The sequence below is a fragment of the Anolis carolinensis genome, chromosome 1 (genome assembly GCF_035594765.1).
Source record: "Anolis carolinensis isolate JA03-04 chromosome 1, rAnoCar3.1.pri, whole genome shotgun sequence".
In the NCBI taxonomy this organism is placed as follows: Eukaryota; Metazoa; Chordata; class Lepidosauria; order Squamata; family Dactyloidae; genus Anolis; species Anolis carolinensis.
This window is the reverse complement of record NC_085841.1, coordinates 243,909,235-244,197,592: the sequence shown is the minus strand read 5'-3', so window position 1 is coordinate 244,197,592 and position 288,358 is coordinate 243,909,235. Positions and strand designations below refer to the sequence as shown.

The 288,358-nt window shown below is 40.9% G+C and overlaps 4 protein-coding genes and 1 long non-coding RNA gene across 9 annotated transcripts in view; 3 read left to right on the top strand and 2 right to left on the bottom strand.

Annotated features, from left to right (window-relative positions):
• The window catches only part of pecr (peroxisomal trans-2-enoyl-CoA reductase), a 22,919-nt gene extending 5,260 nt beyond the window's left edge, over positions 1-17,659 (bottom strand). The window contains exons 1-5 of the mRNA XM_003226087.4: positions 17,469-17,659; positions 9,953-10,086; positions 2,812-2,977; positions 2,527-2,608; positions 1,876-1,972 (exon numbers count right to left, since the gene is read on the bottom strand). Of these exons, the coding sequence (XP_003226135.1) occupies positions 1,876-1,972; positions 2,527-2,608; positions 2,812-2,977; positions 9,953-10,086; positions 17,469-17,586 (597 nt within the window). The 5' untranslated portion in view covers positions 17,587-17,659. The remainder of the gene's footprint in view (positions 1-1,875; positions 1,973-2,526; positions 2,609-2,811; positions 2,978-9,952; positions 10,087-17,468) is intronic.
• LOC134295303 (uncharacterized) lies at positions 2,975-15,521 on the top strand. The gene is made up of 2 exons (XR_010001834.1): positions 2,975-9,485; positions 15,020-15,521. It is a non-coding gene; the product is annotated as an uncharacterized LOC134295303 (long non-coding RNA).
• Positions 17,660-17,716: 57 nt separating the features above from the next.
• On the top strand, positions 17,717-37,436 carry tmem169 (transmembrane protein 169). Of its 2 annotated transcripts, XM_003226088.3 has the most exons (4): positions 17,718-17,939; positions 32,195-32,401; positions 34,533-34,963; positions 35,657-37,436. In XM_003226088.3, exons 3-4 carry the CDS (start codon positions 34,660-34,662, stop codon positions 36,277-36,279), a joined length of 927 nt encoding a protein of 308 aa, XP_003226136.1. In that variant the 5' UTR covers positions 17,718-17,939; positions 32,195-32,401; positions 34,533-34,659; the 3' UTR covers positions 36,280-37,436. The 2 variants fall into 2 exon arrangements, with proteins under 2 accessions (XP_062823408.1, XP_003226136.1); XM_062967338.1 differs by lacking the exon at positions 32,195-32,401 and having other exon boundaries at positions 17,717-17,939.
• A 5,962-nt stretch (positions 37,437-43,398) lies between these two features.
• Positions 43,399-120,683, top strand: xrcc5 (X-ray repair cross complementing 5). 3 transcript variants are annotated; one of them, XM_008118790.3, is made up of 21 exons: positions 43,399-43,528; positions 47,568-47,681; positions 49,484-49,667; positions 53,539-53,587; positions 57,162-57,284; positions 59,364-59,552; positions 61,711-61,825; positions 62,291-62,429; positions 67,292-67,404; positions 68,150-68,212; positions 69,961-70,098; positions 72,091-72,181; positions 74,132-74,265; positions 79,049-79,245; positions 87,601-87,694; positions 89,026-89,095; positions 107,719-107,828; positions 108,847-108,943; positions 111,360-111,427; positions 117,811-117,882; positions 120,037-120,683. In XM_008118790.3, exons 1-21 carry the CDS (start codon positions 43,514-43,516, stop codon positions 120,049-120,051), a joined length of 2,190 nt encoding a protein of 729 aa, XP_008116997.2. In that variant the 5' UTR covers positions 43,399-43,513; the 3' UTR covers positions 120,052-120,683. The 3 variants fall into 3 exon arrangements, with proteins under 3 accessions (XP_008116997.2, XP_008116998.2, XP_062823407.1); XM_008118791.2 differs by lacking the exon at positions 111,360-111,427; XM_062967337.1 differs by lacking the exons at positions 111,360-111,427; positions 117,811-117,882; positions 120,037-120,683 and adding an exon at positions 108,242-108,339.
• An 11,869-nt stretch (positions 120,684-132,552) lies between these two features.
• Positions 132,553-284,203, bottom strand: marchf4 (membrane associated ring-CH-type finger 4). Of its 2 annotated transcripts, none has more exons than XM_062967335.1 (4): positions 282,925-284,203; positions 171,505-171,666; positions 162,302-162,494; positions 132,553-144,062 (listed from the first exon to the last, which is right to left on the bottom strand). In XM_062967335.1, the coding sequence occupies exons 1-4, from the start codon at positions 283,429-283,431 to the stop codon at positions 143,701-143,703; spliced, it is 1,224 nt and encodes a 407-aa protein (XP_062823405.1). In that variant the 5' UTR covers positions 283,432-284,203; the 3' UTR covers positions 132,553-143,700. The 2 variants fall into 2 exon arrangements, with proteins under 2 accessions (XP_062823405.1, XP_003226142.3); XM_003226094.4 differs by having other exon boundaries at positions 171,511-171,666.
• Between the last annotated feature and the right edge of the window lie 4,155 nt (positions 284,204-288,358).

Here is a 288,358-nt window from a genome sequence, read left to right as displayed (position 1 = left end):
CTGAGAAAGCGTAGCTTGCCCAAGGCCACCCCCCATGGGTCTCCATGGCTGGGCAAAGATTCAAACACTAGTCACCAGAACTGTAGTTCAATGTCAAGCCACTGCACCAGAATTTTTGCATGCGGAGTAACATTCATTTTTTTTCATGAATGTGTTTTGGTGCTTTTAGGGAACTGGAATATTGTTGGCAATTTAGTGATGTGAATTCATAGGTAAGGTAAAGGTTTTCCCCAACATTAAGTCTAGTCATGTCCGACTGAGAGTTGGTGCTCATCTCCATTTCTAAGCCGAAGAGCCGCCGTTGTCCGTAGATGCCTCCAAGGTCATGTGGCCGGCATGACTGCATGGAGAGCCGTTACCTTCCCGCCAGAGCAGTACCTATTGGTCTACTCACATTTGCATGTTTTCGAACTTCTAGGTTGGCAGAAACTGGGTTGACAGCAGGAGCTTACCCCGCTCCCTGGATTCAAACTGCTGACTTTTCGATCAGCAAGATCAGCAGCTCAGCAGTTTAACCAACTGCACGACCAATTCATAGAATCATAAAAATTACAGAGCTGTAGGGGCCTTGTGAGCCATCATAGCCAACCTCCTGCTGAGTGCAGGATCAACAGCTAAATTAATCCCAGCAAATAGCTGTTGAGCCTTTTTTTAAGACATCAAGAGAAGGATTCAGTGTGATTTATTGTCAAACTAGCATATATACCTGGTGTTGTCAGGTTTATTTTGTGTCTCTTTCTTTTCTTTTTTCTTTCCTTTTCCTCATATATCTTCTTCCTCTCTCTTATCTTCCTTTCATTCCTTCTCCCCTTGCTTTTCCTCATATACCTTTCTTCATTTGTTTCCTTTCCCTTCTCTTCCGTTTTTTCCCTTCCCTTTTTGTCCCATTCCTTTATCTTCCGTTTTTTCTCTTTCTTCCCTTCCCTTTCACTTTTCTTCTGTCGTCTAGTGTTTTCTTCAAAGTCACAGTCTCTCTGCCTCAGAGCAAGGCACAGGCACATATGCACACCCACACACCTTTCATAATATACATCTTCGCCAAACTGCTTATTTGCTTATGGGGTGGATGTCCCAACTGTGGTCTTCGGGGCTGTGTTGTAGACCTCGTGGTGCAGTCTTTTTGTCTTCCAGTAGCTCATTCATTCTATTGATATACTAGCCTCCTGTTGTTGCATCTGAGCACCGGATACATCAATATCTAGGGACCAGTAGCTACTCTTTTTTATCTATATACTGCCATTGTTTTACTTTTGAGGACCCTCACCTCAAAATAGGTTGGATTTTGTGGTTGAAACTCCACAATTACTTTAAGTTGGGTAATGAAGGGTATATGTGCCAGGTTTGGTCCAGATCTATCAAGCTGTGTAGGAACACATACTTTTATATTTAGAAATAAATATGTGTTCATAGTTTAGGTTACTTGTTTTTAATTTAATGATACTTCTGAGTGTTATCTCCAAAATGCTTCACAAGCTCCAGTTACACTGTACTTCCAGAGTGATTTGGATAGCATAGGGAAGATTTAACACCCCTGTGGTGTTTGTTTTGTTGTCTGTGCCCGTTCAGAAGATTTCACCTCACTTTCTGTTCCTGTGATATTTGGATTTCGAAAATGTGGCTTGTTGTGGAAACAATGATGGGAGAAAAAGCTTCAGTTGAGACATCTTTTCCTCCTGATAGCTATTTCTGGAGTGAATTTCCCATCTGAGGGGTAGTTTTCTCTCATTTCCTGTTGTCTCACTTCCGTTCTTAATTATGAGTTGTTTGTAAGTCAGACATTTGCCTGTATTGTCACATAAAAGTTTGACAGTTACCCTGTGTATTTGGCCCTACTCTCTTAGGCACCAAAGTTTATCATATATTTCCATCACCTACCGGAGAAACTGCATTAATTCTCACTCCAGCATGGGCCCATTCAATGGCTAAACTTTTAGTCAGGTTATCAACTGCAGCTCTTGCTGCACCAGTATGCCTGTAAAAAAAGGAAATAAAAAGATGGTATCAGCTTCTGTCAGCAGAGTAGCCTTGGATTACAATGGGAACTATGGTAGATTCATAAAGACTGGATGTTGTATCTACATCCAGTCAAAATGCAATGCCAGTCAAAAGAATTATCCCAAAACCCTGGGTCAACATATCCAGAGGTCAATGTAAGGACCATACCTTAACTCTTACCAAAAAAGACACTATCTCTGAATAGAGTAACAAAGTGCAAGAGTTTCATCCATCCTAGAAGAACCTAAAAGATGCACTGACTCCCTCTACTTTCTCTAACACAGTGCCTTTTTGAATACCATATTTCTATGGCTAAGTATCAGATCAAGGCAGTCAAGTTTTGGGTATTTACTATCCCAAAAGGAATACTTTTTATCCCAGCGGATCATCTGCAAACGCACTTATTCAGAGCTCCAGTTCATTTCAGTGCCCTTAATATATACACAACTATTTGTAAAGACAGCAACTAAAATAAAAGAAAAAATAGGAAAAGAGGAAAAGAAATTTAGGTATCACCAACAACAGCCTTACGACATGCCAGGAAACCCTTTCCACATATCGGCCACAATGTTAACAATTGCACCTCCATGGTCTTGCATCCAAGCATTGTACACTGTATAGAAACAGAAAAGAAAAATAAGTAGTCATGAATATTTTTACATTCAGAAATAGATATTTTTCAGTAGACAGAACAATCAGGTGCACTGATTGAAATCTTGGTGTATTAGTGGCTTTAAGAAATTAGACAAAATCAATTGTGAAGGCCATGGAAATAAAATAAGTCTAATAAATCTGGACATTTACATTACTGATTACCTGCTTTACAGCAGTAGAAGGTCCCAGTCAAGTTGGTGTCAATCACAGCATGCCAGCCTTTTGAACTGATTGCTTCTGCTGGACTAGGAAATTGGCCTCCCCCATTATTGACCAAGAAATCTATCCTGCCGTGAAGATCCAACGTTGATTTCACCAGTGCTTCTACCTACAAGAATGAAGTTGGGTTGACAAGACTGCATGTAGTAACCTTTAGTATCAGCTATTCTTACATTTTTCCAGCATCAAAGTATTTACAGTAAATTCTCAGTACAACAATGCTCCTTAAACTATTTGATGGCAAAGCCTCTAACTGTCCGAATTTGTATGGGACAGTCCTGATCAATCATTTCACTTTTTCAGTTGCTTTTAAAGTTCCAGTTTCTCTCTCTTCCTCCCACTTTCTCTTTGTTCTCAGCATGCTTCAGTTGCTGCAAAACGAGTACACAGTTTGCACACAATCAATTGGGGTTGGAGAGGAGAAAAGGGGCAGAATTTAACCTTCCCAATAGACACAGGGAAGACTGCAGCCTTTCTTAGCTTGTGTGTTCTTTCTTATTAACAGCTTTTGCCATCATGACCTTGTGTGTTTCACCTCATATTGGAGAATATGGGACTTGCAGCAGTTTATCCTATTGTTCTGGGGACTGACACCATATTTCTGACAACTATTTCTTTCTTTCCTGGAAACTTGCCACAGATGGGCAGCCAATAGCTCCCAGACTGGCACTGGTCCCTAGACCATCACTTTAAGAAGTATTGATATATACAGCACATCAGACAGTGTTTAACACAAGAGCCTTTGTTGTTCTGGGACCGTATATGAGCACAGTCACTGTTCTGGATCTCTGTCTCAGAATTCAGTGTATTTGCAGAGGGATTTGTACCAGATGATTGTAAGTTTGCTCTCAAATGTTATTTACCCAAAATAAAGCTTTGTAATGCAGGGCAGAAAGGGTCTGCAGAGAGCTGATAGAGTACTGAATAATTCACTTTGATCAAGGCAGAAACAGTACAAAGCTGTATCTAAATCCCCAAGGGTTAATATTTGAAAGGAAAGAGATGTAGATAATGAATTGCCAACCAAGCCATTTATTTTAACAACTTTTAAACTATTAGTTTATTTAAAAACCATTAGCATTTCACGCATTAAGCCATGCAATTTAACACCCTATTCCCTTGGCCTTTTAAAAAGAAATCCTGTGCATGATTACCTCACGGTAAGCAAAAAAGAAGGGGGGGGGGGGAATCCATTTGTCAAACAAGAATGAACTTGCAGTCCCATGAGCCTGTTTTCCATGTTTTCCCCCTAAATAATTCACTGTCAACAGGACTGCAGCTTCTGTTTTTGTTCCTGGGTTTAATAGCAAACCTGCTGCAAGTACAGTAATAGAAAGGATTTTCTCAGCAGGGACTACTGTAGATCAAGGGTGTATAGAAGTGGGAAAGGCCTAGCTATTCAAATATACAAAGTCCATACCAGTTTCCTTTTTATCAGACATTGCATGTCACCCTATGTTTCAACCCTGCTATAAGGACTATGGACCTTAGAATCATAGAATCATAGAATAGTAGAGTTGGAAGAGACCTCATGAGCCATCCAGTTCAACCCCCTGCCAAGAAGCAGGAAATCGCATTCAAAGCACCCCCGACAGATGGCCATCCAGCCTCTGCTTAAAAGCCTCCAAAGATGGGAGCCTCCACCACAGTCCGGGGGAGAAAGTTCCACTGCCAAACAGCTCTCACAGTGAGGAAATTCTTCCTGATGTTCAGGTGGAATCTCCTTTCCTGTAGTTTGAAGCCATTGTTCCGCATCCTAGTCTCCAGGGCAGCAGAAAACAAGCTTGCTCCCTCCTCCCTATGACTTCCCTTCACGTATTTGTACATGGCTATCATGTCTCCTCTCAGCCTTCTCTTCTGCAGGCTAAACATGCCTAGTTCTTTAAGCTGCTCCTCATAGGGCTTGTTCTCCAGACACTTGATCATTTTAGTTGCCTTCCTCTGGACGCTTTCCAGCTTGTCAACATCTCCCTTCAATTGCGGTGCCCAGAACTGGTCACAGTATTCCAGGTGTGGTCTGACCAAGACAGAATAGAGGGGTAGCATGACTTCCCTGGATCTAGATGCTATACCCCTATTTATGCAGGCCAGAATCCCGTTGGCTTTTTTAGCAGCCGCATCACATTGTAGTCTCATATTTAACTTGTTGTCCATGAGGACTCCAAGATCTTTTTCACATGTACTGCTGTCGAGCCAGGAGTCCCCCATTCTGTATCTTTGCATTCCATTTTTTCTGCCGAAGTGAAGTATCTTGCACTTGTCCCTGTTGAACTTCATTTTGTTAGTTTCGGCCCATCTCTCTAGTCTATCAAGATCGTTTTGAATTCTGCTCCTGTCTTCTGGAGTGTTAGCTATCCCTCCCAGTTTAGTGTCATCTGCAAACTTGATAAATCACAACTTAGATCCCACACTATAAAACATAGATGGAACTTGTGGAGTTCTCTGGGTGCTGCAAGCAGCCACAGACTTTCCTGGGCAGGGATAAGATAAGCACCATCACCCAGGCAATGGTAAATTTCCAATTAGTTTGCTGCAATGCATTTGAGGCTGTCCTTGTATTTTAATAACTCCCATATTTTATTTTATTTTAATGTTTATATACTTTAGATTTTAATTCATACAATTTTAATTTGTTAGCCATTTTGAGTCTCCTCGAGAAAGAGAAAGCACAATGCAAATACAATATTTGTATAAATATAGCTGCCTGAGAACTGTAGTTTGTTGGAGAGGCCCTCCTCTGTGCCCCATCCGTCAGAACAATGCACTGTGAGAAGATATGGAAGAAGCCTTTCTCTGCTATGACATACCCAGAAACACAATTTGTATTAATGTCATTCCAGTACCAAATCAAAACAAGGCTTTTCATTAACACCTTTGGGGACTCACTGATAACTGCTTCCATATGCTTTAAGTCTTTCAATATTATTGTTGTTTAAACCTTTTTTAATTGATTTTTTTTGTACAGCTGCCCTCAGGTCCTTGGATATAAGGTGGAGTATACAGGTATTTTTAATGCAATGGATGTATTTCTGGGCATTATTTTTTTAACAGAAAATGTGGTACCAGAGGAAGACACATGGAAACAACAGGGATAGATTTCTATACCACAAAAAACAAGAGAAGTTCAACAAGTTTATAAAATAGTTATTCAAAACTATTTGCAAGGAGACATCTTTAAGCTGTGTATGAAAGCTCTGCAGCCCATTTAAACAGTGTAGCTCTGCTCCTAAAGCATCCCAAGAAAGGCAATTCTCTTTCTGTCGTCAGAAAAATTGTGGTCCAGGGAGTCTAGACAGGCAAAGGGCTACAAACACAACTCTAAGGGCCACACTCTGTCCCATGCCCTAATCTATACAATAAATGAGTGGATACACTAAGAGTAAAGGCAGAGGCAAGGTACCACTGAACACCAGATATTTTAGACAGTTGGAATTACATTCATAGCTTCCTTTCAAGCTTTTCAGAAATGCCTTCCATTAATAATAAAAATTCTTTATATCCCATCATTTCAGGTTTTAGTAACCACCATTAGTATCATCAACAGTACAGATTGAGAATCCCTTATCTAAAGTTCTGAAATCCAAAATACTACAACATTCAGAATTGTCCACATGGGTGGCTGACATAGTGACACCTTCGCTTTCTGATGGTTCAATGTACACATTGTTTCCTGCATAAAATTATTACCTATGGTATAAAGTTGCCTTCAGGATATGTGTGTATGAATACATGGCCTTTAAAGGAGGTCAGAATCATTACAGGACAGATGAGAACAGCAGACCCTTTGGATGGTGGAGCTACACAGAACTGGAAGCAGAATCTATGTGTCTGCTTCTGCCTTGGTTTTAGGAACCATCACAGAGCCACCTGATGGTAGATCATCTTGTAAATTCCTGGATAATTCAAATGGATAGCATTTGGAAGTGGCCTTCCAGTGCCTCCCTTTCCTCCTTGGAAGTTATAATCCAAATGTCAATGCTTTATTCAGTCACTTTCTTTGGAGTCAGTATTTATGGGGCTCTCTCTTCTTCCTACCTGCCAATTTTCACATAAGCTAAGGAGTTAACAAGTTCTCATTTTCATGCTTTTTTTACACCCAGAAAATCATCAGGTTAGAGATGACTGCTTTCTAAAAACCGCTGTTTATTCATTAGTATTTGCTAACATGGTACACATTTTGTTGATCTGGCCTATAATTCCTATCACTCCTTTAAAACCAGAAAGTGTGGTAGGGAAGGCTCACCAGTATTCAATAAGCATGGGGTGCTCATCCTCTTACTACAGTTGCATACATCAGATAAAACCTATGGGGTGGGGGAAGGATGAAATAAAATTGAGGTCATCTTCATGCATGACAGCCTCCAATAGCCCCATGTTTTCCTTTCTTGGGAAAGATGGGGAACTGGCTGGCTAAATGCGCATGCTACAGAGAGCAGTAGATACTATAATGCAGCATCAGTGTCTTTTAAACAGAGGAAACCGGCAGGCTATGCATAGTCTAGAAGCCCTGTGCCAAACAAGTAGAATTATTTATGGCACAATAGTGGAAAAGAACACTTTGTTAGCAGGCAAGGAGGCCCTTGGGTATACAGATGAACACTCTGCAACTTGCATTCAATAAGTGATTCTCTAGATGCATTATGCGAGTCTCCTTTGGCATATCACTTGAGGAAACTGAAGAACTCTAGAAATCCATTCATTGTGTGCATATACACACATATAAAACAAATGTGCATTTGAAGAACATAACATTATAGCAGAGCATGAAAAGTTACTGACCATGCTGTGTGGGAGTTGCTGAAGCGAATTTTCAAAGAAGTAACTTTTTACTGGAATTGATTAAAAGAAGGAGCATTATTTATCTTTATAGAAGGAGACTATTTCGAGACCTACCTTAATGAAGACAGGTTAAAAAGTGGTATGACAACTCTGTCCCTGATTAAATGTGGAATATTACTGCCTTATCCCAAATCAGACCACACTGGTTCATTCTGGCAGCATACAAGGCACCTGACTATTGGTTGTTCTCTCTTTCAGTAAAAAATATTCATCAGGAAATGACAGAGATTGAAATGGGGATCCTATGCACAATTGGGAATTGTCTGCAACTAGCAAAACCTGCTTGATCATAAGTTAACAGAATAACAGAAGAAACCAGTATGTATTCCATGAACAAGCATAGCTATCTTACAGCAGGTCAGTTCCCACCTAAAGTTAAAGCATAATTTAATGCTATATAGACATGCCTGGAAAAACAAAACAAACAACACAAGAAGTCTGTATAGTTCTCTTTCTTATTGCACAGCTTACTTTTCTATGAATCAAATATCATGATTTAAAACCAAAACGAATACAGTGTTCTCTTGCTACTTCACAGTTCACTTTTTGCGCCCTCAGTGTTTTGCGGGTTTTTAATAAACACTAAAATAATAGTATAAATCATAAAATAATATAAATCCCTTATAAATCCTTCCTTCTACTTCCTTCCTAAGGAGAAGCCTAAGGAAGGGAGAGAAAAGGAGGCTGAAGCAACTTTGTTTTTGCCTCACAAGGCAGCAGCGGCAGCGGCGGCAGCAGGAGTGCACATGCGCCTGCTTGAGAGGTGAAGAGGGGACATAGATGCTACTTGCAAACACCACAAATATAGCGTCCCTACTTTTCGCAGGTGGTCCTGGAACGTAACCCCCGCGATAAGTGAGGGATCATTGTATATCAGTCTGACATTCCTCATACAGTAACAGGAACTTGGTTTATTATGGCCAAACCGAAGCCTCTGACCATATGCCAGTGGAGGTGAAAAGTCTGGTGCTTCACTCAGCCATATAGCACTGAATTGTGGCTGAACATTATGCAAGTCAGTCCACTGTATTCATCTAATAAAGAACAAACACATCTTACTTCAGTTTTGTTGCACTCTAGCCCAGGAAAGACCGTCTTTCCACCCAGCACCACACAGAGTCCAGTATGAGCTAATTACAGCAATTTATTTACAAAAAGCATATACAAAAGGAAAAATTGGCATTTCTCAAAAAGCAGTGGAAAAGGTGCTATGAAATAAAAAACACAAGATCAATAGTCCAAGATAGCAAGGTACATGAAATGAGGAGCATAGGCAAACATCCATAAGCATCATGAGTCCCCTTCGGGGTGAGAAGGGCGGAATATAAATGCTGTAAATAAATAAATAATAAATAAAACAGGAACTTTTCCAAGGCAAAACAATTCCAGGAACAAAGGCAAACTTGAGAGCTAAACATGAACTTGATATTAATGCAACATTGACTGCTCTGAAGAGACCAAAAAAAACCCCACTCAATTTAAGCTCAAACCTGACCAGGAAGCCATGAGGTCATCCCTTCGGCACCTGGGTTTCAATGAAGTTTCTCACAAAGTCTTTCTGACTTTCTAATTAATCTTTCCTTTGCTCTCTATGAACTCTGAAGGACGAGAAAGCTGAGAAGGCCAATTCTCAAGAGAAACTGAATCCCAAACATCCTCTATCTCTTCTCCCTCTTCTGCAGCTGTCGACCCTGCAATTCTGCCTTATCACATGCAGACTCAGTGAAAAATCCATCACTCCCCTCATACTCTGAGGCAGAATCCCCAGCATCTTACTGGTGAGCCCCAACAAGTTTCATAAAACAGTAAAAGTTTCTTATTGTCACACAATATTTGAAACATAATCAAACATAAGTCAAAGTCACTTATTGCAGCTGCACTTTTAAATGGCTTTTTAATTTAAGAAAAGAGGTATCAGCTAATACATGTATGTGTGTATGCCTTCAAGTTGATTTATGGTGACACCATGACGTTCATTGTCTTTTCTTAGATAAGAAATACTCAGAGGTAGTTTTGCAAGTTCATTTCTCTGAAGTACATGCCCTGATATGTGTTATTTAATAGAAACAAATCTGTAACTTTTCCATTATACACCAGACAACAGGTTTTTAATTGGTTGTAACTATTTTTAATACAGTTAACATTTAATTCTATTTTAAAGTTTGTACATTTTTAGGTTTCAAAATATATTCTACTGGTTTTGCTGCAAGCCACTTTGAGTATCGAAAGTAAATGTGTTATTTACCTCCTCTTCTTTGCGAATGTTGCACTGTAAAGGGGTCACCTGGGCAGGGTTTGAGGATGGGATTTTGGCAGCCAGCTCTTTTGCTGCGGCTTTTAATCTGTCAAGTTTGCGAGAGGCTATGACTACATTACAACCTGTCGAGACAAAATCAGATGAATATTGGACATAAACAGCAGTTGCGTGATGCTTTAGGGTAGGATTACAGATTGCATATAGATTGAGATAAGCTTCATCATCGTTTTCCAAACCATCAAACACTCTCAGCAACTTTGGAAATTCACAAACATGGCTGGATCACAGGGTTGCTGTATGTATTCCGGGCTATATGGCCATGTTCTAGAAGTATTCTCTCCTGACGTTTCTCCCACATCTATGGCAGGCATCCTCAGAGGTTGTGAGGCATGGAGAAACTAGGCAAGGAAGGTTAATATATATCTGTGGAGAGTCCAGGGTGAGAGAAGAGTTCTTTGTCATTTGGAAGTCAGCGTGAATGTTGCAGTTAATCACCTTAATTAGCATTGGAAAGGTTTGTCTCTTGCCTGGAGGGCATCCTTTGTTCAGAGTCATTAGCCATCCCTAATGAACAAAGGATGCCCTCCAGGCAGGAGAGAATACTTCTAGAACATGGCCATACAGCCCGGAATACATACAACAACCCTGTGATCCCGGCCATGAAAGCCTTCGACAACACATGGCTGGATCAGATCAAAAGGCTTCTGTAACCAGATACTAGGAGCCTCCAGTGGCCTAGGGGATAAGAGCCTCGTGACTTGAAGGTTGGGTTGCTGACCTGAAGGCTGCCAGGTTCGAATCCCACCCGGGGAGAGTGTGGATGAGCTCCCTCTATCAGCTCCAGCTCCATGCGAGGACATAAGCCTCCCACAAGGATGGTAAAAACATCAAAACATCCGGGCGTCCCCTGGGCAACGTCCTTGCAGACGGCCAATTCTATCACTCCAGAAGCAATGCCGGTTGCTCCTGACATGAAACCCACCCCCCAAAAAAAACAAAACAAAACAAAACCAGATACTTTGTTTGGAAACTGCATGTTCTCAACTCATTGACTTTTTTTTCCGTGTCAGGAGCGACTTGAGAAACTGCAAGTCGCTTCTGGTGTGAGAGAATTGGCCGTCTGCGAGGACGTTGCCCAGGGGACGCCCAGATGTTTTGATGTTTTTTACCATGCTTGTGGGAGGCTTCTCTCATGTCCACGCATGGAGCTGGAGCTGATAGAGGGAGCTCATCTGCGCTCTCCCCGGGTGGGATTTGAACCTGGCAGCTTCAGGTCAGCAACCCAACCTTCAAGTTACAAGGCTTTAATCCACTACGGCACCGGGGGCTCAACTCATTGACTGAAAAAATACCTGATAACTATTTCCAGAGCCCATGGGAGAATTTGATTGATAGGGCATGAAACTAGCTTAGGTGCCAACAAAGAAAGTGATTGGATCCTTTTGCCACATTGACTGAGCAGGGCATTTTGTCTCTGAGGTCTAGCCCATTTGATGAAATACAAAAATCGATCCCATACCATCTTATTTTCAAGGAATTGCACAAAAGTAGCCCTTTCAAAGGAATGCTTAAATGTTTTGATACACCAAAAACTGCATCAGTTGTGCTTTGCCATCCTAAATTGGTGTACAGGTTAAAGTGGGCTTATCTTGTGCCACATAGCATTCAGTGGCAAAGAAGCTCTCATCTTTAGTTAAGGATTTCACATGGCTTTCATTCTGCAAAGTACAAATCAAGTCTTTAATTTTTTACCATCTGCCCAAATTAACACAAAAGCAAAATGGACTCCCATTCCCTGATGTGATCAATTCATGCTGGTAGACTTTGAGAATCATTATATTGTTCAAACACACAACATAAGTGTGTTCATGCTGCCAAAATGCCAGTTATCCATCAGCCCTGAGTTCAGCTTTAAACACAGAGTTCACAATCTGTCTTGTCAGAACAAAAGGCATAAGGGAATTTAATGAAGCTCCTCTTTAAAAAAACATGTTATGCCTTTCCAGCTCTTCTGGTTTTTTTGGCCTCAAAATGCCTCTAGATGGGCAGTAAGGCAGCAAAATACAGCAAGAATATCCCTTAGCAAGCACTTGAGGACAAAACAAGTTTTTTTAAAACTTTTTTTGCATGACCAGATGTAGCCTTTCCAGATCTCCTGGGGGATTAACACAGTCCTTTGAGCCTTCTGCAAATGTCCACTCTTGAACTAGCTAGAAGTTTCTTTTAACAGCATTGATATTGGTAGGATATTAGGATTCTATTCTAGATGACTCCAATGTAGTAGTGGGTATATCTACACTGCAGTATGAGTGTAGTTTGAGGCACTTTAACTACCATAGTTCAAAGCTATGGAATTCTTGGAGTTGCAGTTTGATGAGGCACCAGCACTCATTGGGAGAGAACGCTAAGGACTATAATACTACACCTCCCAGGATCCCATGGCAATTAAAGTTAAAACTGCATTCATTCAACAGTGTAGATGCACCTACAACAGGCAAAGTAGCTGCCTTCCAAATCACTTACTGAGAATAAACAGATAACAAAATAAAAAGAAAGGGAAGCAAGCAGATAATCCTGCCTCACTAGCTATTCCCAACATTTTTTTAAAATAGTATATATCTGGCAAACGAAATAAAAACCGTAAGGCAAGGTGGGCTGACAAAAGACTCCTTGGTGTATGTTGGGAAAAGCTTTTCAGCAAACTATAAAAGTTCTAAATGTTTTTGATACTTGTGCAAAATTTACCCTTCCAGTTATTTTTTATTTTGTGTTTGTATCATTTTCAGTTTTGAATAAAAAGGTTACCGAAATAAGTCAAATTGCACACTTCTGCAGTCTAGGACTCAATCCCTATTCTTTTCATGCTGTTTCTGACTCTGGTATCAAAGTTTCTGTTAAATAAGTAATGGCTGGGGACACCTGAACATTGTCAACTAAAGTATAATATTAGAACAGAGATTAATACAAAACATTAATTCTGTAAATGAATTACAGGCAGTCCCCAAGTTACAAACAAGATAGGTTCTGTAGGTTTGTTTTTAAGTTGAATTTTATGTAAGTTGGAACAGGTATATTTTTAAAGTGTAAATCCAGCCTAAATAAATACATAAATAAGCTTTGAATAGCATAGGGAAGGGTTAACACCCCCGTGGTGTTTGTTTTGCTGTTTGTGCCCCTGTTCAGAAGATTTTTCCTCACTTTCTGTCCCTGTGATCATTGGATTTCAAAAAATTAGCTTGTTATGGGAACAAGAATTGGTGAGAAAGTTGAGGCACCTTTTCCCCATTATAACTCTTCCTGTTGTCTTACCCTTGTTCTTAATTATGCGTCTTTTTTGGATGTGTGTAACTTGGGGGCTGCCTGTACAAGATATTGGCAGAACAACAGCCTATCAAAATACAGTAAAGCATGAGCAACAATGGCTTTCTAGACATTTTATGCATAACAATTTCTATTAGTGAGTTGCTGTGAGTTTTCCGGGCTGTATGGTCATGCTCCAAAAGAAAGAATGCTTCTGGAACATGGCCATACAGCCCGGAAAACTTATAACAACCCAGTAATTCCAGCCATGAAAGCCTTCAACAACACAATTCCTATTAGATCTAGCTATCATAGCCAACTGTTACCTCTTAAATAAAAAAAAGCTTTTGTTGTATAAAAGTAGTACAGTGAAATCATACAAATAACTTAATCATTTTGTTTCTTCTGAAAACAGAGATGCCATAACATTCTAAATTTTCCTCTTTACTGAGTTCAACCCCCATGCCTCCTTTACAAACAACTGCAAAAACCATCTATTGGTTCTAACAGTATCACATATTAAACAGCAAAAACAAGCACACACACACACTTTAGATCCAAGGAAGATCTAAGGTTTCTCCATGTTCATTACAGCAACAATTTGTAGAACCAGCTTAATGAGATACTTCAGAGAAACATGTGATAGATCCACGTATTTTGCAATTTGAGCAATTGAGTTGTCTCATCACTCATAAAAGTTGCACCTGCCTACAGATTCAGCAATGTTATAGGTGGCCCACATTGTAAAGGCAAATCTCAACTGAGTCACTGTGCAAATGAGTAATAACCAGCCAACACAATAGAATTCAAATGTTATTTCAATATCCCACTATGTAGGAAATAATCTATCATATACCCCAGGTTATTGGTATCTGTTGGAATTTGGTTCCAGGACACCACACAAATATACGAAAATCCATGGATGCTCAGGTCCCATTATAGATGCATAAGGATAAAATGGTGTCCTTATATAAAACATCAAAAATCAAGGCTGGGTTTTGGGATTTTTTCTTAATATTTTCAAGCTCTGGATGGTTGAATCCATGGATACTGAATCTATGGATACAAAGGGCCTGTACACTTGTTAAGGAAGGTTAAAATGCAGCTTTCAAATAAGGACACCATTTGTCATTTGATATGCAAACATTTCCAGAATGCTCATCTTTTGAAATTGCCATATTCTCCATTCCCCGTCCCCATGCCATACTAGTATTTTGTGTCAATACATCTGGAGCGTGGAAGGTGTTCACCAAATCCATCTGATTTTGGAAGCTAAGCAGGGTTAGTCCTAGTTAGTACTTGGTTGGTTTACCACAGTAAATATTTCATATTACAGTAGAGTCTCACTTATCCAACATTCTCTTATCCAATGTTCTGGATTATCCAACACAGTTGGCCTTTTAGTAGTCAGTGTTTTTGTTAGTCAATGTTTTCAATACATTGTGATGTTTTGGTGCTAAATTCGTAAATACAGTAATTACTACATAGCATTACCGTGCACTGAACTACTTTTTCTGTCAAATTTGTTGTATAACATGATGTTTTGGTGCTGAATTTGTAAAATCACAACCTAATTTGATGTTTAATAGGCGTTTCCTTAATGCCTCCTTATTATCCAACATATTCGCTTATCCAACGTTTTGCCGGCCCGTTTATGTTGGATAAGTGAGACTCTACTGTATATTGTTTAGCTTTGGATAAGGGAAGGGTTAACAAACTTGTGATATTTGTTTTGCTGTTTGTGCCCCTGTTCAGATTTCACCAGTTTCTGTTCCTGCGATAATTGGATTTTGAAAAAAATGGCTTGTTGTGGATACAAGGATTGGTGACAAAGCTTCAGTGGAGACACCTTTTCCCATGAAAATATTTTCTGGAGTGAATTTCCTTTCTTAGGACATAAATTCAAATCATTGTATTCAATGGCAATGGAGACTTTTTCATGCACAACTTCTTGTCCCCATCCCCATGGTGTTTTTGAGAGTCTGTAGAATCTGTTGTCTCACCCTTGTTCTTAACTATGAGTCATTTGTAAGTAGGATGTTTGTAACTCAGGGATTGCCTGAACAGCTGAAACGTTTCTATGCTGTAAACACTGCATGTTGTTGCTAACGATTCGTGTAAATATCTAGGCGATGTTCAGAAACCTAAAACTATTTCTAAAATTTTCATGACCCCAACATTGAGCTAATGGGACCCCATTTGGGGCCAGGACCCACAGTGTAGCAGTGTTGTAGAATATATTTCACAGAAAGAAACCGGAAAACCACTTCCGAGTCTTCCTTATCTAAGAAAATAATATGAAATCCATGGGATTGACATAAATTGACAGGTGACCTGAAAACACACACACGTGTGGTAGATGTTAATGGACAAAGTTCAAGATTCAAACCCTGTTGAAAGTTCACTAGATTTTACATCGGGAAGAGTGAGAATGAGGACCCTGACAAGTTGCAGAACAAAACTGCATTACGTGGCAGTGTAGATGGGGACGCAGAAAACGTTTTTCTCTTAGTTACTTTGAAGGCTATCATTACACATACCCACACTTTTTATGCAAATTGGTCTTCTCTGAAATCCCAGGTTTGCACCCACATGCCTTCAGCCTCTCATATGACAGTATTGCCAAAACAACATATTTTTCCTTCACTAAAATCATCCCACAACTTTAGTCTATAAGGAACGTTTTCTCCATAGATTTCTTTTGATGCCCCATCTCAGTATGTGCAAATCCTCCATAAAATGGGAAGACTCGTGTCATTAAATACAGTAGGAGTGACACCTGTCTGATTTCTTTCCCAAATCAGGTCTCCCGTTTTGTGCCTTCAAGTTGTTTTTGAAGTCCCTTCCACACAGCTGAATAAAATCCCACATTATCTGCTTTGAACTGGGATATATGGCAGTGTGGACTCAAACCTAGTTCAAAGCAGATATTGTGGGGTTTACTGCCTTTATATTCTGTCTTATATGGCTGTGTGGAAGAACCCCCAGAATATCAAGGCAGACAATCCACAATATCTGCTTTGAACTGAATTACCCAAAGCCCCTTACACACAGCTGAATAAAATCTGAATTAATATCTGCTTTGAACTGGGAGATATGGCAGTGTGGACTCAGAAAACCCAGTTCAAAACAAATATTGTGGGTTATTCTGCCTTGATATTGTGGGTTGTACGGCTGTGTGGAAGGGCCCTAAGTCAGGGCGACCCAAAGGCAAACTTGCCACAAGGTTTTCTGTGCCCCCCCCTTTGTGTCAGGATCAACTTGAGAAACTGCAAGTAGCTTATGGTGTGAGAGAATTGGCCGTCTGCAAGGACGTTGCCCAGGGAACGCCCAGATATTTGATATTTTATCATCTTGTGGGAGGCTTCTCTCATGTCCCCGCATGGGGAGCTAAAGCTGACAGATGGGAACTCACACCGCTCCCTGGATTTGAACTGCCCACCTGTTGGTCAGCAGTCCTGCAGACACAAAGGTTTAACCCATTGTGCCACCGGGGCTCTGCAGCTCAGGGCCCTTCCACACAGCCCTATATCCCAGGATAGCAAGGCAGAAAATTCCACATTATCTGAGCGTGGACTCAGATAACCTAGTTCAAAGCAGATATTGTGAGATTTTCTGCCTTGATATTTTGTGGAAGGGCCCTGAGACAGTGTGACTCATCCCAGAGTCGATCAGGACTCGAACCCTGCACACTTGAATCAAACCCAAAGGAGACATTCAGACCCCACAAAAAATGGGAAACCGCACCTGTTAAATTTTTGTCAGATTGGGTGCATCTACTGCAGTTTGACACCAATTTAGCTGCCATGGCTCAATACTATGAAATCATGGGGTTTGTAGTTTGGTGAGGCAACAGAAAAGGCTAAAAAGCCGTTGCAGAGCAATGGCACTGAACCATGGCAGTTAAAGTGGTGTCAAACTGAATCCATTCCACCATGTAGATAAGGCTTGGGTAAACTTGGGCCCAGGTGTTTCGGACTCCAACTCCCACCATTCCTCACAGCCTCAGGCCCCTTCCTTTTCCCCCTCAGCCGCTTAAGCGGCTGAGGGGGAAAAGGAAAGGGCCTGAGGCTGTGAGGAATGGTGGGAGTTGGAGTCCGAAACACCTGGAAGGAGGGCCCAAGTTAGGCCAGGCCTGGAGTAGATGCACCCGAAGTCCCTACTTGGTTTTTTCCCTTCTCTCCGCCTGCTGTTTGTCCCCCACCGAGTTGTAAGAGGCCGGCGGTGATAGCCCTTCCGATGCCGGTGCCTCCTCCGGTCACGATGGCCACATGGTTGCGGAATAAGCCGGCCGTCAAGACGCTGCCTCCACCACAAGCCATTCCGGATCCAGCAGTAAACAAAACTCCAAGGCGCCTGAAGCAGCAGGGTCACGTGACGGCCCGCCCGCCTCTTTCTCCCCCCTCCCCTTGGGATTCCAGCCACCCCCAAAGGGGGCGTGGCCGTACGGAAGCCACGCCCACCCAATGCCTTACAATGGGGGTCGCCTTGCAGCTGGTACCCAATGGGAGTCAAGTCAGTCAGGGGCGGAGGAGGAGGAAAGGGGGGGGGGCTGCTCTTTCTCAGGCAGACAGAGAGAGAAGGAGCCCCTTCCCGGACTGCATTGTTCCTGCAAAGAAGAGGAGGAAGGAGCATCTCCCCATCCCACCTGGACCCCCACTTCCCACCTCAGCAGGTAAGCCCCCGTTCTCTTCCACGGGAGTTTCCATTTCCACGCTCTCTTCTAGCCCTTTCTCTTTGTATGGCAAAGCAAGGCGGGAGGGGGAAAGGGGCACACACACCAGATGTGTCTCTCTCTTCCTTTGTAAATGGGATGTGCACTGCATGTGCAGAGGAGAAAAGGTCTCCCTTGGAGAGTCTTCCAACTTGAGGTTGAACATTTGTTGGCAAATGAATTAATTCTTCAAACACCACCACCCCTCTACTGTAAATGGGATTTATAGTACATGGATGCGCAGAATGAAGGGGGTCCCCCACGGAGGGGTCTATGGATCATGCTTGTCCCCATGTAAGCCGCCCCGAGTCCCTTAGGGGAGATGAAGGCGGGATATAAAAATAAAGTTGTAATTTTTTATTATTGTTGTTGTTGTTATTATTATTTTATTATGACACAGCAAACAAGATAGATATGCTGGATTTCGTTTCTCAAAATCACAAGTCGAACACTTCCCAAGTGTCTAGGACTGTGTTATGTATTTTCGGATGATGCGTGCAGATCCCAGTAGGGTGGCCTTTTGCAGTTGGCAGATCGTAATTTTGTCATTGTCTATTGTTTCCAAATGCTGGCTGAGATCTTTTGGGACAGCACCCAGTGTACCCCTCACCACCAGGACCACCTGCACTGGTTTCTGCCAGAGTCTTTGAAGTTCAATCTTGAGGTCCTGATAGCGGCTAAGTTTTTCCTGTTGTTTTTCGTCAATGCGACTGTCACCTGGGATGGCATCATTATTATTATTATTTTCGTGTCAGGAGTGACTTGAGAAACTGCAAGTTGCTTCTGGTGTGAGAAAATTGGCTGTCTGCAAGGACGTTGCCCAGGGGACGCCCGGATGTTTTGATGTTTTTATCATCCTTGTGGGAGGCTTCTCTCATGTCCCCGCATGGAGCTGGAGCTGATAGAGGGAGCTCATCCGCACTCTCCCTGGGTGGGATTTGAACCTGGCAGCTTTCAGATCAGCAACCCAACCTTCAAGTCACAAGGCTTTAATCCACTACACCACAGAGGGCTCGTATTATTATTATATTATGGAACACTCTGCCCCGGAGTGTGGTGGAGACTCCCTTCTTTGGAGGCTTTTAAGCAGAGGCTGGATGGCCATCTGTCCGGGGTGCTTTGAATGCGATTTCCTGCTTCTTGGCAGGGGGTTGGACTGGATGGCTCATGAGGTCTCTTCCAACTCTATGATTCTATACCAGTGGCTCCCAGCCTTTTTTTGACCAGGGACCGCTCTCCAACATTAGTATCAAAAAGGTTACGAATCAGTTTTTGGTCAACTTTAGATTTGGTTTGGTTATTTGGGGTGCTGATTCAGAAAATTGCATTGGATAGACCACATCCGCTCTAGTTTCTGATCTAGAACATATGCCATCCAGTAGTCGCCATCTGCTCGCCCAAGGAAAACCATATTTAATCATCTAGGGCTGATGTGGTCTATCCAATTTATTTTTCTGAATCAGCACCCCAAATAACCCCAGAAACAGGCCTAAAAACAAAGACACCAAGGCGCCCCCTGCTTCCAGGTGCCACATGGAACAGCTCCGCTCAGGGAGAGAGAGAAGGAGGAGAAGCAGCAGTCAGGAGGCTTGTTGTTACGCCTTTCCTGAATAGTCAGCCTCTCCTCTCCTGACATCCCTTTGCCTCAGCACTATAAAAGGGTTTCACAAGACCAGTCGCTCTCACTGCAATGGTATAGTAATGGTGAGGCCAGGGACCATATTTTAGTTCTTGGGAACCAGTGGTGGTCCACGGACCTAGAGATTTCTAGAGATAACAGCTCTCTAGCAGTCTTTAGATCCTCCAATGTGATTCTATGCTCAGGCATGCTGGAAGACCTAGAAATTCCTAGATAGATGTTCTCTTAGGTCTATACCCATTTCAAGTTGAAATCCTTTGGGCAAATTCATTAATTCTTCTCAATCTCTCCTCACTAAACATCCTCAAGAATTAATGTTTCAACACTCCCCTTTGAAAATGGGATTTATAGTCTATCTCAGGCATGGGCAAACTTCGGTCCACCAGGTGTTTTGGACTTTAACTGCCACAATTCCTAACAACCTGTGTGGATATGCAGAATAAAAAGAAGTCTCCCTTGCATGGGTCTCTTATCTCCTTCGGATGGGTTAATTCTTCACTCCCTCCTTCTAAACATTCTACACTATTAACTCTTCACACCCCCCCCATTCTAAATATCCTAAAGAAGAATTAATCCCCCCTCCTCTTTACTAATTACCTTAAAGAAAACTTGATTGTGAACCTTACCTTTATAAACACCCTAAAGAAGAATTAATTCTTTACCTTCCTTTTCTAAACATCCTAAAGAATTAATTCTCCAACACACACACCCTTTGTAAGTGGGATTTACAGTATATTTGCCTATGTGGATGAGCAGAGAGGATCTTCCTTGGAGGGGTCTCTATCTCCTTCCTTCAGGGTCAAATCTTTTGGCCAAATGAATTAATTCTTTAACCCCCTTTCTAAATATCTTAAAGAAGAACTAATTCTTATCACACACACCCCCTTTGTAAACATGTTCTTTAAACGGAGGTTGGCTGAAGCCCCTTCCACACAGCTGTATAAAATCCACATTGAACTGAATTATATAGCTGTGTGGGCTCAGATATTCTAGTTCAAAGTAGATACTGTGGATTTATCTGCCTTGATATTCTTGGTTATATAGTTGTGTGGAATGTCCCTGAGCATCTCTCAGGAGTGCTTTAGTTGTATGTTTCTAAGTGACAGGATGCTGGGCTCTATGGCCCTTGCGGTCCCTTCCCACCCATATGCTTCCATGAATTGCCTTTGGGGAGTACCTTGCCCGTTCATATGGCCCCACCTTTTCCCCCTTGCATGATGTGGGGTTGTAATGAGGAGTGTGGTGGGCTGGATGTGGCTGCAGGTGAAGTTTGAGTCACGGATGCCCTCCTGTGCCTGAGCTGTGAAGCTCCTCCTAAAGTCGATTGCCGTCAATTAAGTAAATTGAATTTACTGAAATTAGGTTGGATCATTTTGTAAGAGGGAACTGACAACAGATGCCCTTCTGGGCTTGGAACCGCCCTGTGTGTTGCACCCTGTTTTTTTTTTTTTTTTAGAAAGTCAGTATCAAGAATATAGAATATGTTATTTGGGGGGGGGGGGTGTGAAAACTGACTCAAGGCGTGTTGCCACACCATATCAGGTGCAAAAGCAGACCAGGAGTGAATCTACACTGTCTAATTAATGCAGTTTGACACCATTTTTAATTGTCATGGCTCAATGCTATAGGGCAGGCATGGGCAAACTTCAGTCCTCCAAGTGTTTTGGACTTCAACTCTCACAATTCCTAACAGCCAGAAGGAAGGTTGCCCATGTCTGCTATAAGATCATGGGAGTTTTAGCCTTACAAGGCCTTTAGCCTTCTCTGCCAAAGAGTGCTGTTGCCTCACCAAACGCCGAATCCCAGGATCTATTTATTCGATTTACAGTAATCTGTGTTCCTTAAAATGCCTGCCTCATCTTAGGACCAGCCTAGGAGGTCATAGTCTTATACATGTCTAGCTGAAGATAAATCCCTCCATTGAATTCTGCAGGACTCATATCATATCTCAGTAGTAATTCCTGACACTGCACTGTTATCCACCTATCTAGGAGTAAGCTTTGTTGAATATAATATGACTATTTGTGAATTGATGGAGATTATTTTAATTCTCTAAGTATTTTACTTTTTATGTGTTGTGCTGATGTTTTAATCAATGGTTTAACATCACAATGAACTTAATTTATATTGCATTTCTTGTGTTTTTTATTGTAATTTGTAAAATCATGTTATAAGCTATGTTGCCTTCTGAACTTGATGGAAAATGGGATGTAACTGGAATGCATAATTTTAGGAGCATGCTATTAAAATATCAAAAAGGAAATAATGTAAGCTGTAGTAGAAAAATAGTTGGTTGTGTGTGTGTTCTCCAAGATATGCAGCCATTGAATTTGGATACATCTAACATGAGTCAGCCCCTAACACCCCAATGGTCCACTGGCCCAGACCCACTGATCTGTGCCATGCCAACTCTGCTAGTAATGGAGCCTCACAATATGTTCATGAGTAAGTTATTTTAGCCTGACCTCTCAATTGAAAAGAAACATAACTAACGGGGTATTTCAAAGCCCTGTCCAGTGTTGTTCAGCATCCTTATAACTGATTTGGAGTGCATATTCAGTATTGAATTAATGTAGTTTGACACCACTTTAACTGCCATGGCTCAGTGCTATTGAATCATGGGAGTTGTAGTTTTACAACCTCTTTAGCCTTCTCTGCCAAAAAATCCTGGGGCCTTGCCAAACTATAAATCCCAGGATTCCATAACACTGAGCCATGATGTCAAACTGCATTAATTATCCCTTGTAGTTGCACCCTCGGGTGATTAAACAAATATGTATTATAAATTTGCAGATGGCGCAAAAAAAAAACAAGGGTTGTTCACATCCCAAAGGACAGAATCAGGATTCCAACACAACAGATTGGAAATGGATAAACATAAGGTGCTACATTTAGGCAGGGAAGGTGAAATGTACAATTATAGGATGAGTAATTCGAAATAGTAAATGCTCCCAGTAGGCTGCAGGCGAAACATGAGTCAGAAGTGTGATGCAGCAGCCAAAAAAAGGCAGTGCAATTCTAGCCTGTATCAATGGAACGAGAGAAAGAGTGGTGCTATTCTGTTCTGCTTTGTCAGACTTCAGCTGCAATGCTGTGTAAAATTCTGGGTCCGGTTCAAGGATATTGCCAAAGTAGAAACTAGTAGCTGTTCAAGGAAATTTGTTTCCTATGTGATGCGGAAAGAAATAATATCACACTGTTCCCAAATCATTACTGCTTTAACAGACATGGATTTTTAAATTATGTATTTCATCATAAGCATCATCACCTCTTTGGGTTGATAGTGTATACAAACCAGTCTCAATCTACAAGCTCAAACTGCAGTTCTGGAGCAGTGCGACAAATCTTTGTGGTCATATTCTTGCTCTTTATGCAGTGTTTCCTTTGTATAGCCACAATTTGTCTTTAGAAGACAAAGCAACTTGAAAAATAAACTGATATATTTCCTATTTGTGTGTTTACTATATATTCCTTCTATAGACTGCACATGATTTTAACAAGTCCTCACAAATGTTTTAAAGATAAGAGTAGAGCACTCCCTGTTCCAAGGGCAGTATGACTAGCCCTTAACATCTCATTATTGATGAGTACATTAAAGTTGTTTCCAAGTTATGATGACTCTGTCATGGGTTTTATTGGCAAGATTTGTTCAAAGGCGGTTTCCTTTGCCTTAGTCTTAGGATGAGAAAGTGCTACTTGCCCAGGGTCACCCAGTGGATTTCCATGCCCAAGTGGGTAATTCAGGCCTTGTTCTCCAACAGTCATAGTCTTAGTACAGTTTTAAGTGTACTGTACTAGAATAGAAATACTGTAAGTCTTGGAAGTATCTTTTGAATAAAATGCTTCATAAAGTGCTGTTAGTCTCACTTGAATCAATGAAATTGAGGCAACTTAGATTGGCAGTCCACAAGTTACAGTACAAGCAAGATATTTTCTGTGGGTTTGTTCTTAAGGTGAATTTGTATATAAGTCAGAACAGGTACACTTTTAAAGTGTATATATTTAGCTTTGGATAGCATAGGGAAGGGTTAACACCTTGTGTTGTTTGTTTTGCTGTCTGTGCCCCTGTTCAGAAGATTTCACCTCACTTTCTGTCCCTGTGATCATTGGATTTTGAAAAATTTGGCTTGTTGTGGGAAGAACAATTGGTGATAAAGCTTCAATTGAGACACCTTTCCCCATGATAACTCTTTCAGGAGTGGATTTCTCTCCCTTCCTGTTGTTTCACGCCCGTTCTTAACAAGTAAGGTAAGTAAAGGTTTTCCCCTGACTTAATGTCCAGTCGTGTCCAACTCTGGGGGGTGGTACTCAACTCCATTTCTAGGTCCGTAGACACCTCCACGGTCATGTGGCCGGCATGACTGCATGGAGCACTGTTACCTTCCCGCTGGAGCAGTACCTATTGATCTACTCACATTTGCATGTTTTTAACTGCTAGGTTGGCAGAAGCTGGGGCTAACAGCGGACGCTCACTCTGCTCTCCAGATTAGAACCTGCGATCTTTTAGTCTGCAAGTTCAGCGGCTCTGCGCTTTAACATGCTGCGCCACTGAAGTTAGAAAAAAATGGACAAGAAATTAAATGACATAATGGAGGACTGGAGCCTGAACTCCAGGAGATGTCCCCTAGTTGGAAGAAACGAGCTATGCCCCAACAGTACCAAATCAATCTCGGTGTTTAGTCATACTCCGTCATACCCAAAATTTCAGGTAATAGATGAGCTCCTGGAGTGCCATTCAGGCACTCCCCCCTCCTCGGTGCAACTAAAGGACACACAACAAGAATAATACTACACTTGATACCGCATCTAAAAATTCCAGTAGCCCTGCTGTAAAAGAGGCTTTAGACACACGAAAATAATGCCCTACTCTGTTGGCACTCCAAAAGAGACTCAGACAAATGGCAGAGGGTAGTGGAGAAGTAGATCACAAGCTCCCCAAATGGCTGGGGGGAACCCCCCCCCCCCCCAGCTACAGTCAACATAGAAAGAGACTCTGCTGGAGGGCAAGTGATTATACGTAACTGGTCAGCGAAGAAACCAAGTGGGGCAATGATATCGGCAAAGGAACATTTAGCAGAACTACAATCTGCCATAGGGCACACATGGGATTTAAATAATGGTGTATTGTGTAAATGCCTGAAACAGAGTGGTCAAAGAGGCAGCACAGAACTAACATTCCAGGATCCAGAGGTGAGATGGAAATTCTGGTCCTCATAGCATACTCTCAGTGAAGTTTTACTACTTGAACTAAAACATTCACAAAATGAAATCAGGCCTTAGCATCCCAAGCATCCAGCATCTTCTTTACAGAACAAGTGGGAAAGGCCACCCAGAAATGGAAACTGGAGTGGTAGGAGATGGAGGAATGATTGTCACAGCACTCAGCCCTTCATTACATACCCAAATAACATCCAGCTACAATAAGAACATATGATCGGATAAACGGGATATTAAAGGCACATGGGTGGCTGGAGCATATCTGGGCAGTCTTAAACAAAGATGTGTCCCCGGCTTTCCCCCCAGAAGCTTAGGAGATCGCTACTGTGGGTCCTATGTCAAAGAGCACAGGAGAAATTGGGAACTAAGAGTCATTTCTAAGTCAGATGTCTGTAACACAGGGACTTAACCCAAGGACGGTGACTAAAATGATCAAGGGTCTGGAGAACAAGACCTATGAGGAGCGGCTTAAAGAACTGGGCATGTTTAGCCTGCAGAACAGTGGTTCACAACCTTTTTTTGACCAGGGACCACTCTCCAACATTAGTACCAAAAGGGTTGTGAATCCGTTTTTGGTCAACTTTAGATTTGGTTCAGTTATTTGGGGTGCTGATTCAGAAAACTGCACTAGATAGACCACATCAGCTCTACTTTCTTTTACAGAACATATGCCATCCAGTAGTTGCCATCTGCTCACCCACAGAAAACCATATTTAATCATCTAGAGCTGATGTGGTCTGTCCAATGCAATGGTCAGCTCTGTGGAAAGGAGCGGAAAGAAAATAAAAAAATAAAGAGAAGGGAGATCCACAAACCCAATTTTCATTCTCATGGCCCACTGGTTGAGATCCACTGCTTCAGAAGAGAAGGCTGAGAGGAGACATGATGAGGGCCATGTATAAATATGTGAGGGGAAGTCATAGGAAGGAAGGAGCAAGCTTGTTTTCTGCTGCCCTGGAGACTAGGATGTAGAACAACAGCTTCAAACTACAGGAAAGGAGATTCCACCTGAACATTAGGAAAAACCTCCTCACTGTGAGAGCTGTTCAGCAGTGGAACTCTCTGCCCCGGATTGTGGTGGAAGCTCCTTTGGAGCTTTTAAGCAGAGGCTGGATGGCCATCTGTTGGGGGTGCTTTGAATGTGATTTTCCTGCTTCTTGGCAGGGGGTTGGACTGGATGGCCCCTGAGGTCTCTTCCAACTCTATGATTCTATGACTGTATAGTTTGCTATCCAAGCTGATTAGTAGCCTCTTACTTTCAGTCTCATTCCCATAAGCATCACCCTACTGGAATCTAGTTCAGTTGACAACCAGTCTGAATTGTCCACAAATCATCTAATATAAAATGCTTTCTGACAGCAAAGTTCTATACTTGTCTATTCAAAATCAGTAGTGTTTACTCCCAAGGAAGACAGCTGAAGAACTGTAGCAGAAAACAATGCTTTTGTTTAGTTTATGCTTCCTTTTTTTGTATGGTATCAGCCTTTGCCTTCAAAAGCAATACTCAATCTCTCTTTCAGTACGGATTATCATTCTTTATGACCTTTCTGATCTGGCTGTGTTTGTAATAACGTGAAACTAGAAGAGGGACAGAATTAATATTGGCGAAGTTGATTATGTTCGTTCTTCTTCTGGAACAGAAAATGATGTTTTCAATTGATGGAATTTACAACTTCCAGTTACTCACTGAGTGAGAAAGGCCACAATAGCTTTAGTTTATTTAAACTGAAGCAGATTAAAAGGCTAGCTGTGCTTTGGGTGTGGCTTATGCCTGTGCAGAAACTAGTGCTGTATGGGGCAAAGAATATTAGATCTGTCGCTGCACAAATAAATACATAGGAAGGAGCAGAGACGGTGTTTAATTCACCAGGTTTGTTTCCTGGGTTGATTGCTCTCACATTTCTTGTGTTCAACAACCATCATTCTGTCCCCTCTGCTTGCTTTTTTAAACGCCATATTCCATTAGGCTTTGTTGATTCCTCGCCTGTCATGTTGCTATGACACAGCCATATAAAGCACCATTTGTTTTCCTAGGATGCCCTACATATCTGAAATGGACTATATAAATTCAGTTCTTTAATCCCAAGGAAAGCACTAATCTGAGCTATGAAAACTAGGTCTTCATCATTCTGAGTGCTAATTCTATGGGTGAACCAGTTCTGTAAAGATGCTTTTCTATGTTTGAAGCATTCTGGCAAGAGTATTTGTGATATTGCCTTCCTTTTAGGAAAATAATGGTTAATTTATTTTGAAAAATGATTGTTTACTGTTCTCTGTTTACTGTTACTGTACTGTTGCACGATAATCCTATTGAAGGGCTGCTTTAAAATTAACATATCCATCTTTGGCACTGTTTATTCACAGAATCACAGTGTTGAAAGGGGCCAAAAGGACCATTTAGTCCAATTCCATGCCATCCAGTGGTACAGAACTAAACAATAAAAGTAATTTTATTTCTTGCCCGCCTCTCTTTGTGGTTTGTGTCCATAAAAAAGATGTCATCAAGCCCGTTTTAAAGCCCCCAAAGGGGTAGAGTCCATCATACTCCAGGGCAGTCTTGTCCATTACTGAACAGGTATCACAGACAGTCGAGGCCCCGGTGGCGCAGAGGATTAAACTTCTGAACTTGCTGACCGAAATGTATAAATATTAAAATAAATATAGTGTCCCTACTTCGCGGATTTTCACTTACTGTGGGTGGTCCTGGAACCTAACTCCAGCGATAAGTGAGGGAACACTGATCAGTAGGTACCACTTATGTAGGAATGCAACAGTGCTTCATGCAATCAGGCTGGCCACATGACCTTGGAGTTGTCTACAGACAACGCTGGCTCTTCAGCTTAGAAATGGAGATGAGCACTAACCCCCAGAGTTGACTAGACTTAATGTCAGGGGAAAACTTTTACCTTTACTATCACAAAAAACAAGTTGTTCCTAATGATTATGTCAAATCGCTTTTTTGTATTTTCATTTATGCAGTCATAGAGTTGGAGGAGACCTCAAGGGCCATCCAATCCATCCCCATTCTGCCATGCAAACACTCCTAACAGATGACTATATAGTCTCTGTTTAAAGACCTCCGTAGAAGGAGACTTCGCCACCCTCTGATGTGGTTGGTTTAATGACTCATTCCATTTTTCTATATTACTTCCATTCAAATATTTCAAAATAGTTATCATGCCACTTCTCAGTCTTCTCTTTTCCATACTAAATATGCACAACTCCCTTACCTGTTCCTCGTAGGGCTTGGTTTCCAGACTTTTTACCATCTTGGTCATCGTTCTGTGGGTGAATTCAAGCTTGACAAAATCCTTTTTTAGCTGTGGTCCCCTTGAAGGCCATTTCACATATATGTACATAATTTATTTATTCAACAATAGTAGACTCTGTGCGGAGTGTGAAAACTAGCTGTGTGGTGCACTTTAGATGTGTTTTAGAATAGAATAGAATAGAATAAAAAGGTAAGTTTAGTCATGTCCGACTCTGGGGATTGGTGTTCATCTCCATTTCTAAGCCGAAGAGCTGGCATTGTCCTTAGACGCCTCCTAGGTCATGTGGCCGGCATGACTGCATGAAGCGCCATTACCATCCTGCCGGAGCGGTACCTATTGATTTACTCACATTTGCATGTTTTCGAACTGCTAGTTGGCAAAAACTGGGGCTAACAGCAGGAGCTCACCCTACTCCCCGGATTCGAACCATCCACCTTTCGTTCAGCAAGTTCAGCAGCTCAGTGGTTAAACTTGCTGTGCCACCAGGGCCTTCTCTTAGTACAAAGGTTTAAATAAGAAATAGCACTGTTTGTTATTATTGTAATTCCTTTGTAGCCAGTGTAGGAAAGTAGGCATCTACTAAAATGAAACTAAATTTCAATGTTTTCTTGTTCCTGGTCAGAGGAAAGGACATGCTGCAAGACTATGCCTTTGTAGTCCTTTCTGTTTCTGTTTATACATATGTCATTTAACCAGGAGTGAGAGGAATGATTGCCCAATGGGCTACAGGTAGTCTTACTGTTTTACAAATGTTTACTAATATATTTTGCTGGGAAGGACCCTCTAAAGAGATGTTGGGGGAAATCATCACATTGGGAAAGGGGAGTTGTGGATGGTCTTTCTCCAAAGCCCAAAGTGATGTCACTGTACGCTATGGAAAGCATGCAGGCAAGCTAAAAATAGCTCTAGATTAGAAACTAAATGATAAAAGGGAAGCAATTATTTTTGGAAGCAATCAATTTTACTGAGCAATTATAGGCGAGGGAGCTGCAGAGGTTTTGCTTTTCCTTAATAGCAAAGACCTCACTTAGAAAACATGACAGGAAAAAAGTTTACTACTCTTTCTTAGACATCAGCAACCTATTCTGGTCAGCCACCTCCATGTCTGGATTTTGGAGTCTACCAGCAGGCATAGAGTGTCATATGTCTCTGAACAATACTTCTTTTAATGCTTTGAGTTTCAAAAAGATCGTAGCACTTAAGGAACACAGTACAGTCAGTCCTCCACATTTGTGGATTTGATTAGAAGTTGACCATAGAAGCATGCTGGAGGACCTAGAAATTCTTAGAAATAACACCTCTCTAGGAATCTGTAGTGCTCTTGTCTGTGATCAGTTTCTGGTGGATGTTGATTGGAGTTGTGCTGGAAGATCTAGACAATCCTAGAGAGCTGTTATCTCCAGTAAACAGTGAAATTTTTCTATTAAAGTTTTTTCCACTCTTGTAGTGGTCGTGCATCCCTAAACCCAGCTAATGTGGAAGGCTGACTGTATACAGTAGTTAAAGATGTATCCTTTGATGGTTAGTGTTACCGGTAGGAACTGTCCATCTGGAAACACCAAACCAATCTATATTCTATAATTCAAACTCCTGCCTCCCTTGAATATTTCAGAATCCCACGTTTCTTTAGCATTTTTGCTTAATAGATTAAAAGGTTTTCTGGCCTGCTGAAGATTACGTTCAATGAAGACTCTGCTATTCAGGAAGATATATTTATTTTATTTATTTACAGTATTTATATTCCGCCCTTCTCACCCCGAAGGGGACTCAGGGCGGATCACATTATAACACACATAGGGCAAACATTCAATGCCCATAATGTCAGGACCCAGGCTGCAGAGCACCAATAACCATACACAGAGGCCAGAATCTATCTAATATCTTTATTGAGGAAATATATAAAGTTAATAAAAGCAAGTGTAGGAAATAGTTCAAAAGTAGACCTTTCAGGAAAGGTCAAAATTAGTCCAAGGAAACAATGTCCAATATGAAATATTAAGGTCCAAAGTTGTAATCCAATAACCGAAACACTCACTTTGCCAAGCAAAGTGAGGGGAGATGACAAGGTCCTTTAGTCCATGGAGCTTAATCCAATGCTAGGAAGCAAACTAGATTCTTGGTAAACAAGGCTTGATTCAAGGCAACAAGAGGCGAGGAGCAAGAACAGGGTCCGTGGCGAAATCCGTGGCGAGGTCCGGGGAACAAGGCAGGGCTGGAAACGAGAGCAAGGTCCTGGAAACTGGAGTAGCGTAGTCCACACACAATTTACTCCCGAAGCTGACAAATTGACTCCGCAAGGAATCCTTGTGGCCAAGCATCTATATAGGATCTTGTTTTCCCGCCAGAGCAGACTTTCTCTGGGGAACAAGAACCGAAACCTAAACTGTCCAGATGCAGGACTCCTTAAACTTTCCCAAGGGAACCAGACTTAATCATCTAATTGTCTGGCAGCTATTCGGGCGCTTCGGCGAGTCGCCTCCCGCGCGTGTCTATCTTGATTATAATAAAGGCGGCGAGAAAATGGGGGAGATTTCTCCTCAAGGCTTGTTTGTGTGACTTCTTGTGGGCAAACATCCTGCAGCTGCAAGGGCTCCAATTCTGGCAGGAACGGTGGGAAACCCAAGTTTTCCTCTTCATCTGACACAACAGTACTAGGAACGGGACTACATGGCCCATAAGTCATCACACATAAACACATCAAACAGAGACTGAGAGACACACGCAGAGGCAAGTTAAAGTTCTTCTGAGGGGATGTTCGATTCTGGCCACAGGGGGGAGCAGCTGCTTCATCATCCACACTGACGGCACTTCCTCATTCCAGGTCGTAAATTAGTTAATCTTGCCTCCCCACTTTATAAGTGGTACCTTATCTCCTACTTGATAGATGCAACTATCTTTCGGGTTGCTAGGTCAGCAACGAGCAGGGGCTATTTTTTTTTATTTTTAATTGACGGGTGCTCACCCCGCCACGGGCTGGCCTCGAACTCATGACCTCATGGTCAGAGTGATTTAAGGCAGCTGCTCAACAGCTGCGCCACAGCCCGGCCCCCTCAATCTTCTAAGCAGTGAAGCTCATAAACAAATATTACTGTGGGAAATCCATCACAAAATTCATTTTTCAGTTTAGACCACTGCTTGAAAGGGTTATTTTTGGACTATTTCTCCCAGAAATATCCAGGCATCATGACGGCTATATTAGTGCACTCCATATCCACAGGGAATATGCTCCCCGACTTTGCATGAATTGGATACACAAAACCATGAATAATAGTAAACTATATTGAAACAAAGACCGTCTGGACCAAAAATACCATAAAGATGTGCTGGTAGACGTAAAAAAATGCTTGGAGAGAACATATTTTGTTGATTATGGATAAATGAAACTAGAGATACCAGTCCTGCAGATATGGTACGGTAAAGGTTTCCTCTTGACATTATGCTGTGTCTGACTCAAGGGTGTGAGCTCATCTCCTTTCCTAAGCCGAAGAGCCGGCATTGTCCATAGACCTCCAAAGTCATGTGGTGGCATGACTGCATAGTGCGCCATTACCTTCCTGCTGGAGCGGTACTTATTGATCTACTCACATTTGCATGTTTTCGAACAGCAGAAGCTGGGGCTAATATTGGGAGCTCACCCTGCTCTGCGGATTCAAACCACCACAAGTTCAGCGGCTCAGCAGTTTAACCCTCTGTGCCATCAGGGGCTTGCAGATATGGGGGGGGGGTTGCTTTGTAGTAATTTAACAGCCTTTCTTTGGATGATTGATTTAACCTATTGGTGGTCTGATTTCAAAAAAATGCATTAGATGTGATATGTACTTCTGATTTTTCTCAGTTGGCAAAATGACTCCCTCCAGTAAATAATAAAACAAAACAAAATTTAAAACACACATAAATCTGAATGGGCATAAATTGCGAGATTTTGGAGGGCAGCATATCCCTTGTATTTATTATTCTCTCATAACTGTGATTTGTCAATATATTTGTTTGTAATCTATGCCAATTAGGGGCTGTTCTGCTGCTCTTGCATATTGAGCCTCCAGTGTTGAATAAAACAGTCCACATTTTCCTTTTTCTCTGTTCAATAGGGATTCCTTTTAAAAAAATTGTGAGGACTTCAATAAACTCTGCAACTTCAGCAGGCAGCCCTAAAGATCTTTGGAAAACACAGCGGCAGCATTCTGCATAGTAACAGTTAATTCCTTCGTGCTAAAAATTCCCCTGAACCGCTCCCTGGGCCTTTTGCTGCAGACAGGCTACTGTTAGCCACCTGCTCCGTTTCCAGACTTCTCAAGGTATTTTCTGCATTCTGATTTCCTTTCCTTTCTAGGCATTGCTGATAATGGTTTCATTCCCCTTAGTTTCTAAGGCAGATAAATGCTTGCATGAATAGATGCAAAATAATGTAGGTGTGGCTGTGTGAGGTTATGCCTATTGCTAGAATAGTCAGAAAGCCTGTTATATGAATGAGCATTCCCCATACTCTTATATCAGTCAAGACGCCTAAACAGATAATAACTGGGATGCATGCACCATAATGCCTCCCATCCACGCATATGGAAATTATTTGTTTTATGTATATTTTTTGTTTTATGTTTATATATTGGAATGTATTTTACTTATGTGTTGTCGAAGGCTTTCATGGCCGGGATCACAGGGTTGTTGTATGTCTTTCGGGCTGTGTGGCCATGTTCCAGAAGTATTCTCTCCTGACGTTTCGCCCACATCTATGGCAGGCATCCTCAGAGGTTGTGAGGTATGGATAAACTAAGTAAGGAAAGGAAAGAATATATATCTGTGTAAGCATGTGGACAACTTCAACAGAAAGGAAGAAACCATGAAAATAAACAAAATCTGGCTACCAGTATTACAAAACTCCAAAATCAAAACAGTAGATGGGAACCAACACAATGAGGACTTGACTGAACAAAGGATGCCCCCAGGCAAGGGACAAAACATTTCCAATGCCAATTAGGGTGATTAACTGAAACATTAATGCTGGCTCCCAGTGACAAAGAACTCTTGCCACACCTTGGACTACACACAGATATATATACAATAACCCTATTTTACTTATGTCTTTGTGTCGGTTTTAATTTTAATAATTCCATTTTATGCCTGTGCTTTATGTCCAAGACACTGCACAAGTGCTGTTTGTAAGCCACCTTGAGTCCCCCTCACGATAATAATAATAATAGTAATAATAATAATAATTATTTTTTTTATCCCGCCTCCATCTCCCCGAAGGGACTCAGGGCAGCTAACATGGGGCCAAGCCCAAAGAACAAAACATGAACAAAATTAAAATCATATATAAACAACATTAACAAACAGATAAAATAAAACAGATTTTAAAAAACAATAGTACAGTATAAAACAATAATAATAAAATAGAATGGTAAAAAGATATAAGGCAAAAACCATCACTAATGGGTAAAATGAGAGGGGCAGTCAAGACAGAAGTACAAAGGTATGTAGTTATAAGAGAAAGGCAGGATATAAATATGGTAAATAAATAATGTTTTAACTTTATTTTTCTTCCAATATAGGCATGATATAGGGGGCGGAAAGATCTCAGTATATCTATATACATAAAAGTCAAAGAATGTATGTGTGTTTATTTATACTACCACAAAGGCTGTTGTGAGGTTAAGTGGTCCTCTGTGATATCTCTGGATTGTCGGTTGCTAGATTAAGGACTGGCTGTTGCTAGGTGAAGTGGCCATCTGTGATGTCATTGGGAAAGACAGGTGATGTGTGTATGAGGAGAAGGAAGGAAAAAAGAAATAAGAAGGAAAGGGAAGGGGAAACAGTATGAGGAGAAAGAGAAAGAAAGGATGAAATCAGGGGCCAGCTTCTGGAAGAGAAACCAGCATGGAATACCAAATGCTGTAGGCTATATATAGAGCAGTGGTTCCCAACCTGTGGTCTATGGACCACCAGTGATCCCCATTTGTGCCCCCTATCTAAATGTTTTAGATGTGTAACTTCATTCAGCTCTTGCCAGCATACCCAACTATGAAAGATAACACAAGTTGCAATCGAAAACATCTGGTGGACAGAAATGCCCTAAGACAGTGGTTCTCAACCTGTGGGTCCCTAGGTGTTCTGGCCCACAACTCCCAGAAATCCCAGCAAGTTTACTAGATGTTAGTATTTCTGGGAGTTGAAGGCCAAAACATCTGGTGACCCACAGGTTGAGAACCACTGCCCTAATAGAAAGTTAACTTTGAACTTGGTAAATTTCACCCTTAAAGAAGACCTTTCAAAATCCTACTCAAGTCAAATGTGGTAGAGCATTGCCTCCTTACCTAGTTATTTATTTGTTTTAACTTATAAATCACCTTGAGTCTCATTTTAGAAGGAAATATGGAAATCAAGTACGTTTTTCTTACTTGTCTTTCTCTCCCTCCCTGTCTCTTTCAGGGTTAAAAGCAGAATGTCTTCGTACAATACTATGAAATGGTCACTCCTATTAAATGGAGTGCAGCTACTGGCACATTAATGGCTCATAAATGTGGATGAATCTAATCTAGAACAAAAGTGCACCAAGATGCCTAGCGAGAGGCTCCAGAGCAACAGTGGGTTAGAGGAGCCTGCATTCAGGGAAAGCAAGTCCGGGGCCCAAAGCCCCAATTGCAACTCCTTACGCAGGGCCGTGGCCACTGCTGTGACCTTTGATGGAGAAGTCACCACTGAGAGACGGAAGAAGAGAAAGAAAGAGTCCCGCCCCGAATCCATCATCGTTTATCGGTCGGGGAATGAGAACAAGGTGGAAGAAGAACAGGCGGATGACGAAGGGGGCGAGAGAAGTTCTGAGGAAGGCTCCAAATTCCTGGGACATGCCGCAGGAGACGGTAACCACCTTGCAATAAAAGTTGTTTGCTGTTCATAATTTGCTTCACTTCCTCCTAAAAGGAGGGTTATGTTCCTTCTTTATTTCATCCTGGAACATCATTCTCTAAGGTTTCTGTTTTATTTAACGTCTGTCCTATGTGCCTGAATATTTTCCTGCCTTTGTTTTCTGACAAGTGGAACTTTTAGTAGTTGCAATTACACAGATGGAATAGAAATGCCTTGTGGTGCTTGAGTTTTTATTTTCAGTTCCTTTCCCAGTAGTTTGTAACTTTGTTTTCTTTTCCAATGCCATATTGATTTTCAGAAAACTGTACACAACAGCCCCATCTATTTTTTGTTGCTAGACACAACCAGTTCAGACATTCTATTTGACTTACCCTGCCCAGTAACTTTGCTTTTCTCTTAACTTAAATAAAGAGCAGTCATCATTTTATATGACCCATTTCAGAGGATCCATCAAAAGTTCTTCTCTATTTGTTCTCAGTTTCATCATCCTGAAAAAGTTGGTGTCATTTGAAAATCGGTTTATTTTGTGCAGTGCCATGGCAGATCCTGCATCTTGGTTGGATCCATTAGGAGTAATATCAGTTCATTCCTATCCACTGCTGTCTGTTATTTAACCAAAAGGTTCTGTCCATCTGCTTTTAAATTGCACATGAACACATAGCAACCACAATCTTTTTTATTCCTAGGTTCCTGGGCTATGCCTCTAGACAGCAGGTATGTCACTTTAACTGGGACCATCACAAGAGGGAAGAAGAAAGGCCAGATGGTGGACATCCATGTTACTCTTACTGACAAAGAGCTACAGGAGCTGGCTAGGTCAAAGGAGCCTCCAAAACCAGAAGCACCCGAAGGGAAAAAAGCTTGTCAGGTTGGCGTGGATAAAGGCCCTCATGTCCTCCTCTGGAGCTTTGCCTGTCTCCCAGTCATCTTTGTCATGTCCTTTGTGGTTTCCTTTTACTATGGGACCATCACTTGGTACAATGTCTTCCTGGTGTACAATGAAGAGAGGACCTTTTGGCACAAGATAACCTTCTGTCCCTTTCTCATTATCTTCTACCCAATCATCATCATGGTGGTTTCCTTCTCCTTGGGCCTCTACACAGCACTGACTCAGATCTCTTGGGCCTTTGGGGAATGGTGGCACGCGGTCCGGGATATGGAGAAAGGCTTCTGTGGCTGGCTCTGCAGCAAGATGGGCCTGGAGGATTGTTCTCCCTACAGCATTGTGGAGTTACTGGATTCGGACAACGTCTCTGGTACCATGTCAGCTAAAGGTTCCACTCAGGGCGAAGAGATTTCAGCAGTCTGAGTGACACTGGACTGTTCATGTTCACAAGGGGAGGGACTTGAGGAAGGGCATACAGATGTTTGGTTTTGGGTAATAAAATCCTCCAAGCCAGCTAGAACGTTCAGGAAGACCACAAAATTTGATGGGACCATTTTCAAAATACGGAGGGGACCCTGCACTCTTTCCATTGTGAAAAAAGACCTTTTTAACGAAAGCTAGAGTGTCCAGGGAGAGCTAGTGTGGTTTAGTGGTTGATCAGAACCCACTGAGTGATCTTAGGATAGTTGTATTCTTGGCCTAAGAGGAAAGCAGTGTAATCACTTCTAAATAATTCTTGCCAAGAAAAAAAAAACTGATGATAGAGCTGACATAAGTCAGTTTACTTGAAGGCACATAACAATAACAGCAAGCATTTCCAGAAGTTGAGCTCTAGCTGATTGCATTTTCAAGTACTTGCTGGTGTTCAGCATGAACAAGTGCAAGGCTTGGCTTCCTGTCATTTTAGGAGGCAGGTGAAGGGGAGTATGTTTACAGGAACCAAATATCTTCCCACATATATAAAAAATACTTATAACTAAGACTAGAGGTCTAAATGCCCCAAAGTAATCAGATCCCGTCTGATTTTGGAAGCTGAGCAGGTAAGCCCTAGTTAGTACAGTAGAGTCTCACTTATCCAAGACTTGCTTATCCAAGGTTCTGGATTATCCAAGGCATTGTTTTCAATATATCATGATATTTTGGTGCTAAATTCGTAAATATGGTAATTACAATATAACATTACTGCGTATTGAACTATTTCTGTCAAATTTGTTGTATAACATGATGTTTTGGTGCTTAATTTGTAAAATCATAACCTAATTTGATGTTTAATAGGCTTTTCCTTAATCCCTCCTTATTATCCAAGATATTCGCTTATCCAAGGTTCTGCCGGCCCGTTTAGCTTGGATAAGTGTGACTCTACTGTACTTGGATGTGAGATAAGCAATGAATAACAGAATATTCTGTTAAGAAAATCCAATGATATCCATGTGGTCACCATAAATCTACAGGTGAAGACACATAAACACACAAAAATGTAGGCAGAAGTTTCCTTTTTTGCCATACCTGTTTTCTGTGTGCAGATTTTTATTTTTGGTGTCTTTTTTCTTTAAAAAATTAAAGAACATTCAAAAATTCAACTCCTGCTTTTCACCCTATAGTCTGATAAGATTTAGTCCAGGAACAATTTTGCATGCCCAGTCTCCCATACCTTGTAACATAACCGTGCTGCCAGACTCGCTCATAATGATTCTAACCTGATTGGTGACATTAGTTTGAGTTTATTAAAGCACATTGTTGAGTGACAGAGGTTCTGTTTGATTGGAGTTGCTTGGTAGGGAGAAGGGAATGCAAAACGAACAGCTTTGCAAAATGGATCTTCCATTGTAAATCTGCAGGTGCACTCTTCTGACTGAAAATCAGGAACTGACAACTACAATCTGGAATGTGCTTATCAGGTTAGTCTGCTCCAGCAGCCCTTCCAATGTGATTACAGGTAGTGATAGACATAAGAGCATCAACTATGTTTACATGGGGAGACTGAATGAATCACATTAGGCTCCCCATTCCATCCCACTACTTGTACATTCTTTGTGTTCCCTGCATGGTTGCCACACATTTGATATATGTACATATATTTGTTAAAAGATGCTCCATCTAGCATCTGGTTTAATATGTGGGCACAAAGCCAAGATGAATCAGAAACCGGGAAGGGGGGTGTCAGTGGAGAGAACTACAAAAACAAAATAAACGCACTAGTGGAAATTAACTTGTATTTATGTAGATTGTTAGCACAAGCCTTATTGTTTTCACAGAATATATGGTGGGGTGGGAGTTAATGCCATAAATTGTACAACAGAATGCCCTATGTGACTGTCTGGAAGCAAATATTTTAGGGTGGATAGTAACATCTCTTCTACTGAAATCACTCATTTTCTTCTGAGATATGCATTTTTGAGCCTTCATATTTCATAGTCTTTTGGCTTCTGTGAGGGAAACAAGACTCAGCCCAACTATTGGTGCTAATTGTATTTGCCTTCCTTTGGTGCTGTTGTATTTGCCTTTCTTCCTAAATACTGTAGACTCTCCTTTCTCCTATGATGCAGCTTTAGTGGCCTAATACTGTAAAGCATTTGTAAAGCCTAATGACTTCGTTAAAAGCCATGCTATAATTGAAAAGCACAATGTCCCTTTCATCTTTGGTTCGCAAATAATTGCTGGTGGTGTGCCACCTGGCACCTATTATTTTCAAACACGAGTCTTCTTTATAAGTATACTTACTTTTATTTCCTAGTGAACTTCATGGAGGAAGATAGAAACAAGTTTGCAGCAAAAATCACCACACTACTAACTTGTACAGTTAAAAGAATATAATATATGTGTATACAGTGATCTAACCTAATTTTTCTTAGAAAGATTTCTCTCCTGCCTGAAGAATGGTGAATGGAGTGGGCTGTGCAAGGTGGATAACTCTGTGAGTATTTCTATACTACATCGTTAAAACACTTCAATCCCACTTCAGTGGTCTTGGTTTCGTCCTATAGAATCCTCTTTAGCAAAGTACTGAAATGCCAATGTATTCCCTAGCATTACCTCTCTGATGAAAAATGTGATACTAGAGACAAAAAATATGGAAAGAAAGACCGTTTAACATGTTTAAGGAAACTTTTAATTTAAAACTAGGAGAATGAAACAACCTGAAATTAAATAATCTTGTCAGGTAAACCTCCAGAAGCAACTCCAGTTGCTCCTGGCACACACACACACAAAGGTAAACCTTGTCTTATCAAACAAAAACTTTCTGAAGATTATTTCCAAACTGTATCAAGGGTTTCCCCCCTCCTCCTCCTTTGATACCAAAAAGATTAGTACACAGCAAACAAAACCACTATGCTGGCTGTTGTATTGGAACACACATCGGACACTTCCCAAGTGTCTAGGACTATGTGAGTATCAGCAAATAATGCATGCAGATCCGAGTAGGGTGGCTTTTTGCAGCTGACAGATGGTAATTTTGTCAGTGCCAATTGTTTTCAAGTGCTGGCCCAAGGTCTTTAGGCACTGCAGTCAGTGTGCTGATCACTATTGGGACCACCTTTACTGGGTTGTGCCAGAGTCTTTGCAGTTCGATCTTTAAATCTTCATATCATGTCAGCTTTTCCAGTTGCTTCTTGTCGATTCTGTTGTCACCTGGGACTGCAATACTGATGATCCATACTTCGTTTTTTAACATCATCATCATCATTATTATTATTATTATTATTATTCTTTATACCTCGCTTTTTCTTTCCACAATAATAATAAGACTTATGGACTCAAAGTGGCCAATGACTTTTTTTTCCTAACGAGATTATGCTTTTTTAACGTGTTGGGAGTAGCTGGTGAGACAGGCTTATCATCTGCCCCCTGTGCTTTCTTTTGCTGCTCATGCATGCTCAGTAGGTATACTGAAGGAAGGTGGTATTTACTTTTGTAGGCAGCTACGTAGCTACAGGAGAATCATGGAGCGCAGAATTCTGCATGTTTCCCACTCAAGCTTCATTGCATTCTTCACTGCAAACACTGCTTCAGCCTGACACAAAACATCAGTGTTTCTCCTGCACGGTCCCTCCCTAGTGCTGATGTTGCTGGTGGGAGGAACCATGTAGATTAGAAAAAGAGGTGGAAAAGGAAGGGATGAGCAAATATAATAAGACTTTGTAAAAAAGAACTTTTTTGTCAAGGGCTTTATTTACTCAGGCATATTGATATGCCAAGTACCTCACCAAAGTACAAATTGCAGGATCCCATAGGATGGAACCATGACAGTTAAAGTGGGATCTCACTGCTATACCTGTATAGTGCAGACACAGTCTGTGTTTGATTCACTGGTTTATTGATCCCAGTGGCTGGCTCTACAACTGGACAGACTGAGGCAATCACTTCAGGTAGCTCATTGCGGTGACACAAAAAAACAGCAAATTTAGTATATTAGCAGTTATTTCTAATTCATGTTGTGGTTGAGGAGGAGATGCAGTTTAGGTGTTTTCCTGCTTCACATGTCAAAATAACCTGACCAGCCATGTGCACTGGGCATCTTGACCAGTTGGGGTGAGATTGTCCCCCTTCACTCATGCAGCAAATGATCTTGGGACAGTCCAAGTGGGAGGAATTTGGAGAAAACTCCACCATGCCTCCAGTATTGATGTTACATCTGTATGCACCCTTTGTCATTTTAAAATTCCCCAAAGAGATTTACTAGCTGAATGTGTATAGTTTCTGTTCCTGTTTGTACTGGGAGGTGTAAAGATGTGTTTCTTAATATTTATTTGATTTCCATTTTTCTCTCCTTGATCTCCAGCCTCAAAGTGAACCATAGTTTTCCCTGCTCGATTTATATTAAAGTGCTGTGAATAGTACCTTGCATCATTGCTTTCTTATTTCACATGTTTTTCTTCTGCCTTATTCTTACCGTCCTCTTATTCTTTCTCCTTTATATACTTTAAGTGCAGTATTTCAGTACTGAGATCCAGGCCACCTGAGATTTGGGCCATCTTTATTTCTTGACTTTACATTCCGATTCAATTGTCATTGCACATTCTAGTGAAGTCAGCAGAATCTATAAGACCAAACAATAGCAGAAAACATGAGAAACAAACACACAGAATATTTAGGAACTATCGCTCTGTCTGTGGTTATTTCAGTATCAGAAGCATCTGTCAGTATAATTTCAATTAGAATGAAAGAGTTCTTGTTTCGTGATAAATATATTTTGTTAAGCCTGAGATTTAGAATACAACAACTAATTGTGGAAATGCCTAAACCTCTTAGACATTTATGTTAGGAGGTAAAGAATATAAGTTCTGTAAATGAATAAATCTGCATTGGGAAACCTCATTTTTCTTGACTTGTTAAATACTACCAATTACAGACTTTGTGGGATTTGTACAAGATCTTCAGTCTTCCCTGCGAAAGAGTGCCATTGCCTCACCAAACTACAACTTCCAGGATCCCATAGCGTAGAATAAAGGCAATTAAAATGGCGTCAAACTGCATTAATTCTACAGTCTTGGAGTCAAGGCACACTTTTTTTTCGTGTCAGGAGCAACCTGAATTGCTTCTGGAGTGAGAGAATTGGCCGTCTGCAAGGACATTGCCCAGGGGATGCCCAGATGTTTTGATGTTTTACCATCCTTATGGGAGGCTTCTCTCATGTCCCCGCATGGAGCTGGAGTTGATAGAGGGAGCTCATCCGCGCTCTCCCTGAGTGGGATGCGAACCTGGCAGTCTTCAGGTCAGCAACCCAACCTTCAAGTCACAAGGCTTTTATCCCCTAGGCCACCGGAAGCGCCGAGGCACACTGATTTATTCTATTGTCTGGATTAAGGGATCTGATAGAAATTGGCATAATCATCCTCTGATGAACTCTATAACTGAAAATATCTTCACTGGGGCTCTTTTTGCTTCCCAGTTCCTATTCGCAGTGTGGTTTTCTGAAAGAGATGTCACCAGTCTCAGTTTAATTCTTCCATGGTCTTGTATTTGTTCATTTCAGTAAAATTTCCAGACTGGGTTCCCTCTTGCACAGAATTGTTAAAGTCTGCATTGCTTCCCTCCCATTAGAGTGAAATGTGTTCAGTCTGCATAAGAATCCCAGATGTAAAATATAAAACAAGGAAAATTGATCGATTTCACTGTACACAGGACCCATTCATGCTTCTGTGGACCGCAGAGTCCTGCAGCATCACAGCTGTGGATCTTGAGATAATGCATCCTTTCTTAGAACAAAACTGGAGGCCACTTACTTTTATTCCTCTGCAAAATGGCCAGATTAAGGGTGGACAGTCTTTCTTGTGTCGTTGCTTCAGCCCCAGGGCTGTTCTTGTTCCAGGAAGGCTTTGTTTTAGGCTAACAAGGGCAACTTTCTTTCTCAGTTATGGCAAATGATTACGGTTCCTCCTCAGATAACCAGAGCAGCATTGTGGGATCCATCTCATCACGTTAAAACAGAGAATGTGGCCCTTAATGAGACCTGTCGCATTATCACAGGATGTCTATGTCCCACACCACTGGAGAAATTATACTGCTTAGACAATATTGCACCATCTGACATACGCCGGGAAGTAACAGTCAGCAATGAAAGGACCAAGGCATTGACATCTCCAGCCCATCCCCTGTTTGGGTATCAGCCAGCATGGCGACACCTTAAATCAAGAAATAGTTTTCTATGATATACAGAGATTCTTGCAGTAACACCTCAGCAAGCGAGAGTCCAAAAGTGGCAGGCTAGAGTGCTTCTGGTGTTGCTATAAGAAGGTCCTTCATTGTGCATGTGGCAGGGCTCACGCTGCATTGTAGTAAGTGGTCTGTGGTTTGCTCATCTCCATACTCGCATGTCATGGTCTCTGCTTTGTGGCTGCATTTTTTAAGGTTGGCTCTGCATCTCGTGGTGCCAGAGCAGTCTGTTCAGCGTCTTCCAGGTCACCCAGTCTTCTGTGTGCCCAGGAGAGTGTCTCTCATCTGGCATCAGCCACTGATTGAGGTTCCGGGTTTTTGTTGTTGTTTATTCGATCAGTCGTGACCTCATGGGCCAGTCCACGCCAGAGCTCCCTGTCAGTGGTTGCCACCCCCAGTTCCTTCAAGGTCAAGCCAGTCAACTTCAAGGATACCCTCCACCCATCTTGCTCTTGGTCGGCACCTCTTCCTTTTTCCTTCCATTTCCCCCAGCATCATGATCTTCTCCAAACTTTCCTGTGCTCTCATGATGTGGCCAAAGGACTTCATCTTTGCCTCTAATATCTTTCCCTCCAGTGAGCAGCCGGGTTTTAGCCTGCCACTTTTGGGCTCTTGCTTGCTTTGGTATGCCTGTGAGTATCTCTGTAGAATGAATGCTGTTTAATCCCACTTTAAATGCCATGGGTCTCAATGCTGTAGAGTTCTGGTATTTGTCGTTTGACGAGGCCCTAGCACGAAATAACTTGTTCAACCACAACCTCCGGGCCTCCGTAGCACTAAACCGTGAAAGCGGGGTCGAAATGCATCCATTCTGCAGTGTAGGCGAATCTAAGGAGACGCTCCCTCCACCTCCTTTTCTCTGGTTCTCTCCGCGCCTGTTCTCCCAGCGGCCACTAGGTGTCGCTGCCGGCTTCGTTCTGGGAGTTCCTCGGAGGCGGGCCGGGATTCACCTTCCCGGAAGGGAACAGGCGCCAAACAGAACAGGAGAGGAAACCGCGGGAGAATGTGGCGCGCAAAGGTAAACCCGGAACTGAGCATCCCCCAGTACTTGCACCTGTTCTGCTGGCATCAAAATGGGTGGGGTGTGAAAGCCCCTTCCTTCTCCTCTGGTGAATGGTTGCCCATTGAGCCAGGAGCCAGGCCCCCCTTCCTGCCGGCTTTGGCGTGGGCAAACTTGGGCCCTCCCTCCTGGTGTTTTGGACTTCAACTCCCACAATTCCTAACAGCCCCAGGCTCCTTTCTTTTTCCCCTCAGCCGCTTAAGCGCACAGTGTTCTGTAATCATGGGAGTTGTAGTATTACAAGGTCTTTAGCCTTCCTTGACAAACTATAAATCCCAGAATTCCATAGCATTGAGCCAGGCCAGTTAAAGTGACATTAAACTGCATTAATTCTACAGCAGTGGTTCCCAACCTTTGGGCCTCCAGCTGCCTCAGCACACCAGAGCATGAATCCACTTTAAATCCGGTTTCTGCCTCCTGCACAATTCTGGGGTTTGTAGTTTAGTGAGGTCCAGGACCTGCCTAGCTCCGCTGTTTAAAGCCCTCTCCCTAAAGTGGATTTAAAGTGGATCCAAGCTCTAGTGTGATGAGGTCCCAGGTGTTTTGAACTTCAACTCCAAGAAATCCCAGCCAGCTTACCAGCTGTTAGGAACTGTGGGAGCTAAAGTCCAAAACACCTGGAGGACCAAAGGTTAGGAACCACTTCTACAGTGTAGATCAGGCATGGACAAACTTTGGCCCTCCGGGTGTTTTGGACTTCAACGGAATTGTGGGAGTTGAAGTCCAAAACACCTGGAGGGCCAAAGTTTACCCATACCTGATATAGATGCACCCAAGGATACTAGACTACCCTTCCAAACAGTTCCTATATCCCAGGATCTGATCCCAGGTTTTCTGTTTATCCCAGGTTATCTAGCAGTGCGGACTCATATAATCCACTTTAAAACAGAAAGCCTGGGATCAGATTCTGCGGTATAGGCCCTGTTAGGAAGGGCCCTTAGTTTCTCAAACTGTGTTCCTCCAGATGTTTTGGACTTCAGCTCCCACAATTCCTAATACGGTAGCTAGTAAGATGGCTGGGATTTCTGGGAGTTGAAGTCCAAAACACCCGGAGAAACACTGTTTTAAAGTGTGCAGGTGTGTTTCCACCTTAATAGTAAAATGAAATGAATGACTATTCTGTCAGACTATAGCAAATAATAATAATAATAATAATAATAATAATAATAGATCTTTAGTTATATCCCTCTTTTCTTTACTCAGTCTGTTTTTACAACCTCTCTGTCTTTAATTCATGTTTTATTAAGTTTGCTACTTATCTTTATAGGTTAATGTTTAAATTTTATAATGGTGTATGCCTTTTGTCCATTGATACGTTTTACATTGTTATTGTTTTCATCTGGGCCTGGCCCCATGTAAGTTGCCCCGAGTCCCCTCTGGGGAGATGGAGGTGGGGTATAAAAATAAAGTTATTATTATTATTATTATTATTATTATTATTTTCTCCCTAAATGGGACCCAAAACGGCTTACAACGTTATATGAGACAGTATAAAACAATTTACATATGTAAAATCTATATATATAAAAGAGTGATGGCATCAGGGCAGCGGACAAAACAACAAAACTACAGGCCCCCCAACCTCAAAATTTGACAACACAGCCCATCATTCACGGCTCTAGGTTGATACAACAAAAAGAAAAGAAAAAAAATAAAGTCCTAATTACAGGGAGAGGAATAATAGGTTTTATCCAATTGCTGCCAGTTAGAAGGCTAAGCTCCGCCCACTTGGTCTCCTAGCAACCTACTCAGCCCAGGGGACAGGCAGAGTTAGGCCTCACTTAGGTCTCTTCCACAGATTATCACATTTTAACTGGATTATATGGCAGTGTAGACTCAAGGCCCTTCCACACAGCTATATAACCCATTTGGAATCTTATATTATCTGCTTTGAACTGGATTATCTTGACCCCACACTGCCATATAATCCACTTCAGTGTGCATACTAAACATAAAGACAACCATACGACAGACATTCAATACCACCACTACCTCAACAATTTTTCACCAACACCACCAGACAACGCCACAGCAACGCGTGGCCAGGCACAGCTAGTAACCTATAAAACAAATTTAAAATGAGAAATAAATAAACATATTTAAAAACATTTATCTAATACAGTTATTGCAGACAACTCAACAAGATGTATGGTAAACATTAACATGTCATTACAGCTAAATGTCTTCATGAAAAGCTTGCACGAACAGCAAGGTCTTTAGCTGCTTTTTAAAAGATATCAGGGAAGGGGCTGTTTTAATCTCCTTGGGGAGGGAGTTCCAAAGAATTGGAACAGCCACCGAGAAGGACCTCTCTCTTGTCGCCACCAATTGCAATTGTGATAGTGGCGGCAACAAGAGGAGGGCCTCGCTAGAAAAAGGCTGGCATGAGGAGATGCGGTCAGATAGGTAAGTAGGACCTGAATAATTTGGGGCTTTATAAGTCAAAACCAGCACTTTGAATCGGGCCTGGGAAGGAATTGGCAGTCCAGTGCAGGTGCTTTAGCAGAGGGGTGGTAAGCTCCCTGGGTCCGGCACCTGTTAATAACCTGGCTGCAGATCTCTGAACTAATTGAAGTTTCTGGTCACACTTCAAGGGCAGCTCCACGTAGAGCCCGTTACAGTAGTCTAAATGGGATGTAATCAAGGCAGGGATACACCATGGCCAAGTACAAATTAAAGTAATCAATATAATATTGTTCTGCTTTGAAATATATAGTAGGTTTCATAGTCAAGAAATTATAAAATTTATCAGCAAAACCAGAATGCATAAGATGTGTTATTCAAAATTAGGTGGCCTTAAGAGGAATGTTGGTATTTATTAGAGTGGTAAACTGTTTTGAAACTGTTTTGGACAAAAAATTTCACAATGCCTTGTTGTTAGCCATAATTCCTGAAGTTCCCTGGTATAAAAAGGACAGAGAAAAAACCCTAACCGTTTGTATATAGACAGTTCCAATCTGCTTAACTTTGTTCTGCCTTTCTTTTCTTTTTCCAAGGAAAGTTCTTGGCTGCATTTAAGAGCTGCATGCCAAGTAGAAATTTCAGAAGGTGAAATTAACTTTTGCTCTCATTGCTCATTTGTGTTAGGAAAAGCTTTGCTTGCTGATTTGGTATACAGCTTTTGGAAGCCTTAGGATACCTGCCAGGAGAAAGAAATATAGACCTGGCATTGCTTTCTATCATTTCTGAAGTGCCATTAAGCACAATGCTTTGCACATTTGGACTTGGAAACAGTTTTATTGAACACAGTGGGACGTATTTCTGAGAAAATGGTTATTTAAAGCATACCTAGTCTTTAAAAATAATGATTTTAAGGTAGGAAACTAACATATAAGTCAAAGATGGGAAACAGGATATGGATCATCTAGGAAATTATTTCTGAAACTTTGATCTTCCAGATGTTTTGGGCTTCAACTCCCCAAATTCCTGACAGTTGGCCAAGTCAGCTAGGGCTTCTAGGAGTTGAAAGGATCAATGTTTGGGAACAACTGACCTACAGTGCATCCACACTGTAGAATCAATGAAGTTTGACACCACTTTAACTGCCATGGCTCAATGCTATGGAATCCAGGGACTTGCAATTTGGCGGGGCACCAGTGCTCTTTGGCAAAGAAGGCTAAATGCCCTGTAAAACTATGACTTCCATTATTCCCTAGCATTGAGCCATGGTGATTAAACTGATGTTGAACTGCATTAATTCAGTTGTGTAGATGCCAAAGATTGTGCAAATGTTCTTCCAAAGTAAGCAGACACTTAGAAGCTATAAAATGAAAATATATTTCAATGAGTAGTAACTTCTATTAGTTTAGTAGGGCTTATATCCAGGTAAATTGATGCCTTCTAGCTATGACTTCCTTTCTTTACAGTGGTAAAGAAATTTTTGGTTCTAATTTTCATATTCAACAATATTCTGTTTAGGGCCATAAATGTGTTCTTACGTTATTTTGTTATTAGGTGTGTTCTAATTCAATTTTTCTTTTTCTTTTCCTTTCGGCAGTCAGCAGTGGTGCTATGTATGGATGTTGGCTTTTCGATGAGCCATTCTGGTCTTGGAGAGGAGTCTCCTTTCGAACAAGCCAAGAAAGTGATTACAGTGTTTGTGCAAAGACAGGTAATTGAAAAGAAATAACTTGTGGCTTGATCGTAGTTCGGGCAGTCCCCAAGTTACAAATGAAATAGAGTCTGTAGGTTTGTTCTTAAGCTGAATTTGTTTGTAAGTCTAAACAGATATATTTTTAAGTGTAACTCCAGCTGCATATATATGTGTGTGTGTGTGTGTGTGTATATATATATATATATATATATATAGAGAGAGAGAGAGAGAGAGAGCGTTTTGGATAGCATAGGGAAGGCTTTGCTGTCTGTGCTCTTGTTCTGAAGATTTCACCTCACTTTCTGTCCCTGTGATTATTGGATGTTGAGACATTTGGCTTGTTGAAACAAGGAGAAAGCTTCAGTGGAGAAACCTTTTCCACATGATAACTCTTTCAGGAGTGAATTTCCTTTCATGGAGGTAGATTTCTCTCACTTCCTGTTATCTCACCTTCAGTTCTTAACTGTGAGTCGTTTGTAAGTCAGATGCTTGCAACTCAGGGACTGCCTGTAGATGTTACATGAGTTAGAAACAGACTGCAGCATGACATTGATTCTGTAATGTAAAATGAAACTGGTGCATCTTCTGGTATCATCATGTGCATTAACTCCACTCCTGGAAAGAGCAACTGCCTTGGGTAAAGTGCAAAAGAACATCCTGTGGTTATCAGGATTTTGACAAACATCTAGAGCATTGGTTCTCAACCTGTGGGTTTCCAGATGTTTTGGCCTTCAGCTCCCAGAAATCCTAACAGCTGGTAAACTGGCTGGGGTTTCTGGGAGCTGTAGGCCAAAACACCTGGAGACCCACAGGTTGAGAACCACTGATCTAGAGCCTGCTGTGCAAGATTGGGATTTGTTTGTGACAGTGTAGTCATAGCAGCAGCTCCATGTTGGGGGGCGGGTACAGAGATCAGAGGATTTCTCTGAACCAATAATATACTTTGAATTTGATTTCTTAGTATAAAGCATACTTAGGTTTGACATGTAGTAGTCTTCAGTCAAGCCTTGCCCTCATGAGAGGTGCCACCTGGTTGCCAGGTTATAGGTGAAAAGGTCTGGGAAATTGGCATCCGTAGCCTTAATGTACTGGCAGGCTACTTGAAAGGGGATTGAAATCCTAGCTCATTTTCTGTTGCGCTGAGAAGTATCTAATTTGTCAGCAACTGATACCAGTAAAAAATGACTTTTTTCTCACTCTTTAGCAGACATGATCAGCCATAGTGGCATGAAGGCCAGCTTTTGCCTTGGAGATAGGATAACCCTTTCCCTTTTGAGGTGAGGGGTGTTAACCATAATTCTAAACCAGAAGTCAATTTCGGGAGTACAACTCTGGAGAACAGATTCAAATCCTTACTCAGCCATGGGGACCCACTAGGCGACCTTGGGCAAGTCACACTCAGCTTCTCAGGAAAATGAAGTTAACCCTTCTCAGAAAAGTTTTTGCCAAGAAAGACCCATGATACCTTTGTCTTAGGAGTGCATTAGTTGGGGATGACTGTTAGGCACGCAGCAACTAACAACAAAGGTTAACTATGACCTTGGGTGATTTCCAGAATTTATGATATACCTGCCATATTTCCATTCTGTTAGTTATATTAAAACATTCATTATACATTAAAACTATGCTTCTTACATTGTTGTGGGCAAAAGTCTTTGTAGCACGATTTTCTGGCCTCAGGATGTGTTTCCAAATGTTGACCTGTAGTATTATGCAGTTTGATAGCTAAATCTGAAAACTTGATGTAATGCTAGTAAATCATTGAGGCTTACCTGTAAAGTTTATGCTGCTCACTCTGTTATCTTGTTTACAATTTCCAGGTGTTTGCAGAAAGTAAAGATGAAATTTCCTTGGTTTTGTTTGGCACAGAAAACACAGCAAATAGCCTTGCCAGTGAGGATCAGTATCAGCATATCGCTGTGCACAGACACCTGATGCTGCCAGATTTTGATTTGTTGGAAGACATACAAAATGTGATTCAACCTACTTCCGAACAAGGCGACAGTATCTTTTATGCATGTGTTTTTGCTAGATTATAGTTGTATGGAGGGGTGAAAGTTTGTTGTTATCTCAAACCATCTTCTTAATAAATTCCCATAGTCTTTATGATGAAACTAACTGCAAGAACCCTCAGTTCACCATGTATAAAATTCTTTATTGGGTGGTTGCTCTGCTTTTGGTTTCAGTGTTCAGATATTAGATGGTGCATGTAAATATGTCTAATGAACTGATATACATTAGTATTGTGTTTAGAAAATGAATTTATTTATTTATTTACAGCATTTATATTCTGCCGTTCTCACCCCAAAGGGGACTCAGGGCAGATCACAGAACACATACATATATGGCAAACATTCAGTGCCATTATACAGAAGGACAGACAATAGTTGGAGGTATATCTATGTATAGGCATTTTCCCATCTTTGGCGTCTTGGAGTTGTGCTTAGGGGGGTGCTGTTGCTCCACGTCCATGTCGAAGAGCCCAGATTGTAGACTTCTTCCTTTCTTTTGATCGCTAGCACTTTCTGGTATTTCCTTTTTGTGTTGCCATAAAATACCTCCCCGTTTAAGTGGTACCTAATTTATCTACTCACAGCTGTTTTTGAACTGCTTAAGTGGGCAGTGAGCAGGGCCGAAGGTTGGGCACTCATCCCGACCCATGCTTTGAACTGCCAGCCTTTCGATTGGTAAGATTTATTACAGTTGGTGATTAAACAGCTGTACTAAAGCTGTGTTGTGTGGATTATTCCAGTTGTACCTTGATATGAAAGTCATTGAAATTCTGGTGGAACTTCTCAAGTGGTTTCTTTTCATGAAATTAAAGGGTATGGGTGCTGTCATTGTGGAGGAAAGGTTTCTGTATGAAGGAGATAAGGAAACATTGTTCCTGGTTAACTATAAATATGTTTGTATTTTCTGCTAGCATGTGCCTGCCCATAGCAGTGCCATTTATTTGAAAGTACAATTATTTCTGTGGTTATGAGAGAATGTAGAAACAGTTTAGTGGATAAGTGTGCTGTAGCCCTCGTCAGAAAAATATGTAGAACAGCACCTCAGTTAACAAACTGTAAACTGAAAATATACCAGAGGCAGATATAACACAGAAAGAATAGGGGTAGATAGGCATGTGCGATCCAGGAAAAATGGTTCTAAACTCTCTTTGAAAGTAGGGGGTGCTGGCGCTTCATTTCTAAAGTTATTTCCGAATTTTGAAGGCAAAAAGTTCAAAACTTTCTGAACTTCCGAATCTTCGTATGTACCTCATTAATGGCAGATGAACATGCACATGAAGGAAAACATTATTGTCAATGGGGAAACTTGAGGGGCTTTTCTCTCCCTCATTTTTGAGCTATCCTAATGCAACTTGCTACAGTGGTAGAACACATTTACCACTGTTAGCTTATCAAATCTAAGAACGTTTGACTTATCCTCAGATTTTTGGCAAATTTTCAAAGTTTTTATAAAAAAGCATTTTAAATAATAACAAAAATCTGTTCCTGGTTTGAAAGTGTTTCATTAGGTTGTCTTTACTTTAAAAGTCGTTGTACTACTTCAGAAACTTTGTTTTTGTGGCTGAAACTTTGTTAAATTGGTGGAGAGAGACTCAACAAACTATAATGTGCTGTTTTTATAGGACTATGTCCCTTGCGCAAAGACAAGGTTTTGGCAGTGTAATAAAGTTTTGCCATGTTTTTATGACAGAACCAATTAGGAAATGAAATTTATCAACCAGGAACAGAAATCATAGCACACCATCAAATTACTCCTGACAGATGGCCATCAGCCTCTGAATAAGGAAATCTGTTCCTGGTTTGAAAGTGTTATTTCTTGTTTCATTTGGTTTTCTGGGGCTGAGAGTTTGTGAGTTGCCCAAGATCACCCAGTGGGTTTCCATGGCTGAGTGGGGAATCAAGCCATAATCGTATTCCAACTCTCAAAGTACACTACTACACCATGCTGTCTCAAAATGGCCCAGTGCTAGCCAGGAGGGAAAACTCTTCCAGCACTGGGGTTTCTATGGGACTGTTATTAAGCCCGATGTTAGCCAGGAGAGAAAATGCTCAGGGCTTGGTTTCTTTATATGAGGCTGTTATTAAGCCCGATGTTAGCCAGAAGAGAAAACGCTCTGGGCTTGCGTTTCTTTCTATGGGGCTGTTATTAAACCCAATGCTAGCCAGGAGAGAAAACACTCAGGGCTTGGGTTTCTTTCTATGGGGCTGTTATTAAGCCTGATGCTAGCCAGGAGAGAAAAAGCTCTTCCCTTTTTGCCAAGACTACTGTATTATAATAATCAGCACAGATTGGGCAAGGAGGCAAGCCCAGGCTAGGCTGCTCCTCCCTGCAAACAAAGTTTGGTTGAATTAAAAACATTTTCTCATATATTTGAAGGTATTCCAAGGCCATTAAATAAATAGGCTCCAGCGCTTCGAATTGTAAAGTTAATTCTGAAGCGTCAAACCACCTCGGAACCCTGTTCTGAACCCAAAATAGATACACATTTATTCCGATTTACGAGTATTCCAAGGAATTCGCCCATGCCTATCCTACAGCACACAAAAAAATGAGCAGTTCCACATGTTTCAGCAAAATTTTAGAATTAATTTAGAATTAACAAAATGTTGTGAAATGAAGCAGCCAGGTCAGATAAACTTTGCATAAATGAACAAAAATATCTTGAACCTTCTAGAGAACACTGAAAGACCTCCAGAATGGTCCCCCCTCCCTTTTACCAGCTTCCACTTGTATGACTTCAATTCTGGTGGCAAAAGCTATAGACCTATGCTTTTTAGAAATGTGCGGGCAGTAATTCTTGAGGTAGACTTATCTGCTCGTACCTTTTCTCTTTGGTTTGCTGTTCACACATGCTCAGTAAGGGATTCAGGAAGAAACTGCTGTTTACCTTGCTCACAAGTACAATAGGATTGGCTAAAAGAGAATACCATTCTTTTCCAGGTCAAGCTTTCTTGCCTCGTTTACAGCAGATGCTCTGCTGCATCCTAACACTGAAGTATACCTTAGTTCAGCCCTCTGTCACCAGCTTCATAGTACCTAATGCTTTTTAAAAACAAATGCTTTCAGCTAGAAAGGACAAGGAGCAAGTAAAAAGGCCTCCAAAAAGACTTTGTAAAGAGGAATTTCATTGTCAGAAGCTTTGTTAACTGGAGTATGCCTGTATACTTGATGGCATGTGCGGGATGTTGGTACATAGTGGTGTCATATCCAAAGTGGCTTGGATAGTGTTCTCTGAGAGCTTGAGTGTTGATTGTATTTTTCACAGGAGATCATTGTGTCCCTCACATAACTTTGAGCCTTGATTACTTATGGTCTGAAATCTGAGCCTGTATATCAAGACTCCTGATAATAGGGATTTCAGTGCTAGCCCCCTTCCTTTTTCTTCAAAAAAGCAGATTACATCTTATAAATATTTTTAGGGGGTGGTGGGGGTCGTTGTTGAGAAATTTTGTTCAGTGTTTACTTGAGTAGCGAGATAGTTTTGTATGCGAGTTTTCAGAATTGAGATTTCATTCTTGTTTGCTATATGGAATTCTGATGAAATGGTTTAGCAGTTTCCTGGAGAGAATTTTGCAGTGTCTTGTTATAATTGTTCATGTAATGTATTGTCCTGTAGAATTTTTTTCATCCCCTAAGAATGACATTTTGTTATTTGCATTTATTCAGGAATCTGATGTTTGTATTTCAGCAAGTATCTTGTAGGTTTGGTCTGTCTTTCCTTGCCACAGCATGTTTAGACAATTGCTAATTATTACTACTCTGCCTATAGGACTGCTGCACTAATAACATAGTGATGTAATGATGCCAAAAATATATCAGATCATGATCTTCTTATTTCATTGTCTTTCCTTAATGTGCTTAGTTCTCGATGCTCTCATTGTGAGTATGGACTTGCTTCAAAGAGAGACAGTGTAAGTATTTCAGCACATGGCTGCCTTTTCTGTATTTTGAAAATAGGACTGACTTGCTTTTCAGTGCAGAAACATAGTATGACAAGACACTTTTTAAATTATTATTCTGCTGTGACACTATGTAATAGGAACACCTTAAAAAAGACAGATAATAAAGATGTGTTGAAGGATGCTGGCCACAAGTGGTAACATGCTTATAATGAAAATCAAAATTCCCCATGTCTTACATAGGTTAATAAATAGGCGAGGGAAGGTTTGTTAGTTAAAAGGAGGCCATGGCAGTACTTTTAACTACCAAGATTCAGAAAATAATCAGATCAACAATACACTTTCCTGTCCTTGAAGGGTAACAAGGATAATATAGAGCCCGTGGTGACACAGTGGGTTAAACCGCTGAGCTGCTGGTCAGTGGTTCGAATCCAGGGAATGGGGTGAGCTCTTGCTGTTAGCCTCAGCTTCTGCCAACCTAGCATTCCAAAAGCATGCTAATGTGAGTAGATCTTCTCCAGCGAGAAGGTAATGGCACTCCATGCAATCATGCTGGCCACATGACCTTGTAGGTGTTTATGGACATTGCTGGCTCTTCAGTTTAGAAATGGAGATGAACACCAACCCTCAGAGTTGGACACGACTAGACTTAGTGTCAGGGGAAAACCTTTAACTTTATCCAGCAAGGATAATACACAATTTCTGATCTTTCCTTTTCATTGTGTTCTGTTTTTGTTTGTTTGTTTGTTGTTTGACACTAGCTACTTAACTGTTTTTATGAAGATTTCTTGAGTGACAGAAATTCAAACATTAAATATGTAAGCTAGCTTTGTGTTTCAAGCTTAGCCACTTGGTTTAAATGTAGTTTAAGAATATTCCCTGAACGCTTTCCTCATCACTTTACTTATGTTCCCTCTCTCTTCTATTAGATGTTCACAAATTTCCCAACTGAACAGTATATGCCACCTGTGCTGACTCTATGTCAGTCTTGGCCCTGGACCCATTCACACTACAGAATTCTAGCACTATGTTTCCACTTTAATTTCCCCTGGCAATCCTAGATTTTCAGTTTATGGGGAAGCATTTCATCCAAATAAAGGACACAATTTTACTACACCATCTATATATATAAAAGCGTGATGGAATCCTGGTGACCAACAAAACAACAAAACTACAGGCCCCCCAACCTCGAAATTTGACAACACAACCCATCATCCATGCCTCTAGGTTGATACAACAAAAAGAAAAGAAAAATAAAGTCCTAATTAGAGGGAAAGGAATAATTGTTTTTATCCAATTGCTGCCATTTAGAAGGCTAAGCTCTGCCCACTTGGTCTCCTAGCAACCTACTCAGCCCAGGGGACAGGCAGAGTTAGGCCTCTTCCACACTGCCTATAAAATACAGATTATCAAATTTTATTATATGGCAGTGTAAACTCAAGGCCCTTCCACACAGCTATATAACCCATTTATAATATTATATTATCTGCTTTTCACTGGATTATCTTGAGTCCACACTACCATATAATCCACTTCAGTGTGCATTTTATACAGCTGTGAAGAAGGGGCCTCATATAATCCAGTTCTAAGCAGATAATATAAGATTATAAATATACAGTACAGTCTCACTTATCCAACATAAACAGGCCGGCAGAACGTTGGATAAGTGAAAATGTTGGATAATAAGAAGGGATTCAGAAAAAGCCAATTGAACATCAAATTAGGTAATCATTATACAAATTAAGCATCAAAACATCATGTTATACAACAAATTTGACAGAAAAAGTAGTTCCATGTGCAGTAATGTGATGTTGTAATTACTGTATTTACAAATTTACCACCAAAATATCACAATGAATTTAAAACACTGACTACAAAAACATTGACTACTAAAAGGCAGACTGCGTTGGATAATCCAGAACATTGTATAAGCGAATGTTGGATAAGTGAGATTCTACTTTAATATGAAATAATTACTGGGGTAGAATAATGCAGAACAATATAATCTCTAAAACCAGGACAGTAAATAAAGACCAACAGTCTGAAAGCAAGAAAATTGGAAATTCCACAAACAATCAGGGCCAGCTAACACCTCCCAAGAAAGGATTCTTCCAGAAAGGAAGCTGAGAAAGGAGTGAAGCACTGTGTATTACCAAAGTCTACTATTACTATCATTATTATTATTATTATTATTATTATTATTATTATTATTGTGTTGTGGTCAACCGTGAAAAAGAATACAGTCTGGTTCCAAGTATTCAAAAACACTAAAATCAGAATATATAAAAATTAATGTGGTATAATAAAACAGAACAATACAATCTCTAAAATCAGAACACTAAATAAAGAACAACACTCTGAAAACAGGGGAATTCCACACAGGAAACAATCAGGGCCAGCTAACACCTCCCAACAAAATATTCCCATCATCAAAGTTTGGCAAATTCTCTGTTTTCTCAGGGCCACAGACAGTAGAAGCACATAAAATATCGCAGAGAACACCACTCTGAAAACAAGGGAATTCCAGACAGGAAACAATCAGGGCCAGCTAACACCTCCCAACAAAAAATTTACTCGGGGAGGAAACAGCCAGGCTTTAAAGCTGCAAGACCATTACATCCTAATCATTTTTCCTAATTGCAACATTCATACTTGCCTCCAACAGACAAAAAAAAACCAATCAGAAATATTGTATATTCACAACCTTTAGGAAATAATATCCCCTGATGGCGCAGCGTGTTAAAGCGCTGAGCTGCTGAACTTCTGGACCGAAAGGCCGCAAGTTTGAATTGGGGGAGCGGAGAGAGCCCCCACTGTTAGCCCCAGCTTCTGCCAACCCAGAAGTTCGAAAACATGCAAATGTGAGTGCATCAATAGGTACTGCTCCGGCGGGAAGGTAACACCACTCCATGCAGTCATCCCACATGACCTTGGAGGAGTCTACGGACAAAGCCGGCTCTTCGGCTTAGAAATGGAGATGAGCACCAACCCCCAGAGTCGGACACGACTGGACTTAACGTCAGGGGAAAACCTTTACCCTTTACCTTACCACCAATTCCTCAATACAGTAGAGTCTCACTTATCCAAGCCTCGCTTATCCAAGCCTCTGGATAATCCAAGCCATTTTTATTGTCAATGTTTTCAATATATTGTGATATTTTGGAGCTAAATTCGTAAATACAGTAATTACAACATAACAATATTGCATATTGAACTACTTTTTCTGTCAAATTTGTTGTCTAACATGATGTTTTGGTGCTTAATTTGTAAAATCATAACCTAATTTGATGTTTAATAGGCTTTTCCTTAATCCCTCCTTATTATCCAAGTTATTCGCTTATCCAAGCTTCTGCCGGCCCGTTTAGCTTGGATAAGTGAGTCTACTGTACTTTATTTCCCATACCACCAGACTTCGCCACAGCAACGCGTGGCCGGGCACAGCTAGTGTATCATATTTCAGTTAGGCAATACATATTATACATTGACTGTGGACTTTTGTTAAATATGTATGATTAAATATCTAAGCCTATATTTTTAAAGAGCTGTTTTTTTCTCATGAGCTGAATGTTGTTTTTCTTCCTTTAAGAGGGAAAAAATACGAGAAGCTACACATTGAGGTTTTTACTGACCTTGGCAGTCCCTTCAGTGAGGATCAACTGGATGTTATCATTGCTAACTTGAAGAAAACTGGGATCTCGCTTCAATTTTTGTGAGTATGCAGTCTGATTTCTACTTCAGGTTGTTCTCAAAACTGAAAATTCTTCTGCTCTGTAGTGTGTAGTGTAGTGTGGATGGTATTTTTTAAATGTTTTTGATATTTTTCTCCGTGTCAGGAGTAACTTGAGAAACTGCAAGTCGCTTCCGGTGTGAGAGAACTCGGCACATGCAAGGGCATTGCCCAGGGGATGCATGGATGTTTGATGTTTTGCCATTCTGTTGGAGGCTTCTTTCATGCCCCGCATGGGAAGCTAGAGCTGATCGACGGGAGCTCACCCCGCTCCCTGGATTTGAACCACTGACCTTTTGGTCAGCTGTTCTGCCAGTGCAAGGGTTTAACACATTGCACTACCGGGGGCTCCAAATGTTTTTGATTAGGCACTGCTGCTTGCAGTCTGCATAGGTGAAAAAGCAGTAATAACTACAGTACATCCAATTTTCCAACTGATGTAAATTATGCAGAGAAATAAAACATCTGGCTTTGCTTGCTATCAGCAATCTACCATTAGGAAAAATGATAATGGATGCATCGAAGTTGACAGAGTCTATGAAAAATAGTAGTTAGGGGAGCACCTAAGTTGTCCAAGAAGGATTACTGTGGTACTTCTAAGACTGAGATAGGTCTCTGATATCTCATGTTATATCAAATGTGCTGGTCATTAAGATGCCACTGCACGGTGCTTGTGTCTTCAGAATGGGGTGAGTCAGTATATTCACTGCACCTCGCTATCCCATTTCACACACTGTGATAGTTTAGATGGGTTAAAAATCTACCACTGCATGGTGTACTCAGAAGCAAGTACCATCATTTTCAGTGGACCTTATCTCATAGAATCATAGAGTAGAAAGAGACCCCAAGGGCCATCCAATCTAAATCCCTGCCATGCAGAAACACAATCAAAGCACCCTCAACAGATGGCCATTCAGCCTCTGCTTTAAAAACTTCCAGAGAAGGTGTCTCCACCACACTCTAAGGCGGCACATTCTGTTGCAAAACAACTCTTACCATCAGGAAGCTCCTCCCAATGTTTAGGATGAATCTCTTTTCCTGCAATTTGCATCCATTGCTCCATGTCCTAGTTTCCAGAGTAGCAGAAAACAAGTTTGCCTCCTCTATGTGACATCCTTTTGAATATTTGAACAAGGCTATCATGTCCTCTCTCAGCCTTCTTTTCTCCAAGCTAAACATACACAGCTCTCTCAGCCATTCCTCATAGGTCTTGGTTTCCAAACTTTTGATCACATTGCTTGCCAATATGATCAAAAGTTTGGAATGATCCAAGCTTCAGGTAACTGCATAAAATGTATGGCCAAGGAGAAGCTTATGTTGGCTTCCTCACTTATGGGATAAATTGCTTCTGAGCATAGAGAATAGATTTGCACTGGGAATACAATCCTAAGAGAAAGGGAATGAGCATTTAGCCCTTTTTTATTTCCTGAATACTCCAGAGCAGTGGTTCTCAACCTATGGGTCCCCGGGTGTTTTGGCCTACAACTCCCAGAAATCCCAGCCAGTTTACCAGCTGTTGGGATTTCTGGGAGTTGAAGGGCAAAGCATCTGGGGACCCACAGGTTGAGAACCACTGCTCCAGAGCATTCATCAGGTTTGTGTACATCTCTCTGTTGACTGCTGTTTCTTTTAAGACATGCATTTCTTGTTAAATATAGCTTGGGCCCTGCTTGTTGATCCATGAGTTACAACAAAGGAGGAGGTGATTCTGATGCGCTGTGCTAAACTTTTAATTTAGACTGATTTTACAGGGGACAGTACGTCAGCTTTACAAATTCTCCAAAAAAAGTTGCATCCTTTTAAGATCTTGTCTAGAACTAGTCATCTCATCAGTGACTAATGGTGCAGCAGTAAATAAGCATCATCTATGTGGGTTTGCTTACTAAGACTTGAGAATGACATTTGAAAGTGTATCAGAACAAAAGGAGAACTTCAGGCATCAGTGTACATGCTTTCCTATTAAAAAAAGAAATAAATAGAAGCCATAATTTGAATTGATTTGTTGTTCTGCCTTGTGAATGAAGAACATACATTGAAACTGTTTTTTAATTGCTTGTTTAGTTTGCCGTTTCCAATGAATGACGAAGGTGGAAGCGGGGATAAGACAGATCGTGCTCATTCTCATAAGCCCCAAAACTCTTTTCCAAGAAAAGGGCTATCAGAGCAGCAGAAAGAAGGCCTCAAAATGGTGAGGAAACTGATGGTTTCACTAGACAAAGAAGATGGACTGGAGGAGATTTACACTTTTAGGTAACCTTGATGTCATTTTGTTTCTTGTATTAGAAGCTTTGCTGTTTACTTCACTTGCAAGACGAGATAAAATCCAAACATCCTCTCTGGCTTAAAGGACATCCCCTTAATTTATGGTGGAAATTTATTTCAGTGTAAGGATGTGAAAGTTCACAAGGCAGGTGTTCAGCATCCATCTTGCCATGTATTTTAAAACCATGAGAGATAATATAATTTGAATCAGAGAAGCAGTAGACAGGAAAGGAAGCACACTTTGAATCTGACTAATATAGTTTACCCTAGTAGCACACAAGGCTATTTCAGTGCTGTGGAATCCAGGGAGTTGGAGTTTGGTGAGGCATCTGTACACTGGCAGAGAAGGCTAAAGAATGTGTTGTTGAAGACTTTCATGGCAGGAATCACTGGGTTGCTGTGAGCTTTCCGGGCTGTACGGCCATGTTCCAGAAGCTTTCTTCTCCTAACGTTTCACTGACATCTATGGCATGCATCCTCAGAGGCGTAAGGTCTTTTGGAAACTAGTCAAGTGGGGTTTATATATCTGTGGAATGTTCAGGGTGGGAGAAAGAACTCTTGTCTGTTTGGAGACCGTGTGACTGTTGCAATTGGCCATCTTGATTAGCATTGAATAGCCTTTCAGTCTGCTTCCTGCCTGAAGGAATCCTTTGTTGTGATTCAAGAGTTCTTTCTCCCAACCTGGACTTTCCACGTCTGAGGATGCATGCCATAGATGTGGGCAAAATGCCAAGAGAGAATGCTTCTGGAACATGGCCATACAGCCTGAAAAACTCACAGCAACCCAAGGCTAAAAAACTTGTAATACTACAACTCCCATGATTCCATAGCATTGAGCTGTGGCAATTAAGGTGAGTTCCGATTATATTAATTCTACACCCCCAATTGCTCTTACTAAGATGAGATCCCCAAGTGAATGTATGCTATTGACTGAACGAGAGTAACCATGAATATCCAGATGCAGTTTTTGTTGTTGCTGATACAGCATTGTTGAATTAGCGTTCCCTCACTACTTCGCGGTTCACTTTTCACGGATTCGCTGTTTTGCGGTTTTTCAATAAACCCTAAAAGACTATTATAAATCATTAAAAATTACAATTTACAGCCTAAGGAAGGGAAGAAGGAGAAGCCGAAGGGACAGAAAAGGAGCCCAAGCTGCAACAGGAGGAGAAGGAGGCGATTTATTAACACATGACTGGTTGATAAAGACTTAAAATAGTGTATAACTACTAAAATAATGTATAAATATTAAAATAAATATAGTGTCCCTACTTCGCGGATTTTCACTTATTGCGGGTGGCCCTGGAACCTAACCCCCGCGATAAGTGAGGGAACACTGTACTCACATTAATCACTTCCTATAATAATGATAATGTTCTAGGGTTCTGTCAGTACTTTCCATCCTAAATACCAGTTTGGTACAACAGCTCACAAATCACCAATGTGGAAATTCAACAGAATTTTTAAATCCTCAGAAAACAAAAACTGCGTTGTTGTTAGCCCAAATGTCACAGAGATGATTCACACACCAATGCACCTCACCTGGTGACTGGTAGCTGGATGTGTTAATAGAGTGCATTGGCAGTGTTGAATTAATGCAGTTTGACTCCACTTTTAACTGCCATGTCTCATTGCTATGGAATCCTGAAAGTTATAATTTTACCTGAGCTTTGGCTTTTTCTACCAAAGGTCCTGGTGCCTAACCAAACTGCAGCTCCCAGAATTCTATAGCATTGAGCCATGACAGTTAATGTGGAATCAGACTGCATTAATTTGATAGTGTATATGCACCTGTAGTCCTTGCTTTGTAGTCCTTGGTTCTCAACCTGTGGTTCCCCAGATGTTTTGGCCTTCAACTCCCAGAAATCCTAACAGCTAGTAAACTGGCTGCGATTTCTGGGAATTGTAGGCAAAAACACCTGGAGACCCATAGGTTGAGAACCACTGCTTTAAACCCTCGTGTTCTGAGGTTTTGTCTATTGATCCTGTGATCAATTTGAAATGAATAAAAATAAAGATTTTTTTCCAATTTAAGTTGTTTAAAATGAGTTTTGAGTTTGTATTTGTACTTCAGTGATTTGTGGAGCCATTTACTGTGTCTTACCATGTAGTTTCCCCCCATATATATGTTTTTTTCCTTACTTAGAGAGAGTCTGGAGCAGCTTTCAATGTTTAAGAAGGTTGAACGGAGACCTATGCCTTGGCCCTGCCAGCTTACAATTGGTTCTAAGCTTTCCATAAAAATTGTGGCTTATAAATCAGTAAGTTATTACAGTTGTATTGTCACCCTTCTATCCCAGCAGATAGCATGAGTGAACACGTATCAGCATGTATGCCTGTAAAAACAGAAACACTGACTCATTGTAAATGCAAGTTTATATATTTATTCCTTCATTATTTAATTATTTAAAATATATCATGCCACGTTGGGCAGCTTACAGCATTGATTAACACAGCACAACTAAAACATTAATTGGTTTTTAATTTATTCTATAATTTATTTATTCTAGATGTGTTCTGAATGTTTCTGTTAAATCAGTATTGAGATTGACAGTGGTAGTAAGAAAAGGATATTTCTGGTCATCGCGTAAGTTTTGTCAGCACAATGACAATTATTTTCCACTCCCATTTGGAAAAGGAAAGTGGGTACACAGGGAAGTTGCAGTTAAAATACATATTAAAATTAAAGGGATTAAAGAAATTCTTTCTTAAATTTTGATACCAAGTTCACTGAGGAGAAAACGAAAAAATCCTGGATAGTTGTAGATGCCAAGACGTCAAAAAAAGATGATCTGCAAAAAGAAACAGTGTATTGCTTAAATGATGATGACGAAACAGAGGTTCAGAAGGAGGATGTTATTCAAGGTATGATTTTTGTGCTTTATGCATTGAATTTTCCCAAAGCTTCGGGTGAGTTTGTTCAAGAATTAGTATGTTTTCATTTGAAATGATTCCCCCCCCCCCCCTGTCTTTGAGGTCTTTTCTTTGACTTGATTCAAACACAATGAGAGGCCATTGTTGACTGCCGTGAAAATGTCTCTGAACCTTCCTTCCTTGTGTCCTTTACACACAGAAATGGAAAAAGACGAAATTAAAAAAAAAATTTTAACCTAACACCTCTCCAGGAATCTAGGTCAGTGGTCTCAACCTGTGGATCCCCAGGTGTTTTGGTCTACAATCCCCAGAAATCCTAGCCAGTTTATCAGCTGTTAGGATTTCTGCAAGTTGAAGACCAAAACATCTGGGGACCCACAGGTTGAGAACCACTGCTCTAGATTTTTCAGAGGGTGCATCTGCAATGCAGGATTAGTAAAAATTAGGCACTACTTGCAGTCCCACGGCTCAGTGCTATGGAATCATGGGAGTTGTGGTTTTACAAGGTCGTTGGCCTTCTCTGCTCTTTCCTCACCAAACTATAAATTCCAGTATTTCATAGCATTGAGCCATGGCAATTAAAGGAGTTTCGAGCTGCACTAATTCTACAGTGTAGATAGGTAAAGATAAAGGTTTCCCCTGACGTTAAGTCCAGTCGTGACCGACTCTGGGGGTTGGTGCTCATCTCCATTTCTAAGCCGAAGAGCCGGCATTGTCTGTAGACGCCTCCTAGGTCATGCAGCCAGCATGACTGCATGGAGTGCCGTTATCTTCCTGCTGGAGTGGTACCTATTTATCTACTCACATTTGCACGTTTTCAAATTGCTAGGTTAGCAGAAGCTGGGGCTATCAACGGAAGCTCACCCTGTCCCGCAGATTTGAACCGCCGACCTTTCGGTCAGCAAGTTCAGCAACTCAGCATTTTAACCTGCTATGCCACCACGGCCTCTTAGTGCATGCGAAGGCGAAAATCAAAAGGTCGTGTTCTGTCTCACTCCCCAACAGCAACCCAGGGTTTATCACTGGATCAGAGTAAGGTCTTTGTATATAGATAATGCCACCCATATTTCTTTTCAGTTGAACCCCAGTTTTTGCCAGTAGAAAAATATTCCATTATCTTAATATTGTTTGATCATATGCATTTGTTTATGTACTCTTTTAATTTTTTGATCCACTTTTGTTCTGCCAGGTGTAGTTTTGCTGCGCAGCATTCCACCCTTTGTTTCACTCAGCCTTAATTCAGTCCATTTTTCCCCTTGATTGTCTTCACTCGCAGAAGAATCTGAGCATTGACATGGATTATCCTACAGTCAGTATAAAGCAACCCATGTGAGCTCTGCTGTGCCCCTCTGTACCCGTTGCCTGGCGCCTAGAGTAGTTACTTCTTTGGCTGCAGCTCTTAGAATCCCTCTAGCAACATCACCAATGGCTTGCTGGCTGGAGTCTTACAGACATTATAAGTAATCCATAAAAATACTTTTTCCAAGCCCTAACATTTACAGTTTAATTGGTGCTGGAGGCCAATGGGTGCTGCTGTTTCTGATCTTTATTTTCTCCAGACTTGTCTCCTTAGGCAACTCAGAGTCAGTTTCCTTTTCTTTTGGGTAGCTTTCATGTTGTACTATAAAGGCTTCTTTAATTTGACTTAAAAAACTTTTGTGGTAGCAACCAACTTCTTCATCCACTCCTGTTTCTTGGGATGCAGATAGCACAAGTTTATAGGTGGCAATATACAGTCAAAGCACTGTAGTCAGGAATGTTGTAGCATGCTTTGGAAAATAAGACCAGGAAGGGTGTGCATCTATGCTGAAGAACAAATACAGTTTGACACCACTTTAATTTCCAAGGCTGTGGAATTGTAGTTTTACAGGGTCTCTACTAAAAAGTTCTGATGCTTCACCAAACTACAACTCCAGAATTCCACAGCATTGAGCCATGCACTTAAAGTGTGTTTATTTGTTTTTGTCGTGTTAGGAGTAACTTGAGAAACTGCAAGTTGCTTCTGGTGTGAGCGAATTGACCGTCTGCAAGGATGTTGCCTAGGGGACGGCCAGATGTTTTACCATCCTGTGGGATGTTTCTCTCATGTCCCCACATGAGGAGCTGGAACTGACAGATGGGAGCTCACCCCACTCCCAGGATTCGAACCACTGACCTTTTGGTCAGCAGTCCTGGCAGCAAAAGGGTTTAACCCATTGTACCACAGGGGGCTCCATTTAAAGTGATGTTAAACTGTATTCATTCTCCAGTGTAGATGTACCTGAAAATGTGTTATTTCAGTGAGTGAATAAATCAAGACTTGTTATGCACCTAAATGCTTAAAAACTATAATAATTGCTGCTGAAATATTGTTTCATATAATCTTCCCTGCTGCATTGATTCTAGCTTTCTGTGATATAATGTGATGCTTTTTACATTGATAGTGCTTTTAAAAAATACAAGGTTTTTTTTCCAAAGTTTACTTATAAGCTAACCTGAACATTTTTGTGAAATGATTGAGCAGAATTATTCCAAATAGAAGTTAAATCTTCACAATTTAAATAAATAAAATAAAAAGATGGCAAAATACAGAAAACATGTGTCTGCTCAGCAGGACAGTTTCTTTGTAAAAGCATTGTTGCCGTTTCGTGGGAAATTGGTGTACTTTTATCAAGACATTTTGTTCTGTGAACTCCTCAGAGAGTGCTTCTTTGAATGTCCTGCTGATTTGTTACATCACTGATTTTCTGTTTGAAAAAAAATATCAGAAAGGAAAAACACAGGTTGAGAAAGGGAGGAAGGAGAGTCTGGCAACTTTAGTAAGACTGCTTTTGCATTTGATTTATTGGGACAAGCATTAAAATGAAATATAACAAAACACAAGATATGGAATGAAGAAGTAGCGTTACTTGAACATACAATCAGAGCAGTGGAACAATGAAAATGGGCCCTGCATGCTTTCAGGCCCTGTATGCTTTCTGAAATGGACAAAAAGTTTATCAGAACAACAATAAAAAGACTGAAAACTGCATGATTAATTTATTAGATTCCAGAAGTAGGGAACTCCATTTGAGAGAGTATTTATTTCTTTATCCCAAAAGTTGCCACACATAGGGAAAATTGTTTTTTTTCTCATTATTTTTTTTATTTTGTAAAGAAACATAATACATCGAAAGAGGTGGAACAATATATTGATAGGAAAGTGAAGGAGGTGAAGGGTTCTGAAAGTAGGTGAAGACATATAGGGAAAATTGGAAAATGTAGCTAAATGTACCTTTATTTACAAAATACTCATCACACTGTAAAACTCTTCCAATGTAAAAATATATAAACAAAGATATATAAAATAAGATATAAGTTTGTTAATTTTTCCTATGTATGGCTACTTGGGACATCCTGTGGTACCTCACACTTCACAAAGATCTCTAGTGTGATATACAATACATCTGCTGGAGTTCGTTTCTTTATCACTCAGGTCTTTTCATTCCTCTAGGCTAGCTGCATTCACCTTGTGAATTAAAGTGTCTTTGGCTGGTTGCTTGCAAGACAGTCAAGTGTCCTTTGGATCACAGCTCAAACAAGGATTTTTGTGTGACTCCAGGATACTTCAGGAAGTTGTAGTTTGGAGCCAAAATTCAATTGCTAGTTCCAATTCAAGTAGACCGAGTAGAAGGGGTCAATACTTCTTTTAGGTTCCCTCAAAACAGAGTAAGCTTTTGCCCTTTGCAACTCCATTTAGAGAAAGGATTGTTTCCTTTGTTGAATCAATGGTCAATTGATTTACTATAAGTGGCTCCTATTGGTGTACTCTTAATTGGAACTAAAAATAGTTCTCTACATTCCAAATTCTCTTCTGTTGATCCTGTTGAAAGGATCCTTGATGGGACAGAACTAAGGAAGGAGAAGGAGGCACGAAAGAGCCAATGTGGCTTTAATTGCAAATTTGATTCCTGCCGAAAGCATAGCTCCCAGTCATAGTTGTCCAAGGATTTTGTGGTGCTGGAGATCGGTAGTTTCGGGTATAGTCACCTTTTGGCTCTGCTAGTCTAGGACATAGAAGGATCTGTTTAGTCCCTTCTTACCACCAACAACCCCCTAAAGTTTCTACATTAGGGCCCCAGACATTGCCGTATATGCTCACGGATAAGTCAACCTCTTGTGTAAGTCAACACAAGTTTTGAAGCCAACATTGTGAATTCTGATATGACTGCTCAGCATTGGAACTCTCTGCCTCAAAGTGTTGTGGAAACCCATTCCTCAGAGGCTTTTAAACAGAGGCTGGATGACCATCTGTGTGGGATATTTTGAATTTGCTTTTCCTGCATGGCAGCGGGTTGGACTAGATGGCTCATGTGGTCTCTTCCAACTTTATGTTTCTGTGACTGATGAAAAATTCAAGGTTCATTCCATAGAGAAGGAAAAACCCAGATGCCGACTTGGGGGGGGGGGGTAGGCAGCTGATACCATTTTCTGTCCTGACATCCAAGAAGGACAGAAGGCTACACCATGGTGGAAATAGTACAGTGGTTCTCAACCTGATGTCCCCAGATGTTTTTAGTGTACTACTTCCAGAAATCCCAGCCAGTTTATCAACTGCTAGGATTTCTGGGAGTTGAAGGCCAAAAACATCTGGGGACTCCAGCTAGAAGGGGTCAGTGCTTTTTTTAGGTTCCCTCAAGATGGACTAAGTTCTTGCCTTTCACAAGTCTAGTCAGAGAGAGGGTTGGTTCCTTTGTTGATGAGGTTTACCTACACACATTTACCCATGGATAAGTCAATCCAAAGTTTTTGGGTTTGCCTTTTGACTAACATTTCTAGACTTGTGCATGAGTATATAGGATACTTTGAAAATATGTTATTTTCTCATTCTGCAGGGTTTCGCTATGGGAGTGAGATCATTCCTTTCTCTAAAGTGGATGAGGAGCAGATGAAATACAAAACAGATGGGAAATGTTTTGCTGTCCTGGGGTTCAGCAAAGCATCTCAGGTATGGCCTATAACTCGGAAATGCGAGCTGAGTTGAATTTTAGATGAAGTGAAATTAATAGTTTGGTTTGCCTGTTGTGCATGGTTGCTTGGTAAGATTGTCATTTGTCAGAGCCTTACTTTTGAGTATTGTCCTTGCTCTTCTAGGTAGCAAGCCAAAAACAGAATTATAGATCACATAGAACGATGCACATGCATTTGCACCCATTTAGTGCCATGTTCCCTCAGGGGTAATCTGATGGTAGTGGGGCCAGAGCTGTAAGTAGATGGGGCATTCTCCTCTCTCTCTTTGCAATTCCACTTTCTCTTTACTTCTCACTCACTCCTCTTTTATTCCATTTCTTCATGGTATAAAATAGTAACTACATTTTAACAGTAGCTTGAAAGGTTTTCAAAAGCCATACACAATGAACTGTTGTGAGTTTTTTCTTCTTCAACTCGTGGGAGAAGGCTTGATGAGAGCGATAATGAGAAACACAGTGAATGCTACTAAATGAAAGAGAATGTATGAGATAGGTAACTGAGTGATGAGAGGAATGGATAATTTTACATCTGAGTACTGTAAAAATTAACCTAAACAATTGAGTAGAAACATGAGCAGTTATAGGAAAAGAGACAGGAATAAATGCAGTGCTATATTTGATCTTTCCAGTGTGGAATTTAATTTGCATGTTAGATGGCAGTGATTTTAAAGAGTTCAAAATGGCATTGGCGTAAGACCAAGTTGTGGCAATGTTTATTTGTAGGTCCTGAGGCATCGCTACATGGGGCATCAGGTTCTGAAAGTCTTCGCAGCAAAGGATGATGAGGTGAGGCCAACTGACTGTGAATTGAATCTAATACTGAATTTTTTATAAAAGCTGGCTTAAGGAGAAGATACTTGAACAAGCTGAAACTTCCCATTCTTAAAAGAGTATAAAGAAAGCAAGTAAAAAGAATGATAACCTGCAAGAGGAACTGTGTGTTTCATGGAAGCGGAGGGGGGTTGGTCTGGCTGAGTAAAATGCCAGAATAAATAGATTTTTTTAAATTTTGTTATTTATATTGCACCCTTTATATGGAGATTTCAGGCAGCGTGCAGTAAAACCAATTTAACAAATTTGAAACAGAATAATTAAAATATTTTTTTATTTTTTAAAAAAATTATTGCAGTATGATTCCTTCCCATGCTTCAAAAATCCCCCCCCCCTTTCTGGCCTAGGTATAGTCAATATATAGTGTTTGCAATTATCCATGGTTTCAGGAATCAGCTGGAGTTGTGGAACTCAGTGGTCATTCAGTGGTAAGGAAAAGCACCAATGCCATGTCAGGGCCTGCTGCCCTTGGCCTCAGCCCCCCTTTTCCCACCCAGGCATTCAAAAAGCTCAGAAGTGACGCAACAGTGGAGATAGTAGATAGTAGAGCATCCTCCATTGTCTTGTTATGCAACAGACACTAGCATTTTACGTAAACAAGACTGTGGCAGGTCCCAGAGATTTTTCTGGTGTTACTTCTCCAAAAAGAAAGGATTCCCAGCTACATCAACTGGGGAATGTTCTTCTGGAGAATGTTTGCAGAGCAACTCCTTGGTCACAGCCTTTGACGTTCATCTTAGTAATGACGGGAAAAAATTGTATTGATGAAATTTAAATACAATTAAAGTAAAATATCAATGGAAGAAATTGTCTTTTAAATAAAAAAAATAACATTTTGATATAGATAGCTATATTTTGTGTAGATAGTATTTTATTTTTGAAATGTCCATTAAGTTCATGAGCCTGTTTATATTATTTTACTGGCTCAAATTGTTTTATATATGGTGAAGTGATTTTGTTATACATCATCCTGAGATCCCATGATATAGGTGGTACAGCGGGTTAAACTTCTAGGCTGCGGAACCTGCTGACCGAAAGGTCAGCAGTTTGAATCTGCAGAATGAGATGCACTTCCGTTGTTAGCTGCAGCTTCTGCCAGCTTAGCAGTTTGAAAACATGCAAATGTGAGTAGATTAATAAGTATTGTTCCGGTAGGAAGGTAATGATGCTTCATGCACTCATGCCGGCTACATGACCTTGGAGGTGTCTACGGATAATGCCGGCTCTTCGGCTTAGAAATGGAGATGAGCACCAGCCCCCAGAGTCAGATTCGACTAGACTTAATGTCAAGGGGAAAGCTTTACCCTTTAGCTTTACCATTAAGCTCCTTCACTTTCCTCAAAGCCATATTTCTAGGATGTGCAGCCCCGGTGTGCTTGCCCAAACCTGAAAACTACTCCCTGAGTCTATGGAACTTATACCTTTTTAACATGGCAAGAAAAAGAATACTGCACATTTTAGTTGTTCTTTAGTTTTATATCTATAGCCTTTTAATTTTGAAATGGTGATGCGCTATATGGCCTAAAGGTAGTGATCTGCTTGGACACATCTCTTGATGTTGTGACCTGGTTGTACCATTGTCAGCATTTCGTTTTTGCTTTTGAAAAGGTAAAAAGAGACTCCAAAGGCTTTTTGATCCTGTGAATGCTGTTATTGATAGACATTAGTGCTATTTGTGTATACTTTTTCATCTCCTTTCACAGGCTGCAGCAGTTGCTCTTTCTTCCCTCATCCATGCTTTGGATGAGTTGGATATGGTAGCCATTGTGCGTTATGTCTATGACAGAAGATCTCAGCCACAGGTTGGAGCAGCCTTTCCATTGATCAAGAATGAATATGAGGTAATACTTCCCATGTTAATAGGCTTCCTTCACTGCTTTTAAAACTGTGGCTCCTGACACCAAATTGGATCTCCTTAGCTCAATAATTTTGGCAACAATAAAAGGTTTCTGAACACCATCCATTTACACAAATCTGTTAGCAACAACGTGTGGTGTTTTCAGTGGACTCCTCTGAAATGTTTCAGCCATACTTCACAAAAAGCAGAATCATCCCGTTTACGAAGTCATGCAAATGCTGGTTTCTTTTCAGTAAATGTTTGGATTTTAGATCTTTTTATTTATTTATCTGGGGTCATGTAAACATTTCTTGGGCAGAAAGGAGTTGCAAGTGGAAAAAGTTCAAGAAGCCCTAATCCAATTCACTCAGCTCTGTTCAGTTGTCTTTTCCCAACTAGGTAATGTTGGTGTCATTCCAACATGAATGTCATTCTGGTATAGAATAAAACATTTTTAATATATGTGTTGTCGAAGGCTTTCATAGCCAGAATCACTGGGTTGCTGTGAGTTTTCCAGGCTGTATAGCCATGTTCCAGAAGCATTCTCTCCTGACAGTTTGCCCACATCTATAGCAGACATCCTCAGACGTTGTGAAATCTTAATGTAATATAAATTAGAGACCTTAGGGTATAATTGATTCTATTTAGATATGATTTAACATATTTAACTAGTCTAAAACTGTCCATTATGCTATTGTTTTGTTGGTGTGTGCCTTCACCAGTCATTTCTGATTTATGGCAACCCTAAGAAAAAGCTATTGTAGGATTTTCTTGGCAAGATTTGTTCAGGGGGTGTTTCTTTTTGCCTAGCTCTGAGGCTGTGACAGTGTGTTTTCTTCAAGGTCACTCAGTAAGTTTCTATAACCCAGAGTGGATTTGAAACTTGTTCTTGAGAGTTGTAGTCCAGTGCTCAAACCACTACATTATGCTGGCAATATTTGCCTGTTTGTATTATTTTTACTGGCTCAAATTGTTTGATATGTATTGAAGTGATTTTGTTATACATCACCCTAAGATTCCTTGACACAGGGTGAGACACAAGTTGAAATAAATAAACAAGCTATTGTACATATCATCAGTAGGGTTCATGTTTTTAGACAGCATATTTTGTGTTAACATTGTTCAGTTTTGGCACCAAAAATCCAGCATAATTTTTTTAATGTCTGTCTATCTTTTCTGTTTTTCATAGAACAAAATTCTGCATTTCACACACTAAAACAATGATGGTACACAGAGAAAGTCTGCAGATGGCTGTGCCATTTCTGCAGTACACATTTTTAGTAACAACATATGGGAAGCAGTGTTCAATAAACATTGTTTTGGTTAAGCAGAATCTCAAGCTTTGTTGTTTTGGGGGTTGACATAAGCTTTCAAGGTTTCTTTTGATAGACGTAAACTGTCCCAGAGAAAAATAAATTGCTTAAGATGAGTTGCAGGAGACATGTGAATAGAGATAAGTAAAAGGGCTATAAATGCCAAGAACAGATGATTGCCGATGGCCACAGCTTGACAGAAAGCTTTGGAAGCCCTGTAAGATGAAAATTGCTGTTAAAACGGGAAGCATATTTTGTTTTGCAGAGAGGAAATCAAGAAAATGGCATGCTAGTGGGTCATTCACCAATAAATTCAGCATCCCTCAGTGTGTACTGCTTCAGTGCTGAATATTTATTTTAATACTTCTGTAAACATTTCTGCTGAACATGTATTCCAGACTGTGTTTGGCTATTTAATATGGTGGATGCTTCCAGGCAGAGAACTGCTTTCTGCATAAAATTTGCAGAGGTTGTGCTGCTTTTTTTCTGATAAAGTTACAGAATAAGGTCCCGTTTACTCCTGGCTCAAGGGGAGAGGAAAACAGTTGGAAAACGTTGAAGGGTTGCATATTAAAGATGGCTTACTGTGGACACTACTATAAATGCTTCACCTGGAATCAGCCCATTATGATTTAGCTTTCTTGACACTTCTCGGCTCATCTGTTGTTTTTTTTACTTTTTAGTGCTTGGCGTATGTACAGCTACCTTATATGGAAGATTTGAGGCAATACATGTTTTCCTCCTTGAAGAATAATAAAAAATGTACACCAACAGGTAAGATTTCACTTTGATTCAGGTCCTTAACAAGAGTGACCCTATGCATGTCTCCTCATTTGTGACTTCTACAGAGTTTGATGCTGCTTTTCCATAGACTTATACAGGCTTGCCAGTTAGATACTGTGCACAGTACATGTAACTTTTGCAATGTCAGAAATTATTACTTGTAACATTGTTACAGGTACAGCCAGATGTGGGTTTTAGGAGAGTGACTTCATTTTAATGAATCCATCAGTCCCTGGAATGAACCTTCTCTTTCAGCTTTCACTTCACTTTCTAGCTTTGACACAGGTCTTGATTGTGATTAAAGCTAAACAGGATAGTTCAGTATTTTCTAACATTGGTGATGACATGTCTCATAACTGCAATTAAGACATGAATGGGAACTCACTTTTTTGAGTGAGAGGAGAAAAGCTCTTTCAGTGTGATTGCAGGGGACAATTATTTATTTTTTAATTGACACCGAATTCGTGTGATTTTGTGACACAATGCAGTCTACAGAACAAACTGGAAAACATTTGGCCTTCCAGGTAATTTGGTCCACAATCCCCATCAACCCCACTTTTTGTGTCTAGTGGTAAGGACTGGTGGGAGCTGTAGTTCAAAACATCTTGAGGACAAATACATCTCTTCCATAGATGTATTTGCCCCGTGGCAATTGTTTTTCCCCCATGTCTAGTTTGCCCCATGTCTAGTTACGTCAGCTTTCCCAATCTGGTGCCCCATGTGATGCCAGTCTGGAGCATTTGAACACATTATTTTAAGTGTTCCTGTGCTATGTTATAAATACACAGCCGTCTGTGAATGGAGGCAATTTTGTAGGGAAAATACCTGAAAAAGGATGGTGCTCCTTGCTCTAAATTTATTTGATTAACTTATCAAATGTTTGAAAGACTTCTATCATTTTTTTAAAAAAAGACAGTCTTTGTGCTGAAGTTTGCAATAAAAAAGCACATACAAAAATGAGAAAAGTGACTAGGAGGGGAAAGGAGAAGAAGAAAATCCAGTCACAAATGTGTGTGTTTCCTTAACATGATAGAATGGTTGTTAGATGGCAAGAGGATAGAGGCAAGACAGTGTTGAATGAAGTGCTTAATGGAGTTATTGCAATAAACAAGCCCTGAGGTTTTAAAAAGACAAGCAGGCAGTTGTCCTTAGCAACTGAATCATGATGATTCTGAAGAGTGGATTCTGGCTGCAGTTAAACCCTTTTGTGCTTAAAAATAGTACATGACTATTCTAATTGAGACAACATAGTATTTGAAAATAGCATGTCAGACAAATGGCATTGCAGATGTCTTGTTATGAGCATCTAGTACGTGGCTGGGAATCATATGAGCCTTGGTATGTTCTTGAATTGCACTTTCCATCAGCCTGAGCCTGCACAGCCAGGTATGAGGGCTCTTCGATTTCCACCAGATTCTGGCGTTTGCACATTGATGCCTATACTCACCATATATATATTCTCACTTTTCTTTGAAGCATCCAGTACTACCTGTTGCTTGCGGCTACAAGAGAAGTTTTATCAGTTTTAGAAGTTCACCGTTTGAATTGCTTAGAATGACTGCTTCATTCAGATATTCCATCATATATAAAGCATCATGTCTGTTTTCTCCCATAGAAATCATTATGAGAAAAGTAAAATTGCTACCCTCTAAGAATATAGACACTTAGAAGTTTGACTTGCCAGTACACTGAACAGGCAAAAGAAGCTCTTCTCTCTTTTCTCTGACTTCATCTGCTTTACATTTCCCCTCTTACTTCTGAATAGCTTTGAATGATTTCTCTGGCAAATAGTTAATTACCGTACTCCTTGTGGCATGTATTTGGCTATTTGTGAGAATAATGACATAATTGTTTTGTGGGCTTGATATCTGCTTATGAAAAGATAAAATTGCTATACTTCTTTCCTCATTATGTATTAATGTTTTGTATCTGCTGATCCAGAGGATCAGTTGCTTGCAGTTGACTCTCTTATTGATTCCATGAGTTTGGTTTATGAAGATGAGAGTGAAGGAACGGTTGAAGATACCTTTAAAACCAGCAAATTTCCAAATCCTCAGTTTCAAAGATTGTATCAGGTAAGAACAGTTGTCTTCTCATGATTGTCGTTAAACATTGTCAGACTTTTTTCAAAGCATCTTCATATTTCTGGTAGAAGGAACATTGTGGCAAACACAACCTGATAAACCTCAAAGCCTGGAAATGTTGTGATTTCCCCCCATTATAAACCCCTGATCACCAAGTTGACTGAGTGATCAGGGGTTTATAATGGGGGAAAATCACAACATTTCCAGGCCCCCACATTAGCATCACTTTTCACCTGCATTGACAAATACGGCCAAATTCCCAAGGACTGGGGGAGGGCAATCATCGTCCCCATATACAAAAAAAGGGGGAAAAGAGATGATCCAGCAAACTACAGACCTATCAGCCTCCTTAACATTATCAGTAAAATTTATGCTAGACACCTAAAAGGGAAACTGCAAGATTGGATGGAGCAAGAAGGCATTTTAGCCGATGAACAAGCTGGATTTAGGGAAGGACGGTCTACAGTGGACCACTGCCTAGTGCTCCAGCATTGGATAGAAAAATATACTACCAATAGCTCTGCATCCCTGTATGTGGCTTTTATAGACTTCAAGGCTGCCTTTGATTCTATTTCTAGGGCCAAATTATGGGGAAAATTAGAAAGCACCTCAATCGACAGACGGCTTCTCCATCTTATTCGCGAGCTCCATGAAGGGACCTCACTCAAAATAAGATGTAACCCTCAAGGCCACCTCACTAATGCAGTCAGAACAGAGAAAGGGGTTAAACAAGGCTGCATATTAGCCCCATTATTATTCAACCTCTATATCAATTCTATGGTCGACCAATTGCATAACATGGACTTTCACCCTCCAAACTCGCAGGGAGACATATTTCCACCCTACTGTATGCAGACGATGCAGCACTGATTTCAAGAACTCCAATAGGCCTCAAAAGAGCTTTGAAAGCATTAGCACAATATTGTAGGGATGAACAGTTACAACTCAACTATCAGAAAACAAAAGTCGTGGTGTTTGCTAAAAGACCTAAGCTCCACCACTGGACTATAGATGGAAACAAAATTGAGCAGGTCCCTTGTTTCAAATATTTGGGAGTAGTCCTCCACTCTTCCGGCAGCAGAAAAGCACATGGAGGCTATGTGGCAGAGAATGCACAAAGGAGTTCGTCTGCCATACTAAAATATCTGAGATCAAAAGGGGGGCACTTTATACCAGCGGCACTCAAACTTTTTGAAGCCAAGTCAATGGCCCAACTCCTTTATGGGGCCCAAATAGGACCATTTTCTGACTTTGCCCCACTGGAGACTGTCCAGTCCAAATTCTTAAGATCTGCCCTACAGGTGCCAAGGTGTGTCTCCAACGCCATCCTTCGCCTGGAGACTGCCTTCCTGAGAGTTGAGGACAGGGTGTGGATGGTAATATTGAATTACTGGCTCAGACTATCCCTCTCGCCCCTGGGCCTTGCACCACTCTCTATGAAGGACAACTTTCAATCTAGTTGGCAAAAGGAGATACTACACAAACTTGCATCTCTAGGTCTATCCCCACAAATACTAACCAGCATGGGATATGACCAGGCCAAAGCCCAGATCAAACAACGCATAACAGACATTGAACGCCAAATAGATCTGTCTAATGCCCCATCCTTTATCACCAGTGGAGACAGTAGGGGCTCTACCTCCCCTATGGAATATTTCACTATGTTGGAGGTAGCCAACCATCGAAGAGCCTTCACCTTAGCTCGATGCCATGTGCTTCCATCTGCAGTACTGGAAGGTCGTTACCAGAAGACCCCATACTCTGAGAGGCTGTGTCCCTGTGACTCAGGTCACATAGAAACAACAGAACATGTGCTTCTGCAGTGCCTGTTTTATAGAGACATTCGTTTGCGTCTCATTACGCCATGGACAACTAAATACCCAGGACGCTCTGGACAATTTTATGTAACCTTACTGCTCTCAGATACCATCTCGGCTGTGACATACAACGTTGCCAAGTTCGGCACGGCTGCAATTAAAATTCGGCAGAAGATGATTGAGAGCCAAAAGACTTAAGCATCTCCTACAGAGTATAGATGGGGAATCAGAAATAGACTGATAATTATAGTTCTAGACTGTTATTTACAGTTATGGTTACTTCCCCCCTCCCCCCGGTGTCATCCCCACTCCCTCCCTTGAGACTGCCCCAGAGGATCCTATGGGCTTAGTTGAGCTTCAATAGTAACTTGTATGTGGTCTTTAACCTAGATTTTAGATTGGTAAATAATTCAATTTTATAATAGTTTTTTTAAAATTTTTATTATAATTTTATTATTATTAATGAAGTCTAACATGGATGTACAGAACTGGGTACCCCCGTTACGAGCTGGTCATTGACCGTAATAAAAGTTTACTTACTTACTTACTTACAAGTTGACTGAGGGATTTGGGGAGCTGTTGTGAGGAGTGTAGCTGGGTTTGTGGCAAAATGAGAATATTGTCTCCCAATAAGAATTCTGCCCACCCTATGAAATTTGCATTTGATCTCCAATTTCTTTAGTATTGTAGTTAATGGAAACTTCAGTTGAGGATTTAGAAATAAAATTGGAATCTTGGTTAAACTTTCATTCAATGTAAATTTGTAGGCACTTAAATAAATAGTAGAGGTCATAAGAAATCCAGTTTTTCAGTTGTGAAGATGCATAAGTGGGCATTAGCAAGTGTGCCCTATGTGCCTTGGGAGTGCTTTGGTGCTTTGAATGTGATCTTCCTGCTTCTTTGCAGGGGGTTGGACTGGATGGCCCACGAGGTCTCTTCCAACTCTACTATTCTATGATTCCATGTTTGATGTCCATGATGGACCTGATGCTCTTTGTGGACCATAGCACATCAATCCCACTGTGCATTGGTTCCTTTCCTGGCTTTCCTACACAGTTTCATAATACCCTCCTTCTCCTGGATATGGATGTTTCACATCTTTGGAGTTCTGTTTTCAACAGATGCAAGTCCACTTATAAGCAACACCTCAATGGGATTCTGGCCAGACCTGAGGAATCTAGAGAAAAGAGGCAGGCAGAGTTACCAAGAGACTACAAACATAGTGTAAATGATTTTCAATGTCTCACTTCCCGTGTTATGAGAAATTTAAGGGCCAAAGGAAAATTTCATGGAGGGGGACATAGCATTCTTATTTGGGGAGGCAATAGCTTCATTTTTCTACCCCCCAAAGCCACGTAAGCTACATCACTGGTTGCAATCCAGATCTTCCCAAGTTCAGATGAAATTAAGTCCATATATGTCAGAACAGGTATCTTACCACTTGACTTTGATTAAAGTGAGAATATTTGTGCTGTGCCTGCTTGCCTCACAGAAGGGTGTTTTCAGATAGTTCCGCCAGAGCTCCTGGAAATTAGTTATGTGCACTGGATCCAGTGTTTTGTATTCATGTGTGCTCTGTGGTGTCTTTATGTTACCAGATGTAACAATTCATTTAAATTATGAAGCATGTCTCTTACAAATGCTTCATCCACCCAGTTCAGAGCAGAATAACCTATACATGGCCCCTCGTCATTTTTTTTTGTTCGATCTCACTGGAAAATGTGAGTTTTGATCTCACTGGAAAATATGAATAGCATAAAATAATTCAGTATCCTAATAGTTGGAGCATTGGACTGCATACTAGAAACTGTTGTAAAAAATCTGGATGCTTTGGCAGACTCATACAGGTCCACGTTCAAACAATGGACGTGGCTCTTAATGAGACATGCCGCATTATCACAGGATGTCTATACCCCACTGGATAAACTATACTGTTTAGCCAGTATTGCACCACCTACCATCTGCCAGGAAGTAGTAGTAGTAGCTAATAAGGAAAGGCCAAGGCAGTGACATCTCCGGCCCACTCCCTGTTCAGATATCAGCTAGCACGCGAACACCTTAAATCAAGAAATAGTTTTCTAAGATCTACAGAGATACTCGCAGGAACACCTCAGCACGTGAGAGTCCAAAGATGGCAGGCTAAAACCCGGAACTTCAAGCCATGGCTGTTACCGAATGAGAGACTCCCTCCTGGGCACACAGAAGACTGGGTGACTTAGAAGGCACTGAACAGACTGCGCTCTGGCACCACGGGATGCAGAACCAATCTTAAGAAATGGGGCTACAAAGTTGAGTCCACTACATGCAAGTGTGGTGAAGAGCAAACCACAGACCACCTACTACAATGCAGCCTGAGCCCTGCCACATGCACAATGAAGGACCTTCTTTTATAGCAACACCAGAGACACTCCCAAGTGGCCAGCTACTGGTCAAATGACATTTAGTATAATAAGTTTTTTTAACTTTGTGTTTTTAAATACATTACAACTGTACCCTCGGTTCGGTTCTGATACGATAAATAAATATCATACAGGTTCTGGGTTTTAGAGGACTATCATATGGTTTTATACACTGAAATAGAATTGGGTTATTTGTTGCAATTAAGTTTGGATTTGATTATCAAAATATTCTTGAATTTTAACATTCTGTCTACCACAGTGGCCCCTGAACAATTTTGGTGTAACCAGCCTCACTGTTATGCTGAAATCACTGAGCACTACAAATGCATGCAGTATATGATCTTTTGCACTGTAAACATTCCCTGTAAATTCATATAATATCAGAATATTGCCTCTCATACCAAGAAGTATTTAAATTTCTGTTCTGATGCAGATTCCACAAAGGCCACACTCTTGAAATTCATGTTAGGAACAAATATTTTCTGAAGTGTACACTCATGTGCATCTTACATCCTCTAAATTACTAACTTGAAATACGTTTTTCTTTTTTCTCACCAGTGCCTACAGCACAAGGCTTTCCATCCGGATTCCCCTTTGCCCCCTATTGAAAAACACCTCTTAGACATGTTGGAGGCACCTCAAGTAGTGAGAGAGAAATGCCAGGCTCCTCTTGAAAAAGTGAAATCACTTTTTCCACTGAAGGATGCAGGCAAGATGAAAGAGCAGAAGACAGCTCAGCATATCTTCAAAGACAAGTGAGTTACGTAGTTCCTGCTTCTACTGCTTCTGGGGCCTATCTTAGTGCTAAAGCCCTAGGAAGGGTTTTAAAAGTTCAAAAAATTAAAAGCAGATATTTAAGATTGGGAAGGAAAAATAAAGACGGGATGTCAGTGGGGTTGAAACTGAAGTGGTAGGAGAAAAACTCAGCTATTAATTTCTCTCCCACTGCCATCCCTCCACCACTACCCCCTTTAATTCTTACAAAAACAAGTGCATTAAAATGGGAAATGGCAAGAACAGGTGAAAAGCAACTTGAGAAGGTGAGGGACAAATGGACAAGTTATCAGTCCAGAAGAACACAAGATCTGTGTATATAAATGGTGTAGAGTTTTTTTGATAGCTGTCATAAATCAGAAAAGTATCAAAAAAGATTAATAGCAAGCAATATTTATGCTACAGTGGTTATCACAATAAGCCTCAGTCTTCATTCATAATTAACTCCTCATCCTGCGATAAGTGAGAGGTGCGGAGAAGATTTAGACAATCGCCTTGCAACTACATCTTGTTAAAAACTAGACATTTGTCTTTTGAAAATAGTTTCTGATGTAGTTTAAGGCCATCTAATGAGCTGTCTTGCATTTAATTGAGGTTTGTTTAGTGAGTACTGACAGCTGCATGTTGAAGTTTATCAAGCTCTTATGTCTGTTGACCAAGGAGATGCGTTAATAAATATGCAGGTCTTCTTTGTTCACACATACTTAAAAGCTGTCAGTTTTAGGATAGAAGCCAGCAAATTACATTAGAAGGGCAAATAGATTTCTTTCTTAAACATTAAATTTCCATTATCTCTGATGCCAATGGAAAAGAAACCTGATGCGAATATATAATACTAGCTATGCCCGACCACGTGTTGCTGTGGCCCAGTCTGGTTCAATGGGAAAGAAAGGATAGAGAAAGATTAGGTTTCAGATATATGTGATTTCACAATGCTTGTGGGTAGGCAATATTTGTGGTGGTTCCATTGTCTGTGCAGATATGGAGATTGTCTGGTTTGGCGACTCTGGAACACAGAACATATTACTGTCCATGTGATAAGCAACCCGTGTCCTGATGTAAACCGTAGAATTTTAAAGATTACCTCTTAGTGTAAACATAGATGGATGGATGGATGGATGGATGGATATACTGTAGATCTCTTTCTTTCTCTGCCCCCCCTTGGGGAGAATGACAGGGAGCATGGCTTCCTCGTTGCCATGCCCCCATGTTATTTTCCTACTGGGAGAGGCCATAGGCCACTCCCATGGAGTGACCCCAGTGCCTCCTCCTCCCTATTATTGAAAATCTGGCTATGAGTATTAAAAAACTCTAAAATCAGTAAATAAAGAACACTACTCAGAAAACAGAGGAATTCCAGACATGAAACAATCAGGGCCAGCTAACACCTCCCAACAAAGGATTCCCCCAGGCAGGAAGAAGCCAGGCTTTGAAGGAGCAAGGCTATTCCATGCTAATCAAGCTGGCCAGTTACAACATTCACACTTGGCTCAAGCAAAAAAAGAGTTCTTTCTCCCACCCTAGATCTTCCACAGATATATAAAGAAAAGCCTCCCACAGGATGGTAATGGCGAGGTCAGGGTTTGTGTGTGGGGGGGGTTTCTTTGAACACCATCGATCAACAGCTCCGGATCAGCACCCTGATGAAGTGGTGAACTTTTGCCCTTCACCAATTCCTCTCCAATGTCAGACTGCTGCTCTCATTCTGAGTAGCAGTACAGACTCACAGACATCCGCAGTCTGAAGTTCAAACACTTATTTAATATTTACAAAGATATTTACAAACAGCAAAAGCCATTGCTGGAAGCAGGCATTTTTCCTTTGCCTCCCGGCTCGGCACACAGCGTCCAACAGATAAAAAGACACATTCCTCAGTTCATGAGTTCAATCAGAAACTGCCCCATAGGTCCTGTGGGCAATCACTCAAGCAGTCTAGTGATTAACTCCTGCACTGCTGAAAATGCTTTGCCAGAAACACAGTTGCAAAACACCAAACAGTTTAACTTGATATAACATTTCAACCTCAAAACATAAACATACACTAACAAGTAAAACATCCGAGCGCCCCTGGGCAACATCTTTGCAGACAGCCAATTTTCTCACACCAGAAGCACCTTGCAGTTTCTTAAGTCACTCCTGACACGGAAAAAAATAAAATAAAATAAAATAATAATATAATAATATAATGTGCTGCAGGATGTCCCGCAAAAACAAAATGTTTCGCAGCTTAATAAACCTTTTTTCATGTTTTTATAATAGGACCCTAAAAAATTATGACATTGTTAAACCTAGGAGCAAAACTTATAGTGTTATATAGTGTAACTAGCTGTGCCCGGCCACGCGTTGCTGTGGCGTTGTCTGGTGGTGTTGGTGAGAACTTGTTGAGGTAGTGGTGGTATTGAATGTCTGTTGTATGGTTGTCTTTATGTTTAGTATGCATTTGGTTATTTGTGTACTGTGAAAGTGGTGAGGATAGAGGGGGTCTATGTCCCTGTGTAGTATTGTATAAGGAGCCCCGGTGGCGAAGTGCGTTAAAGCACTGAGCCGGAGACCAAAGGTCCCTGGTTCAAACCCCGGGAGCGGCGGGAGCGGCTGCTGTTAGCTCCAGCTCCTGCCAACCTAACAGTTCAAAAACATGCAAATGTGAGTAGATTAATAGGTACCGCTCCGGCGGGAAAGTAAGGGCGCTCCATGCAGTCATGCCGGCCACATGACCTTAGAGGTGTCTACGGACAACGCCGGCTCTTCGGCTTAGAAATGGAGATGAGCACCAGGCCCCAGAGTCAGACATGACTGGACTTAACGTCAGGGGGAAACCTTTACCTTTACCTTTAGTATTGTATAGTATTTATACGTTGTCCATGTGTTGTGAAAGCTTGGGTTGTGTCCAGGTGCATAGTAGAAAGGGTTGGGCTGGATGGCCCCTAGGAGTCTCTCCAAACTCTTGGATTCTATGCTTCTATTATTATTATTATTATTATTATCATCATCATCATCTTCTTCATCATCATTATTATGTAGAGGCTGGATGGCCATCTGTCAGGAGCGCTTAGATTGTGTCCTCCTGCATGGTAGAAGGAAGTTGATCTGGATGACCCTTAGGGGTAACTCCAAACCTTAGGATTGTATGATGTTGTTATTATTAGTAGTAGTAGTAGTATTAGTATTGAGAGGCTGGGTGGCCATCTGTTGGGAGTGCTTGGATTGTGTCCTCCATGGCAGAGTTGAGTTGGAGTGGATGGCCTTTAGGTGTGTCTCCTAACTGTCTGATGCTATGATTCGATGTGTGTTATTATTGTGCAGATATTGGATGGCCATCTGTCAGGAGTGGTTGGATTGTGTCCTCCTGCATGATATAAGGAAGTTGAACTGGATGATCCTTAGGGGTATCTGCTAACCTTAGGATTGTACAATATTCTTATTCTTATTATTATTGAGAGGCTGGGTGGCCATCTGTTGGGCCTGCTTGGATTGTGTCCTCCATGGCAGAATTGGGTTGTTCTGGATTACCACAGTAATTATTTCATATTACAGTAGAATCTCACTTATCCAACATTCGCTTATCCAAAGTTCTGGATTATCCAACGCAGTCTGCCTTTTAGTAGTCAATGTTTTGTAGTCAGTGTTTTAAATTCATTGTGATATTTTGGTGCTAAATTTGTAAATACAGTAATTACAACATAGCATTACTGAGTATTGAACTACATTTTCTGTCAGATTTGTTGTATAACATGATATTTGGTGCTTAATTTGTATAATCATTACCTAATTTGATGTTTAATAGGCTTTTTCTGAATCTCTTCTTATTATCCAACATATTCACTTATCCAACGTTCTGCCGGCCTGTTTATGTTGGATAAGTGAGACTCTACTGTATATTTATAATCTTATATCTGCTTAGAACTGGATTATATGAGGCCCCTTCTACACAGCTGTATAAAATGCACACTGAAGTGAATTATCTGGCAGTGTGGACTCAAGATAATCCAGTTCAAAGCAGATAATATAAGATTATAAATGGGTAATATAGCTGTGTGGAAGGGCCTTGAGTCTACACTGCCATTTAATCCAGTTAAAATCAGATAATCTATGGAAAATGCCTAAGTGAGGCCTAACTGTGCCTGTCCCGTGAGCTGAGTAGGTTGCTAGGAAACCAAGTGGGCGGAGCTTAGCACTCTAACTGGCAGCAATTGGATAAAAACAATTATTACTCTCTCTCTAATTAGGACTTTATTTTTCTTTTCTTTTTGTTGTATCAACCTAGTGCTGTGGATGATGGGTTGTGTTGAAAAATTTTGAGGTTGGGGGGCCTGTACTTTTGTTGTTTTGTCCACTGCCCTGATGCCATTACTCTTTTATATATATAGATCTATATATATAAAAGAGTGATGGCATCACGGCGATGGACAAAACAACAAATCTACAGCTCCCCCAAACTCTAAAATTGGCAACGCAATCCATCATCCCCGCCTCCAGTAAGATACAACATAATCAAACAAAAAACACAATCACAACACCAAAAAAACACAACAGGCAATCTGCGCACGCGCAGAAACACAGTCCTCCCAACTCTTTCCGCGCGCGCGCACACACACAGAACCGTTCCCCTCCCTCCCTCTCTTGCACCTCCTCCACCGCCGAAGCCAGGGACTCTGCAGGAGAAGGCACATCTCCGCCTCACGAGGCTGAGCTCCCCATCCTCGAATCGGGAGTTCTACTCCAAAACACCCGGAGGGCCTAAGCCGACCCTTCCCTGCCCTCACCTCTCGCCTGGAAAACAAAAAGGTCCCTCCCTCGGGACCTTCCTGGTTTTTGGCGCCAACACTGTCATTGCCGCGCCAGGCACTTCTGGGAAAGCGAGTCCTGCCTCTCTCCCTCTGTGTGGAGGGGCAGCCTTTCCCACCCCTTTCTCTTCCTCTCGGGCCTGCAGCGGCGGACGAGCACCACGTTGCCCGCCTTCCTGGCCCGGTTCCCCTCCTCCTCCTCGCCGCTGCTCAGGCCTCCTCCTGTCCTCCGCGGGAAGAACATGGAGGCCGGCATCGGGAAGCGCGGAGGCGGGGAGGAAGCCGCGACGCCCCAGGCCTGCGCCTCCACTGGAGCCCGCTCTTGCCTGGCCTACAACCCACCACCACACCGGCGCCACCTCCGGTAGGAGGGGAAGGGCCGGGATTGAGGGGCAAAGGGGAAGGGCAGACCTCACCCCGCCACGCCTCCCGCCTGGCCCCTGAGCACGTACAGAGCGCCTTCTCCTCTTCTCTTATTTACCCTTTTCCAGGGCCCGGGGGATGGCGCAAACGCCTTCCTTGCAAAATTATAAATATACAGTAGAATCTCACTTATCCAACATAAACATCCCAGCACAACATTGCATAACTGAATATGTTGGATAATAAGAACGGATTCAGGAAATCCCAATTAAACATCAAACCCCTGATGGTGCAGCATTATACAAATTAACCACCAAAACATCATGTTATACAACAAATTTGACAGAAAAAGTATCACAATTTAAAACACTGAATACACAAAAATTGACTACTAAAACGCAGACTACATTGGATAATCCAGAACATTGCATTACCAAATGTTGGATAACTGAGATTCTACTGTAAGATGAAATAATTACTGTGGTGCAGTAATACACAACAATATAATCTCTACAATCACAACACTAAATAAACAACACCACTCTGAAAACGGGAATTCCAGACAGGAAACAATCAGGGCCAGCTAACACCTCCCAACAAAGTATTCCCATCGCCAAAGTCTGGGAAATCCTCTGTTTTCTGAGGGTCACAGACAGTAGAAGCACATAAAATATCACACACAACACCACTCTGAAAACAAGGAAATTCCAGAGAGGAAACAATCACGGCCAGCTAACACCTCCCAACAAAAAATTCACTCAGGGAGGAAACAGCCAGGCTTTAAAGCTACAAGGTCATTACATGCTAATCATTTTTCCTAATTGCAGCATTCATACTTCCCTCCAACAGACAAAAACAATCAAAAATATTGTATATTCACAACCTTACGAAAATAATACCCCTGATGGTGCAGCGTGTTAAAGCGCTGAGCTGCTAAACTTCTGGACCGAAAGGTTGCAGGTTTGAATTCGAGGAACAGACAGAGCCCCCACTGTTAGCCCCAACTTCTCCCAACCCTAAAGTTCAAAAACATTCAAATGAGAGTAGATGAATAGGTACCACTCCAGCGGAAAGGTTACGGTACTCCATGCAGTCATACCACATGACCTTGGAGGAGTCTACGGACAACGCCAGCTCTTCAAGCTTACAAATAGAGATAACCACTAACCCCCAAAGTCGGACACGACTGGACTTAATGTCAGGGGAAAACGTTTACTCTTTACCTTAACTACCACCAATTCCTCAATACTTTATTTCCCATACCACCAGACTTCGCCACAGCAACGCGTGGCCGGGCACAGCTAGTATATTATAATATTATAATAATATATAATAATAATGTAATACAATTAGAATAGATAATTTTACTATAATACAGTTATAATATGATATGTATATATATAAAAGAGTGATGGCATCACGGCGACCCACAAAACAACAAAACTACAGGCCCCCATCCTCAAAATTTGACAACACAACCCATCATCCACGCCTCTAGGTTGATAGAACAAAAAGCAAAGAAAAATAAAGTCCTAATTAGAGGGAGAGAAATAATTGTTTTTATCCAATTGCTGCCACTTAGAATGCTCTAAGCTCTGCCCACTTGGTCTCCTAGCACCCACTCAGCCCAGTGTTAATAAAAGAATAAAAAAAATACAAATAATACAATAAAATAATAAAATATAATAAATAAAAAAGATAAGTTTCAATAAAATTAATTAAAAAAAATACAAATAACGTCAAATAAAAATTCCACAACAACTTTTAACCTATACCACCACCATTTTGCCACAGCAACGCGTGGCCGGGCACAGCTAGTTATAATATAATAATATATAACTATAATAACTATAATAATAAAATATAATGATAATGTAATACAATTATAATAATATAATAAGTAGTGGTATCTCTCACTCACCTTGCAGGGACCCTCAAAAAGGATTTTCACTGTCAGCATCCCTACTTTCCGTGGCTAGGCCATAGAGCCTCGGTTTCGCGTAACTCGCCAAGCCGAACCGAGTGGCGATGAGGCGGGCCTAGCCATCCCTTATGGCCCCGCCCATGCCGGTTGCTAAAGGGAAGAGACTGCTTGGCTATTGCTAGCACCGTTACTAAGGGGAGGAGCCTTATGCTTTGACAGTTGCTAAGGGAGGAGGAGACTGATTGGCTGTTGCTAAGGGGTATGGTTTTATCTGTCTGAGGTGTGACAGGTTTGTGATAGTAGGTATGTGAATATCTTAAAACACTCATCAGTTCAAATGCTATGTTGTGTCCAAATTTTGTAGCAATTGGTGTAGCAATTTGGGAGATAAGAGGTCCCCACAAACGGACATTACATTTTTATTATGGATGCATTCTTGTACATCTGCACATATCCCAATTGTCTCATTAGGAAACTACAGAGATGGTGGTAGTTGATTTTCTGGTTTTGGGTAGGATGGAAATATCAGCCCTACGATATTCTCACAGGTGGGACATGAAGCTAAGATTAGCCCTGATACTGATCAAGAAGGCAAACACAACAAACAAACAAAAATGGCCAAAGAATCTGTCAAGCCTCAGCACTGCTTTCAATCAAAGCTACTCGCAGCACTGGCTGAGATATTTATTTCAAGCATCAACATTTTACAGAATTTCAGAATTACACAGATGTATGTAGACAACTACAAACTTCACAAGAACAACAGAATGTACCAGAGATTGATTGTCATTTAAGAAGTTGTTCTCAGGGACTGGGACTGTATGGGACTATAATTTCTGGTTGTTGCCCTCGGCACATAATACTGCAGTTACAGCATTTCTAGCATGACAAAAATGTTACAACCCACCAAACATTACAGACAATGGGGAGTTGATCAGGCTCACTTAAGCATATAGCTGAAGTTTTCATTCTTATTTTCTGCCAGCACTGGTACCCCCCTCCCCAACTCCCCTCCCCAACAACCTCCTGTTTTTACCACAAGCCTAATGAACATCTCATCATTATGGCATTGAACTGGATTTTTTTTATTACTGTTGCCTTTTCCTCCTAACTTGAGACGGTGTCCAGCTTCTCCAGAGCGTAAAAGACTGCTCCTTGAGAAAATTGCAACTCCTGAAACTTTCCTGGCAGTATATGTTTACCCCTATTTATGTTGTTTAAAATAATTTCTTCAGATTGTGACTTTTTCACTTATCTACTTCCAGTACTGTAGATGGACCCAGTAGTCAAAAAGCCAAAGTAGAAGATGATGACGTTGGTTTCAGGATTGCAGACCTTGCTGAAGGCAATGTCACTGCAGTAAGTACTTCTTGCAAAGGCTGCTGTTACAGAATTGGTGAGATGGCTTCATGATGAAATGAGAGAAAATCAAGGATTAAGAATCCAATCAGCACATCTCTTTGGCACAATAATATCATCAGATAATCCAGATGAAGGGGAATGGGGATTTGTTAATGCTCATTTGACTAAGCCACTGTCCATGTTCTACTCATAGAATAATGTATTTTGTAAACTAAAAAGTTTCAGTTTTAGCAATAGTGACAGTTTTGGTGTTCGCCATAACTGCAAAATAGATGGTGTTTTATTATCCTGAGTTAAATCACGAATCCATTTAGGCAGTATTGTAAACTCTGATTGGTACTATCCCCTGTGATTTTTAGCATGATTATTTCCTAATTCAGCCTGGAACTTGAAATGATAATGGAATGATAGATACTCACAAAACTGTGTCTTTGCAAATTTGTGTACCTGCTTCCTCTCTGCAGCAATAGTACCTATTATGTGTACTTGCTGTGAGGATGGGGGTTTGCTTGTGTGGCAGAAATATATCTTCCTCTCCTTTTTCTTAATATCTCTACCCTATAATCTGATCCAGAAGGCACAGCAGCATTTGGGGGGGGGAGTTACTTTAGGAGCAAGAGAAAATTGTTCCACCTACACATTCTGTTGTTGTTTTATTGACAGGAAATCTTAACTGAATATCATTCTAAGCAAATAATTTTATGGGAGGGAGGAGCGGGGCAAACAGAGCACTTAATTTCTTTGTGACTGAAACAATTGCCTTGGCCTTTCCTTTAGTTTTTTGTTAAAAACTTTGTGTAGCCTGGTCTCTCTTCTTGCCATTTCCATCCTAGCTCACATTTTGGAATCCCTGAGTAAGCTAAGAAGGCCTGAAACGTCAGCGGAATATGTGCTTTTTCTCACAAATGCTGCACTGCACTGGAGGGCCAGGCCAGCTCAGCTCTTCTTTGCGCATTTGACTAAGAGATTTGAATTCCAATTAAGCATCTGTCAGAATCCAAATGCAGTCTGTGCTGTTGAAGAGCTTTTTACACAACACTAGAAAAAAGCAGCACCAGCTTTGGATTCCCTTGTCCATGTCTTTGGAGGAAATGATTACATCACGCAGTATCTCTCAAGTTTATCTTGTTGAGCTGTTCCTCCCAGGTCCAATTTTGATTAGTGTTTTACAGTTTAATGTACATCCCAAACAATTCCTTTTATGGAATCAAAATGAGTGAGAACCAAAAAACCCAAATGTTCACCTTTGTTTTAAAAATGTGGAAGAAAGAAAATGCAATAAGGTGTGGAGGGGCTGAGGGTGTAACTCTTGGTTTGTTATTTTATAGGTTGGAAGTGTTAATCCAGTAGAAAATTTCAGAGTGTTGGTACGGCAGAAGACTGTTGACTTCAAGGAAGGTAAATGGAGAATGGTTTACTTTTTCTCAGTTCATTGGATTAACTGGTCTTGAATTTAGGTGACCTGGGCTGAGAAATCACTGTTTTCTTACTACTCAGCCCAATCACTTATGCTGGTAAACATCCCCTCAAAAATAAAGTATGGCCCCATCTGCACTGCCATATAATGCAGTTAACTTCATTGAACTGCATTATATGAGTCTACATTTCATATAATGCAATTTAATGCAGTTAAACTACATTATAAAACTCCATTATATGGTAGTATAGATGCAGCCTCACTTAAAGGAACAGTCCTTCATGCATATGGAAAATTAACCATAATGCTTTAGGACTAGATAGAGACGGATTGGTTCATTGCTGTTACTCTTGTTCTGTCTTGAAAATGAAGTCTTCGTTGTCTCTTTGTAGAGTTGTAAGAACTGCATTTAGAGAGGGGCTGAAAATTTGAAAAGAATGTGTAACTTTTAAATTCAGCAAACTATATTTTATCTGTAGCACAATCCAAAAGGTGTTTACTCAGCCCCACTTTCAGTAAAATTTATTTGCTAGTAGGTTTGGTTAGGATAATAGTTGTACACTCATCTTAATGTATACTGGACAAAGTTTAATTTACATTTTTTTTGGTATTCCCTTTATTTTTTGTTTGCTTTTATATTGTTATGTCCAGGCATGGCCCCATGTAAGCCGCCCCGAGTCCCTTCGGGGAGATGGGGCGGGGTATAAGAATAAAGTTGTTGTTATTATTATTATTATTATTATTATTATTATTATTATTATATTATTATTTTCTGTGCTGCCGCATACAAAGATATAGTTCAAGAGTGCCCCCCTTACAGCAGTAATTTTGGTATTTCATCCCATTATTTCTTTTTATATCATTGCGATTAAATGGGTTATGATTGCTCAGATTTTTATGTACATTGTGTCAGTTCCCTTTCCATCACTGCTTATAATTGTGTTTATCTGATCATTAAGAATGCATAAATGGGCCATTTTAAAACCTGCTGTTTCAGTTGAATCAAACCTCAGAACTTCTGTTCATTCAAAAATAATAGCAGATCCAATTTTGCAAATGTCAGTATAAGTATAGGTATTAGTCAAACATGCTTACATATATCTTTACTAATAAAATAAATAGCACATAATTAGCCTTCGAAGACAATAGTACTGTGGCTTTGGTATGCATTTGTTTAAATAGATTCAGAAGATGGGAAAATGCTTGCTCCAGAACAGTTTCTCAAATTTTGGATGGCTTGAATAGCTTGGACACTTAACACCAATTTTTCTTTTGTCTGCAGAAAAATGTATAATTACAGGGTAGATTCAATAGTCTACAACATACTCATTATGGAAAAGATACTGGTAACACTCCGAAGTGTTCCTATTCAACATATAAGGCTGTTACTATAAAAATGGAAAGCTTTCAGCAATAGCTACAGATAAAACTAATTAAAAAGATTATTTTAATTTCCTAAGAGTTTTCTCCCAATATTTTTTTTTCCATTTGGAACAAAACTGTTCATTGTACTTTCCTCTTCTGGTTACTGTGGGAGAGAGTTTAGATAATATAAACAAAAAACGAAGGAGCACTTGAGAAAAAAAAACACTCAGTAGTCCTCTGTATTGTGGCTTTAAGGTAATGTAATAAAAGGGAGAACAGCGTAAATAAATTGATATATCATTACTCAGGTGTCAGCAGTGGCAGAGAGGGCATTTGCACAGTTAAAACTTGTGCGCCAGCTGCGATCATACCTCAAAAAGCCTGACCTGGCCACGGTGGTCCACACCTTAGTTACATCCAGAATGGACTACTGTAATGCACTCTACATGGACTGTCTTTGAAGATGGTTTAGACACTGCAGCTAGTGCAAACGTCGGCTTCCAGATTACTAACTGGAGCTAGCTACAGGGTACATATACCATGCCCTTATTGAAGCAGCTCCACTGGCTTCCAACAATTTTTCAAAGGTGCAGGTTATTACCTATGAAGTCCTATACGATTTGGATCCAACCTATCTTTGTGACTGCATCTCTTTCTATGTATTGGCACGGGATCTGAGATCGACAGGGAAGGCCCTTCTCTCGGTCCCACCACCATCTCATGTGGTTGGTGGGGATGAGAGCGAGGGCGTTCTCTGTGGTGGCTCCCCAGCTCTGGAATGCCCACCCATCAGTTCTTCCGTTCCAGCCTGAAAACATGGATGTTCAGACAGGCTTTTGTCCTCGAGTAGGCTGAATGGGCCCATATGAAGTTGACACTTGGAACTTTCTGAATTGATGGCAGCTAGTTCTATCTACTAATGTTTTTTAAAATTGTAATATTGATTTTATGTTATATGTGTTGTATAATTTTATGTAACTTGTTTATACATATGTACCATTTTTTCTTGCTGTATGTTATATATGCACCTTGGAGTGCCTTTGTAAGCCGCCCTGAGTCCCTTCGGGGAAATGGTAGCAGGATATAAAGATTATTATTATTATTTATTAATTCATATATAGCGCCATCTTGTACATCATCAATGTACATGATTTGGGAATATTTTATGGTTTATTGTGTAAGCGTTTTTTTGTGTGAATTTGTGCAAACCTGGAGTCCTTCCCAAAATCATGATCTTCAAATACAAGACCCTTTCTGTCCATAGAAGCTCAATCAGCTCTGAAAGTCAAATATCACAGGCCTTGCAACTGCTTTGTCTGCAGTATTAAAGTCGTGTCCTCATCTGACACACTGCTTCTTAAACTGTGGGCCTGATCCCAAATGGGGTCCTCTTAACTCAGTGTCCCAAAAATTGGCAAGAGTAAAAGTTTTCTGAATGCCACCCATTTACACAAATCTGTTAGCAATAACGTACAATGTTTACAGTGAACTCTGCAGAAAGTGCTTCAGGTGTACTCCACAAAAAGAAAAATCAGACGTTTAGCAAGCCTTGCAAATGCTGATTTTTTTTCCCAGTAAATGTTTGGTTTTTATACTTATTTTATCTACCTATATACCTGGGGTCATCTCAACATTTCTTGGGCAGAAAGGCATCACAAGTGGAAGAAGTTTGAGAAGCCCTGATCTAACATACCTCTAAAGATGGTGGGACTGAGACCTTCCTCAGACATCTTAATACTTGAGCTGATTTATATAGGAAAATATAGGGGGTTTTGTGCATAATGAATCACCATTCACACTGTTAAAATGGAAATTGTTCCCCGTCCCCCCCCCCCCCCCAAAAAAAAATAACTGGCTTCCATTATATCCTTATTTCAAGGCTATCTTGCATCACTAATACCTCTTAGCCTTAATACATGTCCATTGTGATAGAAAGAACCTTCACACTTCTTGTATTTCACATACATTTTGGCCCTATTGCACATCTTGGAATGTTTCGTTGGAGTATCCGACAGTACATCTTTCAACTAGAAATAAGAGCGTAGCCAGGAAGATGTAGAATACCTGGCTCTCAGTTTACCTCAAATTTGCCAGGATTTAACTGGAATGTGTCAGGATTTAGATGAGGGGGGCTGGTATTTTAAGGGCAGAAAGCTAACAGAACAGTCTTGCTGACTATACTTTGTGTGAGTATACTTATGATACAAAAGAAAGGGGACAAGCCTCAACTTAAGCAACAACTGAATCCTTAACTTGAAGTAGGAAATTAATCAGCAGTCGAAAAAAGGCTAGGAAAACATCAAAACCATCATCTTGACAAACACAAGACTGAAACAAGAGCTGTGGAAAAGGGAGTTCTGTACTACACATCAGGCATTTTGACAACAGTCTCAGCTCAATCCTTCCCCTTTGATGTGACACTTCTCATTTGCTTTATATATTGCGGCGTATAAAGCATCCACTTAATTATTGCTTATGTGCATAACATTAGTTTTGATAGCTGACGAGAGATCAGTAAGAACTGTGGGTGAAATTCCTGACTAGTTTTGGGTAGATCTTGATTTTTTTTCCAGAAAGAAAGTTAAATAAAGAACTTCACGTTCCAGCTGCTGTAACAGGCAGGCATCCTGCGTGTCAAGTGAAAATTAATATGCCACCTATTTATTTATTTATTTATTTACAGCATTTATATTCCACCCTTCTCACCCCGAAGGGGACTCAGGGCGGATCACATTGCACACATAAGGCAAACATTCAATGCCATAACATAGAACAGAGAGAGAGACAAGACGCAGGCACGGGCTGGCCTCGAACTCATGACCTCTTGGTCAGAGTGATTTGTTGCAGTTGGCTTACTTTCCAGCCTGCGCCACAGCCCGGCCTATTTGTTGAAGGGCTTCCCTCTGTTTGAGAAAGCCAAGAGTATGAAAAATGTTGATTTTAAAGCTGTTCAGATGAGGCAAGAGGATCAAAATGCGGGTATCGACAAGGAAATGGGGGAGGTGGCAGTAAAGAACAACTAGAAAGAGACAGAAGCTATTTCGAAAAAAGGCCATGTTTTGGGATGTCTACCATGGAATAAGATTAGAAGCAGTGAATGAGTTGCATTATTTGGCAGCCTTAGGGGAAATGTATGTACATTTAATTGAGTAAATAAGAGGGAATGCCTTATGAATATTTAGTAACAGTGATGGATGAATGCTTGTAGATTCCATTCAAAACCAGTGTTTATGGGCTTTCTTGGGTAGGTTGTTTTTTGTTTGTTTGTTTGTTTGAATGATTTTTTGAGGTGGAAGAAATTGAGTGGGCATTTTAAAGCTGTCTCCCAGCTTTCCAACACTTGTGTCTTATTACCACAAGCACATACATTTAATTCAGTTTCTCATACTCTGCACCTGTACCCCAGCTGTGTCAGAAAGCTGTTCAGGAATTCAACTGTGTCTCCCTTTGCCCAAATGCACCAGGAAATGTGTAGGTATTAAATCTAGATGGAGAGCCTCAACCATTTAGGATCTTCAATAATTTAGAGAATTGATTGACCCAAGTAGAGGAAATTCACATCAAGTGAAACCCTGCTTGATCAGAGGGTCTGCTCATGTGGGCCAGCGCAGTGTGGTGTTTTGAATTTATATCGACATTTAAGAAGAATCTTCTCCTTGCATGTCAAAAAATAGTCTAACAGCCAGAAAGAGATGGTATAATACCCCGTTCTGCTAATTTACTTATTCAAAAAATAAACAAACCAAATAAATGTATTGCTGTTTGAATCAGGTTTTTGTGGGGGAGGGTGCATCAGAATTATGTAATAGTTTTAGATTTCATATGACTATAAGGTAAAGGTAAAGGTTTCCCCCTGACATTAAGTCTAGTTGCGACCGACTCTGGGGGTTGGTGCTCATCTCCATTTCTAAGCTGCAGAGCTTAGAAACTACTTGAAGAAGTAGTTATAGGTCTGTGAGTGTCACGACCCAGGCTACAGAGCACCAATAACCATACGCAGAGGCCAGATTCTATCTAATATCTTTATTAAGGAAATATATAAAGTTAGTAAAAGCAAATGTAAAAGATAGTCCAGAAGCAGACCTTTCAGGAAAGGTCAAAATTAGTCCAAAGAAATAATGTCCAGTATGAAATATTAAGGTCCAGAGTTGTAATCCAATAACCGAAACACTCACTTTGACAAGCAAAGTGAGGGGAGATGACAAGGTCCTTTAGTCCATGAAACTTGAGCGAGTCTGGAAAATAACTTGATACTTGGAACAAGGCTTGAACGTGGAACAAAGGTAACTAAGAACAAGAACAAGGTCCGTGGAATAACTTGATAAATCCGTGGAACAAGGCAAGGATTGATCCTGGGAAACTAGGCAAAGTCCGTAGATAAACAAGGCTGGGAAGCAAGGCGAAGGCTGGATAGCAAGGCAAGGCTTGAGCAGGAGCGAGGCTTGAACCGGAGCGCGCTGTCCAGACACAACTCGCTCCGTAGGCTGACGAATTGACTCCGCGAAGTTACTTCGCGGGTAAATCACCTATATAGAGTCTAACTTTTCCCGCCGAAGCAGTTCTCTGGGAATCAGAAACGAAAGCTAATCTTTGAGACCAGATGTTTGACTCCTTAAGGATTCTCACGAAAAAGGAGACTTAATTGGCAGAATTCTTGGCTGCTATCCTCGCACTCCTGCGCGAAGCAGCTTCCAAACCTCTCTGTTGTTTACAAAACTCCCGGCGCAAGAACACGGGAGAAGTAGGCTCTGGGCTTGTTTGACATACTTCTGGGAGACAACTTTCTTGCAGGTGCAAGGTTCCCAGATCTGCCTGGGAAAGATCTGGCTGAGAGGAATCCAGTTCAGACTGGGAAGGTAAAAACCCCAAGTTTTCATCTTCATCAGGAATTACCATGTCCTGAGCAGGACTACAAGGCCCATGGGTCATCACACTATCCCCCTCCTCAAGGCCCCTCCCAAACTGGGGCCCTCTCCCCGAGGCGCGAGGTCGCGGTTTGGTGGGATAGGTCTGATGAAAGCGACGGGTTAGCTCAGGAGCATGGACTGTGGAGGCGTCTTCCCAAGAGCGTTCCTCAGGGCCAAAACCCACCCAGTCAATGAGATATTGTAGGCGGCGGCGGTGAAAGCGAGAATCCAAAATGTCCTCAACCTCGAACTCCTCCTCCCCATTCATCAAAACAGGAGGGGGGGCCGGTTGGTCTGTATCAGGACGCACACCATCCGCCGGAAGGAGCAGGGAACGGTGAAACACTGGGTGAATGCGCATTGAACGCGGAAGTTGGAGTTTGAAAGTCACAGGGTTTAATTGCGCCACCACTGGATAGGGGCCAATGAAACGGGCATCTAACTTCCGGCAAGGGCGGTGGGAGGGCAGAAAGCGAGTGGACAGAAAAACCCGATCTCCTACCTTGATTTCGGGGCCCGGCTGGCGATGTTTGTCAGCGTGGCGTTTATAGTCCTCCTTGGCTTGGTCCAGTTGCTGGAGCAAAAGTTGTTGTACCGCTGTGAGTTCCTGCAGCCAATCCTCTGCTGCGGGAACTTCTGAAGTTTCAATGACAGGGGGAAAGAAACGTGGATGGAAGCCGTAGTTTGCAAAGAACGGCGTTTCTTTAGTAGAAGCTTGAACTCCATTGTTGTAGGCAAACTCAGACAGTGATAACAGAGAAGCTCAATTGTCCTGTTGGTAGTTTACATAACAGCGAAGATACTGCTCCAAAGTGGCATTGGTGCGCTCCGTTTGCCCATCTGTTTGGGGATGATGAGCTGAAGACAAGCGAGAGTCTATGCCCAATAGTTTTTGTAGCGCCTTCCAAAAACGAGAGGTGAATTGAGATCCACGGTCTGTGACTAAACTCTTGGGCAATCCATGTAGTCTGAAAACATGTTGAAGGAATAGATCCGCAGTCTCTTTGGCCGTGGGGAGGCCTTCGCAGGGAATGAAATGGGCTAACTTGGTGAAAAGGTCCACCACCACTAAGATCGTGGTGAATCCACAGGAAGGTGGTAGGTCAGTGATGAAATCCGCAGAAATTATTTCCCATGGGCGAGATGGGGTAGGAAGGGGGTGTAAAAGCCCTGAGGGCTTCTCCCTTCGTATCTTGGAGCGCTGGCATACTGGGCAGGTGTTGACATATTTTTCCACATCCTTGCGGATCTTGGGCCACCAAAAATCCCTTAGGATCAGATGCATGGTTTTAAATAGTCCGAAGTGTCCTGCTGGTTTGCAATCATGACACAGACGAAGCGCTTTTTCCCTGCCCGGTCCGGGTGGAATATAAACATGATTTCTATAGCAAAGCAGCCCATCCTTAAGCGAAAAGGGAAAATGCAGACCTTGGCGAAGTTGGTCCTGCGCCCAGGCATCTGCTTGCTGACTAGCCCTGATTTCTTGAGCACAGAGGGGTCCTGGAGTAGGGGAAGTAGAACCAATGGGAATGGATTTGGTGTTCCCCACTGTGAGCGTGGCAAAGTTCTCGGGTTGTAGTAGTTGGGATTCAAAGGTCTCCTTGCGTCCTGCAGCGTATTCTGGTTTACGTGACAGGGCGTCTGCTTGCTTGGTCTGGGCTGGGGTCACATAATGAATCTGGAAGTCAAAACGTTCGAAGAATAAAGCCCAACGTTGCTGCCTCTGATTTAGTTTGCGGGCAGTTCTTAGATGCTCTAGATTGCGATGATCAGTGTGGACTTCAATGGGAAATTTGGCCCCTTCTAGCCAATGTCTCCAAGTTTCAAAGGCTGCCTTTATGGCCAGTAGTTCTTTTTCCCAAATGGTGTAATTCCTTTCTGGTGTGGTTAGTTGACGAGAGTAAAAGGCACAGGGATGGAGGTGATCTCCCACCGGTTGTAAGAGTACAGCCCCAATTGCCACATCTGAGGCGTCCGCTTGCACAACAAAAGGGGTTCCAGGATTTGGGTGCTGTAGAATTGGCTGGGAGGTGAATAGTTTCTTTAATTGCTGGAACCCTTTCTCTGCTTGGTCAGTCCAGCGGAAAGGCTGCTTTCCACGGATGCAGCTAGTGATGGGGTCGGACCAGCGGGCAAAATCTGGAATGAACTTGCGGTAATAGTTCGCGAACCCCAAGAACCGCTGCACCTCTTTCTTGTTAGTTGGCGCCTGCCATTCCAATACTGCTGAAACCTTGGCTGGATCCATGGAAAGCCCTAGAGGCGAGATGCGGTAACCAAGGAAATCTACCTCTTGTAGATCAAAGGCGCATTTTTCCAGCTTGGCATAAAGTCCATGGTCCCGCAATCGTTGTAACACCATTTTGACGTGGTTCTCATGTTCTGATTGTGATCTAGAAAACACCAAAAAATCGTCCAGGTAGATTATCAAGAACCTGTCTAGATAGTCCTGAAAAATGTCATTGACAAAATGCTGGAACGTTGCGGGAGCTCCGCATAAACCGAAATTCATAACTCGGGACTCGAATAATCCGAATTTGGTCTGGAAGGCGGTCTTCCACTCGTCCCCTTCCCTGATGCGAACTAAGTTGTAAGCCCCCCGAAGGTCCAGCTTGGTGTAAACCTTGGCTCCTCGAAGCCGATCCAGTAGATCCGAGATTAAGGGCAGGGGATAGCTGTTCCGCTTGGTGATATTGTTCAATGCTCTGTAGTCCACCACCAAGCGTAGTTCTCCTGACTTCTTCTTCACAAACATCACTGGGGAGGCGGCTGGGGATTGAGAGGGTCTGATGAATCCCTTGCGAAGGTTTGTCTCTAGGAATTCCCTGAGAGCTTCTTGCTCTGGTTCAGTCAGGGAGTAGAGATGCCCTCGCGGGATCTGGGCCCCCTCCACCAAGTCAATGGCACAGTCATAAGGTCTATGTGGGGGTAATTTTTCGGCTTCTTTCTCATTGAATACATCCCAATACTCGGAGTACTTCTTTGGCAAGGTGATGATGGGCTCGGTGTCCGTGGCATGGCAGACCTTGGCTACGAGGCAATGGTTTTGGCAGTACGGTGAAGCAAACTGCAGTTCTCTGTTGGACCAGGAGATGTTAGGGTCGTGGAGAGTCAGCCATGGGATTCCCAAAATCACAGGGAAATGGGGAACCTCGGTAACAAAGAAGGAAATCTCTTCCATATGTTCCCTTATCCACATCCTGGTGGGTTCCGACCACTGACTTACGGGGCCCGTCTTGAGGGGGCGGCCGTCTATGGCTTGCACCACACGGGCATTCTTGAAATCATGATATTGTAATCCCAGAGAGTCGGCATACTCTCTATCAATGAAATTGTTGGTAGCTCCAGAGTCTATCATGGCGTGGATCATGACGGGTCCCCTTTTTGCTGACCATAATGTGACCACGAGAAGGAACAGGACCCCGGTTGGCGGCTCTTGAATGGATTTTTTGACCGGGTTGGCGAGCCTCTCTACACCCGGTCGTTGGCTTCCCCCGCCGGCTGTGTGCCAGTCGGCTCAGACGCCTTCGTCTCCGTGGAGGACGCCGCCGCAAGACGGGCGGCAGGCTTCCCTTTGGCTGGGCACTCTCTGGCGAAGTGGCCCCCGTTCCCGCAGTACCAACAGAGGTTTAAGCGTTGACGACGGGCCTTCTCGGCGGCATCTAGTCTGGGACGCACATTGCCCAACTGCATCGGCACTTCCTCGCCTCCTCTGGGGTATGGGGTTGGCGGTGGGGGTCTCCACACTGGACGTGGCTGAACGCTGGCGGGAGCGGGGGGTTTTGCCCCGGCTCTACTGCCCTGGCCTCGAACCCACTGTTTCCTGTTGGCAATCATGACTTCAGCCCGTAAACATTGATCAATGAGTGCCTCGAGGGTCTGGGGAGGATCCACCTTGGAGATTTCTTCCAGCATTTCAATGTTGAGACCCTCCCGGAATTGTCCTCTGAGGGCTACATCGTTCCAGCCGGTGTTGTGGGCCAGCACTCGGAACTCGGCTATATACTGAGACATAGGTCTGTCTCCTTGGAAAAGGCGACGGAGTTTGTGACCGGCTGCCTCCAAATTGTCCTCGATTCCCCAAGTCTCCTTGAGGTGGTCCAAGAAGTGTTGCGCTGATCTTAGGTGTGGAGAGGCTTGGTCGAACAGTGCCGTCGCCCAATTGGCCGCTGGCCCGTCTAGAAGACTGTAAACCCACGCCACTTTGATGTCTTCTTGGGGAAACTCGGCATCACGGGCCTCTAGATATGCTTGACATTGGCGACGGAAAACATGAACCTTAGAAGCTTCTCCAGTAAACTTGGTAGGCAACGCCATGGCCGGGAGGCGGATTCCGCGCTCCCGCAAGCCCTTTATTTCTCCATCCTGGGCGTTGAGTCTGTCGCGGATGCGATCCACTTCGTCCTTGCTGATGGTGTAGCTCAGTGGCTGCCCACCGGGCACGGTTCCGGTAGACATTCTGGCCGAGGTTAATTGGTGCTTAGGGTGGCGGAGTCAAACTGTCACGACCCAGGCTACAGAGCACCAATAACCATACGCAGAGGCCAGATTCTATCTAATATCTTTATTAAGGAAATATATAAAGTTAGTAAAAGCAAATGTAAAAGATAGTCCAGAAGCAGACCTTTCAGGAAAGGTCAAAATTAGTCCAAAGAAATAATGTCCAGTATGAAATATTAAGGTCCAGAGTTGTAATCCAATAACCGAAACACTCACTTTGACAAGCAAAGTGAGGGGAGATGACAAGGTCCTTTAGTCCATGAAACTTGAGCGAGTCTGGAAAATAACTTGATACTTGGAACAAGGCTTGAACGTGGAACAAAGGTAACTAAGAACAAGAACAAGGTCCGTGGAATAACTTGATAAATCCGTGGAACAAGGCAAGGATTGATCCTGGGAAACTAGGCAAAGTCCGTAGATAAACAAGGCTGGGAAGCAAGGCGAAGGCTGGATAGCAAGGCAAGGCTTGAGCAGGAGCGAGGCTTGAACCGGAGCGCGCTGTCCAGACACAACTCGCTCCGTAGGCTGACGAATTGACTCCGCGAAGTTACTTCGCGGGTAAATCACCTATATAGAGTCTAACTTTTCCCGCCGAAGCAGTTCTCTGGGAATCAGAAACGAAAGCTAATCTTTGAGACCAGATGTTTGACTCCTTAAGGATTCTCACGAAAAAGGAGACTTAATTGGCAGAATTCTTGGCTGCTATCCTCGCACTCCTGCGCGAAGCAGCTTCCAAACCTCTCTGTTGTTTACAAAACTCCCGGCGCAAGAACACGGGAGAAGTAGGCTCTGGGCTTGTTTGACATACTTCTGGGAGACAACTTTCTTGCAGGTGCAAGGTTCCCAGATCTGCCTGGGAAAGATCTGGCTGAGAGGAATCCAGTTCAGACTGGGAAGGTAAAAACCCCAAGTTTTCATCTTCATCAGGAATTACCATGTCCTGAGCAGGACTACAAGGCCCATGGGTCATCACAGTGAGACCCAGAAATCTTGCTTGTTTGTAGGTGATCAAATACTTATTTTCCACCATAATTTGCAAATAAATTCGTGAAAAGTCAGACAATATGATTTTCTGGATGTGTTTTCTCATGTTGTCTCTCATAGTTGAGGTCTACCTATGATGTCAATTACAGGCCTCTCTCGTCTTTTTAAGTGGGAGAACTTGTGCAATTGGTATCTGACTAAATACTTCCCCCCCCCCCCCCACACACACACACACACACTGTATCAGTCTTGTAGAGCAACATTTTCTCTTGAAGATGATATTATTCACAAGCATATTCAGATAGACTCTTTTTAAATAATTGGCTTTGAACTTTGGTAGATTTTACCATTTGGCCAAAAGTGCCAAATTTGAAGAGATCGTGCAGAGCGGTTATAGATGCTATGTAGTTGCAAATTTGGTAGTATTATGTCCAGCACAAGCATAATGCTTGGTCAAAATTTCAAGTCTATATCTTTGCATGGGAATTGTTGCAGTTGGAATATTTGTCAAAATTTGTCACGACACATTTTGACTTGTTTGACTGGATTTTGCATCCATAATGTTAAAATTAATTTCATCAGAATCAGCTGTACAGCATTTCAATTTACTAGCCATTCTTATACATTTGGGTTCAATTTTATTAGACCCCCCCCCCCCCAAAATGGCATTTTTTTAAATGTTGTGCGCACACTGAGTGACTACCCTTCAGATAAGGAGGTCTAGATCAGCAACTATTGCAGTTAGAGACCTCACATTTTGGGAAACATAGTTTAACACCTGACTGGCGCTACAGCTAAAATTTGAACAAGATTGGAGAACATGATGATGGGAAGGTTTAGACCGTTTGGCATGGAATGACCCTGTAGGAAAAATTGGCTGCTAGACTTGCCTTGTTTAGAGCCCCATATGTCTTCCAAAAACAATGTAGTTCTCGCTGTGCAGTGAATGATGGACAAGACAGTAGGCAAGGATGAGGGCTGTTCAGATTAACCTGTAGCCTCTGTGAGTGGACCAAGCTGAGTCAAATATTTAAAGTAGTGTTAGGAAAAGCTCGATAGCTGCTTTCACTCTCTTGCAATCTGGAAGTATGTGGGGGAGGTGTTTTTTTAGAACTGTGCTGACATATCTCACAGTGGATTCAGATGTGTTCGCTGTTCAGTCTTAAACCTGTTGTTTTCCCGCAGGCTTGAATTATACTGTCTTAGAATGATTTGAGCAGATTTTAGTCCCGAGGGGGTAATTAACAAAAAGTACCATCATTGCAGCGGAAGTCTCTTCAGATAGAAAGCAGGTTGTCATTTTGTTGGGGGGAGGGAGGAGGAATAAAGGTCAATGTGTTAAAATGAGTCGGTGATGCTTTGAAGCTGAAGAGTGCCTCTTCCCCAGTAAAGACTTCCGCTACACTTTCTTGGTGCCTGGGGTTTTAATTTAACACATCAGTGGAGAGGGGATGCTCTAAATGGGGCAGGGGAGAGGAGGAAAGCCCAGCTTTTTATTGCTGCAATTTCTAAGAAATTAGAATATTTTATGAGAAAATCATTAGCCCTTAGGTTGAGATGGGTGGGTAGATGCGAAGAGTGTATTAACCTGTGAAGCTGAAATTGTAAAACTTTTTGGTTCGTTATCTTCATATAAAATATATAGTTCTTTGATGGTTCTTTGTGGGAGCCAGCCATTTGTGTCTTTGTCCCTCCACACAAACCTTTCCTAAGAGTTGATACACTGTAGTACAAATGGTATGCTAATCTTCAGAATGGAGAGAAGCAGTCATGACTTCAATGTCATGCTCTATGTATCTCCTTTTATATCTGCATATCTTCACAGCAACATCTTCCTACTGATGGATCAGCTTTTCTGTTTCAAGGAGGAATTGCATTCATCTGTACAGTCCATAGTAGTGACCTATACTAGTCCACATCAAATTAACACAATACACATTCAATTAGTTATGCTGACAATTGTCAGTCATTGTGTCTTGGAAGCATTTTGTAGGAATTAAGATTCCACCCTGCGGCAAGGCATTGGGCAATGTTGTGGTGACCCTATCAGTGATCATAGTCATTAGCAGTTAATGGAAGTTGTTATTAAAACAGAGGTGTGTTTTGAAGTGTATTGGCAAATAACAACAACAACAACAACAACAACTTTATCTCTATATCCTGCCACCATTTCCCCAAAGAGACTCGGGGCTGCTTACATGGGGACCAAGCCCAGCGTAAACAAAGATTACAAGCTAAAACACAATTAAAACATAATAACACATAATCTAAAATAATTTAAAACAGCAGAGTAAAATACATCAGCCAACATCAACAACCAGTAAACCAGGACATGGTGGGCATGATCAAATTCGAGAGGGCAGGGCAAGGACTTGTGCAAAACGATATTATAGGGCCGGGCGTGGGGGTAAAGTGCTGAGAAAACCTAATCAATAAATTAGGACTGGGCAGACCTGATCAGGAACTAAAATCAGTGTGTTGAGTCTTGGATGATCCTCTATTCCTTTTATGTTTATAGCACAGCCACCAGAGTGTTTGTAAAATTTGGGGCAGAGGTGATTTTGGGTGCATCTACTCTGTAGAATGAATACAGTTTGATGCCACTTTAACTCCTATGGCTCAATGCTATGGAATCATGGGAGTTGTACTTTTACAAGACTTTAGCCTTCTCTGCCAGTTAGTGCTGGTGTTCACCAAGCTACAGTGTTTCTCAGACTGTGCTCCTACAGGTGTTTTAGACTTCAGCTCCCACAATTCCTAACAACTGGTAAGTTGGCTGGGATTTCTGGGAGCTGAAGTCAAAAACACTTGGAGAAGCAGTTTGAGAAACACTGCATTAAGCAATGGCCATTAAAGTGATGTAAGATGTATTAATTCTACAGTGTGGATGCAGCCTTTGAGAGGCAGTCTTCCATCCAGTGAATCCCACTTTTTGTGCTATGCTTAGTTTGTAAAGTTACATTTTTATTGTAATTTGTTTTGTCCACGTGCAGTAGGCATTCTTTATTCCATTCTTTTTTTTAAGAAAACCGTGTTTTAACAGGTCTTTTGACCTTTCCACTCTCTGCAATGGTCAAAGCCCATACCACCAGCCTGACTGTTCTGCTGCTACAACTCACTGCAACAGCCATTTAGTAACCCAGTAGTGGCCAACTGTGGAAGGCTACAGGGCCTCATTAGCCTCGTGAGAGACATTGGAGCACCTGTTCCCACAAATAAAATAAAATAAATTGTTTTGCCTTTTAACACCTCTAGAAGATATGCAAACATTTTCAACATGATTTGGGTTGCAAAAACAGTCTCTTCTGGGAATAAATTGGTGCATACAATTTATTGGGTTGACATATTTCAGGTGAAATATTTGAGGTAGCAGGCTAAGGGGAAAACAGTGTCAGCACAGATTGGGCATCCTTATCTGGAATTCCAAAATCCAAAATTAGCCACCTAAGATAGCAACACCTCTGCTTTCTTGTGGTTTATACACAAGCTTTATTTCAGGCTCAAAAGGATAAAACAATATTTTGTACACCATTAACGTCAGGCTGTATGTATAAGGTGTATGGGAAACTTAATGAATTTCATATTTGCGCTTGGGTCTCATTAATAAGATCTTATCATATATAAATGCAAGTATTCCAAAATGGGAGGTGGCCCCAAACACAGAGCACTTTGTGTTCCAGACATTTTGTATAAAAATATATCCAACTTAAAACAATCAGGGCCAGCTAACACCTCCCAACAAAGGATTTCCCCAGACAGGAAGCAACCAAGCTTTGAAGCTGAAAGGCCATTCAATTATAATCAAGGTGGCCAATTGCGACATTCACACCTGCCTCAAGCAGACAAAGTTCTTTCTCCCACCCTGGACATTCCAGAGATATATAAACCTCCCTTGCCTAGTTTCCAACAGACCTCACAACACTGAGGATACCTGCCATAGATGTGGGAGAAACATCAGGAGGCAATGCTTCTGGAACATGGCCATACAGCCCGGAAAACTCACAGCAAGCTAGGCTTCGACAACACAACTTGTAGAATATTTGGGGCTAAAATACTTTGAGCCTTGAATGGCGTTGGGAGACCAAAATAACCCATTGGTCTTTGCCTTACTCATCGGTCTCCTATTTCATTTTGCACTTATGTAATAAGAGTTATAGGAGTGCAGCCTGTCACAGAATGGATAATCAATCCTTGATCTAAAGTGACATTTATTTGATCATGAGTTTAGTACTGGTAAATACAACTGAGATATTATGACAGTAAGGTGCAAGAGAGAGCTCACTTTAACTGTTCGTCAAAACTGAAGGAGAAATATCGCTGCTTAAGCTGAATTTGTGCTGTTTGTCAGGAAAGGAAATATTTCGTGTTGGAGGTGGCATTTTCATTGGTTGAATAGCCCATACGTTTCACATTCCCTTCATTTTGAGGATGTTATATTACCTTGCTTAGTCCCCCCACCACCACCTCATCACCATTTTCTATGCAATATAAAACTGGGTCAATGTTTTTTTAATGAGTTACTAATCTAATCAAAGGAAACAAAATCAAAAATTGGGAGCAGTGACTTGAATCCTGATTTTCGGTTCATGAATGAAGAGATCATGTTTATAAATTAAGGCTTTTCCATGTCCCTCATCATTCTGCTGTTCCCTGCTTCCCACCCATCTCACTCACATATTTCTAATCTGCTTTTCAAGATTATGGCACATGTTTTTCTGCTCTTGCAGATAGTATGGTTGCTGACATAGTAATTTTCATATTGTAACCAATTTTAAAATTAATTTTAAAACCACAGTTAATTGTGGTATGCATGTATGTTAATATGTTAATTAGGAAACAATACATGTATTTCCTTATAAGGATGCAGCCATTTCTGTCCGGAGTGAAGAAAAATGTCTTGCAACCCAATATGTAACTAAGACAGAATGAGAATGTTGACTGGATTGTGAGAAATGCAAGGGAAGTGAGGCTGGATATGGACTTCCTCATCCCTAACTAGTAGTAGTAACTGTGATGGCGCAGTGGGTTAAACCGCTGAGCTGCTGAACTTGCTGACTGAAAGATAGGCAGTTCAAATCCAGGGAGCAGAATGAGTGCTCGCTGTTAGCCCCAGCTTCTGCCAACCTAGCAGTTTGAAAACATGCAAATGTGAGTAGATCAATAGGAACCGCTCTGGCGGGAAGGTAACAGTGCTCCATGCAGTCGTGCCGGCCACATGACCTTGGTGGTGTCTATGGACAGTGCAGGCTCTTCAGCTTAGAAATGGAGATGAGCACCAACCCCCAGAGTCAGACACGACTGGACTTAACGTCAGGGGAAACCTTTACCTTTAACTAGTAGATCTTTAATGGACTCCAATTTGCAAGGGTTTCTGACCCTGTATTGTTTAATGGCAGCACCAACAAAATCACTAATATGTTAGTGTTGAGATGAATATAACTTGGGGTAATCAGGAATAGATTTTTGTGTGTGGAGGAACTGTGGACCCCATTCAATTCTGACTGTTAAAATACATTCCTAAACTGAGAATTCAATAGTTTTAAGTATGTATTATTTCTGCAGGCCCCTGTTAGTAAATCTTAAAATTCTAGAGAGAACAACCAAAGCAGACTTGGACAAACCTGAAGTCTGCCTACCAGTAACATAAACTGAGAAAACTGGAGGTTTAGTATGGAAGGAAGGTGAGCAAGAGCATTGACTGCACCCTGACACTTCTTTGACATAATGACTGTGTTGGAAATAGCAACTTCCCAAGCCTCTCATTATTTATTTGTTAATGTATATATTTGTTAACCTGTATGCTGTGTGTATGTTGATTTGCCAGTTTGTACCCTTTTGGTGTGGGAGCTATAGACATGTTTGTACGGAGCATGTTCAAACACAGGACTCCATTTTGTATTCAGTCTTGCATCAGACCTCACTGGAGGTGGATACACATATGTGTTTGGACTTCAGTGAAAGCAGATTGCTGTTTGAACTTAAATAGACGCTTTAGAGACTTCAATGGATACAGTATGTTTATTGACTTCAGTGAGTACAACTATACTAAAGACTATGGACTATTGATAGAATGATACTCTTCGTACTCAACACAGAGAGAAGCTACATCCTGTCTGTAACTGAACTTCAATAAGAAATGTGCCTGTATGGTGAATTAATACAAGTTGTTTATGAGTAAACAAGATATATTATTTTTTAAAGAAGACATTGTTTTTTTAAATCTCTGGGTACATATTTTAAACTAAGAGGTTTCAAATGAGTGTATATATTTTGGGCAATTTCAACTGCAAAGTAACAACCATCCTGTGCTAACCAAATATATTTTTGTAGTGGCATGTCTTTAGCCTTGTCAGTTTAAAGATATGGTTCTTCAGTGTAACAGCTGAGTTACCTGTCTGCCATTACATTAATGCTTGTGAATATCATTTGTTCAAAGAGTTGACTTCTAACAAGGTCATGCTTTTCTCGACTAGTGGTTTTCACAAGGTTGTCTCCACATATTCATAGAGATTCACATTTTCCAGAAGGATATGTGCCCATAGACAGGGTGCAGTTATTTTCCAATAGCTTATGTAATAGATTATGACATTTGCAATAAATTGACAGTACAAAATCCATGTCATTCCATAATATGGTGGTGGAGGAAAAGTATTGTTTTGTTGGCTTCGCTCCATCAGTGTTGAATCCCTTGTTGAATTCCTGTATCTCTTCCACTGAGTTCCATTGCTTTGCATCCTCCACCTCCCCGGTTCAGTTTGATGTGAGAGTTTTAACTAGCATTGTAAGACATATGTATTTGATTATACTGTGTGAATAATTCCTCTAATTTTCTAATTCTTGTCTTCTAGTCAGTCAGCAGCTAATAAAACACATTCACCAGTTTTTGGAAAACAGGGGCCATTTATACTATTCGAAGAGCATTGACTGCATAAAAATTTTCAGAGAAGAAGCAATTAAGGTAATATGGGTTTGAAACTGTTCTCAGTATTCGGAATGTGTGTGTGCATTTCCCTGTGTCTTCCCCTTTAATTTTTTAGTGCAGAGCTTTCCAAACTTTGTGTCGCTACAGTGTGTAAGTCTATGTGAAATAAGCAATAAATCATACATTTAAAAATATAAATAAGAGGTTTTAGAAGATATATGTATCCCCATACATTTCATTATTACAATTTATGTATGTGTCCTTTTCTCTTGTTAAGGAGTTGGCTTAACCTCCGGCTTGCTCGTAAAATTGAATTACGGTGTCACAAAAAATGATGCATGTCAAAAAAGTGTGTCACTAACATGAAATGTTTGGAAAGCTCTGGTTTAGGGTTTCTCAAGTAAGAAATGCTCAGAGGGTGTTTGTTTCTGCCTTCCTCTGATACTTAGCCTACAGCTCCTGGCATTCCTTGGTGGTTCCCATCCAGAACTGACCAGGCTGAACACTGCATAGTTCCCAAGACCAGATAGGATCTGGTACTTTCGGGGTATGCCGTTTTGTGGTGGTGGAATATGGCTACCTACCTACCTTCCTTGTATTAAAAATACAAGAGTTGCTTCAAAAAAGGGTGTGAGGAATGCAATTGCTATGATGATGTGCTAGAAGCAGGCAGTGCACCATCTTGCTATGTATTTTTTCTTTTGCCCCTTTCACACTTCCACTGGGGGTTTTCAAATGTACAGAGAGAATGCATGAAACCTTTTAGATGAAAAGGAAACCATGCTTTCCCAGAAAGCAAATCTCAAAAAGAGACAGACTTGCTTTACGTCCTGTCATATTTTTTGGTGCCTCACTACACATTACATGTTTGTTTCTGAGCATGGCCAGGTGAATTGAATGTGCAGTGGATTGAAAAGCTTCGCTTCATTTCTCCCCTACCTCCACCCATTTTAGACAGAGTGTTATGATGAATTAAGAGTATGGTGTCATTTTGATGTCAAGCTAACTCTTATTTTTCTCTGTTATTCCTTTGTTGTTGTCATTGTTGTTTCAGCTATCAGAAGTGCAGTGCTTTAATGATTTTCTAGAGACTCTGAAAAAAAGGGTGGAAGATAAAAACCTTACTGATTTCTGGGAGATTATAGTACAAGGTATGTCAAATGTTATTTAAAATGTGAAGTGAAGGGGAAAAGGAGAGGACTGGAGTTTAGAGACAAATTGGAAATTTTATGAGGAAAATCACAGTCCTGTCGAGAAGAATTAATGGAATGAATGCAGACTTGTACTACTCTCTAACGAATCTGTATACAAACAATTTTCAATATGAAAGATAGGGACAGTTTTGGAATGCATTGGATTTTCTTTGCACACCATATAAAGAAAGGATGCCCAAGAATAGTAATGTTGAGGAATGTGCTGTGGAGAAAAGGAAGGAGTAGGAGGGAGAAGAATCAATGACAACAATAACAACCAGGAATTTTATTCTATTAACAGGCGTATTCTTGGGTTGAGGTCTAGTCACAATGCTTCTGCTGGTGGAAAGGGGAAAAGGGGCAGTATTTTGCAGTGGTTCTCAACTTGTGGGTCCCTAGGTGTTTTGGCTTACAACTCTCAGAAATCCCAGCCAGTTTACCAGCTGTTAGGACTTCTGAGAGTTGAAGGCCAAAATATCTGGAGACCCACAGGTTGAGAACCATTGCTCTACAGCTTCTAGTACAATTTCCAACAATGTTGAAGAGGGTCCCATGACCTTCGCAGATTTTCAGAGGGTGAATTCTTAGCTTCCCAAATTGTATAACTACGCATCAGTGGGCCTGGAGGAACTAAGTTGGATGGACAAATAACAACTGTTTCCACGATTCAGCTAGCAGAAATGCTCCATTTCATCAGAAGTGGGTGGAAGGAGCCCTTCTTGATTTTTACTGGATCCAATCCATTAATAATTACAAAATATTTTCACTAAATAATTGCATGTGAACACTGCTCCAAAACAATATTAACTCTGGGCAAGGGAGTTGATAATCACATAATTTCTGAGGTGTTTGAGATATCCAGAAATATTTGTTAGATGTGTGTTCATATTTTTGTATACATAGCAACTGGTTATTCCGAAACTGCTGTGTTGGGCACATCAGGTTCTTCAACTCGCTTTTGTACATAAAATATTAATTACTCTCACATTCTTCTCTGCTGGCCCCATCCTTTTTCATGTGTAAGATTTTTACCCTCTCACTCTCTAGAATGTTCTATAGGAATAGATCCACTTAAACATTAGGAAAAACTTACCAATTGTTAGAACTCTTTAATGATAGAATGCACTGCCTTGCAGGGTGTTGGAGCTTCCTTCTCTGAAGGTTTTTAAGCAGAGACTGGATGGCCATCTGTCAAGGTGCTTTGATTATGTGTTCCTGGACTGGATGACCACTGAGGTGTTTTCGAACTCTATGATTCTTTCTCTGAACAATTCTTACATCTTCCTCTTCACAGGCCTTTGTGAAGTCTTTATTTCAACTAAACCCGTTCTTCCCTAGGATCACGTCAACATTAATTGCATTGGAGCTTTATAAGGTTAACCTACCAACCTGAAAAGTTAGACTGTCCATAAATACTGAGTTACTGTAGCTCAGCTAATGGCTTGGATGCAGCTTGCAAGTATACATAGCAACATAGTGACTTTTTAGGAAGGAAATATCAGCGGTTTACTAATGATTTATGAAAATTTACCAATTAGCTCTGTAGTGCTGTGCAACCTTAAACACTTTTGCTGGTATACAAAGCTTCCTAACTCTCCAGGAAAGAAGAATGGCACTCAATTTAGTGGTGCAGATAATGGTATGTTTCTTACTACAGAAGTATATTTCCATCAAGTCCACAGAGAATCCAAACTAATAAAACCTATGCATTGTCAGAAACCTAGATATATAACAGTGCATCGTAGCAGGTTAATGTACCAAAATACTGGGATTTAATCAAGCCAAGCTTATGATATTATTGTATATGACTTTCTGATAAAAATGTTTTATCTGTCATAAAGAGATTCTGCAACTGTAGAAATGCTACTGGAAAGAAGCAGGAATGAAGCAGGAATAGATATCTAATTTGTGGTGGTGTTACTTTATTCATTTATGTTATGTGGTTACTGTATTCTCAAATGTATGTTTATTGAGTTTTCTCATAAAAGTCACTATAATGTGTAATCCTTCAATACAACCACATCATTATATTATTCAACACATCAACTATCTATCTTTGCTTATCCAGGCTTGGATAAGGTGACCATCATCTTAGCTATATAACACCTATTTTGTTCTTCTTTTTACTTTTTATTACACTGGATGGCTTCTTATACTGGATGGCTTCTTTCTAGTACTTTGGTCCATTTTTACTTTTACTGTGATATGAATATTCATTAGTTAAGTTAGTTGAGTTATGATACTTGACTTGTTGGTACGAGCTGTGTCATCCTATAATAAAATGTTGTGACCACAAAATGTTGATCTGTGGTGCTCTACTTGTAAAATTAACTGGAGAGACTTCATAATCTGGTAACTGTTTGTTTATCCTTAGATAAAATTTCCTTGATTACCAAAGAAGAATCTGAAGGAAGCTTAATGACAGCTGAAGATTCTAAAAAGGTATCTGTATATGAAGTATGCCAGGTACAAGAGCAGGTTTTGCAGCAGGCTTGGGAAAGATATGAAAATCCTGTCTGCAGTTGCAAGTGTGATATGGGCTAGATGATGTTGATTTTTTTTCCGTGTCAGGAGCAACTTGAGAAACTGCAAGTCACTTCTGTTGTGAGAGAATTGGCCGTCTGCAAGGACGTTGCCCAGAGGACGCCTGGATGTTTTGATGTTTTTACCATCCTTGTGGGAGGCTTCTCTAATGCTCCACATGGAGCTGGAGCTGATAGAGAGAGCTCATCTACATTCTCCCCAGGTTGGATTCGAACTGGCAACCTTCAGGTCAGCAACCCAACCTTCAAGTCATAAGTCCTGCTGGCAGGGATTTAACCCACTGCGCCAGCAGGGGCTCCATGTTGATTTAATTGTGCCAAAAGTGCATAGTATTATTATTTCTCTGCATCCAAGTACAGATGTGCATTCCTATGAAATCTGTATGCAAGGGGATATTGTAATACCGTAGAGACTGAAAGACCAAAGTTGGTAGCATAATTTTTTGTAGAGTAAAGTGCATCTACACTGTTGAATTAATGTAGTTTAATACCACCTTAATTCTAATAGCTCAGTGCCATGGAATCATAGGAGTTACAGTTTTGCAAGGATTTTAGCCTTCTCTGCTAGAGTGCTGCTGTCTCACCAGACTACAGCTCCCAGGACTCTATAGCATTGAGCCATGGTAGTTAAAGGGATGTCAAACAGCATTCATTCTATAGTGCAGATGTAGGCCTACTTCCTAGATCTACTTCCTGGGATGCAAGACCTAGTTGCAAATTCCTATCTGGAACTGTTGCTTAAATCTACTGTCTCTTGTGTCATTCCCAACTACAGTAGAGTCTCACTTATCCAAGCCTCGCTTATCCAAGCCTCTGGATAATCCAAGCCATTTTTTTGGTCAATGTTTTCAATATATTGTGATATTTTGGTGCTGAAGTCGTAAATACAGTAATTACAACATAACATTACTGCGTATTGAATTACTTTTTCTGTCAAATTTGTTGTATAACATAATGTCTTGGTGCTTAATTTGTAAAATCATAACCTAATTTGATGTTTAATAGGCTTTTCCTTAATCCCTCCTTATTATCCAAGATATTCACTTATCCAAGCTTCTACTGGCCCGTTTAGCTTGGATAAGTGAGACTCTACTGTATTACAAAGATGATATTTTCTTGTTCAATATCTCAGTTCTTTTTTAAAGAAGTTATTGCTATGGAGATGATCTGATACAAACCCTACTCATGAGGAAGATAAACCATACATGATCTTTTTACTGTATCTATATTCTTGTAGCCTCTTTTGACTTTTGGGTTTTCACTACTGACATATTAATATGATACTTTCTTCCTGTTTATAAGAAGGTCTATAGTGCACAGGGCTGTGCCTTTGTGGGATTTGTTTCTACAGTTTCCTTGAGTTGTTTATATGGATTCCCGTGAGACAGGCAGGAATGAATGGTGCCCATCCGTTGTTAACTTCCTCTCTTCCCCATCCTACTCCTGCCATTGTTTCCTTGGGCTCCTGTGGCCACAGCAGATGGCAATGAGGAACTGATTTCTTTGTTCATCTTTATACACTCAGTGATACAGAGAGCCTACTGAGAATCCCCTTGGATCCAGGAGCAAATACAAAGGAACATGAAGAACAGTGTGGCATCATATTGTTAGTCTGTACAGGATGTTCTCTATGTTCTGACTTAAAGGGACAGTAGCATACATGCACTCCCTCTCTGGCTGACTTTGCATGTAGAGTACAGTCTGGGAGCCATGTGTACCTTTCTATTCTTTATAGCAAACACCACCAAGCCACTCCCCACTAGAGCAGGCCTGCACAACCTGTGGCCCTCCAGGTGTTTTGGACTTCAGCTCCCAGAATTCCTAACCATTGGACAAGCTGGCTAGGGCTTCTAGGAGTTAGAGGCCCAAACACCTGGAGGGCCACAAGTTGTGCAAGCCTGCTGTCTTGAGCATGACTTCTTAAACTTTTTTTCACTCATAACCCCTCTTAAGTGATCCTGATAATAAACCAGCATTTGCAAGACTTGCTAAACAGGCTGATTTCTCAGCTGAAGCATTTTCTGCAGGGTTCACAGCACCTTCTTGATAACAAATGTGTATAAATGGGTGGCATTTAGAAACCTTTAACTGTTCCCAAGTTTTTCATGACCACAACATTGAGCTAAAGAGACCTCATTTAGGGTTGGAGCCCACATTTTAAGAAGTTGTGCTCTAGAGGTGTTGGATTACAATTGCTATTATCATGCCTGTGAGATTATTATGGATTTTGTAATCCAGTTATGATTGGAAGGCATCAAGTTCAGAGAAACTACTTCAGAGGGCTTTCGGTTCTTTTGTCCTGTAAGATGGAGAGTGTGATTGTGTCCTTTCTATTGCATCTCAAGTGCTTTGCTCTAGAGCAGAAAAGTTGTGACCTGCAGGGCTGTTGAGTTTGACTGCATTGCAACGGAAGTTTGGAAATTGGGGTCTTACTACATACAGTCAGTCCCGTGGAGGAAAAGCACGTTCTTTCTGTGCCTTCCTTTCATTCCTGCTCTTTTTGTCCTGTAAAATGAGGTGGCAGTTTGAGTTGATAGATGTTTACACCTATTAATATCTCAAGTCAGGGAATACTATTTTTAAAATACCTTTTTTATTTTCCCTTACTACCCTGTTTCCCCTAAAATAAGACATTCCCAAAAAATACGACCTAGTAGAGGTTTTGCTGAATTGCTAAATATAAGGCCTCCCCCAAAAGTAAGACCTAGCAAAGTTTTTGTTTGGAAGCATGCCCGGTGCCCACCAAACAAAACACCATAGCATGCAGGATTGGCAAATGTACATACCAGTTGTATATGGAAATAATGGTAGTAACAAGAAATTCTTGACAGAAGTCACAGTTTGTCTGATTTGGTTATGTTGGTTTGTGATGACAACTACTGTACAGTATAGAATAAATGTTCATTTTTTTTGTTCAACAATAAATGTGAATTCTTCTTCATGGAAAAATATGACATCCCCTGAAAATAAGACCTAGCGCATCTTTGGGAGTAAAAAAATATAAGACACTGTCTTATTTTCAGGGAAACACGGTACAGTTGGTTCTCCACATTTGTGGGTTTGACTTTTGCAGATTCAATTATTATTTTTGGATTCGATTAAAGAGTTTATCTAGAAATCTCTAGGTCTTCCAGTGCAAACTTGTGGTCATATTTTACCAGACATTGACCACAGACTCATATGGAGGACCTAGAAATTGAGGTGTTCTTTCAACTTTTTTAAAAATGCATTTTTCCCCATAGATTTTCCACTTTGCAGGAGTCTTAAGCTCCCAACCCCAGAAAATGTGAAGGGCTGACAGGCATAGCAATGAGTAATTTACCCCTACGTTTTGGAATTGTGAAGTGTATTCTTCTGTCTTAGTTCATATCAGATTCTCCTGGTTTTTAAATGAGGCCTTAGGGCTGATTTATGCAGGATATAGGCCACATGGAAAATCCTGCCTGAGGTTGTCAAATGTTCTCTGTTTCGTATAGATAGTGGTTCCCAACCTGTGGGTCCCCTGGTGTTTTGGCCTACAACTCCCAAAATTCCCAGCCAGTTTACCAGCTGTTAGGATTTCTGGGAGTTGACGGCCAAAACAACTGGGGACCCACAGGTTGAGAACCACTGGTATAGATGCTCTTACCATACAAAGGCAAGTCCATTTAGATGCTCTGTCCATGTGAGCTCTGTATGCCAACTTTCCTTTTATTGGCATGCTAAGGTAATGCATAAATGGGCCAATTCGAGGTGACCAATATTTTTGGGTAAGGACTTTCTCTTTGGCCTCCATCCTCCATCAACTGAGCCTGCAATCCTATCATGTCTCTTCATCTTGAGAGAGCAGCGATGGAAGGTCTGTTCTTTAGAACACAGAGATGTGATGTTAACAGACCTGCCAAGAACGCCCCATTGTTACCTTGAGTATGGTAATGGGTTTCAGCACAACTATTATGTGTAATTTTGCTTCTGCATAAATGTAAAACAGATCTTGTCAGAAAGGGGGGAAGTCAGGAAAAAAATTGCTGATACTTGGTGCTTTTTTGATTGGAAGCCACCAAAAAAAAGTTTAATTTTGTTGCTAAGCAATTTCTCATCGTCAGTGTCTTCAAGACTCTGATGTGTTGTTTACATCTAATTTAGCACCGGGATGCCACTTTGGAGGCCTCAGAGCAAATAAGTAACTTTCAGAAATAGCATTTTACCTTAATTAGCTATGTAAAATGGGATTTGCTCCAGCAGAGAAAGGCTTTTAAATTTGACAACTTGCTTTTACTTCAATATTGTCTGCACAATAATGGTATTACATCCACAATGTCAGAGGAAGAGAGACACACGAGCGTGACGTGTTGAGACTGTGCAATCTTCCCTGCTGCATAACCTTTCCAGATCTGTGCTGCCTCTTGCTACAAAAGGTTATAACACATCCAGACAGTCTTAAAACAAACTTTACTTTTAGGGTAGTGTTTGCTTATAGCTTTGGAAAGGTGTAGCCTTTGGATACTGACAAAAGGAAAGCAACCACCAATGTAGCAGTCAGAAGTGTGATTTTATTTCTCATTTTGGAAGCCAGAAGTAGTACTTTCCCGATAAATTAATTTTCTTTCGGTAACCTATTTGGGAGATTAGCTCAGAAAAAACTTCATTACATTACAAATACATATCTAAAGCAAACTGAAAGGCTGTATTTCTTCTTCTTTTTCCTTGTAACTTTGAATGCTTAGTAATATTGTCCATTCTAAACCGGTACTAACTTGGAGCTATGTTTTGCTTCCCGTTGTGGCTTTGAATTGCCCAGTCTAACCCCGAGGTTAATTGCTAGATTCAGAATTAAATGTTTGAAATAATATGATTTTAGATTAGAAGGGGCAATTCGTTGAGTCACTATGTAGTTGTGTGGGAAGTTAGAAAGTTGGAAATAATAAATACGTTTTAGCTAAGTGTAATTAACATAGTTTTAAATGTAATTAACATAGTTTCAGTGTTGTTTATATAGACTGCTACCCTTACTTTGTCTAGACAGCTACCTTTTCTTGCCTTTCTATCCTTGCCATGCATTCAGTGCTTCTTCGCCTACAGGGCCATTTATTCATGGAAGCATCTTTAATTATCAGCTTGATGGGGCCATAGAAATGAGCAGAAGTACCCCTCCATGGTTGGAGGCATAGTTTGTGAAAGGACATTCAATTTCAGATTTCCCTTAAAGCATTCAGATGACAATTTCTTGTACAATGCTGGAGCTTTGACCTTGGATTGGAGCCAGAAAGATGTTCTAAATGAGTGCCAGAGAGACAGAATCCAAAGAGTGGATCCAAAACTCTCCTCATCCCCAGCCACAATACCAGGGAAAATAGAGCTGGGGATGAATGCATTTATATTTTGCAGATTTTAACTTGCAGCTTTTAAGATTGTAAGATGCTCTTGATCTTGATCAAGAAAGGAAAACAAGGTAATAATAACAATAAAGGTGATGATGGAAGTATAAGTGTTCCGTTGTATTTCTACCTACTCAAAAAAAGCCTGGCAGAATTTTGGAGAGATGGAAAGTTTTGACAATAGAGTGCCTTTCACTTTAGTATTGTTCTCTTAATAGTAGTTTCATACATGATGACACTGAATGAGCTCTCCTCAAAAGCCAAATGAGGCTGTTCTTATGTGCATATATTAAAATTGTGAGGTAGCTTCCGATTGCGGAAAGTTGTCAAACAGAAAATCAGCCACAGGATGCTCCCGGTCTATGAGTTTCTCTTACGGATGCTTAACTTTTATTTAGGTTACAATCTGACCTAATAAATAGTAAGTAACATCTGTTTTGCATGGATTTAATGTGCAGTCTTCGTTGCCCAGTGACTGCTTTTAACGTGCCTAGAAATCCTGGTCTTCATCTGATTGGAATTTGAGAAATTTTAAAGTTTCTCCTTTGGGGTTATTATTTATTGCAGTTTCTCCAATATTTCATTGAATGTGTGTAGGTGGCAACAGGTTAGAAGAGGCTGATTTTTTTTTTGCAATGTCTGTAGTAGATCATGTATATGTATGTGTATTTAAGTGACCTGTCAACTCATGGAGAATTTTTTCTCATAGGTTTTCTTAGGCAAGGAATCCACAGAGATAGTTTTGCCTGTTCTTTCCTCTGAAATGTAGTCTACAGCATCTACTATTCATTAGTGGTTTCCCATCTAAGTTCTAACCAGGGCTGACCATCTGATGCCTGGGGAGTATTTAATCCTTTGTCGTAGATAACAGGGAAAGGATAATATTAATAACAGCTGATTGCATTCAAATAAATTTTATTTCTAGTTCCTGGCTCCCAAAGAAAAACCCATGGAAGTTTCACCCGTAACGGATGAAGGGGACGATGTTGATGATCTTGTAAGTATTTTAAAGAAAGATTCCAACATGAGTTTGTTCAGCAAAATGCTATAAAATGATAATACGCACAAGCAGTTCTCATTCTTCAGTGCCCTGGGAAGGCTGTGATCTGTGAGGCAAATCCAATCACTGAAGCCCCTTCATTAGAGCTTATCACAGAGTCATCTGAGTTTGAAGGTGTGTGGGTTTTCATGCTGGAGTAGATATTTCCAGAGTCATAGTCCAAGAATCAAATCACTATACCACATTGGGTCCTTCTCATAACTCTGCATGTGAGATTATTATATGATAGTGATCTGCAGTGTTGTTTTGTAGGTTATTTTACACAATCCTTTTCTTTAGAAGAAATAATTTCCCTTTATAGCAAAAAGAATAGGTATAATTTAATATACAAAAATAGTTACTTTTGACCATCAAATTTCAAAGTCACAAGGGTGGGGAATGAGCTCCGACAGCTAGATTTTTAATTCATAATGTATTTTAATAGTTTTAACTGTTTTATGTGCTGTTTTATATTGGATTGTATGGGCATCTAATTGTTGCCACTGTTGTAAGCCGCCCTGAGTCCCTTTGGGTGAGAAGGGCGGGATATAAATGTGAGAAATAAATAAATAAATAGATCAGCTGTCGGAATTTAAGACACAAGTGAAGACCCATCTCTTCCGGCAGGACTACCCAGACAATTTTTAAGACGAATTTTAAACTTGCATCTTATGTTTAATCTCTGTTTTGTGTATTTTAATATGTATTTTGTGGTAATATGTTTTAATATGTTTATGTTAAATAGTTGATTTTAGGTGAAGGTGTGTTTTACAGTGTTGTAACCCACCTCGAGACATGAGGAGAGGCGGGCAAGAAATATTCATCATCATCATCATTGTTATGATGATGATGCAGGTTTTTCTTAGCTGCAGCCTAAAGCTTGGGAAAGTTTAGTTTTGGAACTGCAGCTCCGAGAATCAATGTTTCCATGCTGGTTGGAGGAGACTGGGAGTTGTCGTTCCAAAATAGAAAATTTCCTTATCTTTTTTACCTCTATGGTTTTATGATTAGGGGGCTAGACTTCTGAATTGGAAGAGGCTTGGATCTGTTTTTTCCCTTTTATGAGCTATATATTCTCAAATGATACAGCCAACTTTCTGAAGTTCGGCAAATTCAGCTCTGGACAATCTCTAAACCTGTGGTTCCCAACCTGTAGTCCGCGGCCTCACCATTACTACACCATTGCAACAAGAGTGTCTGGTCTCATAAAACTCTCTTCTAGGGCCAAGGCAATGGGGATGTCAGGAGGGGAGAGGCTGACTACCCACATAAGGTGCGACAACAGGCGTCCTGACTGATGCTTCTCCTCCTCCTCTCTCCCCCTGAATAGAGCAGTTCCATGTGGCACCTGGAAGCGGGGGCGCCTTGGTGTTTTTGTTTTTAGGCCTGTTCCTGGGGTTATTTGGGTGCTGATTCAGAAAAATGCATTGGATAGACCACATCAGCTCTAGATTATTAAATATGGTTTTCTGTGGGTGAGCAAATGGCGACTACTGGATGGCATATATTCTGTAACAGATACTAGAGCTGATGTGGTCTATCCATTGCCATTTTCTGAATCAGAACCCCCAATAACCAAATTGAATATAAAGGTGACCAAAAACTGATTCGTAACCCTTTTGGTACTAATGTTGGAGAGTGGTCCCTGGTCAAAAAAAGTTGGGAACCACTGCTCTAAACAGATTACCCAAAAAGCTCTCCATAAATTGCCTTGGGTTCTGTCATAAGGGTACAGATACTCGTAGGCACCAGTTTTCTCCTGTAAGCTCTAGTTTTTGAGATACAGAACATATGCCATCTACCAGTCATTATCTTCCCTCCCATAGAAAATCACGATAACTATGTTTAAGAAAATAAAGCTTATGCCGTCTATGCAATGCGATTTTCTGAATCAGCACCCCAAATAACTCCAGGAACAGGCCTAAAAACCAAGGCTTCAAGACAAAAAGTTTTGTTGGGCTGTGTAATCAGTATTTGTCTTAATAGGTCTTTCTCATTTTAAAAGGTTGCACAGCTTAGTGTGTGTGCATTTTTTAAAAACTAGTTCATCCTGTACAAGTTTTATTTTAAAATTTATGGCCTTTGTTCTTACTATTATGTGCTTTTTTGCAGCTGGATATGATTTGACCTGAAAATAGAAAACCGTGGAGAAGAGAGAATGATACAGATGTGGACTATGAAGTCCTGGAAGCAACAAAATTGCCAGTGTGCTTTGAGTCTCTGTTGTCTGTTGGTCACAAGGTTTGAGAAGAAATACCAACCCAACTGCCAATATCTTTTCCAAGCTTTTTTTTTTAATATAGTGGATCCATACTCTTTGATACCATTGTACTTGTTGCAATACATCTGCCCTAGATATATACATGAGAGATTGTGATTGTTCAGTTTAGTGTCCTCTTGATGGATCACAAACCTGCAGACCTGGAATTGTTTCTGATTTGGCTCAACATATTCAGATGAATCAATATCCTTTTTTCCCTCCTCCATATCTTAATACCCAAAGGTTGGGTTTGGGTTTTTTTTTTTAGCTGGTTTTTGTTTTGGTTTTTTTTCCCAACAGGGTCGTGTGTTTTTTGTTACTTTCATTTTTCCTCATGCAATTTGGTCTCAAGATGCAACTAGTTTTCAGTATTCTTCGTGTTAAATAGAGAAATAATTTAAGTCATGCAGGAACCTTGTTTGCAATTAATATTGTTACACTGCAGGTGAGAAACAGGAGATAAACCTGAAAATAAAAGCTGGAATGTGGTTTAAAGGAATCATGACTTGAAATTTTTGCATCTCATGCATAATTTGTTATCAGAAAATAGGGGAAATTGGCCACTTCCAATCCTTGATTTTCCCAGTGTTGGCAGCCTAAAACAAAAGTTTAAAGAAGTACAAGTACAGAAATACATACATCAGTAAAAGTCTTGGTTGCAAGGCATAAAGCAAAATAGTAACAACAGTCTTGGCTCTGCTGAAAGAAAGGTTTCTTTTCCCTGCTTAAAAAGTGTGTGTGAGGGAGATGAAGAAACTGGAATCTTTAATACTGCTGGAAGGAATCTCAGCTTGATTCAGTAGAGTAACCAGAGTCTTATTATAAATGCAGCTTGAGTAAAATTACCAACTATGTGGCTTCAGCTCCATCATAACGCATTCCCCGGGTCTCCAGTGACTCCTTATGGAACTGGCACCCCATTTTTACATTGCTCTCAGCTTACACCATGAATCCAGGAACACCACCCTGATGTAAATCAATACTTTTGTATCCCTTATATCTTTTTCATTCCAGAGTGGTCTGACCATCAGGGAAGCACAATATATGTCCACTTATGACCTTCAATGTTAGCTCTCACACACCCCACCGTCATGGATATCCTAAACACCTTGACTGGATGCAGACAACTTTCTCCCTATATGTTTAATGTAGAAACGGTTGTGTATGAACTCTGGAATGGAGGTGTGTCTCTTCATTTCAGGAGCTTCCTACGAATCACATGTGGTCCCTTGGACCAAAAACATTGTGCAACCCACAATTTGGAGACGTTGCTGCTTTGAATTGCCCCAAGCAGGCTGACTGGATAATCAAAATGGATAATGATAAATACTGAAAGATCAACAGGGAGAATAGAGGTGAGAAACTACAATTTGCACGGGACGTGACACTAGAGATGCCTGGTCTGCAGAAACAATTTGCAGGCCACATACAAAGGCATCTTTTTTCAAGGAAAGTATCTGAACGCTTTCTTCCACTTTTTGGTTGTGGGTAATGCCAGACAACCTGTTTTCAATGGGCGAGAAGATGAAGCATCAAGCAAGTGATGCTCCCTGTCCAAAGGAGAAGTCGGATTTGGAAGCAAAGCTGGGAACACAATGTTTTGGTTTACTTGAAAATAAGGCACAACTTCATGGTTACATGCCTGATAGGAGAATTGTAACTTGTTACTTCCTAAATATGCTAGTACAGGCATGGGCAAACTTTGGCCCTCCAGGTGTTTTGGACTTCAACTCCCACAATTCCTAACAGCCAGTAGTTTGCCCATGTCTGTGCTAGTAGCTGCTTCAGGATATTGATTGACTGTGTGGCTTTTACTGCATATCCTTCAAAGCAAAAGTTCCAAAGTTAGCAGGCTATCAGGGTGTTTTTTTAATGTACCCATTGCTACTGCATTAGGATCCGTTTTAGAAAACATTTTCCTTTCAGCAAGGAGAAAAGCGGATGTCTTCTGAACACCTGCAGTATACATAATTTCCTAAGTATTGGTCATGTGTGTTTATATGCAATGTATATATGTGATAGTTGCAGCCACAGTTATTTTAGACCAATCTGGTAGATTTGCCCTGAATGGCAAAAAAAGATGCCATCCACAGGTGATTTTTAAGTGCATTAGTTTTTAAGTTCAAAGCCTATGTCTCCCAAGGCCTAAATACCCTAAAGGGCCTAAATCTTTGCTGAGCTTGGAAGTAATAATAACAAACTATTTATATCCTGCCCCCTCTCCAAAATGATCTGGGGTGGCTTACGACAAATAAATATAAAACCAAGCAAGAATAAAAACAATGCATAATGGCAAAATCAAAAAACATTGCAATTAACTAATAATATCATAATAAGATACACAGATTAAATTTGGCAGGATTTAAAACACAGTTGTTTTAAATACTTGGATGGGAGACCACCAACGAAGAATATCAGGCGTTGTAGGCGGTCTTTGAGGGAAGGAACTGGTAAGACCACCTCTGATTATCAATTCCCCCAAAAGAACCTATGAAAGTTGTGGGGATGTCATAAGGCTACAATGACTAGAAGGCACATGTACACACTCTTTGATCCATAAGTGTTTTGCCAGCCATTTTAAGAAGAACACGTCTTACTGGAGGAATATTTCTTGTTCATGTGCATTGGCATGAATTAGGCTGGAGCACTCCCAAGTTATCTCCCATTCCAATTTTTCAGTTGTTTTTAAAATGTCTCACTATCTCCGCTTCCCCATTTCATCTTGTTTCACATGCTGCAAAATAAATTCAAAGTGCAAAGATAGTTTAGACTCAATTTATACAGCAAGAGGGTAAGGAAAGGAAGGATGCTGCCCTTCCCTCAGGCAAAAGCAAATCCCTGCAGTCTCTTCTAGCTTCCACATTAATAACTTTCACCATATTCTGAAGTGGTTGGTACACGGTTCCCATCTGTGAAATATTGGAAGGTATGAAATGACCTTCCACTATTTCATTGCTACTGCCATTGAAATAAATGGTAGAGACAGGCCAATGGTGGACTTCCAAGTGTGCCCAGTAGCATCGGTAGGGGCCTCTGCCATGGATTTTTTAAAAAATATATAATCCTGCTGAACTATGGCAAGGAAGAAGAATCCATCAAGTGCCAGGAAAGATGGATAACATCAGCTATGGAATTTCATAACTGATTACAGTTCCAGACTCTCACAATCTTGCACAGAGGATAATGCAAACCAGACCAGCAGTGGTTTTAGATTATACCTGTTGAGCTATGTAACAGCTGACAGCTGATCCATCAGACTTCACTTTATCAGAAGCTCCAGAATGGGCAAAACTGAGAAGTTATTCTAGTATATTGCCTAGACATTTGGGTTCATGCTGTATTTTAATTCTGTATTTGAATTCTGTTTTTTCCACACTTACTATTTAATTAATTTTAACTTTTGTATTGCTCTTTTTAAACTGTTTAGTGTGGATAGATGTTAGCTGCCTTGGGGAGAAAAGTGGGATATAAATAATGGTAATAATAATAATAATAATAATAATAATAATAATAATAATAATAATAATAATAATATCAGCAACAAAACAAAATGATGGATCGCATCCTCAGCTGCTGCAGGAAGATTGCACAGACGGACTACAAGCAGAGACATAATACCGTTGCTCAGATGATCCATTGGAACTTGTGCCACAAATACCATCTGCCTGTGACAAAGAATGGGTGGGATCACAAACCTGCAAATTATTTGTTTACTAATTTTGTTGTGTATCTAATAATAATAATAATAATAATAATAATAATAATAATAATAATAATAATGAGGCAGAAGACCTGATTCTTGCAGCCCAGGAGCAAGCCATCAGAACAAATGCAATTAAGGTCAAGATCAAAAATCTGATGACCCAAAATGCAGACTGTGCAAGGAAGCTGATGAAACTATTGATCATATCCTCAGCTGCTGTAAGAAAATCACACAGACAGACTACAAACAGAGGCACAACTATGTGGCCCAAATGATTCATTGCAACTTATGCCACAAGTACCACCTGCCAGCAAGAATTGGTGGGATCACAAACCTGCAAAGGTAATGGAAAATGAACACGCAAAGATACTGTGGGACTTTCGAATTCAGACTGACAAAGTTTTGGAACACCAGACCGCACAGTTGTGGAAAAGAAAAAAGTTTGGGTTATTGATATCGCCATACCAGGTGACAGTCGAATTGATGAAAAACAGGAAAAACTCAGCCGTTATTAGGACCTCAAGATCGAACTGCAAAGGCTCTGGCATAAACCAGTACAGGTGGTCCCAGTGCTTATCGACACACTGGGTGCCGTGCCAAAAGATCTCAGCCGGCATTTGGAAACAATAAACATTGACAAAATTACAATCTGTCAACTGCAAAAGGCCACTTTACTGGAATCTGCACGCATCATACGAAAATACATCGCACAGTCCTAAACACTTGGGAAGTGATTTTGTGATACGAAATCCAGCATATCTATCTTGTTTGCTGTGTCATACTATGTCTTTGTGTCAATAATAATAATAATGTTCCATCAATTTGTGGCACTGGAGAAGTTATCAGGCTTACTAAGCTATTATTAATAAGAATAAATAACTTACCTGCCTCTAAAGCAGCCCCGTCTATCCACCTAGTGATCAGAGATTGTGGAAATGGGTGTAGAACATCTGGAATGCATCAAGTTGCTTACCCTTGCTCTAGAGTATTGCTTTGAAGAAGAATGTATCAGTGTGGTTCTGCTTGGGTTTATTAACATGCTAGTTTTAATTAGACACCACCACAGTAAGTTGAAAGTCTTCCATGGCATACAATGGACTTAAACCAGCTGTTCTATTTCTAACAACAGAATGGTGCATTCAGGAAGCTCTATAAAGGCATGCCTATGGACACAGATGGATACTGCTTAAAAACAACATGCTTTGTCACCTGAATGTGTTCGACCTTCCATAGATAACTTGGGAGTCCTTAAACATATGCTTAATGGCTTTTAAATGGTGTTTTTAAAGGCTTGGAAATAGATCCTCTCTCTTATCATTCCTGCTGCTGTAATGCAGTCTGAGAAACCACAGAAAGTGTTCCCGTTGCTATATACTTTGAATTTTGTTTTGTTTACCAGGGTCTTAAAGCACTGGAATTGTGTTGTTGGCTAGGCAGTTATGCTGCTAACACCTTGAGAGGAAATGCATAATTTATGTTTATTATTAAAATTGGAGATAGCCTGGCTTATCGCAGGCTCAGCAGGCCGTTGGGCAGAAAATAAGGTTGTGAGAATGTTGTTGTCTCTTCTGTTCAGGACAAATGGCAGAACCACACTTAAATTGGAGTCTCTGTTTTTTTATGGGGTTTCTCGAAAAGGAAGAATGTTTGTTATTTGTGTTAACAGCCGTGTCAGTAATTGGAGTTTGAAGAACTCTGGGTTTTAATGTCTAATATTTCAGGCTGTAATGTGCATAGCAGGGACAAACATTTCTCCCCTGGGCTGTTATGGATGAGCGGAGAGGTTTATTTTTTTGTGGGTTTATTTTTACAAGTTGCCTAGCCTTCCCCAGCTGAGAGCAAGGTTGCAAAATTATTTCAGATACACCTCTGGTTTTGTTTGTTTGTTCTTTCCTGTCACCATTCATGTTTATTAGTTTTATTTATTGGCAGGCTTTCCTAGCACACCTGTTGCTCTTCTTGAACTGCAGGGATGCCCAGAATAACAATGTCAAAAATCCTAAACTTCTGTGCAGCAGCAAGAGTCATTTCTAAGCCAATAGGGATGTCAGCTGAAACTCAGTACATAGCCTTTCTTTCCAGATGGTTGTGGAAGGGCTTGGAGATGCTTTTTCTAATTTTGTGCTCCTTCCCGACAGTTTATGACCATTGACTCTGCTCACTTAGGCTGCCAAGAGTTGCAGGTCCAAGCTGTGCAGCTCATCAGATTGTGGAAAGGTGCTTCAAAGGTCTGAAGTGATGACGGGAGAATAGTATGCTTCATCTGAGATTGTCTAAATGCAATCACAATACTTCTGCCATGACATCAGATTTTTATGAACAATATTTTTGAAGACTTATTATGTCATATTCATTAGACTATTGGAGTAGAATCATGGAGATACATAGCCACAGAGCTCATTTGGAGGCTTAGGACTAAGTATTCAACCTTTTTCTTTTGGTGCTGCAATAAAATAGAAGAGCAGAACTATGTATATAATTCTGAATTCCTCAGAGGAATGATTGACTAAAAATGCAATAGTTGCTTGATTAAAGCAATCAATCCATCGAAGGTAGTGATTCCCAACTTTTGGTCCTTCAGATGTTTGCAACTTCATGTCCCAAAGGTCTCAACCAGTTGGCAAACAGGTATTCTGGAAGCTTAAGTCCAAAAACATCTGGAGGTCCATAGTTTTGGAACCATTGCTCAGGTGCTGCTTCAGGTATCATATTTGTGTTGTGCAGAGCCAGCCCCTACCACAAGGCAATGTTGAACCTTAGCGGAGAGAAGACAGAGACTTGACCCCATACCCCGAGTGTTTGCCTGCTGTCTCGACAAGGTGGAGGAAACTGCTCCATCATCAGGATAGAAGAAAGATTCAACTGCTTGTCAATTCTACTTTTGTCCTTGATGGGCTTCTATATTGTTCTTTGCCTCAGGCATCCAGATTGTTTTGGATGGCTAGTTTACCTTTTGAATCATAGGCAGTATGATGTGAACTTCATTAAAACCATGGCTCAAGATGGGACCTGAACATTTTCTTCCAGCTATGGTCGTCATCTGCTTTTTGAGCCCTCTCTGCTACTTCCGATGGGAAAAAGCTCTGAGCAGACTGGCCACTAATGAAGTATTTGCAAAATACAGGTATATACTCTGGATAGCTTGCAATATTGACCACTCTAGTAGCCATTTTATGAACTCATTGCATGGAATCACATTGTGCATATCCAGACATTCCCACAACCAGAGCTTGGGAAATTAACTTTTTTGGTGAACACTTACCAGAATCCACCCGCAACCATGACTAGGTTGGCCAAGGCTTCAGGAAACTATAAAACTCCTGCATCTATGGGAGTCATATTTGCAGTTAGATTGTAGTTACCTGAAACTGCGCATATGATGAACACTGTTAAATGATCTGACTTCTGTTCTCAGCATACCATAGAATTGTTTTGGAAAAGTTTTAGGTAAGTAAAACCATGGATATGAGTTTGTGGTTCTAGGAGTCCTACCATAGTGTTCATTTTTTGCCATCAACATATTTCACCCATTGTTTGAACTGGCTTTGGTACTAAAACTTCCTATTTTCTTTTTGTGAGCAATTTTAGGCAGGCAGGCTGCCCAACAAATAATCAACCAATCAATGAATCAATAAAAACTGATAGAAAAAGAAATTTGGGAAGCACCTGGCAAGTTGTCATACAAGGCTGACATGGTGTATTCCCCTTGATAGCTTGTAAATTGTGCAGACCTCTTTCAAAAGATCAAGTGAGGAAAGTTTATTTCTGCACGTGATATGCAGGAATGAAAAGCTTCAATCCCACTGCCCATGGCCATGCTTCCTTCTAAATGTCATTACTTTAGAGATGGATGGTGCAAGTGGTAATTGAATTTATAACAGGTGCTATTCCAATAGATAGAACCAAACACCTGTGATCATGAAAGCTGCCTCATATACATCATGGTATGCAATTGTGTATCCAAACTCAGTAATTTCTGTGTTATGAAAGACTTAAAAAATACTCTGAATGAACTTGCTATATGTTAGGAAATTGTCAGCAGTGGATTAAGAGGACTTTTTTTCAGGAAGTCTGCTTCCTAGTGACCCCCTATTGCCCACTGTTGAGCAATAACCATACTATTATACCTCTAATGGAAAAGATTTCCCCGCTCCAAGATTGGCTCTCCCAGATGATCCTGCTGTTTGAATGTTTTCAGAACGATGTGCCTTGCTATGCCATCACTTGGTCCAAAAATTTACTTAATATCCTGAAGTTGGAATTTCTTCCATGTTTTCTCGAAACAATTATTGACAACTGTCCAGCAACCCATCTGAGCCACTGAGCCAAATCTCATCTGACTAGGAGTGTCAGTTTCTTCTGCCTTGCAATTTGAGTACAATAATTTCTTGCATAAACTCTTGCCATGAGGAGAGTCAAGGAGGTCTTCTTTGTCCCAATCCATCAGTGAATTCTTTTAACTGACAAAGGTCGAGGGATGCATTTCTTAACTGTCTTCTTTTCTCCAGGACTGAAAAGACAGGCGCCCAACCATCTAATGAATGTAATTATTTGGTGCCTGATATCCTGGTCTGACAAATGTGAGATGCAGTATATGTCGGCTGAGGACGACTCTATGCCCATAAATGTGTTTGCACCAAAGTTTAAAATAACATCCTTGCATTATTTTTCTGGATGAGAAAGGAGCATTGACAGAAAATACTTGAATAAGTACCTAACTCAATGAGACATGTCGTTTTTGCATTGTCGGTTTACACTGGCATCACACTGCATAAGGAAATAATGATATTAATAGACAGCAGCCTTAAGAGTAAGGTTATTTACAGTTTACATGGAGGAGCCTTATCCTCAGCTAAACTTAAGATGCTAAAATACAGCAGTGTTAGATAGGCATGTATCTCTGCAATAGTGAACTCAATCCAGATGATAACCTAAATGAGACATAGATTGTTCAACATACGGAGAGGAAAATATGGCCCTCTGAAACTACCATCAATCCTGGCCAGCATAACCTACAGCATGATGGCAATTGCAATCCAACCCTATCGGAAGGGCTACTTCTTCCCTATCCCTGGTTTAATAGGATTTATCAATAATAGACACCAATAGAATTGAGAGCTTCCCAATCTATGGTTAGGGGAGGTTTGAAGAGAGAACATGCTAATGGAAAAAGTTTCTCCCCAGACATCATATTCTTGATCATGGAACATTTGCCTAATATAAAATTTTTGGATGTTTACTCGGAGTCAATATTTTTCCATTTGCAGTGACCATCAATAAAATCGCCTAAATTATGACAGTTTGTAATTTAGTAGATGGATTTGATCTCTAAAGATTTTAAAACATTTCCACATGTAGCCTTTCATTTCCTGCTTAGTATTATTTATTACTAAACTGATCAGATGGGCAATTCATCTTTTCTAGCTCTCTACGGCACTGCACTTCCTCTGAATCACTTGATGGGCCATAATCCAAAATGCTTATTGTGTAGCCTTAAAAACACCTTGCTATATATAGTATTTATGAAATTAATTTCCAGGAATCCAGAATCTGTGCTGTCCAGTATTTCTTCTAATTTCCCTTTGTTATAAATTTACTGATAGTATGGTGGTTGATAACATCAAGTAATCTGTGTTTAACATACAATATACCTTTCAGCCTCTACCCTGTTTCCCCAAAAATAAAACAGGGTCTTATATTATTTTTTGCTCAAAAAGATGTGTTAGGGCTTGTTTTCAGGGGCAGTCTGATTTTTCCAAATTGACTTTTAAAATGAACTATATCTAGGGCTTATTTTTGAAATAGGACTTATATTGGGGAAAACATGGTATGTTATGTAGTAGAAACTAAGTGAAATGTTGAAACTGTGGAATCCATTACGTTCTGTATCTTTCTGTGCCACAAACTAACATTCCACTTCCCCATAGAAACATCATCATGAATGGGGACACAATAGTCCTTTTACCTCACATGTATAAAGATGTACAAAATAAGCTGGCATGTCCTTTGAGAATGCAGTAGACACCCTTCCCAAACAGATTGATGTAGCAGCCTGAAACTACATTCTTAGATAATGGTCACTTTATGGAGGTTATCAATCCTTTCAATCCTTCAAATCTGCAGCAAACATTAGATGCCTAAGAGCAATTTATTAAGTAGGGTTGGTCTTCAGAAATCCTAACTTTGGAATTTCGGGCTTCATTAATTTCAGCTCATTGCTTCTCTTGGAAATATACCTGAGAATAATTTTTTTTCTCCTCCTTGCTAATTTGGGTGTAAACTACTTTTGTGCTTTGAACTCAGTTTGGAGAATTTGGAGTATGCCAGGATGAAAATGGCAAAGTGGATAAGGAACAGAATGGATCCCACAGTTTCAACATTTCACATAGTTCCTACTATATAACATAGAGGCTGAAAAGTGGGAAGTGGGCAGAGGAAAGATATACTAAAGTATATTAAAAGGCGCTCAATAAATAGGATTTAGGACTGTCTTCAACATTTACAACCTGAGATCAAAGTGCAAAAATAGTTTTTATTTAATTAATGGAGAGGGCATAGTCAGATTTTGCTGGAGACTCAGGCAAAAGCAAACTGCTGCAGTCTTATGTAGTTGCCCTTTTCTTTTTCATTAATAATGTTACCATCTTGACCACACTTATAATATTGCTTGGCCACACATGGTGAATTTGAGGGGAAGGGGGATATGGAGTAAGATCATGAAAGAAGGAGAGATTGAAGTTATCCTCTTCTGTCTCCTCCTCTTCCATATAACTTGCTCCACGGAAGTAATCTTAGCATACATGTGGTCTTGGAAGGAAGAAATGGGCGCCCTGGAAATACATTATAGTTCATAGACCCTGTCGCAGTAGGATCATATCAGTGCAACACGATATTGATGATGGAGCAGGAACCCTGCCTACTCTGCATTTTGTCCTAAGAATTGAGCTCATTCAGCTCAGATAGATTTATTGAAAGGTCTGGCAATTAATTGCTTACAGATTGGAGCAGGTCCCTCTTTCATAAGTCAGAATTTTAATTAATCAAAGCAACAGATGGGTTGCATTGGCCTCAGATGCTGGTGTAACAAACTCATTCATTATCCTGTCTTGCTACGCAAAGATTCTTCTTAAAGGGCATCCTTCATTTTTACTCCATCTCATAATTCCCTCCCAGATCACTGCAGCCTGAGAAATACAAACTGCATTGATGAGTTGAAAGTGTTGCATGATGACCGGCCTCTGGGAATAGGGAGAGTTCTTTTGGCTTCACCTGCATCAGCCAACAGCCTTTCCTGCTGAGCTTCTTTGTGATATGTTTTACAGGAAAAGGGGGCGCTGGCTATTATTAAGAGCAGGATATGTGATTTTCCTTTGTATCTTTCTTGTAAATTATGTCCCTTACAGTGTAGGAGCACCTCAGTTTTTGCAATATTTTATAGCTATGTGAATAAAAGCATACAACATTCTTTTGTGGTTGCTGACTGCTGTCGACTTCAGCTCATGATAAGCATATGAATGAGAGATCTCCAAGTCACTCCAAAACAGTGGTTCTCAACCTGAGGTCCCCAGATGTTTTTAGCTTTCAACTTCCAGAAATCTTAACAGCTGGTAAACTGGCTGGGATTCCTGGGAGTTGTAGGCCAAAAACATCTGGGGAACCCAGATGGAGAACTACTGCATCAGCAGCCACCCAGCTCAAGTCTTGGAGACTCAAGGTTATGGTCTCCTCGATTGAGTCTCTCCATCTGGTACATAGTTTTCTCTTTACTTATTGCTTTCTTCTTGCCAGCCAGTCAAAGTCAACTTGACAGCAGTTAACAACACAACTACATAATCCTTGTGTTGAATAGCTCTATTGGACAAATGAATATGGATGTATAGTGTTCCCTCACTTATTGTGGGGGTTACGTTCCAGGACCACCCTCAATAAGTGAAAATCTGGGAAGTAGGGACATTATATTTATTTTAATATTTATACCTTATTTTAGTAGTTAGATGGCCTTTCTCTCCTTCACAAGCTCATTTTGCATTGTAGTTGTTTTAGTTTGGTGAGGCGGGCAGCAATTTGGCAGAGAAGGCTGTAAACCTGCAATTCCCAGGATTTCCGGGGAGCCAGTGAAGCCTTCCTGGAAAAGGGGGCAGGGAGAGAGTGCATGTGCGAAAGGCAGGCACCACCATGGTCTAGTCCTCCGTGAGTTGCTTTGTGTTGTTTAATTGGTTAGTCTGATAAATAGATACCACCTTTGATTGGATAGCATTAAGGTCCAAGGCATTCTGAGAGTGCCTTGGACCACAAAAAAACCTTGTGAAACAGCAAGGGAGTGAAAAGTGAATCACGAAGTAGCGAGGGAAAACTGTAACCTATATGCACATTCAGATGCACAACAGAATGAGATAGGCAACTTTGCTTCCGCAACCTTGAACTGAGTTGTGATCCTTGCACAATTGAACAATATGTCCAGAAAGGAATTCATACCAAGAAGAATTTATCTAATCCCTCCCACATCCACAAATACTACCAGGTCTATAAAAATGTGAAGTTTTTTAAAATTCCACACTGTGTAGACATATGCTAGCTCATCTTTTACGATGCTAATTGTGGTGTCAATGGCTAAATACACAAATGTAGAAAAAACAAGAAATTAAGACAATACAGTGCTCAGTGGATCAGTAATCCAGACAAGAGGCAGCTTTTTATTTCATCAAAGTATGCAGAGTTAACATCCTGAGTGCACCAGCCTTTTGTTCGCCATCATTTTTTGCCTCACATTACAGTGTTTCATATTGTTTCAGACCACTGAACATTGTCAACTTCCACACACCTCATATGCTTGTACCAAAGCCCGCAAAATGGAGGTCAAAGTCAATTGTATGCAGTCTGGTGTGACTCCCAGACAACAGCCAAAGGGGATTTTATTGACCAGGGTGGAAATAAATGAGGAAGAAGGAAATAAATTTCACAGTCTTATGTTACAGGTTAACAGTCACAGAAAGAGGAAAATAAAATCTATAGTCTTTGAGCCTCTCCCTTCACCACCCCGCTCCCTTGCTATTATTTTAAAGAAGACCCTTCAAACATGAAAGAAGAATTTGTTTGCCCATCAGGAGCACTTCTTATTTCCTTCTTGATTCGGGATCATGACTGGAAAGTGACACATTCAAATGGTAAATTAAGCCTTGAAATAAAACCTCTTTTCTCTTAGGCTGGTTGTTTTTGAGGTTAGCACTGCAGCTTTTTCTGTCCCAATCCTCCCCTCTTTTTCCACTAGAAATTCCAGAATGCACCATGTTGGTCTGATAGTTACCCTTGAACGCAGAGAGTGAGAATTTTGCAAACTGGTCATCCGTGTAAAGCTATGTTCAGAGTCCTAGCATGACCTTTGGCAAGGCTGTCAAGACAATCAGTAATAGGAGGGCAAGACATCCAAGATTGACTTGTACGAGCCTTAATAAAATCCTTGCAATCAGATGGACACAGTCAGTGTCTGAACAGGCTTGTACACACCAAGGACAAAGACTTATACAACTCAATTGCTTTCCAAAAAGGAAAAGAAAAACATATCTATGAATACTGTCATGAATCTGGTACTGTTAGCTTCTGCCTCTTTCAAGAAAAAGACTAAGCAACACAAAAATGGCTTGATTTGAATCAGGACATTACAAGTTGCATAATCGGAATGAAGCTTTTCAGGCTAGAATGCAGGCTAAATATTATAATCAATGGCCAAAGATCTTACATGGAGGAGAAAGGGGGCAAGTTTATATTCCTGGAATTACATTATGTTTGTGCAATACTGCTTTGCAGGGGAATTGTGGCATAATGCAACACACATGCGTAGCCATAAATGATATTCTTCCCATGAGAAGTCTGGAGTGGTGAGTCTTAACAGAAATGGGCCAAAGAAGGCAATGAATAGAAAGGGGAAGGTGTTGAAACTCCTGTCTTGATTTCTGACAGACATGACAGCTAAGCCATTCTTTGTCAACAATGCCTCAAAAGCTCAGAGGTGCAGTCATATTACTAGCAAAAGGAGCACCTTCACACATCTTTCTTTGCCCTTTCTCCATTCTTCATAGGTATGTTGCTCCTTGAATTAGGAAAATACACTGTATCATTAGTGAACATATGAAGAGCCATGCGGGTCAGACCAAAGGCCTATCTAACTCAACATCCTCTCCCCACACTGGGCAACCAGTTACCTACAAGAAACTCACAAGGAGGACACAAATAACAATCTCTTTGTTATTCCTTAACAAGCAACTGATTTTCAGAATTGCTTTGGTGGCCATTCTTATCTCATATACTTAATTACAGGCTGAAAACCTATCTGGCACAGTGGAGCATTCAGGCAACTATTTGGCTACGCTGGCAAATGTTTCTGGTCATCAGGTTAAGAAGGCAAGACTGATGCCTCCCTTCCCAAGCGCACTGCTCATAGCAAAGTATCAGAAGTACAATTGCTGGGACACACACACATACTTTTTTTCTAATTGACCGCTGGCATTCTGATAAATCAATGGCTATCTGAGCATCCAAAATGCTAATCATAATTGTTGTTTTTTTCACTTTTCAGTTCACTGACATTTTCCCAGAAGAGAAGAAAAAGACCTTCTGTTTTTTGTCGACCATTTTTGCTGCTGGATTGCTTGTGCTTGTTAGTAACATGCTCAGTTATTTGCCTTCTTTCGCTGCTTTGAGTTGTTTTTAAAACATTGTGCTTTACTGTTTAAAAAATATCCTTGTAAAACCATTTACATAGGATGTTAGGATATAGGAAGAAATACTCTCTTTGTTCTAAGCCTTAGAGGCCAACCGACAATCAGCAAGAAAACCAAAGCTTTTGTGATTTCAGATGTTGTGCTTCTAATATTCTTGTGCTTACAGTGAAATCCAAATGCCCATACCGTGCAGGCAGAAAAGATGGCTTGAATACATAAGAAGATTTATGTAGATAAAGTATGGGCAAACTTTGGCCCTCCAGGTGTTTTGGACTTCAACTCCTACAAATTCCTAACAGCCGGTAGGCTGTTAGGAATTGTGAGAGTTGATGTCCAAAACACCTGGAGGGCCGAAGTTTGCCCATGCCTGATCAAGATCTTCATTTCTAGAGATGGCTTCATTACTAATCTAGATCATTCATGTGAAGATCATCTCCAGAAATGATATTCACGGTAAATAGTCATGTTAGAAACAAGATTCCATACAGGGAATCCACAAAGACTTTTCTCAAAGTGCATGGGGAAGACAAGAGTTTGGTGGGAAAGCTTCATACCTCTCCTATTTGTGTGCTATAGTCCCAAAACAGATTGGTTCTTCCACCTACTGCTTTATTATGGGGGGCAGGGAGAGAATAAGAACTCGAGCTCATCTGAATGGCAACTGAAATCCTACACTGGGGTTACAGAGTATAACTTTCCACATGTGGAGTTATGCATGTGTTACACAACTCTTGTGTTGAATGACAAAGTTGATTAAGAGGAAACATGTCAACATGTGTCACCAAATACCTAACTGACTCCAGATGTGTCAGAGGTACATACACAGAGGTACAACTCTGATTCTGCAAAAATGAACAGACATTCTGTGTCAGAAGAAAACTGACAAATGTTTCCCGAGGGGAATATTAATCAGCAGGATTCTGGTTATAGTGTACTTGGTGTACATCTGGCTATACCTTTAAGTAGCCTGCTGATTTATGGTGACTCTCATGAATTTCATAGGTTTTCTTTGGCAAAAACAAATTCAGAGGTGATTTCGGCAATTCCTCCCTCTGAAAAAGAGCCAAAAGAACCTGTTATTTGTTGCTGGTTTCCTATCCAAGCACTATCCAGGGCTATCCAGCTTAGCTTCCAAGATCAAGTGGGATCTGGTGCCTGAAGGCTATTTAGGCCTACAGTGCACTTTAGCCATTTGGGTAAAAACTCTCTTGTGTCCCTGTCATTTCATAAATGTCACCAGGTTTAACAGTGAAATGCTCCATAAAAAGAAATACATCTGTCTCCTTTCACTTAATTGTGTTCCTGGCCAAAGGCCACGGAATTAAGAAAGTTTACCTGCCAACAAAAAGGTAGGAAAATTTAAAAATAAGGAACACTCCTTTTATTTTACAGAATCAGATTAAAAGTGGCACAGAAAAGCCACCAAAGCAAGCAGGGAATCCACCCTATTCAAACAGTGACTTTTGTGAGAGCTGACAGTGTCTGTTGCTTGATTCTTACTATGCACTTGGTAGTTTTCATGCTACAGTAAAGGAGGAAAGAGGACATATTTGTTGTTGTTTAGCAAAAATCTGTATATAGAAAAAAGGAAAGAAACACATCTCTGAATCAAAACAAGAAAGACACATTGGCTGGTATCACACTGGAGCTGAAAGAGTAGGCAAAGAGTATGCATCCCATCCAAAATCATGTGGATGCCTCCTGCAAAGTTCTGGGGTTTTAAAATGCTCAGCCACAATTTCACTAAGCTACAAGCCCCATAATTCTGCAGGAGGCAGCCACAGGATTTCAGTTGAAATACATACACTTTTCCTACTCTTTCAGCTCTAGTGTGATTATTAAAGATAGCGTCACAGCAATGATATCATGGAGATATAGAAACAAAACCTGCGAACTTTCTCAACCTACAGAATTTATGAACTTGAAAACATCACGTGGACGATTCTGAAAATGGCATCCTGATATACTTGGAGTCAGAGAGAACCATCATATCAAACAGAAGACCTAAGATATGGGAAAGATCCAAAGAATGTATAGCATTTCAAAGATCACAAATGAGGACCCAACTGAGTAGCCTGCTTAAAATATTATGTGAGCACATTTTAAGGACATTTGGCTTTTTCTTTCTGACCCATCCCTTAAAGACTCAGCCATTTCTTTAGAACCCATGAGACCAGGCCCTCACCACTCACTATCTTAGCAGGACAAAGGTCCCCCCCCCCTCAAGCTTAATACAAGAGAGCTGCTCATGTGATGACAGTTGTATTTGGAGAGGGACAATTTTCCTGGAAAGAAAACATGCACGTGTGATTGTATAACAATCCTCATAGGCAAGAAAGACACTGTGGTATTCGCTAGGGAAGAACTTTTGACAAGAATCAATGTGAAGGCCCTCCTTTTACCCATCCAATGGTATCCACTTTGTTGAGGAATCCAAATTCTGCTTTTGAGTGGCGAGAGGGTACTGACTGAGTCCTGGTCATTGCCAAGGAAAGATGTGCTTCACAATGCCCTATGAGGTAGTTAAAAGTGTCAGTTATTCCCACCTCCTGCGCTGCCAGAAGAGGAAACATCCTCCAAGTTACAAAATACAGTGTCCAAATGAAGGCAAATAAACTCAAGAGTCCACCCTTAACTCCTATTCTCCCTCTTCTCTCTCTCTAGCCTTTAGCTTTCAGTTTGAACTATATTAAAATGTTGCTTTCAAGATTTAATAGAAATGTGAGGCACTGTTTGATATTCTTCCCATGAAAAGTCTGGAGTGGTGAGTTATATTCTCCTTTAAAACTCTTACATGCATTGGCTGGATACGGAAACCTTGTTGTTGTAAACAATTGTGGCTCAACATGCGGGCACCACAATAGGCTGCATGGCCTCTTGTCCAAAAGATTTCCTTTCAATCATCCCAGTTTTTCTCTCTCTCTCAGTGAGGGCACCTGGGGAAACAACGCACAACTAGTATTCCCACATCTAGCCCCCTTCTATATGGGCTTTATCTTCAAAAATGAGCTATAGTAAACATAAAGTTTTGTGTGATTACACACAGAAAGCATTTGCTTGTCCCTTAAAAGAGCATTATGGGATTTGTAGAAGTCACTTCAGTGCCCCTCTGGCAATTACGTGTCACTCTCACGTTTTCTGTAAAACGGTGTTCAATTGGCTGCCATGCAATGCAGCAGATAAATAAATGATGGCTGCACCCAAAAATTGCTGGAATATGACAATTGGCTGTCTCTGAAATATGCCGTTTCATAGCTGCCAAGACACAACAAAGTTGATTTTGCATGGCACCATGATCTGGTCTACAAATCCCACTCTCTCCCTCTCTGACTGTGCTTCAATTTTCAAAGGAACTCTGTCACATATAAGAAATCAAAAATGTGGTCTACCTCCAAATTCCTTAGACCAGCTGCTATAAAATTGTTAAAATGTGCACCTCCTTTAATAAAAGTGGAGTTGGCCTTGCCAACTCTTAAATAAAAATAGACCTGGCTGCGCAAGTCTATGTTATCCCACCCTCCCTCCATTGGAAGCCAATTTAGATGGTGCAGTGAGTGAGCTGCATGGTTGAATCCAACAATCCCTCAAGGGTGCATGTAGCAATAAGGATGAGCGTTGAGTGAACATATGCATGCACACATGCATTACACAAGATTGTTGAGTGATACGATTAAAGCCTCCTGCTCCTGTAATAATCCCGGTTACAGCTTTACCCTATTAATGGAAAAAAATCAATGGGAGCAAGAAAGGGTGGGATGTTGACACCAAAACAGAACGTTATGATCTTGCACTACAGTCTCAAGGATCTCCTACCAATATGCCCATGCTCTTGTGGAATTCAAGGAGCTGTAGTTCCCAAAATAACCTTTTTCCAAGTTTTTTCACAAACAAGAAGTAAGAAATGTGTTGTTGAAAGCTTTTGTGACCGGAATCACAGGGTTGTTGTATGTTTTCCGGGCTGTATGGCCATGTTCCAGAAGTATTCTCTCCTGATGTTTCGCCCACATCTATGGCCCATAGATGTGGGTGAAACATCAGGAGAGAATATTTCTGGAACATGTCCATACAGCCCGGAAAACATACAACAACCTCAAGAAGTAAGAAAGCTCCACCTGCTGCCCTACACCTCACCTCCCATTAGCTCAGTGGTTCTCAACCTGTGTGTCCCCAGGTGTTTTGGCCTACAACTCCCAGAAATCCCAGCCATTTTACCAGCTGTAAGGATTTCTGGGAGTTGAAGGCCTAAATATCTGGGGACCCACAAACTGAGAACTACTGCATTAGCCTTATACCTAAGCTGGGAGAGATGTTGTCAGCAGGGAGAGGGGAAAGTTTTTTATTCCATGTCTCTTTTGCTGTTAAAATGAGGTCCCAGACTGGATGCTATATGACTGTAACCAGTTTGGCTTCAATCACAAGTAACTGCTGTTCTCATATATCCTTTTGGCAGGGAAAGTCCTGATTAATCCTGTGCAATTTCAATTTTTTTCCAAGTTCTTTAAAAATGTCCTAGTTTCTCTCTCCTCCTCCCAATTTTCCAGTTTACTTCATTCACAGAAAACTAAGTTCAAAATTCAAAGGAAATCCAGTTAACTCAGTAGAGCAGACAGCGGAGGAGACAGACTATTGCTCTTACCAATAAGATCAGGCAAAAATAAACTGCTGCAGCCTCTCCTGTTTTGTGCATTCTTCTATATTGATAACCTTTGACATCTTAACTACAATTTGATCTTGCTTTGCCAGACATGTCCTGGTTTTCATCCATGAAACAATAGAGACATACCTATAGCTAGACCCCAAAAAGTACAAGAAGGAAAAGATATGCAATGGCACCCAAACTGATATTATTCTTTAGAGAAGGAATGAAAAGGGGACTAACTGCAGGGGAGTAAAATCCTATTAATAATTGAGCCCTAATCATACAACCTGAGGTTTGGAAGTTGCTTTGTTTGTTCTGGGCCATAATTCAGTCATTATGGCCGCTCACAGGCTGCAAGCTCAACAGATCTGGAACCAGGATGGAAATCTGAGTATGGGACCAATTTTGCATATGAGCAGATGGGTTGGCTTTATGTGGGCTAGTCTTAGACAGCCAGTTTGGATGAACACAATGGTCTTGTTTACTATAGAATGACTCTGCTTGCTCTTCTGAATATGGCAGCATTTAAGCCATTCATCATTCACAGGACAACCCTGCCCTTGTTTCAGGGTAACCAGCAAGCAAAGGGACAGGACCTCATTACTTTCCATATAATAATCCACCCACAGAAAAATGGGGGGGGGGGGGAGGTTGAATCCGAAGTAGCTCCATAATATGGGAATCCCCTAGATCAAAAGTGTCAAATTCATTTTCACCTAGAGCAGTGATTCTCAACCTGTGTGTCCCCAGATGTTTTGGCCTTCAACTCCCAGAAATCCTAACAGCTGGTAAACTGGCTGGGATTTCTGGGAGTTGTATGCCCAAACACCCACAGATTGTGTACCAGTGACCTAGAGCCACATTACCATTATGGTTGCCTTCAAAGGGCCATTTGAAATTGTAAGACTGTATAAATTTAACTAGTTCTTAACATAACCCGAGACACCATATCACACACCATTGATCATGTTCTGAAAATAACAAAAAAACACAAAACAAAATGCAAGTAACAACCATTCAAAATGCTATAAGCTCTGAAATGAGTCTGGATTTTGTGCACCACATAAAGTAAGATGGTGGGATGGTGGAGGATACAGAAGCTTAAATCTGAGTGTAACCATGGAATCAATAGGATTTAGATAAATGTTGCCTTAACAAGTTTCCATTGATTCGATCAGTCTTCACTAGTTGGCACTAGTTGTTGGATTTAGGTCTCTAATACAGCTATGTGCACAGACTTAGAACTAGCAGTTCAAGTGAGAGACTATATGGATAGAACTGAATTGGCAGGTTGTCTTACTTGTTAAGACCTAAAACCCATTTATATTATGCAGTTATAATACAATGATTCCACTGTAGCTGGAATCCTGAGATGTGCAGTTTGAGGAGGGCACTTCTCAATCCGAGAGCTCTTTTGATACTTCTGACCAACTACAAATCCCGGGATTTCACAGAATGAAGCCGTGATAGTTAGAATCAGAGTGCTATAACTGTGAAGGGACCATCCTTAGTAGCTAAGCAATGGGGGAAACTATTACCCATATTGTTAACAAATTCACCAGTTAAACATATAAAAGTTATAAATGTCTGTAACAGGTGGCTTTTTTTCTGGGACAAGTGGCAACTCTAGCAGGAGACGCAATTTGCAGGCATTTGTCACAGAATAATGAACAGGGTGAGAAGTGAATGTCAAGTGGAAAAGGCACACAGTCAACAAGCAAATACATTTTGATTTTCCACTTCAAGAAGCAAATAGTTTCAACGATGGTAGAGTGGATGTGCCCTTGAAGAGATTTAAAAAATACTGCCCAGCATCCGTCTCTTGCCAAATGAGGTGTTGATTATGTTGATAATTGCAAAAAACAACGGGCCTTGCATGATCCAAAAGCATGCTACACATATACTTCAGCAGTTCTGGCTACATTTTAGGCTGAACAGCCATCTGCTGGAAATAGCTGACCAGCTCTTGATTTCCTATATTAAACAGAAAATATCCTTCAACTGTCCCCACTTGGCAGAATTTCATTTAATCCTCTGTTGTTTAGTTTCCTCAGCTGCTTTTAAAATGTCCCAATTCTTCTCTCAGTCTCACACCTTCTTTGTCTGCAACTTGCCTCAATTTCTGCAACCGGAGGTCTAAGTGGAAAAAGCAGTTTACACCCAATTAACTAGAGAGAAGAGAGGGTAGATATTTGCCCTTTCCTGTAGGATCAGGCAAAAGCAAACTGCTGCAGCCTTTCTAGCCTGTGTCCTTCTTCGTTGGCAACTTTTGCCACTTGAACCCATTCTGAAGTTGGTTGCCAGGCATGTCCATGCTTTCATCTATAAAATGCTACAAGATGCCTGAAGTTGACCAAAATGCTCTTTCAAGCTCCCGGTATGTTTCTGTGATTAAGCTGACAGTTTAAGGCTTGGTTTGGATGCTGCTACAGTATCCTCAATGAAAGAACTCAGTGTAGAAATGGTCAAGTTTAAGGGCATCATCTCCCACTCCCCCATTTATGAAACCGCTACAAGCCAGAGACACAAGAGACTCGCCAGTAAAGGCACATGTCAGTTCCACATTTTCAAAATGGATTATTCAATATGCTTTGATGTCCAGGGGGGTCATTATTCATCACAATATGGTTCAAATAGCTTTTGACACAACTGGTCTAGGTCTAGGATGTAGTGAGTCCCAGTCTAAGACTCACCAAAATCTCCATAATTTCCCTCAATATATGCTGATCTGTTGAACAGATCATATATTATGTGTATATGGCATGTTCATAAGATGTCATATGTTACCAGTCCAGTAGAATTTAAAGCAGTTTGGCTAGGGAAAGTACCAGCAGATGCATTTATCCAAAAAGGGGCACATGCTAAAAGCAGATGCCATTTATATCAGTATCGTGATGATGGCTTCTTCCAAAAACGTTTGGCAGTGATAGGGTGAGAGGTCATGTTTAGCAACTTTTGGTTCAAAACACCAGTCTAGAATCCCTTGCAAGGCAAGGAACAATAGGTAAGCCAGATTTACTGTGCACTCCTATGCATGTTTACTCAGAAATAAGCCCCAGTATATCCAGTGTGCGTTACTACCTGGAAGGTATGCATAGATTAGAGCAGGAATTGAGACATTTCTGGCTGTCCAGAGGTTGCTGGACTGCAATGCTCACCAGCCCAAGCTAGCAATACTTCACATGGCAAAACATGATGAGGTTTGCAGTCAACACCTGGAAGGCCATAAATTGCTCCTCTGTGGATTACAATTGAAATTCACTGTGTGAATGACACTTGAGGCTGTCTTCCAATGTTCTCATCTAGACAACTCAATGTGGGAGACAAGGGAGTGGGCAAAAGTGTTGCATTGCACCCCTCATAGAATCATAGAATAGTAGAGTTGGAAGAGACCTCATGGGCCATCCAGTCCAACCCCCCGCTAAGAAGCAGGACCAACTAGCTCTCTGACCAACATGGCCAACAGTGAAGAATGCTGGGAGGGACAGTTCAAAAACGTCTCAGGCACTTGACTTTACTCATGCCAGCTATAGCAAAATTCAGCTGCTTGTGAACTGTGGAGCGGCTAAACACACAAACAAATGCTAAAACCAATAAACTGGCATAAGTCTGTGACAAATTACTCATCCAGAATGAAAAGGAAAGGCCCAGCAGGAAATTCAATAGGAGGCAATCCCATTTCCAAAAACCTACAGAGGAAATAGTGTTTACTGAGGGAAAATCAAGAGGCTGTACCTTCCAGTGATCAATGGCATAAATCATCCTCCAGCGTGAATTGTGCTTTGGACATTGGTAGAAATGTTGCGGCTCAAACCAAACGCGGCTCCCTCCTCCTCCCCATAGTACAACCCCAAAAACCTCTAAAATAGTCATGTCTGAGGAGGGCATTTTTTATGTGCTGTATGTGTAAAAAAATCTGGGAAAAGTCATTACTTGTATAAAATAACATTAGCAATAAACTGACTGCCTGTCAGCTCAAACATCCCATGGCTGCACAAAATAACATAGGGCCACGGGATAATTTATGCATTCAAATACTCGTACCCCTGGTTAATACAGTTTGGGAAATACATTGGTTCTTTCTTGCTTTTCAGTAGGTGTGTATGTATGTGTCTGTCAAATGCTTCAAATAAGAACAACCGTCCTTCCGTGTCCCCCCTCCCCCTTGCAAGCCTTTTTTCCCTAGTTTAAGCTCTTGTAGTCTGTATTGCACTTGTTTTCTCATACTTTCTGGTAACTACACAAACGTTTTAAACCTCTTTTCAGCAAGTGTGTGCAGCTTTGCCTCTGCCATCCTTGGCTGGCCAGGGGCCTCTTGTGCAGCTGCTGCAGAGGAGCAGGGACAGGTGGGGTTGGGTTAGAGGGCAGGGGGTGTAAGGCATACCACGCTGCCCCCCTCCACTTTGCCAGTTCCTCTCCCACTCTGTGTCGCAATAAGGCCTCCTGAATTCTTTCTTCAGACCGTGGTGACTCTCATGACGAGCTCTCTGTTTGTGCTAGAGTGGTTTCTCTGTTCGTGAGGCCTCAGGTGGCTGAGTATATGCAAGATGGTATAAGCACAGTGGTGGTCAGACAAGGTGCCTGCAGTTTGATCAGCCCCCCGGACGACGCCGTCGGCTGGGGCAGAGTTGCTAGCTGCACCGCTTGTGGAGGAGGAAGGGTTGGTTTGGGAGGAGGTTCGTTGGTTGGTCCTGGTCCCTGTTTTTTGATCCTCCAGGTCCTTTGTTTTGTCATAGTTCAGCACTTTCCACTGTTGATTGACTGCTTGCCACCGTTTAAAAATCCGGTACACTGAGGGTCCTTCATGGATTATTAGTCCTGTAAGACAAGGAGCATTGAGTGATAATGAGAACGAGAAGGAACTCAGGGAAAATCTATGAATCTACAACCAACTCTTTCTACTACATACATAGACCTGAGTCTCTCAGATCGTCCTGTCAAGTCACTTCATAAGCTACATTTCTGGCTCAGTGATATTCTCGCCACTTTGATTTGACATAAGAAGACTCAAAGGAGGGCTGTTGTAATAATGCCTTGTATTAAAATGCCATGTTTGTTATTAAAAACAGGCTATAGTAAGATCCCCCGATGGCACAGTGGGTTAAACCACTGAGCTGCTGAACTTGCTGACTGAAAGGTTGGCTGTTCGAATCCGGGGAGTGGGGTGAGCTCCTGCTGTTAGCCCCAGCTTCTGCCAACCTAGAAGTTCAATAACATGCAAATGTGAGTAGATCAATAGGTAGCACTCTGGCAGACAGACAACACCGGCTCTTTGGCTTAGAAATGGAGATGAGCACCAACCCTCAGAGTCGGACATGACTAGACTTAGTGTCGGGGGGAAAACCTTTACCTTTACTATAGTCAGATAAACCAGAGATAAACAATTGTGGTTCTCCAGATGTTTTGGTCCAGCAACTCCCATAGTCACTTGCTATGGGAGTTAGAGGCAAATACATCTGTAGGGCCATACATGCCTACTTCTGCCATAAATTGTCATTTTCTCCTTCTGAGCATTGTGACACTTTGAGATTCTTCCATTTCACTAATACATTATTCCTGGGGCCACTACTTTGGATGCAATTCTTAAGTTTCTTGAGGGAAGGATGATTCTGGGTTATTGCATACATGTGTACATTCCCTCAATCAAAAACAATGATTTTTAACTTGTAGTTCATCAATTGAGCACAAAAATTATTACCCCCTCTTCTATTTCCTTCCTTTCCCCTTTAAAAGTACATTTTTCTGGGGATGGAGTCCACAGTTTTCACAAAATTTTTCAAAGGGACCAATGACTCCCACCCTCTGAGGTTTAGATCAACTGATTTAGGATAAACAAGAAATAAAAGAATTTGCCTTCTGGAAAAAAATTAAAACATGGTAGATTTCTTAAATATAGAGGGCAACTAAAATTATCAAGTGTCTGGAGAACAAGCTCTATGAGGAGCGGCTTAAAGAGCTGGGCATGTTTAGCCTGCAGAAGAGAAGGCTGAATGGAGACATGATAGCCATGTATAAATATGCGAGGGGAAATCATAGGGAGGAGGGAGGAGGCTTGTTTTCTGCTGCCCTGGAGACTAGGATGTGGAACAATGGCTTCAAACTACACGAAAGGAGATTCCACCTGAACATCAGGAAGAACTTCCTCACTGTGAGAGCTATTCAGCAGTGTGGTGGAGGCACCTTCTTTGGAGGCTTTTAAGCAGAGGCTGAATGGCCATCTGTCAGGGGTGCTTTGAATGTGATTTCCTGCTTCTTGGCAGGGGGTTGGACTGGATGGCCCATGAGGTCTTTTCCAACTCTATTATTCTATGAGTGTGTGTGTGTGTATATATATATACAACATTTCAAAAGTACAGTGTTTCTCCAGAAATAAATTTTAAAATATCTTAACATCTCATGAGCAATGCATAACTCTCCCAGCATTCCTTTGCTATGTTGAGCGAGGCAAGAAAGTATAATGTAAATTGAATGAGAAAGATGGGGAGGGGGTGAAAAAGCATTGCTGATTGGAGTTTTGGGTCATGGCTATACTTGCGCAATTAATCTGGGATGAAGTGCACTTGAGCTTCCGCAGTGCAGCCCAGGAGCATTCCCAGAGACTCAAAAGTATGCTTATCTCCTTATTTATTGGGGCTGGGTGATGGCTGACATCAAGGCATAAGCTAGCCTAAGGCCATGTAAGGGAGCTCATGGCAAAGATGAACTCCTCACCAAGAGACCTCAAGGATGAATGCTCTAACAGTAACATCCATCAACTGTACATTTTATACTATATTCTTTAATCAGGGTGGGCAGCAGTAGGGAACATAGCTTTAAGAAAACCATATAAAGACCACTCTTCACAGCATGCTGTTAAAAGGTATTATGAAAAAGAGAGAAGCCTGAACATGTTGCCTTAATTTACAAACTGAATGCTCGATTTGCAGGTTTATGCCATTCCTGTCAAGGGAGAGGGGAAGGATTGTATCATTGATGACATGTGTTTTGGTAGGAACAGAATAGAGTACTGGAGATAGCATTGCTGATAACCTGCCCAACTCAGTTATGCTGTCAGAATAAGAGAGCTAAAAAGGACCACAAAGATCACCTAGACCAGCTTTTCTCAACTTGGGGGTCGTGAGGGGGTGTCATTACAGACCATCAGAAACTACAATTACCATTACGTTGGGTTAGTCCCCCCAAACCTCACCAGTATTCAAAGTTGGTCATATTGGGTATTTGTGCCAAGTTAGATCCAGATCTATCAGTTGGGTGCACATTGCTCTGTTGATGTGGTTGAACTATAACTCCCAACCTCTGAGATCAGTCCCCTCAAAACCCCACCAGCATTCAAAGTTTTGTATGTTGGGTATGTGTGGAAAGTTTACTAGTTTGGTACAGATTGCTCTCTGAGGGTTGGTGAACTACAACTCTCAGGATGTCAAGGTCTATTTTCCCCAAACTCCACCAGTGTTCACATTTGGGTATATTGACTATTCATTCCAAGTTTGGTCCAGATCCATCATTGTTTGGGTCCTCAGTGCTCTCTGGATGTAGGCGAACGACCACTCCAAAACTCAAGGTCAGTGACCACCAAACCTTTCCAGTATTTTCTGTTGGTCATGAGAGTTTTTTGTGCCAAGTTTGGTTCAATTCCATCACTGGTGGAGTTCAGAATGCTCTTTGATTGTAGGTGAACTATAAATCCCAGCAACTACAACTTCAAAATGACAAAATCAATCCCACTCCACCCCACCAGTATTCAAATTTGGATACTTGTGCAAAATTTGATCCAGTGAATTAAAATACATCCTGCATATCAGATGTTTACATTATGATTCATAACAGTAGCAAAATTACAGTTTCTGAAGAAGAAACAAAAATAATGTTATGGTTGAGGATGACCACAACATGAGGAACTGTATCAAAGGGTCACAGCATTCGGAAGATTGAGAACCACTGACCTAGACCAACGCTCTGTCAATGCAGGAAATCCACTGCAATAGCTGCTACTGTAAAACTAGCAATTGCCTTCTGTAAAGATAACCAGTATAATGTCCTGGTTTGAGCATTGAACTCTGGAGACCAGGATTCAACTCCCTGTTCAGCCATGGAAAACAAAAAGGTGGCTATCACATTCTCTCAAACTCAGAAGAATGCAATGTTGACGCCCTCTGAAGAAGTCTTGCCCAAATCCTACAATAAGGTTGCCTTAGGGACACCATAAGTCATAAATGCTTGAAGGCACACAACACTTTCTGTGGACCATTATTTTCTATGGCAATTGGTTGTACAGTAATAATAATAATAATAATAATAAAACTTTATTTATACCCCGCCACCATCTCCCCAACGGGGACTCGGGGCGGCTTACATGGGGCCATGCCCAGACACCATACAATATAACAAAATAAAACAACATATCATAACACAATATAACAGTGCAAAAATAATCATATACATTACAGCACAAATCAGAGAAAACAGTAAAAAACAGGGCGGGCCACATGAACACTTAATTAAAAACTCGGGAGAGAGAGACATAGGAATAGGGGGAAACAGGGAAATAAAATGGTGGAGCAGTCTAAAGGATAAAAACCAAGGGGAATGGCCAGAGCAATATATTACATTTACTCCCCAAAGGCACATCGGAAAAGCCATGTTTTTAGATCTTTCTTAAAGGCTAACAAGGTGGGGGCTTGCCTAATCTCAGTGGGCAATGAATTCCACAGTCGGGGGGCCACAGCAGAAAAAGCCCTCTCCCTCGTTCCCACAAGACGGGCCTGGGACAGAGGCAGTGGCGAAAGGAAGGCCTCCCCGGATGAACGAAGGGAACGAGCAGGTTTATGGTAGGAGATACGGTCCCTAAGGTAGGTGGGTCCCAAACCGTTTAGGGCTTTATAGATGATGGTCTGCACCTTGAATTGGGACCGGAAAGTGAACGGCAGCCAGTGGAGCTCTTTAAACAGGGGAGTAGATCGTTCCCTGTAGCTCGCCCCTGTTATTAATCTGGCAGCCGAGCGCTGGACCAATTGTAGTTTCCGGGCCGTCTTCAAGGGAAGCCCCACGTAGAGCGCATTACAGTAGTCCAGTCTAGAGGTAACTAAGGCATGCACCACCGTGGTCAAGTCAGACTTCACGAGGTATGGTCGCAGTTGGCGCACAAGTTTGAGTTGTGCGAAAGCCCTCCCGGCCACCGCCGACACCTGAGCCTCAAGCGTCAACGCTGAATCCAGGAGGACCCCCAAACTGCGGACCTGTGATTTCAGGGGGAGTGCAACCCCGTCCAGCACAGGTTGCCACCCAATACCCCGATCAGATGGGCGACTGACCAGGAGGGCCTCTGTCTTGTCAGGATTGATCCTCAGCTTGTTCCTCCTCATCCAGTCCGCCACAGCGGCCAGGCACTGGTTCAGAATCCGAGGGGCTTCCTTGGAGTTAGATGGAAATGAGTAGTGGATTTGCGTGTCATCTGCGTAGAGATGGCAACACCCTCCAAAACTCCGGATGACCTCTCCCAACGGTTTCATGTAGATGTTAAATAGCATGGGGGATAAAATAGACCCTTGCGGGACCCCACAGGTCAATGGCCAGGGGTCCGAGCAGGTGTCCCCCAGCTTCACCATCTGGGAACGACCCTCCAGGAAGGACCGGAGCCACTGCAGAACCGTGCCACCGAGCCCCATCCCGGCGAGCCTCCCCAGAAGGATACCATGGTCGATGGTATCGAAAGCCGCTGAGATGTCCAAGAGAACCAGCAGGGTCACACTCCCCCTGTCCAGCTCCCTGCGGAGGTCATCCACCAAGGCGACCAGAGCCGTCTCGGTACTGTACCCAGGCCTGAAGCCAGACTGCGAGCGGTCCAGAAAATCAGTGTCATCGAGAAATTCCTGGAGCTGCGTGGCAACCACCCGCTCCAGAACCTTGCCCAAAAACGGGAGGTTGGAGATTGGTCTGTAGTTGTTACAAATAGATGGGTCAAGCGAAGGCTTTTTTAGTAGTGGTTTTACTACCGCCTGCTTAAAGTAGGATGGCACCGACCCCTGAACCAAAGAAGCATTTATTATGGTCACAAACCAATCCAACAACCCATCTTTGGCCAGCTTGACCAGCCAAGAGGGACAAGGATCCAGAGCGCAGGTGGTCGCCCTCACAGACCCAAGAATCCCCTCCACGTCATCAGGAAGAACAAGCCGGAAAGAATCCCATAAGATCGAACAGACAGGTACCTCGGTTACCTCCGCTGAGACCACAATTGAGCTGGAGTCTAGCTCAAGGCGTATCTGAGCAACTTTGCCTGCAAAGTGGTGCGCGAAATCGCTGCACCCAGTTGCCAAGTCATCGGGAAGCCCCTGGACCTCAGGAGGCCGCAGGAGCTCCCCCACAACTCGGAACAACTCCGATGGCCTGTTGGCTGCAGACGCTATGCGGGCAGTCATGAAAGCTTTCCTGGCTGCTCGCAGAGCCACGGAGTACGCCTTAATAGCGGCTTTAGCCCGTGCTTGGTCGGACACGTCCCGAGATTTCCTCCAGATGCACTCTAGTCCCCTCCTCCTACGCTTCATCACAGCCAACTCCTCGGTAAACCAAGGAGTCGACGCGACTCTACGCAGTGAGAGGGGACGTTCGGGAGCGATCGTGTCCAATGCCCTTGATAGCTCACTATTATAGCGATCAACCAGGACATCGACAGGATCGCCAGTCTCCAGGACAGGAAGATCCCCAAGAGACCTCAGAAGTCCATCCGGATCCATCAGTCTCCTGGGGCGGACCATCTTAATGGGTCCACCACCCCTGCGGAGGTTAGAAGGCACGGCGATACTTAAACAGATCAGATGATGGTCAGACCATGACAATGGAAGAATGTTTTGCTCTTCCACTCTGACTGTCCCACCGTCCACAACAAAAACAAGGTCCAAGGTGTGTCCTGCCTGATGTGTGGGCCCTGATATAACTTGAGAGTCTCACTTATCCAAGACTCACTTATCCAAGGTTCTGGATTATCCAAGGCATTTTTGTAGTCAATGTCTTCAATATATCATGATATTTTGGTGCTAAATTCGTAAATATAGTAATTGCAACATAACATTACTGCGTATTGAACTACTTTTTCTGTCAAATTTGTTGTATAACATGATGTTTTGGTGCTTAATTTGTAAAATCATAACCTAATTTGATGTTTAATAGGCTTTTCCTTAATCCCTCCTTATTATCCAAGATATTTGCTTATCCAAGGTTCTGTCAGCCCGTTTAGCTTGGATAAGTGAGACTCTACTGTACTTTCAAACAGTGCAATGTCCCACATGAAGTAATTCTTACATATGCCCACTTTGTAATGGAGACTCCTTTGTTTCCCTTGTACTTGGAAGACAGTATTCAAAGAATCACGGAGTCACAGATTTGGAAGAGACTACAAGAGCCATCCACTCCAACCCCATTCTGCTAAGCAGGAACACACAATCTAGATAGATGGTCATCCAGCCCCCGCTTAAAAACCTCCAGAGAAGGAGAGTTGACCACACTCTAAGACAACATGTTGCTGTTTATTAGTTCAGTTGCCTCTGACTCTCTGATTCATGGACCAGCTCAAGCCAGAGCTCCCTGTTGGCCATCGCTGCCCCCAGTTCCTTCAAGGTCAAGCCAGTCACTTCAAGGATACAATCCAACCATTCTGCCCTTGGTCGGCCCCTCTCCCTTTTCCCTTCCATTTTTCCAGCATCATGATCTTCTCCAAGCTTTCCTGTCTTCTCATGATGTAGCCAAAGTACTTCAACTTTGCCTCTAATATCCTTCCCTCCAGTGAGCAGCCAAGCATTATTTCCTGGAGGATGGACTGGTTGGATCTTCTTGTGGCCCAAGGCACTCTCAGCATTTTCCGCCAGCACCAGTTCAAAAGTGTCTAACTTCCTTTGTTCAGCCTTCCTTATTGTCAAGTTCTTGCATCCATAGGTTACTACGGGGACATATTCCACTCAATATTTTATTTTTAAGAAATCCTACACCATATGTTTTTTTTAATAAAGACTAAACCTGCTTTATCTTTTCCTAGACTCTGTTTGTGTATGGATGGTTTGGGACTGATTGTTGCTCACCTTCGGCTAACAAATCCTAATTACAGTAGAGTCTCATTTATCCAACATAAATGGGCCGGCAGAACATTGGATAAGCAAAAATGTTGGATAATAAGGAGGGATTAAAGGAAAAACCTATTAAATGTCAAATTATGTTATGATTTTACAAATTAAGCACCAAAACATCATGTTTTACAACAAGCCTGCCATTTGTTTGGGAGTGTGGCTGCACTTGTGTTGTTGTTGGGCGTGTTGGTCTGCTACTCATTGCTGCCTAGAGAAACAACTGTGGATCCGGGTGGAAGGCAGACTGTATTGGATAATACAGAACAAAGTGAAGGTTGGATAAGTGAGACTCTACTGAACCCTGTATGTTAGATAGACTATTACATTTGTCAAAAACTGTTCACCTTATCTTCATCCTGTCCTCCACAATGCTGCTCAGAAGGAATATGACAGAGCCCTAGTTCTTTTAGTCCTTAGCTCAGTAATTACAGTATAAAGTGATACTTTCATATACTGAGAACTAGGCATAAATCTTCTGCATTCAAATGTTTTCTATACCTAACATACCTTCCAGTCTTCTCCATACAGGTTGCTAAATATACAATGTTTTATGCATTCAGAATAAGGAATATAGTCTATAATCTGGGCACGTGTTTATAACCCACATACTTTCCTCTAGTGGATTAAAGAACGCCTGCAGTTTGGTAGGTCACGTGGTTTCCTAAGTTCAAAAATCAATTTCAGGAGCCAAATATTGACGCTCAGGGTCAAATACTTACTGCAAAATTAATGTAGGTGCTGTACTCCCACATTTCTGTTAACGGTTTGGAGTAGAATCTTGACCTTGGTTATTTGAATTTCAAGTATATAACCCAAAAACTTGCCTTAGAGGATTTGACTCAGATGTGGAAAGTTAAGTTTCTTTTTTTAATCACAAATATTAATGAACAGCCTGACTCAAGATTTTTTTCCCTATAAAAATCATATTTTTTGCCTTTAAAATTATAAGTGTGCATGATCCTATGGAATTAATTTGATGTTGATGGATTGACTCGATGCATCAACTGAGCACCTGTTTCCCCAGATAAATTGGGCCTCAAAATATTTACTAAAGGTGCAAAAAATAATTTTGCTTTCCTTCGCAGTTGCCGGGATCCAAATTACTTATTGATTTCTTAGCACTGAGCTCAGGTAGCTGTAAAATTAAAAAGGAGCCAAGTAGAGGAGTGGGTGGGCAGAGGGAAATAATCATGTCAGAGGTGAGGAGTGAGCAAGGGAGTCTATCAGCTTAAATTCCATTTGCAAGTAGCCCCAAGATTGCATCAAGATAAATTTGAATTGTTTCGAGTTAAGCAGAGAAGCGGATTCCTCCAGCAGCTACAGAAAGCCTTGCTCAGGAGTAGAAGAAAACATTTGTTCTGAAAGACAGGGCCAATTCTCATTTCAGAGTTTGATTCTTCTGTACGATAAGCCAAGAAGCAAACTAAACACAAAAGAATAGCTAGGAATGTGAGAAAAGGTTGGAGAAATTTGGTCTCTGTGGTTGAGCTTTTCCCCAGAGGTTTCTCACTATTGTATAGAGGAGGAGAGTTTAAGGACTATGAGGCTGGGAAAGGAACAAAACCTCAGCTTCTTATCCCTGGCAGTTTTTTTTTTTAATGTCAGGAGCGACTTGAGAAACTGCAAGTTGCTTCTGGTGTGAGAGAATTGGCCATTTGCAAGAATGGATGTTTTGATGTTTTTACCATCCTTGTGGGAGACTTCTCTCATGTCCCTGCATGGAGCTGGAGCTGATAGAAGGAGCTCATCCGCGCTCTCCCTGGGTTGGATTCAAACCGGTAATCTTGAGGTCAGCAACCCAACCTGCAAGTCATCAGTCCTGCCGGCACAAGGGTTTAACCCACTGCGCCACAATGGCCCCTTTCCCCACATCAGTTCGAGCAAGCGTGGATTGCTTGTGCCCTCCAGATGTTACACTACACTGCTTGTCCCATTATCCCACATTTTTACCCAGGGCCACACTTTGGGGCAAATGACTGAGCCATCTATAACTCATTACTTTTAATTGCAGCGCAGGTATAACAAAGTTCTATTTTCAAAACAACACAGCTAGGAACGTTTTCTAAAATCACTAAAAATATTGGCAAGAATTAGGTGTCTTGTGATGCATGTCAATATCCTTTTTCAACTGCAGTGAGGTTGGTATCTTATCCTGCCTCCACTGTGCTCAAAGGCTCCACTCACAGTGAACAGCCTAACCTTTCCAAGTAAGTCTTTTCTGCTCTGCCAAGCTGGGTCCATTTAGGCTACTTTAAGAGTGGTACTGTAAATCCCAGTAGTACTTGGCTATGCTGGCTAGGGATGATAAGAGTCCATCGAAATTGGAGAGATGCATGATTCCCTCATTGGTCTACTACTCTATTTTGCAGCATTTCAAGCACAGACCTTAGAAAACTGAGGCCCCATTTACACTGCCATATAGCTCAGTTTCAAACTGCATTACATGGTTAGTGCGGACTCATATAATGCAGTTCAAAGCAGTTAAAATGCATTAGAGTCTACAATGCAATTAAAACTGCATTATATGGCAGTGTGGATGGTGCCTGAGTTCTTTTGACCTTAAAAATTAAAACTGCAAGGTGATCAGGTGCAGATGAGTAAATGTTCACTGATATATGGCCCCATTTTACTTATATGTACAGTAGACTCTCTCTTGTCCAACATAAATGGCCCGGCAGAATGTTGGATAAGCGAAAATGATGGATAATAAGGAGGGATTAAGGAAAAGTCTATTAAACATCAACTTATGTTATGATTTTACAAATTAAGCACCAAAACATGTTTTACAACAAATCAACAGAAAAAACAGTTCAATACAGGGTAATGTTATGTAGTAATTACCGTATTTACGAATTTAGTACCAAACATCGCAATGTATTGAAAACATTGACTACAAAAACATTGACTACTAAAAGGCAGACTGCATTGGATAATACAGAACGCTGGATAAATGAAGATTGGATAAGTGAGACTCAGAGGCGGTCCAACCATAAGGCGAACTAGGCACTTGCCTGTGGCACCATCGTCCCAGGGGCGCCATCGTCCTGGGAGGAGGGCACCACTCTCCACCTTCTTCTCTTTTGGGCCTTCCTGTAGCCACACTGGGCCTCCCGGTGCCCGTGCTGGGCTTTCCGGCCGGCGCAGACCCACCTTTGCACCACGGGAGCCCACCTTCGGGGCCTTCAGAAATTGTGAGGTCTACGAATCTTGTGCCTTAACTTGGATCAAAGATTGGCTATTTCTAAAGAACAAGAAAATCTTAAATCTAGAAGGTTTCGACCTAAAAGCCGACTGGCATTTATATATATGGCACAAAGCAGACAAAAACGATAAGAAAATATTCAGAAACCATATAATAAGAACTTCACTAAACAACATATGGGAGAAATATAAAATAAGAATGTTCACCAAAACTCCAATGTGGCTATCACCACTAGCAATAACTCAGAAGAGTATCCAAAGCAACATAAACTGGCCCACATACAGAGATGTCCTCACAAGTCAAGAAAATGAATACGTACTAAAATCACAAGAAGAAGTATTGAAATCATTCGGTCACTTATCATGGATCCACTACAGGCAAATAAAGGAAGAATATATTAAGGATAAACAAGACGGCTTCATGAAGAAAGACTCAGAATGGGACAAAATTCTAGAGTCTGAAAACAAATTAATTACAAAGATATATAAGAAACTCTTGGAGTGGAATACTGAGGAAGAACAAATTAAGGGAAGCATGGTGCAATGGTCCAAAGACATAGGAAGGCCTATAAGATATGAGGAATGGGAATCAATCTGGAAGAAAAATATAAAACACACATATGCAACCGACTTAAAAGAAAATCAATACAAAATGATTTACAGATGGTACATCACTCCAAAAAATAAATAAACCATTACAACAAAAATATTCAAATAAAATGTTGGAAGTGCCAGGTGAATGAGGGCAGTTTCTACCACATGTGGTGGTCCCGTCCCGAAACAAAGAGGTACTGGGAAAAAAATCCATGAAGAATGTGTAAAAATAATGGGAAAGAAACTACATATGAGACCAGAACTATACCTATTGGGCCTTAAAAATTTGAAATTGAACACAGATGAGGAAAAAATTCTAAACTATCTGGTTATAGGAGCCAGGATTGCCTTCGCCAAACTACGGAGAACAAACCAGATCCCTTCAATCAATCAATGGCTATTAAAAGTATGGGAAATAAAGACCATGGACAGACTAACCTTCCTGATGAAGAAACACCATGGACAACCAATAAAAGAAACCGACTGGTCAATATTTGACGAATACATAAGGAAAAGACGGACATACCTCGAAGAAATTCCACAAGAACAACCAGAAATATACAAATCTAGCAACACAACATGTCGCTTCAGGAGGCAAACGGACCCCCCCCCACCCAAATGGACAGTTACCCATGGACTAGCCGACACCACAAGGGGACTACTCTCTGACATCCAAAGACTCAACCGACTCTCCCGGGCCTCTCTCTAGCCCCCTCCCCCCTCCCACCCTCCTAAAACCCACCCCCTTTGCTTTTGTTTCTCCTCCTTTCCCCTTTTTCCTCCCCCCTCTTCTATAACCTCTCTCCCAGCCCCACCCCTTCTCCCTACCCCCTACTTCCCTCTCCCATTTTGAACCCCACTATTTTAAACCTGTATGCAAAAATACTTAATAAAAATTATTTTAAAAAAAGAAATTGTGAGGTCTGTGGGAACTTGGAAGCTAGGTATGTGGGGTTTATATATCTGTAGAAGGTCCAGGGTGGGAGAAAAAACTTTTCTTTGAAGCAGGTGTGAATGTTGTAATTAATCACCTTGATTAGCATTTAATGGCCCTGTGGCTTCAAGGCCTGGCTTCTTCTTGCCTGGGAGAATCTTTTTTTGGGAGGAGTTAGCTGTCCCTGATTGTTTACTGTCTGGATTTCTTCTGTTTTCAGAGTGTTGTTCTTTATTTATTGTCCTGATTTTAGAGGGTGTTTTTTTTAATACTGAGGGCTATCTGGGTTATCTAAGTCCACACTGCCCTATATCCTTGTTCAATGTTTAGTGCTAAATTCGCAAATATAGTAATTCCTACATAACATTACCATGTATTGAACTGCTTTTTTTATTGATTTGTTGTAAAACATGATGTTTTGGTGCTTAATTTGTAAAATCATAATGTAATTTGATGTTTAATAGGCTTTTCCTTTATCTTTCCTTATTATCCAACATTTTCGCTTATCCAACACTTTTATTTTTCAGTGATTGGTTTTGGGGGGGGGGGGCGCCAAAATTCTGTTCGCCTACACTTGAAAAATATCTAGGGCCGGCTCTGGTGAGACTCTACTGTATTTGCATGTGTTCTACTGTATTTCTCAGTTAACTAGAGAGAAGCAATCATTGACATGATATAGAGGCCCAACTTTCTTCATTTTGCCATGAAAAGTAATGACTTAAAGCTGAAATAATAATTAAAAATGTATGTTTGTTGTATTCCAGTTCCTCAAGCAAGAGTACAAAATGTCAAGTGGAAAGCAACATCAGATGACAGCTATAATCGGATGTTTAAAAAAATCCTTGACAAAAAAAAAAAAACATTTTTCAGAAAGCGCTTTATGTTTTGACAAAGAGAACAGAACAAATTGTAATAAAAACCTGAAGTTCACAACTCCAAAGCAGAGGTAATTGAAACACTATTTAAATCAATGGGCTCATGGGGGCTTTACTTTACTTTACTTTTATATCTCATTATTATGGAGTTATACTGTATCACTGAGTTTTAATCCATTTTATTGCATTTGATTTGTTGTGCCGACAGTGTTTAGTTATTTATATATGTTTTAACTTGTAATATTTTGTTTTGTTTCTAGGCTTGGCCCCATGTTAGCAGCCCCGAGTCCCTTCGGGGAGATGGAGGCAGGATAGAAAAATAGGTAAAGGTAAAGGTTTTCCCCTGACGTTAAGTCCAGTCATGTCTGACTCTGGGGGTTGGTGCTCATCTCCATTTCTAAACCGTAGAGCCGGCGTTGTCCGTAGACACCTCCAAGGTCATGTGGCCGGCATGACTGCATGGAGTGCTGTTACCTTCCCGCCGGAGCGGTACCTATTGATCTACTCACATTGGCATGTTTTCGAACTGCTAGGTTGGCAGAAGCTGGAGCTAACAGCGGCTGCTCACGCCGCTCCTGGGGTTTGAACCTGGGACCTTTTGGTCTGCAAGTTCAGCAGCTCAGTGCTTTAACACACTTCGCCACCGGAGTTCTGATAGAAAACACATTCCCTCTGTTCAGCATACCTATTTTTTAAAATAAGGGGGACACCTCACAAATCACCAAAAAAAGAGACACAAGGTCATTTGGATCTTCAAACCTATATCCACAGATGCCCATGTAGAAGTAAGTGGCTTAAACAGGCTATGACTGTGATCAGGAGACTGGTGTGTCTGCTTAGGCGCAGTGGGTTAAACCCTTGTGCTGGCAGAACTGCTGACTTGAAGGTTGGGTTGCTGACCTGAAGGTTACTGGATTGAATCCAACCCGGGGAGAGGGCAGATGAGCTCCCTCTATCAGCTCCAGCTCTATGTGGGGACATGAGAGAAGTCTCCCACAGGGATGGTAAAAACATCAAAACATCTGGGTGTCCCCTGGGCCACATCCTTGCAAACAGCCAATTATCTCATACCAAAAGCGACTTGCAGTTTTTCAAGTCACTCCTGATACGAAAAAAAAATATCAAATCACATGACACTGTTATACCACAATCATACCGTCTTTGCTTGGCATTTATCACACCATGTACGGGCGGGCTTTCTGAGCACTGTATTATTCTTGGAATGCAATTACTTACCCACTTGAAATAATCCATTACCCAGCTCACTATGTTTTTTAAACCATTTTGGGTGCGAACGTCTTGTTCTACTCTGTTGTGATATTGGGAACAGAGCGGGCCTAGTGCGGGTGTGCTTCTATTGCTTCTCCCCTGGGGAACTCGACAGGGAAATCCCAGACAACTTCCAATGGGAGGACACTGGAATTCCCAAAACATCTCAAGACAGCTGCTGTATGTTCATTCACTCCAGGTGCTCACAGTTATGGACAACTTCAGCACCTATCTCCTGCTCTGCCTTTTTACCTTATGCTCCTTGTTCGTTCTTTCATTAACTCTGAAGCAGACTTCAGATGAGCAGTCTGCCAAATATAGGACACTTTCAAACAGAGGATAGCTCACTGATAAGCACGGTACTTCCTCACACCTAGCCTTTCACAGACAGTGTAACAGCCCCTGCTCCTGGCAGACACACCGCAAAAGGAAAAAGGATTGGGAGGGAGGGGAAGAAAACACATTAAAGGGAAATTGAAACATCACTCTCTGATCTTCCAGGGTCATCAAAACACAGTGTTTTTTGCTCTATCCCCCTGCCATGCATATCACTACGGAGGAGCTTGTTTTGCTTGATTCTATATCCATCTTATGGATAGGAGAATACTTATCTCTCCCTGACAGATGAGCTAAACAGCTGCTTCCAACCTTTCCTGCTTTATCAAAGCCACATTAATCATGTTACTTACTGGCAGCTACCAGCCACCCACCTGCTCTCTGTTCCTGTTAGCATCCAAAAGCATTGGAAGTACCTCTCTTTTAATGTCTTGCATTGCTAGACTGAAAGGATGAAAAAGAAGGTGTCTCTTTCACCCACTCACCCCTCATCCACAAAACTTGCTCTTTTTGTAGGTTCTGCCCTCCAAAATTAAAAAAAAAAAAAAACAGAGCGTTCACAGACTGATTTGATCACATACCATCATGCAATAGACAAATTTAATATTCTCCTCTGGTGAAAATCCAATGCCATCGGTTTGCAGGAATGCTTACATCATAGCAGCATGTCATATAGGACATCAGGATAAGATTTTATGGATGGAATGAGAAAATAAGATGTATAGAAATGAAATTAAGGACAGATTCACAACAGAGGATATGAGCTTTACCAAATCTTATACTACGCCCTTGCAAATAAAGAGAAGCAAGTAAAAATACCTGTAAAATATAAAACACATGTCTAGGACAGATGAACAGTGAATATTATTGTTATCACTATGCAATTTAGCAGAGAAAGAGTTAAAACATAAACCAAGTGATCATAACACTCCCCTGTTTACATCTGTTTTAACAATATGCATTTTATATTTTTGCCAGCAATTTTATTTGCTTCTTCTTCCTGTACCATAGGCAGACATGTATGGCCCATGGGAAAAAGTTTTAAAGAGGAATAAAGATTACTTTTTTGCCTATTAGCAAATGCTCTCCTGCCTGTGTGCTTGGAGGTGATTCAAATTCACAACTGGCAATAGGCTCGTCATGATTTATAACTTTCTTGGTCGCTTCATTTCCCATCCTATTCTGTGCAAACATATTACAGAACACTCTTTAAAAATGAGGACAAAGGAAATGCCTGATTGGGAGTTCTCCTCGGCTATTCTTCTCCCAAGATTTATTTACACATCCCAAGATTCATTTATTTTATACAATTCGACCAAGATTTATTTATTTTATGCCATTCCCCTTCAAAAATATGATTGGTCTGCAGAGTGCAATCCCTTCCATCTTAACTAGAAATCACTTTGCTCTTCTTGTTTGTTTTTGCCTAGCACTGTTTGCACTGTTACAGGCAAGATGGAATTACTCTCATATAAACTGGATTTCATGTTATTTCTCCCTACAAGCTGAGCCATTTCTTATTTTATTCTATTTTGGGCGGTATATTTGTATGCTGTGGTTTGTTTTGTGGAGAGAGCATCTCTTGAGTAGAAAAATGTGGCTCCGTCATACTGATTCTTGAAGTATTAAAATCAGAGTTGAAATGAACCTCAGACTTGCAGTAGAGAACTAAATCATGGTTCTGATATCATTTTAAATTCATTCCATTCACATCCACCAAATGAAAACTTTCCTTGATATATGCATTATTAACACATGATAGAAATATTTACCACTTTGTAATTATTTGTGTATCTTATTTGTGTATCTACTAGGGATTTCTTTATAAATAGCTACTAGGGATATAATAATAATAATAATAATAATAATAATAATAATAATAATAATAATAATAATAATAATAATAATAATCTGTGCCAAAAGATCTCAGCCGGCATTTGGAAACAATAGACATTGACAAAATCACCATCTGCCAACTGCAAAAGGCCACCCTACTGGGATCTGCACACATCATCAGAAAATACATCACACAGTCCTAGACACTTGGGAAGTGTTCGACTTGTGGTTTTGCGAAACGAAATCCAGCATATCTATCTTGTTTGCTGTGCCATAAAACGTCGTTGTGTTGATAATAATAATAATAATAATAATATTCCGCCTTATCTCTCCGGAGGGATATTTCCACCTTGAACCTAAACTGAAGAGCTTTTATTGTGTTTTTCTCTAGAACAGCTTCTTAGATAATCCATGATTTAGAACAGGGGTCCTCAAACTTTTTAAGCAGAGGACCGGTCCACAATCCTTCAGACTGTTGAGGGGCCAAATTATCATTTGAAAAAAAATACGAACAAATTCCTATGCACACTGCATATGTCTTATTTGTAGTGCAACCCCCCCCCCCAACAACAACAATGAAAGAACAATACAATATTTAAAAATAAATACAATTTTAAACAACATAAACCTATAAGGATTTCAATGGCCAATGAGATAGTCAAGTTAATTAGGATAGTCTCTTCTGGCCAATGAGATAGTCAAGTTAATTAGGATTGTTGTTGTGGTTGTGTGCCTTCAAGTCATTTCAGACTGGGCGAGCCTAAGTCTAAAACTGAGGGCGGGAGCCAGGTAAATGTTCTTAGAGGGCCACATCCGGCCCACGGGCCTTAGTTTGGGGACCCCTGATTTAGAACATAACAGAGAATCATACAACCTACCAGATGTTATTGGATTACAGGTTTCAACAATACTATCCAGCCAAGCCTTTACTGAATGATGATAAAAATTACAGTCTCATGACATCTGCAAAACTGCATGGTTTCTATCCCTCCCTGAGAAGGATAACAGCTTGCGTACTATATAAGACAATACATTTGGTGTACATGTAACCTCTAAAACTTATAACCTCTAAAAGGAGGGAGATTTGGATGTCTCCGCCCTCTGAAAAACCATAATACACAGTGTTGTTGTGCACAGAGTAATAATAATTGTCGCTGTGTTCCTTCAAATCATTTCATACATGTGGCAATCCTATCATGGTGTTTTACTGGCAAGATTTGTTCAGAGAGGTGTTGCTTTTACCTTCCTTCTGATGCTGAGCGAGTGTGACCTGGCTAAAATCGCCCAGTGGTTTTTCTTGGCTGACCCTCTGAAGCAGAGTTTCTCAGACTGTACTTCTCCAAATGTTTTGGACCAGCTCCCACAGTTCCTAACAGCTGAGATTTCTGGGAGCTGAGGCCCAAAACATCTGGAGGAGCACAGTTTGAGAAACACTGCTCTAGAGTCATAACTCCTCAAATTACTTACCATGTTGGCTCCCTGTAATAACAGTTTGTCATTTAGGACCTCATCACACTGACCTTTTTTTAGCGTATGATGGGTGGCACGCTGCCGATCACACAACATTGCTGGACTTCCTGATGTAGTATCCCCCCAGTGCTGACTCCAATGGATCTGCACACTTCAGCAACGTTTCCCCTGTGTGATGGGGGGAAGCAGTGCCACTCAAGAGCGGCACATGGGGTGACTTTGTCACCCCACATCTCTGCTGTTTCACCATAGAGATTAGTGAAACGGCACCGGGGTAGGGGCGTCCATGTGATGAGGTTGTAAGTATGATAATGCTCTCTGTTTATCTCATCAAAAGACACGTAATATATCACTACACAGTTTCTTCATTTAAAAAAAGGAGTTGACAGCCTCATTTCTTGCTGACTTTCAGTCTCACTCACCCACCTATACAGACAATGTCCATGAAGCCGTACATTCCATAGCAGATCTGGAAGAGCAGGTCTTGGCGTTGCCATTTAGCAGAAGGACTGAAAGTTGACCAGATGAGCCACGAGATACTCGCAATAAGGAAAAGGGAACCCAAAATAGCTGCTGCTATCTGCACCTTCTCAATGACAGTCAGAGAAATGGCCTGCCACTGCAAGAGAGTGAGGGAAGAACAGGCAAGCCAAATTAAAAAGAGAGGTAAGAGAAAATATAAATGGGCATTAATTCCATATGCAATGACAGCAGTGGCTACCAATTAATATTCTTAAGTATTACAAATGGATCTTTGTAACGTAATAGAAGATAACAGCTCTTTAAACAGAATGGACCAGTAGTAGTTCGTGGAGCAGAAATGATGGTGGAAATTTCCAGCCTCTCCCATTTGGCCTATAAGCCAAAGGTCGAACAGACCTCAGTGGCCTCGACACAAAAGAAAATCCTGAAAGTGCAAGAAGAATATTACTCTTTAGCCTCCCAGGAATTAGTACACTGTGTTCTGCTCCCTAGCTTGATTGTTTCACAGTATGACAGCTTTCAAAGACTACATGATTTGCCCTATCATGGGATAATTAAGTATAATGTTTCAGTTTAGATACAATTATGGGCTATCAGCTCTAACTCCCTGGTTCAGTGCAGGATCTTTAGCTAGAATATTCCTAGGTAGTAGCTGTTCCACCTTTTGTAGAAGTCATCCGGAGAAAAAGACCCCCACCTCACTCTAGGCATGGGTTCATTACTGAACTAATCACATGGTCAAGAATTTTTTGGTTGCTAAAGCATCAAGTGCCATTTCACAATTATCTTTAAATGATTTCCCATCAGATTAATTCAGGGGCTTACATCATACCCAACTATTAGTCCCAGTTAGCAAGACCCACTGAATCAATGTGATTTACATCATGAAAGATGTTCTTGTTTCATGTTTATTATTTTTTATTGTGGTATGTGTTGTATGGTTTCTTTGCTATGTTGGAAACTGCTCTGAGTCCTCTCGAGGAGAGAGGGCAGTATATAAATAAAGTTATTGTTATTGTTGTTATTATAAAAGATCTTTATATCCCCTCCCCATTCTCTGTTAGATTCTTTTCTTTTCTTCTTGTAGTTTGTGTTTCTGTGTATTTTTAAAGTTCCTATTACAATCTGACAACATTATTTTTTTATAATCTCCCTTTATTATGTTTCTCCATTTAGGTTTCAAATTTGGTTTCCATGTGTAAACGTCTGACTCCCTAATGAATTATTTTAATATACTGTTATTTCAGCACTCTGCTTTGATTTTGATTAACAATATCTTCCTATTTTATGAGCTTATTTTTCCTTATCAGTCCTTTCAACTTTGCCTCACTAGCTCTCACCCATCTTTTATTTAACTCTGAAGGATCTATTTCATTAAAAGGAAATCCCATGGTAATGGATAAGGATTAAACATATTCTTATGTATATTGATTCCAGATTGTCACAGCAGCCCTTGCTATTAGATCTGAAACAATATTAATTTCCCTTTTCCTGCTTCCTGGTCTAGGCAAACATCCCAGCTGAACCAAACAATCACTATCTGAGTTTTTAACATAATTCTTAAATTTGACATTACAATGTTTTTGCAACTGTTTATCATCCTCTGATCATAATCCAATCACATTCAAAGGCACACTCCTTTTTCTGACTATGATTTAGCAACCTAATTTAGGAAGCAATCCACTAGTCCTTAAAACGCTCTTCTCGGAAACGGGGCATTTCAGAAGTTCTTTCTGAGGCTGACGAGAGATGAAAATGTTTAGTTTCAGAGGGAAATCTAACCACCCAGATCTTTGACCTTCGATGTGGCATAGTTAGCCAAACTTTTAATGTCAAAAAGGACAAAACCAAAGATGGTGAAGGCCGTGGTTCCACCAGATTCAAATTTGTCTCCAAATTTTCAACAGGTTTTGGAACAGGAGGAAAAACATGATGGTGGTACTGGAGTTGAGATCGTAGAGGGCAGCACCAGAACAAGGAAGAACCAAAATCTATAGCATTATATCCCCAAACAACGATTGTAAATGATACAAGAAACAAAGAGATGTCTAAATTGGTTTTCCAAATTATATGAAAGAAAGTATTGTCTGTGAATACTAATTTTACCAAGCCTTCGGAATTAGGGTGTGCTAATTCGTCAAAATTTTTAGCCAGAAGCAAACTCTTTGCTCCCCTCAAATACATTAAAGGAATCTGATTTGACTGGTCTTTCATGTCATATATATATATGTCATATTTCATGTCATATATATGTATGTGTGTGTGTGTGTGTGTGTGTGTGTGTGTGTTGGATAGCGAAAATGTTGGATAATGTTGGGTTATCTAGCAATCATGCATGCATTTTCAATGTGGGATGGTTTATGTAGTTAGTTTTGTTAGTAACCTGAAGGCAAAGCTGCATTACAGAGTTGATGGCACCATTTTAGGGGCTTTGCATGTGATGTGGAGTATACTTCCTGGAGACATACAGGAAGTTACATATGCCTTTAGAATTTGGGGCATAAAAGGGGAGATTTTCTTTTGTTCTCTCTCTTCACCTCTTTCTGCTTCTTGATCCAGCCATGCTGCTGATGTTAGTTCTTGTTAAGAGATATGTAGAATCCTGAACTGTATTCTTTTGCAACTAAGATGTTTTTACCTGTATGACCATCATCATACAAGATTGTGAGTAAACATATTTTTACTATTTTACTTTTGATGTCTCTGGTGCTTATTTTATGCACATGACTCTTTAAAGGGAAAGGGAGGCTGGCTATTTTGCTTTTTCTCACCTCTGCTCACATAAACCCCTAGACTTCTGTATTTTTGTTATTCTGCACCAATATCTAACCATATTGTATCACAATCCTAACAGGTTATGAATATATTCCTAATAGATAATAAGGAGGGATTAAGGAAAAGGCTATTAAACTTTATGATTTTACAGATTAAGCACCAAAACATCATGTTTTACAATAAGTCTGTCACTTGTTTGGGAATGTGGCTGCACTTGTGTTGTTGGGCATGTTGGCCTGCTGCACGTTGTTACCTACAAGAAACAGCTGTGGATCTGGGTGAGAGGCAGACTGCATTGGATAATACAGAACGTTCGATAAGCAAAGGTTGGATAAGTGAGACTACTGTGTGTGTGTATATATATGTATATGAATGAGAGATTTATTTTGGGGGGGAGCATGTCACAACCATTTTTTCAAATGAAAGTATCAGTCTGTCATGCAGATATACTGTTAACTTGTTTATCAAGGATATATACTGATTAGCTCCATGAAAAGAAAAATGGGGGCATGTTATCTCTCTCTTGTGCTTTTTCTAGTTATTCTGGATAGAAATTGCTCCTTTAATGAGAGCAATTCAAGTTAAGTGGCCACTTCACTGAAGCTAGGAGCCCTCTAAATGTGCTTTTATTTGTCTCCCAGACGAATGTACAAGGCTGTCTGGAAACAAAGGTTACTTGGGATACATAAGATTTCCTGGAAATCATTTTCAGATCTGAACAAGGGGTATAATTGGAGAGATTTGGCACCATTGTTGTTTCTGAACAGGCAAGAGAAAGGTAGCTTGGTGTCTTTCCAGCTTTTTGGGCTTTGCAGCTGGAACTGAAAACTGGGCATTATTGGATTACCACAATACACACCTGGCTGGGTTTTTCTGGACTTTACACAGGGCACCCAGTACCTATCTGATTTGTTATCTGCTTTGGATTCAAAGCTTTCAATAAAAAACAAGTAACTAATCTTTGTATGGCCCAAAATGTGTGGGTTAAAATTCTGCCCAATATGTCTGCATAAAACAAGCCTGCCAGTGCCTTTCAGTGTGTTTGGCCAATGACTGAAGTTTTGCACGTATTATTTACTTTTTGTTTTATAGATTCATAACTGTTGATGTAACCTATCTTCCCAGAAATCACTGGGTTAATTTCATCAAGTGGTGGTGATGGAGAGTGAAGTCGTTTTAACAGAGGTCTTTGCAAATATTGCACAGAAAACAATAGAGTCAATGGAGGGGAAAATACAACGAACAGAGGAAATCTAATATCAAAATGCAATTACAGAGGCCTTTAGTATCCACAAGGGTTTGGTTCCACCTGCCCCCAATATCAAAATGTGCAGATGCTCAAGTCCCATTTGATACAATGACACAGCAAAATGGTGTCCCTTATATAAAATAGCAAAATCAAGGTTTGCCTTTTGGATTAAAAAATATTTTCAAGACATGGATGCAGAATCTGTGGATACGGAGCGCCAACTATAATTCTGTTTCTGGTTGAGAACTATTGTTGTATTCGGGCCCTGCTAGTCCATGTTGGCCCAGCGTCATCACTGGCCACACAATCAACCCACATGACTTTGTGAACTTTGGTTAGTTCCTGTAAATCAATATGGATGTCTCATGCTTGGGTTTTATGTCGTTATATAATTTTGTTTGCTTACATTTTGTTTAATTTATTGATGTTAGGTTCTAATTTTACATTTACATGTGGGGTTATTCTGGATTATTTTGTCGGTACGTGTTTGCTTTATTAATGCATTGAATATTTGCCTTTTTGTATATTGGAATCCGCCCTGAGACCCCCTGGAGGGACAGGGCAGAATATAAATAAAGTTTATTATATTATATATTATTGTTATTATTATTATTTAAGATGGGGTGTTATGTGATTCAGAGTTGTATGGCCATGTTCTAGCAGCATTTTCTCCTGATATTTCGCCTGGCTGGCATAGTCAGAAAATGCTGCTAGAACACGACCATTCAGGCCGGAAACCACACAACATCCTAGTAATTCCTGCCTTGAAAGCCTTCAACAATACTATTAAATATGTTACGGAATATTTCATTTTTGCTGACTTTTGTTACATGACATGGCATAGCAGGGTTATGCATTTATAGTGGACTTTCAGTGAGGAAAATATTTATTTTAGTGAGAATCCTACCACCACCACGGCTGGATATGGGAGGAAATGGGGCAATATTGCCACCTTGTCTTTATTTGATTCTGCCTCTCCCCCTACACTTCTGCTACTGTTTTAGGGCCCTTCTCCCAGGATGTGATCCCAGATTACCTGCTTTAAACTGGAATATATGAGTCCCCACTGCCAGATAACCTGTGGTAAACAGATAATTTGGGATCGGATCCTGGGATATAGGAGCGGTATGGAAGAGCCCCTCCCTCTTCCTTTGCTCATTGCAATGCAACACCAGTAGCACCACTGCCTGGCTGCCTACCTGCCCTCCATTTAAAGCAGCACTGCCTATTTTGTGTAGCTGCTGCTTCTTTAGAAGGTAGGGGATGGCCAGTTGAAGTGGGGTAGATGGTATAGAAAGGAAACTGGAGATTGGAAGGTGCAATAGCAAGAGAGGAAAGAGGGATCAGATATGGAAAGCCGGTGCCCGGGTAAAGGAGGCTGGTCAGCAGCCCTGGGTGAGGCAGGGAAGAGGGAGGTCCCTTCCACACAGTCACAGAACCCAGAATATCAAGGCAAACAATCAACAATATCTGCTCTTAACTGGATTATCTGACTCCACACTGCCATATAAACCAGGTCAATGTGGATTTTATACAGCTGTGTGGAAGGAGCCGGAGAGGCAAAAGCCGTGGAGTGAAAGAAACAAATAAAGGAGGCATGGTAAAGATGAGACATGAGCCCAGGGATAGTGTACTTTCTTCTCTTCAATCCAGCACCCAACTTGAGATCTAACCTAAGTCTCACATGGGACTGAAACAGCCCTGTTTTGCCACTTTTAGCCGGGCCTGGTCAAGGACTGCTGAGCATCATCAGATGACACTCGGCAGGCCACATCCACATTCCTCCCAAAGCGGAGAGGAAGCGCCACCACCACAGGGAGGAGAATGTATTGGGTAGGTCTGACGGAGCTACACGCACTTTCCTCCCACCCCCCATATGATGCGGGAAAGGGTGGCAGGGCAACATGTGTTGCTGCTCTTTCTCCCATCTGATGGGGACAGGGACAAGACGCCAACACTCCCTATCCCATCCGCACCATGTGATGGGGAAAGAGAGAGGATATGCAGGGCGCCACGAGCCAGCACTACGTACTTTCCCTTTCGCTGGTGACTAAGTCTAATGGTACTGGTCAACACTGCAGATTTGGTGTGAACCATGAGAACATGAGCTTACTGTGTGAACTGTGTGAACTCCCTAATGTTGAGAGCTGTGTGACAGTGGAATATGCTGCTCGGGAATGTGATGGAGTCTCCTTCTGATTCCTTGGTCCTGTTCCCTACAGAAGTGTGTGCATTAGGAGAACCAACAAGAAAGCTATCATTTTCCTCCTTTCTCAGATTGGCTTTCTGGTTGTGTTTTCTCCTGTTTGCTATTCTCCATCCTTTCCCCCTTTGCCCTAAAGCTAATTATGATGGCTGTTTATTATGCTGATTGGTTCTTGAGCTGTATAGATGCTGTGCTACTAAGGGAATTGTGACTGGGGGAGTTTAAGGGGGATTTAGATTGTTCTGTAACAATGTGTGACACTTGCATTATGTTGCAACCTGCCTAAGGTGTTGTAAAGCTGATTAAAAAGCACAATGAAAACTATTAATAGAAAAGAAAAAGAGGCCACTCTTGTTTGATCTTAGAGATTGTTCTGGGAGTTAAGAAAGGAATGCCCACATAGGGATATTTGGCTCAAGCCATGAATGAAGTTATAGATCAAAATTAGTGCCATGGCATGTTCCCAGAAGACTGGGAACCAGTTCTCACACTATGGTGATATGTAATCACTGACACATCCCTACTGGGAGAGCCAGCACGATATATAGTATACAGAGTATCTAGGCCTGCCCTAATATTAGGCAAAGCATTTTAAACCTGGCTTCTATATGAGTTTGAAGTGAGTGCCAAAGAAATTCCTTTGAGGACAGTGGCATACAATAAATAATTCACTGAACCTTGAAAGAGCTTTTGCCACCTCTTACACATGTCCAATGTTTACTTGTTAAAGGAAGAAGACATAGTCTTCTTGAGTATCAATTCAGATTACAAATTCCTGCCAACTAAACAGCTTGTGTTTAACCTTAAGGTGTGTGTTCTTGCTAAAATTCAGAGGGAAATGTGTCTAGTTCTACAGTTCCATCGTTTTCAAAAATTATGAAAGGCATTCCAACAATGATGGACATTCCTTATTTTTGAAAAAAAAATCTTAAGAGTCAAACCTTAAAAAAATGTGATGGAGAAAGAGCTGAAAAGGAAGAAATTAGACCAAATTGGAAGTTGGATGGAACAAATAAAGGAGAAGAACAACATAAAGGGAATCCTAGGTGATTTAAACATATCATGGCTCCATTGGGTTCAATTAGATCAATGGTTCCAAAATTGGAAAGAGCTCAGGAGAAAGAGAACCAACAAAATTTGAAAATATAATATTAAAAGAACAGACTAAAAAAATGAGTATCAGAAAGGGATCATTAGTTTGATATACAAAATATTAATAAAGATTAAATGGGGGAGGAAAGGGATACAAATTTGGGAAATATGGGAAGAAGAATTGGGAATAAAAACAGGAGAAAAAAATTGGTAAAAATATGGAGAATTTATCAATTAGAATAAAAGAAAACTACTACAAGATGGTATGGAAATGGTATTTGATCCCGACAAAGATACACAATATGGACAAGAGCTGTTCAGAAAAATGTTGGAGGGGTTGTCAAGAAAGGGGAATGTATATTCTCACACGTGGTGACAATGTAAATATGTACAGAGGTTTTGTGGAAAGGTTATAGTAGAGATAGAAAGTATTATGAAGAAAAAAATTAATATAAACCCGGCAACTATACTGTCATCTATTTATAATACAGATGAATCAAAAGAAAACGAAAATATTTGATAACAATGTTAACAACTGCAAGGCTATTAATAGCAAAAAAATTGGAAAGGAGAGGTGGAAATAAAGATAGAAGAATGGTATAAGGACATTTGGAAATTAGCAATAAATGATAAATTAACATGTAATTTAAGTGTTAAAAAAGGCCTAAGGAAGAAAGGTGATTTTGAAAGTATATGGAAGAAATTTATCAAATAAACATTAAGGAAAGAAGATAGGAACCAACCCCCACCAGAAGAAATGAGGTTCTGGTGGGATCATAAAGAAAGGGACTCCGGAGATGGGAAGCACAATGGGTAACACTTCGGGGAAAGGAGAAGAATTGATTATATGAATTGTAAAAAAATTTGTAATTGAATGAACAGAAATGTAATAAAAATTTAATTTAAAAAAGAGTCAAATTGCATTCTTGTGAAAACTGCATTCCCACAGTATTTCAACTGCTTCACGTCATCCCAATATTTAAATTATATATGGGAGTGGGTTCCATATAGAGAACCATCTTCTGTAGTATAGAATGGCTAATAAATACTGATGCTACTAAGGAATGCTTTACATTGAAAAATCCTCCTTACCACTTCAGACCATTTTCATCATTAAGAGACTCTCCTAGTAGACTTGGTGTCATTTTTTTAGTTCCTCTGGCTCAAGGGCTTTCCAAAATTGGGGGGGGGGGGGAGAGAGAAGGGGGATTAAGTAGTTTAGAGAGTTGATGGAGTCTCCTTCTCTGGATGTCCTCAAAAAGAAGCTGGATAACTCTGCTGAGGATGTTTTAGGATGGATCTACACCGCCATATAATCCAGTATCTGATTCCAGATTATCTGCTTTGAACTGGATTATCTGAGTCTACACTGTCAGATAATCTGGCAGTGTAGAAGGGGCCATAGCTGGAGATTGTACTATGATTTTACAAAAATACACAACAGAAGAAACATATACAGTATGTGCAAATAAATCTAGTGCTTTGGCCTTAAATTTCAAAAAAAGTCTTTAAAGTTGAGTCACTGATTTTCAGAAAGTGCCATACAGAATGAGCCAGCTCCAATTTTAATAAGAAGCTTGATTCTGGAGGTGGAAAAAAAAGCTGGAAATATAAATTTGTTTCTGTGCCTAATGATGACCATGCATGAACAATCTTTTGCATAGTTTTCCAAAGAAGGAAGCAAATCGCAAATACAAAAAGTGGAACAATACAAACAGTGGAAAGCTACACATACATACAACAACAAAATAGAGAGCAGAAGTGCAGGGAGAGCATGAAAAATAACCCCAAACAAATGTAAGACTTTGAAATAATCTCTAGTACCTTTACCTGGAGGGGGTTCTTTGTGCTTATGGCAATGACGTGATACTTGTAATAACATAGCTCACAGCTCCAGCATCCCCTCTCGCTGATCCATTTGATCAGGCAAGGTTGGTGTGTGCATTTCACAGACCCATCGCACCGACATGGACTCAGTAACTCACCCTGAGGAGAAAGACAGAGAGGGGGGGGGATCAAAATCTCATTCTTTCTTGCTCCACCCTAAAAGAGTCAATATCATTGTCCACTCGGCAAGATGATGATGGTGTTATTTTCCTTTCCAGGGGCAAAAACAGATAACATTTGCATACCACACAGAGTCTCACTTTAAAACTTTCCACATAGGTCCTCTAACCTTAAGAAGCACTGTCACCAATAATAGTTGAAGGCTGTAAGGAGTGATTAATATTGAACCCCTGCTTCCCTTGTAGTTGAGGGACGATAATAATGCCTTACCCTCCGACAATTCACAGATGAAAACGGGGGCACATGTGGCCAAGCAATATCAGAGTGTGCTCAACATGGCAAAAGGTTTAACGGGGAGAACAGACAAGCTTGGAAAACCTGCAACTCTTAACAACCACTATGTCAGACTACACAGAGAAGCAATTGAAATCCACGAGCATGTGGACAATTTCAACAGAAAGGAGGAAAGCATGAAAATGAACAAAATCTGGCTACCACTATTTTAAAAAACTCTAAAATCAGGACAGTGAATAAAGAAAAACACTAAAAAAACAGGAATTCCAGATAAAAAACAATCACAGACAGCTAACACCTCCCAACAAAGGATTCCCCCCCCAGCCAGGAAGCAGCCAGGCTTTGAAGCTGCAAGACCATTCAATGCTAATCAAGGTGGCCAATTGGAACATTTACACTTGCCTCAAGCAGACAAGGGTAATTTCTCCCACCCAGGACCATCCACAGAGTTGCCAACAGACCTCACAACCTCTGAGGATGCCTGCCATAGATGTGGGCAAAACGTTAGGAGAGAATGCTTCTGGAGCATGGCCATACAGTCTGGAAAACTCACAGCAAGCCAGTGATTCCGGCCATAAACCATTGCAACAGTTTACTCTGGCCTAAATCTAGGAAGGGTAAGATTCTTCCTCATCCTATCATTTTTGAAATCATATTACAGCAATTGAGGTAAGCTGAGGACAAAGGGGGGAAATGTTAGGAAGAAAGAGAAACTGAGACATTTTAAAAGCAGCTGAAAAAGTGGGATAATAGAGGACCTAGATGAATGTCCCTACTAAATCAGAATTGTTGCAGGATATACAGTGTTCCCTCACTTATCGCTGGGGTTAGGTTCAAGGACCACCTTCATGAGTTTGTCTACACTGACTCAATAGAGTTAATTGCAGTCGTTATGCTAATTAGTTTTGAATCCTTAGAGCAATAAATGCAACAGGTTTTCCAGGCTCTAGTCTATATTGTCCTTTTTCTACAGTTTCTAACATGATGACTTGGACTCAGGCAAACTAGAAATCCTGTTACAGATTGATGATGATAAATGGAAGCTCTTACGTGTGTGCACGGTCCAGAGTCATCCGCAGAACAATAACATGCCGCTCAAGTTTGCAGAACAAAAATACAGGAACTTTACTGATTCCAAGAGATCAAAAACAGTAGTATTTACACTGGTCCCTCTGCTTCAGAGAAGAATACAGTCCTAGTTCTTCTCCCTCTTTTCTCAGCAGCAAACAGGGCTCAAAATAGCAAGGTGTCTCTGAGTACACTGCTCTCTTTACCAGCAGTACTCAGTCAGCACTGAAAACTTGACCAAACTGGTTCTGCAGCAGCAGAACAGAAACAGTATCAAATCAACCCTCAGGTCTTTGCAGGCTCAGCCAATCGGCTTCATGCACTTCATTTTCCAGTTAACACACACAACACATTGCCTTTGCAAACCATGACCAATCCTGCCAGAACTGCTTGGCATTCATTTTAGATTGAGTCCAAAAATGCCATTAATATTCATTGCATTGCTATAAGGTGCAAACTGGATTATAATGAAAAATGGTGGATTCTGCCCTTCTCTGTCATGCAAATTCAAGAGGTTCTGTCATCTAACAATATATATATGTAGCAATTTGCCTAGTGAAAGAGCCTGAAAATAAAGAAAGCTTGGGTATACTGGTCTTGCATGCCAGACAGATGGATTTGGCAAACCCTATGCCACTACAGAGTGTAATTATGGGATGGGGTGGAAGGAGTGGGCACATTTGAAGTGAAGAAAGTGGTTTGGAAAACTGCTGCTAGCTTTCTCTTTTAGAAGACCGCTAGAGGCCAAACTGCATACGGACAACACACGTTTCTGATTTCATTGATTAAAAACACTAATCCGTGGGCATACATGTTTGAATGTTTCCTTAAGCAAATCTTTCATGGACTGAGGTTAAATGCAACTTTCGTGATTTGACATTGGGATATTTCTTGCTGAAAGTGGTTCTGTTGTGACTGCGCCTTCGGGGATTATGGTTGATGGGGATGGAATTCGAAGAGGAAGAAAAAACCCTCGTGATGAGGGTTCATTGGAGGAGTTGCGCAGGAAGCGACTTAGAGAGCTATATGGGGGATCTTCTGAGGAAGATTCAGATGGGGAGATGGATGCTGAGGAACAGGTGGTGACTGGGGAAGCGGGCACTGAATGGGCACAGCCACCGGAGATGTCTGGGGATTTGGGGTCTATGGATACTTCTGAACCTGGGGTTTCTGCAGGAGCTGATCCCAATTGGGATGCTTGGAGAAGGGAGGATGGTTCTTTAAGTGTTCATGGGGCTAAGTGTGGGCAGGATGATTGGGACTCCGACGAATTGCTAGGTACTCCAGATCCACGAGCTCTAGCTGTGTGGAGCTCAGACTCTGAGTAGATTTGGGACACCTGGTGTTTGGGTGTGAGTGTTTGGTCACCCAGGAGGAAGGGGAATAAAATGGGAATGTTTGGCCACTGCACCTTGCGTGTGGCAAGGTGTTGCTGAGGCACCATTGGGATCTCTGTGTTTCCATGAAGACTGGACTTGGACTATGATTTGAATCTGCTGTTATCACCTAGCTTGGCTCTCGCTGTGTCTTATCGTGGACCTGTTTTGGATGACTGCACCCTCTTCAGACCTTGGATCGGAATTTGACCTTGCTACTGCCTTCGCCCTGTGATTGATTACTACTATCGGCTTTTGACTCCTGGCTTGCTCTTTGGACACCGCTGTTATCTCCTGACCTGACCTTGGAATCCCGGACGACGTCTTTTCACCATCCTTTTGGAGCCTTCGGCTTTATCCACATTGTGGAAGCAGTCTACTGCATTCTTAGTTTGTTTGTTTGTTTCCTGACCAATTTGGTGTTTTCTTTTGGGAACTGTTCCTTTGAAAACTACAGAGCCGGCTGGCAGGGCTTGGACTCAGAAAGTGCAGTTTGCACTAAGTTTGTTTAGCTTTGTTTTTACCTGCTTGTGTTGCTGAATTATATTTTTGTTTGAACTGCTCTTGAAGCACTGATAGTGAAGTGTTTCAAGGTTTTTTCTGTGTAAACATTACTTTTTGGCTTATCTGCTGAATAAACTCTATTTTTGTTCGCTAATTGGCGTCTGACTCTTGACAGGTTCCCAGCCTTTTTTTTTAGTTGTGACCCCAATTTATAGAGGCAAAGTGACCCATGACCCTGATACATTAAAAATAGGCTTTTTAATAGAAAATAGATTTTTCAGTATAATTCAAAATAATGATAACTTATGACATATTTAATGTCATGGTTTAAATTATAACTCACCTTCTTGCAAGCAAACTCGTCAAATGTGGGCTAGGCAATGCTACTATTAGGTGGATCTGTAATTGGTTAAGAGACAGCCCAAAGGGTGCTCACCAATGGTTCATCTTCATCCTGGAAAGAAATGACTAGTGGATGCCGCAGGGTTTGGTCCTGGGCCCAGTACTGTCAACGTCTTTATTAATGACTTAAATAAAGTTTTTGAGGGCATGCTTATCAAATTTGCAGATGACACCAAATTAGGAGGGATAGCTAATACTCCAGAGGACAGGATCAAAATTCAAAACTAGCAAAATGAATTTCAACAATGACAAATGTAAGATACTATACTTAGGCAAAACAAAATTTAAAAAAAAATGCAAAGATACAGAATGGGTGATGCCTGGATTGACAACAGTGCATGTGAAAAAGATTTTGGAGTATTATTGGGCAATAAGTTGAACATGAGCCAACACTGTGATGCAGCAGCTAAGAAAGCCTGTGGGATTTTGGGCTATATCAAAATGAGTATAGTGTCTAGATCAAGGGAAGTAATGGTTGATAGTGAGGAAGTAAAGGCCTCTCTATTTAGCTTTGGTTAGATCTCACCTGGAATACTGTGTCCAGTTCTGGGCACCCTAGTTTAAAAGACTGACAAGCTGGAAGGTGTCAAGAGGAGGGCAAATAAAATAATGAAAGGTCCGGAGATCATGCCCTATGAGGAGCGCCTTAAAGAACTGGGTATGTTTAGCCTGCAGAAGAGAAGTTTGAGAGGAGAAATGATAGTAAGGATATAGATTTCTTCTTGACATTAAGTCTAGTCCAGTGGTTCGCAACTTGGGGTCCCGGGATGTTTTTGGTCTTCCCCAGAAATCCTAACAGCTGGCAAACTAGCTGGGACTTCTGGGAGTTGTAGGCCAAAAACATCAGGGGACCCCAGGTTGAGAACTACTGGTCTAATCGATTCTGATTCTGAGGGTCGGTGCTCATTTCCATGTCTAAGCCGAAGAATTTGCGCTGTTCCTAGACAACCCCTAGGTCATGTGGCCGGCATGACTGCATGGAGTTCTGTTAACTTCCCACTAAAGTGGTACCTATCGACCTACTCACATTTACATGTTTTCGAACTGCTAGGTCAGCAGAAGCTGGGGCTAACAACGGGCACTCACCGCATCCTACAGATTCAAATTGCTGACTGTAAAGGTTCTGTAGTTTAGCAGTTTAACCCGCTGCACCACATAAAAAAATGTGAACGGATACCATAAGGTAGAGGAAGCAAGCTTGTTTTCTGCTGCCTTGGAAACTAGGTTTTGGAGCAATGGGTTCAAATTACAGGAGAGGAGATGCCACCTGAACATTAGGAAGAACTTCCTGACTGTAAGAGCTGTTCAGCAGAGGAACTCTCTGCCTCGGAGTATGGTGGAAGTTCTTTCCTTGGAGACTTTGAAACAGAGGCTGGATGGCCATCTGTCAGAGGTGCTTTGATTGTGCTTTTCATGAATGGCAAGGGGTTGGACTAGATCAGGGGTCCCCAAACTAAGGCCCGGGGGCCGGATGCGGCCCTCCAAGGTCATTTACCTGGCCCCCACCCTCAGTTTTATAATATAATATATTGTATATACATATAATATTGAAAATAATATTATAATGTAATACAATATAACACTAATAATAATACCATATAATAATATTAACTATATATTCTATATTACATATAATATTACTAATAATATTACAGTATAGTTGTATAGTTCAATATCTATATATATAAAAGGGTAATGAAATTTCAGCCTAGGACAAAACAACAAAACTACACATCCCAGAAACACTAAACTTGGCAGCACAACCCCTCATCTATGCCTCTACGTTCATACAACAAAAAGAAAAGAAAAATAAAGTCCTAATTAGAGGGAGAGGAATAATTGCTTTCATCCAATTGCTGCCAATTAGAAGGCTAAGCTCTGCCCACTTGGTTTCCTAGCATCCCACTCACCCCAGGGGACAGGCAGAGTTAGGCCTCTTCCACACTACCTATAAAATACAGATTATCTGATTTCCCATACCACTGTACTTCGCCACAGCAATGCGTGGCCGGGCACAGCTAGTAGTAATATATAATGCTAATACTGTGCTATGCTAATAATATAATATATTGTATGTACATATAATTTGTAAGCCGCTCTGAGTCCCCTTTGGGGTGAGAAGGGTGGGATACAAATGTAGTAAATAAATGCAGTAAATAAATAATAAATAAATTTTAGACTTAGGCTCACCCAAAGTCTGAAATGACTTGAAGGCACACAACAACAACAACAACAACAACAACAACAACCCTAATTAACTTGACTATCTCATTGGCCAGAAGCAGGACCACACTTCCCATTGAAATCCTGATAAATGTATGTTGGTTAAAATTGCTTTTATTTTTAAATATTGTATTGTTCTTTCATTGTTCTTCTTGTTGCTTTTGCACTACAAATAAGACATGTGCAGTGTGCATCGGAATTTGTTTGTATTTTTTTTTCAAATGATAATCCGGCCCCTCAACAGTCTGAAGGATTGTGGACCGGCCCTCGGCTTAAAAAGTTTGAGGACCCCTGGACTAGATGACCCATGTAGTCTCTTCCAACTTTCTGATTCTATGATTCCATGATTCCTCTACTCTGGCTCTGCAGGCTATAAGTTGCAGGAAGATGCTGTACAGCCACATCAGGCAGGCCACATGGTGCCATTTCTGTTTTAGGGTTTTGGAAGTAACAACTGGCTCAGCTCTGAGCTTAAAAGCAGACCAACAGAATGATTGGCATAGCTGTAGCTGTGAAGCAAGGCACCTCTACCAGAGCCCCCAGTAATGGCATGCTCAGAAACGGGTCTGATAAACATGGTTCACGTATAGAAGTAGAGCACAGTGTCGTTCAGATTTGTCTATGGAACCATACAGGTGCACAAGTAGCAACAAGCTGGCTGTTTGCCCAGGATTTCTTGCAATACTCAGTGAAGGGCTGTAAAAAGGGTATAGATCATTCAGGTAAATCAGCAGTCCCATTCTATCTCATTTGATGTTCTGCTTCATTGCAAGTAGCTTACAATAATATTCCCAATAAAATTCAACAAACAGTCAAGGTACCACCATCTATTTTAACATCATAGACACTCAGTCATTTTAAAGAGCTAGTCATGGGTGTTTGTGTGTCTAATGTCTAAGTGAAGTATGGATTCTCCTTGCCAGAATTATCGGGTTTCTGGCACTGACTCTTCCTTTCCTGCAACACCTTTCTTCTCTTCAGAGCCACTCTTCTCTGTGTATTTCTCACTGTATTTTTATTCCTTTGCAGACTCTGCGCAAGCTGTGGTGCTTTTGTCTTTTTGATAGTGCTGTTCTACTGAATTTAATAGATATGTTTTAAATGGTTAAATAAGGTCTGGTAAATAAGAATTAGGGGATTTTTACAGTCCGTATATAGCCACTAAACTGGGGACTGTGTAATGATTGTGAATATCAAAAAGACATGAGTGCACAATTCTAACCACGTACAAAAGCAATATCCCCTCCCTGCATCTATTGGTTCAGTCAGTACAATCAACAATCATAGTCTTACACATCTTCCATCTAACATGTTTATCTCCAGGCCACACATGGCTCATGCATATCTTTTCCTATTTTAAATCACAATGCCAATTGTTTTTTAAAAAAAAATCTGTGGCTGACATCTTGCTTGGTATTTAGTAGGTTGTTTGGGATCCACATTAAAAATCACTAGTTGTTAAAAGTGATGCCCCAAACCTACCTTTTAATCTAGGCAGTGTCTCAACTGTTGGCTTTTTGAGGAGTTTCAGAATGGGACACTTAGAAATGACACTTGCAGTACTTTCCAAACCCCGGGACACATTGAAATGAGCAGCTGCAGCAGGTCCATGAAGGTCTCCTCAATGTCCTGACTTAATGAACCCAACAAATGCTGCTGTAGTAATTTCCCAGTGTCCTAAACTAAAGCACTCCAGAAACCCTTGTGTTGTGGTACTGCCTGGCAAAAGATCTTTGTGTGTGTGTGTGGGGGGGGGGGGGGGTGAACTTTTCTGCGGGAAAGCTGGCATAATTGGCAGAAATAACTACAACAATGGAGCTCATAGTTGTATTTGATAACACAGGAACTTGGCCTGCTATTCATCATTCCTGCCAATCAAACAGGTCCGGTATTTTAATTCTATGAGCCCAGGATCTATTACTATACTGGTCATATGTGAGTAATACATATTGACATACATGCATAGACAAACATACACACATACAGTGGAGTCTCACTTATCCAACATAAATGGGCCAGCAGAACGTTGGATAAGTGAATATGTTGGATAATAAGGAAGGATCAAGGAAAAGTCTATTAAACATAAAATTAGGTTATGATTTTACAAATGAAGCACCAAAACATCATGTTATACAACAAATTTGACAGAAAAAGTAGTTCAATACGCAGTTATGCTATGTAGTAATTACTGTATTTACAAATTTAGCACCAAAATGTCACGATGTATTGAAAATATTGACTACAAAATTGCATTGGAGAATCCAGAAAGTTGGATAAGCGAATGTTGGATAAGTGAGACTCTACTGTATTTGTATATACAGTATTCCCTCACTACTTCGCAGTTCACTTTTCACGGATTTGTTGTTTTGCGGTTTTTCAATAAACTTTAAAAGAATATTATAAATCATAAAAATTTACAATTTACAGCCTAATGAAGGGAGGAAGGAGAAGCCGAAAGGAGAGAAAAGGAGCCTAAGCGGCAATGGGAGGAGAAGGAGGCGATTTATCAACACACGATTGTATAAATATTAAAATAAATATAGTGTCCCTACTTTGCGGATTTTCACTTATTGTGGGTGGCCCTGGAACATAACCCCCGCAATAAGTGAGGGAACACTGTGCTATGAAAGTTTTTGCAGAGTCACTTCTTCCTTGGTATTGGGACCCCCCCCCCCCAAAAAAAAAATCTGTGTGCAGGAACACACACACATACAGGAACTCCCTAATTCAGAAACAAGATAAGTTCTACATGTTGTTGAAAGCTTTCATGGCCGGAATCACTGGGTTGCTGTGAGTTTTTCGGGCTGTATGGCCATGTTCTAGTAGCACTCTCCTGACGTTTCACCTGTATCTATGGCAAGAATCCTGAGAGGTTTGTTCAGAGGTCTGAGGATGCTTGCTAAAATGTGTGTGTGTGTGTGTGTGTGTGTGTGTATATATATATATGTTGTGAAAACAAGGTTTGGTGAAAGAGCTTCAGTGGAGACAACTTTTCCTCATGAAAACTTTCAGGAGTCAATTTCTTTTCCGAGGGGTCTCACCCCCATCTCAACTATGAGTGTGTGTATATGGAAAATACTTGCCGTTGGCATAAGAAGGGGTGACCGAAAAATGGCTTTCAAGAAGACAAAATCCTACGCTTCATAGAAAAGATTTTCTATTGCTTTGAGCTAGGAAAGACATGAAATGCGTGATTTCAGTGTTCTCGGAATGAGTAGCTCTGTATCAAATTTATCAAAAGTGAAAAGCATGCTATGGAAGATTATCACCAGGCATTTTCTGTGTTAAAATCTAATGACACGGGATTTAGGAGCATTACTCAGCTGCTGACAAAGCCCGGTAACTATGTATTAATATCACCAAGCTATTTAGCCTTAATGGCTATCTTTCCTAGAGATTCTTAAAGAGGTGTTATCTTAGATAAAAAATAAAGATTTTTTAATTTGCAATTTCCTCACATTTGCAGGGCTCTGTGTCCCTAACCCGGGGAATGTGAGGGGCTCTGTCTATAGAGCATAGAAAGCTTTATCCTTACACAAGGGGAAATGGCCTTGAGGTAGGATCGAGTGGATTGGAGGAAAACAGAGTGTTTCCATCACTGCCTCCTGCTAAATCCGTTCACTACTCTGCTAGCTGTAGGATTGGCCCTGAGTGTATATTCCTGACTCCTTAGTTTAGGCCTCTGATCTGTAAAACATCTTTTCCAAAAGAGAGTGGTTCCATTACGTTGCTCGTTTTTATTGGTGTGCACAAAAAAGTCTATATTTTACAAATTACTTGGAGCCAAATAGGCTTTAGTGACTCACTGAACTTTACTGGGAAATGCTAGAAGTGGGTGATTTCAGAGAAAAATGTAGTTAGGGGAAGAACATTTGCATTCAGTCTACTGCAACTGTGAAAAGCCCAATTTGTTTTTGTTCTCAGGGGAAAAAACATGTTATGAAAGATTTGTAGTTCTAAATAAATGAAGGAATAAACTAGAGGAGACACTTGCTGTTTCTTCAGATCACCTGATGCCCATGTCCCTTTAAGTGATATTGCAATAATTGGTATCACTAGCTTAAATGACACTTTTCAAGTAGCATTTGCTTGTGAGACATGACAAGCGTGATATCAACCTTGTCACTTTTATCACATTCTCCTAATTCAAATAAGCAACAAATTTGAACTTCACTGGCAAGATAAGAACATTGCATTCTCATCATATGACTTTTTCAGAGGGATAGATAGAACTGAAATATCAGCCCTACAGTGTTCTCCCAGGTGAGATACGGAGCTGCAATGAGCCCTAAAACTGAGCAGAAAGGCAAACAGACAACAAACAGTAACTTCAGCCATAGGATTCACCGAGCTCCAGCAATGATTTCAGTCCAACCTATCAAAAACACTGGTTGGAGTAGATAAAGTTCATTTCAAGAAGCAGTATTTTACGTAGCCTCAGAGTTACGCAGATAAAGACAAATTGTGCATGAGCAATATCTAATGTATAAGTAGTAATCCTTATTTGATGTCTATGTGACTGGCAAAGAATGTAGATGGTTTGTTGCTTAAGAGAGTGTTCTCAGGGTCTGGCACTGTTATATATAATATTGTAGTTTCAGCATTTCTAGCATAGCACAAGTGGCAGAGCTCAGCAAAATGATACAGTCTATGGGTGGGAAGTCAACTACAGTAGAGTCTTGCTTATCCAACCTTCGCTCATCCAACATTCTGTATTATCCAACACAGTCTGCCTTTTAGTAGTCAATGTTTTTGTAGTCAATTTTTCAATACATTGTGTTGTTTTGATGCTAAATTCGTAAATATAGTAATTACTAGATAACGTTACTGTATATTTAACTGATTTTTCTGTCGATTTGTTGTAAAACATGATGTTTTGGTGCTTAATTTGTAAAATCATAAGTAATTTGACATTTAATAGGCTTTTCCTTAATCCCTTCTTATTATCCAACATGTTCGCTTATCCAACATTCTGCTGGCCCACTTATGTTGGATCAGCGAGATTCTACTGCATTGTCAAAATGTAGTTAATCAGGCCAGTTTGTAACTGTTACTTTACATCAACACTCTGTACTTTGCAGATTAAGTGCACAATGGATTCAAACCTAGGCTTGCAAATCAGATTGAATTTGCATTCCCCCACTCCCAAAAGTAAAATATGTGAAAAATGTGTCTGATTATCATAAGCTACCAAACCCAGACCACATGGAGTTACAACCTGCTTGTAGAGTTTCAACTGAATTCACACACTTTTCTTGGTACAGTAGACACCAGCAAGATTAATCTTTCTCCATGTTGGACAGTTTCACCAAATTTTTGATTTAAAACAATTGAAATTGTTTTCTTTATAGCTCACATAAGTATAAATAGTACAAAATGAGAGAATAGGGAGAGAGACAGAAAGGGAGAAATAATGGTTTACATCAGGCAGCATGTCAGGCAAGATTCTTCTGAATGAACCCTGAAGAAAGTATTTGTTTATGCACACGCTTCATGCATAGCAAATATTCCACCTCTCTGTTTTATAACTGCCACCTTGGCTCAAATGCCTATTGATTTAGGCACAGGGAAGATGACCAAAGTAGAAGTCATAATGTTTTGATTTAAGACTTTGCCATTTGTCATGGTAGTCAATTTAGCATGTAGGTCTTTTCCGTCACTGTTTCTAGTATCTGGGGACACATGAAGCACACGAGGGCCAAAACTGCAGTCCTCCTCATCTTTATTTCAAAAACCTTCTGATGACACTTAGATCATTTGACTACACAACCAACCCACACCATTTTGTGAACCCTTGTTGGCTGTTGTAAATTAATATGGATGTTGGTTTAGATGTTATGATATTATATGATTACGTGTAGTTTAATTTATTGATGTTAGGTTTAACTTACTGATGTTAGGCTTCAATTTGATGTTAGGTTATTTTCATATGTGGTTTTTTCCCTGGGATTGTATGTCAGTATTTGTTTGTTTTATGGAGGCATTGAATGTTTGCCATTGTATATTGGAATCCGCCCTGAGTCCCCTTGGGGAGATAGGGTGGAATACAAATGAAGTTGTTGTTGTTGTTGTTGTCGTTGTTGTTGTTGTCGTCATCGTCATCATCATTATTATTATTATCAGGCCTCAAGTAGAATGTCTCCTGTCAGGGAGAGAAAATCTTGAACATCCAGTGATTGGATTCTCAACTTCTCACATGTCATGACATTTCAGCCTTACTCTTTCATGCTACCCAGTTATAACACTATGACACCACTTCAACTCTCATAGCAACTTCATTGGTTTTATAGTGTGTTGAGGTAGCAGAGGACTACTCAGGTAGATGGTTCGAAATACCTTACATGCTGCCCCAAACAGTCTCAATGTTCCAGGGACAATCCTGACTAATCCTCTGTTGTTTCACTTCTTTGACTGCCTTTAAAATGTTCCAATTTCTCCCTCCTCCTCCCATTTCCCCCCCTTATCCTCCCCTTACTTCAACTGAGTTCAAAATGCAGAAGTGATTTGCACTCAATTAGCTTGGGAGAGGTGGTGGAGGAGTTGAAATTTTGCCTTTCCCAATAGGCTCAGACAAAAGAAAACTGCTGAAACTACCTTATCTGTTCTTCCCCATTAAAATTTTTGCCACCTTGACAACACTCTGATTTTTCTTGGCCATACATGTCCTGATTTTCATCAACAAGATATTGAATATGTCTCTGCTGCAAACCGCAGGATTCTATAGCATGTTGCCATGGCACTTAAGGTAGAAGAGAAATGTATGCATATATAGACTAAAAATGTATAATATGGAAACCTATCTGAAATATTAAAAAATTGAGGAACTGTGACTTACACATCGTGTACATACAACCACACAAAAACACACACACATAAACACACACACACTTTCCTTAATATATCTAATCCTGCAGTGTTCACCTGTTCTACTTTAAGTGGATCCATCAATGCATATTTTAAAAGTTCAAAGTCTGAAGTTAAAGCTTACAGCATATGAGTGCTCTATAATATGGTCCTTATCAGCAATGCCTTCATAATTTGAGCAAATTGAACTTTCAGCTATTCATGCAGGAAGCAAAGAAAGATGCTTGTTAATTGGTATTTTGTAAAACATTATCCTAGCAGAGTGCTGAAAGGACCAGCCAGAGCGAATTTTCAGAAAGTGTCACTTCTTAGAGGCCTACAAGGCCAACTCCTTTTACTACAACAACATTCCCCTCCCTCTCCACGCCAACTACCATAGCTTTCTTGGAAAGCTGGTCAGCCAGTGCAAGCCACACACCGTGAACCTCAGCACAAGCCACTCTGTATTCTGTCATGCCCAGCTTACCCTCTTCTTTTCATAATAAACAATCAACAGGCACAAAGCGCTATTTTGCCGCCCCCATCCAAAGTATGTAGCTAGCACATGAAGTGGTGTTGAAGAATAGAAAATCTACTATGGGATTTACATGTGAGTTTATTTGTGCCCTGGTGGCACAGAGGCCCAATGACACCTAATCATTGGGGTCTATGGTTCCTTGACTGGCATAAGAGCAAGAAGTAAATGTTAATGTGCCCCATTAGTCTTGCAGGAGAAGCTCTTGGCTCATAAACATCTAGTAAATAAATGATGTGCTGGGATAACAGCACAGAGGAAGGGTAGGAAAATGCCTTTTGTGTGAGAAGGAAGCTGTGTGGCACTGCCAAACAGATCAAAAGTTACAGAAGAGAACTAAAAAGAAAACAACACTGCATAAAAAAGAGGGGAAAAGGTTACAATGCAATAACATGGATGCTATTGGCTTTGGGGCAAGAAATGTAATGACTCAATGTGAGTATCATTTGATATGCTGTCTATTTTTTCCTACAGACTCCCATTTATAGCTGAAGTTGATACTGATGGCAGCAGTTGCAGCTGCTACTCTTCTATTAGACATTTTGACAGCGCTTGGTAAACCACTCAGCTATTGTAAGATGGCATAAAAACATTTCCTAATAATGCTTGGCATCCTATTAGTCCCAACTACAGACAGTCAAGTATTGAGTGATTCAACACATAGGTTAATCTACGGTAATTGATTCAATAGATTTATTCTAGACAGGACACACAATAGGATTTAGGCCAATAAGAATAATGCAAAGTAATAATGGCATTAGTATGTTATGGGACTTTACGCCTCAAACTGGCAAACAACTGGAGCATAACTGGAAATATTGGACAACAGAATGGAAAAGAGAGGAAAAATTACGAAATATTGAGACCTGCAAATGGAAATTCAGCCCCTTTCCAGCTGCCACTGTCCTGGCTTTGGAGAAGAAAGAAGAATCGGACACAAGTCCATCAAGCCATGGCCCAGAAGCAGATGAAAGGCTCTGCCTCCATCTCAATTGCCATTGCCCTAGCAATGGAGGAATAAAGTAAGAGGCAGTGTCTGCTGGATTCAATCCCCTTTTGTACTGCCCCCACCTTTTCCTTTTTCTTAGGTCTTATTTAGACTTTAAGCCTGGGGGCAGGGAACTGCTTTAGTGTTCTTTTACTTGTGAAGTGTCATGTACCATGATGGCACTATATAAACAAACAAACAAATTAAAACAAGTTGCTCTGGGAATAATTCCAAATAGCCTGAAAAAATGTCTGAATGAAACCACTATAGATAGGATTACAATAGCACAATGAAAGAGTACAGATATGTGAGATCTTACAATAAATTATTAGATTCAAGTTCAGGCCTTCGAGTTGCCTGTTGACATTTAGTTATCCCAAGAATTTCATAGGTGGTTTTGCCAGATCCTTCCTCTAAAATATAGTCTATAACACCTATTTTTCATTGGCAGTCTTCCATCCAAACACAGGCCAGGGCTGACCCTGCTTAGCTTCAACTATCAACTGGGGTCATATGGCTTTAAGCCTTAAAGGGTGTCACACGTGGATTCTCTCTCTGCATTGTTTCTTCACCTACAGCTTGAGACTTTCATGCAACCTCATCACATTCCCCAAATTCCAGCCTGTTTGGGGGATGGAGCCCCACACTGGTCATCACATGATGCCGTGTGCTTTCCAGTGGTAGCTTTGCCCCCAACCAGGGTGGAAGCAACCTTGGGCATTTCCCTCACAACACACTGAGCTGTGTGTGGGGCGATGGATTCACTCTGTTGCCCCTCTCTTTCCTCCGCAAAGCCAGGTGAAGCAGGACACTTTGCCTGGCCTTTGCGGTAAAGCCGTTAGTTGACTTCATTCTCCTTCCTCTCTTAGCCATGCAGCCACAGGTAGCAGTTCTAAACTACTTTTCTTCCTATAAAAGACACTAATAAATAATACTTTTTTTCACCAAAGACAATTTTTCTGTGGATGGTTCAGAGACCAGCTTCAAGCAGCCAAACAATAATCATCAAGAGGAATGCAGCTCATCAAGAATGAGCACAAGCATTTTTCCTGATTTGAATCCTGTCTGTTCCTGCCAAGTTAAAGTGTCTGATACTTGACAGTGGTTAGACTTTCTTGATTGGGAAAGGGAAAAAAAACCTTTAAGTGCTTTGACAATGGCGAACGATTTAATGAAGAAAAACAAGGGCTGACACAAAAGAGATGTATGCCATCCAATTGAAAGGTGGATTGTAATCATCATCATTTCAGTTGCAGATCCTTTTTTATATATCAGAAAAGATATTAGAGAGGGTGATGATAAATGAGCTTCAAGTGTTTTGGGATGAAATGAATTATCTGTCCCTATTTCTGCCTGGGTTCAGGCCTGATTTTTGGTACAGAAACAGCCTTGGTCATCCTAAAAGGTTTCTTTGACAGATGACAGAAGGGGAATATTACTACCATTTTAATTTTTCTTCATCCCATGAAGGCATTTTGATATCATTGATCTTGCAATTTTGCTAGAACAGTCTTATGGAACTGGTATAAGCGGGCACAGTGATACCATGATATCATGCCTACTTACTTACATAATTAGTTCAATGAGGTGGCATAAAAAGAGATATCTGTTCAACCACATAACACTTGCGTGGTGGGATCTCTGAATGTTTTGTCTCACCTCCCATTCTTTGAAACACCTATATGAAGTTGCTGAAGGTCAACTAAGCTTCAGGAGCCAGATGCCATCAAGTCTAAGTCTGCTGATCATGCTTAGCACCATCTTGGGTGGTCGTCCCGGGAGGAGATGCAATTCGATCTCAAATACAAGAAATTATTAATGCATCTCTCAAGGAGGGGAACTTTCCATCTTGTTTAAAACAAGCAGTGTAGTAGAGTCTCACTTATCCAACCTTTGCTCATCCAACATTCTGTATTATCCAATGCAGTCTGCCTTTTAGTAGTCAATGCTTTTGTAGTCAATGCTTTCAATACATTGCAATGTTTTGGTGCTAATTTCATAAATACAGCAATTACTACATAATGTTACTGTGTATTGAACTGCTTTTTCTGTTAATTTGTTGTAAAACATGATGTTTTGGTGCTTAATTCATAAAATCATAACATAATTTGATGTTTAATAGGCTTTTCCTTAATCCCTCCTTATTATCCAACATTTTCACTTACCCAACGTTCTGCCGGCCTGTTTATGTTGGATAAGCGAGACTGTACTGTAGTTAGACCACTGCTGGAAAAGCTCTCCCTGAATTTCCTGGACTTTTATAATTATAGACAAGTGTCTAACCTCTCTCTTTTGGGTAAGGTGATTGAGAAGGCAGTTACCCTCCAATTCCAGGCAATCTTGACCCATTTCAAACTGGCTTCAGAGCAAGATACGGAGTTGAGACTGCTATGGTTGTCAAGGTTGGACTTCTGCAATGCACTTTACATTGTGCTACCTTTGTACCAAGTTCAGCTTGGAACTCCAGCTGGTTCAAAATACAGCAGCCAGATTGGTTACAGAAACATCCAGGAGTGAGCATATTACACCTATCCTAAAGTCACTTCACAGGTTGCTAATTAAATTCCGGGCAAAGTACAAAGTATTGGTTTTGACCTTTAAACGCTAAATGGTTTGAGCCCAGTTTACCTACAGGATCAACTTCTCCCATACAGTCCGCCTGTCACACTTAGGTCCTGCGGTTGGGGGGAGGGAGGCGGCTACTCCAACCAGCCATAACCTGACTGGTGACTGTCACCCAGAAGACATTTTCATCGGCCACCCCAAGACCATGGAATGACCTGCTGGAAGAGCTCTGACAACTAATTCAGCTGTCGGAATTTAAAAACCAACTAAAGACCTATCTCTTCTAGCAGGCATACCCAGTCAATTTTATGCATGAATTTCAAATACCTGTCTTGTGTTTAATCTCCGTTCTGTGTCTTTTAATATTTACTTTATAGAAATCAACTTTAATATGTGTATTTATAGAATTTTTATAATACCTATGTGTTTAGTTATGCTGTAACCCACTTCGAGCCATGAGGCAAGGTGGGTAAGAAATAAAATCATCATCATCATCATCATTTCTTCTTGCCACATGTAGTGTAGGGACCATAAGCCAGAAAATAGTAAGCTATTGCTTAACATAGCTTTGCCTCTGCATATATCATATAGCCTTTATATAGACAATATAAGCACTTTGTATGAATCAAAGTAGTATGTGCAACACAGGGCCTGTGCCCCTCCTCTTCCTGTGAGCTGGTGCCTTTCTTCAGGAAGTTCCAGAGGGAGAAGAAAGCTCAGAGTAAACAAGTTAGGTCGTTTGTATCACTTGTGCCAAAGTAGGTGGGGAAGGTGGGGAAGACTCTCAGCCATTGGTCAATTCTAGATAAGGCTGAGATATAAAATCCTTTGTTTGCTACGCACATGGGGGCGGCAGCCATTTGCATTGTACAGCCCTCTGCAGTATGTACAGCTGTCCGCTTTCCCATAGCTATGTGAAAATAAACTTTGCTTTTTGCATCTCTCACGAGACTGAATTTCTCTGCCTGATTTCCCTCCTGAGCCAGGACCCTTTGAAGGTAATTGTCTTACAGTAGCAGTAAGACTATGCAGGTACCGAGATTATTTATAGTCTGCATGAAGGCCCATTCACTGGTTCCCAGGAACAGGGCAATAGTGTTGAACTTGTTTGGGACAGGGCAACAGTGTTGAACTTGTTTGGGACAAGTTACAGATTGTTCTGAAACAACAAGTTCACAATTTGGGAATGATAATAGATCCAGCTTTGTCATTCGGCTTCCGCTGGCCTTGGTGATATGTATTTCCTTTATCAGCTTCAGATGGGGTGCCAGTTGCCAGGCATTCCTGAACACTGATAGTCTTGTGCTCTAGCTTAACTTCCCATTTGGGATAGATAAATTCTGCCAAGAAAACCCTGTTATCTTAGGGTAACTATAGGACAAAAATGATCTGAACGCACACAACATCAAAATATGGTATAGTATAACACTAGGAGCTATCATTTTAAGAATCTGATGTCCCTTCCAAACAGTTGAATGACATATCACATTTTCTGCTTTGAACTGTAATATGTGGCAGTGTGGACTCAGATAACCCAGTTCAAAGCAGATACTGTGCGATTTTCTGCCTTGATAGTCTGGGTTATATGGCTGTGTGGAAGGGCCCAGAGAAACTTCAAATAGAATATACCTACCTGAATTTTAAACTCATAGAATCACTTTAATCCAATTCCCTCTATTTTATAATGCTTGCACTACCTGTCTATTCACTTCTGTTGCAACCCCAAATTAATAGAATGGTACTTACCTAAATACCTACATAAAAGCCTATCTTGCTCCCTGTATCATCCAGATGGTAGTCTAAAATCTTCCACAGACACTCCTCTCCAAGTGCCTTCTTTATCAACAATGGAAAATATTATACCAAAGAATAAAGCTCTTATGGTACAAGCACCCAAGTTATAGAATGCTCTCTTTAATGAGATGTATCTGGGTCAGAGACTGAAAAAACTAATTTCTGGATTCCAAAAATTAGATCCAGAAAACTGTCCATAATGTTTAACTCTTCAAAGTTCCAGTCTGGTGCCTATATTGCAGTCTTTTCGATACCAAATTAAATACATTTTTACTCTTCCAACATTGTATTCTGCAAAGCGTTCAAAAATTCTCTCCTCTGATCTTAGCCTGCTGCATGTTTTTAGCCGCTGCCTTATTTTATCATCTATGTCACAGTCTGATTGCATATTTTAATGGTTTATTATGTGTTTGTTATCTTGCAATTTGTTGCATGATCTGTAGTATATGTTTTCAATAAACAAATTTACACGCACCAATACAGAGCAAATTACTGCACTCCCTTTGGGGAGAAAGTGTATTTTATCATTGCTAACATGAAATGGTTATTTCAAAAATAGCTGTACTGCAACAGATGGTTGAGGTTTGGGATGTCTAAGAATAAATGTCTTAACTGCTGTGATTTTAGGTCCTTGGAACAGCAGAAATGCCACTTTAATTAAATGTATGTGCTAAGAATGCAGAACTGATTTTTTTGGGGGGGGGGACAAAATGGTTTTAGAAAGCTAATGCAGTTAAGTGAAGAGTTTTTCCTTCTTGGAGTACAGTGGAATTAAAGAATAATTGGATTTTAAGTCTGGCTGCCGATTAATGCTGTCAGATTTTCAAAATAGCAATAAGGAACAGTCAAAATTCACAACGTTCAGGCCTGACAGGAAGTAGCTATAAACAAATTTGTGTTCTACCTAAATACTAAATTGAAGTATTGGCCAGAATTCGATATCACCATCTGTGTAACACAACTTTATACATGTTCTATATACTCATGTATAAGTCTAGGAATCTTAGTCAAAAAACCGACCCAACTTATCCATGGGTCAGTGTGAGTACTGTATCTTAACTCTTATCAAAAAAGTTGAGTAGAGTGGCAAAAGGTAAGAGTTCAGTCCATTCCTGCAGAACGTAAGAGAAGCACTGACCCTCTCTATTCTCTCTTTGGTGGCACTACTTCTGCTTTTTTGAATGCCTGGGTGGGGGAATAGTGGCAGTGGACAGGGGCATCTGGCCCTTTGAGGCAGGATTAGTGCATTCCGCTCTCCTTGGAAAGACCATTGACTTATCCATTGGTCGTACTGAAATCCACAATTTTGGCCCCAAAACCTGCCTTCAACTTATACATGAGGTTGACTTAGACATTGGTATATATATATATCTCAATGTTATAATTTGTTCAATAGCCTATCAATTTTTTTCACTTTGTAAACCTATGACAGTGTGTATGCTAAAATTGGAATTATTATAACTTGGTGTATTTTTATGTGTACGTATTTTGATTGTAAATTGCAATGTTGTTCAATTCTCATATTCTCAGGAGCAGAACCTCTCTGAGAACCTTGTAAAAACAGATCCAATAACAAGACAATTGCCCCATGATCCCCAAATTCTCAGTAGACATCAGAATGCTATAGAACCTGTTATGCAATGGGTAGGGCACCAATATACATATAGGGCCGGGCTGTGGCACAGCTGGTTAGTAGCCAACTGCAATAAATCACTATGACCAAGAGGTCATGAGTTCGAGGCCAGCCTGTGTCAGAGTGAGCACCCGACCATTAAAAAATAGCCCTGCTCGTTGTTGACCTAAGCAACTCAAAAGATAGTTGCATTAATCAAGTAGGAAATTTAGGTACCACTTATGCGGGGAGGCTAATTTAACTAATTTACGACACCATAAAAATTGTCCAGCAGCATTTGGAATGAGGAAGTATCCATCAAGGACTCGCCGTCACAGTGGATGAGGAAGCAGCTGCTCCCCCTGTGGCTGGAATTGAGCATACCCTCAGGAAGGTGGAAGCTGGAGAATGTTAAATTGCCTCTTTGTCTCTGTCTCTATGTTCATATGGCATTGAATGTTTGCCTTGTATGTGTACATTGTGATCCGCCCTGAGTCCCCTTCAGGGTGAGAAGGGAGGAATATAAATACTGCAAATAAATAAATAAATAAATAAATAAATAAATAAATAAATAACTATGAATTTTTTTGTGCAATGGGAATTCCTATTGCACAGCAGGGCCCTGAGCTTCCTGATATGCCATCATTGCGATTCACTAGAAAGATTACCGGTCCTTATCCTATCAGGGATATGGCTATGATATTGTAAAATTAGAAATCAGAGCCTCTTACCATGTTCTTTATTTTTATTTATATTTTAGGATGCAGGATCCCCACTTATCCTTATGTGTTGAGTATTTAGATAGGCAATGCTCTCTGGCACTTTTGCTGGTGTCCTGATAAGCATTTTTTCCCAGTCACCATTAGGAAATTTTAGCATTTTTGCTACTTAGCTAAGTAAAGATACATTAAGTAAAAATATTCCAGCGATTATTGGCATATCAAGCACCGAAAAATAGGTAAGATCCTATTATATCAGTACAAATTTGCCCATAAGGCCTTTGATCACATCTGTTCCTCCATTTTACAACTTTAAAAGCAAAAGCTGGAGAATACTAGAATACACAGGATTGAACACATAGGATTCTAAAGAGAAAATGCAACAATATGTAGCTCTACCAAGACCGTGACACAGAAAATAATGTGTAGGGCACAGTTAGGAGAGGTCAAATTACAATTCCCATCCACTACTGTTCAATCATGCTTCATATGAACATTCTTGCAAGAACTATGTCTACTTAAAAATCTCCTCCATGCATTCAGTGTGGCTTCCTTCCTAGTTCAGTATGCAGGAAAAACATTGAAGGCAGTCTTTTTTATTCATAGTAGGGCTCTACTACAATGTGTGTGTGCTTATATATGTGCCTTCAAGTTGATTTATGGCAACTTCATGAATTTCATAGAGTTTTCCTAGGCAAGGCGTTCTACTCAGATGTGACTTTGCCAGTTCCTTCTTTTGAAATACAGGTTGCAATCAGGGCTGTAGCCCGGGGGTGGTGGTGGTGGGGTGGTGGTAAGGTCCCCCTGAGAGGGTTCAACCCTCCCCCCAAAACCTGGTTTACTCATGAATTTTAACTGATTAACCAATTTATAAGTAAACCAGGGTTTTTTTGAACTTTTAACCCCCCCCCCCATGGCTACGGCCCTTGTTGCAATACCTGATATTCAAGTATTATCTAAGTGCTAACCAGAACTGACCCAACTACAACAGTTGCCCTATATTCTCTCTGTGTGCATTTAGTATACTTCTGGTTTATAATTCCTGAAGGGTGCAACTACCTAGAAGTCTTGATGGTCCAATTGGCCTGATAATTTTAGAGGGGTTCAATCCCACAGCCTAGTATTGGAACCAGCATCTCTAGCAACATGTTCTCTCATTTTGCATAGCCAGGAAATGGGAAATGTGCCATTTAAAAGAGGGAAGGGAGACAAGATTCAAATATGTACACCATTCAAACTTGATGGTGGTTCCAAGGCCATTTGTTTCTTAACCTTCTAAAATCTCCAGCATAATGTAGTGGTTTGGCCATTGGATTATGACTCTGGAGGCCAGGGTTTGAATTGCCGTTCATCCATGGAAACCCATTTCATGATTTTGTGCAAGCCATACCCGCTCAATCTCATGTCATGGTTTACAAAGATACTATTTGTCTGTTAACTGGAAAATCAAATGCATGAAGCCGATTGGTTGAGATTGCAAGAACCTGGGGAATTGGTTTGCAACTGTTGCTATCCTGCTGCTGGAGAACAGTTTGAACAGGTTTCTCTCTCTGTGTGTGTGATTTTTCTGAGTACTATTTATTTATTTATTTATTTACAGTATTTATATTCCGCCCTTCTCACCCCGAAGGGGACTCAGGGCGGATCACATTATAACACACATAGGGCAAACATTCAATGCCCATAAACACATCAAACAGAGACTGAGAGACACACGCAGAGGCAAGTTAACGTTCTTCTGAGGGGATGTTCGATTCTGGCCACAGGGGGGAGCAGCTGCTTCATCATCCACACTGACGGCACTTCCTCATTCCAGGTCGTAAATTAGTTAATCTTGCCTCCCCACTTTATAAGTGGTACCTTATCTCCTACTTGATAGATGCAACTATCTTTCGGGTTGCTAGGTCAGCAACGAGCAGGGGCTATTTTTTTTTTTAATTGACGGGTGCTCACCCCGCCACGGGCTGGCCTCGAACTCATGACCTCATGGTCAGAGTGATTTAAGGCAGCTGCTCAACAGCTGCGCCACAGCCCGGCCCCTAGCTGGAAAGAAGATGGTTCTGTACTCAGAGAGGCCTGACTATTTCTGAGGCCTTGTTTGCTGCTGATCTTCACTGAAGCATATTTATGGACTAAGAAAGGACTGCCTGTGACTGCTGCTTTCTGTAAGCAATCAGAGGGACTATTCTAAATACCATTGTTCTGTTGATCTATTGGATTCAGTAAAAGTTCCTGTGTTATTTGGTCTGCAAAGCTGAGTGGTGCATCATTCTGCAGAGTGACTCTGGGCTTATGGAAACACGTAAGAGCTTCTATCTATCATCCACAATCCCCAACATCTCATAGGAAGGCAAAATCAAGCCCCCTCTGAAGAAATCTTGCCAAGAAAACCCAATGTTAGTCAGAAATGACCTGAAGGTACACAATATGCACATTCACCTTTCTCAGGGGAGTTGGTTGGGCATGATGAAAAATAAAACATCCATGGGTTTTTAAACAGAGGCTATATTGCCTCTGGTCAGAGGTACTTTGATTGCGCTTTTCCCGCATGGCAGGGGTTTGGACTAGATGGCCCATGTGGTCTCTTCTAACTATTATTCTATTGTTCTATGGTGTGACACAACATTTGGTTGATTAGCCTCTTCTCTGGACAAGAGATCTCTGTTAGGCCAGAATATTGAGAAATAAAATCATTTCTATTTGGATGTGTTCCCAGACAAGGCTGCATTTTATCATTCTGTTTAATTTATATGCAAAACATATCCTATGGTAAGATGCATTAGACTTAGATGAAGGAAGTGTGAAAACTGCAGAAAGAAACATCAATAATTTAAGATGACACTCTATTTCTAGTAGAAAACAGCAAATACTTGGAAGAACTACAGATGAAAGGTAAGGAAGAAAATGCAAAGGCAGGGTTACAGATGAATATTAAGAAGAGAAAACTAATTACCACAGAAGATTTACATAATTATGAAGTGGTTGATGAAGACGTCAAAACTGCGAACATTTTTCTGTACCCTTGGTTTAGCCATCAAACAAAATGCAGACTATAAAGAAATCAGAGTGAGAGAAAGGTTTGGAAGGGCAGAAATGAAGAAAAGAGATAAAATTCTCAAGTGTAAAGATGTGTCATTTTATACCCAATTCAGAATCATATTTTATCGTACTTCAGATTTCTGATGTGTGGCAGAGAAAACTGGACATTGACGAGAGTGCCAAAGAAGAAAACTTACATGAAAAATGGTCATGGAACAAAGAAAGCATAGACTGCCAAAAAGAGTAGGGGGAGGGAATGAGGCAGTCTGACAGATCACAAGGAAGGCCTACAGCAGCCATCTGGAAGCAACTAGTGTACATTTTTAAAAAGTAAATGAAAAGGTAGATATCTTGTCCCATCACCTTAAATATAGGGACCAGGTCTGATGGCTGGAGACCTAACTGATGTTTGTGACAAAGGATGCCACTCCCTCCTATACACAGAAAGAGATCAGACAGAGAGATGAATCTTCTCCTGGCTCAGTGATGATGCAGAATCTACTACGTACTTAAAGTGGACACCATACTCCACCTAATTGTAGGGCCTGCCTGACAGCAGATATGTTGCAGCTGAGTAGAATGTGGGAAGGTTCATTTTGGAGTTCCAGCTCTCAGATTACATGTACTCATGTGGACTGAGGGATTATGGGAGAGTTTATTAAAAAAATAAAAACAGTTGAGTAAGTGGCACTGTATGTACATGTCTTTCACAGATGCTCTTCACCTACTATCTAGAAAGGGAGTTGTGACCAGGGCCAGCCCAAGGTAATTTTCAAGTGTAGGCGAACAGAATTGTGGTGCCCCACCCGCAAACCAATCACTGAAAAATAAAAGTGTTGGATAAGTGAAAATGTTGGATAATAAGGAGGGATTAAGGAAAAGCATAAATAAAGAACAACACTCTGAAAACAGGGGAAATCCAGACAGGAAACAATCAGGGCCAGCTAACACCTCCCAACCAAGGATACCCCCAGGGAGGAAGCAGCCAGGCTTTGAATCTGCAAGGCCATTAAATGCTAATCAAGCTGGCCAATTGCAACATTCACACTAGCCTCAAACAGACAAGAGCTCTTTCTCCCACCCTGGACTTTCCACAGGTGTATAAACCCCACGTTCCTAGCTTCCAACAGACCTCAGAATCTCTGAGGATGCCTGCCATAGATGTGGGCGAAACGTCCCGAGGTAGGCGGCAGGACTGATTGTTAAACCGGCAGCGAGATGGGCGGCCGCCCACATCCTTTGAGGATACGAGGCAGGGCCAAGCGGCCGCATGGCGCATGCACAGTGGTCAGAGAGGGCGCCCCACCCATCTCACCCATCCACCAGAGGCGGTCCAAACAGCGAGATGGACGGGGCGCCCTCTCCAACCACTGAGCATGTGCCATGCGGCTGCTTGCCTCTGCCCCGTATATTCGAAGGATATGGGGTGGAGCCAAGTGGCCGCAAGACGCAAGCGGCGGCGCACATGCTCACCGCTCTCCAACTGCTTCACCCAGCAGGAGGCTGCCTACCACCGGGTGAAGCGGCTGGAGAGTGTGCTCTCCAACTGCTTCACCCGGCGGCAGCCTTGTCAGAAGCGGCGGCACACGTGATCTCCAGCCGCTTCACCCGGTGGGAGGCAGCCTCCCGCCAGGTGAAGTATTTGGAGAGCAGCGAGCGCGTGCACTGCTGCTTGCGCCATGCGGCCGCTCTCTAGCCGCTTCACCTGGCGGGATGCAACTGGGTGTTCAGACCGCCTCTGGCGGATGGGAGAGATGGGCAGGGAGCCCTCTCCGACCACTGTGCATGCGCCATGTAGCTGCTTGGCCTCGTCCTATATCCTCGAAGGATACGGGGCAGAGCCAAGCAGCCGCATGACGCAAGCGGGCGGCCGCCCATCTCGCCAGCAATTTACCAATCAGTCCTGCCACCTGCTGAGGTGCCTCAACTGCGCCCCCCAAATAGTGGCGCCCAAGGCAACTGCCTAAATTGCCTTACGTGTCAACCGCCCCTGGTTGTGTCCTATCTCAACCAAAACATCAACCAGCCCATGGCCTGCCCCTTGATTACTATGCCATATAAACGCAGTTGGGTAGTCTTCATAGCTGGAATAACTTCCTAAATGAAAGGTGTGTGCATATGACTCTCTATGCAGATCTTCCCATCGACGCAAAGAGTTCAGGGGGCATGGCTAGTGGGAAGAGTGGTTGGAGCAGCAAGTGAGAGACAGGAACACAAGGAAAATAGCATGCCCAACTGTCATACTAGACTTCTTCTTGCACTCTAGAAAACATTTTTTTTTTGCTAAGGCAGCCTTGCCAAGTTTTCAAGCCTGACCTAGTTGGCCAAGAGCCAGGATAATAACTGGGAGAAGAAAGCCAAGTGCAGCCCATCTCCACAGCTCTTCATATGAGAAGAACGCTGCTTTGCAGGCCCAGTGCTTTATTCTTGGAGTTGTGAAGAAGAAACAGCAACTGTTTTTTAAAACCTTTTTATGTTAAGTGCTTACAGTGCATGATTTATTTGCCAGAAGAGACAGTATGCTGCAGAACCTCTTGATAGAGTAACCTTCCCAAGCTCTTGCTGAGAACAATCACGTAAGTGTAAGAAGAAAGTCACTGACAGACTGCCTTCAATGGCATGATGTAACTGCAACATAAAAATAATTGGAATGCTTAGCTTGCATTGTCATTTCTCTGCTACTCGAAAACTAAGCCAATTTTTTGGTTTCTCAGATCGTTTGATATAGGGTGGCGATATAAATATTTTAATAAATAACAAATACATCAAGCACTACTCCAGTCAAGTATAACTCCCAAAAGGCCATAGGGGACTGTACCTGCCTGATTTTAGATTTTTTTAAAGACTTGTAATATCTGGTGTATTTAAAAATACTTAGGCACAGAATATGCAGACACAAATCCTGGCTCTAGGGCTGGTAGGTTAGGGGCATCCCAGACATTCCTCCTGCTTCTCATTCTCCTCCTTTGTTTCTCTTCCTCCTCCACCATCACCGTATATGGTGTTTTACAAGTACATGGACCACAAAATTGTTTCCTTCCCTCCAGATAACAATCTAATCAAAACATGACACAAAACCAAAAGAAGCATGGGAGGGGATTACATCTGGTAGACATTGCCTCCTCTTTTTCCTTTCCGCAGCCAGGGCAATGGCAGTTGGGATGAAGGAAGAGCCTTTCATCTCCTTCTGGGCATAGGCAAGGTGGAGCCATGCCTGCTGCTTCTTCCTTTCTTCTATAGCCAGGTCATGCTGTTATCAAAAAATCAGAACCATCCCACCTCCCAAGTTCTCATGTGCACAAGCCAACCAAATGAACAGTTATGAAAGTAAAAAGCTACCCCATTTCTTGTCTTACAAGAGATGTGGAAAAATGCATGCTGTGAGCCACATGTGGTTCCTGAGACCCAGACACTCCCTAGCAGTCCCCCCAAGCTCTCCTGAGTGACCCAATTTTGATGATTTTATATTAATGGCGAAGTGATTTAAAGATGTTTTTGCCTAAAAGCATTAAAAAAGCATTTAGTTTCACCCACCCCCAGACTCCTTCCAATCCTTTTTAAGGGAATGGCAAACCATTTTTTTTAATGTGTCACAATGTGTTTCCGTAGTTTATTTGTTCAGTCGCCTCCAACTCTTCGTGACCTCATGGATCAGCCCACGCCAGAGCTCCCTGGCAGCCGTCGCCTCCCCCAGTTCCTTCAAGGTCAAGCCAGTCACTTCAAGGATACCATCCACCCATCTTGCCCTTGGTTAGCCTCTCTTCCTTTTTCCTTCCTTTTTCCCCAGCATCATTATCTTCTCTAAGCTTTCCTGTCTTCCCATTATGTGGCCAAAGTACTTCATCTTTGCCTCTAATATCCTTCCCTCCAGTGAGGAGCCGGGCATTACTTCCTGGGGTATGGACTGGTTGGATCTTCTTGCGGTCCAAGGCACTCTCAAGATTTTCCTCAGTGAGGACTACAGGAGAAGGAAGAATTAGCTCTCCATCATTTCCTTTGCAGCTCTCTATCCATGATTACCGTATTCTATGGACTGTTGCATGGATGGCTATCTGCCTGTGTAGAATTTCTGAACAGAGTCCTGCCTTTCAGGCTATAAATTCATCACCTTCAATCAGCTGTGGTTGGTGGTTCCCAAGTCAGTGAATTGGCAAATCTAAGTTTCAACCCTGGTTTTGAAGGAGTTCTTCAAAGTGCTGGACTCTCTTCTCCTTATAGATTCAGCACCTTAGACAACTCTTCTAATGCTAACCAAAACCAAAGAGTGGATTCATCACTCCACTGACATGGAAACCACCATCTTCCATTGCCTCAAAGAAGTGTCTTGAAGAAGTGGAGAGAGGGTTTATGAATACAACTTTTAGAGATATGGTAGTGGCAGAGAGTTATTGGAGAGAAGATGGCAAAGGAAGAAGAAAGCTGTCACTCTGAGAAAGACGAAGAGACATGGTTCTTAAGGAAAAAAACGGATATCCTCATTCACTTGTGGATATACTTTAGTTGAGATGGTTGAGAAGAGCGCCTCCTGTCATCTACTCCCACTGGTGAAATCAGCTAATTAAATTAGACAATTATTCAATTGTCAGTCAAGCATAGGATGGCAAACCAGCACCCACAATATTACCAGATTCCAAGCAATAAAAAGCAAGACAAAATATTTCTGGATTAAAACTAGTTGGATCATAAGTGAGGCTGACTTTGCCTCCTGCAGTTCTGGCAGCTGAATTCAAACTTGATGGGTTGCATTGAATATTCATGTTGCACCTGTCCCTACATCTCTGCAGGAGACAAGTTTCAGAAGCAAAATGATATTCTTGGATGTTTCTTTCCTCATCTCCATTGCTCTTGCCATCTCTTATTCTCACGCATACCACCCAACACACACTGAGTCTGAAACCAATTCAAAGAATGAATGCAAAAGAATAACAGAATTGAGTTTTCAAGTGATTGGTCAACTTATTCTTCCCTTCACTTAGAGATGGGGGCTGCTTTTCTCTAGAGGGAAAAGGCAACTGAAATTGTTTCCTTCCTTCCTCCATCCTGGCATATACAGACCTGGGGCTCAGCCATAGTTCTGTAGTAGTGCATCTACTTTGCATGCAAATAACTTCAGCTCCAGAACTCAACATTCGGGAAAAGACTCCAAGCTGAAATCCTTGAGAGGTGCTCCTAATGCCTTGTTGAAACTACTGCATTAGATAGCAGAGTAGAGTAATTCAGTGATAAGGTTCATGAATAATCATCATGCTTAGGTTATGGTTTGTTGATTGAAGGTTTGTTCTTTCTGAAGTATGAGTCCCCTTCATGGTTGAAATGTGAGATATAAATCAATAAAAGTATTATTCCTGCAAGTAAACTATGATGTACCACACATGTACAAATCGTAATAAGCTAGTTTTTAGTTTATGAATGCTGTGTTCATGGTAACTGGAACCCACACTTTTTGGCTTTCACTTGCCTTAAATCAAGAAATAGTTTTCTAAGATCTACAGAGATACTCACAGGAACACCTCAGCAAGCGAGAGTCCAAAACTGACAGGCTAAAACCCGGAACCTCAATTAGTGGCTGATGTTGGATAAGAGACTCCCTCCTGGGCACACAGAAGACTGAGTGACTTGGAAGGCACTGAGCAGACTGCGTTCTGGCACCATGAGATGCAGAGCCTGTCTTAAGAAATGGGGCTACTAAGGCGAATCCACGACATGCAGGTGTGAAGAAGAGCAAACCACAGACTACCTACTGCAATGCAGTCTGTGCCCTGCCACATGCACAATGCAGGACCTTCTTATAGCAACAGCAAAGGCACTCCAATCAACCAGCTACTTGTCAAAGGACATTTAGTATAATGCCAAGTTTTTAAAAACTTTGTGTTTTCAAATACATTACAACATGTACCCTCAGTTCGGTTCTGTCACTATAAATAAATAAATACACATCCATAACTATACAGTGCCAGCCACTCAACACGTTTAATTTTGGCTAACTATTTTGTTTGGGATATGCCAAGTCCAAAAAAAATTCAGTTTCCTATTTTCTGGTTTCAGATGCTGTTCTTGTGTTTCTAAGTCTTCCGGTAGTATTTCAGTTATTCTTTGCTTTAGATGCATGTTAAAAGCATACTTATGCAAGTCTTTCTTTCTTTTGGGCTTTATCTCTTGGAGATGGCAAACCGCCACAGTAGCACAGCTGTTACTTCAGCTGATGTTTTCTATCACATAATGTTGTTGCCAGGTCACCTCCCCATGATGAAACTGTCAGGGGCTACTGACAATTCTGCTGTAGTGCAATGCTGCCCATCAAACAACTGTAAGTACTTACTATTCTGCATTGCATAAATGCTGCAGGAGACCAGTTCCTGTATTATCGCATGCAGCAATATCTTTAGAGTGTTTGTTAATGGACTCTATTTTGAAATGTTGAGATGCCATTAAAATATAAATATTTCTAATCAAACAGCCTTAGCTAGTTCTAGGCTCTTATGGTATTGCAATTAAAACAAATAACTCACTAAGCCTAGAAAGAGAAGAACCTTCCTTCTCATTTTCTCCATTCTTCTCTCTCTTTCTGCTCACACTTTCTTTCCTTTTCTTTGGAATGCTTGCAATAATTAAACAGAATGAGATGCTCAATGTATGAACCGGTCATGCAAATCAGCCATGAGATTTACAATAAACTAGGTCACCCCTGTTGACTACAGATTGTTCGCTGTCTTAACAGTACCTGTTCAATTTTGTATCCTCACTCATTAGACCGGAAAACCCAACCTTCTCCCTTCCTTTTTGCATCCTATTCAGCAAGCGCACTGTTCCCAAACAAGATCTTCTCTTTCTTTAGTCTCTCTGTTCATTTTCCTGGAAGACTGGGTGTTCTGCAACTCAGCAGGGGGTTACTTCTCTGTTTTTGTAGTAGAGCACTGTAGGGGGCTGCTGTGATGGGTGTTGTTTTGCTTTTGTCTGGACCCTGTTTCAGAAAGATTTTCTGCCTCTTAGATGGAAAAACAGGTAGTGAAAAAAAACTGCACCCCCAGAAGAGAATATATCAGCATAGAAGAGAAGGAAATGAGACGATGTTCTCCTTAGGGCAGAAAAACCCCAGACTATGAAATATCACTTCACAGTGATTTTGCTCATGACAGATACCACTCCAAAAGGAATTCCTCCTTAAAAAATGAATCCATAGGTAAAGTCAGGTTTATGTCTGAACAAGACAGCTAGCAGTGACTGAAAAGGAAGCTAGTACATTAAAGTTAGCTTCTTATTGGGAAGGGTCTCAGGGAGACTTTAATCCAAGTAAACAATATGTGACTGGAAGGGCAAATAACTACACAGCTTCACAGTGCTTCACTGTAGATCCAGGGTATGGGTAAACTAAGCCCTGCTGGCTGGATGAGGTCCGTTGGGCTTTTTCCTCCGGCCCATGGAGGAAAAAGTTTGCACATGCCTGATCTACACTGCAGATGGAATGTAGTTAGACACAACCTTAACTATCATGACTCAATGCTACAGGAGTTCTATATCCTTATAAGGTTTTTATCCTTGTCTGCCAATGGATGCTGGTGCCACACTAAACCACAATTCCCAGAATTCCAAAGCATTGAGCCAAATTACTTAAACTCTCATCAAACTGCATTAATTCGACAGTGTCCCTAAACCTTTTAGGTGGAGGGCTGGTTCACAGTCGCTCAGACTATTGGGGGCTAGACTTTAATTGTATGCGGGTGCATGTGCGCTATCTGTGTATGCATTGGATGTGCATCATGCATTGGTTGTGCCACACACCTGCCACCACCGCTCACACTCATTCACCCTCACTGCACACTGACACACACGCACTCACCACCACCTCAGCCACACACTTGCCACCGTTCCCTCACTCACCTTCGCCACACACATGCACTTTCTGCCACTACTGTGTGCGTGTGTGAGTGCGCCATGCCAGCTGTGTGTGTGCATGCACATGTGGTGGTAGTGGCAGGGGGTTGGGAAAGACCTTGGCAGACCTGATTCAGCCCGTAGGCCTTATTTTGGGGACTCCTAGTGTAGATGCAGCCTCAGATTCACTCAAAAAGCCAAATGAAGCTTCAATGTGTTGTCGAAGGCTTTCATGGCTGGGATCACAGGGTGGTTGTATGTCTTATGGGCTGTGTGGCCATGTTCCAGAAGTATTCTCTCCTGACGTTTCACCCACATCTATGGCAGGCATCACAGTATCAGTAAGGTACTGCAAGTCCCATTATCCATGTCAAGTTTGGTCCAGATCCATCGTTGGTTGTATTACCAGTGTTCTCTGAAAGTCAAGTACAACTCTTGTAAATCATGATGCATTCTGCCTAAACCTGTTCAGTTTATCCATACCTCACAACCTCTGAGGATGCCTGCCATAGATGTGGGTGAAACGTCAGGAGAGAATACTTCTGGAACATGGCCACACAGCCCGAAAGACATACAACAACCAAATGAAGCTTCTCCTCTTCTGAATGGAGACATGGCCTTAGATCTTCCATACCGCTTGTAATTTGGCCTTCCTATTTTTAAACAATATCTGTTAGCCTATCTTCAACACAACATGGTTCACAAACCCAACAGTATTTTTTTACTCACTTGATCCTCTTTCCGTCTTCGTTCCCTTCACCTCTCAAACAATTGCTCATGTCTGAGTTGCTCAGAAGTGAAGAAATAAAATAGCATTATTCAGACTGGCATTTACGTTGGGTTGCATTAAAAGAAGTGGTTAACTGCTGAGATGCTAGCATTTGTTTTTCTTTTAACTGATTTTTTAAAGTTTGTTTTACCTTTCTATATTTAAATATTATCATGGCTTGCTATTATTTTAAAAAAATAAAATTATCACAAGTGCATTTTTTGAGAAACCAAGTCTGGTACTTACAAAGCGCCCTCCTTTATTGTACTTACTACATATGTTTCCACTCCTCCTCTCAAGCCCATAATTCAACGGTGGAGGGAAAGATTCTTGCAGAAATGTTTGCATATGGGCAAACAGCATGGAGGAAAGTTGCCCTTTTGCTGGTCTGCACAGCAAGATGGGGAATGACGGCATTAAACAGTGTAGCAGGTACAGTGCAGGGACGCATATACCCATATTCATGTGATGTGCTTAACTATGAATCTCAGCACTGTGGTGAGACTGCAAGCAGACACTTTGTGCTGCCAAAATCTCATCTCATACCATCCTGGAGGGATAGGAAAAGCATATACACCTAGTAGTGAAAAACCACAGAGACTCTCTATTCAAAATGTCTGGACACATATTTCTCAGTGGCATTTAATTGGGGACGGGATGTTCTTTTGTCACACTGAGATAAATTACTTTTGCTTGAATGGCCAAACCCTCTATGGGCTCCTCTGAGGTTTCAGAGACAGGCAGTTTCAAATCCTCATGAAGGTACTTGAGTTGGAAAGCATGCCTTAGAAAACTGTAGATGTAATTCACAAGGGAAGAAGTGTGTACATAATGCTGCCTCTGACTTTCCCAACAGGTGCTATGGGTCTCCAGTCATAATGTTTGGAGAGTCATCCAGGGTTTTCAGCACTAAGCAGAGAAATAACGGGCAAAAAGAGGCTAGAACGAGCAAGGATAAGCCACATCTGTTTGTCCCACCTGGAGCTGTTCTCTCTTATAGCCAGACATCACCCCTTCGAACAAGGGTGAGGGGACCTCTTCCAGCCTGTGGCTCAAATGCAAAATTAGAGAAGCTCTCAAGGCCCACATTCCTGTGGTGGGCAAGACCAAAAGCAATATGGTGGAAATAAAAATACCAGCTTATTTTGCCACAAGGATCTCACTAACAGCAATTGTGGTACTTTAGTATGGGGAAAACATACAAGACATGGAAATATCACCAAATGACTGTGCTGTGGAGAAGGAGAGTACCACTGAGGCCTGGTTTTGGACAGCTGCATTAGGACTCATGGCTTGAGGTTCACCATTAACACTATAAAAAGTTTATAATTCTTTTTTTTAAATATATTTTATTGAGATTTTATATAGATAAGCTTAAAAGAAATAGAAATACAGTAAGGAGAAAAGGGAAAAGAGGGAAAAAAAGGAAAAATTGAAAGAAAACATTTTTGTACTTCCATTCTTCTTCTTTGCCGGGTTTGTATTCTTCATGTCCTATAATAGTATCGTCTCCTTCTATTTGTATCTTAGTCCACAGACGTGTCCTTTTCATATTAGTTATATGACTAAAGTCTTGTTTTTTTCTCTGCATATATATTTTGAATGCTTGCCAATCTGTCACCTTCTTAGGTCTTCCTTGATGTCATGTCTTATGTAAGTTAATTTTTTATCTGATTTATAGTGTATTGTACGGTTTTTATATGTGTGTTTTATTGTAAGCCGCCCTGAGTCCCCTGTTGGGTGAGAAGGGCGGGATATAAATATTGTAATAAATAAATAAATAAATAAATAAATGTTAGGAGTTGAGTCAATCTGTCCATGCTCATCACTGCTAAAATTTTGTTTAGCCATTGTTCTTTTGTGGGTATTTCTTGTTGTCTCCACTTCCTGGCATATACTATTCTCACCATTATGGTTAAATACTTACAAAATATTTCTTTGTTTGGTTCTATCTTCACATCTACAATCCCTAGTAAGTAATACTACATTTGTAAATGTATCTCCATTTTTTTGGGATTCTTCATGGATCTCTTTCCAATATTTCTTTGCTTTGGTACACAACCACCACATGCGGTAGAAGGTTCCTTCTTGATTTCCACACTTCCAACAGAAAAAAATAACACATTTGAGATGAAATCACAAGAGGAAATTAAATTAAAATACAATTTTTTTCTTGGCTCCAACATAGACAATTAAAATAACATTTTAATAAGGATAAACAGAAGGGCTTCACGAGGAATAAACATTTTGGAATAAAATAATGAAATCAGAGAAGAAAACAATAACAAAAATCTACAAGAAAATATTAGAGTAGTCAGCGGAAACAGAACAGGTCAAAGACTGCATGATAAAATGGGCTACAAACATCAGGAGAACAATTAGATCGGGAGAATGGGAATACCTATGGAACAACAAATTAAAACAAACATACTCATATGACCTAAAAGAAAACTGGTTCAAAGTGATGCATAGGTGGTACATGATGAAAATATACAAAATAACTGTTGGAAGTGTAGAAAGTTTCTAATTCTGTGTAAAAAGTTGCAATGGAGGATCTCTAATTCTTCTCCACATACCATAGACATCTATGAGCATGCATAAATCAAGCTGCACTATCTAGAAATGACCTTGGCTTTGTGAATGCACAATCCCACAACAATAATACCATATTAAAAATCTTTCCTATTTCTTTATGTCACTTCAGACACATGGTTTCTCAGTGAGTCCATTCACAGGAACAGCTACCAGTTGTCATTCAGGCATGCCTGAATAAGACTTCAGGTCATTGAAGTTACCATTCCACACCCTTCTGTTTCTTTTTTTATTCATAGTTGGGTAACTGTTTTGAAAGGTAAGTTAAAACCTTGCATCTATCAGCATTATGTGGACATAGTTCCTGAATATTCTATGCTCTCTAGACAAATTAGTACCATGGAAAGTGGGTGAACTATACAGAATTATTGAAAGCAAACAAATTACCTTTCAAGCATACTGAGTTGCTACTCTAATAATCAGAAAGAAAGAATGCACAAGCTTTAGCAGTCTGTGAGTAACACACTTCTCTGCTAGAATGCATCCAAATTTGCTTCCCACCTGCTTAGAATGATTGTTGAGGCTGGCCTTGTTTAGAAATCCAATGAGAACATTGGGGGAATCAAATCATTTTCTCAGAAGCAATATCTCTACATGTTTTACTGCAATGGTAGCCTAATGGTTTTTCTGGCCTACAACTCCTACCAGTCTTATCTAGCAGGTTCAATACCAACAGATTTATGAACTGTGTTTGAAAATATCTAGAGGACACAAAGTCTTACTTCTGTTTACCAGGATTTTTCTGTTTGCCTTCTTACTCCAGTTGAATACCAATTGTAAAATAAAAATGACTCAATATCAAGTTAGCTCCCTGATTTCACAGTGCTGAAGATAAACATAAGATCTATACAGGTGTTTGAAATATTGTTAAAATACGTATTAAAGAAGGGGAATAATAATAATAATAATGACAGTCGCATTGACGAAAAACAACAGGAAAAACTCAGCCGCTATCAGGACCTCAAGATTGAACTTCAAAGACTCTGGCAGAAACCAGTGCAGGTGGTCCCGGTGGTGATCGGCACATTGGGTGCCGTGCCAAAAGATCTCAGCCGGCATTTGAAAACAATAGACATTGACAAAATTACGATCTGCCAATTGCAAAAGGCCACCCTGCTGGGATCTGCACGCATCATCCGAAAATACATCACACAGTCCTAGACACTTGGGAAGTGTTTGACTTGTGATTTTGTGATACGAAATTCAGCATATCTATCTTGTTTGCTGTGTCATAATAAAATAATAATAATAATTTTCTTAGGTTGAAAAAAGGGTTCACTATTTTTATTTACATTCACAGTTGATCCACTTTAATGGAGGCCCTGCACACCTAATCTTTGCAAATGTGGAAGGATGACTCTATTTCTAGCAAGTTTAGTTAAAGCAAGAAAAAAGCAGCCCATCTTTAAAGCTGTGCACTATTACTCTTGGGAAAAACAGTGGAGGTCTAATGCATTTCAAATATGCTTTAAATGGATGCTCACTGGTGGGAAAAAAACCGCAGCATAAAATGTAAGTGAAAATGTCTGGGAGATCAGAATTTAGGGGGGGGGGGGGGGATCTCAACCAAGATAGCAAAAAGCATTCTGTAGAAAGCCCTCCCTCTGTGCTGTCTCTACACCTCAGCACACTTCCTAGCCTCTAGCAGCAGGAGAGTGAAACTGAGCAGAAGCTCGGCTGCAGGGGCAACCTGGGCTGCCACTGTAAAAATAGAAATCTATTCATCTTGACACTGAGAGGATTCTACGCAATGCCACAGCATCTCCTCTTAGCAGGATATGGATTGGGGCATGATCAATTTTGGAACAAATTGTGTGAACCACTGTTTAGGCGGGCATCAGATAATGACGATGTTTGATATGCTAACAAATTTCAAGCTTTAAACAATTTTTGGGATAATATGCTCTTTTGGGTAGTGGCATGAAGCCTGTTAGACTTTACATACTTATAGTCTCAGTATGTCGAAAGACAAAACAGAGATAAAGTCATATTTTCAAGGAGACTAAATATTCAGTTGTTTTGATCCATAGCTGCTGGTCTACTTTCATAGATGCTGCTGCCGCCGATGACAACAACATCGGCTTACAAGGGGCCAAGCCCAGGTAGTTATAATCGTCAGAAGATAAAAACACATCACAATAAACATAAAAAATAGCAATAATGTCAACGTTTAATTAAACATAAATTAAAAACCTAAGCAAAGTTAAAAAAAAAAAACCGAACTGGGTCAAAGATAAGAAGTGGAAAAAGAGAGTATGCTCTCGGTTCATGCCCATACAGATAAAATGAGGATTTGAATCCCAATCAGCAGCTGGGGATTCTAATGCTAACTAGAGTAGTTGCTATGCAGAGTTGTTAAATCTTCTGTAAAGAGGTATGTGTGGGCTTAATTTGAATCTAATACATACAACATTGTGTACGAAAATGCCTGAATATTTTGGACACCAGAGAAAGTCATCAAAATAATCACACCAATATTGTGTTATTACTAAGCATGAATCTCTATCTAAACATACTTTAGATCAAGGATGGACAAGGTAACTCATGTCTTTAAAATTTTCAAGACATAAGGACATTTTTTATATTTCTTTAATGAAACCAGGATGCACAATGATTTCAAAATGGATGCTAACATTAAACAAACTTGTGTTACACAAGTATATCTTTCACAGAAAACATATGTGTGGTTACCTTGAGATGTTATTCACCATCTAAAAGCAATAACTAAAAAAGTAATATGCACCTCCTCCAAATTTATTTCCACGCCATGGTGTCCAATCCTTTGTAGACCATTTATGTATGAGGAATGAGTACACATAGGGGGAAACTCAAGTTATACTCCACACAGGTTCTGAACAGAGATTCAATACGTTCTGAATAGAGCACATAGATGTTCAGTAGCTCAGAAGTAGTCTGTGCTTTGAATTGAGAAGTACCAAATTCAATCCCAAACAATGGCAGATGAGTCTGGAGTGATTCCTGTCTGTCTGGAACCCTGGAGACAGACAGGAATCAACTATCCTACTTTATATATGGCAGTCTCCTAGGAGTTAAGCTTTGTTCAGAATATACAGTGAAGTATGGAAATAGACAAGAAGTTGAACACGAGCAGCTAAAAAAGTCAATGGATTTTGGTCTGCATCAAAAGAAGCATAGTATCTAGATCAAGAGAAGTCATGGTGCCTCTCTATTCTGCTTTGTTCAGACCTCCCTTGGAATAACTCTGTGTTAATTCTGGGCAGCACACTTCAAGAGAGGTATTGACAAGGTGATGGCCAGAGGAGGGTGACTAAAATGATCAAAGTCCTGGAGACCATGCTCTAGGAGAAGCAGCTTGAAGAGCTGGGTATGTTTAGCCTGCATAAGAGAAGGTTGAGAAAAGACATGATTGTCATGTATAAAGATGTGAAAGGATGTCACAAGGGAGTGGGCTTGTTTTCTGCTGCCCTGGAGACTAGGACTCAGAACAATAGGTTCAAATTACAGGAACATTAGGAAGAATTTACTGACTGTAAGAGCTGTTCAGTAGTGAAACTCTCTGTTTCGGAGTGTGTGGTGGACACTCCTTCTTTGGAGGCTTTTGAATAGAGGCTGGATAGCCATAGCAGGTGGGTGGACTAGATGACCCATGTAGTCTCTTCCAACTCTATGATTCTTTGATTCAATCAAAAATCCAAAAGATAAATCCAGAAACTCCAAAGTTGCTGAGTGTATGTGATAATCACTTTCATGAATCAAACCACAGGAATTCAAAAACTTGGAAAAGTTGAGTCAATACTGTGAAACAAGGCAAAATCCATACACTTGATCAAAGTTATATCCAGAACTTGAGAACAAAACAGAGAATAAACCAGACGAAAAACTATGAAGACATGAAGAGGAATCAGAATCCAGAAACTTGAAACTTAACCAAGAAAACATGAACAAGATGCAAAATCCAGAAACTTGAACACATGAAGCAAGGCCATAGAACTTTAAAGTTTTTCCCACTTGGAATGCAATGTTGTTCTCACAAAGAGTTGCACGTTTGGAGCCCACTTAAAAGCCTCAGTTCCCTCCCATGACATCACTCCTTGTACACCTGGTTCTTCACTGCTTATTTCCAAGCTGCTGGGAAAAGTGAGTCTGTCTCTCTTTCACATTCTCTTGGTGCAGCTGCAGCCACTCTGACTTAGGAAAAGACTCACACTCCTCTCAGGAGCAAACTCTGACAGATTCTCATGGGAACAGATTTCGCTTTCTATAACATCCTAAGAACTCCAAGGAAATTCACTAACACCTCTCTTTATGCCACTTCTATCCCCCCAAAAACCTCTCCCAAGACCTCACAAAATCCCCTTCCTCATCCTCTGAAGCATCAGATTCTTCACAAACCGCAGCACTTGAGATATAGGGCAATATAGACCCAGCCTGGATGTGTGGCATGTGAGTTGAGCTGTAGTCCTTAGTATAGAGGAAAGCTTGAAAATGCTTTTTGGGCTCCAACTCTCAAAATCCTCCAGCCATCACACCCACAGATGCACACAAATAAGCTCATGGTATGAAAGGCATTCTTGAACTAGTATTCAATCGTTTTCCATTAAGTTTACCATTTTTCTACTGGCATTGAGCCAAAACATTTGCAGTGGCCAAACACACAATATTTAGCTCTTCCTGTAATGCTCTTAAATTGTGGGATAAGGTCCAATGGCTAAATTTCTACATTTTGAGCTCTTGTCAAAGATTCAATAACAGGCTCATTTCCCCGCCAAAAATACAGAATTCCTGTTTGCAATGCATTTCGATGTAATGATATAGTCCTTCTAAATCACTACCTCTCTTGTGCCAAGCAACATTTAGAGTGGAGATCTCAATGGAGAAAATAAACTCTCTGGGGGTGTGAAAATGGATCAAAACAAACATTAAAATGAGCAATGCAAAAGGTACTAGCTGCAATTCTAAATAAACTAAATGGGGAAAGGGGGATACAAAACCCCTGTCATGGAGTATGTAGGTTGTATCCAATCTACATCTCCTGCAAGCTTGTGTGTGTGTGTGCAAAACTCATTATGCTGTCTTTGCTTAGCATTTCATGGGGCCAATTCTTAAGCAAGCATTTCAAAGGGAAGCCCAGATTGTTTACAAATGCAAATTGAACTTTATTGTTAGATCACAATTATTACAGTGGAAAAGCACAAACACCAAGCTGTTCTATTTGGACTCCATCCAAAGCCATCTTGCATTTGAGAGCATTTCCTTCCAGCCGCCTGGTTTAGGTAGAAGGCGGGGGTGACTAACAGTTCTGCCAGGAAACATGTTCTCTGTGTGAGCCATGATGCCAGTAGTAACTCAGCCTAGGACTGCACTCAAGAGATCTCAGGTGTACCTTCTCATTCAGATGTGCAAATGCAAAGGCAGCTCTTAATAGCAGTGCTTCTTTCCGCATCTGTGCCAGCTTGGTTGAGATCCTGCCAAGCAACCACAAGGAAAAATCTCCTACCTGGCAAAGGAACTCATTTACTTCTGGTGCTAATCACTGGAAACTGAAAGCTAAACTCATAATTATCATCAGTGGCTATTTTTTTTTTAAAAAAGGTGTTGGGAACTCAATTTTTGTCTGGCTGCAACAAAAAAAGAAAGACTCTTCATGGTTAGCAAAGACTGAGCACCATTTCTCCCCTCCCTATTCCAGTTTTCAGCCCCATGGTCCTATCAAAAGTCTTCCCCAACTGCTAACTGTCCTGCAAAGAAAATCCCATTGGCATTCATTTCAAGTACATTGTAATCTTTGTGACTCCCTTCACCCTTTAGAACATCAAAAGAGCTCTGATGAAAGGCTTAGCTTGCCCAGCATTCTGTTTTCTACAGTGGCGGACTGAAATCCTCCAGACGGCAGAAGCCCACTTCCTATAACTTATACTCAATGTTCAGAGACTTATGATCTTATCACAAAGGCTGCCGGAATTGTCATGGATTGTGGAGATTCCAGCTATGCCCGTCCTGGGGCATGGGGAATCTGTCGCCCCACGCCCCACATCACTTGACTCACCATAGTTCCCATCCCACGGGCTGAGATGTCTGCCACCCGGCTTCTCCCTGTTGATCCAAGGCAACATGGGAGGCATCCTGTGTTGTTGCTGCAGCATGTGTTGCTTCGCCTTCCCTTCTACAACAAAGATCTGCCAGAAGTTGCAGTGTGTCATGGGATGAGAGCCAGTGGGCTCCGTCATAAATGGGAAGGTGAAATGTTGCATGCCGCCGAATTTGCCTTAATGTGATGAGGTCCAGTTTCTCTTATTCTGGAATATGATAATCTTTTCAAATGAGTCATATTGCTATATGATATGTCCAGAGTATGATAGCCTCAAGTTCATCATTTTGGCTTCTAGTGAAAGTTCAGGCTTGCTATGTCCTAATCCCATTTATGGCAGTTCACTAAATTTATAGACCATGGTTACAACAAGGGACAAACAGGAAATTTTGGAAATAATCAATATGGAAGTAAACATATATCTACAAAATGCAATTATTTTCTTACTGTTATTAATTGTGATTCCAGTCATTCTTTAGATGATTAAGTTAAAGTAATAATAGTTTAAAATATTTAATGCCTACATCATCCACTTTGAAGTAAATATTTGTTTAGAAAATTGTATTTAAAACATTTGTGGTCCCTATTTTTGTTTTCTTAATAATCAGCTATAACCCTGCTTTTGTACTTCCTTCCTTATGTTTTATTAGTAGTCATTTCAATCTTTGCTATTTTCTGCCAGTAATGTGATGCCATCTGCATATTTTAAATTATTGATGTTCCTTCCTCCAGTTTTCACATATCCTTCCTTTAAGTCTAATCCTGCTTTCCATATGATTTGTTATGCATAAAAATTAAATAGAGATATAATATGCAGCCTTGTCAGACACCCTTCCCCCAAAATTGGGAAACTATTTCATTTTTCCGTATTCTATTTTGACAGTGGTCCTCCTGACCACTATTTTTCCCATGTCAGGAGCAACTTGAGAAACAGCAAGTTGCTTCTGCTGTGGGAATTGGCTGTCTGCAAGGACATTGCCCAGGGGACACCCAGATGTTTTGATGTTTTTACCATCCCTGTGGGAAGCTTCTCTCATGTCCCCACATGGAGCTGGAGCTCATCCGTGCTCTCCCTGGGTTGGATTCGAACTGGAAACCTTCAGGTCAGCAACCCAACCTTCAAGTCATCAGTCCTGCCGGCACAAGGGTTTAACCCACTGCGCCAGTGAGGGCGCCATCTTGTCCATTGCATAGGTTTCACAACAAGATAATAAAAGATGGCATTCCATTTCTTTTGGAACAGTCTGTAGTTATCTACAAGGTTTTTATGATCTAAATAACTGTTTAAGATTTATGCAATGCAGTAGATACCCCACCTATACTTTGTCAGGAAATTGCCAATGCTACCTCTTTAAATATTCAGTCACCTCTATTAAAAAGGTAACTGAAAGAATGAAGATTTCAGGAACATAATGTAACTAATGTCAATTAGCCTTTTGAAAGGGTAGGAGTCAACTAATTGTCTTGTTTTGGTTTCTGTATTGGGGTCATAGAATCAGAATGATATAGTGCCCAGAATATTGAACTGGAAGTTGGGAAAAGCAGATTCTAACCCTGACCAAGTTAAGAAATCTAGTGGGAGACCTTGGACAAGTCAAACACTCAGTCTAATTTATCTTTCAAGGTTTATGAGGACAAAGAGGAATCTTGAATGAGGCCTTCAAGCCACTGGATATAAGTGATATATTTTTATAACAAATAAATAACTAGGCAATGGTGGTACAAAATATGCCTGTCAATCTTGCCACAGGTCATCTCTGTAAACAATAAGTTTAAGGATTGCCCAGGGCAATAACGTACGCCTGACAGTTTTTAAGGACAAGTTTTCCTTTGAGACCTGAAGTTGTTGTGTGCCTTCAAGATGTTTCTGATTTAAGATAAAGGAGTAATGGAGGTTGTTTTTGCCAAGATTTGTTCTGAGAGTATTTGTCATCACCTTCCTCTGAGTGGGTGTGATTTTCCCAAGGTCGTCCAATGGTTTTTGAGTAGAAATTTGAACCCTGGGTCTCTCAGAGTCCTAGTTCAATAGTCAGACCACTACATCCTACCAGGCCCTAAAATAAGGCAATTCCCAAGTAATCAACAAGGTAGTTTCTGCAGGTTTGTTCTTCAGTTGAGTTTGTTTATAAGTCAGAACAGGTACATTTATACGTGTAACTCCAGCCATATAGATAGATAGATAGATAGATAGATAGATAGATAGATAGATAGATAGATAGAGATATATAAGCTTTGGATAGCATAGGGAAGGGTAACACTCCTACGGTGTTTTTTTTGCTGTCTGTGCCCCTGTTCAGAGGATTTCACCCCACTGTGATAATTGGATTTTGAAAAAAAAAAAGGCTTGTTGTGGAAACAAACATTGGTGATAAAACTTCACTGCAGACACCTTCTTCCCATAATAAATTTTTCAGGAGTGAATTTCCCTTCCAAGGGGCAGATTTTTCTCACTTCCTGCTGTCTCACCCCTGTTTTGTTTGTAACTCAGGAATTGCCTGTACACAGATACTAAATGGAATCTCAACATAAGGAAGTGAGAAGACTTTTACATTCTTGCCAGGAGCCTTCATCTCCCCTGACTTGCATTGTGCCCTATCTAGAAAGATCCAGAGCATTGACAGAGTCCCTTTTTCAGCTTCATAACTGGATTTCTTTTGTTTTCTGATCAACCCACTTATGTTATCCAAATGATAGTTTCAGCAGAAAAGTGAATCCGGGATAGAGCAAGGCAAACAACTCTAGCCCATTTCATTTTGCTCAATAATTGTTTTATTCCCAGGAAACTTTTCTCACTACAGTATAATTTAATGGAGACAAGACAAATGCACCTATTCACTCACTCTCCATTGCTTCTAAATTTACTCAGCTTATACTACAATGGGGAGCTTAACCTCACCATAATTGAATTTAAATAGCATCCAGTTCTCTGAGGCAGGCCAAGATATGCATAATAAATAAGCAGGACAAAATACCATGGCAGGATGGAGGTGGGGAGAAGTAGAGGAAACTAGCTTCCATCACATTCAGGTTTGGTTTTTTTGCATGAAATGTTTGGAACTGAATAATATATGAAATAGAAAGACAGGTCTACAAAAGGCTCAGTGAGGTGAGCTCTTCACAGACCAATCTTCACATAATTTATTCTATTATTTACAGATAGAAGCTTGCTGAAGGTCCCTCCATCCTCCGAATACAATGTTCTGTTGAGAATTGTAGCCTGTTTCTGTGTTGCTGGTTTTTAAATATGAAAATTGCTTCCTCAAAAAAATAACAACTACCAAGCTTATCACAAAAGGCCCTTAGAGTAGCAGTAATTTGGACAAATGTGTTGCTGCTTGTTCCCTATCAGCACATATCTTCCAGTTGCATTGTTTCACAGAAATGGGATTTCTGGGAATGAATTTCTCCATAAAGCTGGCTGGTTCCTACCTATAATTCTCACTTCTCTTCTAAAGAAAAGGAATGGGGCAGAGGGAGAGAGAAGGGGAGGGAAGCTAAGAAATGCAGGCATCTTTCCTAGAGGCAAAATAAAATAATGGAAAACAGAGTAGTTGGAAATGTTAAAGAAGACTCCAGAAACAGAATATAGGAACAGTGGGATTCAAGGACAGAAAGAGAGAAGTCCCCTCCCCACTATAACCATCCCCTCCCAATCCCAATCTCTGTATATGTCACATTGAATGAGGATGATGAGGCACAGTTGAATATATGTTGTTATTGTGTGCCTTTAAGTCATAGATTACTCATGACAACTCTAAGGTGAACCTATTACAGGTTTTGCTGTCAATATTTGATCAGAAGCAGTTTGACATTGCCTTCCACTGCGAGTGTGTGACTTGCCCAGGGTTATCCAATGGGTTTCTATGGTGACAAAGAAATTCAAGCCCTGGACTCCATAGTCCTAGTCCAAAGTGCACACTACTACTTTGCACTGGCTGCCTTGGTTATATATGTTGTATCCCATAGTTGGAACCTCTCTGACCTTAAAACACCACACCAGATGAGTATTATCAGCAAGCAGTTTATTGAAGAATAAAGTAACAAAAAGGATATAAAAAGTATAGTCAAAAAAGGTAACTTCAAAATGTAACCATTAGTTCATAACTTCCAAGGTACAAAGATAAAACACACAGTACAAGGCTGTAAAATCCAAAAGCACAAGGCAGCATAAACTCCCAATAGTCAAAACAGGAACTTAGCAAAACTGGGAACTAGAAATCCACTTGGAATCACAGAACAGGAACTTGGCAAGGCTGGAACCATGAAACTAGAGATCTACTTGAATACAAGACTGGCATGAATAATCAATGTTGACCACACTGAGTCGAAAAGGTTTTTCCTTTCTCTTTTAAAGCCTTTCCTGTCTCCTGCAGTGAGAAGAAAATATTCAATTTCCTTTCCCACTATATAACGATTTACTTTTCCTCTTTTCCCGAAGACGGGCTGACCTTTGATGGAGCTGTGAACGTTCTTTTTGTTTACAAAAGTCTTGTCGTCTATCTTCAAGCTCATTAACTTCTGCACCTGACAAACCATACTTAGAAAACTGATTCAGGAACATAGCCTTGAACATACTCCCTCTGTTCTGCAGAAACCTCAGGCTCAAAAGCAGGTCTGTCAACAAGCTCAAAGTCAGGCTTGTCATGAAAACCATAATCCCCATTGCCATCAGACATAAGCTCAAAAACCCATTGACATCAGACACTATCATAGGCTGGACCATAAAAATGTTATGCAGCCTGATTCCTCATATATTTACTTGTCTGTAAAAATGCCACTGAATAGATTGCTTTAGATTTCAACATTAGAAAGAACAGGCTCTATTTAGGATTTTCCTCTCAGTGTTCTCCTATGGATACAAGGTGCATTAACCCCAAGTCAGAAACAAGAGGACATCACAGCAGTAATCAATAACATAAAACATCAGAAGGAGAAACAGAAGTAGCTAGATCTACAGAAAAGAGTTAGCTAGATCTACAGAAAACAAACACAAACTTCAACCATCAGGAAGAAATGCAGTCAAGTTTCTCCCTCAATGGTTGAAGAAGCTCATGTGGGAGAAGACATCCCAGCAACCAATAAGGTTGATCTAAACACTGAACTTAAATACACCAAATGACTGGCCCTGGCTAGCACATTGACAGCTACAGTATGACACAGCTAAAGTTCCCAGGGACTCTTTGAAATACTGTATATACTCAAGTATAAGCCTAGTTTTTCAGCCCTTTTTTGAAGACTGAAAAAGCCCCCTTCGGCTTATACTCGAGAATATATTGGTACAGTAGAGTCTCACTTATCCAAGCTAAACGGGCCGGCAGAAGCTTGGATAAGCAAATATCTTGGATAATAAGGAGGGATTAAGGAAAAGCCTATTAAACATCAAATTAGGTCATGATTTTACAAATTAAGCACCAAAACATCATGTTATACAATAAATTTGACAGAAAAAGTAGTTCAATACTCAGTAATGTTATGTTGTAATTCCTGTATTTACAAATTTAGCACCAAAATATCACGATATATTGAAAACATTTGACTACAAAAATGGCTTGGATAATCCAGAACCTTGGATAAGCGAGGCTTAGATAAGTGAGACTCTACTGTACATTTATTATTTTTCTCTATTATTATTGGTATTATTACATTTATTATTTTTCTCTATTTTTCTCTATTTTCTCTATTTTTCTCTATTATTGTTGCTACTATTACATTTATTTTACTCTATTTTTTATTATTATTAATACATTTATTATTTCACTCTGATCTTATTATTATTATATTTCTATTTATTACTACATGTATTATTTTCCTGTATTATTTATTTATTTATTTATTTATTTATTATTATTATTACATGTATTATTTTACTCTATTGTTATTAAAAGGATACATACGCACATTTACATTGAAGAAGATGAGAATAATGATTTAATCATAGTTGGACAATCTTGTCTTAAATTAGAGCTTTATGTAAATATTCAAAAACATTTAACCTACTGATGCCTCAATTAATGCAATTTTATTGATATCTGTTTTTATTTCTGAAATTTACCACTCTCTGCTTATACTGGAGTCAATGTTTTCCCAGTTTTTTTGTGGTAAAATTAGGTGCCTCAGTTTATATTCGGGTTGGCTTATACTTGAGTATATACGGTACTATTATTTATTCTAATCTAGTCTTATAGCTAAGCATGCCAGATGTAGCCTGTAGCCAAGGTCAGAAATTATCATGGTTGAATTGCCAGACTAAGGCAGACAGAGGAGCTCTTATCCTCTCTTCCTACTTCATTATTCTGGGAAGTTAGAAGTAACTTCACCTGAAAATCTGGGGGGAAAAAAGAGTCTTCAAGAATAGCACATTGGATGAATTCCTGTTGTTGAACTGACTGTCTTGCTAACCAAGAGCACTTCTATCTTTTCTGAATTAAGTCAGTTCCTGTATATCTGCTCCCTCTACAATTCATTCTATGGGCTAACTTGCTTTTCTTAGCTCTTCTCACACTTGATAATTCCTGCACATCGCCAATGCAATATAAGAAGAGCACTGAAGTTGCTTATCTGATGCAAAATTTCTCTCATTTCACAGCATGAGCTGCTATACAGCCATGGCATATGCTCACCTTTTTCATTAAATGTTGGTTGCTAATAACAGTTGGTGTGACAGTCCTTTCCTCTCTTTCCTAGTATGTTCTTTATACAATTACACCAACCATAATTTGAAATTTCACGGGAGCAGGAATATTTTATGCTCACTTAGGTGCTCCTCTTCCCCAGTCTTCTTTTAAAAGATAGTTATCTTTTGTGGGGATAGCTTTTCTCATTGTAGCATAAATTGCACAGACAGAAACTGGGGATAGAAGAGAGATATAAGCAGGGGAAAAAACCATATTGTCTCATGTTGATAATGCTCAGTGAAAAATATATTTAAGAATCTTTAAGTTTCCACAGATTCCACAGATATATAAACCTCACTTACTTAGTTTCCAACAGATCCCTCAACCTCTGAGGATGCTTGCCGTAGATGTGGGCGAAATGTCAGGAGGGAATGCTTCTGGAACATGGACATACAGCCCAGAAAACTCACAATAACCCAGTGATTCGGCCATGAAAGCCTTCAACAACACGATCTTTAATTTGGTGTTAAGGAAAGCAATGGAAGTGATTGCTCCCCCAACTTCCTTCTCCTTTAACATGTTTCCTTTGCAGAAGGATGGCAACTCCAAAGGATGTTTCAGTACAGAATGATGAGGCCAAGCCAGCTCTTGAGGCCTCCCCAAATTACAAACACCAGAATTCCATAAAATGTTGACATGGAAATTAAAGTGGGATTACAAATGTATTGTAGATGGTCTTGACATATCATTCAAGGCATGTACAGTGTACCCTTGGTATATTCTGGGGTTTGGGTTCCAGGACCACCACCCCCGCATGGACGCCAAAATCTGTTGATGCACAAATTCCATCGTATGCAATGGTGTCATAAAATGGTATCCCTTATATAGAATGATCAAATCAAGATTTGCTTTATTATTTTTGGACTACAGTACAGTCTCACTTATCCAAGCAAAATGGGCCAGCAGAAGCTTGGATAAGTGAATATCTTGGATAATAAGGAGGGATTAAGGAAAAGCCTATTAAACATCAAATTAGGTTATGATTTTACAAATTAATCACCAAAACATCATGTTATACAACAAATTTGACAGAAAAAGTAGTTCATTACACATTAATGCTATGTAGTAATTACTGTATTTACAAATTTAGCACCAAAATATCACGATATATTGAAAACATTGACTACAAAAATGGCTTTGATAATCCAGAGGCTTGGATAAGCGAGGCTTGGATAAGCGAGACTCTACTGTACTTTCAATCCATGAATCTGTGGCTATGACGGGCTGACTGTACCACTTTTGGAGCTGAGGCTCCCAGTGGCGCAATGGGTTAAACCCTTGTGCCAGCAGGACTACTGACTTGAAGGTTGGGTTGCTGACCTGTAGGTTGCCGGCTCGAATCCAACCTGGGAAGTGCGCGGATGAGCTCCCTCAGTTAGATCCAGCTCCATGCGGGGACATGAGAGAAGCCACCCACACGGATGGTAAAAACATCAAAACATCCGGGCATCCCCTGGGCAATGTCCTTGCAGACTGCCAATTCTCTCACACAAAGGTGACTTGCAGTTTCTCAAGTCACTCCTGACATGGGAAAATAAAGCTGGAGCCATGTCCCACCAAAGAATGGGAACAACCAAACAGATCTGGCACTATTTTTTTTTAGAAACTTGCTCCTGAACAAGTGAATAAAACAGGGGTGGGAATCAGGTAGCCTTCTATTGATGGATTGCAGCTCCCAATATTCCTAGCTCTGATGGCTAGGAGGTGAAGGCATATGATTCCTGCCCCTAGGATATAGCATGCATTGCAGCATGAAATATAAAGGGATAGTGAAATGTGACTTTAATTTCCATCCCTACCCTTTTCTTTCCTTCTCCTGCACAGGCTTCTTTTTCCCTTGCTTGTATACTAACTTTCCTCTCTTACAAAATAAAGATAATAATAATAATAATAATAATAATAATAATAATAATAATAATAATAATACTGTTTTTTCCCCCTATTCCACCTCTATCTCCCTGAAAGGACTCGGGGCGGCTAATATGGGGCCAAGCCCAGAAACAAAACATAAACATAATTAAAACAAGTAAATAATATCAGCAAAACAGGAGCCTTTGGTGGCCTAGGGGATAAAAGCCTTGTGACTTGAAGGTTGGGTTGCTGACCTGAAGTCTGCCAGGTTCAAATCCCACCCGGGGAGAGCACGGCTGAGCTCCCTCTATCAGCTCCAGCTTCATGCGGGGACATGAGAGAAGCCTCCCACAAGGATGGTAAAACATCAAAACATCCCCTGGGCAACGTCCTTGTAGACGGCCAATTCTCTCACTCCAGAAGCAACTCCGGTTGCTCCTGACACACACACACACACACAAAAAATCAGCAAAACAGAAAGATAAACAGATTAAAAACACAATAAATAATACAGTAAACAAAATCACAGTCCTCGAGCCAAGGAACACATGGTTGCAGCAATATCCATTCTCTTCTCTCTATATAGGGTAGCTAGAATGAAAACAGGAAAGGGCTCCCTGCAACTTTAATGGTTGTGTAGGGGAGGGAGTTTGAGTCAGTCTTATTTGTCATACAACCAGTTAATGTCTACTGGTGATCATAGTAACTCAGGTTGTCAGTACAGCCGCATTCAAGACCCTGTGATGTAAAGGCCAAACCCTGAAAGATAAGGAGAGCAGCTAGGGATGGAGTGACCCTCTGATGATGTCAGTAAGCATGACACATTCAACATTCACCGCAGTTGCTCAGAATATGTCGTTTACACAAAAAATACAGAACAGCATTGTCGGATTGGGAATAAAGGAGTAGATGACCTTAGTATGGAACTGTGGAGAAAGCAGTAAGGGATTAGAAAGTGAAATAGAGAATTAAAGGAGAAAGGAAGGACTAAGCAGAGTTGAAGAAGAAAGACACGCATAGCACATTTTTGCTAACCATGGTACAACCATGAAGGAAAATTGTAGTACTGTCATAACAATTAAAAACAGAGTGAGGAAACTGGGAACACAACTGGGAAAGAGAACAATAAGATAGGAAAAGACACAGGACAGCAATTCTCTGGCACCTGTTCTGCCCAGTAACTTCAGATACAGAGCAAACTGAGAAAGCTCAGTATTGGATATTACAAGGAATATGTCCAAAAAAACTAAGCCCTGTGTGGAGAGGCTTGGGAGCTTAGTATGTTTATCTTGGAGAAGTTTACATGGTGACATGATAACCAGGTTTAAATATTTGAAAGGATGCCATAAAGACTAAGTATGAAGTATTTGAAATGCTATTTAAATTGTTTTGCTTACATGGCAGGAAGGATAGACTAGGTGGCCTTTGTGGTTTCTTCCAACCCTATGATTCTGTGATTCTATTTCTCTGCACTGTGGCATTTCCTCCCATTGAGCCAATTACCCTTAGTATGCACACAAGTGTTAGGAGTCCGGGTTTCATGGGTTTGAAGCTATGGAGGATATAAATGCATATATAAATGCCCACAATGGTGCAGCAGATTAAACCACTGAGCTGCTGAACTTGCTGACCAAAAGGTTGGTGGTTCGAATCCGAGGAGTGTGATGAGCTACCGCTATTAGCCCTAGCTTCTGTCAACCTAGCAGTTCGAAAACATGCAAATGTGAGTAGATCAATAGGTACCGCTCTGGCAGGAAGGTAACAACAACTCCTGCCTGAGGTTATCACCCCTTTCTGCCTAATGGTAGGACTGGCCTTGTGCTGAAATTGCTGTAGGCAGGATCTCAGGACCACTCATTTCTCGCTGATACGTAGACATTAGGTATAGGAAATGCTGGTGGACCACTGATGTATCCTATGGTAAACACTGGTTTCACTGCATGAATAACTGAGCCATTTTAACTAGAAACATTAGAAATATGACCACACCACTGAAGTAAAGTCAGTGGAAACTTGCAGTAAGACTCAAAGATGAAACAGAAAAAGAAGAAAAGTGGAGATGTTTGGGGTAGAGGAACAGAAATGACCTCTCCTCACTTTTCTTCCTTCTTTTTCTCTTTGAAACTGTCATGTTCATATGCAGCTCGCAGCTGCCTCTGTGTCTTTCATCTGCAAAAAGCAGCTCTAATAGTAATGAATGATAGACAGCATTGTAAAACTTCCTGCTGTGGCTGTCAGGGAGGAACAGTGGGAGGACAGTGAACTGAAAATTGAATTGAAACAAGGAGCCTCCTCAGCATATCTACATATATGCATACCGTTTTTTTCCCCCTTCTCTCCTCCCCACTTATATATATATATGCACAACATTCAAAAAGGCAAATATTTTTACTGGGTTATTTTAAGGAAGCTTGCCCCAACCTGATGCCCTCCAGATGTGTCAGATTACAAATGGCATAATCCTTATCCAGCATAGTCATTGGAAAGATGTTGACACTAACAGAGTGCATTAATGCACTCTGTAAAATTAATGCAAGTTTACAGCACCTTAACTGCCATTGAATTGTGGGAGTTGTAGTTTTCCAAATAGCATTTGAAGTGTGGCAGTTAAAGTGTGGTCAAACTGTGTTAATTCTACAGTATAGATATATCCATAGACTCTGGAGGTTACTCAGTTAAGGAGGTCATCCTAACAAAAGTGCATCAGGTGACAGCTTGCAAAGAAGGAACATAGAAAATAATTTTGGAGTTTTTGTATTATACCAGTTTACCTACAACCACATACACAGGCTTTTGCAGTGATATGGAGTTTCACACCAAAACATAACAGCGCTTGATGTGTTTCACACATTTAGCCCAAGGCTGACAGCCACACTCTGCGGATTTGTTAAGAGAGCTTCCTAGATTTATTTTGATAGGAATGAGACAAAACCACACGCTCACATTATCTTGAACCACTGATGAATAACAGACTTGAAAAAGATGCAGAGAGGGAAAGAAATGAGTTATGATCAAGGCTCTCCTGTCCTGTGAAGGCTCATCTATCTACAAACCTGAAAGCTCTTAATATGACTTTAAATCATATTTTCCATGGGGAAATCAATAAAGGTGTAGTGGAGGGATGGTGATGGAGACTACAAATATTTACTTTAAACAGACATTTGTATTATTGTGAAGCATTATGGCAAGGTAAGTGTCTTCCTGTAATGCTATGTAATGAAAAATATTCTTTTCTCCACCAAACCACAGCACACTCTGGAAATGGAATACCAAAGGCTGTTTCGAAAAACAAACAAACAACAATCAGCCATGGGGAGGTGTTGTTGTTTATTTTTCCACGCAGAGGAGCCTGTCGTCCATGGACACCATCCTGATTGAATTTTGCTGGAATATTTTCAGGGGCACCTTTTTTCCTCCTTGCCTAAGTAGTACCTATTTATCTACTCACATTGCTGTTTTCGGACTGCTAGGTAAGCAGAAGCTAGGGCTGATGGTGGGAGCTCACCCTGCCCACAGCTTGAACTGCCAACTTTCTGGTCTTCTGTGCCTGGTGGTTAACCTGCTGTGCTAGCTGTGGGTTAATTCTATGTTTGTACAAACAAATTCTATGTTTGTACACCACTCCAAGGCCATCTGGCAGCTGGGTAGTATATGCATTTAATAAACATGTAATATATACAGTAGAGTCTCACTTATCCAACATTCTGGATTATCCAACACATTTTTGTAGTCAATGTTTTCAATACATCGTGATATTTTGGTGCTAAATTCGTAAATACAGTAATTACTACGTAGCATTACTGCCTATTGAACTACTTTTTCTGCCAAATTTGTTGTATAACATGATGTTTTGGTGCTTAATTTGTAAAATCATAACCTAATTTGGTGTTTAATAGGCTTCTCCTTAATCTCTCCTTATTATCCAACATATTCGCTTATCCAACGTTCTGCCGGCCCGTTTATGTTGGATAAGTGAGACTCTACTGTACATGCATAATAGTATGTAAGAAATCTTTCAGATTCTTCTAGTGTGAAGTGAAAACTTGGACTTATTTGCAGATTGTGAATGCACTTGTTTTCAAATTTATCATACAAAAGGAAGCAAAACTTCTTAAAAATAAAAAAATGGAAATAAGGTGGACCTTTCCATGAAAAAATTAAGACAGAACACCCCACAGATGAAAAAAAAAGAAAGCTAAGATTTCAACAAAAAATATGGAACTCAGTATATAATACTATGCAATATTTTAAATAAACAAGACAAATTGCAGGCTAAAAACTTTTAAATCAACAAACAAAATCCCAGTAGTTGTTTGGAAGGCCAATGCGAATTATAAAATTCTTAATCTGTCACTGGAAAGATGAAAGAGAAAGTTCCAAGAGAGAGTTATTAAAGAATGTTATTCCAAAGAAAGGTTGCTAATATTAGAAAGGCCCTCTATTTAGTAGTTGCCTACTTAACCTCAGATGTCAAGGGCACAAGAGAAAGAGCCTCTTTTATGTGGAAGGAAATGGTCTTTCAGTCAAGCTGGTTGAGAGCTGTTAGAAACAGCACTTTAATTTGAGCATAGAAATGGATGAGGAACTAGTGCAGATGAGAGAGCAAGATATAACTTTGTAACATGACTAAAATGCCTAAATCAGGTTAGTCATATTTGGGCTTGTCATATACAATTTTTACATTACGTTCTACACAGTCATACAATGTATCACAGTAGTCCAGATGGGGAAAGTCTAAAGTATGGAAATTGTATCCATACTATATCCTGATATGGTCACAACTGGCATACAATAACTATATGGGGGGGGGGGGAACCAACGTGTGATATTTTCTGCTTCTTTACTTTGTAGCCTTTTTGTTGTTGATGATGACTTGTGCATAAATATCATTTTCAACTTAAGAGAACTCTAAGGGGAATCTATCACAGGGTTTCCCTGACAATATTACTTCAGAAGGGGGTTGCCTTTGCCCTCCTCTGTGGCTGAGAGAGTGTAACTTACCCAAGATCACCCAGTGGGTTTCCATGGCCAAATCACAGATTCAAATCCTTAGTTCTCCAAAGCTGTATTCCAGTACTTAAACCATTATACCAGTGCTTCTCAAACTCTGCTCCTCCAGATGTTTTGGACTCCGTCTCCCACAATTCCTAACAGCTGGTAAACTGGCTGGGATTTCGGGGAGCTGAAGTCCAAAACAGCCTGGAGGAGCAGAATTTGAGAAACACTGCATTATACCATATTGGCTCTCCTCCCACACTGGCTCTTACATTCTAAACCATATACTATATGGTAAATGTAAAACACAAACCAAAAATATATAAACTCTAACCAATGTATTATTGTTCTAGGGGAAAATGGAATACAGATGGGAAACTCACTACAGAACTGTTGTTTTCAGAAGCATCCCTGCGGTGAAAATAATGTGAGCAGCAGCTCTCAAAAAACCTGTTTTCACTTGATTTTGATAACCTGACAGCAGCAAAAAGTTATCTTGTCAGGAAGAACATACAATTGGTCATCTGTATTCACTCTGCCAGTGGTAGAGTTATATGTGCACTTGACTCCAGCAAACCATATCACTCTTTCAGTTTGAGGGAAATGCTGAACTGCTTCTTTTCAGATTTGGCAAAGTGCTGCAAACTTTTCTCCCATCAGCCATTGCTCTAGGGAGCTGTGGTGACACAATTTCCAATTTCTATGTATGGCTGTGAAATTTGGAAAGTAAAGATGATAGGAATAAATTTTACTCATTTCAAATGTGGTGCTGGAGATGAATTTTGTGAACATCATAGACTGCTACAAAACTTAAAAAAATCCTAGTGCAAATCCAGCCTGGTTGCTCCCTAGAAGTGAAGATGGTTAAACTAAGATTGTTGTAATCTGGATGTACCAAAATAGAATGTATGCGGTCCACTGGTTTCAATGTCCCTTGGTTTTTAAATCCAGCTCAGAGCTTGGTCTTAAATTTAAAGCATGCAATGATCTGAATCCTGTCCCTAAAATAGGTTCAGCACCTTGGATAGATCCCCATATCGTTTGAACAAATGGCTTATTAAGTGACTAAGCCTTTGCAAACAAAGGGCTTCCCATTTATTTAGGTTCTTTCATGCCATTGCAATTGTCACAAATGACTGCATATTTTGCCGAGTGAACCCAGTTTTTATTATGTTTTGCCTTCACAGCTTCAGGCCTCGATACTGACTGCTGTGGAAAACTATGCACTTTGCATGAACTCTGCATCCCTGACATTCAGTTGTTGCATTGCATTTGCCTTTGTCAAATTCAATAAGTTGCTTCTCCTCTTTTGAGCTGCCCCGGAAGCCTCCAGTGGTTAATTTAACATCTCCAAAATCAGTGCGCTGGGTGTCTTCACTTCACCTCACTCTTCAGTAAAAGAAATTCACCAAAGCAGGAAAATCTTTTATTATGTATCTTAGCCAATCAGCAGTTAGATATAATTACTTTCTGGATACCCTATTATGTTCTCCTCTCCTAAGCACTCAGTATTCTGGGGCCTTTGAGTATGCTCAGTCTTCACTGGGTTGTGTGTTGTTATTTTAGAGAAGGCTTAGCAGTTGTTCTTTTTTCAAACTCTCCATCCTATTTCTTCAATCCTTGGAATTCCACTAATAATGGTGATACTTTCCTCTTCTTTTTCAACAACTGTGGTTTCATCACAGTTTAATACATGAGCTTTCTATTAGAATATATTGTAGTGGGCAGAAAGTAAATACATATCTTTGGGTAACCTGGATGAGACTGGAAATGATTTCTGACACTTACCCAACATATCAGGAATACATAATGATTAACATAGGAGAACAAAAGGTTATAAACCAGAATCCCATTCTATAATTTACCATCTTATTTATTTGGTTGCATGCTGCAACTTGAATGCTGCAAGGCTTAACAGAAGAACAGCCTGCCTCAAGGGAGTGTGCTTGCTCCATCAATGTTTAACATTTACACAAATGATCATCCACTGCCAGAAGGGACAGAGAATTTCAACTATGTTGACGATCGTACCATCACCGCCCAAGCAGGGTTTGAAATGGTTGAACAGAAGCTCTACAAAGCTTTAGGTGCTCTTACTGCCTATTACAGGCAAAACCATATGGTTCCTAATCCATCTAAAACACAGATGTGTGTTTTTCACCTTAAGAAGAGACAAGCATCTTGAGCTCTGAGGAATACCTGGGAAGGAATCCCACTGGAGCATTGCAGCACACCAAAATACTAGAGAGTCGCCCTGTACCGTGCTCTGACAAACAAGAAGCACTGCTTGAATATCAAGCAAAAGGTGGGTGCTATAAACAATATCATATGAAAGCTGGCTGGCACAACCTGGGGATCACAACCAGACACAGTCAAGACATCTGCCCTTGCACTTTGCTACTCTGCTGTTGTGTACGCATGCCCAGTGTGAAACACATCTCATCACGTTAAAACAGTGGATGTGGCTCTTAATGAGACATGCCACATTATCACAGATGTCTATGCCCCACACTACTGGAGCCAGCTAAACAGAAATACTGTTTAGCCGGCACTGCACCACCTGACATCTGCCGGGAAGTAGCAGCCAATAATGAAAGGACCAAGGCAGTGACATCTCCAGCCCATACCCTGTTCTGATATTATCCAGCACGCCAATGCCTTAAATCAAGAAATACTTTTCTAAGATCTACAGAGACACTCGCAGGAACACCTCAGCAAGTGAGAGTCCAAAACTGGCAGGCTAAAACCCGGAACCTCGAGCCATGGCTGATACCAAATGAGAGACTCCCTCCTGGGCACACAAAAGACTAGGCACCTTGGAAGGCCCTGAACAGACTGCTCTCTGGCGCCACGAGATGCAGAGCCAACCTTAAGAAATGGGGCCACAAAGTGGAGTCCACGACATGCAAGTGCGGAGAAGAGCAAACCATAGACCACCTACTACAATGCAGTCTGAGCCCTGCCACATGCACAATGGAGGACCTTCTTATAGCAACACCAGAGGCACTCCAAGTGGCCAGCTACTGGTCAAAGGACATTTATTATAATGCTAAGTTTTTAACTCTGTGTTTTTAAATACATTACAACTGTACCCTTGGTTCGCTTTTGATAATGATAAATAAATACATTTATCATCTTACAGTTCTTGATGGAGCAAGGAACCCTGCAGGGTGGGAATCAGGCAGCCATTGAGATGTTGCTGTACTCAACTGCTAGAGGTTTTATACTCTTTAGGACTGCTGGAAGCAGCAGTTCATAATACATGGAGGCCAAACTCTGATATGTGGACATGCATATTTAGAAAGATAATGCTGCCTGGCATCCTCATATCACTAAGTTCACCTGTTTCAGGGGTGGGAATTATGTGGCCACCCAGGGTTTGTGGGACAGTAATCCCCAGAATTCTTCCCTGTTGACTATGCTGCTTCAGATAGAGAGAAGACACATAGCAGAACAGTTTAAGGCTGCAATCTCTAGGGATTAAGCCCCACTGAACTCAGTGTGGCTTCTTTTAAAGACACCTGCAAATAATTGTACTGTAAACTTGCAGGACAAACTCTCTGACTTTATTCAGGTGACCATATGATCTACCAACACTGTAGGCTAGGGATGAGATTGACCTATGGGCAAAGGGAGACAAAAGCCAAGTGGTATCATGAAGTGGTCCTTTCTTTCAAGCATCTGCTAGAAAGGGGTGGTTGTGAGGGATAGACTTGATTCATGAATTGGTAATAAAGAGGTAAGGGCTTTGCTAATCAGGCACAAAACAGGAGCCTCATAGCCCCCTCCTGCCTACTATTTGCTTGTGCGCTCTCTCTCTCTCTCTCTGTGTGTGTGTGTGTGTTTCTGATCCTTGCCAAGTGGGCTTTCATCACATTGGCAATTAGGGGGATAATCATTTAAAGAGATGACTGAGTGCACAAATCTGCTAATCCTTTCACAAGGCTGCTTCCCTTGGTTTTCCTGTCAGAACCTTTAACATCACACACACGCTTACACACACATGCACAGAATCAGAGTTATGCTCCCTCGGCTCTGCCAATCGCTCATTAAAAGGAAAACTTTAACCTCATTCTCTATGCCTCACAGGCTTTCCGGAGGCAAACATAGGCCCAAACATCAGCATTTCTGATGGTGTAAGGTCAGAGGAAAGCTGGAATGATGAAGAGCGAGTCTGCTCTAAAGGCTTGCATTTGCACAGCATAAACATAGTCTTAAAATGTTTGGGAAGAGATTATAGAAAGCCAGCATGGCACAGTAGTGTTGGACTAGGACACTGAAAGACCAGGGTTTGAATTGTTGCTTGGTTCTGCAAATCTACTGGGTGAACTTGTGCAAATTGTATTTCCTCTTTCTTAGAGGAAGGCAAGGACAAACCCCCTCTGAACAAATCTTGCCAAGATAATTCTTTGATAGATTCGCTTTGCTCGTGTGCCTTCAAGTCACCTGTCAACTTATGGCAACCGCATGAATTTCACAGGGTTTTCTTAGGCAAGGAATACTCAGAGGTGGTTCTGCCAGTTCCTTCTTCTGAATGACAACCTATAGCATCTACCTAGCAAGACAGAAATGACTTGAAGGCATACAACACAACAACAGAAAAAGGAGTAAGATCCCAACTGAAGCATTGGAAAGAAATGACCAAAAACACAAAGTACTGAATAAGACTGTTAGCCTTTTTGTTCCTTCTATAGGTTAAGGGTGGCATGACTCCCTCACACAGGCAACTTCCACCAGCTTTAGCCAGTATAGCTTGTGGTGAATAATGCTTCGACAACATGATTGGCATTCCAGAGTGGTATAGCGGTATGAGTACTGGACTTGGACTCTGGGAGACCAGGGTTTAAATCCCTGCTTGGTCAAAGAAACCACTCAGTAATTTTGCACAAGTCATACTCTCTCAGTCTCAGAGGAAGGCAGTACTAAATCTCCTCTGAATCAATTTTGTTAAGGAATCCCCTTGAGTTTGCAGTTGGGTTGCCATAAGTCAGACATGACTTGAAAGTACCAAGCAATGAGTTTCTAGGGGGCTTATCTGCACCAGGGAGCTATGTCAGCTTCAACCCACTTTAATTGCTAAAGCACAATTTTAATACTGGACTGTCTCACATGCAGAAATCCATTTTGACCCTATGTACAGAATTGTATAAGTAAGAATTAATTTGCTTCTCCTTACAGGAGGCATGGGCAAAATACAGCCATCCAGATGGTGCTGGTTTGTAACTTCCAGCATCCCCCATTTTTAGTTAGAGATGATGACAGCTACTGTATTACTCCCTCCTTTACAGTTCATAGATCTCCCCTCCATTTCAATGCTTCACCCCATATGATGGAATAGTCTCCCAGAACATCAATATGATGCTAGCTTCTTATTTAACTCACACCTTCAGATATTGTTGAACTGCAGCTCCCAACATTTCTCAATATTAACTGGTTTGAGCTTCAGGGAGTTGTAGTTCAAAAACATCTGGAGAGCCACATGATTCCCTGCTGTGCAATCTCGTTCCCACAAAGTTTTGGCACAATACCCTAATTCTCCTATTCTAATGCAGCCTGTAGGAAGACTACAGTTGAAGTGGTCACACATTCTTTTCCTGTTTCTCTCCCAAATCACTTTTTCTTTAGTTGTTCCGCTGTGTGTTTCATAGCAAGCATCTTGGGACAGGGATTCCTTAAGATGCACACTAATGAAAGTAAATAGATTTAACACAAGATGAGTGGGGAAGTGATGAAGCTATATAAATGAAGGTTTCAGCTATTAAGACACACAGCTGCTGGAAAAGGCACAGAAATAATTTAAAAGGTGGCAATCCCAATGTAGAAAACAAAGACAAAATGGGTAATTTACTCCCCAGGGTAAGGTGAAAAATCTATGAGAAGACAAACCCTGCTGAGGGCAAAGATTGTTTGCTAAACTGTTCGACTGCTGCTGTTTAGAAACAACTCTTGCATTCTGAGACACATCTCAAGAAACAGAAATAATATATATTTGACTACCATCATATTGAGGAATGTCAGTAAAGCTAATACAGAACACTGAGAATTGGAGCTGCCATTTTCAAGAAACAACAGGTTCCTAGCTTGAAAAAAGGAAAGAAAAGAAAATCTCACTCAATACACATCATAATCATTGTTAATTTTGTCTGGTGCTTTATTGTTTATTTGTTCCTTCTGTCTGATTCTTATATGAACCCCCCACCCTCTTTTAAAGACTCTGTTGACACAATTTGCCTGTGGTCTTCCTCACCTAGGGTCTATCTACACAGGCCACAAAATCTGAGGCTGGTCTAGAACATTGCTGCTTTGAACAAGCCTTGCATTATGCCATGGTGCTTACATCATTTCGTTCCCAAACTGCTTCAAAAGGGGAGTCCTCACTGTCTAATTTGGCTAAACCTGGTTTGTCCCCGCTGGACAGTCCCACTTACATTTGTCATTTTTCAGCACTGCAGCAGCCAGAACTCAGCAGAGATGCCGGCGTGTCTCACAGAGGAGGAAAGGAGGAGGAAAAGCCATGTTAAGTTACTTTGCCCCATGATGGGGGTGAATTAGAACCGTGCATCATTTTAATGCTATGGAGCATTTCCTTGTCCACTTTAGAATATGTGTCCCGTGTAGACAGGCCCTAGTGAAATAACAGTCAGTGTAACACAGTACACGATAAACAGAGTGAGGGAATTATGATGGGAATTGTTTCATCCACTATCAGTATCAACACATCTGGCCAGAAATATGCTTACCTAAGGTAATGGCGCTCCATGTGGTCATGTCGGCCACATGACCTTGGAGGTGTCTACGGACAACACCGGATCTTCGGCTTAGAAATGGAGGTAAGCACCAACCCCCAGAGTCAGACATGACTGGACTTAACGTCAGGGAAACCTTTACCTTAACTCCTACTATAAATTAATTGAGCACCCACCTCAGTGCATGTATAGTATGACACTCCCCATACCTGTAGGACTAGTTCCCATGGTTTCACCTATCTTCATCCAACAAAATATGTCCTCTCTAGAATCTTTTATTTCCTCTAGGTCCTTCCGCAAGAAGTTGGTATAGCGTAACTATGGGAACCCTTGCAAATCCCAACACAGAATACCTCTCTATGAACTTTGTAGGTTTTCCAGAGTGACTCTTTATTAATCTCCAGTGGAAGTCATTCATTTCAATAGGGTACTGAACTATTCATGATTTCTTCTTTTCATGGTAGGTTCAGAAACACATCCCCTGCAGATACTGGGGCTAAGCTGCTTAGGCCAGCCCTGGTCATTTTGCTGCCTGATGCAAAGGACAAGATGAAACGTCTCACTCTCTATGTACAGAAGCCAACAAGACTGCCTACTGAATCTCACTTCAACAGTTGGGCTAGGATGTCTTCCTTCACAATGCCTGAAGCAGCAGGTTAGTTTTACGGGGCAGGTGAAATGCTCTCTCAACCATCCTCTTGGTGCTATTCTTCATTTTTCAGTATCTGATGTCTGTATTAGCTGCCTCATGCTGCCTTATAGTAGGGCTTGAACCTTTAGAGACACAGGTAGACAAACTCCTTCATACTGTTTTCACAGAGAAGGCATCCAAATCCTCCCACCGTACTGGGGGGCGGGGGGGACGGGACTCTTCATCATTGCAGGTATGGTGGTAAATTCTGAGGTGCATATCCTCACTAACACAGCCTTTGTATCAACACTGTCATGTAGTGTCCCAAAACCCAAGCAGACGTGTCAAATTCAAATCTTTTTCTAAACTGTATTCATCTCAGTCAAGAACAAGTGTTGTATTATTTTCTACTAACAAATACCATTTTAATATATAAAGCAATATGTTTATGAGTTTCACCAACTCAGGACAAAGCTATCCCAAAATAGTTTCCTCTTCAGCTCCTGAAGAGATTCACCTCAACTCAGAGGAAACAGTCCAAAGCAGTGGTTCTCAACCTGTGGGTCCCCAGGTGTTTTGGCCTACAGCTCCCAGAAATCCCAGCCAGTTTACCAGCTGTTTGGATTTCTGGGAGTTGAAGGCCAAAACATCTGGGGACCCACAGGTTGGGAACCACTGGTCCAAAGGATGTGACCTATGGTGCCATGGTGGTTGTTCATTAAGAAGTCTCAGGGCTTCAACCCTACAAGCTGGGCTCTACTGCACCACTGATACATTGCCTTAGGAAAGTGGCACTTTTCAAACCTATGGAAGAATTTTACAGACTTCATGGCCTTTATTAACATGTCAGCCTATCAATGGGCTAAATACCATAATCAGTGTCATGCCGTTATCATTAATTAATGTGATACTCACTGTAATAGGTTTAATCACAATGCATACTGTAGATAAGGATAGTAGCTCTGCTATGTAACCTCAGTAAGGAGTAAGAATGTTCTAGTAGAGATGTCTTTGTTTCTCTTCCCAGAAAACAATAAATGAGGAATGGCTATTTAGGAGAAGAGGAGGTTGAAAAACACATCATACTCCCTAGAGTACTAGCTTCCTAAGCATACATCTATGTACAAAACATAAAGCAATAACTGACAGCTGTGCCAGAGACAGGGACCAGTCACTCCATAGTTACAAAACTGCATTACCAAATACTGGTAATTGTACGTAGTGTTAGTTCAGTCGTGTGTGTGTGTGTGTGTGTGTCTGTCTATCTATCTATCTATCTATCTATCTATCTATCTATCTATCTATCTATCTATCTATCAGTTTTTACATAAATTAGCATTAGGATATTGAGTATTATAATATCTAAAATCCTAAAATAAAGTGAATAGAATTGACCACCATAGTATTCCAAACAGATTTCTTTTGTTTGCTTATTTTTGGCATTACTGGAGTTGTTTTTGTCAACTTAAATAACAAACCATGTCTGGCTGATTTTCTTGCCTTTAAGACAATTTGTAATTATGAATTGAAAGAATATTTGAAAATATTCTGGAAATGATCAGAAACATTTTCTTGTGTGTTGGCAATTATCAGAAACATTTTCTTGTGTGTTGGCAAACCCTAAGAAGGCAGCATTTGGACTGAGAAGAATCATTAGTTTGGCGCTTATTCTGTGCAAAATTCGCACTTGTGTAAAAACCATCATTTTCTATGTAGAAAGCAACCCAAAAAAGTTGCAGCACAAAGAAATTTTGTGTAGGCTGCCGGTAATTCCTGTATGAATTAGAGAGGAGGAAAACATACTGCACATGAAACCTTTGTTCTGTGCCTTCCCACTCCATTAAGAGGGCTCCCTCCCTGCTTCTATTTCTATTCAATAAATCATACAAATGATATGTGAATCAATAAAGTGGTTCCATAAAATAAAGTGATTCCAACCTGAAGTGCATCACTCACATTGCCAAATAACAATATATAAACCTTAAATCCATATACTTCACTTTTCTCCTTGCACCACCAGACAAGCCATAAATGCCAATCATACTTCAGTATAATTCTTTTTTTAAAATCTTAAGTCTTCTCTAAGCATATTATCAATTTCTTGCCAGCTCAGCAACAAGCATGCCTACATTTCTGGGCTATGAATAGCTTTCTATGCTTTGAATTAACAATGTCTTTGCAACCAATAAATGTGTGTGAGAGTGTGCCTTCAACTCACCTGTTGACTTATATAAACCCCATGGATTTCCTAGGCAAAGAATACGCAGAGATGGTTTTGCCAGTTCCTTCCTATGAGATGTAGCTTACCGTATGCAACATCCAATTGAGGCTTATCTGTGAATCTAAACTGGAGAATACTACTGAGGTTTTCTGAAATATTTATCTGCCATCTGGGCCCCTTTCCTATGCAATTTGCAAGTAACAAGCCAGGCAACTCACCAACCAAATCCTATAGCATCCTATAGCACTCTTTGAGCTGTTAATACTTGTTCACAAAGGACCAGGAGGTCCCTACGTGCAAAATATAAAGCACAAACAATAACTCTAAACTTGCAAACAAATAAGAACCAACCTCTTTAGTGCTTTTTGAGGTATATGTTCCCTTGTCTTGAACACATCACTGTGAAAGAACAAGCTCTATTTGGAACCAGGCTGAAGTAATTTTTCCCCTCTATTGACAGGTACCAATGGAAACTCCCAGGGTCAGCCCATGATATTTTGCTGACCAAGGCAGTACAGCAAATGATATCCATGACCACCACCAGCACCACAATCAAGGGTTATATTAATGAAACTCAGTCAAGATATCTTGGCACATGAAGCAGAAAAGCCCTCAAGCAACTTCCCTTGTCCAGCAGTGGTGATATACTAACTCAAAAGCCTTATTAGGATATACTAACACCAAGCGTAAGTTGAGCATTATGTCTTGGGTCTTTGGATGTATCTACATTTTTGCATTGATGCTGCTTCATACCATTTTGACTAGGAGGCCCCGGTGGCACAGTGGGTTAAACCCTTGTGCAGGCAGAACTGATGACTTTGAAGGTTGAGTTGCTGACCTGAAGGTTGCCGGTTCAAATCCAACCTGAGGAGAGCACGGATGAGCTCCCTCTGTCAGCTCCAGCTCCCCATGTGGGGACATGATAGAACCCTCCCAGAAGGATGGTAAAAACATCAAACATCTAGGCGTCTCCTCGGCAATGTCCTTGCAGACAGTCAATTCTCTTACACCAGAAGCGACTTGCAGTTTCTCAAGTTGCTCCTGACACACAAAAAAACCCACCATTTTGACTGCCATGGCTCATTGCTATGGAATCATGGTGTTGTAGTTTGGTGAGGCACCAGCACACTTTGGCACAGAAGGCTAGAGAACTTTACACTTCTCTGCTAAAGAGTGCTGATGACTCAACAAATTATAAATCCCACAATTTCATAGCATTGAGCCATGGTAGTTAAATGGTATCGAACTGCATTAATTCTACAGTGCAGATGCACTCTGAATCATTGGAGCTTGTGTTAAAGGTCATAGGGCTTCCCGAGTTCCAGTCTTGGGAAGATTCAGTCTCGGGAAGTTCCAGAGAGATTCAGATAGCTCCTTCTATGTTTGAAAAATATAAATTACATATGCTGCATGTGTTGCCAACTCATTTTGAACTCAATCTTTAAAATGAATGCCTAATTTTACAGCTTTAAAACACTGATAGTCCAGTCTTGACCGACTCTGGAGGTCTTGATGTACAAGTATTTAAATACTTGATGTACACGTATTTAAGTATTTTTAAATACTTGATGTACAAGTATTTAAAAAGCAGGGAGATCTAAACTTTTCATCTGAACTCAGAGTTTTCCCTTTATGAATAATCAACTGTATTTAGATCAGTAAACAACCTGCCCTTCTCATAGACGCTATAATTCGCACTAGAGAAGGCTATACAAGCCTGTTGTAGAAGTAGCTTTCCTTGAGATAAACAGAGCTCTTAAATGACTTTCTTTACCCTGGTTTCTTAATTAGAGAAGAAGAGGATCCTTAAACATATTTTCCCTGACAAATTAAGCAAGCTAATTGGCCAATAACAGCTAGAATTTCGTTTCCCCTGTTTCCGTTAGAAAAAAAAAGGAAAAGAAAAAAAATCCATTATGGTAAATTTCTCTACTAATCGAGTTTCAGTTCCAAGCTCAGCCTCGGGCTTTCACACCAGCTGTTTGATGAAGCCTTTCCGCAATGAAGCTGATGCTATTATTTATTGAGCCAGGCTCACCAGCCTGTTCCAGCTTTAGATTTCAGCCTGACATGAACCAGTTTCAATCTATAGTCCTCTTCTCCCTCTCCCTTTCCCCTTTCCATTCCTTCCTTCCTGCTTTTTATTTGCTTTTCCCCTTTTTTATTTTCTCATCTCTGTTTTATTTTCTTCTGTTTTTTTTTAAAAAAACTTAATTCTACAGTGTAGATCAGGCATGGGCAAACTTGGGTTATCCAGGTGTTTTGGACTTCAACTCCCACCATTTCTAACAGCCTCAGGGCCCTTCCTTTTCCCTCTCAGCCACTTAAGTTTGCCTATGCCTGGTGTAGATGAACTCTTAGACACTGGAACTTGTGAACTTTCCCATATGTTCAGATCCTATATTGCTTCCTATTAATTCTATTTTTAGTAGAGTTCATTTATTTTACTTATTATATATATATTTGTTTTAGATTGAGGATGTTCTATGATAATCTCTCCATCTGTAAGTCCTCTTTCTTTTCAAAAATATCTTCCCATGGGGTGGGGTGGGGGAGATGTTTTGAGGTTTTGCATTTTGTGTGATTTTTTTCATGTCAGGAGCGACTTGAGAAACTGCAAGTCGCTTCCAGTGTGGGTGAATTGGCTGTCTGCAAGGACTCTGCCCAGGTGACGCCCAGATGTTTGATGTTTTATCATCCTGTGGGAGGCTTCTCTTATGTGGAGCTAGAGCTGACAGAGGGAGCTCATCCTGCTCCCTGGACTTAAACCACCCACCTTTCAGTCAACAGTCCTGCCGGCACAAGGGTTTAACCCATTGCACCTCTGGGGGCTCCTTTTGTATGACAGCACTGAAGCACTTTTTTGTTACTTCACCCACCTAAGGTATTTATTTTATTCATTTGTATTTGATTTTTTAAGGTTTCTCAGAGTTTCCAAGATTTATCATTTGAAGTCAAGTGATGGTTTATGGAATGAATAACTACAATAACTAGGAAATGTATGCTAATTTATGAGAAACCCTTTTTTATTACGGTCTGTGATACTGAGTGTGATGTAGATGCTAAAAGGTACTGATGGGTTAATGTTTAATGTAATTTCATGAAATGTGTGACGTTCCTAATTCATAACCATCTTTCTGTTTCAATACGGTGGGCAATGATAGACCCAGATGGACAATTTTTGATTTGACTTGTAAGATAATTAGAAAAATCAATAAGTTTTAATTAGCGTTGATGGCCCTAATAATGATGCACCACAGATGTTTCGTAATTGTTTTAGTAATCTTGTTGATTTAGAATATGACAACTTGATTGTTGGTGGTGATTTTAATAAAAAACCAATTCCTTTGCTAATCAGAAAACACACTTCCACCAAGGAAACAATCTGTGCTGCGAGCTACTTTGCAAGGATACATGAATTAATAAAGTTTAATTGCTATGTGGAGAACTATACATCCAGGAGACACAGAGAATACTTTTATCTCTTTGGTCAATCATAATTGTTTCAGATGAGATCATTTTTAAATGTCTGCATTTTTGCTGATATAAATATGTCCAAAATTGAATCCTTGATAATATCAGGCCATACTCTGGTTTGTTCAGCACAGTATTTTTCATTGCTCTAAAACTCTCTGGTGTTTTAATGTTTGATTCTCAGTGGTGAACAGTTCATCACTGGCTCAAATGTCAGCAGATCTGATGGAATATTTTAAGATGAATGAAAGCACTGTAAGTTCATGTGCTAGTGAATGGCAAGCACGTAAAGCCTACATTTGAAGTAGAATTATTTCTTATTCTCCTGATAAACAAAATTTTTCAAATTTTAAAAAAGAAATTATTGAATAAGAACCTGAAACCTCTTATATTTTGCTATTTCTCAATTTGAACAACTTTATTAAGAATTGCAAATGGAAAAATATAAATTGAATAATATTCTCAGGCCACAAATTTGCTCTGACATGACTACAAAAATGTATTGAGGAAATAGAGAACATCGCAACAAGATGCTGTTGCATCCACATTAAGATGAAATAAATATTTTATTTTTGGATACATGTATATATCTATGCCCGGCGGTGCAACGTGTTAAAGTGCTGAGGTAACAAAGTGAGTGCCTGCTGTTAGCCCCAGCTTCTGCCAACCTAGTAGTTCGAAAACATGCAAATGTGAGTAGATCAATAGGTACTGCTTTGGTGGGAAGGTAATGGTGCTCCATGCAATCAGGCTGGCCACATGATCTTGGCCAGGTCTTTGGCTTAGAAATGGAGATGAGCACCAACCCCCAGAGTCGGACACGACTGGACTTAATGTCAGGGGAAAAACTTTACCTTTACCTATAAATCTACAGTAAATACTTTGGCTTCTAAAGGCTAATAATTTTATAATGGCATAAGTAGGGGACTAGGACTTATTTTACTGGGCACATGAAGTGTAAATTGACAAATACAGATGGATATATAGGTTCAAAGAAGAAAATTTAAACAATACAGTTCAAAAGACCACAGAATTCAAAAGGTTTGCAGCTATCCTGGTTGTTGTTTTACACTATGTCCATATATACATACTTGAAATATATTTATAGCAATTGTTTGGTGTTATGTTTGAAGGAGGTAAGTCAATCAAGGCAAAGGCACAAAACTTGGGTATGCCATTATATTGGATTTGGCCATACTGAATGGGGGATATGGGAAACTGCATTCCAAATAAAAGGTTTTCCAGCTGTACTTGCCACCGCAGCATCTACAACCTACTTAGGATGCATCTACATTGTAGAATTACTGCAGTTTGACACCACTTTGACAGTCATGGCTCAATGCTATGGAATCATGGGACTTGTAAGTTTGGTGAGGCAGCAGCACCCTTTGGCAGAGAAGGCTAAAAACCTAGTAAAACTCCTCCCATGATTCTATAGCATTGAGCAACTGAATTTGTGTCAAACAGCATTAATTCTATATTGTAGATGTATCCTCAGTTGAGCATTGTTGTCTGGATGTTGCTTCCACCCAAATTTGAGTGGATGTGAACTTAATCTCACATTTAAGGCCTGCACACCATCATCAAACGGAGCTGGAGAAAATGGGGGAAAGCGCCAGAAATCATCTTCCTTATGTGGGGTTCCATCTTTAAAGAAGATGAAGAATTTACTCACCCCATCACACAAGATCGACTCCTCTGGCTTCTAACTCAACCATCCACTTAATTCCCATCACACAAGCAGGTGGTATCTCCTTCCATTTCAAGAATACCAGCACACTTTTAAAAACAAGCATCCCTTTTTAGACATCGCTTTCCTTGGGAACCTTTCCCCTCAAGATCCTTCTAGTGAAGCAGGATTAAGGCACCACTTTCCCTGGGGTCATAGGTAAAGGAAAAGATTTTTCCCTGAGATTAAGTCTAGTTGTGTCTGACTCTGAGGGTAGGTGCTCATCTCCATTTCAAAGACAAATAGCCGGCATTGTCCGTAGATGCCTCCAGGGTCATGTGGCCAGGATGACTGCATGGAAAGCCATTACCTTCCTGCTGGAGCGCTACCCGTGGATCTACTCACATTTGCATGTTTTCGAACTGCTAGGTTGGCAGAAGCTGGGGCTAACAGCAGGAGCTCACCCCATTCCCAGATTCAAACTGCCAACCTTTCAGTCAGCAAGTTCAGCAACTTAGCAATTTAACCCACTGTGCCATCGGGGCCCCAAGACCCACTAAAAGAGACTTAAGGCACTCTTTTCAAACACTTCTTTCAGTGGTACCCATATAGTCTGAAGGAGCATAAGCAGACCACCGCTTATTGCTCTGTGTTACTGAACGACCCAAGGAATCTGACAGATCCCATCCCATGTGCATTCCCCTTCTATCTTCTGTTTCTACCCGCACTGGGAGGTCAAAAGGCAATTTCTCCCCATCTCCCCCCACCCCTTGGTTTCATAGAATCATAGAATCATAGAATAGTAGAGTTGGAAGAGACCACATGGGCCATCTAGTCCAACCCCCTGCTAAGAAGCAGGAAATCGCATTCAAAGCACCCCCGACAGATGGCCATCCAGCCTCTGCTTAAAAGCCTCCAAGGAAGGAGCCTCCACCACAGCCCCGGGGAGAGAGTTCCACTGTCGAACAGCCCTCACAGTGAGGAAGTTCTTCCTGATGTTCAGGTGGAATCTCCTTTCCTGTATTTTGAAGCCATTGTTCCGTGTCCTAGTCTGCAGGGCAGCAGAAAACAAGCTTGCTCCCTCTTCCCTATGACTTCCCTTCACATATTTGTACATGGCTATCATGTCTCCTCTCAGCCTTCTCTTCTGCAGGCTAAACATGCCCAGCTCTTTAAGCCGCTCCTCATAGGGCTTGTTCTCCAGACCCTTAATCATTTTAGTCGCCCTCCTCTGGACGCTTTCCAGCTTGTCAACATCTCCCTTCAACTGTGGTGCCCAAAATTCGACACAGTATTCCAGGTGTGGTCTGACCAGGGCAGAATAGAGGGGGAGCATAACTTCCCTAGATCTAGACGCTATTCCCCTATTGATGCAGGCCAGAATCCCATTGGCTTTTTTAGCAGCCGCATCACATTGTTGGCTCATGTTTAACTTGTTGTCCACGAGGACTCCAAGGTCTTTTTCGCACACACTGCTGTCAAGCCAGGCGTCCCCCATTCTGTATCTTTGATTTCCATTTTTTCTGCCGAAGTGAAGTATCTTGCATTTGTCCCTGTTGAACTTCATTTTGTTAGTTTTGGCCCATCTCTCTAGTCTGTCAAGATCGTTTTGAATTCTGCTCCTGTCTTCTGGAGTGTTAGCTATCCCTCCCAGTTTTGTGTCGTCTGCAAACTTGATGATCGTGCATTCTAACCCTTCGTCTAAGTCGTTAATAAAGATGTTGAACAGAACCGGGCCCAGGACGGAGCCCTGCGGCACTCCACTTGTCACTTCTTTCTATGATGAAGACGACGCATTGGTGAGCACCCTTTGGGTTCGTTCGCTTAGCCAATTACAGATCCACCTAACCGTAGTTTTGTCTAGCCCACATTTTACTAGTTTGTTTGCCAGAAGGTCGTGGGGGACTTTGTCGAAGGCCTTACTGAAATCCAGGTACACTACATCCACAGCATTCCCTGTATCGACCCAACTCGTAACTCTATCGAAAAAAGAGATCAGATTAGTCTGGCATGACTTGTTTTTGGTAAATCCGTGTTGACTATTAGCAATGACCGCATTTGTTTCTAAGTGTTCGCAGACCACTTCCTTAATGATCTTTTCCAGAATTTTGCCTGGTATTGATGTGAGGCTGACCGGACGGTAATTGTTTGGGTCGTTCTTTTTTCCCTTCTTGAAGATAGGGACCACATTCGCCCTCCTCCAATCTGCTGGGACTTCTCCCGTTCTCCAAGAACTCTCAAAGATAATTGCCAGTGGTTCTGAAATAACTTCCGCTAGTTCCTTCAGTACTCTTGGGTGTAGCTGATCTGGCCCTGGGGACTTGAATTCGTTTAGAGAGGCCAAGTGTTCCTGGACAACTTGTTTCCCTATTTGGGGTTGGATTTCCCCCAATCCTTCGTCCATTCCATGTTGCTGAGGTTGAAGATGTTGAAGATGGCTTTCTTTTTCTGAGAAGACCGAGGCAAAGAAGGCATTAAGTAGTTCTGCCTTTTCCCTGTCCCCTGTCGCCATCACCCCATCTTCTCCTTGCAATGGCCCTATCGCCTCCTTTTTCTTCCTCGGCACTTCTACTACATTTCAGGGATGAAAGGCAACAGATGACAATTGGAAGTAGTTTTATGTCATGTGAAGGGCTCCGTGGCAGTTCATCCCTGAAATGTTTTTAAAGTGTGTGGAAACGGAAGAGGACCTGTGTCTAATGAGGCCTTTAGTGTGCGTAGTTGAAAGCAACGTGCTGTCCTCAGTGTTCTGGATTGCATCTCCCATCAGCTACAATCAGCATCATGGGTATGGCTAGTTATTAAGGATGTCACAGTCTAAAACAGGTATGGACAAACATCAGCCCGCCAGATGTTTTGGACTTCAAGTCCCACAATTCCTAACAGTCTACCATCTGTTAGGAATTGTGGGAGTTGAAGTCCAAAACACCTGGAGGCCTGAAGTTTACCCTTGCCTGGTTGAAAACAAAACAAACGTAACAAAGGTTACTTGTCCCTCTGATCTGTAATGTCTGTCATGCATGTTGGCCAAACACAGCCCCTTTGCAGACAACAGCTATCTTATCTAGTCTGTGACTACCAGATGTATATAGAATGCCCATCTTTAATTTTTCCCCCTTCTGTCCTTTGATTGCTTTGCCCTGACTGTCCAATGCACCATTCCTCTGACAGCATTATAGAAACATTGCTCCATTTTTCTTTAATCCAGCAGGATTTTTGGGGAAAAAATTAACATGATTTCAGCCTGTTGGTACATCTATCAAAAGTATGCCAGCCAGCGTGCTATATATATCAGGCGGCACCCATTAATTCTCTTTATTCATGTGTAATTTCTTCCTTTTTTGTCCTGTCAGCCCACAGGAACAAAAATCAGAAAAGAAATTAAGAAAGCTGGAAGTAACATTTAACTTTTTTAAAAAATAGAATTTACCCAAAGGCCTCCTGGATTTGCAGTGACCTGAGATAACTCTTTTTGAAGGAGCTTTAAGGGAAACTGACACTCACGTTTTTGACATGCTGTCAGTATTTCCAGATCAGTAAACTGTCTCTGCCACTCAGCCTTTGGGGACGGTGAGGGTGTGCTCAGTTTTCACAGCTCTGCTTGCTAGCAAGACAGAGCGTGAAGGCACCGGTTTTCCTGCCGCAATGACCTGTACACACAGGATTAGGAGCGTGAGGCAGCCTGGAGGAGCCATGGCAGGAACCCTCCCTGTGTACCAACTTACAGTTGCCACCAAGCCCAGGCCTGGGGTCTGAGGGAAGTCACAGTCCAACACCAAGAAAGATTCAGTCTCCGACAAAGTGGCACTGTTGACACCTATGTTGTCAACATTGTTATCTCTGTGGATGTCCATGTCAAGTACAGTAGGCACTCCACTTTTGCGGAAAAAAACATGAATAAAAAACACTACGAAAGAACATGTCTCTAGGAATCTAGATCCTCTAGAACAGTGGTTCCCAACTTTTGATCCTGCAGGTATTTTGGACTTCAGCTCCCAGAAATCCCAGCCAGCTTACCAGCTGTTAGGAATTGTGGGAACTGAAGTCCAAAACACCTGGACAACCAAAGGTTGGGAACCACTGATCTATAAATAGTCTGTAGCAGAACATGTTATCACGAGAAATTCTTAGATCCTCCTACATGACTCTGTGATTGACTTTCATTGGAAAAGTGTTTCAGTTTCTTCAGGGGGTTGGACTGCATGGCTCTTGAAGTCTCTTCCAACTCTTATGATTCTAACTTCCACTACTTACTTAGGCGATCCCTCGTAGTTCGAGGATGATGGTCCTCCATCTTCGCTATCTTGGGGATGGATCCATAGATGGCTGAAGGTTGGTTGGTTTTTATTTTTCTTGGAAGACGCCTGTGCGTGATTTTTTTTAATGTGTGGAGGTCGGTGCACGGCCGGTCAACACACAGTCTTCACAGATTGAGGTCCCACAACGAGATTAGCACAATAAGAGTGGCTTCTCAGTCTGTTGCAGCCTTCTTCCGCCTTCACAGCCATTGTAACATGTACCATGTTATCCTCCGCCTGCTCCGCCGTTGAGATCTTTGGGTCTTCAGATTGTTCTTGATCTGGATCCTCTCCTGCGGCCACTCCTGGGAGTGCATGACTCCAGTGGTTGTGCCCGCAGGTTCATCATAACACGCAAGCCCCCTCACAACGACAAGGTGACAATCCATCGAGGGGATAACTTCCACTAGAAAAGTGTTCTCTCTAGAATGTGGTTGTTTTAAATCCTGTTTTAATTGTATTTATATGTTATTGTTTTATGCTTAATGATTTAATGTTTAATGTATTTATAATCTGTTATGTTTATGTTTCAATGTGGCATCAAATTGTGCCAAGTTGTAAGCCAGTCTGCATCTTGGGGTGAGATAGGGTGTGACAGAAATATGATAAATAAATAAATAAATAAATGGACAACTTCAACAGAAAGGAAGAAACCATGAAAATGAACAAAATCTGGCTACCAGTATTACAAAACTCCAAAATCAAAACAGTAGATGGGAACCAACACAATGAGGACTTGACTGAACAAAGGATGCCCCCAGGCAAGGGACAAAACATTTCCAGTGCCAATTAGGGTGATTAACTGAAACATTAATGCTGGCTCCCAGTGACAAAGAACTCTTGCCACACCTTGGACTCTACACAGATATATATTCTTTCCTTTCCTGACTTAGTTTATCCATACCTCACAACCTCTGAGGATGCCTGCCATAGATGTGGGCGAAACGTCAGGAGAGAATGCTTCTGGAACATGGCCACACAGCCCGAAAGACATACAACAACCCTGTGATTCTGGCCATGAAAGCCTTCGACAACACATTGAACATCTCTACGGGGAGAAATTGTTCCAAGACACACGGAGATTGGAAAAACTAAGGACCAGGAAAGCACATCTACTGTGCTCCCTGACCTTCCTTCTACGCTGCAGAGACACAGATACCATCCCACAATTTCTTGCAGCCAAAAGGACCTTCAAAACACCACAGGCTCATCGCATTTACAACCGCCTGGAACGCAACCTCTTGAGAGAGAGAATCCACACCATCCGTAAAGAACTCGCAAACACAGACAAAGAACTGCTGCACCTCCACATCAACATCAGCCAAAAGATGAATACCCAGGACTGGGATAAAATAGACAGCCTTACCTACAAGAAAATGGAGAAAGACATGGTTCTCCACACCAAGAGACAAAAACAAAAATTTGACAAATGCCGTAAGCAACAGCCAAAGCCAGAACTGGATAAATCACGGACCATCATCAACCTGACAGACAGACAACTCACTGAAGACCAAGTATCCATTCTAGAAAAAGGAGGAAATTTTGCAGTCACCACCACCAGGATCCCAGTAGAAAACATCATCGCCAATGTTGAATCTGCAATTTACCAGCTCCCTGAGGAAGAAGCAGAGGAGGTAAGAATGGAAACAGCAAGGATCCTGAGAAATGCAAAACTCCCCCCCAGCAACATAACGAGAAAAGAAAGACAGGCCATCAAAGATCTCAACTCAGATCCTGAAATCATCATTCTTCCAGCTGACAAGGGGAATGCCACAGTAATCATGGAAACAAAACAATACAAAGAAAAAATCAGACAACTTCTAGATCCCACAATTTACAAGAAACTGAAACAAGACCCCACTAACAAAATCACCAGAAAAACGAACACTCTAATCAAGAACTCCTCCATTAACTTTGACATACGCCAACAGCTGTGCAAATCAGAAGCCCTCCCACCCAGGCTTTACGGACTCCCCAAAATCCACAAGGACTCCATCCCACTCAGACCCATTGTAAGTGCCATTGGATCGCCGACTTACAACCTGGCAAAATTTCTGGCTACACAGCTACAAACCCACATTGGGCTCACTGCACATTATATCAAGGACTCTACACACTTTATAGAAAAGATCAGCAACCTCAATCTAAGCACCAAGGACATCCTGATCAGCTTTGATGTGGTGTCCCTTTTTACCAAAGTCCCAGTAGCTGACACCCTCACACTAATCAAACAAAACTTCCCAGAAGACATCACAGCCCTGTTTCACCATTGCCTCACCACTAGCTACTTTCAGTGGGACACTGGATTCTATGAACAGAAGGATGGAGTGGCCATGGGGAGCCCTCTCAGCCCAGTAGTAGCAAATTTCTATATGGAATACTTTGAAAAACAGGCCCTAGAAACAGCACCAAAAAAGCCAACTGTTTGGTTCAGATACGTAGATGACACCTTCACAATTTGGAGCCATGGAGAGGAAGAACTCAGCAAGTTCCTGGACCATCTTAACAGCATCCACCCAAACATCCAATTCACCATGGAAAAGGAAAAGGAAGGAAAACTGCCATTTCTAGATGTTCTGGTCATCCGCAAACCCAATGAACAATTGGGCCACACAGTTTACAGAAAACCTACACATACAGATAGATACCTTCATAAAAACTCCAACCATCACCCAAGTCAAAAAAGGAGCACAATCAAAGCCCTGACAGACCGTGCACAAAGAATCTGCGAACCTCACCTCCTCCGAGGTGAACTCAACCACCTAAACTGGGCTCTACAGGCCAATGGATACTCCACCACAGACATCAGAAGAGCTGCAAGGCCAAGAACAAGCCATGAGAGTCAAGACAAAGATCCACCCAGAGGAAAGGTGTTCTTACCATACATCAAGGGAACTACTGACCGCATAGGGAAGCTGATGAAGAAGCACAACCTACAAACTATCTACAGACCCACGAAGAAAATCCAACAAATGCTACGGTCAGTGAAGGACAAGAGGGATCCTCTCTCTTCTGCAGGAGTCTACCGGATACCATGCAGCTGTGGACAAGTCTACATAGGGACCACCAAACGCAGCGCCCAAACAAGAGTCAAAGAACATGAAAGGCACTGCAGACTAATTCAACCAGAGAAATCAGCCATAGCAGAGCATTTGATGAACCAGCCTGGACACAGAATACTATTTGAGAACACAAAAATGCTGGACCATTCTAACAACTATCATGTCAGACTACACAGAGAAGCCATTGAAATCCACAAGCATGTGGACAACTTCAACAGAAAGGAAGAAACCATGAAAATGAACAAAATCTGGCTACCAGTATTACAAAACTCCAAAATCAAAACAGTAGATGGGAACCAACACAATGAGGACTTGACTGAACAAAGGATGCCCCCAGGCAAGGGACAAAACATTTCCAGTGCCAATTAGGGTGATTAACTGAAACATTAATGCTGGCTCCCAGTGACAAAGAACTCTTGCCACACCTTGGACTCTACACAGATATATATTCTTTCCTTTCCTGACTTAGTTTATCCATACCTCACAACCTCTGAGGATGCCTGCCATAGATGTGGGCGAAACGTCAGGAGAGAATGCTTCTGGAACATGGCCACACAGCCCGAAAGACATACAACAACCCCAAATAAATAAATAGATAGATAGTAATCTCTAGGTCTTTCAGCACAGCTCTATGGTCACTCTCCAACAGAAGTTGAGCATAAAATGTATTTATTTACTAGCTGTACCTGGCCACGCATTGTTGTGGCCCAGTCTGGTTCAGTGGGAAAGAAAGGATAGAGAAAGAATAGGTTTCAAATATATGTGATTTCACAATGCTTGGGGGTAGGCAATATTTGTGGTGGTTCCATTGTCTGTGCAAGTATGGAGATTGTCTAGTTTGGTGACTCTGGAACACGGAACATATTACTGTCCATGTGCTAAGCAATCAGTGTCCTGATGTAAACCATAGAATTCTAAAGATTGCCTCTGAGTGTAAACAGTAGATAGATAGATGGATGGATATAGATCTCTTTCTTTCTTTGCCTTCCCCTTGCGGAGAATGACAGGGGGGTGATGTTCCCTCGTTGGCCATGCCCCCATTATTTTCCTTCTGGGAGAGGCCATTGGCCCTTCCCAGGGAGTGATCCCAGTGCCTCCTTCTCCCTATTCTTGAAAATCTGGCTACCAGTATTAAAAAAACTCTTTAAAAAATCAGGACAGTAAATAAAGAACACCACTCAGAAAAGGGAGGAAATCCAGATATGAAACAATCAGGGCCAGCAAACACCTCCCAACAAAGGATTCCCCCAGGCAGGAAGAAGCTGGGCTTTGAACTGGCAAGGCTATTCAACTCTGTTGTTCAGAGTTAAATGTTAACTGTTTTAATTATATTTTAATGTTTTACTTCATTTAAATGGTTGCTTTTGTACTCTGTTTTTAAAGGCATTGAATTGTTGCCATGTTGTGAAGCCGCCATGAGTCCCCTCTGGGGTTGAGAAAGGCTGGGTAAAAGTAGTGTAAACAAACAAACAAACAAACAAACAAACAAATAATGCTAATCAAGCTGGCCAATTGCAATATTCACACTTGGCTCAAGCAGAAAAGAGTTGTTTCTACCACCCTAGACATTCCACAGATATATAAAGAGAAACTTCCCACAGGATGGTAAAACATCCAGGCATCGAACTGAGTGGCAAGGAGGCAGGCCTAGCCATCCCTTGTGGCCCCACCCACACAGGTTGCTAAAGGGAGGAGACTGCTTGGCTGTTGCTAGTACCATTGCTAAGGGGAGGAGCCGTCTGGTACAATGGTTGCTAAGGGAAGAGGAGACTGATTGGCCATTGCTAAGGGACATGGTTTACCTGTCTCAGGTGTGACAGGTTTGTGATAGTAGGTATATGAACACCTTAAAACAATTATCAGTTCAAATACTACATTGTGTCCAAATTTTGTAGCAATCAGTTTGGGAGATATGAGGTCCTCACAAATAGACATTACATTACATTTTTTCTTTTCTTTTTCTTTCTTCTTCTCTCTCTGTTTTTTCTTTTTCTTTTTCTTTTCTTTTTTATGTTTTTGTTTTTAATGTATATACAAAATGCAAAATAAAGATTATTTTATAAAAAAACAAATGGACATTACATTTTTATTTATATAGATTTACTTCATTTCTGTCCCATCTTTCTTGCCATAGGGATTCAAGGCTGCTAACAATAACATGATACAACCCAATAATATTTGTGTCATAGGTACAAGTTAAAATACAGTTAAGATACAATAAAATATGTTACCATTAAAATTAAATTTAGAACTAAATATCCTTTAATAGTGCAAAAGCACCCCTGTTAATGCTGATACCTGAGCCTCTAGGTTCAGAGTCGAATCCAGGAGTACCTCCAAACTGTGCTTTCGGGGGGGGGGGGGAATGTGGCTCCATCTAACACAGGCTGAATCCCTATTCCCAGATCTGTCTTTCAACTGAGCAGTTGTGCTGAAGGACCTAGAGATGTTAGAGATAACACATCTATCAAATCCATGAATATTCAAATACGGCAAAATTAAATCTGCAAATGTGAAGGGCCAACTGTATTATTATTGTCACTATCGTTATCAATTTCACAGTCTGCAGCTGTTAGTGAGGGGATTTTTGGGGCCATTAATGGTTTGGATTCTATCCAAGAATCATGAGATATTGCTGGAAAATGTGGCTCATTTCAAGCAATGTTGCCCTGTGTCATGGTGCTGCTGTGATCCTATTGATTGACATTTCATTCAAATGTTTTGTCAGTCTAATTGGAATGATTCCCAGAGTACCTGTCCCGTACTAGGGCCATGATGGTTCTCTTCTCCTTCTAAACCCTCTGACACCACTCAAAGCCAAACACAAGGCCATTCCAGTGCCAATTTTAATATTATTTTATTTTATTAAGACTTTTTATTAAGAATTTTGAAGACTGTATTTTTTTCCAATTTGCCTATTATCATTTCAATCATTTTAAACTGCTTTATTTGGTTTTCAAATGTCTTGCTTTTTAAGGGTTAAATTGATTGATATCCCTTTAGTCCTTCAAACTGATTTTAAATTGATTTAATTATATGCTGTGCTGAGATTCTTAAACATAAGGCAAGATATCATTATTTTAATAAATAGCATAAATATGTGTTGTTATGCTTCTCTTAATTTAGAGAACTACTATGGTGTAGTGGATTGAGCACTGGATTACAAGTTCTGGAGACCAGAGTTCGAATCCCTGCTTGAACATAGATACCCATTGGGTGATCTTGAGCAAAGCACACTCTTTCAATTTCAGAGAAAAGAAAGTCTCCTCCGAACAAATCTTGCTCCCCCCCAAAAAACACATAGTGGGGTCTCCATCAGTCAGAAATGACTTCAAGGCATGCACACATACATACAGAAATTTAATGTATGCCAAGGTGAATATATTTTGGCAGAATGGCCTTGAAGGGGAAATCCTCCCATTCCCCAGCCTTAGTAGTCATTCTGATTTGGATCACAGTTGGCCTACCATATCCACGGAGTCTGTATCCACAGATTCAACCACTCATAATAATAATACACACTTCATCCGAAAATACATCACACAGTCCTAGACACTTGGGAAGTGTTCGACTTGTGATTTTGTGATATGAAATCCAGCATATCTATCTTGTTTGCTATGTCATACAATAAATAATAATAATAATAATAATAATAAGAAGAAGAAGAAGAAGAAGAACAACAACAACAACAACAACAACAACAACAACTTCTTTATTTTTGTATCCCGCCTCTATCTCCCCAAAGGGACTTGGACGGCTTACATAAGGTAAATCCCCACAACATAGTTAAAATGTGACGCATTAAAATGACATCACAAGACAATATAAAACAAAAATAACATGACACAGTATAAAAACAATCATCATCAACAACCAGTGAACCTGGAATAGTAAACAGCTTCTGGGCTCGGGCAAGTGGGCTAGTGCAACCCAATTGTGAGGGCAGGGCTGATGGATAAAGTGCAGATGTCAGATGGGAAAATTTAGGGATAGAGGGCATACAAAGTAGAGTACTTTAATTCTTGAGTAGGGAACAATAGTAAAATACAAGGACAAGATTTTAGGTCATAGCTCATAGCATGGCTTGAAATTTTTTTTAAAAAAAAAATTCTAAAAAGCAAAAATGGTAAAACACGGTATATAATGCAGCTCGAGCATCCACAGTGGTTCACAGTATCAAACCCCAGTGGGTACCAAGGACCCACTGTGCAAGATAACGTAATCCCAAACTGCATGTCCTTTATTTTGTGTATCATACAGTTTAGCTCTCACTCTCTGGGCACTATCACACAGCTATACACACACAGCTCTCCACATCGCTGCTCCTGAAGAAGAAATGTGTTGAAGTGCATGGAAGGTTTTTGGTCTCAACTCTCATGACACAGAATAGGAAGCCAAGTGAGAAAAGCAATGACATTATTAATGATACGTGGTTCCTCTTGCAAAGTTCCACTGATTTTTCTGCAACGTTTGTGCTGATCTTTGGAAATTTTACACCTCTCCAAAGGCACAGCAGGCTACCTCTTCTAATGATACTGCCATTTAATCTTTTGATTCACACTGCTGCACTTTCTCTGTGCCTGAGCCCAGCTCTATCAGAGCAGCAATCTGGGATCTGTGACTAGAGGGACTTCAAGTCACTGGGAAGCTCTTCAAATGCTGAATAAAAAATTCCACTGAGAATACTTTGTTTGGCACCTTATACCGCTACCATAATATATATTTTATTGCAGGGATGAAGCCCCAGGCCAGTTCAAAATAAATCTAGTATTCTGTTTACAATTCATCTTTGTGCATTTCCTGCTTGTAGCAGAGCTTCTTTTAGAAGTCACTTCAAATTAAACATTCTTAGGTGGTTTCCTTGTTCATTTAAGTTTTATATATGGTAAGGACCTGAGTGCTGGAATTCATCTGTTTTTCTTAAGCGGATTATACTTTATAACAGGATTTTACTGATTGATTGAAAAAACATTTCGTAATAAAGGGCTAATTCCTTAGGGGATGTTCCGTTTCCCAAGGAATAGAATATAGCTTATTTGCTAGAGCTGCCTGGATAAAGTATGATTATGATTATTAAGTTTCAGAACACCTCACTAACTATTGTAGAAGAATAAAAGCAAAATAAGCCTTGCTTATAGCCTTATGGTGATATGAAAAGAAGGTGGGTCTGTCTGTTACAAGAATTATACGGCTTGTTAGTATAGGCACTCTTGTGTTGTTACAAACATTACCGCTGAGCCTTATGAAAGCTATTGCTTAAAGCCAAAGGCCACCACAATCTGAAATGCAAATAAATACAGACAATATCCAAAATATGTAAAAATATAAAGATAAGAATATTCTAAGAATACGACCAGTTCTCTTCCCAACAGGGCACTCGACAGAGAAGGATATGTGGTTGTTTATGGAAATAAAGAAATAGGTAAATAGAAGCTTTATCACAATCTTTGAACCAAGATAAACTTTGCTGTGTAACAAAGTGGTCACTTAGGCTTGAATGTAACAATTAACAGTATCTTTATTTGGGTTTAAAAGTTCAAACACACACAGGGCAACAGTATATAACAGTTCTTTTCAAATATACCTCATTTTTTTCTTTAAACAATCAAACTTAGGAGAGCACGACAGCCATTTCATTCCTGACTGAATTTCCAGTCAGCTCCTTTCACTCTCTCCAGAATAAAAGTGGCAGTTAAAATCCGTTGGTCTCAGTGCCAGGCTAGATGCAGCAGCCAATCAGAATCCTTGCTGGCTCAGCCAATGAGCTATTGCCACAACTTCATTCCAGTTAACTCATCTCTAACATGGAGTCTCTTTTATAATCCCTCTCAGGATAGTCCATTTTATGGGAGTCTTGTTGACACTCGATTACTGGTTTTTTTAACGTTTCGGATGTAGCATTATTCTAGAAAGCATATTTGTAATTTTTTGTTGTTGATGATGTTGGTTTTTTGTTTTGTTTGTTTGTTTATTTTTGTTTTCTTTGTTCATAGGTTGGTGTGTAGGTTTAGTTTTAATCATGATTATGATTGTGGATGGCATGATTTTAATTTATTGATTTTAATTTATTGATTTTAATGTTTTTTGGTTTTAAGGTAACAATTTATGTTATTATATGTATGTTTATGGCATCGAGTTGTTGCCTATTTGTAAGGTCACTCTGAGTCCCCTTTGGAGTGAGAAGGGCGAGATATTAAATACAGTAAATAATAAATAAATAAATCTCTCTGAATTTTAAAAAAAACTCTCCCGCCCTGTTTTGGCTTCCTTGGTTTGATTCCTTCTCTGTCCTGTGTGTGGCCTTTTCATTCCTGTTTGTCCTTTGCATTCCCCTAATGCAGCTACAACACCATCTATTCTGGCGATGGGGCTTCTTTCTTATAATGTGTCCTTCCACCTTGGTAGGACACGAGAGGAAGAGAAAGTAGAAAACTGAATCAGAGAACAAGAAGATCTGGTTCAGAAAAGGCTAGGATAGAAAAGCAGATGGTTGTTGTTGTTGTTGTATTGTGTGCCCTCAAATTGTTTCTGTCTTTATGAGCGTGTATATGTATGTGGCCTCAGGTCGCCTATTTACAGGCTCTAAAACATTGAAGAGTAGAAGCCAGGTGGTTGCTAGGTGATAAGAGAACTCCAAATGTAGAGAGAGAAATAAACATGAGCGTAGGTTACTAACAAGAGGAAAAATCCTATGAAATCAGCTACACCTTGTTAATTCATGAACTTCTCATGCTGAAACTCTGAATTACTCACTTTTTCTCATTCTCTCTACATATTCATTTCCTTTTGCATATTAGTCTTAGAGACAATTGTAAAGAAAACATATAACCCAAATCCACATTACCAAAGACCATTCTCTACCCAAAAAGAACACCCATAAGTCCTGTCGCACTACATAGATCTAAGGGTATAATTCCACTTTAACTGTCATGGCAACATCTTATGGTATAGGACAGGGGTCCTCAAACTTTTTAAGTGGAGGGCCGGTTCATGGTCCCTCAAGCTGTTGAGGGGCCGAATTATCATTTGAAAAAAATACAAACAAATTCCTATGCACACTGCACATGTCTTTTTTGTAGTGCCAAAAAACCCCCAAAAAACCCAACAACGATTTTATTTATTTATTACATTTATACCCCACCCCCTCACACATATTAGTATTATATATTACTATATTGTCCTACACCACTACCATAATATTATTAGTAATATTACATTTAATATATAATGTATACTTAATATTATTATATTGTATAATTGTTAGTATTATATTGTATTACATTATAATATTAGTATCAATGTTATATATATACACAATATATTCAATTGTTACCATAGCACAATATTAGTACAGTAGAGTCTCACTTATTCAATATAAACGGGCCGGCAGAATGTTGGATAAGCGAATATGTTGGATAATAAGGAGGCATTAAGGAAAAGCCTATTAAACATCAAATTAGGTTATGATTTTACAAATGAAGCACCAAAACATCATGTTAGACAACAAATTTGGCAGAAAAAGTTCAATACGCAGTAATGCTATGTAGTAATTACTGTATTTATGAATTTAGCACCAAAATATTACGATATATTGAAAACACTGACTACAAAAATGCATTGGATAATCCAGAACATTGGATAAGCGAGTGTTTGATAAGTGAGACTCTACTGTAAATGAAAGAACAATACAATATTTTAAAATAAAAACAATTTTAACCAACATAAACCTATCAGGATTTCAATGGGAAGTGTGGTCCTACTTCTGGCCAATGAGATAGTCAAGTTAAGTAGGATTGTTGGTGTGAAGTCTAAAACTGAGGGTGGGGGCCAGGTAAATGACCTTGGAGGGCCGCATCCGGCCCCCGGGCCTTAGTTTGGGGACCCCTGGTATAGGAGCTCCCGGTGGTGCAGTGGGTTAAGCCCTTATGCTGACAGGACTACTGACTTGAAGGTTGGGTTGCTGATCTGAAGGTTACCAGTTCGAATCCAACCTGGGGAGAGCGCGGATGAGTTCCCTCTGTCATCTCCAGCTCCATGCGGGGACACGAGAGAAGCCTCCCACAAGGATGGTAAAAATATCAAAACATCTGGGTGTTCCCTGGGCAATATCCTTGCAGACAGCCAATTCTCTCACACCAGAAGCGACTTGCTGAATTCTTCCCCTTACCAAAATAATTTGTCTCCCTTACTTGTATAGCTTCCTGTGTAGTTTTTTAAAAAGTGTTTCATGCTTTCAGATCAGTAATACAAATTGGAAGAATGTATTTATTTTATTTATTTAGTATATTTATATACCGTCTTTCTCACCCCTGGAGGACTCAAGGCGGTTTACAATATATTAATGCTGAGAATTCAGTGCCAACATACATATAATAACTAAACACTGGCATAAAACTATAAATTAAAATAGTTAAAACCATTAAACATAGGCATAGGAAGAAAGCAAGATTTTGAAGATAGGATAGAGGGACAATATTTGGCATGGATGGCTCCAAGGGAGTAATGTTGTCCCTCATTCATTCATTCATTCATTCTTCTCAACTTTGTTGTGTATAGATTCATACACAAATTAAAACTGGGATCAATGTGGCTACTTTTTGCACCTGAAGTAGCAACTCAAGTAAACTGAGGAAGTATGGAAATATGTATGTAGTCTTAAAACACTTTTTAAAATAGAAACAAGGGAGCAATTTGGAACATCTGTCTCAATCATCAAAATATCCTGGGAGCTTTTCATAGTGTAACAGTTATAGAATTATGATTCTACCGCAACTATCTTGGCAACATCCAATTACATTTATATTTACTATAAAATACATAAAAATACTTTGCCTTAATTTATCTGGTAAACACAGCAATATTAAACACCAAAAGTCCATCACTCCACAACTACTATAATAGCTTAGAATAAAAGAACCCCTGGGCAATCATAAGCAAAGGCGAATTGGAAAGGTCCCATTCATGTTTCCCATTTTCTTATACTCTTCCTATGTGTGTCTGGTCTCTCGTCTTTTTGCTCTGCACTTCAATCGAAATGCTGCAGTTCCAACCAGCTTTTCTGTTTCATTGCTGTGACCTTGAGTTCAAAGCTTTGCACTACCTCCAGGAAAGGAAAGAATGGGTGGAAGGAAATGAGCCATGTTTTCCCTTACTGTTTCCTTCAAGATGAAAGAGGCAAAGGGAAGAAAATAAGTTGGGGTAGGAGTTGTAAACATTTCAAGGGAATGCAATGTGTGGAGCATCTCATTATGTTACTCCCTTCTGTCCCAGGATACTATTTTGGACACTGAATTACCAATATGGAATCCACCAAACTGGTGCTGCACTCAGTAAGTCTGGGTTTCAATTTATATGGAGGCCTCGAAAGATGTTGTATATAAATAGACATTAAAATACCCCAGCTATGTATTTTAAAAGATATTAAAATATGTTTCCAGATCTTAAGTCCAAGACTATTTTGAAGCAACGTGGAATAGCTTGTTCCCCATGGAGATGTCTTTTTATCCCTTATTAGCTGCTTGCATGATCAAGGTCATCCATTAAATTTTGGCTTCATGGATCAACAACAATAGAAGGATTTTTCCCAAAAGGAAAGCCATGCTTTGAATGTACCTCCCTTGTCTTTGTTTATCATACAGAGAGACCAAAAGTCATCCAGCATAGTTCAAATGAGTGGTTTCTTTTTCATCCCACACCTGCTTTCGGAATCAAATAAAGATTAATTGGGGGGGAAACCAACATACACGCCGTCAGGTAAAAGCTACAGGTTGATGAAAGAGGATCGATTTAGTAATAATAACAATTTGTGTTTGTATAGAGAATTAGTATGCTGAGAATATTTCCCATACATCTTCTTAGTACAACAATACTGCAAAGTAGGAGAATGTTCTTACACTCAAATTGCTGGTGGTGGCACAAGGCAGCAGGTTAGTCACTCTCTTAGAACTTTACCTTCAACTGACAAATGACATGCAAGGGTAGAAGTCAGAAACATTACTTTATTTTACCTGAAGTACAAAAAGGTAACTTTTATGAATTTTGCACAATAATATCCTGATGCCTTTTCAGAAAACAAAATGTTTTTCTTGCAATAAAGAACTTTTAAAATATGAATTGCATACTTTGGCTCAGCTGTCTGTTTTTCTGTTTTGTTTTCTTACTGTATCAAGTACATTGGTGATTCAGTAGCAGTAGCAGATTAGCAGTAATGGCAATGGAAGTACATATTTTGTTCTTACCAATTTCACAACCCACTTTCTCTGTCTGTGATTAAAATCAAGGGGAGATATTTCTCTAGCTAGTCAGTCTACTGAATCCTCATTACCACTATCTTTTCTGGGCTAAGCTTATCTGGTTCTTAGAAAGAGTCATTTTCTTTTTATAAGAATGAAAGCATAAAGATATCACACTTGTGAGGAATAGCTCCACTCTTTTGTGAGGAAGCAAGATTTTAATTACTCTTATAGTTATTGAAAGAGGCCTCACTGAATTGTGGCGCAGGAAAATTGCACAGTTCAAGTGCTGGCTCAGTCTACTATTGCAGGCTCTGTTGTTGGTACCGAGGTGAGGTAGATAGAACATGTTTGGTCACCTAGGCCAACAACTTGTAGCATTCAGATCTTTTCCAAAGTAACAAATAATATCTATTTTAATTCCTGTTGGGAAATTGGAAATAAAGAGTTACATGTTAGAAAGATAACAATAATGTATTTGGGTAGCTCTGGAAATATGTTTGTTGTTTATTCATTCAGTCACTTCCGGCTCTTTGTGACCTCATGGGCCAGTTCATGCCAGAGCTCTCTGTTGGCCATGGCCACCCCCAGCTCCTTCAAGGTCAAGCCAGTCACTTCAAGGATATCATCCATTCATCTTGCCCTTGGCTTCTCCTCGCTTTCAGCTATCAAAGTGGTATTATCGGCGTATCTAAGGTTGTTAATCTTTCTTCCAGCAATTTAAACTCCAGCCTTGAGTTCATCAAGCCCCGCACATCATATGTCTTCTGCATACAAGTTGAATAGGTAGGGCGAGAGTATACAGCCTTGCCGTACTCCTTTCCCAATCTTGGATCAGTCTGTTGTTCCGTGGTCTGTTCTTACTGTTGCTACTTGGTGGTTATATAGATTCCTCAGGGGACAGAGAAGGTCTGGAAATATAATGGTACTTAATTACTTTCAGCTTCCCAAGCATCCAATCAGCCTATAGTTGTAGAAGGACTTCTGTCTTCTGCTTGGGTCATACCTCACATGCAATATTGTGACTAGTTCTGGGCACCACAATTCAAGAACATATTGACAAGCTGGAATGAGTTCAGAGAAGGGTAGCCAAAATGACCAAAGGATCAGAAACCAAGCCCTATGAGGAAGGGCTGGGTGTGTTCAGCCTGGAGAAGAGAAAGTTAAGGAGTGACATGGCAGCCATGTTTAAATTTCTGAAAGGACGTCACAACGCAAATGGAGCAGGGAGGTTTTCTGCTTCTCCAGAGACTAGGACACAGAACAATGGGTTCAAACTATAGGACAAATACATTCTATCCAAAAATTGAGAAGAACTTTATGCTGGTAAAAGCTGTTCAACAGTTGGATACAGTGTTGCGGAGTCTTCTTCTCTGGAGGTTTTTAAGCATGGAGTCAGCAAAAGCAAGAAGTTAAGGTGCCATCACCAGGGGCTTTGAGGGAAGGGGCAGTGTTTGTTTCCCTTGCTGCCTCCAGCTCAGCTCCTGGGGACTCACTCTGGCCACTTGGTACTGCCGGACTCCATCTTGGCCAGGCTCCATTTTGGCATCCTGGGGTCAGCACAGAGATACCAACATTTGGCCTTTGATTCACCTGGGCCCTCTCTTGAGTGAACACTGCCACCATGACCCTGGTTTTGTGTCTCATTCCTCCTCTGACAGAACATCTGATCCATGAAAACTATGTTTTGGTCTGTTTTATTGCATTTATATGTTTTAATTGTTTTAAATTGTTTTATAATTTGATATGTTATATTTATTATTTGTTGTATAATGCAGCATTGAATTTTGCCATAATCTGTAAGCCGCTCTGGGTCCCCTTCGGGGTTGAGAAGAGCGAGGTATAAATATAGTAAATAAATAAATAAGGAGCCATATTCAGATTGAAGTAGATCTATGTAAATGATTAAACTTGTAAAACCAACCCAAACAAACAGAACAAAATAAGTCTCTTCGGATTATGGTACCTATTATTTTTTATACAAAGGACAGTGTTAGCTCTCAGCTTACTAGACAGTAGACCTTGAAAACAAGACCAAAATATTCCCATTGCCTGATGAAAATGAAGTCCTGCTGAATCCAGTTGCTCTTTCCATGTGTTTTAAGGCTGTCCGTGTGTTTTAATTGCTTTTCCTGCTGGCTTCACATTTATTCTGAGGGGCTAGGCTCAGCTAGTTTAGATATTAGTGAAAGCCAAATAATGTAAAATCCTTAAGTACCAAGCAAGCCTCCAAAAGAGATAGATTCTTTAGTCACTTGGCTGGCGATATCCTTCTAATCTTATCCTTCTTAAGCTGGAGAAGAGTGAACTCCTTTGCATAAATGGGTTTGCTTCTCTGAGCTATCACTTATGCCACCCACACACAGATCCCAAAAGATTGCCACTGTCCCCGGATTAAGCCTGTTAGTATTTTGAGTCAAGACCGAACAATCTATGAAAAAGCTTGGGTTCATTTTCTAGGGTTGTCCCAAAGCACTGGGCATAGTAAAAATATCAACAAAAAGGATAAAGAAAAAGGAAGAATGGAAATGATGTGCAGCAATCAGCCACTCAGACTATAAGAGTTTTCATTTCTCCTGCCTGTGTTTTGTTGGGAGGATCCCAGAGTGCTCTGTACACAGACAAGAAGGGAGCCTTTGAAGTATCCCTTCCTCTCACTTTTGGACATTGACTTCCATAAACTCTAGCCAGCATGAAAACAATCAAGAATGGTCCAAATCCAAAATAACTGGAGAGTATCAGATGCAGGAATGTTGCTTCCGGGAAACAATATGAACCTAATGCAAAGGAGAGACATTACATTTTCCCTGGTGCACATAATGTATAACTATGGGAATGCCGAGCTTGGCATATCTGAAATGAGGGTGTCTGGTGATTTTCCTCTATTTTAATTAGTGGCATTTTGATTTCCACCTATGAACCAGTGCATCTAGTTCCCATAACTGCATCTAATGAAACATAATCAACAGAGTTCCAAACTTCAATCCACAGTTCATAGATCACTCTTTTCTCCTGCACTGTTGAACAAAGTTACCAGAAAGTTAAGAAAGCCTCTGACAGTGAAGCTCTTTTTTAAAACAACAATTGCTCCACTGTTCTTCTATCTGGAAGTGTTTTTTAGTAGCATAACACATTGAGAAGTTGTGAAAGAAGGCTGGAGAAACACAGGTTTTGATGTCATATTGCAGTGAATCCACAGTAAATAATAATATTTCAGCTAAAAATGAGTGGGATTCTGATCCAGCTGATCTCACTATTCCTGTCTTGCGGTTGCCTACAACAGGCAAGATAAACAACAACTGCCTTTAGAATGCCTTATTGAGTGTGTGTGAACAGTAAAAGAAAGAAGAAAGCAGAGCGCAGATACATCTGCATTACCAATTCTCCCAAGAGCCAATATAGCATAATTGTTTTGGTGATGGACTAGGACTCTGGATACAAGGGTTGCAATTCCTGCTTGTCCATGGAAATTGACTGGGTGACATTAGTCAAATCATACTGCCACAGCTTCAGAGAATGGTAAAACAAATCCCCTCTGAACAAATCTTGCCAAGAAAATCCTGTGACCTTTAAAAATCCTGTTGCCATAAGTTAGAAACTAGTTGAAGGCACACCACCAGCTATCTTGAAATGTGTTCAGGGAAAGGTTTGGAAGCTAAGCCCTATGAGAAACGGCTGAGAGAATTGGGTATGTTTAGCCTGGAGAAAAGAATACTAAGTGGTAACATGATAGCCATGCTGAAATATTTGAAAGGATATCATATTGAGAAGGGGTTAATCTTGTTTTCTGCTGCTCTAGAGTCTAGGGCATGGGGCAATGGGTTCAAATTGAGGGAATGAGATTCCATCTAAATATAGGAAATGTAAAACAAAAGAAGGGACATTTTTTTCACGTGTGGTGGACCTGTCATAAACCCCATGCATATTGGACGGCTGTTAAGGAAACAATACAAATAATTTTACAACAGAATATACCATTTTTACCATAAATATTTTTGTCAGGACTGACAAATGATGCCATCAATAAGAAAAATACTGTTTTCTTTCAAAATGCTATAACAGCTACCCAAATAGTTTATGTCAGACATTGGAAAGAAAGTATTCTTCCATCTGTAAACAAATGGTTGACCAAACTGCTAAACCTTACAGAATTTGATAAATAAAATTAACATGTGTCCTTAGAAATAAAATATAATGCTTTCAAAATAATTGAAAGCTTTTCACAGAATATATAGGTAGAATATTTAAAGACCGAGTAATTAAAAATACATTGTTAGAAAGGAAAGCAAGATTATGATAAATGTTGTACAGTTAAGTCACCTTTGAATATTTTATGTAAATGTTGCATATATATAAATATGCTTGTTAAGAACTTTGATAGAACAAAATATTGTAAGACTATCTTGGTGTAAGGTCAGGAAGCTTTCTTTCAAATAAGATATACATGTTTTACAGTTATTAGAAAGCATAAAATTACTACTATTAATTGGTGGCTTTATATACCAATTGTTATGTTATAATGTGTGCTCTTTGAAACCAATAATAATACCATAATTAAAAAAAGAAAAAGCTCAAATACACCTGTTTCCATTCCGTGCTCAAAAGTCAACGTTGACTGTTGAATTTTATTAAATACTGGCAATCTCTTGGATAGGAGTTCTGAGAAAGAGTTTTTGGATAATTGTTACCAACCATAGTATAACACACCAGACTAAATAGATCCAATAATGCAAAATGTATAGCTTTGATTATATATGCAAATGTCATGCATATAGCTTCTCTCATTTGTGCCAATGTGTATTATAAGTTGTATCTTTAAGTGGACTACAGGAACCATCCCAATTTCTACTATATATGATAACTGTTTTTTCTGCCCCATTGTGACAGACAGACTCCAAAGCAGAAATGTTTGGAACATTTTTGTTGAGATTTGTTGTTTTCCTCTGGTATACCTTTTCTAGTTGGCTTCCCAGGGAGGAGGGAGGTAGCGCATCTCCTACTGTGTCTTCTGCAAAGGACACAACACAAAAAGAATCAGCACATTGCCTGCTGTGCTCTTTCCAGCAGGCTTGCCAAATGAAGAAAGCAGGCTCTAATCTAGCTGCTCACCTTCCACCTAAGAAAGCAGAGTCAACTCCATCCTCCCACCCCAAAACACCTAACATTTGAGTTTCCTTGTCTTTCTGATGTCCTCCCTTCTCAGCAAGCAAAGTAAAGCCTTTACCTCCAGCAATGCTAAGGCTGCAGTTGCTTTCTCCCTCCCCCCATTTCCCTTATCTTGTTGTTGTTGTTATGTGCCTTCAATTAATTTCTGATATGTGGTGAACCTAATGTAGGCTTTTCTGTAGCTGAAAATGTGCCCAAGGTCACCCAGGAGGTTTTCATGGCATAGCAGAGATCTGAACTCTGGTCACTAGAATCATATCCAACACTCAAAACACTGTGTCACACTATGTGAACTTTAAAAAAACAATCCAGTCATTTTTTTTCTTATCCCATAGTAAATCTCCAATCAGTCTTGCCCTTTCATCTTATTCCTCCAATTAGGGACTCAAAGCAGTTCCCTCACCCCTCCAACCAGACTTGAGTTCTCACCTCATCCTCCACATTTTTTTGTATTTCCTTCCTTGCATTTCCATCCTGCTCAACTGCAGAGATGTGCCGGGAGAGCTATGCATTATGGGTTGAGATTATCATATATTTAAACATTTCTGAAGCAACAGTATAAATTGGGAAAATACAATTTGAGACTTGCCTAGATCGTCTCCTACAGTTTTACCCTTTCTGATATGATATTTATATCTTTGGAAAAGCTTCAGTCCCTTTTCTCTGTTATAAAATCCACATTGTCTGTCTTTGTCTAATCAAAGTTCTTTCTCTCATTACATTTCACAGCATTGTTTCTGTTATTCCGTTCACAAATTGTGCTAAGATAAAAGGTTTATAATTGCCACCTAGCATTTCCTTTTCTGGGCTTGTTGAAAAATTGATTCTATAGATCATGGGCATCTTAACCATCCTTGACAAAGATCTAATGATATCGTTTCAGCTTCTGTCTGCATGTTTCAGCATGTGCCAAGTTGGTTCATCAAAAAAAAGGGGGAATGATGAGGTTTGGTATGTAATGGACAGCTATGGACATAATCATGAGATGGACATTTGCAAACCTCTTCACTGATCAAACTTGCATACTAAAAACTCCGGCAGGAAGGTAACGGCGCTCCATGCAGTCATGCCGGCCACATGACCTTGGAGGTGTCTACAGACAACGCTGACTCTTTGGCTTAGAAATGGAGATGAGCACCAACCCCCCAGAGTTGGTCACGACTGGACTTAACGTCAGGGAAAAACCTTTACCTTTTACCTAGGTTTAAGTCCTTGGACATAAAACATATTTATATAGTTGTGAGTTTAGGATAAAATATAATAGGATCCAGCTTGTTCCAGTTAGAATCTATAGGATATGCAGAAAATAAACAACCTCTGAATTGCCTGATGCCAGTTTCTTCTGGAAGATCCAATTCCTAGAACTGAAAACTGGAATCCAGATTTACCTAGGATCACTGAGAGAAGGGACGTTTTGTCCTGTGGGCCATCTTCAATCAGCATTAATTTCAGTTTTAGTTTGAGTCACTTGAGAATTCAATGTATACATGTTTCAAAAGTCTTCTTTGTTCTATTACTCCTTCACCTTCCCTCCCTCTCCCTTCTTCATTCGCCTTCTTCCTATTAGCCAAACTACTTCCATTCTACATTTCCCACTTGATGTGTCCCTCCTTATCCCAATACATTATATTCCATACTAGGTTTATTGGACTGATACTTAAACCCATCACTAGGATATCTGTGTATAGGGAATCCTATATACTTTATTACAAACATAGGACCATAAAGTTGGAAGAGACCACAAGGGCAATTCAGACAAAACCCCTGCCATGGAAGAATACACAGTCTAAGCACTCCCAACAGATGACCATCCAGCCTCTGTTTAAAAACATCCATAGAAGGAGACTCCATCACGCTCTGAGGCAGTATATTCCATTGTCAAACAGCTCTTACCATCAGGAAGTTCTTCCTAATGTTCAGATGGAATCTCTTTGAATCAATTGCTCTGTGTTATGAGTATTTGGAGCAGCAGAAAACAGGCTTACCCCATCTTCAATATTATCTTCAGTATATCCTAATATTTTTAAAAATAGCTATCATGCCACTACTTAGGATTCTCTTCTCTGGGCTAAACAAATAAATTCCCTAAGCCACTCTTCATACGGCATGATTTAACCATTTTTGGTCATTCTTCTTTGGACATGTTCCAGCTGATCAATATTCTTCTTTTGAGCCTGACAACTCTTGACAGTTTCTTTGGTATACCACAGGTCTTTTTTTTTTTTTTTTGGTTTAGGGAGATAGCGTACCTCTCAAGTCACCCTGTTAGGCCTACAAACCACTGCCTCTGTTCTCTTCAGCAGAGTTCCTTATCACTTCCCTATATCTCCTTTGAGATTAACCAAGAGACCTTCCATGTACTGAATCTTCATGTTATTAGCATGTATCACATTTTCCCCATCTGTCTTTCCCATTTCCAACTAAAAGAAAATCTGAAAAGAGAAAAAACAGAGAATAGGAAAATGCCACCTTCAAAATGTAAGGTGTTGGCATATTCACAGGAAGGAGTCCCTGTGTCATGATCTACAAATTACTATTGATGAAGGAGGGTTTGATTTGGCCCATAGCCAGAAAATAAATTTGGGGCAGGGGGTGAGGCTTGAAACAATTTTAAGCAGATCATGAAGAGTAGGTCCACAACACAAAATCATTTAAATTCTATGACTCATTCTATATTTTTATATAGAATTATTTAAATCAAACTCACAGCAACCCAATGTCACTGTTGTATAGAGGACTCTCTTTTAGTTCTTCAAGTGTTCTCACCATTACACTATACAGTTCTACAAAACATAAAACTGCATTAAAACAAAAAACTGCAACCCAATAGGTTTCACAAAGCGGTAACAGGTTGTTTATTTTTTATTCAGGTAAACAGTCTTCTATGTTGTTCTTCAACAATTCCAGTCTGATGGATGATGCTTTGAAGAAACTGAACACTGATGATATTTTTCCTTGGCATTTTCTGGCAGGTGGAATGCTGCAAGTCTTTGCTAAGGCTAGATTTAGTGAGTGAATACGGCAGTGGATATAGACATCCATTGGATAATTCTGTGATATAATTGCCTGTGCACCTGTAATATGACCACTCATATTAGCAGCTCCATCATAACCCTATCCACACAAGTATTGCAAGTTCAGCCCAACTTTTCCCAGTGTTTTCAAAATAATGCCTGCAAATCCTTCACATGTCATATCACTTATCTTCACAAAGCCTATAAAGCCTTTTCATATTCCTGCAGCTTCAGCATCAATGTACCTTTCCAAGAGCAATAGCTGTTCTGAGATACTCACATCCAAAGTTTAATCTGCCAAAACAGCAAAACGCTGTGATGCACTGCATCTTTCAATAATTTTTTACTATTTTGTCACCACAAATATCTATTAGTTCATTCTGTATTTAAGGACTAGCATACTAGGCATTCATAGCTGTAGTTTTGAGTTAACTTTTCAGGTGAGTGTCTCCTGATCTTGGCATGAGATCTCAACAAGGCCCTGAAATTACCATCATTGTGCAAAGGTTCTTTACAGATAATAGGTCCTAAATCATTGCTTCCCTTTAAAGATAGTTCTTGTTAGCTACAAAGGACAATAGTTTCCACAACTGACAAAAGTTTATTCCTGTTGTCTTCTGCTTTCTTCTTATTTCCTTTATCATGATGACAGGTTAATGAGTTTAAATTCATGAGTAAACCAGGGGTTTTTTTAACCTGAAAAATGGGGGGGGGGGGTTAACCAACTATTGCCTTGGGTTTGATGGCCTCACCCTTTTGACATAAGCACCAAGAAGAGGATGCAACAACAGATGAAGAATTTAACACACTGCTGGTTTTGCAACTTCGCCACTTAATGAATTGAAGGAAGCTTTTTCTTTTATTTACATGTACACACACAACATGCACACACACTGACATTTGCTAATGGTCTGCCCGGCTCTTCTCCAGGAAAGATCCATACCTGTAGAATACCAAGGTTCATTTGTCAAAGCATCTTAATTTCCTTTCTGTTCTAGCTAAGCTTTGCCAACACGACAGGCAATGCTCTGTGAACAGATGATGTGAATCAAAACAGAAGAAAATAGTCAACAGGCCTATCACTCCCACACACAGTTCAGCAGGTGTTTATGATTCACCCTGCTCCTGAATCCACATTCCAAAACAGAGGAAATCCAGAATGTCACAGATGAAACAAATTGAGCCTCCGGTATCTGGAAGTTATGAATAAAGATGATGCAACCAGACAAATCTTGGGTGCTATTCAGATCTTACATCAATTAGATTAAGTAAACAAGTGAGAAAGACGGTGTATCACACTGCTCTATTCAAGATCCGTATGCTTTGAGTGACGGCAGTCAAGGGGTGGGATTAGCTCCGAGTGACACATCTAAAGTGGAAAGGTTGTGTGGACAGTTTCCAAATACAGAAGATATTCCCTTTTTCTGACTATCACTTGTCATATTAGAAAGGCACTGACCAAGTGGTTGTTTACTTCAATTAGATCATGTAGTACCTCAATAGGGCTCTGGTTTTAGGCAAATACATATCACAGAATCCTCTTTTTGATTACAATGACGTACTGCTTTTCCTACGTGAAGAACATGACCTTAAGTATATTTACTCAAAAGGAAACTGTACTGACTCCAGTGACATTTCAGTTAATCACTAGTAAATATTATAGAAGAGCTATATTATCACCATCATCAACAAAACCATCATCATTATCTTTACTCTTAAAACTCAAGATAATTTCTAATGTGCACATCACTTTTAAGTTTATCTTGAACACCACAGAGCTTTTTGGCAGAAGGCTTTTGGTGCCACCAGAAAAAAAATGTTATGTACCTATTCCCTCCTTCCTGCTTAATTTTTTTTCCTGTTTTTTTACTTGGAAAAAGTGGTGGAAATCAACAAGAACATTACAAATGGATGGCATTTTAGTCTAAGCTCCTGCAAAATTCTATGATTGAATCAAGGGATCTGGAAGCATTGTGTTATAGTGTGGTCATGGCAGTTGTTAAGTGATGTGGTTCATATACAGTGCAACTCTCTATTTGAAGGATAAATGTTCCCGAACTTGCCGTAGAAGCAGAAAACTTTGAATAATATTGAACTCTATTGAAATGGAAGACTTTCACTGCATATTACCATAAAGTCAACTCCCAGAAATCCCAGCCAGTTTACCAGCTTTTAGGATTTCTGGGAGTTGAAGCCCAAAACATCTGGGGACCCATAGGTTGAGAACCACTAACCTGGAAAATCTCTATATATTCTCTCATTTTATTGCCTATCTCAATTATTTGTCCTCATCACCTCAAGCTTGACTGTAAGTTAGGGATCAAGTTGCCTAAGGGTACATTGTGACTTTATTGGTTTTGGTAAGATTTAAAGCAGGGACTTGCCCTTTCATTTATTCCATTATATTAGATTTGGGGAGAGTTACTTTTTGTACTATAATTCCCAGTGAGTGATCCTGGGAGTCACACAAGTGTTCCTAGTATTTCATATACCAGCTCCCATAGGCACTCGAAGGAAGAGCTATATTATGAATTGCATTTCTTTGTCCTTACTCCTGTTGCCTAACTTGAGGTTGTTTTTTTAATTAAAAACTGAAACAATCAACTTAAACATAAAAGCCCTGGAACACACATGCAAAGCTCAAGATACAAGCAAGCCAGTCGCTCCGAGCTGTCATGTTTCAAATTGTTGTACAACTTAAAACTGAAAATCCTTGCTGACTTTTTGGCTCGTCTTAGTTGTTATAAAAATAAACCTCCTCAAGAAGACAGATTAGAGAGGCACCAAGAGAAATCTTATTTAGGCTTGTGTGTAAAGAAAATCAAAACTGAATTTGCATCTCTTTAGGAGACTTGACAGCATATTGTATGGATAAACCATTTCTGTCTGAAAGTTTGCATTTCTAATCAAGAAAGAAGACTTTTAACATTATTGAAGATGCTTCACTGCTTCTCTTTCCACTGACCCAATAATTATTTCATAACCGGGCTAAGCAATTATAAACAGATGCATTCAGTGTTATCATATATTGTCAACTGGTGAACATGAATGTGTGATAAAGAAATGTATGTAATTCCAAAACTTGTATATTTCTTAACTAAGGGCCTTTCCAGATAGGACCCATATCCTGCATCCTGTCAGATTTTTACCTGAGGCGTCCAAACAATACCTCAGGTAAAAGCGAAGTAATTTGGGACAAAGCAAGTAAACCCTGCTTTGGACTAAATTATTTAGATATCCCATTAGAACTGGACCTTCCTGGAAGGTCCAGTTCTAATGGGGTATGGGCCCTGTGGGGGGACGCCCGGGTAGTCCTGAGACTATCCAGGGGTCCGTCCCCACAGCCCACCTTGGTTCTTCAGACTTCCAAAAGCCCCGTCCTCCCCCCAAAAAACCTTAAAAATTAAGGAAAACTTACCAGATTTCCAATAGGTCTCTCAGCAGGCTGCCTGGAACATACCAATGATATGCCAGAAGGTGGTGGGAGGGTGATCTCTCCTGCCCCACCCTCCTGCCCTCACCTTCTGATGCATCACTGGTATATTCCAAGAAGCCTGCAGAGAGACCTAATGGTGAGCCAGTAAGTTTTCTTTTATTTTTAAGACTTGGGTGTGTGTGTGTGTGTGGCCATACTGAATGTTTTTGGGATGGCATGGAGACAGCCAACAGGCAAAGCCCTTCTTTCCCCCCAGGGTATGGATACTTGAACCCACTTTAGAGCGGGTTTAACTTATGTCTTGAAGTGCCCTAAGATAGACTAGTCAAACAGATCTAGTTATCTTGGATATCAAGAAAAGGAGACCAGCCTGTTGTGGGGACAGTGTTTAGTGTTTAGTGTTCAAGATATTATTGGATTGTAAGTCCCAAAAACCTTAGCCAGAATAGCCAATAATGAAGAATGCTGACTGTTGCAGTCCAACAACATCTAGAGAACAACATGATCCCTCTTTCCAGTGACTAAAAATCTTATATTAAGTAGAGAACCCACCTTGGACCATGGTATATACGAATTAGATATAGCTAGAGCCCCAGTCTCTGGAGTTGAACAGGAGCTTGGATAACAGGTAAGACCATCAGGAGTGTTTTGTATGGGTGTTTAGTGAGGGGGCTTTGAAAAGGAGGCCCAGAGTTCTGTTTCAGTGACTTCATAAGACTATTGATCATGGATTGTGAGGTATGTCTGTGTTCTTCCCAGAGGATATGGGTAGCTACACCTGCAGCGAGTGCAAGCTGGTTGTCCTGTTGGAAGATAAAAGTCCAGTACCTTAAATATATTAGGAAGCTTGACTTTTCTTGGGTATAGTGGAGCAGACTGTCCTGGATGAAGAATACACTAGGGATGTCTCTGAGGTGAAAATCGGTTCCCAAATATAGGAAGTACGTATTTGGAGGAAGGTGAAACACAGAAATAGAAGAATCAAAGATTATTCTTTGTGTTTGGAGCTACAGAACCAGTTTGAAGCTCCTTCCCTTATCAACACTGATGAGAATCTGGAGCAACCATTACTTTGGATCTACTTAAGGAGTTGGTCCAGTTTAGACACTGCTACATGGCCATCTCATATTTCCCAGGCGTGGACTACCTGGAAACATGGGATGCCATGAAGTGTCCTGCTTCTGTTCTCCCTGTAGCAGCAAGCACTGGGCAGGGCATGACTCATGTCCATCACTCATCACTTGGAGTTACAATATTTATCATTTTTCCACTTCAGTGCATATCCTGCACCCCTAACCCCTACAAATGTGGAGTACCAACTGCCTTAGAAATCGTAAAGCATTCTTTCCAGTATAGATGAGTATGAATGACCACATTTATGCCTCAGAAATAAGAAATGCAGAGCAAGCTAGACACTGATTTTGATTGAAATAACTCCTGTCTTTTAAAAATAAGTACTTCAAAGTAGTTGAGGCATTCTTTCATGTGCTTTGTCTGATTACTGTCTCTCAAGAAAATAAGAAACTTAAAAAATGTTCATAATAACACTGTAACATGGCTGACTGTTTTTCCCTCACTCCAACAATGCCTCCCAAACTTGAATCCACAGATTTGTTGACTAAAATCCCCCAGATCCCTGACTGTTGGCTGGAGCTGTGGCTGAACAGGCCTGGGGCTAACATCAACTGGCCCACCAAGTATAATCTTTCCTGGCCAGAGATGACATACATGGTTGTCCATGCAATGATAATTTGCTGAGCAGACTTCTATAATGTGGGACAAGCAATAATATTCAGCCCATTTCGAATCTTAAAAGATATGTACAAAAAACTGCATTCCTTACCTAGGAGTAAGACCCATTGAACTAAAATGGGTATAACAGCTGAGTAATATATTTGGGAAAGCACATTAATTATTGCAAAGCTTCAGTGTGCTCTAAAACAGACAATTTGCTTTTAACACTGATCACAGTCTATGCAAACACAGACAAAGACATGGTTCATGGATTCCAACTTCTCTAGACTAGTGAAGAAAGATAAACAATATATGTAGCTCTATAAAGATAAAATATGTAAAGCACGGGGAATAATTATATACCTCATCAAAAAGATGGATTTCTAAACTTCCCAGAAAAAAGGAAATTTCAATGATATGAAATTTGTCAGAGGAAGGGTAAGATATTTGAACTATACACAGATACAGACACACCTACCCTCCTACCTTAATGGATTTTTACTGAAGTCATCAATTGCAGTAGTCATCACTGTCCAAATTAATGTCTTAATGGTATCACTGGGTGTCTGATCTTTCAGAGCCAAACTCAGTTTTCTTGCACTATAGCTTAATAAAGTTATTTTTCTTCGTCAACTAATTTTGAATTCTGTATGACTCCCTTCAACTGCAAGGCCAATACCTGTGGTTTCAGTGATCCACACTTGACAAAATATGTCCTCTTTTCAAATTTTCTAGGTTCACCGGGCAACCTAGCAAATTTCTAGAAAGGATACCACTTTAGGCTTTTTCTAGATACTCAAGAGTGACTTTATAGCAATTTCCTGGGTAAGTTATTCATTTCAATAGGGCTTGCAATTATTCTGGGTTTCCTTTTTCCAAGATAAGTTCAGGAACATATCCCCTGCAGATATGAGGATCATACTGCATTTGTTTGTTCACTGAAGCATTGAAAATTACTTTCTTAACAACAGTTGTGTTCAAAAAAGAGTAACCTTACCAAGCTTAAATGTGTACAGATCAGATTTTAGAGCCACTGTGAGAGCATCTCAGTAATGGTACTGGATCTCAGAACAACAGGAGATGAAGACCTGACCCAGTTTCTTGCATGTCATGGTGTACCTTGCTTTATACAGCTCAAAGCATTTTTCTGCCTCAGACAGAACAGTAAATGACATTCCCTCCAGCTACTCAGCTCAAGGTATGTGGTACCCAAAGACAGCCATGTTGTTTTGGCTCATGAAACAGAAACTCCCACAAGCATCTTCTGCCATTTCTGACACTAAAGATGCCACAATAAATAACGAAGTTATTGAACAAAACTCAAGTACTGTATTGCCCCAACTCCAGTTTATAGGATTGTTGTCATTAACTACCGTTAAGCTGACTTTGACTTATGGTGACCCTATGAAAAAGAAACTTCCAAGTTCTTATATCATCAACAATCCTGCTCAGGTCTTGCAGAGTCAGGGCATCCTTGGAGTCCATTTGTAATGTGTTCTTCCTCTTTTCCTATTGCTTTCTACTTCACCAAGCATTGTGGTCTTTTCTAGTGAGCCACATCTTCTAATGATATGGTCAAAGTAGAACAGTCTCCGTTTCATCTTTGCTTCTACGGAGAATTCAAGATTCATTTACTTTACGCACCTCTTATTTGTCTTTTAGCAGTTTTTTTCATCTATCCTGCTTGCTGTTATATGTTCTACTTTCCATAGTTCCAGATAAAGCTCTCATATGCCTCTTGTCTGATCATGTTTTTAAGATGGTGATATGGAGGGTGGGGTTTGAATTTTCTGATGAGTTTCAGCCCCATGTAGTATTTCTGATTTCTAAGTAGGGTGGTAAAAGCTGGATAATGAAGAAAGCTGACAGAAGATGAACAATGTGTTGTCGAAGGGTTTCATGGCCGGAGTCACTGGGTTGCTGTGAGTTTTCCGGGTTGTAAGGCCATGTTCCAGAAGCACTTTCTCCTAAGAAGGGGTCAACTCATGTGCTGCTGGAGAGGACTTCTACAGATGCCCTGGGCTGATGAATAAATGTGTCTGAAAGCAAATCAAGGCTGAACTCTTAATAGAAACCAAGAAGACTAAGTTGGGGCTGTCATACTTTGGATTTATAATGAAATGGCATGACTCATTAGAAAAGACAGTAGCTCTCGGCAAAGTAGAAAACAGGAAGAAAAGAAGAATGTATTATAGGTGGACTGATCCAGTCAATAAAGCCATTGAGTTTGCAAAACTTGAGCAAGGCCATTGTTGCACTCCAGGCCTGAAAATAGTTATAACTACTCCACCACACAAGAGTAGTTATAACTATTCCACCACACATATAAGCAAATGGCTTATTGTACAGTGTTCCCTCACTTATTGCTGGGGTTAGGTTCCACGACCACCCGCAATAAGTGAAAATCCACGAAGTAGGATTTTCACTAAATTTATTTTAATATTTATACATTATTTTAGTAGTTATACACTATTTTAAGTCTTTATCAACCAATCGTGTGCTGATAAATTGCCTACTTCTCCTCCCGTTGCTGCTTGGGCTCCTTTTCTCTCCCTTTGGCTTCTCCTTCCTCCCTCCCTTAAGGCTGTAAATTGTAATTTTTATTATTTATAATAGTCTTTTAGAGTTTATTGAAAAACTGCGAAACAGCAAATCTGGAAAAAGTGAACCGCGAAGTAGTGAGGGGACACTGTAAACATATAAAAATCAGGAATAAGAAAAGAAGATATATAATCCAAAAAGGTTTAGCAAAAGGTGAGAACCACACAATAATCTAAATGTCTCATCAAGTTCCAAAGGTAACAAAGTCCAGGAACAGCCAGAAATCACAGGCCCAGAATAAGTCCACAATCAGGAAAATATATCTAGTAAGACCTGAACAGGAGTACATAAATAGGAACTTAGAAAACTTCCAGGATATATTAAATCCAAAATCAAAGCTTGACAGTGTTGTGGTAACCTCTGAGGGGTTAGACTCAATTTAACCCTCTCTGGGGGAGATTCCACCAAAAATCAGCAGAGTAGCAAAAGCAAAGCTTTTAAATGCAGCAGTTACTTACACGGGGTGAGCAAGAGAAGCCTTTGACCATTTAGGATTGCAATGGACTGCAGAGTCTCAGTAAAAGTTCAAAAAGTATTTATTCAGGTAAAAAGAACTCCATTGTAGATAGAAAGGCTTGGGAGCTGTCTAGTCTACTCTAGATTGGTTTCTAAGGAAAAATAAGAAAGGAAAAATAACAAACATCCAAATAGTTACATCTTGCCAGGAGAGACAGCAAGGTGCTTCTTGTTAGCTAGAAGAACAAAGGGAGAAGAGAGAACCAAAATGGTTCCAACCCCATGGTCCAGTTTATTGGGGCCATAAAACATTCTGATCAATGAGAAGTTAGTGTCCCTAGAGATTCACATTTCTACTAACTTCAAAGTAAGAGATGTGACGTAAACAGGATAGAGTGAAACACAGTAAAGCCTATCTAGGCATGCTTTGGAAACAGGGAAAGGATTCCCTCAATCTAACTCTATCATCTATCTAACTATATCTAGACTTGAGTAGTGCAGGATGATTCCCAACAGACAGGAACCAGGAACAAGAGAACTCTGGCTAAGCTTCTCACTCTAACACAGTGTTGCCTGAACTGACCTTAAGGTAAAGGCATTCCGTTTCTCGTTAAATTCTTTCACAACTTTCCCATGTAATATCTCTGAATGATGTAATATATTTTTGGCTCTGATTTGTAAACGAAGACTTTTGTTGATCTCCGTAGTTGTGCGTGGGTTCCCATGAGAACCCTCTTTCTCACTCAGCTCTTCACTAAATTCCTTATCTGCTGTAGCTACTTCTGACTCTCCTGAATGCCCTTGAGGCCCTGCAGTTTCTGAGCCAGTTTTTTCAGAGATACTCATTATTGCCCAGACTTGAGAGCCCATCACTTTGTGCCACAGGAAAACTCACAGTCCTCTCTGAATCATCCATAGGAAAGCTCACAAGCCATTGATGGCCAAGATGCTTGTAGGTCTCCCATTCATAGGGTCACTATAAACCAACACCAACTTGATGGCAAATAACAAAAATGACAACTGCTCCCTCCATATTGTCCTGCATTATTTCATTTCAAACCATGGGTGGGGACTGCCTTTTTCTGTGAGCAACTACATTTTTGTCATGTCAATTCTCATCCGCTAATGATTTTGCTCTTTGGTCCACTCCAAGAAGTCACCATTTAATATAAAGGCAAGGCTTTCTATGCCCCTAACTTTTAAGTGAAAGTGAAATTAGTGGCAGTGCCATAGTTTATGTGTAGTCACTGGTGAATGCTTGTCATAACAATATAGCCCCATATGCACCCATGTATATACACACTGCAGGACGTTGTCCCTCACTGGTATAACTCCTACACAAATGTTCCAGGTCATTGTGCTTTCAGGAACTTAATCATAACTCCTGGAGATTCCATTCCTGAACTCTTTATCTGGAAACCTATATTTATCTGGCTTTTAAACAGAGGTTGGATGACCATTTTGGGGGGGTGGTTTAATTGTGCTATTCCTGCACGGCAGGGGGTTGGACTAGATGGCCCATGTGGTCCCTTCCGACTTCTATGATTCTATGAAACCAGTCTGTCTCTTTGGCAAAATAATGCCATGCAAAAATCCCTTCAATTCCCATTTCCCACTGTGAATCCCTTTATGTTCCAGAGAATGCAGCACGTGCATTTGTTCCTTTCACAATCCCTACCAGATGTTGAACTTTTCTATAGTATTCATTAGGCCACAGGAAATGCTCCACTACACACAGTTACATTATAGGTACTTCCAGCATATATATATTTTTTAAAAAACAGCCACTTGCTCCTTTCTTCCAAAGGGAGATGATAACAATTACTCTCAGGACAGCAAATCAGCTCTGGATCCATACCATGGAGGAAAGATGTTGCTGCAAATTCTGGTTTAATCCATTTTGATGAACAACTTTACTGACCTCTTTGCTTAGAAAGCAGATGTCATGTCCTATAAAAATCTGCATGGGCAGCTCTTTACATTAAGCAGTAACAGGATTAACCCCATCATCACCAATGAGTAGTGGCTAATTTCACAAATTTGGTTTGCAGAATAGGATTTTTTTTCTATCAAATGCATGACATTAGCAACTCACCTAAAACAAAACATTTTCATTGATGCTTATTTTAATTTCAAGGAAATTAAAGCATTTCAAGTGGGGTATAACCAAAAGTGTCTTCCAACAAATTTTGAATGTACTAGCTCAAAGTATATTATACCTCACCTTCCAATACTGTTTCCACCTCTAGTTAATATTGCATGTGTTTACTTCATGTATATATTTCAAGGTGTTGTTTGACAGCAGCTCCCAACATTCCTCCCCAGTGGTTATGCCAGTGAAGCCTGATGGGATTTCTAATCAAACAATATCTGAACAACTGCGTGATTTCTACTCCTGATGTAGTAAATCATCATCAGTTGCTTATATTATTGTGTGGTGTTCTTTAAAAATATGTATTTGTCGCAGGGCCACAGTGTTTTTGCTCTCCATATTACATTGTTTTTATTCTAATGCCTATCTGCAGTTTGATTTTAGCTGAGGCATGGGTCACCTGCAAGATTCATACCGTGTCATATGTTGGTTGTATGTTGCAAAAAGCACTGGTTGCAGTGGTTGCACATCATAAGCATTCAACTGAATCTATACTTTCTGGGTGACAGAAGTGATCATGGATGTTGTCCTCAATAACATGCTATCTGCACAGTGCCAGCAGTGAGGTCAGCATCCAATTGTTCTATATGACACTGGGCATCCATCAATCCTTCCTTCCAGGTTACATCTATGCCTACACACAGTACAACTATTGCTTTGTTATATACTGAATGTATATAGAGAAGAATCCTTTACATCTGGTTCATCCAAGCTACACACACACACTGACGCACATAGACACAGTGCCAGTTGCAAGTCTGAATGGTCCACTTACTAATGTCTTGCAGATAATACAATCAAAACCACAACGTATTATTGGAATCGGAGACATGGGATAGCTTTCTCTACACAACATAAAACAGATCTAAAACATATACTTCACGAACAATAGTGTTCTGCAGAGTACCAAGAAAGTATTTCCTAGAGAGCTGTTAGCATTAATAAGCACATTTTTTCTCTTGTGTTCAATGTTTACATTTAAAAGAGCCTATATGAGTACCACTTTGCTCTCTATAATACTTTAACACAGAAAGTATTAGCCTTTTCTACTTGTTCAACATCTTATACCAGGGAGATGTCTTTAGCATTTCCATTTTATGGATAGAGAGCCAAGGCTTAAAGATCATAACACTTAAACTTAACCCATGAAGTAAAATGTTTCAGAACAGAAATAATTGTCCAGGTCTAACTTGGAATTAAACTGTAAATATTTATAGCTTGTTTTGTAATTATTTGCATAGGGAATTGTTTGCATTTTAGCGCCTAAATCATTATGTGATAAAAATGGGATTCCAATATGGAAATTCTATATGTGTTTTTTCTCATTTGAATCTAAATATAAATGTGGACTAAAGAGCTGCAATAAAAGTTTCTATATACAGCTGCCTATATGGCACAGCATGCAGCAAAAGTCAAGTTGTGTGTGTGTGTAAAAGGCTCTGGTGTGGTCTCTTAAATATTATAAGGATCAATGTGTCACAATCTGGCAAGGAAACAAGAGCACCTAAACTTGATTTCAATAGTACAGTACTTTGGTATATAAAACTGTACCAAATTGCGATCAATGAATACAATCTGGTAGAAATATCTCCTCCACAGAGCTTGTTGAAACTGAATAGGCATTTCACAATAGCACAGTTATGTGTGTCCATGCAAATTAAGCACAACATAAAAGAAACTCTCCCTACACAGCAGTGTATCTGCTTATGATAACATACACATACAGACAGAGAATCATTCTGACAAAAAAACCATGAAAATTTGGAACTTCAGTTGTAGCACACTAAATGATGATCATTTCTACACATAAGAAACCAGTTGTAGTCATTCTTTCTAGATACATTTTCTACACAATCAATTGACCTGATTGCTGTCAGTGGTACCTTTATTGGAATCATTGTTGTTTTATTTTGCAAGTTTTAACTGTTTGCCAAAGACAGTGAATGTTTGCTAAAGGCCAGTCAAACACCACCAAGACCCAATCTTTGTATATGGAAGCTAAATACTTGAGATGTATGTGCTATTCTGAAATTAAGAACCTAGATATCTTTTGATAAGCAATTCAAAGTAATATCACTACATTTCATGGCATATTCTGGTTTCAGAGCATGAAATCCTATCATCTTTGAAAGCATTTCAATGCACTCAACATACTATCAAGAAAAGAAAGCTGTGTGGTTCACTTTACCTTGCCTACCAGGCTACAAAACACCAATTCAGCAAAAGCTATGGCTGCTATTTTGAAAACCAATTTTAAAACTTCCAGTGAATCACAGAATCAGTAATAAGAGAATAAACATAACTAAACATTAATTCTGGATGACACATATCTGTTCAACCTGAAGGAAATTCAGACAGAATACTGATTCCTGAACAACATCATTTATACATAAAGATAATTAACTGAAAGACCTTCAAATAGGATGTTGCTACTATCTTTAGTGCTCATACAGTGAAATGGGCTCATGAAAGCATGGATGAGCAAACATGCCTTCCTCCTTTCACCCATAGCTGTTACAGAGAAGACACAAAAAAGAATATCACCAAATAACTATATGACAGAGCCTGACTTTTTTGTTAACCTGTAGGTTTGCTAATTTGTAAGGTTAGGTTTATTAGGTGGAGGAGATTGCCCCCTCCAATGTTTTTTAGTTGTCGCCTTCTCAAGTTTCTCTGATTTGGGGGCCAGCATGTGGCGGGATGAGTATTCAAATTTACATATGTGCCTCCTTTTTTCTTCTTCCTAAAGTTGCCAAGTTGGAACATTTCCGTTTCCCACAACTTCCTCCTTCTTTTCCCGCACACTTAGCAACCATCACAAATAACTGGAACAACCCAAGAAAAAATGAGCACTTTATAATCCACATTATAATAGTTTCCCCATTCTGGCAGGAAAAAAATAAGAAGGCTTGGCAAAGCTGTCCTTTTGATTCAACTCCCAGGGGCTCTGCTGGCTTGGGGGATTCCGGCAGGTGGAGCCCACAAGGAAAACATGGCCAGCCTCTGCTCCACAAGGACTCTCTTAACTATGCTGGACAGAGAAATCCGGGAGTTGAACCACAAAATGTATTAGAGAGGAACACAGCTTGGGAAAGTTGTCCTTTGGACTTCAATTCTCAGTGGCTCTACTGGTTTGGGGTATTCTGGGAGCCGGAGCCCAAAAGGAAACTTTCCCAGGTTCTGCTCCATAAGAACGACATAGCCCAACAAAAACAAAATCTTGGTGCCTTGTTTTTGAAATCTGTTCCTGGGTTATTTGGGGCGACGATTTAGAAAATTGCATTTGACAGACCACTTCAGCTCTATTTTCTTAGATTTCCTATGGGTGAGCAGATGAAGAGTGGTATATGACATATGTTCTGTATCTCAGAAACAAGGTCTGACAAGAGAAAACTGGTGTCATTTTTGGAATCAGCAGATCAAATATACCCCAAAACAGGTATAACATTGGAGTTTCCAAAATATGTGTTGGCCTGTGTTATCTAACCATGTGGCTTGGAGGATTCTGAGAGCTGTAGCTCCAAAGGAAAACTTACTCAAGCTCAGCTACACAAGGGCTCTCCAGCCACTCTGTCTAAACCAGAGGTCCCCAAACTATGTAAATCCTGTGAGCTGGATGCAGTTCTCCAAGGTTTTTTACCCAGCCTTTAGACTTAGGGTTGCCCTTAGTATGAAATGACTTGAAGGCACACACAACAACAACAATCCTAATTAACTTGACTATTTCATCAGCCAAATGCAGGACTACACTTCCCACTGAAATAGGTTTGTGTCAGTTAAAATTGTGCTTCATTTTAAGTATTGTATTGTTCTTTTATGGTTTTTTGCACTATAAATAAGATATGTAGAGCATGTATAGGATTTCGTTCATGTCTTTTTTCAAACAATAGTTCACCCTCTTAACAGTCTGAGGGACCTTGAACTGTTTTAAAGAGTGGTTCCCAACCTGTGGACCAGCAGTGGACTGCGAGAATAAAAATCGGTCTATGAACATCCTTCCTCTTTATTTATTTATTTTATTTATTTTATTTCTGCTCCTTTCTGCAGAACTGACAATTGCATTGGATAGACCACATCAGCTCTATATTATTAAATATGGTTTTCTTTGGGCAAGCAGATGGCAACTACTGGATGAGGAGTGACTTAAAGAGCTGGCGATATTTAGCCTGCAGAAGAGAAGGCTGAGAAGATAAATGATGGCCATGTATCATAGGGAGGATGGAGCAAGCTTGTTTTCTGCTGCCCTGGAGACTAGGACACGAAACAATGGCTTCAAACTATAGGAAAGATTCCATCTGAACTTTAAGAAGAACTTCCTCACTGTGAGAGCTGTTCAGCAGTGGAACTCTCTCCCCCGGGCTGTGGTGGAGGCTCCTTCTTTGGAGGCTTTTAAGCAGAGGCTGGATGGCCATCTGTCAGGGGTGCTTTGAATGCGATTTTCCTGCTTCTTGGCAGGGTGTTTGGACTGGATGGCCCACAAGGTCTCTTCAACTCTATGATTCTGTGTATCAGAAACTAGAGCTGATGTGGTCAGCAGGGGTGCCTTGGTGTCTTCATTTTTAGGCCTGTTCCTGGGGTTATTTGGGGTGCAGACTTAGAAAATTGCATTGGATAGACCACATCCAATCTAGATTATTAAATATGGTTTTCTGTGCCCAAGCAAATTGCGACTACTAGATAGCATATGCTCTGTATCAGAAAATAGAGCTGATGTGGTCTATCCAATGCAAGTTTCTTAATCAGGTCCCCAAATAACCAAACCAAATCTAAAGTTGACCAAAAACTGATTTCTGGAACTAATGTTGGAGATTGGTCCCTGTTCAAGTGGTCCCTGGTAAAATTAGACCCTGGTCAAAGTGGTCCCTGATCAAGTGATTCCTAGTCAAATTGGACCCTGGTCAAAGTGGTCCCTGGTCAAGTGGTCCCTGGTCAAGTGATTCCTAGTCAAATTGGACCCTGGTCAAAGTGGTCCCTGGTCAAAGTGGTCTCTGGTCAAAGTAGTTCCTGGTCAAATTGTCCCTAGTCAAATTGAACCCTGGTCAAAGTAGTCTCTGGTCAAGTGGTCCCTGGTCAAGTGATCCCTAGTCAAATTGGACCCTGGTCAAATTGGACCCTGGTCAAGTGGTCCCTGGTCAAAGTGGTCTCTGGTCAAAGTGGTTCCTGGTCAAATTGTCCCTAGTCAAATTGAACCCTGGTCAAAGTGGTCCCTGGTCAAGTGGTTCCTGGTCAGAGTGGTCCCTGGTCAAGTGGTCCCTGGTCAGAGTGGTCCCTGGTCAAGTGGTCCCTGGTCAAGTGGTCCCTTGTCAAAGTGGTCCCTGGTCAAAGTGGTAACTGGTCAAAGTGGTCCCTGGTCAAAAAAAGATTGGGAACCATTGGTTTCAAAAGTTTGAGGACCCCTGGTCTAAAGGATTCTGGGAACTAAAGCCCAAAGGAGAACTTTTCTTAGCAGCAGGGTGGCAGAATGGGGGAAGAAAATATCCTTGGAGGAAGCCACTCGACCTTCCCTAGGCACCCAAGACCCCCCCCCCCCCCCACAGCCTGGAGAGTCCCTCTCACTCACCTGCTCTGGCCCTTGGAAGCAGATCCTGCAGAGCGGGGTGCGCATCCCGCTGTCCAAACTGCTGCCCAGGGAGTAGCGGTCCTCGCCCGGCTTGCCTTTGCAGAAGTCCTCGGAGGAGGCGCTGCTCATCATGGAGGCGGGGGGCTCGCCCTCTCCGGCGGGAGCCCCCCACTCCTCTTCGGGGGGGCTGCTGCCCCCCGCGCCGCCTCCCCCTCCCCCTCCCGGGCCCCCTGCGCCCCCCGGCGCCCTCCAGGGCCCCCGGCGCCCTCCATGCAGCAGCGTGTTGTTGTTGGACGCCTGGCAGCAGCCCGGGGAGACCGGGTCGGCACTGTTCATGGGCGGGAGGGGCGGGGGCGCGGGGGGTCTCCGCAGGAAGAAGACCTTCAGGTCATTGAACAGCATGCGGCAGCGGCACTTGAGGAGGCCCTGGGGGCGCAACATGGGTCTGGGCGGCGGCAGTCCGGAGCAGCGGGACCATAAGACCACCGCGCCGGGTGGCAGGAACATGTATGGGCCTTCTCTGGGGAAAAGAGCCGACCGGCCTGCAGGGGGCGCGCGAGAGCAACGGGGCCCAGGCGAGGAGCGCTCAAGCCGTGGGAGGGAGCAGCCCAACACAGCCAGTGGGCACGGCGGGAAGCCCTTCGGAGTGCACTTCACCGCGACCCCCTTGCAGGATAATAACAACAATTCTGTTTCCTTTTAAAAGCTACAAGCAATGAAGTCTCCTTTTTTGTCCCCTCCTTCCTCCTACACACGCAAAAAAGGTGTAGAATTTTCAACTTAAATGAACAATTCCACTTTTTTATGTTTGTTTAAAAGTAAACACGAAATCTCAAGGGAAGCCAGGCTTCTACAGCCAACATGCTTGGTTTCTCTTGGTGTTGGATTGTCAACCTCCTCCGCCTCCCTATTTGTTTCAAAGCAAAGGCGAAATCTCAAGGGAAACAAGGCTCGGAGACCTCACCACCTCTGAGGATGCCTGCCATAGATGTGGGCGAAACTTCAGGAGAGGATACTTCTGGAACACGGCCATACAGCCCGGAAAAATCACATCAAGCCAAGGCTTGGCTACTTAACATCAAGAAAACAGCCTGGAGGGGACTTTCGAAGCCTCGGGAACTCCAAACGGGAGAAAGAGGGAGAGGAAGGGGAGATTCAAGTCACCCGCAAGGATGGAGATTTAGTATGGAAAAGAGAGAGGAATATATACATTTTGAAAAAAAAGAACAACAGTATTTGGCGTGTCAAGTATTTCCCCCTTATTACTAGCTTTTTAAAAATGCAGTTTGGAAAAATGTGCTTAGGATTCAGAAATGCAAGGAAAAAAAGTACTTCTGGCTGCCGTGGTAATATCAAAATGGGAATTCGTGAGCCAAAAAACCCCCGCACTTTTTCTCTCTCGAGAAAGTGGGGAAACACACCCTCAGGACGTTAAACCCGCAAGAGACATAGAAATATTCTCCATAGAAATCCCCAAAGTCCGAAAAAGGGGCGTTCAAGGGTTCCCAAAGGCGCTGGAGAACTCTCTGGAGCACAGGCCAACATTTCCCGCCCAAAAAACCGAGGAGATGGGTCTTCAAGAAGGCGCCACAGAGGAAGATGGGGAGAAAACGGGGAGAAAGGTCTTAGTTCTTCCTCAACTCCTTCTCGCTCGTGAAGAAGGCGAGGCGAGAGACAGGATCCAAAGCGTGGAGGTGGCTCTGGATTCCTCGGAGGAGGAGGAAGAAGAAGGGGAGGCGAGGAAGGCGGCCCCGAGGAAGCGGCTGCGTCGCAAGAGGCCGGGCTGGAGGAGAGAGAGGGGCTCCGGGAGGGGAGGCGGGCCTCCTCTCCCCCTCGTCACGCTCCTCGCCTTCCCTTCCACCAAACAGGGACGTCGTCGCCAAACGCATTGAGAGGCTGGAGCGGAGCCAAGAAGGACGGGGATGGCCTCCTTGGGGGCTCGGAAGCCTGGCCTTGGCGACCCTCTTCCTTCCCCTCTTCTTCTTCTTCCTCTTTCCCCTCTTTCCCCGCTCTCCTCCACCTCCTTCTCCTCCTCTTTCTCCTCCTCCTCCTCCTCCTCTTTCCCTGACGATTGTTTTCGCTCAATGGCATTGACGCTCAACCATGGCAGGGCTCGGGCATCGAAGGGGGAGGCAGAAGAAGACGACGAAGAAGACGGGAGCGAGGCTGGCAACAACGCCGCCGACGTTGGGCGGAGAGAGCAGGACAGCAGGCTGGCTTAGGAAGACAAAAGCAGGCTGGAGGGAGAGGAGAAAGAGGCCTTTCGCTTGGGCATTTGGTGCCTCTCCGCCGCCGCCTCCTCCTCCTCTCGCCCATCCGATGATGATGATGTGGCTGTTGCTACCTCCTTGGGAGGCAATGGGAAAGGAGGAGAGTTTTGCGGCGCAAATGGAGGGAAAGGAGGGGGGATGTGGAAGGAAAGAGGGAGGGAAGAAGGGAAGGAGGGGTGGGACGTAGTGTTTCCCCCCTCCTCCCCTTCCTCCTCTATCCTTAAATAAATAAAGCGGGAAGAGGCGGAGTAATAGAGGGCTTGGAAGGGGATAGGGAAGGGGATAGGGATGGACCCAGGTTGTTGCTGCCCAGCCTGGCTTTTTTCCCTTCCGCCCCCGATGCTGAAAGAAAGGGAGACTCCCCCAAAAGACACCAAATGGTATAGGGGAAGCAGAAGCAAGAGAGAGAGAGAGAACAGAGCGGGCAGAGTCAGAGCCGCAGCATGAGTTTCAGCACCATGCGCCGCTGGACAGCTCCCTTCCCGGCTTGGCGCGTCAAAGTGCTGCGAGTCTGACGCAACCAGCAAAGAGGAGGGAGACAAGGAAGGAAGGAAGGAAGGAAGGAAGGAAGGAAGGAAGGAAGGAAGGAAGGAAGGAAGGAAGGAAGGAAGGAAGGAAGGAAGGAAGGAAGGAAGGAAGGAAGGAAGGAAGGAAGGAAGGAAGGAAGGAAGGAAGGAAGGAAGGAAGGAAGGAAGGGTTCTACTCCAAGGCTGGGAAGCACCTCTGTACTTGACACCACACTCCAGTCCAGTGGTTCTCAACCCCAGATGTTTTTGGCCTTCAACTCCCAGAAATCCCAATAGCTGGTACACTGGTTGGGATTTCTGGGAGTTTATTTACTATATTTCTTTATTTACTATCCTGATTTTAGAGTTTTTAAATACTGGAACAAAATTTGTCTACCAGTATTTTTTTTAAACCCTCTAAAATTAGGATAGTAAATAAAGAACAACACTCCGAAAACAGAGGAATTCAAGACATGAAACAATCAGGGCCAGCTCACACCTCCCAACAAAGGATCCCCCCAGGGAGGAATCAGCCAGGCTTTGAAGCGGCAAGGCATTTCAATGCTAATCAAAGTGATTAATTGCAACATTCGCATGGATCCTCTGAGAATCTTTTGTCTTACAGAAGTCATCAGGCTAGAAAAGGCTGTTTTCAGCATTCAATTATTCTGGTTCAATAGTCAAAGATGGTTGATACATGACTTATTTGGCCTGGAAAGACTGTTCCTTTAAATATATTTCATTGTGGCAAACACTGGTTCCATACTGGCTGGGACAATCTGAATAGATATGACACCAAGAAATCATTATAGTCAGGAACACAGTAAGCAAAGTATGCATCATGAGCTCCATCAATATTTTCCCCTGCTATTTTGTTTTTGCTAAAAGTACAGAAGGCAGCCTACCAAAGAAAACTGGTGTTACAGAAACAAGATTTAAAATCACTTTTAAAAATTCAGTTACAACCTAAAATATTAAGTAGTGTAGAATGACCAGTAAAGTCAAAATTTTATCAAATCCTGTTTTAAAAAGTAATCGTTTTCATTGTCCTCTGAAAACCAAACAATAGAGAAGGAGGATAAATGAAGACCCTCTTTCAACCAGGTACAAACACACATGACCTCAGGCAGGAGCTGAAATTCACAGAGTCCCTAGGTTGCACCAACCAACTTTGCCATGCTTACATGAGATGGCACTGTGGTTTGGGGGTGCATGCAATTTTCAAGATGCTGTTTACTCGTTCAGTCGGTTCTGGCTCTTTGTGACCGCATGGACCAGTTCATGCCAGAGCTTCTGTCGGCCATCGCCACCCCCAGCTCCTTCAAGGTCAAGCCAGTCACTTCAAAGATAGCGTCCATCCATCTTGCCCTTGGTCGTCCTCTCTTCCTTTTTCCTTCCTTTTCCCCAGCATCATTCTCTTCTCCAAGCTTTCCTGTCTTCTCATTATGTGGCCAAAGTACTTCATCTTTGCCTCTAATATCCTTCCCTCCAGTGAACAGCTGGGCATTGTTTCCTGGAGTATAGATTGGTTGGATCTTCTTGCAGTGCAAGGCACTCAGGATTTTCCTCCAAAACCACAGTTCAAAATCGTCTCTCTTCCTTCGCTCAGCCTTCCTTATGATCCTCCTTATGATCTCGCATCCATAGGTTACTATGGGGAATACATTGCTTTAACTATGCAGATATTCGTTACCAGTGTGATCTCTCCACTTTTCACTGTTTTATCAAGATTGATCATTGCTCTCCTCCCGAAAAGTAAACATCTTCTGATTTCCTGGCTGCAGTCTGCGTCTGCAGTAATCTTTGTGCCTAGAAATATAAAGTCTGTCACTGCCTCCACGTTTTCTCCCTCTATTTGCCAATTATCAATCAGTCTGGTTGCCATGATCCTGGTTTTCTTGATGTTTAACTGCAACCCAGCTTTTGCACTTTCTTCTTTCACCCTGGTGATAAGGCTCCTCAGCTCCTCCTTGCTTTCAGCCATCAGAGTGGTATCATCTGCATACCTAAGGGTGTTAATGTTTCTTCCAGCAATTTTAACTCCAGCCTTGGATTCATCAAGCCCCTCACGTCACATGATGTGTTCTGCATACAAGTTGAATAGGTAGGATGAAAGTATGCAGCCCTGCCGTATTCCTTTCCCAGTCTTGAGCCAATCTGTTGTTCTGTGGTCTGTTCTTACTGATACTACTGTGTTCTTACTGATACTACTGATACTACTGCAGTGGCTCCAGTCCTTCTTGGAGGGCCGCTCCCAGATGGTGAAGCTGGGGGACACCTGCTCGGACCCCTGGCCATTGACCTGTGGGGTTCCGCAGGGGTCTATCTTATCCCCCATGCTATTTAACATCTACATGAAACCACTGGGAGAGGTCATCCGGAGTTTTGGAGGGCGTTGCCATCTCTACGCAGATGACACACAAATCCACTACTCGTTTCCATCTGATTCCAAGGAAGCCCCTCGGATGCTGAACCAGTGCCTGGCCGCTGTGGCGGACTGGATGAGGAGGAACAAGCTGAGAATCAATCCCGACAAGACAGAGACCCTCCTGGTCAGTCGTGCGTCGGATCGGGGTATTGGGTGGCAGCCTGTGCTGGACGGGGTTGCACTCCCCCTGAAATCACAGGTCCGCAGTTTGGGGGTCCTCCTGGATTCAG

Bases quoted from the DNA above. Each gene is read 5' to 3' on its own strand.
- xrcc5 (XM_008118790.3), top strand. The intron at 53,588-57,161 runs GTAAGTATTTCA...TCTTCCTTTAAG, and splicing joins TTGCTTCAAAGAGAGACAGT to AGGGAAAAAATACGAGAAGC. The intron at 67,405-68,149 runs GTATGGCCTATA...GTTTATTTGTAG, and splicing joins GGTTCAGCAAAGCATCTCAG to GTCCTGAGGCATCGCTACAT.
- marchf4 (XM_062967335.1), bottom strand. From the start codon at position 283,431: ATGTTCCTGCCACCCGGCGCGGTGGTCTTATGGTCCCGCTGCTCCGGA. The intron at 171,667-282,924 runs GTGAGTGAGAGG...CTTTCTCCTCAG, and splicing joins GCTTCCAAGGGCCAGAGCAG to GGTGAGTTACTGAGTCCATG. The intron at 144,063-162,301 runs GTGGGTGAGTGA...CTTGTCTTACAG, and splicing joins CATGGACATTGTCTGTATAG to GACTAATAATCCATGAAGGA.
- tmem169 (XM_062967338.1), top strand. From the start codon at position 34,660: ATGCCTAGCGAGAGGCTCCAGAGCAACAGTGGGTTAGAGGAGCCTGCA. The intron at 34,964-35,656 runs GTAACCACCTTG...TTTTATTCCTAG, and splicing joins GGGACATGCCGCAGGAGACG to GTTCCTGGGCTATGCCTCTA.